The sequence below is a fragment of the Siniperca chuatsi genome, linkage group LG20 (assembly GCF_020085105.1).
Source record: "Siniperca chuatsi isolate FFG_IHB_CAS linkage group LG20, ASM2008510v1, whole genome shotgun sequence".
In the NCBI taxonomy this organism is placed as follows: Eukaryota; Metazoa; Chordata; class Actinopteri; order Centrarchiformes; family Sinipercidae; genus Siniperca; species Siniperca chuatsi.
The window spans coordinates 13,594,959-13,836,242 of NC_058061.1; the positions used below are offsets into that span (position 1 = coordinate 13,594,959).

At 39.9% G+C, this 241,284-nt stretch overlaps 20 protein-coding genes and 1 long non-coding RNA gene across 35 annotated transcripts; 10 read left to right on the top strand and 11 right to left on the bottom strand.

The window, feature by feature from the left end:
• Positions 1-1,817: 1,817 nt before the first annotated feature.
• mazb (MYC-associated zinc finger protein b (purine-binding transcription factor)) lies at positions 1,818-10,418 on the bottom strand. Its single transcript, XM_044177494.1, has 7 exons — positions 9,250-10,418; positions 8,885-9,035; positions 7,201-7,619; positions 6,363-6,610; positions 5,788-5,851; positions 5,058-5,229; positions 1,818-4,147 (listed from the first exon to the last, which is right to left on the bottom strand). The coding sequence occupies exons 1-7, from the start codon at positions 9,280-9,282 to the stop codon at positions 3,804-3,806; spliced, it is 1,431 nt and encodes a 476-aa protein (XP_044033429.1). The 5' UTR covers positions 9,283-10,418; the 3' UTR covers positions 1,818-3,803.
• Positions 10,419-11,622: 1,204 nt separating this feature from the next.
• Positions 11,623-40,446, bottom strand: taok2b (TAO kinase 2b). 4 transcript variants are annotated; one of them, XM_044178288.1, is made up of 20 exons: positions 39,851-40,446; positions 37,002-37,142; positions 35,336-35,407; positions 35,134-35,235; positions 34,196-34,241; positions 33,992-34,088; positions 33,589-33,702; positions 32,026-32,117; positions 31,742-31,835; positions 30,940-31,021; positions 30,214-30,381; positions 28,424-28,630; positions 27,508-27,713; positions 27,116-27,317; positions 26,678-26,806; positions 26,177-26,380; positions 24,083-24,322; positions 18,441-18,653; positions 15,667-15,849; positions 11,623-15,140 (listed from the first exon to the last, which is right to left on the bottom strand). In XM_044178288.1, exons 2-20 carry the CDS (start codon positions 37,131-37,133, stop codon positions 14,205-14,207), a joined length of 3,519 nt encoding a protein of 1,172 aa, XP_044034223.1. In that variant the 5' UTR covers positions 37,134-37,142; positions 39,851-40,446; the 3' UTR covers positions 11,623-14,204. The 4 variants fall into 4 exon arrangements, with proteins under 4 accessions (XP_044034223.1, XP_044034224.1, XP_044034221.1 ...); XM_044178289.1 differs by having other exon boundaries at positions 27,140-27,317; positions 39,851-40,445; XM_044178286.1 differs by lacking the exons at positions 11,623-15,140; positions 15,667-15,849; positions 18,441-18,653 and having other exon boundaries at positions 20,008-24,322; positions 39,851-40,441.
• A 3,029-nt stretch (positions 40,447-43,475) lies between these two features.
• On the top strand, positions 43,476-46,305 carry cabp5a (calcium binding protein 5a). Its single transcript, XM_044178290.1, has 7 exons — positions 43,476-43,725; positions 44,182-44,231; positions 44,563-44,593; positions 44,804-44,947; positions 45,097-45,206; positions 45,392-45,539; positions 45,722-46,305. Exons 1-7 carry the CDS (start codon positions 43,686-43,688, stop codon positions 45,748-45,750), a joined length of 552 nt encoding a protein of 183 aa, XP_044034225.1. The 5' UTR covers positions 43,476-43,685; the 3' UTR covers positions 45,751-46,305.
• A 3,559-nt stretch (positions 46,306-49,864) lies between these two features.
• nif3l1 (NIF3 NGG1 interacting factor 3-like 1 (S. cerevisiae)) lies at positions 49,865-54,611 on the top strand. Of its 2 annotated transcripts, none has more exons than XM_044179248.1 (7): positions 49,865-50,251; positions 51,008-51,612; positions 51,776-51,932; positions 52,692-52,815; positions 53,131-53,269; positions 53,884-53,967; positions 54,096-54,611. In XM_044179248.1, exons 1-7 carry the CDS (start codon positions 50,070-50,072, stop codon positions 54,278-54,280), a joined length of 1,476 nt encoding a protein of 491 aa, XP_044035183.1. In that variant the 5' UTR covers positions 49,865-50,069; the 3' UTR covers positions 54,281-54,611. The 2 variants fall into 2 exon arrangements, with proteins under 2 accessions (XP_044035183.1, XP_044035185.1); XM_044179250.1 differs by having other exon boundaries at positions 50,109-50,261.
• Positions 54,612-58,158: 3,547 nt separating this feature from the next.
• Positions 58,159-63,377, top strand: tbx6 (T-box transcription factor 6). Its single transcript, XM_044179863.1, has 8 exons — positions 58,159-58,438; positions 59,432-59,645; positions 59,961-60,228; positions 60,338-60,481; positions 60,709-60,779; positions 60,893-60,951; positions 61,055-61,340; positions 61,891-63,377. Exons 1-8 carry the CDS (start codon positions 58,369-58,371, stop codon positions 63,134-63,136), a joined length of 2,358 nt encoding a protein of 785 aa, XP_044035798.1. The 5' UTR covers positions 58,159-58,368; the 3' UTR covers positions 63,137-63,377.
• A 1,575-nt stretch (positions 63,378-64,952) lies between these two features.
• On the top strand, positions 64,953-73,797 carry prodh2 (proline dehydrogenase 2). Its single transcript, XM_044179864.1, has 10 exons — positions 64,953-65,496; positions 65,840-66,030; positions 67,078-67,204; positions 67,717-67,788; positions 67,922-68,002; positions 69,433-69,576; positions 69,724-69,890; positions 70,177-70,287; positions 72,184-72,272; positions 72,929-73,797. Exons 1-10 carry the CDS (start codon positions 65,266-65,268, stop codon positions 73,102-73,104), a joined length of 1,389 nt encoding a protein of 462 aa, XP_044035799.1. The 5' UTR covers positions 64,953-65,265; the 3' UTR covers positions 73,105-73,797.
• Positions 73,798-74,707: 910 nt separating this feature from the next.
• eif3c (eukaryotic translation initiation factor 3, subunit C) lies at positions 74,708-87,367 on the bottom strand. The gene is made up of 23 exons (XM_044179862.1): positions 86,262-87,367; positions 85,165-85,279; positions 85,013-85,078; positions 84,722-84,911; positions 84,404-84,529; positions 84,076-84,127; positions 83,399-83,523; positions 83,142-83,266; positions 82,606-82,759; positions 82,193-82,296; positions 81,710-81,851; positions 79,891-80,016; positions 79,480-79,573; positions 79,132-79,319; positions 78,589-78,813; positions 78,315-78,506; positions 77,450-77,621; positions 77,195-77,354; positions 76,481-76,546; positions 76,130-76,217; positions 75,790-75,955; positions 75,578-75,619; positions 74,708-75,221 (listed from the first exon to the last, which is right to left on the bottom strand). The coding sequence occupies exons 2-23, from the start codon at positions 85,260-85,262 to the stop codon at positions 75,046-75,048; spliced, it is 2,877 nt and encodes a 958-aa protein (XP_044035797.1). The 5' UTR covers positions 85,263-85,279; positions 86,262-87,367; the 3' UTR covers positions 74,708-75,045.
• A 1,073-nt stretch (positions 87,368-88,440) lies between these two features.
• Positions 88,441-95,708, bottom strand: LOC122868156 (mucin-22-like). Of its 2 annotated transcripts, XM_044179865.1 has the most exons (10): positions 95,552-95,708; positions 92,058-94,953; positions 91,771-91,816; positions 91,293-91,445; positions 90,844-90,933; positions 90,527-90,652; positions 90,228-90,350; positions 89,323-89,394; positions 88,748-88,863; positions 88,441-88,655 (listed from the first exon to the last, which is right to left on the bottom strand). In XM_044179865.1, exons 2-9 carry the CDS (start codon positions 94,818-94,820, stop codon positions 88,790-88,792), a joined length of 3,447 nt encoding a protein of 1,148 aa, XP_044035800.1. In that variant the 5' UTR covers positions 94,821-94,953; positions 95,552-95,708; the 3' UTR covers positions 88,441-88,655; positions 88,748-88,789. The 2 variants fall into 2 exon arrangements, 1 of the variants encoding a protein (XP_044035800.1); XR_006376048.1 differs by having other exon boundaries at positions 88,748-90,350.
• A 1,096-nt stretch (positions 95,709-96,804) lies between these two features.
• Positions 96,805-104,400, bottom strand: si:ch211-136m16.8 (putative protein tag-278). Its single transcript, XM_044179866.1, has 6 exons — positions 103,730-104,400; positions 97,774-101,604; positions 97,461-97,656; positions 97,283-97,353; positions 97,117-97,208; positions 96,805-97,023 (listed from the first exon to the last, which is right to left on the bottom strand). Exons 1-6 carry the CDS (start codon positions 103,781-103,783, stop codon positions 96,963-96,965), a joined length of 4,305 nt encoding a protein of 1,434 aa, XP_044035801.1. The 5' UTR covers positions 103,784-104,400; the 3' UTR covers positions 96,805-96,962.
• A 2,648-nt stretch (positions 104,401-107,048) lies between these two features.
• si:ch211-180a12.2 lies at positions 107,049-116,383 on the bottom strand. Of its 3 annotated transcripts, none has more exons than XM_044179867.1 (13): positions 116,143-116,383; positions 113,721-114,047; positions 113,290-113,583; positions 112,293-112,598; positions 111,801-111,911; positions 110,862-111,023; positions 109,860-110,174; positions 109,714-109,764; positions 109,365-109,619; positions 108,929-109,279; positions 108,490-108,762; positions 107,569-107,844; positions 107,049-107,331 (listed from the first exon to the last, which is right to left on the bottom strand). In XM_044179867.1, the coding sequence occupies exons 1-13, from the start codon at positions 116,189-116,191 to the stop codon at positions 107,300-107,302; spliced, it is 2,802 nt and encodes a 933-aa protein (XP_044035802.1). In that variant the 5' UTR covers positions 116,192-116,383; the 3' UTR covers positions 107,049-107,299. The 3 variants fall into 3 exon arrangements, with proteins under 3 accessions (XP_044035802.1, XP_044035805.1, XP_044035804.1); XM_044179870.1 differs by having other exon boundaries at positions 113,721-113,896; positions 116,143-116,382; XM_044179869.1 differs by having other exon boundaries at positions 109,860-110,090; positions 116,143-116,382.
• Positions 116,384-118,885: 2,502 nt separating this feature from the next.
• Positions 118,886-130,748, top strand: zgc:123217 (uncharacterized protein LOC641414 homolog). Its single transcript, XM_044179871.1, has 6 exons — positions 118,886-119,016; positions 120,894-120,908; positions 121,087-121,255; positions 128,488-128,756; positions 129,550-129,698; positions 129,995-130,748. The coding sequence occupies exons 1-6, from the start codon at positions 118,962-118,964 to the stop codon at positions 130,271-130,273; spliced, it is 936 nt and encodes a 311-aa protein (XP_044035806.1). The 5' UTR covers positions 118,886-118,961; the 3' UTR covers positions 130,274-130,748.
• Positions 130,749-132,103: 1,355 nt separating this feature from the next.
• aldoab (aldolase a, fructose-bisphosphate, b) lies at positions 132,104-136,887 on the bottom strand. Its single transcript, XM_044179872.1, has 7 exons — positions 136,737-136,887; positions 135,338-135,456; positions 134,767-135,033; positions 134,507-134,667; positions 133,091-133,349; positions 132,711-132,910; positions 132,104-132,544 (listed from the first exon to the last, which is right to left on the bottom strand). The coding sequence occupies exons 2-7, from the start codon at positions 135,447-135,449 to the stop codon at positions 132,452-132,454; spliced, it is 1,092 nt and encodes a 363-aa protein (XP_044035807.1). The 5' UTR covers positions 135,450-135,456; positions 136,737-136,887; the 3' UTR covers positions 132,104-132,451.
• Positions 136,888-138,637: 1,750 nt separating this feature from the next.
• Positions 138,638-154,800, top strand: LOC122867172 (integrin alpha-M-like). The gene is made up of 30 exons (XM_044177601.1): positions 138,638-138,832; positions 140,708-140,810; positions 141,028-141,125; positions 141,813-141,883; positions 142,068-142,182; positions 143,438-143,562; positions 143,754-143,902; positions 145,430-145,580; positions 145,674-145,821; positions 146,081-146,154; positions 146,393-146,510; positions 146,654-146,790; positions 146,908-147,054; positions 147,144-147,356; positions 147,490-147,623; positions 147,735-147,877; positions 147,964-148,118; positions 150,479-150,604; positions 150,915-150,988; positions 151,542-151,683; positions 151,801-151,899; positions 151,982-152,061; positions 152,157-152,243; positions 152,354-152,423; positions 152,560-152,658; positions 152,813-152,893; positions 153,410-153,520; positions 153,701-153,814; positions 153,894-154,004; positions 154,159-154,800. Exons 1-30 carry the CDS (start codon positions 138,796-138,798, stop codon positions 154,255-154,257), a joined length of 3,411 nt encoding a protein of 1,136 aa, XP_044033536.1. The 5' UTR covers positions 138,638-138,795; the 3' UTR covers positions 154,258-154,800.
• Positions 154,801-154,821: 21 nt separating this feature from the next.
• On the bottom strand, positions 154,822-178,921 carry LOC122867987. Its single transcript, XM_044179484.1, is given in 19 exon segments — positions 154,822-155,515; positions 155,643-155,752; positions 155,911-156,176; positions 156,262-156,433; positions 156,565-156,862; positions 157,303-157,448; positions 157,664-157,932; positions 158,164-158,326; positions 158,552-158,572; positions 160,259-160,447; positions 164,761-164,870; positions 165,332-165,414; positions 170,200-170,268; positions 175,499-175,828; positions 176,015-176,175; positions 177,201-177,472; positions 178,014-178,093; positions 178,264-178,376; positions 178,579-178,921. Coding segments are annotated over 19 exon segments (3,159 nt in total). The 5' UTR covers positions 178,625-178,921; the 3' UTR covers positions 154,822-155,254.
• Positions 163,366-165,648, bottom strand: vkorc1 (vitamin K epoxide reductase complex, subunit 1). Its single transcript, XM_044177610.1, has 3 exons — positions 165,332-165,648; positions 164,761-164,870; positions 163,366-164,519 (listed from the first exon to the last, which is right to left on the bottom strand). Exons 1-3 carry the CDS (start codon positions 165,499-165,501, stop codon positions 164,308-164,310), a joined length of 492 nt encoding a protein of 163 aa, XP_044033545.1. The 5' UTR covers positions 165,502-165,648; the 3' UTR covers positions 163,366-164,307.
• On the top strand, positions 167,689-174,931 carry mapk7 (mitogen-activated protein kinase 7). Of its 3 annotated transcripts, none has more exons than XM_044177602.1 (7): positions 167,689-167,828; positions 169,109-169,389; positions 169,549-169,714; positions 170,106-171,658; positions 171,747-172,864; positions 173,117-173,247; positions 174,585-174,931. In XM_044177602.1, the coding sequence occupies exons 2-7, from the start codon at positions 169,113-169,115 to the stop codon at positions 174,730-174,732; spliced, it is 3,393 nt and encodes a 1,130-aa protein (XP_044033537.1). In that variant the 5' UTR covers positions 167,689-167,828; positions 169,109-169,112; the 3' UTR covers positions 174,733-174,931. The 3 variants fall into 3 exon arrangements, with proteins under 3 accessions (XP_044033537.1, XP_044033538.1, XP_044033539.1); XM_044177603.1 differs by having other exon boundaries at positions 167,726-167,971; XM_044177604.1 differs by having other exon boundaries at positions 167,726-167,932.
• Positions 178,922-179,103: 182 nt separating the features above from the next.
• On the top strand, positions 179,104-191,893 carry pax10 (paired box 10). 4 transcript variants are annotated; one of them, XM_044177605.1, is made up of 11 exons: positions 179,104-179,215; positions 179,990-180,026; positions 180,399-180,601; positions 184,132-184,242; positions 185,063-185,281; positions 185,465-185,659; positions 187,364-187,446; positions 187,557-187,713; positions 188,066-188,139; positions 189,589-189,721; positions 189,879-191,893. In XM_044177605.1, the coding sequence occupies exons 5-11, from the start codon at positions 185,176-185,178 to the stop codon at positions 189,977-189,979; spliced, it is 849 nt and encodes a 282-aa protein (XP_044033540.1). In that variant the 5' UTR covers positions 179,104-179,215; positions 179,990-180,026; positions 180,399-180,601; positions 184,132-184,242; positions 185,063-185,175; the 3' UTR covers positions 189,980-191,893. The 4 variants fall into 4 exon arrangements, with proteins under 4 accessions (XP_044033540.1, XP_044033541.1, XP_044033543.1 ...); XM_044177606.1 differs by lacking the exon at positions 180,399-180,601 and having other exon boundaries at positions 179,106-179,215; XM_044177608.1 differs by lacking the exons at positions 179,990-180,026; positions 180,399-180,601 and having other exon boundaries at positions 179,192-179,215.
• Positions 191,894-195,226: 3,333 nt separating this feature from the next.
• mmp25b (matrix metallopeptidase 25b) lies at positions 195,227-205,904 on the top strand. Its single transcript, XM_044178763.1, has 11 exons — positions 195,227-195,357; positions 195,487-195,578; positions 199,145-199,277; positions 199,412-199,562; positions 200,558-200,862; positions 201,071-201,250; positions 202,018-202,102; positions 202,385-202,467; positions 202,682-202,834; positions 204,058-204,351; positions 204,642-205,904. Exons 2-11 carry the CDS (start codon positions 195,495-195,497, stop codon positions 204,896-204,898), a joined length of 1,725 nt encoding a protein of 574 aa, XP_044034698.1. The 5' UTR covers positions 195,227-195,357; positions 195,487-195,494; the 3' UTR covers positions 204,899-205,904.
• Positions 205,905-206,477: 573 nt separating this feature from the next.
• ca15b (carbonic anhydrase XVb) lies at positions 206,478-209,952 on the bottom strand. 3 transcript variants are annotated; one of them, XM_044178764.1, is made up of 9 exons: positions 209,895-209,952; positions 209,424-209,496; positions 209,285-209,311; positions 209,015-209,185; positions 208,496-208,644; positions 208,307-208,402; positions 208,017-208,095; positions 207,766-207,929; positions 206,478-207,662 (listed from the first exon to the last, which is right to left on the bottom strand). In XM_044178764.1, the coding sequence occupies exons 2-9, from the start codon at positions 209,494-209,496 to the stop codon at positions 207,471-207,473; spliced, it is 951 nt and encodes a 316-aa protein (XP_044034699.1). In that variant the 5' UTR covers positions 209,895-209,952; the 3' UTR covers positions 206,478-207,470. The 3 variants fall into 3 exon arrangements, with proteins under 3 accessions (XP_044034699.1, XP_044034700.1, XP_044034701.1); XM_044178765.1 differs by having other exon boundaries at positions 209,839-209,899; XM_044178766.1 differs by lacking the exon at positions 209,895-209,952 and adding an exon at positions 209,768-209,824.
• Positions 209,953-210,090: 138 nt separating this feature from the next.
• LOC122867673 lies at positions 210,091-211,001 on the top strand. The gene is made up of 2 exons (XR_006375972.1): positions 210,091-210,551; positions 210,780-211,001. It is a non-coding gene; the product is annotated as an uncharacterized LOC122867673 (long non-coding RNA).
• Positions 211,002-231,903: 20,902 nt separating this feature from the next.
• Positions 231,904-237,295, bottom strand: LOC122867997 (sarcoplasmic reticulum histidine-rich calcium-binding protein). Its single transcript, XM_044179496.1, has 6 exons — positions 236,103-237,295; positions 234,194-234,297; positions 233,853-233,924; positions 233,694-233,748; positions 233,552-233,588; positions 231,904-233,409 (listed from the first exon to the last, which is right to left on the bottom strand). Exons 1-6 carry the CDS (start codon positions 236,968-236,970, stop codon positions 233,388-233,390), a joined length of 1,158 nt encoding a protein of 385 aa, XP_044035431.1. The 5' UTR covers positions 236,971-237,295; the 3' UTR covers positions 231,904-233,387.
• Between the last annotated feature and the right edge of the window lie 3,989 nt (positions 237,296-241,284).

Sequence of the window (241,284 nt, forward strand, 5' to 3'; positions counted from 1 at the left end):
AAACTAACTGTGGCTTGCACTGTTTCTACATCTGGAAAAATCTGGAAAAGAGTACAAGAAGTAGTTTAGGGAGAAAAGTTACAAATTTGTTCAAATTTTTTTTTTTTTGTGTTCAGTGTTTCATTGTTTTGTAACTTAAAATGGAACATGGGTCAGTAGAATATCTCCTTTTGGTGTGCTATACTTCATGGTCATACCAACTGTGTATAATTTGCAACACATACAGTGTCCATATCTAAGAGTTTACTCAGAGCTTGTGCAGGGGAGTAGTACGAGTACAGTACATGCAGACACAAGCACATACTGTATATGCAACACATGTATTCATGGCATGCATACAGTACATGCCAATTGTAGGTGAAAAAATACAAATAAATACATAAAAAAAAACATTTAAAAGCAAAAATCATCAATTAAGTACATAAACTTGAGTGAGTTTTGTATAGTGGGAGATATAAACTTTCAAGTAAATAATATAATAGCGAGATTGAAGAGAGATAGCATATGTGGTACTCTAAAAAAGTAACTTAAAGAAGCAAAGGTTACAAAACACTGCACCTCAACCTCCACTACCATTGGTCCGTTTATGACTGGCCACCAATGTTGATAAAGACTTTAGAGATCCTACGAAATGTGTAACTTATAATGATGTAATTTAAAATTCAGTAAAGCGCAGTATAGAAGTCAAACCAGAATTCAGTAGGACAAATTAAGTACAATGTTACAGTTCTAGTCACCAGACATACAGCTCTGAAGTTGGAATAGTAGCAGTCTTGTTTTGAGTGTAAAATTGAATTAAACACGTACATTTGGTACATTTGCCATAAGTTACAAGACCATGAATAGTTCTACTACAACTGAAAAGATTTGTCTCTAAAATGCTGAGAGCAGATGTTAAAGGATAATCCACCCAGTTTTATAACATCATCGTTTAATGTTAAGTGCATCCCATGAGTTATTTTCCCTCAATTACTTTCAACACTATAATGTGTCTGAATTTGTGTTCATCTTTCCTATTCAGTGAAGCTGCCAGTGATAACATAGTAAGAGCAAGATAACAAGTCTGTCGTGTCAAGAAACAGTAAGAGAGGTGTGTTGTGTGTTTCTCTGATTTGGCTGCTGTCAATGGAAAGAATAAGTTCCTCTTTGTGCATGTTTGTGAAACACTATTAAAGTGATACATCTAGAAACACATAATACATACAGGTGCGTAGGAGACTAATGAGTCAAAGTAACAAAAATCCTCCAGACTGTCGACACAAAATTGATTGAATAGCTAGGTTTCGGTCAACACTTCTTTGTCAGGCATTTCTTGACTGAAACTATTGAGTACCCTGAGTATTTACCTTAAGTGTTGACAGTGTGCAGGAGCTGATCTTTGTATCAAGAAAGAAGCCTCTTTGATAATGATTGATGACAAAACCTTATGGCTACCATTGATTCTTTAAGATTGGGAAACTTTCTGGTAACTTCTGTTGCAGCTGTTTTCGAATTATGTCAATGTTGAGTCACGTAGTCCACATCTGGCCAGTTATCCATGGGAAATGTTTCCACTAACAGTGTTAATATGTTTAAGAATGTATTTGTTTTTCACCTATTGTCTATTGTACATGTTTGCGCCTGACTACCAGTTTGATGAAAACAGCTTCATATTGGTATGAGAATAGGTACTGGCTGTGTAACAGAATCACCACATACATCTTGCTGGACGTTCAGAATGAACGGCTGTCTGTAAGTCGTGGATGTGGCAATGAAGTAGCTGTGGTGTAAAAGTAATTATCTGCCAAAGTAGGAGAACAGATCAGCACACAAAACAATACCTGTTTACTCTTTTTACTTTAAATTGTCCAAATTACAAAATAATAACATGATCTCTACTTCATCTACAAAATAACATAAGAATTATGACTGTAGTAAGCATCATTGAATTTTTTTTTGCTCTAATAACCTTTTAGACATGCATACTGTTGAGAAATATAAAAATATAAATATAAATACATCCCATTAATATTCTTAATGAATCCATGACTAAGATTTGAAATATTTCATCATAAAAGAATTAAAATGCAGTTGAGTACAATAAGGCATTAAGATGTATCACAAGAGCTGTACAGAATCCTAGAGTAGAGGTATTATTTTTTTCTTAGTGTAATGGAGAAAACCTAAAATTAAGTTTTTAATAAATCACTACTTTTCTCAACAGGAGGAACACATTTCGAAAGAAAAGGAAGAAAGGAACAACTCTACAAATTTCAAGGTAACATATTAACACAAAACTGAAAAAGCACTCCAGTACAAAACCAGGATTTGTTTACAGCATACCACGTGGTGTTGTCAAACTCCCATTGTACTTATTTTGCCTGACTTATGACTTTATAAGCCCTTTCTCGACACCACATCACTCACAATATAACTCAAAGCAACCGAAAATATCCGACAGACAAGTGACCATTCTTCACATGATTAATGTAGAACGATAATGACTCGCATTCAAAACATTATGTGCTATACAGATGTTAAATGACAAAATCTAATGCATGAGTTTCACTCATTGGACTGGTACATAGAGAAAACAAAAGGACTATGGCAATGACAGTTACAATCAAATGAATGGCCAACGATATTAAAATTGTCTGAATTAAATCAACACTTTTATAAATATTATTGTTTACAGCCAACTAACTTTGTGGAACTGCTAAAAAGTCTCTTTTGTCATGACAGCTCCCTAACAATAAGCATGACTGAGCTAGCTTATTTGCTTATTTTCATGCAAAAGGTAGTTTCCAGGTGCAAGAATTGCCATGTCAGAAGCTGAAGTGTTGATTAGCAGTTTTTTTGTTTTGTTTTTTTAATGGCCGGACCCAGAGAGGAAGACTCAGAGCAAGAAAATCCAAGAAATCTCAAACCCATTTTTGATCCTCACTGAATCAAACAATAACACTTTAAGGTGCTTGACACTCCTGAACACAACTCTATTCTTATCTCTGTACCTTTAGGAAACAAATGAACAAGTACATCCCACAATTCCACACTGACCACAACATGTATGGCCTTCTGTCCTGATCTATAATTAGCTCTCTAGAGACTTAATAAACTGGCATCACGGCTTTGCAAAAATCAAATGTTGATTTTAGTTTTGTGAACAAACAAGCTAACATGCTAGAGGAGCCCCGACTTACGCACACCCAAACACACAACTTCCCTTCTAATGTGTTTCTTCGTTATGCTTTCAGAGAGCTATTCTCTCCCTACTACTTCTTAACGCAAGCCATTTGGATTCTTAGTAAGTGAGCTGCAAAATGGAGGTAAGATCAGAGCTGGTGTGAGATATAGATACAGTACTTGGTGCACTTGCAGAGAGCAGCCAATGTCAGGGTTGAGGGGAGGGACAGAGAGAGAGGGCAGAGAGGGGAGAGTAATACAGTAGATGCTCACAATACCACAGGTTCATTGGAGTCTTAAATGCGCGCGAGCATTCAGGAATATTTGGACAACACATCCATGTTTGTCGTTAGTGTTGATGAACCTGCTGCAGCCACAAAGGTCCCTCTTTCCATGACTTCATTGCTCTATTGATACAGCTCTTCCTTTTTCTCCTTTTTTCTGATGCTCCAGCTCTGCAGCTCTGAGGTAATGCTGCCCTTGAACGCTGACTGGTGTTAATCTCCCCCACCCTTAATCCCAACCTATAAGTGGGGACATTACAAAACTGAAACTGGATCAGCATCTATGCGTAACTTTAACCTTCTCTAACCCTGCCCTCTGTTAAGGGACTGAGGTTATTATTGCTGTGCTCTCTACTGCTAACTGTGGGACTGTGGTGCTGCAATGCTAGAGCAGTCTGTGACAAGCAGGTCCACCACCGTGTTACCAGTGACATACACAGTAGGTGCTGTCACCATGTTGCTAAGGGAGACAGAGCTGCTGGCAGCCACATTAGAGGTGATGGGGCTCGGGGCACCCTGGCTGTTGCCATGGGTGCCCATGTGGCCCTGGAGCTGGGTGGGTGTCTTGCAGTGGACGCCGCACAAGTGGCAGACAAGCACGCCACCAGAGGCCGATCCGCCAAAGCCCCCCGGACTGTCCTTCCACTCCTGGCCATGATGCTTCTGGGCATGGACACGAAGGTATGTCAGTGTGGTGAAGCCTGATGGAGGAGAGGAGAGCCGGGAGGATAGAGTGAAAATTACACACAAATTTCATAGCAAAAGTTCTAGTTATAGCAAAAGTTAATTCAGCACTAAGTCAAAGAAAGATCCAAGCAAACACTGGTCATCAATTTAAAGCAACAAGTGATAAACTGACGTCTGATCTTGCCTATGCAAAGTAGATGGCCACAAGTGAAAGACGGTCCAAATGTGATGTTAAAGGTAAGCAGAAAGTTAAAGACAGAGGATTAAGACACAAAAACTGACCTCTATAGGAAAATAATAAACTCTAAAATGTGGCTGTAGTGAAATAGCATCTCATAGATAGAACACTCCTGGACGAATGAGGGACTACACCGTCTCATATGAATAACGTTGCTCTTTTACACAAAGCTACAACACAAGGTTGAAATTACAAGGTGAACACGGTATGTGTGCCTGCATTACTTAATTTAAATATACTTAATTTACATGCACTTAAATCTGTTAATATGGCAAACCTTTTAGCAAACAGTGCCTATTTACACTTCCAGCAGATACGGAGCAACAACAGCATTAATTTGGATTTGTTGATCAGAAGTCCAATCAGTCTCACTATTCACTCTCCTTTTAGCTCTGTTTTGGTCTCCACCAACTCCTGAGGGAAATATCTGGCTGTTTAGCTGCTAAATGCTCCATTATGTTCACCAGCTAGTCGCTAACTGTGTCTGTCTTTGTTTGGTGCTGAGCAGGAAGTGAGCTGGAAGATGTTTTAAAGCTGCTTAGAGCTGAGGAGAACTGCAGAGTTGAGGATAATTCTCTGTGGGTTTATCACTATGAGAGGCCCCATTCACATTACATGTAGTCATGTTAACAATTGTTGATATAAAAACTGAATATAAATAAGTAAATCAAAGCATGTGTGCTTACTGCGGTTACAGAGATGGCAGGCGTGGTGCTGTGACTGGTTGTGCACCCTCATGTGATCTGTGATGTAAGCAGCAGACAGGAGCTTGCCACAGATGTGGCAGGGGACCTTCTCCTCATGGCGAATCATATGCGCACGCAGACGATCCTTCGTGGCAAAGCTGGACTCGCAGGTCTGAAAAAAAGACGAAATCGATGAGTGATTATAGAGAAATATAGAAAAGTAGTGCTTTGCACACGTATGTGCTCTTAACAGTTAACTTTTACCGTTTGAAAAACTTGAAAATGTGTGCACAAAAAGCAATTCCAATAATTATGTTCAAGACCCAATTTAAGATAACCAACGTTCTACAGCTCTTTGTGGAAAATAACCTCATATATGTATGTAATATACACAGATACACACACACATACACAAACACACACACACACACACCTATAATGTACAGTACGTGATGAAGTATGTCTGTCATTCTCATGTAAATATCAGGCTTTGAGCTGCTGCATGTAAACACAACAATTACAGTGCAGTTATAACAAGATACCTGCTGCATATTCTATGTTTTAAAAAGGCATACACTTTATCCAGATCAGTTTCCATGGTAATATTCTCAATGTTCATTTACTCATGTCAATGGATATCTGTATGCATGTAAACATGGTCATTGTTAACATGAATGGACTAAAAACAAATGCTGTGTACAGCTGCTCAGTGAGGGTAAACATGACGTACTGGGCATTTGAAGGGTCGCTCCGAGGAGTGCACCTGTCTGACGTGACTGTTTAGATGGTCGGGCCTTGAGAAAGAAAAACATATTAGGACAGGTACAGCTTCATATGTTCACACTCAAATTGATTTCCCCTGTGTGATTGTTGGGAACATTTGCGTGAAATGTTCCACATTTTGGGAAATATGTTAATTTGCTTTCTTGACGAGAGCTAGATGGGAAGATCGATACCACTCTCATGTCTGTCCGCTAAATATGATGCTACAGCCAGCAGCTGGCTATCTTAGTTTAGTAGTTTAGTTACTAGTCCCAACCTAGAAATAGTCAGGCATATATAATAAATGTGTGAATTGGCAAATTGTTATTTTTATTTCTCATTTTTGTATGGATTAAATGAACAAGATAGAACATAATAATTAGTGAGCTTTAGAGGGGCTGGTAGGTGGATTTTCTTCAGACAGAGGTTAGCTGTTTCCCCCCGTTTCCAGTCTTTATGCTAAGATAAGCTAAAAGGTGTCTAACTAAACTAACTCAATCCCGACAGTAATGCTGTTAGACTTAAACTGTTCCACGGTGTCACCTGGAGAAAGCCTTGCCACAGTGGGGGCAGACGTAGGGTTTTTCCACACCACCCTGGTGGGAGCGCACATGGTGGCTCATGCGGTCCTTCCTCTTGAAGCGCTGCTGGCAGATGGGACAGGAGAACGGCTTCTCGTCCGAGTGGGACAGGCGGTGGCGGTTGAGATGGTAAACGTCGCGGAAAGCCTTCCCACATGTCTCGCAGGCGTGGTTCTTCCTCACTGGGTTTGGGTTGGGATTTGCGGGCCGCTGAGGCAAAACAGACAAGCAGACAAACACACTACAGAGTTTAGATGGTACGTGTTTTCTGCACAGAATTACAGTTATATACACAAAAAATACATTCAGTGTCAACTATTTTATATCTTTTGTTGAAACCATGCAAATGCGAACAGATATTTTTGCCTGATTTGTACCAAAGTTGCATGTCATCACTTGTGCAAAACATTTCTGACAGTTGATTGGCATTTTGGATTAACTACTTCCCACTGGATTTTAAGTCTTTATCTGCTTTCACACTGTTTTGTGTTACAGAGAACATGCAGGGGAGCGTGGGGGGCTTCTAGCACGGTGTTTCTCAAACTGGGGACCAGTGCCAAACACTGGGATGGTATTAACTGGTCTCTGAAGCGATTACTGTACATGGAAATTCTGTCAAAATTTAAAACACACAGGAGAGTTTCAGTCAAATATGAAGCAGGTGACACACAGTAACTGCTTGCAAGTCCCAAACAGTAAAACAAGGTGGCTTAACTGTCCCTGTGGCCAGGCAGCTTAAGAAACAACATGCTTGAAGGTTTGGGGTTGACGACAGCCATCTCCACAAGGCCCTGACCCACCTGTACTGTCGCCCCTGTGGCCATGACGACAGCAGCAGGAGGCGGAACATGGGGGTTAACACTAGCCATTACGTTTGGCATGGCAACCCCTTCACCATCCTGACTACCCAGGTGAGGCTGCTGGGCCCCCGCCAGCACGCCGGGAGGGGCGAGAGGGGGAGGTGCGGAGAGGTGTAGCAGAGAGAGGGGAACAGTGGGCCTCTCCGCCCTCCCTCCGGCCCCCACCGCCATCGCCGACGGGGCCGCCACCGCCACCTGGCCGGCCTCCTTTGCCCCCTCCGCCTGCTCTCTGGCCCTGTCCTTCATGCGTACCCCAGTGTGGACCGACTGGTGCCGCCGCAGGTTGTAGTTGTTCTTGAACTGCTTGTTGCAGATGGCACAGATGTGGGGCATGCGGGCCGGCCGAGACACCGGCTTCACTGGACCCCAGGGAGGCGGGAGAAAAGACAAGAGAGACAGTTGTTCATTTCAAAAGGAGCTGATTTTGTTGAATTAATTAATTAACTAGGCAAATAGTAATATGACATCTAGAAGGAAAATAGGTTTAGAGAGTAAATGACTGATGTGACTATGTGTAAACGACTGAACTACGCAACAATTAGGAAAGTGATCTACATCTCCTTGTCAATCAACCCTGTTTTGGTAATTTGCAGGTGAAAACACATCTAAGCAAGAAAATTGACAACAATTTTGGTTATCGATGAATAATTTATCAAGCAAAAATACAAAACATTCACTGGATTCAGCATCTCAAAAATAAACATATGAAGGGCTGCAACTAACAATTATTTTCTTTATTAATCAATCTGGAGATCAATCCAGATCATCAATCAATCAATCAATCGTTTTGTCTATAAAATCTCAGGAAATAGTGGAAAACGTCCATCACAATTTCTAAGAGCCCTCTGAGACGTCTTCATGTTGCTTGTTTTATCCGACCAACGGTCCAAAGATAATCAGTTTATTATCATAGAAGACAAAGCAAACCAACAAATACAGTATTCACATTTGAGACACTGAACGCAGTGAATTTTAGCACAAAAAATTACTTACATGATTAATCAATTATGGATGTCAATATACGGTGAGGTTACATGTGTTTTAATCATTTCAAAAGTTGCATTTCTAAATGTGCGGCAAAGTAAAAGTGATTACCACATCTTTATAAGGGCTTAAAGGTAATCACGCAACATTCATTAAACAAATAAATAGAGAAACAAGCTGTTTATTGCTTATCAGTGATGTTCATATCTCAAATGTTAGTGTCTGAACCATCAAATTTGAGCAACCGGATATTTTTGAGTTGACTTGAATTTTTAGATCCAAATTGATGTTATAGAATTTAAGCTAAAATGTAGATTTTGAATATTGGGCACTTGAAACTGACTACTGAAAATGTCAAAGAGGGAAATTTAGACAGTTTCAAAGTGAAATATTTCAGTGCTATTTACATTTCTACATTAAGTTTGCAGTAGTGATTTGACTTCACAATTATGTATGCAGCTGCTTATAATAAATCAAATCTTTCTGGTCATGATTTGCTTCCATGTGTCTCCTCTTTTCACCCACAAACCACCAAAAGAAATGGCACAGGGTTTTAATCACCTGACTGACTTTAGTTAACGGTTATTTAATTTACTCTCAACAGCTCCACAGGTGTAGAGTGCAGTGCGGTGTCCCTCACCAGGCAGGGGTTCCTCACTAAGAGCAGCAGTGTCCACAGTTGAAGGAGGCTGTGCTATGTGCTCTGTGGGTGGGGTTTGGGGAGAACTCGTATGCACGGGCATGAGCTCTGATTGGAGGCTCCCCTCCACTTGGTTTTGGGTGGGAGTATTCTGGAGAAGCAAGTACAAAGGCCATCACCAAATGTAAACACAAGTCAGAGCATTATCTTGAGAGTGCTGCGTTGTAATACAAGATGAGAGGGCTGTAGGACTGCTGGACAGACACACACACACACACACAAACACACACACTGAGTGGCCCGTGTGAGACAATGCGCGCAGTAAAATGAGAAAGAGGCCAGTAATGCGTGCTCAGCAAGCCTACCTGGAAGAGAAAATTGCTCCAAGCAGCATCCATTTTGCGCCACAGCGAGGGAGATTATAAAGTCAGCTCCTGATTGAGATCGAGGCGAGCAGCCTATGCATGGCTTTGATCGGCCCACCAGTGATCGAGGCGCAAACAGTCGCCTGTCCTGCAGCAGAAACGACGGGCTTCTGGATTTGCTTGAAAAACGTGAATAAAGTCTTCTGCAAAAATGTTTTTTTTCTTTGAGTCAGCCTAATGCTGTCAATTAAAATGCACGCAGCTGTTGTCTAACGCAGGCTGCAGCACACAGGCAGTGGTGGAGCAGGCCAGCTCCAATAATGGCCTGTTTCTCTTTCACTTTGGTTTCTAACTTTAATTCATTAAACACTGACCTCACCAAAACGCAATATCACACAACAAAACTGCTTTCAAAAATCCCCCCCCCAAAAAAATCGCATTTTACACTATTACATTTTAGCAATAAACATAAGCCACTCTACGTGAAATAAATGCATTTTTACGCAAGAGAACAAATATGGGTTATAAAACACGTATCTGGTAGCACAGGTCATGCTTTGTTTTTAATTTATGAATCTATTTTTCCGATTTCCCCCAATAGGCCAATCGGGTGTTTGTCGAAGCCTCGTTGTTGGATTCAAGCCCTGACCCCGGCGAGCGGCGCTCTCGCCGGGCCGCAGCCTATCGCTCCACCTCGGCCGTTCAGCTGTGAGGATGTCATCTTTCTTTTTTTATCGCCCGCTCTCCCTCCTCCCTCCCTGTCTCTTTCTTCCTTTTCTTTTTTAATTCCTCTTTCTTCTCCCCCTCCTCTCCTTTTCTCGCACCGCTGTGTCCCACTTGCTCTTAAAGGGATAGGCTTTCCTCGTTGGACACCCCCCTCTCATTTCCGTCTCCCTCGGCGGAGCCTGTCCTCGCCCCTTCCTTCCTGGGCTTTTCGGCCGACACAAAATGGTACTACAGTGTTTTTTTCCTTCCTCGGGCCAGCTGGAACAGATCTCCTGCACCGCAGACAACAGCCCGAATGACTTTCCATTAACGGCCAGATGGCAGACGCGTCTTAAAGGGAAGTGCGCACATATCTTCCCGGTCGGCCTATAATAATGATGTCAGAGTCAGATATAGTACACAGGACGAATAGCAGCTCAGGATACACACACACACACACACACACACAATAGAGGCGAATAATTGTCAGCATTGCATAAATACAGATAAATCTCTTTAGGAAAAAATATATACACACTGTATACAATATGGTGTTCTTAACCTATTTATACCTCCAAGTACTGAGAATCTATAATGATAGTAAACTAGAGCTGAAACGATTCTTGGATTAATCGATTAGTCAACACAAAGAAAAGGATACAATTTAAAATTAAAATCCTGCAAATGTACTGATTTCAGCATTTCAAATGTGATTAGTTGATTTTCTATGATCGTAAACTGATTATCTTCAGGTTTTTGACTGTTAGTCGGACTGAACAAGACATTTTAATGTGTCAACATTTTATGGACCAAATGTTTAAACGATTAAAGGTGGGGTATGCGATTCTAGAGAAATCCAATACCATGACAGATACCATGATAGTGAGCGAACAACGACACAGCAAGTAATGTAACTAACATTAGCTAGGCTGTGGGTTAGCAAACTGTCCCTACAGTTGCTGCTGTGAAGCTAACAGTCAGAGAGGACGAGGCGTTTCCAAGAGCCAGCACAGCAGCTCCAGACAGCGATACTCACAACTCTCCTGCTACTATAACTAACATCACAACAACTGCATATCTTGGCAAACTAGAAAGCAAGCTGAATGTCCGTGTAATGTTACCTGACACACAAGTCATGGCTGGAATAGTGTTGTGTGGCTCGGTCCGAGACACTTTGTTTGTTTCCCATTGTTTGTTTCCCTGAACGGACAGCTAGCGGACTGTGAGGAGATATTCGCTGAATTTGACAAAAAGACGTGTATTGGATTAGAATCGCATACCCCACCTTTAACCAAGAAAATAATTGGGCATAATGGCCAATAATTAAAATAATCTAGGGCTGCAGCTAATGGTTATTTTTGTTATCAATAAATCTGTCAATTTAATCGCTTGGTCCACGTGACGATATTCAGTTTAGTACACGACAAAGAAAACCAGCACATATTCACATTTAAGAAACTGGAACAGAGATTTTTTTTGGCATTTTTTACTCATAAAAAACATCTTAAATGATTAATCGATTGTCAGATTAGTTTCTGTTTATTTTTCTGACGATCAACTAATCGATTAACTAATTGTTTCAGCTCTAAAATAACAGCTAGTTGCAGCCCTGTGATAAACATCTCAATAATCATGTCATCTGAGTAAAGTACATCAAATCAAGACGAGTTAATGTGTTAATATCAATTTATTATCTTTTTTTAAATTACTTTTTAAAGCACCCCATTTCTTTTCCAATACATGTGTTAAGACCCTTCTTCCTTCTCCTCCTCAAGCTTGGAATTTGCTTGATTTGAATATTTAATAAGGATTTCAGCCCCTACACTCCTCCACCACCCCTGAAAACTCTGCAAAACACAGATGAGCCTGCGTTGCTTCTTCGTCTTCATCGTTCATCCAGGCACAACACAGGGACTTCCCTGCTCGCGCCACAACCTCTGACACTGACAACAACCCGTCTAGAAACACTACCACACTGATTTCCCCGACACGAAGGCCGTCCCGAACCCGCCAGTCTTAGTTTATATAAGGAGTTTATGCATGCACTGAGATTCCAACCAAGCATAAAGTAGTAGGTTATACAGGGAATTGTCTTGAGCTGGTGTTTCTGAGTCATACAAACAGCAGGGTGATTATCTTTTTTCATTTGCTTTCAATTTAAAATAAAAAAACAACAATACAAGTCCAGTTATTTTTGATCTCCTTCAAGTAAATGACGGGAAAAAGAACCTCCAGAAGCATCATGTGCACCGTGCTTTATCTGTGAGGACGGGCTGCTGCGGTCACTGCTGCTGTGACGGCACAAGAGGGGGCACGTTCACAGCAGCTCAGTCGACGCCCGTCCTTTCACTCCTTCCTCTTCTTCACACACTTCCAGCTTGTCTTCATCACCTTCAGCAGTACGATTATCAACTAGGATTGTGCACGTCTCTCTTCATCTCTTTTTTCCCCTATGTTTCCTTTGAGAGGCTCTCTGTGGAAACGTATTCCTAAACTGAAAACAAAATAAATAAAAAAGGCATTTACATTCCTGTGACCAATTGTAAAATATTTTTTTTCTTCTATGACAGTCCAGAGGAGAAGGTCAGAGGTCACGTGAACAGTGGGGGTGTTGCTGTTGTAGGAGTGTCTTTTAAAATTCAATTGTTTTTGTCTAAAAAAAATGTGGCAATATAACCAGACTTTACCGCTTGACACACATACATAAATCATTAACAATTATTAATAATCCCTTATTAATAATCATTAATACCTTGAACACACACCATACCTGACAATGCAAGTTTTTTTATCATCTTTTTTTTTACAGTCAAAAGTGGGCCCTTTTCTTCTCGCAAGAAAAATGTGAACATGATTACAACAACAATTACATCAGGATTAGTTATGGTAATATTGACACCTATAGAAAATGCAGTTGGATTTGTCGCTCTAAATCTTGAATTCAATACTCATTTGAATATATCAAAATTACTATCATTATCTTTGTTACTCTATAAAACCAATGACTTGTTTTTGTTTTTTTAATATTCCCATAAATATGTACAGTAAAGATCAAAAATGTGGGACACGTGATCTTAAATGCCAGTGAAACTTGGACAGGTACGGTACATTTCAAATGTGTTTGGTCATGTTTTACAAATGTTTTTTTGTACATCTATCTCATGCATTTGGGTGACTCCCGTAGACACCTATGTTGTTTAGATACTCAATATGTCATGGATGCTGGAAAGCTTTTTTTTTTACCCCTTTTTTTCTTTTGTATTTGTACACGTCCACACAAATGTTTCTCCTCATCCCAGCTGCATTTTTAGAAGAAAGTCTCTTGCCTTTACAAACATTCTGTGTATTTGTATTCGGTTTTTAAATCATCTTGCAGTCATCAAATTAAAATTTTGATGGCACGACATCCCTTTAAGAACCCCTTAAAGGCATTGGTGACTTTCCAAGCAACTTGTTTTTGTGGGTTTTTTTATACACTTAATACAAAAAAATTCAATAAAACATCAACAGTAAATCAATAAAAAGTGTTGGCCAATCCCCAGCAGGCTGGAGACTAAAGTAACCCATCTTTTGTGATTCTCCCCTTTTTTCCTTTCTGGAGCAGAAGTTACGAGTGCTTGCTAGATATACCTGGACACTACAGACTACATACAAGTACGTACACAATGCAGAAAAAACATCATTTTCCTTTTTCCCTCCCCCTGTCCGCTCTCTTTCTCCATTCCAGCATAGAACATCATAGAAGAAGACATGGCTGCCATCTCTTCTCTGCAGCTCTGGGAGGAAAAAAAAGGCGAAATATCCCTCCTTTCACTCGTCCTGTCTCACTTTTATACAGGCGGTAACAAAGATAAAAACACTACACACAAACTTTTTTTTAATCTAATATCACCTCAATCCAGTGGTATTACAGGTGGTTACATTCCTCCCTCCCTCCCTCTTTTATACCTGTGAGAATGGGAGAAAACCTCTCTACCCACCCTGAGTCTAGAGAAGCAGGGAGCAGCTCAATAATGTCAGTTTGTCCTCTCTTTGCCTCTGATGTTGACTGACCTCTTTCTGTGCATTAAGAGGAAAGGGTGATATCCCTTAATCCTCTGCATTTCAGCTGAGGGTTGAGATCAGTCCGAGAAAGGACACAAGGCAAGGTGGCAAGCTGAGAGTATTGAGATGCAACCTGTGATAGCTACCTTCCTAAATCACTCCCACCCTTTGTGCTACCACCCTGTCCGCTCTCTTCCTCCTGCCGTCTAAGAGTAGGAGAGGTGGGAGCCGTTAGAGATGTGTGAAGTGACTGAGGTGCTTCGGCTCAGGACGCCGTCGCTGCCGCCGGCTCCTCCAGGCCCCCCGCCGGACGCCGTCCTCCTCAAAGGCTGGGGGCTGTTCCTCAGGGCCATCAGGCTGGGGGCACCGCGCACACCAAGCCCACCGCCGCTGTAGATCCCCCCCTGCGAGGAGGAGGAGGAAGAGGAAGAGGAGGACGGGCCGGAGATGGAGGGAGGGGCAGGCGGCGGGGGAGGTAGCATGGCCAGGGACTGAGAGGAGGAGCGTGAGGGCAGGTGATGGGAGAAGGGCAGGGGGTGTGGGTGGGCCAGGTCGCCTCCGGAGCCCCGCACTCCGGCCCACTCCCGCTCCCTCTCCTTCTCCCGCTCCCTATCTCGATCCCGCTCCCGCTCGCGGTAGAGCTGCGGCGTGCTCTGGTGGTGGTAGTGCTGGGGCAGGTGGTGGCGCTGATGGTGGGAGGAAGAAGAGGAGGATGAGGAGGAAGAGGAGGCGGAGGAGCGGGACGAGTGGTGCACCTCCCTCCCGTCTCGCCCCAGCCCCAGGGCCATTCCCAGGACGTGGGAGGAAGAGGAGGACTCGCTCCTGCGGTCTCCTGCTCCACTGCCGCTACCGATGCCGCTGCTGCTGCTGTTGTGGCTGCGGCGGGAGTGTTGCTGCGGGGGCACGTTCTGCGGGTGCAGGCCGTGGCTCCAGTGGCCAGCAGAGCGGGAGCCGGAGGGCGGGGCGTTGGAGTAGCCCTGCATGGGGTAGGCCTCGCTGGGGATGCCTGTCAGTGCCATGTTGCTGAAGCCCAGACGCAAGCTCTCTGAGTCAAAGGACTCGATCTCGCTGGCCTGCCGCTCCAGGAGGGTGCGGATGCGTTCTGAGCGCTCGTTCTGCAGGGACAGCATCTCTTCCTCGATCTAGGAAAAGAGCAGGAGAATACACATATTTAGCTTGTAGCATTATTATTATTATTATTATTCCTAATCCAAGATTCAAAATTTTGCATTTGCAAACATGAAACTCTTTGGGAACTCACTTTAATTATTGTAAATTATGAGATTGAAAGTTCACTCTTGACTTTGGAAACAGCAGTTGACAAAAAACAATCGCATCACAAGTTAGTAGCTGTTTTGGAGCTCTTGAGCAAATCACACAATCTTTGTTAGCAGCAGGAGTTGCCCAGTTGTCGTGGAAATGTAGATGTTCAAATTTCCTTTTTTTTTTTCTGAGGAAGATATGTGATATGACTGAAAGCTCAATATGAAAGAAAAAATATGTTGTAGAACCTAACAGCAGTCCACTGTTACCTTACTTTGAAAATAAATTATATCCAGTTTGCAAACTTCTCTGCAAGCCTAACTGGATTCCTGAAACTCAACAGAGGCTATTACTACATTTTAAGGAGCTTTGCTGTCATAGAACTGATTGCGAAAAGGCTCTAACCCTCTGCTCCAGCAGGGCGCGGCGGATGGACACCCTCTGTTCCAGGTCCTTGACCTCTCTCTCATGTTGCGTGTCGGTGTGAATCTTGATCTTGCTCTGGTAGGCGTTAAGCAGCTCCAGCTCCTGCTGCAGCTGCATCCGCAGCACCTTGTACTCCGCTTCCTGGGTCTCATCCAATCGCAGCTGAGAGACAGAAAAAAAGATGGAGTGTGATGAAAATGGAATTGGCAAGATTATATGGGCAAGAAATTGTGCTTTAGTGTTGACAAGGGTAGAAGAGGAAAAGTTTAGAGAACGTAGAGAAAAGAGAGGGAGATACAGAGGAGAGGATCAGGAGTGTTAGCTGCAGATCGGTCAGTTTTGTTTAATCAATGTGGGGCCTGCATATGTTGTATTCAATAGGACGAATTTAAGAGAAACAAAATTCAGTGTAAATGTAAGAAATTGTCAAACTAAAATCACAACTAATCTTAATCACAAACTTCATTGCATATGTGCACAGGCAGAAAGACTGTAGGTGAGTTTGTGAACAGGATATGAAGCGTTATTGATTATTGTTCAGATATCATTTCTAGTGAAATGCAAAAATTGTTATCTAAATAAATCTATATAACATTACAAAATGTTGCACAACAAAATGTTGCACAACAGTTGAACTACTTTGGCCTGTGTGTGTGATGCCTGTCTTAAAGCCTGGCTCCAGAAAACAGATTGAATCTTGTTTCAAAAGACATTCTTCATTTAAAACATTTTTTTCTGACCTCGGGATTAAGTTTAATCAGCGAGTGGGAAACCTTCCCAAAGAGACTTTAACCAGAGCATGAGTAGATGTGCGGACAAACAAGGGCAGCAGGGATTTGGCTTACTGGGCTTACGTGGCATGCTGCCATTTGAGGTAATTAAAGTAGCACAGTGTGTTATGTCACTGAAGGGAACGAGACGTTTTGTCAAGTCCCATCCTCTTCCTACTGTTTCATTCAAAATTCACATTTAAAAGCCTGTGTGTGTGTGTGTGTGTGTGTGTGAGTCCCATGCTTAGAGGGCAGGGGATCAGTTAAGTTTAGCCATAAGGGACTGTACAAAAATTATTTTTCTATTTATTTTAGTTTCTTTTGTCCAACTGTTGCTTGGGCTCTGAGTAATTGTGATTTCTCACTGTTTTTTGAAATTTTACAAACCAAACAATTGATCGATTAATCGAAAAAATAATCAGCAACTACAACAGTAAAATGTTGCTTACATATTAATGCACCAATAATAATAATCTAACAGTCACAGGGGATATTTTTCTGCAGTGAGGACTTTTACTTTTGATACTTTAAGCTCATTTTCCGGATTATACTCACTACATACTTTACTTAAATAAGTTAAATGTAGAACTTTTACTTGATGAATTTTTACTGTGTGATATTAGTACTTTTACTTAAGTAACGTATCTGAATACTTTGTCTGCCACTGCTCCGCAGGGTTATCAATATTTGCTTTGAACCCTCCCTTTCACTTAGAAACATTTCCATCATCCTAATATCTCAACTCAGCCCTGATTTCAAGCTTAATATGTAAATGGAACAAAAATTTTGACATAGCCAAAATCGCACATTGGGAGTGAAATTAGCAATTGTAATTGTGAAGTGGAAAATGAAGCCCTGCTACAGAGACATGATTGTTGTCCTGTGCATGTGGCAAAATGCACCTATATGGTCCACGTTCACCGTGGACCATATAGGCCAAAAGGCTTTTTTTTTGGACGTAACTATTTTGATCTGTCCAGTGCTTTTAAATTAATCTCCAAAGAAAAATATGAAATAATTTCCGTACAGTCCCTAAGAGGAAAAGAATGAGGCTTAACTGAAGTTGCCGCCATCTTCTCATCAAAGTAGTGTGACACTATATATATATATCATAGATCATGTAACATGACATGAATGATTGGAAAGATAATCTAGGTGCTATTTAAAGAACTTTGATGCAGGAGCTCCACATCAAAGTCTGTTTACAGGTGTTGGGGAGTACTACTGCAACATCAAGTGACATCACTTGAGTCAGTGTCCGTTGAAGACCACAAGATTGAAAATGAAAACAATCTGGAGGTGTGGAGTTAGAAAGAAGAGAGCTTAGCGACCTAACTATTAAGTGGTTGAGTTGCATTGTGGGTAATGTAGGCGCCAGGTTTTGACAAGGAAGAAGAATGTGAGGAATAAAAAAAAAAGATATCTCTAGTATTGCTGTGTTGATTTTGATCCTTTTATTCTTTTAAACTGTCCATCTTGAGTAATAATATAATATTATTATATTATAATAATATTATAGGAGTGCAATACCAGATTGGTGGAGTAGTCTTCTAAAGATAAAACTGACTGTATGTAGTCTTATTATGTGGCTGAATATCGGTGTTCTTCATCCTGAAGTTATGGCTGAACCTCAATCACATTTTCTTTCTTTACAGTATTCTAACATTTCTCCTCTGAACCAAGATATCCCATTTCATCAAAGCTGTCATCACTGCTTAGTTGTCCTCTCTCGAGGAAGGAGAGATAATTCAGAAATTCAGGGAAAAGGATATTTTGGAAGATGACCTGCAAAGAACTGTTAAACTGTAGGGGAAACAGGATGGTGTACATCATTTGGTGTAAAACTGGGAAATGTGGGTTTAGATGGAGATTAACCCTGAGGGACCAGGAGGAGGCTTGTTGGTGGGGCGGCCCCCAGGCCAGGCACAGCAGTGGTGGTGTTGTGTGAGTGTGAAGTGAACGACGTCTCCTTGCTTTACTCACAGCCTGTGTGGACAGCATATCATTGATGGAGTGGTCATACTGCTCAGCCAAGATGGCCAGCTTACGAGTCTGCTCATCCTTCAGCCGCTTCAGCACGGCCTTGTGGTCCGACTTGGGTGTGTTCTCCAGCAGGTGGTTGCGCAGGGCCTTGTACTGGCGGGTCTGGATCTTACAGGTGTCCTGGAACTGACGCTTAATCTGTAGCTCTTTGGACTAGAGGAGAGAGAAGACAGATGGAGGCAGCTGGGCTAAAGTGCTCCTATGGTTGTATAAATCAACGTGGTGATGGATGTGTTGAATACAGAAAATCAGGAAAAACATTTTTTTGACTTTTTTCAATAAAATTTCTAACGACTTGCTATCAGTTTTGTTAGCAAAATGCTGACATGACTGATGATAAAAATGTACACCATTAATAATCACAACTTTAAGTATAAATACCTTTCAAATGTTGACTCTTTGCCAGTGACGGCATCACAGCCAAACTGACGAGGGTTTGTACACTCATGCTGTCTCTGATATTAATTTCTTATTCGTGTATTTCTTTCAACTTGTCAGTGGTGGACATTATGCCTGAGTCTGTTTCAGGTTATGGGGTGCAGTGAATCAGCGTGTGTGATTACTGTGGATTTATGCAACAAACCATGTTTTAAACTTTGAATATAGCATGAGTATAAATGCAATGATTTTATTGCAATGCAGCCAATGCCACAAATACAATTCCTAATTATGTAGCAGCTATGTAACAGTTCAGTTCAGAGACGAGGGTCAATGAACTGAAGTGAACACTTAATGATGAACAAGTGTTTATTTTTTGACTCCTAAAGGTAACATTTGATTAAAGAGGTTGACCTGTAGATGAAAAATAAGCAGCTTGTGCATTTGCCAGGTGAAAATTACTGAATAGGGCTGTTTATTTTTAGAAACATTTCTAATGTAAACAAATCTTCTACAGTTTAAGAAAACATTAATAACTTAAGAACTGAAAATAACTTTTTCAGTCGTTTTTCAGTCTGAATATTAACAGACCCGAGTACATTTGTATTGCAAATTGTGCCTTGAACAGAAATGTGATTAATCTGTATTGACTTCTAAAATGAAAAAAAACAAAAAACCCCACCAGTTATTTTCCGAAAAACGTTTACATTATTTAACCTTTTATGCAAGTTATAATTATTAAGAATTAAGTTTTTAAAACATATTCACTGTTCTATATAAAACGACTCAGGATTGAATGTTTTGACTCTGAAAGCTTGAAACAAACAAAATATCTATTCTATAAATTTCTATTCTTTACATGCACTGAAATTTAAACTTGTGATTTGGCATATAGGACATGGATTCAAATAACACAGCCTACTTGTGTACACTTGTGTACTGGCATTATTTTTGGTGGATTTTAGACAACGGGAAGGGCACAACAGATATCAAAAGAGATAAAATGTGTGATGATACAGGAGGAATGATGATGAACAAAATGGTAAAGGGATCTTTACTTAGGGGAAAAGGTAAACAAATGAAGACATGGTAATAATGGAAACGAAAATCATAAAAACAAACAAGACAATGATTTTCACACAAAAGAATTTATTTTCTGTGTAAAGAAAAATCTGGAAGTATGACAAAATATTTTTCTATGCTTACGAGCACACGGCCATACAGTATGCCAACACTCATGCAGCTAAAATGAGAATAAAAGGGCAACAAAATGGCTGCCAAACAAAATGCAGTACTAGTCTTATAAATACTGCATAAATTAAATATAAAAAACTCAAGGTGATATAACTCTCAGACGGTGTCACAACAAAACATAATACAAACATGTAAACATACACAGAGGAACAGGAAATAACTGATACTGGAACACAAATGTAAATCAATTGCAAATAAGTTACATTCAAATAAAACAATGTTTGTTGTGAATTGTCTTTTTTTAAAGCTAGACTTCCCAAATGCACGTCACCTAAAAGAAGTGCCCAACTTTTTTGTTCCCCCTGTGTCAAATACAGTTAAGATTGAGTTTTCCTACTCAGTAATATTCCTCCATGTAAATAGCTCAAATGTCGTCCTTCTGTGACATACAGGGCACATTTTCCTACATAATTAGCATTTATAAGCACAAACGTATTTTACTCATCATTACCAGACTTCCCTTGCAAATATGCACATTTTTAAATTCTTAATACTCTCAAACACTATGCATGTCACAACTGCAAATTTTAAACGAAATTTGGTTAATTTGAATTCATTCAATTAGAACAGAGCATTTTGATGTTTAAGTCCTCAAATTTGCAAGAGCATGAGATAAAAACGGCACTTTTAACCGTCAAGTTTCCTTTTGGTCCGACTGAAGTAGAGCTGAAACGATTCATCGATTGGTTGATCGACAGAAAAATTATACGCAACTATTTTGATAATCGATTAATCGTTTCAGTCATTTTTCAAGCAAAAATAGTGAAAAAATGCCATACATTCTAACCATGCCATACAAGAGGATTTGGTGCTTTACTCTGTCATATATGAATTCAAACTGAATATCTTTGGTTTTGGACTTTTGATTGACCAAAACCAAACATTGGAGACATCACCTTAGGCTCTGGGAATTTGTGATGAGCATTTTTTCACTATTTTTGGATGTTTAATCAAAAAAATTATCGGCAGATTAATCATTAATGGAAATAATCGTTAGTTGCAGCCCTAAACTGAAGTGATCTGTTCTCCCACATTTGTTTTTTTTTTTGTTTTTAAAAAAATGGTCTTTAGGACAGTGCAAAATTAAACAGATGTCTGCTATTACTGGATATCTTCTCTTCATATGATCATGAACTGCTCAATCTTAACTTTCACATTCAGTAGTTGCATCAATCTTTGGACTTATTTTATGATTGCGTGTCTCAAAAGATTGTCTATATGGCTTCATATAAATTAAGATACAGTGAAATATTAAATAGGTTTTTATTATATTATACTTTTACTACTCCAAAGTATATCCTGCGTTCTTATGTTTCCACTATAAATGTAGGATATGTCACTTCACAACAGACTTAACATTTGTGCAAACAGTTATAACTAGGCACTCAACTGGTGAAATTTATATGATTATTAAGGGGAAAAATATCTAAATGTTTACATGGTAAAACACAAGATTATTGCATAAAGCGCAATAAAAACAGCATATCTAACTAGAATCTGAAAGCATGATTTCACCAGCTGTAAATAATATCCAATGATGTCTTAGCATGAAACAATGAATTGGATAGGCTTAATGTTCCAGCTAAATGGCCCCAAACTTCCACTAACCATTTTCCACTTTGACTTCTAAACATAGAAGCTACGCTTCAAAATGTTATCAAATGTCCTACAGTGGTCCCAGATATTTCTGCTTAGCTGATTATTGCACTTTTACACTGACTGAGAGCTACCTGTAGTGTTCAGGGTGATGTTAGTGAAATTATTAAGTCTTTTTTTCTTTTTCACAGTATTCAGCTTTGGGGAGTGAAATTATAGCCAGGAAGCTATGCAACACTGTAATATTTGTTCTAAGCACTGAGATAACAGTGCACCCAATTAAATAAGACCACTATAAAAGAAAAACAAAAGATTGCACAAAAACGGTCTTAAAAATAACCATGAAAATATTTGTCTTAGAAATTAAGAGCAAAATAACAAAATTAAAGAAACTTTAAGGAACTTTTACAAAAAGCACAATAATAAAATGGTAAAACTTCACTGGGTTTGGTACAGTAACCGTGGGTTTGGCTGCATGTTTACGTTCACAGAGCCCACTGATTCAACAGTATGGCTCGTGTGCATACATGTTTGGATAAGCTTCAACTGCCAAAATCAGATGTACATGTGTGCAGGGTAAAATATTTCTAATCTTTAAGAAATGGGACCAAAAACCAGTTTGGGAATTATCTAACGAGAGAGACGTGGGCCCAAATCAAAACGACACACAAACAATGGATGAACAATGGAACATGGAGCGTGATCATGATCACGCTCACACACATACCACCAGCACACGTCTCCCACTCTTTCCTTCAATTTGTCTTACACTCTCACTATCTCCACGGCCGAATTTTCCCCCTGACAAACCTTCCAGATGAAGTTCGTCTCAACCCACACTCCCACCTCGCCTCCTCACGAAACATCCTCTCCCTCTCTTCCCTCCTCTGTCTCTCCCTCTCTCTCCCCCTCTGTCTCCTCTCTCTGACCTCCCTGGGTAATAGTTTGGGCAGTCTGCTTGGGATCTCCCTCTTCAAGAGGCCCAGAGTTCGGAGTTTGATACTGACACTGAGTGGCAGCTTTTTAAGGAGCTGTCTGGCTAGTTTTAGCACTATGGAGTTAGCCAGGTCTGCCAGGACCCCGAGGGGGCGTCTACTGAAACGCCTCACCCAGAGAAGGCCTTTGGCTAAGGGAGAGGTGTTACAGCAGCGAGCCTGATACTCTAAGGGCAAGCTCTTCAGGGGGACTGGGATTTTGGACTGGCGCACACCCCAGTTGCGCCCTGCTTTGGGAAACATCTCATAGAGGTTACGCTCAGCCATACCGCCCAGGACTGACTGGCACATGGCAAACAGGGGTCGAGGCAGGCGGAAAAGGACGCGCATGCAGAGGCGGTTGACTTTGCGGGGTGCATACTGGAGGAAGTCGCGGGCCGGCCTGACAATCAGCACCACCACCAAGTAGAGAGAGAGGAAGAGGGAGGGAGAGCTGAGGAAGGAGGCGGAGATCAAAATCATGGGGATGTAATAAATCCCCAAACTGAGGGAGAGTCCTAAACTGAAGAGGCCGCTGGCCCAGAGGCTGAGCGACAGGTAGGTGGAGAGAGACAGAGAGCAGCAGGAACGAAGGAAGAGGTACGAGAAGAAGAGTGCCAAGAAGGCAAGCTCAGCGGAGAGGAGGATAGAGGCCACCGAGGGCAGAGGCGGTGAGCGACGGAGGGAGAGGAGGAAGATGGAGAGTAGCAGCAAAGTGAGGTTGGAAGGCTGGGCAGCAACGGAGAGGGAGAGGAGGAGGCAGATGGTGTGAGAGAAGAATGAAGGCAAAGAATTCTGGGCGGGGGGAGGGGGTGAGGTGGGTATGGGCTCAAGCTCCTCTGGAGCAACAGGGAAGTAAAACTCAGATAGCTCATCGATGTCTCGCTCACGGAGTCGTCTCTTTTCTGGGGACAGGGATGAGATGAACTCTGACGGACAACCATCTGCCACGCCCCTGCCCTCTTCTTCCTCTTCATCAGTGTCTGCATGTGCAGTTTTACTGTGATCATCCTCCCACTGCACTCCTTCTACTTCCCTCACTTCTGTCCTTTCTTCACCGATTTTCCACTCGTCCTCCTCCTCATCATCATCATTTCCCTTTGGTTTGTTGTCGTCATCTACCTCATTTTTCCGTTCAACCACAGGGACACCCTCTAACTCCTTATCTCTAAATTCTAATACTGCTCCATCAAGCTCATCCTGATTATCATACATCTCTTTAACTAACACCTCCCTCTCCTTTTTTAACTCGCCATCCCTCTCGCCCTCCACCTCTATTTGTACCACTCCCGCCTCACTGTCCCAGCTGCCACTCTGCCCCTCTGTTGTCTGGCTCTCTCCCTCCTCAGTTGACCCCTGGCTCTGGGTCCTCTCACTCACTTTGAGGCTCTTGGGCTGTTGGCGGACCTCCACGGCGTGTTTCTGACGCAGCTCCTGCTCACGCCTCTTGTTATACTCCATCTGGTTGGTGAGCTCCGTCTGGTGCTGCGTGCGGATCAGCTCGGCCCGCGTATGCTGCACCAAACCCAGCTGTCGGAACTCCAGCTCCTGGGTGGACTCGTGGTGACGCAGGAGCATGGCACACTCCAAGTCCTTCAGAGTCTGCTTCTTGTTCAGTTCCTAGAGAAGAAAAGAAGATGATAAAGAAGCAGGAGAGGAAACTTATCACATTTTTCTACAGTTCTATGTGAGTTTTCCCCATAAACAGACTATGCTTGGGAAGCCTGCCAAAGTATATTTAAAGCTAGCGTAGGTAATCGTAGAAAAGGTTTCAGTCGTAGTCATCTGGACACTGTTTTCAGAATCAAGATGTTTCGGCTCCCATCCGGAAGTCATTCTCAATTGTGAAAAAATGGGACGGGAACTAGAAATTTAAGCTACTCTGTGTTACATAAGCCCTGCCCTCAGGAAGGAATCTACCTGAGTATCTGTTAATAGCTAGTTTCACCTGAAACTGACCTAATTGTTTCCAAGATGGCCCAGTAATCAGTAATCAGGCCTATTGTTTTCTGGCTGCATCTACCTCATCACTGTTAAGTACCTGATTAGCATGTGATTGGCGTGACCAAGGTGTTAATACACTGTGATAGACTTTGGGCAGATTGAATCTCAGACCACCATTTCTGTTCAAAGAGGAATTCTCTTTTTTCACAAAAACTTACTCTACTTAGAATCTTCACCTTGCTGTCTTCAAATGTGTGGTTTGTAGCTTTTAGATGCAAATGCACGGCGCTCTGTAATCCTGAGTTAACGTGTCGTCTGTGCTGATAAAGTCTTTTGTGAAGTGGCTGTTTGGTCTCACCTATGTACCGTTCTTTGCAGTTTTCCTCACTGCACTGAATGGAGTAGACAACATTGCTCTGTTTCTGTGTGGGCAACTTGTCCTTAGGGTGAACGAGTTTCTGTCTTAAAGTGTTGCCTGGTTTAAAGAAGACAGGAACATCGTGCTGTCTAAAGATCCTTTGTAGTTTTTCAGACAGTCCAGATACATAAGGAATGGAGACACCGTTCCTTCTTGGTTCTGTTACACTTTTGTCCTGTTTTTTGGCTCTTTTAACTTTGTTGATAGCCCAAGTAGGATAACCACAGACAGATTGCATTCTGGACATGCCTTTCCTCTTTCTTCTTACCCTCTGAGCCGGTGGGCACTTCTTGGGCTCTGTGTTGTAAGGTCCGGATTACACCCAGCTTGTGCTGTAATGGATGGTGTGAGTCAAAGAGCAAGTATTGATCCGTATGTGTTGGTTTCCTGTACACTTCTATCTGGAGCTTTCCGTCCTCTCCTCTAAGTGTAGAACAATTAAGAAAGGCCAAGCGGTTCTCTTTGGCATTCTCTCGCGTCTTTCTACGATAGAACACTCCTGGATGAATGAGGGACTACACCGTCTTAGGGTAGGTAATGTATTTCAGAAGAATTTTTTGTTATATTTGTGGAAATTCTCTTTACATCCCAACTGCAATTAATAAATCAAAGAAAAGAAAATGAATATGCACATGAATATGTGTTTTGGGGGAGTGGCTTTGGAGGGAGGCCTGAAGGGAGGAGGAGGAGGATTTAACTCTATGGCCATTTTAAGGCAGTAGTTAGCAGTAGTGTTGTATTGGACTACATTATATTCAAAGATCTTTTTAATGTTTTTAATGCATTCCAGAAATATGTATTAAAGTATACAAAGTATATTTTTGATCTGTGGGAAACACTGAAAACACACCCCACCTGTCCTTTAAACTGTATTCAAAAGTCAAATAAGAACAAGCAGCATTTATGACAACTTGATACCCAATAACTACCTGAAGATGATTTTGCTACCTGATAATGTAATTTACTGTTTCTCTCTAAGACCACTACCGAGTTTGTCTTTGCCAGGGTCAGTTATGAGTTATACTGATGGAAAGTGAATCCTACTGGACTGTTTTGTGAGAACTGAATTGTTGATCCAACCTTGACACGCCTATCAAATTTAAAAATGGTACCTCTCGGAGCAGATCCTGCTCCAGGTTGTGGCGTGCCAGCAGCATCTTCCTTTTATACTGGCGACACTGTAGCTCATAATACTGCCTCTGCCGTCGCAGCAGGCCTGCCTCTTCCTCTGCCTGCAGCTGCTGCAGACACTCCTTCTGGTGCACCAACCACTCTTGTTTCTCCCGCTTTGGTGTTGACTGGTTCTCATTTAGTTCCTTGAGTAGAAATAAGTTAAAAGCAATGAAGAGAGAGTACAGTAATATTAGCTGAATAGGCATGATATCAAGCTTAAAGATCAATGCTGTTTGTATAGTGTTTGTACGACGCAGGGTAAATTTGAAGTCGCAGGGGGGTGGTGAAAAGTGATAGTGGCAACAATAGTATCAGTAGTATGGTGGAGCTGATTAACAACGGATTATGCAAAACAGGAAATGTGCTTCCATAACTCTCACACAGATACTTTAGTGGTAGACAGCTGACTCGTGATATAATGTGACAAAACCTAGAAGCACCTCTTTGAGCTGCTCCTTGCGTTGGCGATACTGCCGTTTCTGGGACTCCAGCAGACTAGTCAACTCCTTCTTCTGCTGGGCCAGTATGTGCTGCTGGAACTTCTTCTCCTCAGTCAGGACTGCCTTTGTCTGAAAAAACCCCAAAACAACACACAATCTCATTAACATTATCATTGTGACAAGCACAAGATAAAAAAGGCAAATTAAAAAAAAAAAACAACAACACTGGAATATTTACTGTAAATCAATATTTACAGTAAATCAGGAATGTGTCACATATCACCAATCTTCCCCCTTTAGTTTCTATGGCAGTTACGTTTTTACCCATCTCCATGATTCTCTTCCCATTCATCCCACACATATGTTCAAGCCATGTGCTTCTTGACTTGTCTAGTTTGCCCCATCTCTTATTCATCTATCCCTCCGTTCTCCTCTCACCTCATTCGTCCTCCACCAGCTCACCTCCTTCTCCAGGATGACCTGGTGCTTCTTGGAGAGTTTTTCCCCCTCCATGGAGAAGCTGTTCCTCTGATTCTCCAGCTCTTTGTCCAGTCTCAGCTGGTGCTCGTCCATCTCTGCCTTCAGCTTGTTCTCCAGGCCCATCAGCTGCTTCTGGTGCTGCCGTCGCATTCGCTTGTACCTGTGCGGAGACACAGGCCATGAAGTTAGCTAGAGGGAGGAAGGTAAGCTCTCGAGAGACGTTGACACTACTTGGCTGACTTTTATTTCTAACAAGGTTTTCACTGAAGGTTTTCTTTTGGTTGCTTTCTCTTCCTTTTCTAGCAATATATGGCATGTATGCCAGCCCTGATTCACAATCGCCACCTTACCCAGACATCTGCTCTCTCAGGGCCGAGCCCTGCTCATGTTCCTGGATCTGACGAGTGACGAGCGAGGCTGTCCTGATGGTGGCAAAATGGTCTCTGCCACGACGACGCCTCCCCCCCCCTCCTCCGCCACCACCACCAGCAGACGAAGCTTCTCGTTGTGAGTCAACCTCTGGCTGATAGGGATCATCATAGATGTTGTCATGGCTCTGTATAGTGGAGACCAAGCAGGGGAGAAAAGAGAGAAGAAAGAAAAAGGAAAGGACTCACTTAAAAAAAAATGTTTTAAATTGTAGTGGTTTAAGGATAGAAAGGATAGAAGGAGAGAAATTTTAAATGGAATGTCATTCTAGTATTTAAAATTAAATACTCTGGTCATTTAACTAAATTTGGGGCTTTAGTGAGCTTGCTACCAAGCTGGGTGGTGATTTTGTGTTTCTGCTCTGTAGGTGACAACACTGACATATCAACTGAGCATCTGCAGGTCTGCACTGGTGCTGCTATTACATTCCATTTCCTGTAGGTGGTGCAAGTTTACATGTGTAAAACTGATGTGACAGACAGAACAGCTTCCCCTGTGGACTATCTGCAGCCAATATATAGTATAATAGTTTGTCCCAGTTGTGTATTTAGTAAGATAAATCACAGGACAAAAACATAATAGAAAAGGTATGCTTCCAATGTCTTAACATAATTTACTCACTGATTTGATGCATCTTAAAATAAATGTCATTTCTATTGTGATATTGTTATATATCTTCATAAAAGAAAGACTGCTGGTTTTCTTATTTAAGATACATACTAGGCTCTAAGTGAAACTGATGGACATAGTGCTGGATGTGTCAAAGAGGGGTCTGGGAGGGACAGGAATCTCCTCCTCAACATACCCACCCACAGACAGTAAAACACTTGGACTGACCAGGGGTTTGTGCAGGACAGAGCTGTTGGAGGTGACGGTGTGCTCTCCCTCCTGCATCATGGCCATCTCCCCGCTGTCGTCAGAGCCGTCTGCCAGGCTATTGACCGAGCTGCTCTGGGAGCTGGCACTGATTGACATGGATGGCAGAGAGTGGGAGCTCTCCATGCTGTTGACTGTGCCGGTGCGCAGCATATACTGCTCCACATCCTGGTTGAAAGGGAAAAAGAGGAAGTTTAGTCAAAATGGTTAAAAAGGTTCTAGGGAAAGACAACACTTTTAGGACAGCAAATGGGGTTCCCTTACTTCATAGGGTGAAAGTAGCAGTGGCAGCAGTGTATTGACCAGTTTATAGCATACATAAAATATGTGTGCTTATCCTATGAAAACCTTTCTGAGCAGACATTGGAGTAAAATATGAAACATACTAACAGTGAGACAAATGCAGTCCCACATTCTCTGAATTCCGTTATTTCCTTTTACGGGGAAACAACTAACTGGAATTAAATATTGATGGAAACAAAGGGCTTTGTAGGGAGAGGAAGGGGTCCCAATTTACAATATATATTGGAGAAGTACAATACAAAGGCAGGATTAATGCAGAAACCAGCTGTTTTCCTTTACAGGCCCTGATACATGCTTCTTCCTCATCAAAAATAAAAGGTTTTTGAGGGTTCTTCTTCAAGGCACGTAGCACTTCTGTATTTTGTTTTGACTAGAGTCCTACTAACTTTAGAGTTACTGCAGGGACTCAGTCATGTAGTGTCTCCTGAGCTTCTGAAGGTTTGAAGTGGCATTTCCATTTTCACATTTACGAGAAAATGTGAAGTAATGAACAAAAGACCACTATACTGAACACAGTCTTTTCACTGAGTTTTTTCAAGTGTCCTCGTTTCATGCTTGTGGTTAGCAGGAAATGCAATACATGCTAACACAATGCACAACTTTGAGGCAATGCAAACTGTTTTCACTTCACAAAAATCATTCCATTGAAAGCAATCCACTTTAATGTTTAAATTGGTGCCTATCTGGGTATATTTTAAAGGATCAGTATCGGTTAAAATAAAACTGAAAAAATTACTGTACTCTACTGTGTTTGGTCCACCTCAGCTTGCTAGTGTTGCAGCGCAGCTTTCCTTAATGACAGCTGGGCTCTATGGTGCGATGTATTTGGGGCACTGGTGGGAGTAACTCTTGAGTTCTGTGTCTGTGTTCAGCCAAAGATCATTTTTGAGGGAAGAAGCTCCACTCTCTAACACCGCTGTACAATTGTGAGTGTTTCTGCAGTTCCAACAACTCCCAACAGAGTGATACGTCTTCTCTCTAGCGGATTTTCTTTCTCCATTTCAGGAGCTGCAATCTCCTTTAAACTATTATTCATATCCGATAACTAATTTGATCAACCAAATAGTTTTGAACCAGGACCTTCAGTATATGGAAAATGTGTCAGAGTTAGTAGCTACAGCTGTTATTTCCATGGGTCATATACAGTATAATCAACAATCAGATAAATATAAGTATTGGATTGGACTCTGTCCCGGCAGATACCCAATGTTAAAGGACTCGGATCTGGATCAGGGCCAAAAAACAAACAAACAAACAAAACACATGATCAGGTCATCCCTAGTTGAGAGTGAACATAAATTAAGAGCTGAACGCCAAAATAAGCCAGTATTTATTCCATCAGGCACTGTGTCTCTAACCTTACGACCTCTGTGTCTTTTTTTTTTTTTTAACCACATGTCTTCCTACAGCTCTGTTGGCCTCTTCCTCGTCCTCTGTCCCATTCTTACCTCTTCCTCATCGCCTCCTTCTGGTGCGGGACCGTTGTGTGCCTCATGGAAGAGGATTTTCTTCATCTTCCGGTACTGAAGGTTGTCCAGCTCGCGGACAGCGTCCTTGGTGCGGGCAATCAAGTCCATCACAACTGTCATAGGACGCTCTCTGCATAGGAAATGGTGCTGGGTGGACAGAAAGGTTAAGAGAAAAGGAGGATAGAAATTGACAGAGAAGGTGAATAATTCAATCGTCACAGGATTCTGAGATCAAGGTCCCTGTATATTTGGATTAACCAATGTGGGGTGCCAGTTTTGGGGCTGGGCGATTATGGTTAAGATGCTGATGTTGATTATTTTCCTTTATACTGGGATTCTGCTTATCAACCAGAACAGTGAAGGACCATTTCTGTTAAACATCTATTATTAACGTAGAAGAAAGGAGAAGGGGCTCCTGCAACCTCTTCTTTCATGTAGTGATCATTCCTAGTTGACTGTGCCTGTCATGACTGAATTCAGCGCATGCATGTGCCAATAGGAACAACAAATGTAAACAGAGACTACTATAGTATTTATTTAACACCGAACAGCTCGTTGCAGCTGGTTGTAACTGTAGAGAAGGAGGAGCACTTTATTTTAGTACACTATATTTACACTACAGGTTTCCTCTTGCTTGATCATAATCACATGCCTCTGTCTCTGCCTTCATATACAACATCAAACAATTCTTTTGATGCCGTGTACCTTGAGCAGCACATCAGAGGTAGGTCTGTCCTGAGCGATCTTCTGCAAACAGGAGTCCACAAAATTGCGGAAATAATCAGACCTAAAAATCATGAAAATGTCATTATAAAAGCACCACTCATTATAAAAGCACCAATCACATTGTGATAAATGATGTTCTGATAAATGAAAGCATCTTGTTAGTGTTAATATTAATATTAACTTTTTTTGTAATTTATTACAGGATGTCACAAAGCATTTAGCTTAAGACCCTTTAAAATGATCCTATTCTGACAGCACACTGGGGCGAAAGTCACACAGGAAGTGTTGTGGGTTTTGTTTATATTGAACAGAAATGATAAATCCAATGTTGTTACCATTCGGCATGTGCTTCTTGATTCACAGTGATCTGCACGCACCAAGTCACAAACGCTTGTTTATTGTCTAATGTAAACTAACTGCAACAGACTGAAGCTGCAAACTCTGACCTCCTTTTGCCAGACTGTCATCACTGTGCCAAGTAAATCTAATTTCAACATTTTCAATTCCTTCTTCAGCACTTTGTCAGCCATGGCTTTATTATAAATCCATCAAATTCATCTCATACACCTTGTAGACTTCCTGTTAATGGTGTGTAAAATCATAAATTCAACAAATCCTTAGAAAAACATGATGTTGAAAGAGCCTAAATAACATTAGAAACTCTTTTATAAAAGCAACATTTATAACATAATCTCAAGCAACATAAATCAAACTCATGATGCAACAAAAGTCTTATTTTTCTAAAAGGACAGACTGGTTAGGACGTTTCACCAACTCTCACCAGTGATTAGACTGCAACACAGGGCTCTCATTCTGGGCGATGTGGTATAAGGCACTCATAGCATTCATGTTGAACAGAGGAGGCTTCCTTTCCGCTAGAGAGTGACAAAGCACGACATAGCGTGACAGAGACAGAGAGTGGCAGATAAAGAGCAAGAACACAAAAAAAGAAGAGGAGAAAGCAAAGAAAAGGGTTGGATGCTTTCAGCTTTGTGAACACACACACACACACACACACACACAAAAAAAAACACTCTTGTGGACCATTTTATGGCCAGCTCTTACCCAGCTCTATGCAGGTAATGCCAAGTGACCACACATCCACCTTCCCGTCGTACTGACCCTCGTCCATTGCCAGGATCACCTCAGGGGCCATCCTGCATAGAGGACAACAAAGCAACTCAGCCATTTCCAGCTCTTTTCCTTTGATCCTGGACCAACAGAGACCACCTCAGGGCTCACTGTCATTCCCAACGTCTACACCACATGAATAGACATGAACATTATTAGGGTTAGGCTGCCTCATGTACAACAACAACAGTAACCTGTAGCTGATGAATAGTGGGATCTGTTCTCCCTGAGAGAAATATGCAGGTAGTGCTGAAAGGATTAGCTGACTGACAGTAAAAGACGAAACACCTCAAATACATATATAAATATATATAAATAATATGTAACTAAGTATCAGCGTGTCAATGAAAAAAATCACTTTGGGTTCTTGTAACTTGACAGACCTGCAGATCAACGTTGTTCAAGTTTGAACTTCACTCTGCTGCAAGCAATGAATGAACTTGAATCTGACATTCAGGCCGCCACACCTTGTTGGAACCTTATCTCTTCAAAAGTATGACAAAAATGCAGCACAGCCAGACAGAGGCGAGTAGTCTGCTATTCCAAGTTTGTTGTATTGCAAATAAAACTGAAGCTACCTGACTAGATACCATTATGGGTAAAAGGAGTAGTATTTTCTCTGACGTAAAAATAATGACATTTTAATATCAAAACATAAGAAAAAAAAAATGTAGATACATAAAAAACTGTTTTCATTTTACTTTTACTTAAAGTAATCCTTTACATGATATCAAACCCCATTTTTGACAATATTTATGGTCGGAATTTTCTTCTGCAAAAGCCATTTAATGTATTTATATTCAGTAATTACATCTCTATGTTGTAGTTTTTACTGTTATTTGTGGAGTCCGCCATTCCCGCTATGTATTCTAATTGCCTTCACACACACATGGCATTCACAGGAAACAATGGATGCATGTAATCCTGCATCATTTTATCTAATTTATATCAGCCTCACTGTTTGCTCTCTTTACACTGTGTCAGAGCTGTATCAAGTAACTGTTAATGCAAACAAGTTCCTACTGCTGCTTCACCAACCAACTTCAACTGGCGAAACAGTACGGGTGGCATTTATCGTCAAAGCAAACACAACGTATTTGTCATTGCGGTTAGCGCTAACCGCAATCGTTTATCAAAAATGCGTCTACATGCTACAATGCTGTCATTTCAAAGTAGCTGCTCAAGGAGTGTTTGCTGCCCCCAGAATTCTGGGACCTGTAGTATTAAACTGCACTTGCTGTTACCGCGGTAACCAGGACTGTCTGCAAATGGTGATACATGGTGGAGCTTAAGAATAACATGACATGAAGCGGGGACCTTTTTTTTTTGTAAAAGCCTGTTTGGCAAAGCTGATGAATACTGACATGCGCAAGGTGCAAGCTTTGTTGGATCATAATTTGGTGTAAATTTTTAGGAATTCACCAGGAGTAACTGTTCTCAAACCATCATCTTATGACGAGGATGACACTGTTATGAGTACAAAGTTTGACGTCTTACCAGTAAGGTGTTCCCACGAAGGAATTGGCTGGGGCAACGATGGAGGCAGAGCCAAAGTCTCCCAGTTTGACCTGGCCTGGCTCTGTTAGCAAGATGTTTCCTGCCTTCACATCCCTGAGAGAGAGAAATGATCAGATAAGAGAAAATGACTGGTCAGGGAAATTGTGAGGAAGACAAAACAAATAGAGAGACATGAGAGAAAAAATTTATTGTTAGAGGCCGGGGAGTAGCAAGATGCACTACAATGTGTTGCTGCAGTGTGTGAGCACATACACCATTGCATAAGCTTATCTTAGGCAGCACAGTTTGTGCTTTCTCCCCTGTATTTGTTTTGTCTCTTGTTAGAAGTGTGGGCGAGGAGAGCAGAATAGATACAGATAGTGAGAAAAGGAATGGGGGTTACCTGTGAATCATGTTGTGAGAGTGAAGATACACTAATCCCTGCAACGCACCATGGGTTATGGCAGCTATTTCCACTTCCTGAAGGGGTTTCTTGTGGACTGGTAGAAGAGAGATATTAGGGGATATCAGGCATTGTTTTTGTGAACAACTGAAATATATAATTAACTGGTTAATTACTCATTTGTCTCTGTTCTTTCCTACTTACCTTCTAAGAGGTCAGAAGCTGAGCCCAAGCAGTACTCCATCACCAGCTAGAAGAGGGGCAGAGGGAGAGTTAAACTGCATGCTATTTTAGGGAGCCTAACCCAGGAGCACACTTGACGTTAAGGACTTTTTCCACACTTGACCCGAATGGAAAGGGTTTTTGGACCGGAGGCAGTTTTCCCTGAGAGTTCAGTACAGTTATTAAGTGCGAGAGCTGCTGTCGAGTTAAGGTACAACACAAGAAGGGGTTCTCATGTGCTCCTCAAAATGGAGGTCTGAGTACACAGTAGAAGTTGATTAACGTGACTAGCTAAATGTGCCACATTAGCGTTATCTGTCGTTAAGTACAGTAAGAATACAGTAGGGGCTCATTATAAAAAAACCCACTTAATGCAGCAGATAATTGCAATTTTACAGAAACTTTCCCAGGGGACCAAGAACCTTTTGAGGAGCTCTGGAACTAAGCCTGCGTTTCTGCCAGAGAAACCAGAGACTAAATTTGGTTCCTGTACAATAGTTCGAGGTTCTGTTGGTTCAGGGAGTTTGGGGGCTGAGTTTCCAGGGCTGACCGTGAGGCAACCGCAACTTGCGTACCATTTCATAGACAAAATAAGGGAGTACTGGGTGCCACTAGTATTGATATTAGGATGACGAGTCGACATTTCTTGTTGTTTATTAAAATAACCATCAAACACTCATCAGATCGTTTACTGTGGAGACAGGCGTTCTGGAGTTTTCAGTATCCTTTTTAAAAATTCATTACATCCAACTCAAACATCAGAGTCATGCAACAATAAATACAAAGAACAACATGATGACCACGTTGTAGTTTCCTTAAATGTGAAAACTGCGCTTCAAATGCCATGTCTAAAAAAACCCTAAGCGCACACATCTCTCTCACACACACACACACACACACACACACACACACACACTCACCCATGCTGTGTGCTCTCTCAGGTAGCAGCCATGGTACTCAACAGTGTTGGGGTGGCGCAGTTTCTGGAGGAACTTCACTTCCTTGACAATATCCTGCCATTTCTGGAACATAAGCAGAGATACTCATTGATGAGCAACCCTGACTGATAAACTGATCTCACATCTACAAGAGATTAAGGATTAGAGAGTTGCCAAGTCTTACCTCATTGGACTGCTTGCCACTGTAGGACATCTTCTTGATGGCCACCACCTCATTGGTGCGGATGTCATGGGCCTAATGTGGAAAGGTTAGGGACAACAGATGATAAATTACTTCTTTTAAGTCTTCTTTAAAACAGCAGAGCTGACCCTGCTTTGTATTTCCAAGAGCAGTATTTTATTTCAACCAGTTGATTTGAGTTTAGTTTAAGTATCATTTGATTTGGCAGATAGCACCAAAACAATGAGAATTCTACGATTAATTAGCCATTTTTACATCAGACCCAACAAAGACATCACTATTACATAAACAAGGATTTCTGATGAGCCTCGTTCTTCTCTTCTCCCCTCTCCCATCGATCCCTTCATCCATGACTAGCTCCTTTTCACCCTTCATTAAACAGGCCTTTTCATCCACCACTTGTGAGCTGTCCTTTGTCATTGACTCGCACCATGCTTTTACCTTTTTGTTCTCTCCTGCCACCTTCCATCTTCAGCTGATCTTGTTGACAGTACCATCATCACCACCTTCCCTCCTGTCTAACAGACACCATCTCTGACCCACAACATTACTCTTACCATCGTCTGTCAGCTATTCTCATTTGTTGTGCTTACCTTTTCATACCATCGACCACCTTGACCTGGGCTAGATTCACCACAGTGACTAAAATTCAATGATGGGACCTCAAATTAAATTATGTGAAAAAGCAGCCTTTTCATTTTATCTGTGCTGGGGGGTTTTCAAGCTCAGTGGAGGAGTTTTTGGGTTGTACTATCACTTGTAGCAACAATCTGACATAGCTTGAGTTGCTACAACTAACAATCACTATTAGGGCTGCGACCGGTAATTATTTTCATTGTTTGTTATATTATAATTCAATTAAATTTCTTGTCTATATGATGTCAAAATAGTGACAATGTTCCATCTTGACTTAGCAAAGCCCAAGCAAATCGACACATTTCATTATTACTTTAATTTGTATTACATTACTTACATTATGTTTTGATAAATTAAGTCAAATTAAAAAACTAAAAAGTTCAGTTTTGTTTTTAATGTCTTGATCTAAAGAACAGCTGAACAAGTTTAATAATCTAAAAAGAATTCTTACATTTCTAACAAAAGTGAAGATCTTTCCATTATCTCAAAGCAGACCACATGTGTGAGTGTATATGACTAAAAAAACAACCATTTTATGTCCTTACACCAGAATTCAAGGACAGATTTTGAGCTGGATTAATTATCAGTTGCCTAATAATTAGATGCCCATATTCATATTTTACACATGTACATCAAACTAAACCTAACGGATATGTTAAAAAGACTTGTTTGTAGTCATTTCTCAGTCACTAAACTCCCTTTCCTGATAAATATTTAAGCTAAATATAATTTTGCACCTGAAAAATCACACAGCTCAAATTTAATCTTTTAATTGTTTAGTGTATCCATATCATTAGGCCAGCTAGAGATGAATACAATTTAGACCTACAAGAATATACCAGTATCTTCATTCAAATTAAGTTAGATGTCATCATCACATATACAATATATGTGTATTGACAAAAACATTACACTTAAGGGCTCTAACACATATGCAAGCAAACTGTGGCCACTGCAGCACCAATATCCCATCACCTTTACAGACCAAAAGGGTAACCAAGGTGTAACTTACGAAGTAGACCGCTCCGAAGCTCCCATGGCCGATCTCCCTCAGGTCTGTGAAGAGCTTCTCAGGATCCTCCCTGAAGAACAGCTCAGCCACCTCCGGGTCCTTCAGGCTCCCGGCCCGCACACTCGACGGCATGGCCAGCGCCTGGTGAGCGTGGAAGAGACGCACTGAGTGAGCGTCTGTTATTTGGAAGGATTACCAACATTTGTGTTGGAAACCTGAGCGGCCGAGGAAATATAGACACTGACTTCTCTGTGCACTTTTATTGCATCTATGTTTACATTTATACATTTATGTATTATAAAACATATTAAATTCAACACAGAATTTGCTTTTCCACTACATGTGGTTGAGTCACTTTGGTTCATGTGTAAAAAGCCTATCCAGCTCTACATCAGCATTTAAACTGTCTAAGACAACAAAAATGCAAATCTGTGTTGGCTCATATGGATGGAAAATATCAAAGTGCCCATCAGCTTGGAATGACCATCCATCCACCCATCCATCCATCCATCATCATCCATCTGTCTCTCTACCAGAAATATAAGGTGGAACAATATTGTCAAAACTTAACATTGCTGTATTATTCATTTTTACATTGCATGCATTGCAATATTTAAAAGTAGTGAATAACCATAATTTCACCAGATATGGTATATGCAGCTTTTAGCTTCTGTAGATCCAATTGGAAATAGGAAAGACACGAATACCTGTTTTTGCACCGCATAATCAGCGGTTATGGTTTCTTTCATCTTCATCACTCATGAATCAAAAATCCATACAAAACGCTTCATATTTTCATTGTATGCTAAATAAAACAATCCTCTCTGACAAAGGTTTTGACTGGTCATTCACCGGTCCATCATCAGCCCGCATACATGACGGCATGGCCATCACAGTTAAACGAAATGGTCAACAAAACACAATAAAAATCAGGCTAAATAACCAGGTGAAACAGTGAACTTTGTTTGTTATAATTTTCTATCAAGCAGTAAAATGTTTAAATGGTGTACCATAATTGGTCTGATTTGTCTTATTACATTTCATGCTTTGCAATGTGACACACTACAATGTTGATGCTAAAACAATGTATTGTTCAGCCCAACAGAAATATATCGAATAAAGTTGAGATCATGGTCATGACGAGAATCCAGCACTAAATGGATATACAGTACAGAATATAGCCCAAACGATACTCGATTTGTGAGGCTGATACTGACATTGATATTTGGGAATTTTAAAAAACAGATGACGATATATCGGCCGACAGTAATTTCTTTCAAACATAAACAACAATCTTGATACGGATCCCTTAGACTCGTTTTTTTTTTTTAAGAACTTTGCCCAGAATACATAGTGAGCAGGACATTGTATAGCATCAGCCTGGCCAATTTATCAGTCTGCCTCTAGCACAGAAAGACATCTCTCTGACAAGCAGCAGGCCAAATTTCACAAGATACTGTAAAAGTAAACTGCCAGCCAGTTTAGCAGACCCATGATTTGCCTACTGTGTAATCACAAGTTTCACCTGTGTTTTTAAAGCACAAGAACCTGTAACCACTACAGAGTTTGGTATCTCTCTGAACAGGACATCAGAGGTTTCCTGACCAATTATGGAAATATAGCCAAAGGAGTGGTGTTCACGATAGGATAAAGCAGCTAGGGCCAAATTTCTGTAATAAATATGTGGCCACTGACATATCTCCTATTCATTTCAATTAGCTTGTTTTCAGTATTTTGTTTCTAAAGTTGTTGGTAATTTGCATTACAATTCCTAATTAATCACAGGATCAAAATTATTAGGGATTAGTAAATTGCTGCACTGTGATTACCGTACTAAATGTGTGCTACTACAGAGGGCCTACATAAAACGACATAATTTTACTTACAGTCACAGCCTTTTTAAACCCAACTTCATATATTATTTTGTACATTACAGATTTTTTTTTCAAACAGAAAATAAATACACTTGTTATACTGGTTCAGTGTTTGGGACACAGAGTCAGAATATAATTAATTAATTGTAGTGCAGACAGCAACTGATTGTTCAACTGATCACTTGTGTGATGCACTGTCTGGCAAGTTAACAGCCTAGCATGGGGTATATCATGGGATATTAGGATGTGGTTAAAGGTTAATGTGGAAATGTAACACATGCTCCATATTTTTTAAGTGGTCAGTAACTTAACAACTGGGCCTTCATGTCAGGATTTCCAAACACTTTGAACATGCATCAGATGAAACATATCTTTCATGGCCATTCTGCTATTGTCAAAGAGGAAGCATGTGGTTCCTTTTGAAAATGAGAAGTTCTTTAAACCTTGCAACCAAGCCTAAAGAAAGCTCTCAATCCATTTTCTAAGAACCCATCCAAGTCATATTCCAGACACACACAGGAAGAGGCAGCAAATGCTACAATTATGTTGTTTCTTTCTCAAACCTACAGACGAATTTACAACCTTGGAGCACCGTGGGCATATTTTGGAAAACAAAATGCATATTGTCCTTGGCTGGTGAGACACAGACTAGAAGTAATTATCTAGACAGTATAATGTATAGTGTGCATCTCAGCTGAGCAAGCTAGTTGGCTTTTGCACTTGGCTGGTCAATTAGGCTGTCTTTGCTCTTGCTCACCAAAGAAATGCATGACATGTATTCAACAGTAGACAACAACATCTCCAGGCTGGGTGTTCAGGCTGCAGGCCAACAACAAGCCTGCCTGTCAATGTCAACGTCTCCAGGATCTGAAAATTAGGTAGTTATTGGTGCTAGCTGCTCCTTTCACTGCAAACAGAGGTAGAGAGGCGCATTCGGCTGCTTTTGCATGATTAATGATTTATAACATGTCTTACCGTGGCTTTTGGGATCCACTGTAGCTAGCTCTGGAGCTAGCTAACCGGCCTGGCTGGAAAATACTGGTCTCACTCCCCTTTCCTCGGCACTGGTGTCTATTCAACACGAACAAACCACATTCTGTCTGTCGATGCTTTTACTCAAACCCCTCTCCATCCTGATGCTCCAAGTCAATTGGACAGCTAGCACGTCGGCACGACTTGACATGAGGAAAGTGCCAGTCAATTAAAGTGACAGCTAGCTGACTGACGCCTGCCAGCTAGACTAGCCAGCCAGCTAGTAGCAGAGCTGTCTTCCAAAGAAAATCAGAGGCTAGCTCCAGCTGCTGTTAGCAACACCGCTAACTAAATAACGTAACGCCAGGAGGTGCCTAGGACGGTTTCAATGGGAAACTGATTCATTAATGTCCACCGGTCCGCTACGTGCTCCACTTTGTACTGTCATTACGTTACTGTTGCCAGCGGATTTCATCTGCAGTTCGTGTTATCCCCATTTTGCTCGACTCTCATCCGTTTTTGTTCAGGACTTCATGATGGCGGAGCGGGGCGGGAGCCGAAAGGAAAACGGAAGTGTTCTTCTTCGACGCTCCAGAAGCCGCTGCAACGATGCCCCCGTGCGGCCGAGGAGGTTCGCCAAAACATTTACATGGTAAGTTAAAATCAACAATTAGGTTTAGGTCTACCAACAGCTACTGTAAACAAACAGCTAGGGACATATTATTAGTATGATACAATTTGACATAAATCTCTGGTATATTTTCATATTGTCCGGCCGCAATAACTAATACAGTCCATGTAATGTCTACAGAAATATAATTTTGTTGATGGGCACAGGATGGGGTAGCCTAATGATTACAGCAGCAGGTGTCCACCCTACTGAAGTGTAAAACTAAACTTTTTCAGCTTCAGGGCTGCTGCTCTGTGTTTTTCTGTGAAGGTGAACAGGAGAAGCATTTCATGAGTAAAAAACTAAATGAACCAATGAGAAAGTTAACACTTTTTAATAATGTCATCACAGGAAGTGATTTCTACAGCTGTTCACTAAACACAACAAAGCTTAACTAGTTTAACATAGTGACATCAGAGTCGTAGCTATGGAAAATAGCTCAACAAATACAAACTGGACTACACAATAATTTGTCATCCCAAATGTTTGGGATGACAGATTTTTGTGTAGTTCTTGCTGAGAAATACAGATGCTATATATTTCTGTTAGCGTCAGAAACTAAAGACAGACTTGGCTTGTGTTGTAAAATATATATTCATGATCTACCAGCACTTTCCAGCTATTTTCCAAATTGCAATTCTAATTTACTAACAGAGATTTGCCTATATGCTTTAAAGTTTCATATTGCAAATTGAAAACCAAGAGATAACTGAGGGCCTATGTCATTTGTTACTTGCAATTATTGATTTTTTGTTTCATGTGAATGGATTTTGAAGTTTTCCTTCTGTCAAGTTTGTTTGAATGCAAGACTATCTCTGCACACACACACACACACACACACACACACACACACACACACACACACACACACACACGTCATCTCATTCACACATATGGCTTGCTTGGCTCAACCTTTGCTCTCATAATCCACTCAGTGTGATCTCATTGTTGTGTACTTTTAGCTGACAAACCACATACACAAAACACACAATAAAACCAAAAATGTTCTCTCTGTACCTTTCTATATTATCATTCTCGGTTGCTGTTGAAGTTAAACTGTCACCAGGCATCAGGCTGTGATACGTCAGAAATGAGCAGCTGCTGGTGCAGTTTTCTTATCCACAGCTAATTACAAGTCATTCAAGAGGGCTGACTGTTGAGGGGTCAAACTTGTGACCTCCAGTTAGGAACAGGTTTTCTGACTACTAGTAGTTGTGCTTTCATGTGCCGCAATAGCATCTTAATCCTTTTACTAATCCAAATTGAACCCTCTAGCTATTGACCGTGTGTAATTTCTTTCATTCCCAAAAATAAAACCTGTGCATCCTTAACCTTCTACCACCCAGCCCTCCCTTCATTCTGACTTTCCTCACCCACATTCCTCCTGCCCTCCACTCCGCAGAAATCTATTCACAACCCCTGAGCCTGCACCGCTACAGATGGAGGGAAAAAAGATAATAAAATCCTTGCTAGCTCCTGCTGCATAGCCCAACGGATTATTCCTCTTATGCAAACAGATTTTTGATGAATTTACATAAAAGGTAAGCAGGCAGAGGGGAAAGGTCAGAGCAGAGGACACACTCACACACACACACACACTAACTATCAAGACCTGCGGTGCAGAAGTGTTTCAGCTCAGCCAGTTAATTCAGACTGCAACATTTACATCCTCGCTGTAGGAAGTGAAGGCTGACCCCGAGGCTTTAATCCCAGACATTGTCATCAGGGTATTTCATGGAAGAAATAATCCGTTTTTTTTTTGTCACGCAAATCTAACCAATATTTATGCAGATTATCACACACTGGGATATTAGCTGTGATTGGCCTGTGGCTCTTTAATACATCCAAAATCTGTCATGTCTTTGAAAACAATAGGAGCTAAAACAACAGACGGGGAGCCTTTTCATAGTGTCACTGTCGTATGTTTTTCAACAGAAAAAATAAAGCCTATGATTTGGAGTGATCAGTCCCGACAGTGTAAAGATTTAACATACAGTCATAATATATTAAAAATATTTCTTTATTTGTTTAAGTTCTCTCTTTGAAAAACAATATTTTTCCCATAAGGTGTGAATCGGTTGACCCTATAAGAATTGATGTGAGTGTCCTGATCCAGAAAAAGATTATGGTTGGTCATTTTAATAGATAGCTCTGGGGCATGTTTGCCTTCATTAGAGAAGTTGTCAGGTGACGCAGAAGGTGAGAGAAGATTGGGAGAGGCAGAGAAATTAGATTAGATTTGGTAGGTACACATGATCACTTCCACAAAATGAAACAAAAAATAACCACACAATGAGACGAAATGCAACTGAGAAACACAAAATTAACGTTTTAAAATTCCAATAAAAACCTGGAAAACAGATTCTTTTTAAATTGTATGATTACCGATTTTCATGTGACAGTTTTTTTCTCAGAAATGTTGTGATTTTCTTGTGTTAAAACAATCAATCGATTAGTCTACCAACAGAACATTTTTCTTCATTCATTAATTGTTCAATCGTCATTTATCAAGCAAAAATGTCAAACGTATGCTGGCTCCAGCTTCTCAAATCTAAAGATTTGCTGTTTTTCTTTGTTTTTATATCATTGTAACTTTAATATCTTTGAAATATCTGACTAAAAGATTAATCACAGAAAGAACTATAAAAAGTAACCAATAATAAAAATAACTAAGTTACAGCCTATAGTTCTTTTATAGTTAAATTAAAATACTTGACTTTTTAAGTGTTGAATCTGCTGTATAGAACTGCTGTGATTATTTCACAGTAAATAAAAGAACAGAAACTGTAAAGAAGCAACTCCACCCTTGTGAACTGATGGTATCCTATTTCTTCTGTCAGCCTCAGGTTCAGATGGCAGTATAATTTACAATATGATGTCAACACTCAGCTCATGCTGTATATGAGCCTGCTGTGTGTGTGTGTGTGTGTGTCCGTCACACCACTGACTCCTCCCCGCGAGCATACAACCCTGGATGCAGCCACACCTCCCCTCACACAACCTCTCAGCATCCCGTCAGGCTGGGCAGACAGAGCTGTTACACACTGAGAGCCAGGGCTGTCCTGTTTGAGGAGGGACAGGGCCGATACTGAGAAGAAGATTAAAAAAGACAGAGGGCTTCGTGCACTGCACAGGTTAGCTGCTGAGTCTTGGCTTCAGAGGTCGTGTATGATGCGTTTGGCTGATGAACAGAAATCTCCAGAGGAAGGTGAGCACAAACACCGACATGGTCACACTTAATTCAAATTTTATTATTTAGCTCATGACAAAATGGTCCAGATCAGTTTAATTGTTGCAGAAAAGAATCTTGTTTGAAAAGAAATGTTTTAGACTTGTTTTATTTAATTGGACTAGTTAGTATTTTTAATAGTATTTTTGTAGTAGTAGTGGTGTCAAAATGTCAGTTTTCTCCTGTTATCAGAATTCTTACTTCTACCATTTTGAGAAAAGTTTTCATAATGTCAGTAAATGAAGACACACACACTCAGAGTTCAGACATAGGACAAAGTGTTCAATTCCTCAGTGGGAACACAGACTACTCATTCTGTCTTAATCCCGACTTTCTGGCTCTGGCAAACACCAACTCTGCATCATGTGTCAGAAATTGTTTATGAAATCACAGCTTTTTATAATTTCACATCACACTCTGGTTTTCCTCTTGCAGAAATGAGTTTCGGGGCAGCGTGTATTTTCCTGCGAGGAGGGAAAAATATTGTAAGTACAGCAGTAAAAGCCTTTTTCCTATTTTGATGGATTTGTTCTGATGTTTACTATTGTTTAACACCTACCAATACGGGCATAATCTACACTTTAATCCACAGTTTAATCTTTTTGTTACAGCACCATTTCATTCTATATGAATATTCTCTATTGAACTGTAACAATAAAGAAAACATCCATTTTGTTAATTGTGTGGTGGCTAATATTCTCTCTAAATGTTTAACAGCTGCTGTATTTTACAGTAGCTTTGTGTTATAGGGCACAGTGTTTGTTATGAATGTCCATACTACACTGGACTAAACCAACTGTTTTTCTCTTTGTGCAGTCAAGAGAACTGGCTGATGATGAGATTGATGGTGGGTTAAATTCTTACTATCTACATCTTTGCATATTCTCACGTTTTCATCAGGAAATGCAGATTAAACTCATTGCTTTGACCTACACAACCCTTACAGATCTTTTATCTAACTCACTCCTTGTACATTGTACACAACATGTTTAATTTTGCCACACAACCTTTACTGACTATCTCACTGACTTGAGCTTTTTGCTGCACACGTCTGTAGAGCTGCGTGATGCATTCAATGAATTTGATAAAGACAAGGACGGGCTGATCAGCTGTAAGGACCTGGGGAATCTGATGAGGACAATGGGCTACATGCCTACAGAGATGGAGCTGATCGAGCTGAGCCAGAACATCAACATGAACCGTGAGTCCCTATTGAACAAACAATTTTTAAAAAAAGATGTAAAATTCTACACTTAGTGGCTCATTTGGTCCCAGAATTGAAACAGAATTGATGAAAGAGTGATGGATGTTTCTTAATTCCTGCATCTTTTCTTTTGATTTTCCTTCCAGTTGGTGGGAGAGTTGACTTTGAGGACTTCGTAGAGCTCATGGCCCCGAAGCTTCTGGCAGAAACAGCTGGGATGATTGGCATGAAAGAGCTCAAAGACGCCTTTAAAGAGGTGAGAGCTTTTCTTTAAACTCTCCAGGCACTCAGATCATTTGGAGAAAAAAAATGCAGCAGCTGTGCAGTAGCTTCAATGCCATTTCCCCCAAATACCCCCCAACTCACTCACTGTGGTGTCATAAAGATAAACAATACACTGACCTTACTTTTTTATTCTTCTTCTCTCGTGTCTCTGGTTAGTTCGACATGGACGGAGATGGAGAGATCACAACAGAGGAGCTGCGGTCAGCCATGACCAAGCTGATGGGAGAGCACATGAGCCAGAGAGAGATAGATGCCATAGTAAAAGAAGCAGATGATAACGGAGATGGCACAGTAGACTTTGAAGGTACGAGCTGCAGTGACATAAACATCAATAATAGCGTCACAGCCCAAAAGAAAACAATAAAAAAACAACACAAGTTTTACATTACAGCAAATGTGTTGCTATGGCCATCAGGATTAGAGCAAATGTAATCACAATGGTTCCTCACTACCCACTAAACTAATTAAACTCTCTCTCCTCTGCAGAGTTCGTCAGAATGATGTCCCATCAATGACAGTCGAGGAGGCCGTCAGTCAAGAAAGCACCTTTGCACCTCTACAGACGTGCATTAATATTGACACTGTCTTTCAATGAGGCTCTTTGACAGATTCACTTGTACATGCTAAGAAGAAACCCTTAATAATGTTAAAAATTCAAAGAAAGTGCTGCGAAGAAAAGTCAAGTAATATCAAGTCGCTCCCAGAGAGAATTTTACAGCTATGCAAAGACTGACAATCATGTACTGAGACATTTTTTTAAATGTAAGATTATGGATTGAATTTAATTTTTGAACTGTATGTATTGCTAATGAGACATATTTATTCTTTACTGAATCATTCTGACAGTGTTGCATCATTCTTATCACTGTGAAACAATGTAATGCAAGATTAGATAAAAGGTTATCAAGCATTTATTAACAGTTAAAATACTAATCTGTATAGATTATGTACTTATACAGTCCTTAGCCTAGGCTTGTTGTAATGTGTAACTTGTTGGACTACATAATTAATTTATGAAATCCAGCAAGTTCAATCTTGGTAACTGATGCAAAATAAAACATCTAAGTATATGAACTTTGCACAAGAGTTTTGGTTTGAATGAATGAAACATGATTCCTGTGTGACACCTGAAAGGAAGCCAAGGACACTGGGTGTGTATTATTCAGTAATTAGTCTGCATGACATAGACTTTTGGCTTTGTCACATATGTGATGAAAAACTAAGGCTGCTTTATAAGTTGACAAATTCCATAGAAAGTGGAGTAGAAAGAGACTTAACAATTTCGTGTGTCATGGTACATTGTAATGTAATCTAAAGGTCTGTTTGACTCAAATGTGGAACACATTCTCAGCATGACTTCCACAATAAATCAACTTGCATAATAATACACAACTAGCTGCTTGTATAATAAATCAATGCGATGGTCTATGGATTTCATGTACCAAAGAAGGGATCTGGAAACCAAAAACATCAGTGATGCTGCAGTACTGTGGGTACAAATGTTGAGGATTGAGGATAAAGAGATTGTGTGGCAAAAAATGGACAGGCCACTGATTTGATAAGAATGCCGTTCATAAAACATCATCTCAAAATTCGGACATCATGACTCATGCATAACAGATTTCTAGGCATTAAGTGCAAAGTGCTCATCCCAGAATTCAGCCTTTTAGAGAGCACGGTCTAAGCCATTCTTGAATTTGTTAATGTTCGTGGAAATTTCACTGACGAAAAATGTGGGGAAAAGTATTATATATATAAATCTGTATGAAAAAACATTGTATGTACCCAGAGAGAATCACAGCAAATCGCTGCTAGTTGGCAAGTTTATTTCCACTGATACACAGAGATCTGGAATAGCAGCAAATTTAAAAATACCAAAGTTGTCTCACATTTGCACCAGAATTTGCACAGATTTCACTTCATGCCCCGATACAAAGTCCTGTGAACGGAATTTGTCTTGCGGTTTATCTCTAGTAAGTTCTGTGTCAAACTGACCCAAAGCCAGCACAGCTGAGATTAAACACCTGGGTTGAGGGAATTTAGGGATGTGGACGGGGACACGCTGCACCCTCGCAGTCAGGGGACACATCAGCCAGACAGATGTTGTTGCATGACAAACAGACATGACAGAACTTCAAATGTGCGGACAGATGGGGCACGAGGGTTTATAGTACCAATTAACAAAAGTGAAGCTGTTCTCTCTCTGAAAACACAGACCTAATAACTGAACGCATATCTGTCAACGGCACTCCACAGATTGCATACAAGGGATAGCTGTGCCAATATGCTTAATGTGTTGAAGTGAAGTGTTCTTGTGTTGCTAATAGCTGCTCTTTTGTGTGGGCAGCCAGTCAGAGTGAGAATGAGAGAGAAAGAGTCATATAGGAAGGACCAGCATTGTTTCATTGCTTTTATAATGTAAATGTAATGTAAGTGTGGGTGTTTGAAGAGGGGCTCCCTTTGGAACTGAGGGGTGTAGCACACAGAGAGGTTGGTGAGAGGCCAAAGGAAGACTCAGATGATGTAATGCCCGCTGCCTTTGCCCTGATCCTTCCCTGATCCCTCTAACATCCAGCATCGACCTTTATTGCATTAATCCACAATAATCTCTCTCTGGGTCGCTCTCTGACTCAATTCCGAGGTAGCCACTCTGCCCAGCAGCTTGATGTTGTGCACTTAATGAGAACCGTGGTTTTAACCCTTTGCAATCATCCCCCAACATTGATAACCCTCCACTTTTTGTTGCTGTTGTCCGGATTTAATTTGTTCATTCCAAAAGTCCCAGTAATCTTTCCGTGAAGTGGCGGGTGCACCCTGGGTAACTACTGTTGGACCACCTGCCCTGTGAGAGTTAACGCAGCTTATCAAAGTCATATAGTCAGTTTGTTTTATAACATTACATATGAACAGCGTTACGTAATACCAACAGCTAAATAATGTTTGCTTCTGGTTTAACATGTTTTTCACTAAGTGAGCTGAATCCAAAGTGGCTCTGTGGGACGCTCAAGTGTTTTTTTAAAATTACGATTCTATTATCAAAATGTTTTTCAGTACTAACTTATTAGAAGTGTCTAAGAAAGAACTGACTGTGAGAGGACACATCTGTTGTGGGGATAAGGAAATGTGTGTTTGTGCGTCACTGATTACAATAAAAAGCTTTAGCTTCATCTGATTAAATTCACCCTCTTAAGTTCTATTTGCAAAATTTCAATGTTTACTACAAGTTGTAGTAATATACTGTTACATTTTTACACTGTCAGTTTGGGTTTCTCCAGTCTGAGAACTAAAGTATATAGAGAAATAAACTTTATTAATTTGTTCCTGCAAAACATAATCAAACTCCCACTTTCTGCATGATGAGGAGCCTGATCCTTCAGAGTCAGGGGTCTAAGGGTTATAGCCTACCTCTATGTTGTTTCAGTGATATCTCAGCTACATCAAAACAAGTTGGAAACTTTTTTTCCCCACTTATTTATTTGTTAAATTGTCCAGGAATCAGTCTGTCTTAAAGATCTGCCAGAACTTTTTCACTTTTAATGTTTTTTTATATGCAGTTCAATGAAGTTTTCCAATCCGAAAATAATTGAAATCATACTGAATATTTTTGGCTCTTCACTTGAAAATGGAAACAAATAACAGAAAAGATATTTGCACAACATATTGGAAATAAACATTGCTACAAAAATGTGGGTGTGGTGGACAAGGATACCGGTTGCCATGGTAACCATTAACTTTATGCGGTCCTTTTGTTTTGAAGCTTTTCAGTTCCATATTATGTAGCCTATATATATTCATGTGTGTATTAATTGTCTCTTAAATGTTTGGCAACATTTTAATTATAGACTATATCCAGATTATAAAGATTAATGGCACCATTTCTAAGTTAATATTTAGTTTAACGTAATTTATCCACCATAAGGTGAAACACTGCTGCTGTTTGACACGAACAGAGCTATTTAAGTAGTCTTGGGACATTTTAACAAACGCTCTGCAACTTAAGAAAACCCATGCAAATAGAAAAAACATAAGCAAATTAAGAAAACATCTTCATTATTTTGACAACACATGCGCAGCATTTAGACAACATGCTGCAAAGACACGAATGCGCTGCAAATACACAAAACAACAACGGAAGTGTTTCCAGAGGACACTAAAAAGGTTTGTGACTCACGAAGTCGGTCCGTATCATCCGTTCATTGTTTTTCTGTTATTTTGTTTCGTAGGCTACTGTTTCTCCACTATGTCGTATCTGCAGCGTGCACTTACCTCACGGGACCATGCAGATTCAAAGAAAAAGTTTGTAAAGCAGTTTTAAAACTGAAAATGAAGGTAAATTTGAAGGAATTTAAAAAAAAATGTTGGAAAACTACTGTTAATCAGAGATAATAACCAGGTTCATCAGTGATGACAGACAGACTTTAGCCTGTTATGAACGTTGGAGTGATCAAGTGCATAAATAGCGTTTCCTAGGTTAATATCTGTCATAAACACTAAATCTCCTCATAAATCATTAAAATTACTGATAGAATTACACTTTTTTTGCTCTGCAAGGTCTAGCGAGGTGCATGCAGCGGTCACTTTTCGGCGCATGCGCAGAGTAGAGCAGTAGCAGACATCGTGAATGTGACTGATACATGGACCGACTTCAGTAACTTCATGAGTCACAAACATGGACTGTATAAAAGAAACCGTGGCAACGACAAGCGTGTCCAAGCCGTGTTCAGCACTTTTTAGTGTCCTCTGGAAACACTTCCATTGTCGTTTTGTGTATTTGTAGCGCACGTGTTATCAAATTACTGAAGATCTTTTCTTAAGTTGTGTTTTGTCTATTTGCATGGTTTGCTTAAGTTGCAGTGCGGTTGCCCTTGTCGGTAGCCATACAAACCCGTTGCATTTAGAAACGGAAGCCGGAAGAGGACAATCTGCAAGTTGTCCAGTGGGTTCAGTGAACCCTTTCTGTCACTTCGGGACAAATGTGTTCAGCGACAGCGCGTTAGTAGTCGTCTTCAGTAAATGGCAAGCGAAAGTATGATAAGTTCACTCATGCACACATTGACATATTGATACTGTATTTTTGAATATATTTAGTGTGTATTAGTAGCTAATGTTAGCTAACGTTAGCTCTGTTGTTAGCTGCATGCTTCCCAGCAGTCAGTGCCAGTCACAACTCACTGTGTGTCATGTTGGATCCTTAAATAAGGTGTGAAAATAGCGAAAGGGTTTCAGGGTGTCAAGTTTGGAAAATTGAACCAACGAACCAGTCCATTTTCACAAGTTGGTGTCTGTTGTTGTTTGAGCAGTGATGAATAGCTTTTTGGATTGATTGGCAGACGATTGATGAATTAGTTTGCACCAATAGGGGCATCCTGTCAGGCGGCAGTCTGTCCTCCCGTAAGGAATATGTTCCCCTTTCATTATTTAATAATCTGTTACAGATTTTTTTTATGAATGTTTCCTCTGTAAAAAGTAAAGAAAACAGTGAAAAAGTTTCTTAAGACCTCAATATGATGTCTTAAAATTGCTTGTTTTGTCCGGCGAAAAGTCCTAAAACCAAAGGTATTCAATAATGATATAAAACAGAAAACCTCCCATGCAAATCCTCACATTTTAGAAACTGGAATCAGTGAATGTTTGGCATTTTGCTTGATAAATGACTCAAACTGCAAATTACCAGAACTGTCTGCAATTATATTTCTGTAGTAGTACGCTTGTCCTGCTCTTAGTTATTAAGGTAGGACTTCATTAGTGATTCTTTTTCTTGTGTCCACACAGGTCTCGACTGATGTTGACTGGATATAGAAACCTTTCTCTGACATTTTCACTCATCTATAGAAGAGTTTGTACCAGGAAGAGCTTGACCTCACGGGCTGCTCTCTACTCTGCCTCAACAGTTGTATCCATCCCTCTGTCTCTCCCGTCACCGACTCGCAGTCACAGCTTCTTGACAAGCCAACCGACCTCAGTCCCCCTACACTTATCTTCTACCCACTGCCTCTCTCATTCTGCTCACTGTTCAGCCCTGATGGAGCTAAAAGAAGTCCTGCAGGTGTTGGAGCAGCTTGCTCCTCTGTCTCTGGCTGAGTCGTGGGACAATGTTGGTCTGCTGGTCGAGCCCAGCAAATCTCGGCCTGTTAAAACCATCCTGCTAACCATCGACCTTACAGATGATGTCATGGAGGAGGCAGAGGCCATGAGCTGTGACCTCATTATCTCATATCACCCTCCATTGTTTCGGCCAATCAAGCGTCTGGTTCAGAAAGATTGGAAGCAGCGATTGGCCATCCGGGCTTTGGAGGCCAGGATAGCGATCTTCTCCCCTCACACTTCTTGGGATAGTGTGAAAGGAGGAGTAAACGACTGGCTGGTCGGGGGACTTGGTAAGAGGTCATTCTGAATGGAAAATGTGTCACACTTACCTACAGTACTTGCATATTTAATGAAGGTATAGGCTAAAATGTTGTGATACATGACACTGGCCCACAGGTCAACTATTCTGACCTCCATCTTTCCCCATCTCTGGTGTCTGTCTCTGACTCTCAGGTAGCGGTCAGGTATCTGTGCTGAGTCAGGTCCTCGGTGGTGCCTCCCACAGTCACAAACTGGAATTCACGGTCAAAAGCACAGAGGAACTCAACGCTGTTGTGGAGGAACTGAAGGCTTGTGACAGAGGAACAACACTACAACATTCAGTCAGCAGGTCCTGTACATGTTTGCATAGACCAATACATGTATTCAAAGATGTGTGTATGAATTAGCACTTAATATCTTGACTTTAATTAAAGGACCATTTTGGTGTTTTTGCACGTGTTAGCCTTTTAACTATAAATTCTGTAAACTTTGCAGAACTGCTGACAATTTCCACAACATAGAACAAGTTTTACATAGATTTCCTTTCATTCAAGCACCTTTTACTGTAATTTCCCTCATTTCACTATAAAATCAACTTATAGACCCCTGAAACTTTCACAGTGAATCCAACACAGTTATCTTTTAGTCTGCTTTTTCTCAAAGTTGTGAAAGCTGTTGTGAAAACTGTGTTTGTGCAAGATTTGAGTGTCAGTTTCAATGAAGAAACAGCCACTTAGCTTGTGAATGCAATGCATTTTGGGAGGTGACTTTTACACCTTTGATATCAAAGCTTCCAGCAAGCTCCTGACACACAGACCCTGCTCTCAACTTCATCACCCCAAGCTGGTAACATAACTTTGACAACAAAGTAAAGGCTAAACATCATGCACTCTGATTGATTACCTATTTTCAGCAAGTTTCAAGTCTGAATGCTGACTTTGACAAAATACTGAAAAGAACAGAAACTGATCATTTATGTTAATTGGGACATGGTCAGTAGTGATGTAAGGTGTACATAATTTGTAGGTAGTAGGTTTAAACATGCAAAACCTACTAGTCACCACTAAGGTCATTTGCACTGGTGAATAATAGTTTATTTGCATAACAGACCAGACAGTAGTGGGATCCATGTCAGCGTAACCTGCAGCGACTCAGCGCTGACCCCCAGTGTCCAGACCCTGTCCAGACACAATGCTCCTAGCCTGTCCCTCACCATCCTAAAGTTAGAAAAGGTACAGCTCAAACACATCACTGTTCTGAATCGAAGAACATCAAGAAATGCCATGTTGTTTAGATTAACATCCATATATTTAAGAAACAACACAGTTTTCATTCACTGGAAACCAATTATGATACTTCAGAAACACAATAAGGAACCGAAAAAACTTATTTCTTTAAGATGGAAACAAAGCTTATATTGATATTTTTAAAAGCTACCCTTTACATTCCACAAAACAGTTGTGGATAGTTGTGATATACTGATATCCTGTTTTATGCATAGTAGTAACTTTTTTTTTAACTAACTCTCCACCTTTCACTCCCTGCAGCCCCCTCTCCCGGGCTATGGCCAAGGGCGACTTAGTGTTTTGGACCAGCCAGTAACCATGGCAACAGCCATTCAGAAAATGAAGTCCCACTTGGGTTTGAGTCACCTGCGTTTGGCTCTGGGATTGGGGCAGACGCTAGGTAATGAACTCTTATACAAACAGCAGGCTATTGTACTGGTATTATAAGTTAAATAAATGTGTAAACAATGTGCAGGATATGAACACTTATCAATTAACCCAGTAGATGTCCTGAATGGTCTGCAATTTTTATACCAAGCAGACAACAAATCAACTGGTTTCACAAATGGCATGAATTAAATCAGAGAGGGAGAAAATCATTGGTATATTTCGCTGCTGTAGAGTTTGGTTGAAATGAAAACATGCAGACTTTTGGGTCAAAATGTAACATAGTTTAGATTTAGAGATAAAATTTAAGGAAAGTTACACTGTAGTTCAGCATACCTTCATTCAAACCAAACCACTATATTAACAATACATACCATGACAACATGTGTTCTACAAAAGGGTAAACACACAGCTTAATTATAACAAATTACACAAATACAGACCATATTTCAAGCAAACGTGACCCTAACAAATAGCTTTAAAAAAGATCTGGCCAAGCATGTCATGAAGGCCATGGCCAGAAACTTAAAACCTCTTAAAAGTCTTCAGCCTGAAGAATGATTGTTGTGAAATTCATATCATGCATTGATGTCAAACTTTCATGTTTGTTGAAATGGTATTTTTCAGAGTCCTCTGTGTCTACTGTGGCTGTGTGTGCTGGATCTGGCGCCTCAGTACTGAATGGAGTCAAGGCCGACCTCTACATCACAGGTAAGACATTTTGAGTAAAAATCCAATTTCAACAAATTCAAAATAATCGTATATACCTGATAGTATTTGTTTTATTGTTACTTGACATTGTTATGCCTGTAGATGTAATTATTATATCTGCTGTTCAGGTGAGATGTCCCACCATGAAGTGCTGGACGCCGCGGCAAAGGGAACTAGCGTCATCCTCAGTGACCATAGCAACAGTGAACGGGGTTTTCTGGCTGTGTTCAGGGAGAAGCTGGCTGTGCGTCTTCCTGACAGTGTAACAGTGGTGGTGTCGAAGGCTGACAGAGACCCTCTGGAGGTGGTCTGACCGACTTTGAGCTACAATTGCACTAGATAGTCTGTTGGATACATTTTCACTGTTTTGATTGGATAAAATTGACGACATTACAAAAGCACTGACTGCTTTTTCTAATGGAGCGATTGAAATGGATGTGCGTGACATGATTGCATAAAAAACCCTATTTTCCATGCAGGCCCTTTATGTAAAGCTATCTAGTGACCGTAAAACAGTAGCACAATATTTCAGTGTATCTGCGCCTCATGTAATGATGAAAAGTGCTTCCTTGGTTCGTGTTGTACTCTTTATCATGTATTTCTGGCAGGGGCTAAATAAAATGGGTTCTGGCTGATCAAAAAAAGTGGACTGTCGGCATGTTGGATAAGACAAAACATCCTCAGCCCACAAATGCACAGTGAGAGCCAAAGATAAAGCATGCAATCTAAATGCAGGTGTCTTTTGCATGCAGAGGATTTATTTACAGAAAACACAGAGTGTGTTGTAATCCTAATAATCAGTGACATCAAGTGTGGAAGATTGTTTGCATTGTGCACACAGGAACAACAAAAAAAACAAAACAAACAACCAGTAATCCTCATCAGATTAAAAGGCTTGTTGTTCCATCATAAATATGCTGGAGGAAATCAGACAAGCTTCTTTTACGTAGGAAGTGTTCAAACAGCAGGAACATGTGCACCAATCTGAGTCAACAATGAAAATGCAAAGACAAATACTTCTTATGATGTCTTATACATAAATGTTCCCATCAAAGAATAAATCAAGTGTTTTTTTTAAATAACCTGACCTTTAGACCTCAAGAGCAAACAAAGGTGGATATCAATCCACTTAGCACATACATGACAAAGAGCAGGCCTAAGGTATTACTTAATGCACTGTAAACAGCACACACTACCTGCCCCCACTCCTGTAATGGTAAAATAACAAAACAAGTAACAATCCTCATCATCGGCTGTTACAGATTCTGGTGGCTGCAGCGCCTTCAACACACCTGTCTGCTCGTAAAAACATTAAGAGACGTCCCACACACCTCGCTGCCCCCATCAAGGTAATGGCGTTTCTCTCAGTGTGGTGTTCACACCTCCACTTCCTCTCAGTCCCCACTTGCTTTTATCCCCCCCCAACACACACACGTATACATACACACACAAATGGAGAAGGAAAACAACAACTAGAACAACATTTATACTTCGCTCCTGTAAAGTGACTCCAGCTGTCACTCTTTATACTGACAGAAATGTCTATGAGCAGGTAGATTTTGGCCCTGTTTGTCATTAAAAAAGGTATTGATCCTCACATGATGATGCTCACATGAAATCTCTCACACCTGTTCGATCAGTTAAGTTGCACAGGCTCTACTCATGATGTAACAGTAATCCTCTGCTAAAGAGTTCCCCAAAAAACATCAGATTACCAGTTCTTGCATATTAAAGTCTCTTATGAGGATTTGTTGTGACCATTGTAAACTTCAAGGAATTCAAGTTTAAGTAACAAATGCTTTGCTTAACAAAAGCAAAATGGGGACAAAGGCCAGTAAATAACTGCCACAAAATTTAAAAAAAGGAAGACCAATGCTTTTGTCCTGCTCACGGTCTGTTGGATTTTTCTCAAACCCTGTTCCAACTGGTTTGCATACATGAGATTGTGTTTTCTCTTAAGCTGCTTCACATTTTGCTCTGATTAGACACTTGCGGTGGAATGTAACTAAGTGCATTTACTTAAGTATTGCACTGAAGTACAAGCTTAAGGTATTTCCATTTAAGCTATTTTATTCTTCTACTGCACTATATTTCAGTGGGAAATTATGCACTTTTTACCCTTTTACATACAAAACATATGAGCAGTTTATGAAATATAACATTGATATAGGTTCAATTTCCAAAAACGTATTAGAATTAGCTCCCTCTGGACCAGCTACAGCATTAAAATGCTGCTGAAATATTAATCAGTAAAAATTATCTACTAATAAATATTAATATAACACCAAAAGGAGAGACTCTGCTGCATAATGAGTATGTTTTCTCTTTCATTTAGCTAATAATACTTCAGTACTTTTGCTTAACATTTGATAGCTACTACTTGGAGTCGTGTATTCTCACATTGTGGTGCATTTACTTAAAAGGTCAGTTCACCCCAAAATCAAAAATACATATTTTTCCTCTTACCTGTTACCTGTTACCGCTATTTATCCATCTAGATTGTTTTGGTGCAAGTTGCAGAGTTTGGGAGATATCGGCCATAGAGATGTCTGCATTTTTTTAATATAATGGAACTATATGGCACTCGGCTTGTGCCAAAAAAATACATTTGAAAAACTCAACAGCAACGTCTTTTTCCAGAAATCATGACCCGGTTACTCAAGATAATCCACAGACCTTGTTGTGAGCAGTTTCATATAGGAACGATTGGTAGAAAGAAAATTATTCCTACATGAAACTGCTCACAACAACTCTCTGGATTATCTTGAGTTTCATTATAGTTTCATTATATTCAAAAAATGCAGGCGTCTCTATGGCTGATATCTCCAAAACTCTGCAACTCACTCCAAAACAATCCAGATGGATAAATAGCACTACAGGTAAGAGGAAAAATGTGTATTTTTGATTTTGGGGTGAACTGTCCCTTTAAGTGAAGGATCTGACTATGCACCACAACTCATACTAACTAACTTACTGTATGGTACCACCAACAGAGGTTAGTCTGTGTGGTCTACATTGTGTGTTTTATTGTGTATTAGAGAGCAGAATTAAGAGAGCAGAATTTGCGTTGAATCGATTCATTCAGCGTTTCTCCAATCCTAAATATTCCAGGAAATGCTCGCCCAGAATCAGCTGTAATACTGAGCTCACACCAGAATTCAAACTTGTCCTATAAACTTCTAGACACTCGTGTTTGTGTTGTGGCCAAATTGAAGCCGTTGGCCAAACTGTCTTCCTCTTCCACCTTCATTCAAGGCCTGACTCCCTGCTGAGAGGAAGAAACATGTCATCAAGTCGTCAAACAGCCACAGGGGACCTGCCAGTAAACTACTAGATTTATATATATGTGTAAGAGGCATTTGAAATCTGAGTAGCATTTCCCAGAATTATTAAATTAATCACAGAAAATCTGGAAAGTGAGATTACAAACGGCAGTTGTCTGTTTTGCATCCACACACACACACACACACACACACACACACACACACACACACACACACACACACACACACACACACACCTTATTATCAACCACAATGTAAAAATTCTCAGTTAAAAAGTCCTATAAAAGTACAGAAGTATTGCAACAAAATGTACTTAAAGTATTGAAAATAAAAGTACTATACATAGTATATTATTTAACTGTTGATGCATTCATGTGTAAGTAACATATTAATGTTGGTTGAGGTGGAGCAAATTTTAACTACTTTATATAGTTAAACTTAGAGTTAAACTTAGAGCAATACATCATATTCTATAAGCTGTCTATATTTTGTATGTTTAATGCTTATCTGTAAAGTATCTAGTAACTAGAGCTGTAAAATAATTGTAGTGAAGTAAATGAACACAATATTTGCCTCTGAAATGTAGTGAAAAAGAATGATTAAGCACCATAAAATGAAAAGTTAAATTCAAATAACTCAAATCAGTACTTGAGGAAAGGTACTTATTCTACCTCTACTGACATGAAATAACATGAACCACATTAGTGTCCTACCAGACACTAAAGTAAGCTCTAGATTTTTCGAATCACCTCTCGATATTAGTGTTGTTTGTGTTTGTAGAGTAGGGACAGAAGGGAAGATGAAGGCATAGTGTGGAGAGACTGGGAGAGAAATAAAGAGCTGTGTCAAAGAAGGGGCCATTTGGCCTTATGTGTGAAGCTCCACACACCTATTTAACAGAGCGAGTCACCACTGTGGGCACATGTAGCAAAGGACAGCGGAGAGATAGGAACAGAAATAGAGGCAAGAACAGAACATTTTAAGAAGAGGTCTCTTGTACAGAAGATCAATATCACGTAGTTAGCAAATCTGTACAGAGGAGACAGAGTTGAAGTGTGAAATGTTACCTTGCAGCACGTGAAGAGGACGAGCAAAGGAACAAACACAGACGAGGATAATGCTGAGCATGGAGATGTACCCCAATTTGACTCTGGGACCACAAAGGATCGGAGACTGCTTTTACAGAGGTGAGAGGGAGTGCGTGTGCATATGTGTGTGTGAGAAAGAAAGAGACATGAAAATATTTGATTAAATGCTTTTAAACTGTTTGCTTTTAAAATCTTGAATGTTTATTCAGTATTTTAATGGTGAACTTTAGAAATACTAAGCTAACTCAGGTGTGTGTCAGGTCCCTCCTATGGGTGTGGCTGTAACCATCTCCAATATGTATAGTACCATGCAAACCAGCACTGTGTACATAATGTATCACAAAAGTACAAATATACTGAGAATATTATCAGGAAATATAAAGATATGCATAAAATCACTGAAAAATAATGAAATTATATAGCAGCAGAAGGCACGTAAGTAAAGGCAATCTTGGAAAAATGGGATTCAAATCTGAATATAAAGATCAAAATGAAACTGGTCTGAGTGAGTTACATTTTTGAAAACCATGTGATTTAAATCACCCTCAAAAAACAAGGGAGGGAGGGTTAATAATCATAGCAAATCATCAAAATACTAATAAATATATATTAAACAATTAATTAATTGATAAAAAATTATCAAAAGAGGAAACAATCCACTGTTGCAGAAGAAAGAAATAGAGAAAATGCGACTATCAAAACCATCTTACTTATAAATAGAGAATTCGTCATTCAGTCCCAGGGGGACAAATCCAGTATAGTCCTCTTTGGAGGATATGTTTCTCAGTGTCACCTTTTCGATTCCTAGATATCTCAGAGTGGCCACAGAATGTTTTGCTCCCACAAAATGTCTAGCTACAGGGCTTGACAGATTAGGCATCATCAAAGGCATTAAAATGTGTTTTTCTAGCAAGAGAAATTGGATTCAGATGTTTACTTATTTTGTTTATTAGCAGCCAAAACGATTTTTTAAGTGAATGAGCACTGATTGGTCCTTTGGTTTGTACAACTGGTACGACTTACACAACCAAAATATGCACCTGTATTTGCTTTATTTCAACCATTTTATCTTGCATTTGTGTGTTCCCACAGACCGGCAGGCTCAAGCCCACATGCCGTTGTTCCCTCCGGCCTGTGACGGGGCGGCCAAAGCCCTGCCCCCGAGGCTGCTGGCCCCTCCCCCTGTCCCCAACGAGCCTGCCACTAAAACCCCAAAAGATGAGGTGAGGATGGAGCTGGAGAACGCGTCTTTATGGAAACAGTTCAGCTCGGTGGGCACAGAGATGATCATCACAAAGAAGGGCAGGTGAGAGAATATAGTGCACCAACCTTTGACCCCACTCTCTCTTCTCTTCAGTCTTCATCTGAACTTTTCATCCTCCTATACTTAACCATTCAGTTAATGTCTTCTTGAGTTTCTCTATCTCTATCCCTTATCTGCTACTGTGTAGTTTACAAGCCAGAGCATGGCACTAAATCTGCCCACTAAAAATTGTTAGTACTGGATAAAATGCAACCTTAAATAGCACACGAATGAATACATGGGATGAGTACGCTGCCAATGAGAGAACCTACTAAAAGGTGAGCTAACTTTTGTCCACTGTCCCTCCCCTTTTTTTAGACGGATGTTCCCAGGGCTGAGGTTAAAGCTCTCAGGCCTGAACCCATCTCTCCGTTACATCCTCCTCCTGGACATCATCCCGGCGGACAACTCCCGCTATCGTTTCCAGGGTGGTGGCTGGCAGGCTGTTGGCGGGGCAGAGGCGAGGCTACCAGACCGGGTTTTCATCCACCCAGACTCACCTGCCACGGGCGCTCACTGGCAGAGCCGCACCATCTCGTTTCACTATGCCAAGCTCACGAACAACACACTGGACACACAGGGACATGTAAGTACTGCAGACTGGCCGACCCAGCACAAATACAGCACAAAACCTTCACTAGTTGATTTTATCTTTATGGTGCATTTCGAGTCAATCTGTTTTCTTTTCTCTCCAGATAATCCTGCACTCGCTGCATCGCTACCAGCCCAGAGTTCATGTAATTGAAGCCAGAGACGTGCTGAGGTGGGGCGGAGGGCAACACTCCTTCGTTTTCCCTGAGACCCAGTTTATCACAGTCACTGCCTACCAGAACAACAGGGTACCATAATACTACATTTATACATTAATAAAGGGCTAATGATTCTGTCAAAAATGACTTGCAGTGAGTTTAAGATTAAGAAAACATTTCTAAATTTCTACGCACCAATATCTATCTGAACAATACTAGATTTTAAGAGATTCAATGCAAAGTTAAGAAAATGAGAGCCAAGAACAGAAGCAGAGAGCATGTAAACTGACTGTAAAAAATATTTTTTTTGTTGTCAGATCACTGAGCTGAAGATCAACTCCAACCCCTTTGCTAAAGGCTTCCGAGAGGACGGCATGAACAGCAAAAAGTAATTCAGAACAAATGCCCACACAGAAACACACACACATACAGGTGCATACACTTCACATTGTTGCATGCATATTGTGGAGGATTTAAACTCTTTTTTTTCCTTCTCTGCAGACAAAGAGATGCAAGACAGAAGCGCAAAATATCTGACTTGACAGAACCTTTGGATATCGGTAAGTGGGATAACCTGACTTGCGGCACTTTAAGTCATTACATTATTTTGATATAACTGTTGCTTCCTACATTGCCTTGATTGCCTTATCCTGTCTCTCTCAGTGAACTGTGATCCATGCGACTCTACTGAGCTTCTGCCGCAGCCCATGACCACCCCCACCAGCACAGACCTGCAGGCCCTCACTCTGGCCTCTCTGTCCCCACTGCCCAACCCCTCCTGTGGGTTCAGACCAGAGGAGGCCTCCTATCAGGACACGCTGGTCCCGCAGCAGGCGCTAGACCTCGGCCAGGCATTCATGGCATCCCGGATGTCTGATATCAGCATCTCCATGGCCAATGGGATGCAGGATACACTGGGAAGTGAGGTGGAAGATAGTATGACTGAAAGGTAAGTGTGCAGAAAGAGAGGAATTTACTCTTGTGTGCATGTTCTTAAATATATCTGCTTATTACTGTTGATATATGGATGTGTGGATAGAGAACAAGTTTAAATGCTCTAACTCACGCATGCATCCACTTGCACAGGTACGACATACTAATATTTTCATGACATTCAGTCTAATTTCTCCATTATTTTTGTATAAATTAAACACCTTATTGCACTTTGTATTGTAATATTTTTATCATATAATCGCTGCACATCTATTACAATTACTGTAAATGTTAAAAGAATAGTTTGACATTTTGGGAAATAAGTTACAATGTGTGGTGGATTATACTAAGTCTGTTACTAACAATTACTGTCCCTATGGATTAATCTGTTGATTCTTTTTCTGATTAATTATTTTTATTTTTTCTGATCATTTAATCAATTAATCTATAAAGACCAAGGGATCATCTTCAAATAGTCACATTTGAGAGGCAGAACCCAGTGAATGTTTGTCATTTTTGCTTAAAATGATTAATTGATATATCTCTGTTTTTTTTCTCCTCCACAGATCAGACACTATAGCTTACACCTCCACCTTCACTGCTGCTCAGGCCAACTCCTCCTCTTTCCCCTCAGTTCCTCTTCCTCAGTCATCCTCCTCCTTCTCCTCCCTCCCCGTCCCCGACTCTTCAGAAACATCCGAACCTCAGCCCTCCATCCCTCCTATCGACTATCCCTCCATTCTGTCCTCCTCCCCCACACTCTCCTCCTCCTCCACCACTCCCTCCCTGCAGCAGACCTCCTTCACCTTCCCCACTCCGCCTCCTTCTAACTCCTCCTCGCCACAGCCACTCCTGTCCTCCTCCTCCTCCTCTGTCAACACCTATCACACCATCCCAGAGACAATCAGCCCCCATACACCTACAGATGCTTCTTTTCCTGCCACATTTCAGTCAGGTCTGCAGGACCAAATATCAGCTCATTCTCTGCTCACCCAACCTAGTCAGCCGCTGCAGGGTGAAACTATTATCAGTGGAAATAATGCACCCAGCAATCAAAGCTCAGCAGCATTTGTCTATCCAAATATCCTTCCTGCAAATACTGATCCTGCTTCAGTTACCGCTCAGCCTCTCCCCAACCAAAACCACCCACCAGCTCCCAGTCTGCCATACTCCCTACCCACTCATGGTGCCCCCACATCTTTTGCCTTCCCCTCTGTCCCTCCACACATGCAAAATCTGTCATTTCCAAATGTGTCTCCTAGCTCTGCCCATCCTGCCCTGCACCTCCAAAATCTGAGCCACCAATCCCAAGCTCCTTCCTATGCTGCTGGCTTCCCTCCCTCCTCTTTCACTCATCCATCATCCTCCCTTTCTCACCCTCCTTTCCAACCCTCCTCTTGCTTGGCTGTCTCCTCTTCTTTCCAGCAGTCTATCAACTCTGTTCCATTGCCACAAACAGTCCATCCTCAAAACCTGCCCAATCCCTCTACTTCCTCCTCCACCTCCTCATACCCTCCAGTTGAAATAAGTGCCATCCCACAGTTCAATCATGCTGCCGCCTACCGACCAGAGATGGTACTGCACCACCCGTCTCTTCGCCCTCAGCTGGATCCATCACTTCCTTCCAGTCTTCCCTCCTCCACCCCTCCCCCAGCCCTCTACCCCGCCTTTCCGTCCTACTCTCTCCGGCTTTGTCAGGACCCTCACTCATCCCTCTCCATCCCATTCAGGCATCTGTACAGACAACACCAGCATGGCCACGCCCACCCCCAGGGGTCCTACCTGGATATGAGCACAAGAGCTGTGTTTTAAAATATTGGAACGTTATTGTTGACTAAATATTTTGGCTTGATAGCGCTTTTAGGGGTTTTATCAATGTGTAGCATTATTTCAAGTAGCCCAATGTACTGTGAGAGTGTGTGAGTGTGTGTGTCTTCCCAAGAATTCAGCTGATAAACAGATTAATGAAATTGAACCAAATTTGTAAATAGCTGTTGAAGATTTTCTTTTTAAATATCCATTCCAGTGTGAAAAATAAAAAATATGTCTCATGTTCCAGGCTTTTGTGTTTCAATTCTTTTCAACTGAAACATTGAATATCCTAAAAGTGACTGTATAGAATAAAAATGGGGTTCCCTGTCTTTGCTAGCATGTATATTGTTGGTTTACCTGTCAAACAAATCACTGGAAAAAGTCTTCTGTTAAAGGAACAGTTTGACATTTTAAGAAATATGCTAATTGGCTTTCCTGCCAAGAGTTAGCTGAGAAGATTGACACCGCTCTCATGTTTATATGCTAAATATAAAGCTAGTTCCAGGGGACCCTTAGCTTAGCTTAGCATAAAGACTGGAAACAGCTAGCCTGGCTCTGTCCAAAGGTAACAAACAGCCTATCAGCATCTAAATATCACTAATTAGCATGTTATATCTCGTTTGCTTAATTTAAAAACGACAAGCGGTTATTCAGGGGGTTATATGTACCGGACTATTTCTTGGCCGGTGTTGCACCAAATTCTGTGACCTATTAGATTCTGTGACTAGCTATATTGCCATTCCAAATGCTTTTGTCTTACTTTATTACATATTTTATTTTGATAAGCAACATCTACCAAACCTGGTGCCTCTAGTATTTAGATAGGGTCACAAATCTTGCAAGCTGTGACTTTGGTGTACTGAAATGTACGACGTGTCAGATTCTGTGATGCAGCGTCCTCTATAGAAGATTAACTACATGAACCAAAGGGTTGGCCAGATATTGATAAGGGAAGTGTTAGCGCTCTACAGACAGACCTTTACACAACAGTTTCTGCTACTGTATCACAGCTAGCAAATGTTTTGACGCTCTAAATACTAAAGAGGCTCCATATTGGTAACAGCTGCTATAAAAAGTGTAGTTGCGGTGGTCATATAGCTGAAATTTCCATCTGGTTCGCAGAATTAATCACTGGGCACAGTGACTTGCCAGGCGACTAGCGGAGCCAGACTAGCTTGTGTCCCTCCTTTTTAGTCTTTATGCTCATCTAAGCTAACTGGCTGCTAGCCCTAGCTTCAAATTGAAAGGACAGACATGAGAGTGGTATCGGGTCTCGGCAAGAAAGTGAATATTGGTATTTCCCAAAATGTCGAACTTTTTCTTTACTTTAGTCAGTTACCACTTTTACCTGCAAGAAGAGTGTGCGTTGGTTTACCAAACTGCTTCAGATGGACAGTAGTTTTTAACTTCAAATCATGACAAGCCAAATGAAATAAAGGCTTTTTAACAGATTGCTATGATTGATTGCCTTGGACTGCTTTTCATTTCTGCATGGTTACTTGAATATCTCAAGAGCCCCCAACCCTTTAGTGTTGAGAATGAAAGCATAACTATTAACATTTTCATGCCTGGTTGGTCAGCAGTGCCAGCATACTAAAGATTTGAGTGTGTGTGTGAAGTTCGAGGACTTTCAGTCTGTCAGGTCAGAGATACATGACAAAGATGGCAGCAGGCAGCAGGCAGCAGTTAATCATTTCCTCTCCTGGCTGCTTTGCTTGGTCTTTTGGGGAAAACCGAGGGAACACTTGTGGGTCGATGCTAAGGGTCATCTCGATGTTTACTCAAATTTCCAAGTAGTCACTTATTAACCAGTGAGTAAGCCAAAAGATGATGAATTTTGCTGTTCCACTCGCAAAAACCCTCAGATCACACATGCTTAGCTTTTCATTATTTAGGTCTTTAGTGTCACTTTTAGGAAGGAGGGTAAGGTGTTTCTACTGACTTCTTTCTTTTGCAATTTTATTGTCAATTTCAGTTGCGTTTGTTGCTTTTAGAGTAGCCTAACAGACACTCTGGATCATTGTATTTCGGTTTAACACACACGTCAGATACAGCTTCCTCAGCGAGCAGATGGTACACACTTTTCAAAATTATAACAAAGGAGGACTTATACAAACACTTTTCCAAGGATGATGATGTGCTCTCGTTTGAGTCCCTTGCTCCCTCACCTCTTGTCGTTGAGGCTGCTGGGTACTGCGGCCTCCAGGACGGTGCCGGTCAAGCAGCCCAACCTTCTCTCAGCGACTCTGGCCTTTGAGGATCCCAGTGCCTTCAGGGTGAAGAGTTTGGTTGAGCTAATCCGTGCTCTGGGCGTCTTCCGACTCTGCTCCTTCCCTCTGCTGGTTAACAACTGTGGGAAGGTAAGACTTGTGTTTTGCCACTCATGATCATTATTTGGAGGAAAATTAGATGAATAAGACTGAGGAGTGAATTGGAGAAAGACTAAGAGAAGCATGGACAAAGAGATCTTATTCTTTTCTTGGTCAATCTTTGACACTCGTTTGACAGAATGTTGTCAAGGCACTGACTGTGTTGTCTTGTTATGACTGATTATTCCTTATTTTTATAGTCTGAATATATGACAAACATTTACAAAACAAGGCAGGATTGTAGGTGAGAAGACCTTGTGACACACTGCTTCTGTGTCACCTCATGAATCTCTATCCTCTTTTGCTTCACCTTCTTCTTCTCGTCTTCTTTCAGCTGATGTCGGTAGCACGCACCCTCTTGGGGAGGAGGGGGTTTTCCTTGCTGCTGCGACCCACTGTGTATGCCCAGTTTGTGGCCGGAGAGAACGAGAGTGAGATCTCTCAGTCCATGGAGAAGTTGAGCTTGCTGGGACTGAGGCCCATGCTGGCAGTACCCATTGAGGAGGATCTGGGAGAAAGCACTGGGTTGGCCTATGACACATTTTTAATAACTCAGTGCGCTCAGACTTTATCAGGTGGATTAGTTTTAAATGAAGGGGAGGAATACATATTTGTTTAATTTCAGTTTGAATTACATCTGATCTTGACTTTTACTTGTAATTTATGCACCTGTTGACCAAAATAACAGGTGAATGCACAATGGCATTGCACAAAACAAATGAACATTTCAGAAAACAAATAAACAAACTAAAAATAAAAAATAAAATAAAAATAAAAAAATCATCAAAATATCACAAATTCAAGTGGACGTTGTGATTAGAAGCTGATGATTTTGCTCAAAGAGACCTAGAGGATGGAGGAAATACATGAGGTGCACAGGTTTTTCTCCAGTATGCTCCTCTTACGGACAGTCACACTGACTTAGCTCACATTAATGTGGTCACACACGCCCTCCCGGGATCTATTTTGCATGTACCACGCTGTGGTTTTGAAATAAAGACAGGCACAGAACTGGGTGTAAAATGATCACATACTGCCTAATAAATTTGGTGGATAACGTGAAAACCTGTTGATAGCCTGTTGTGAACGTGATTTCCACAATGCTGTTGTCTTCACTTTGTGGTGACAAAGTCTGGTCACGGCGCGGTGGTTGTCTGTTTGTCGCTGATATTAGAGGTTATCAAAGAAATCGATTATTATTGCAAATTAGGTGCTGATTTAGGAAGTCTCTCTCTTTAAAGGGCTTGAATTATGGATGTTACATCAATGCAGATTAATGATGCAAAGATAGATAATTTTAATAAGTAGTTATGTAGGTTTTTATTCTTTGCATAGATTGATTATTAGTTTCAGCTACCACAAAGCAGCCTATGTAAGACTTGATGTCTGGCTCTGTATCTGAAGTAAAGCACATAAGGCCAAAAGTTAAAGGACCTCTCTCCCAGTTTGAAATATTGTACCTCAGCTCCACTGGAAACACACATCTCTATGCTGCTCTTTTATAGTGAGATGCTCTTGCATGTTGAAAAGTGACATACTTTATAGCCTTATGTTGCTTTTTGTTATCTCCAGAGAGAAGAGATATGACGACAACATGGAGGCCATGTTGGAATGTGTACGAATGTCCTACAGCAACGCTTGGAGCAAAGACCCGATGATGCAGCTGAAGATCACAGCCCTGCTCAGCCCGGAGCTGTGTGTAAGGCAACGTTTTCCATCTCAGAGTCACCATTCATAATGTTTTTAGGAAATTACTCTCCAGACCATTTTCAATTGAACTGCTACTAACATATTTACTGTAAATTAGATGTCATTATGCAATACATTTTTAATTAACTTTCAAATGCTAATTCTTTTCAATTTTCAGAGCGGGGGGGCCTTTAACATTTGATTTTTTTGGAACATTTACCAGGATATTTTAATAATTTTCAGAGCATTTTGGTTTCAAGGAAAAACATATGTGAAATGTACAAGTTTTTGAGGTTTTTGAGAATCCTGACATGCTGTGTGGTGGATCTGGGCCAAGCAGTAGCTGAATGTAGTTCAAATATGTGGGGGAAAAAGATAAGAGTACACATTTTAGTGTTTGATGTGTCCACAGCTGTTCCAGGTTGTTCTTGAATGTCCAACCCAGTGTCTACTCTCTCTTTTGATTCAGCATAGACATTGTTTCTTTCTTCTCACTGATGAGTCTGTGCTGCTTGTATCAAGGTGAAACTCACAACCCTCATCGCACAACAACCATACGACCTGAATCTCCTTGTCAGAGCTATGGATGGAGAGGTACATCCACAGTAAATAACCTAGTTTGTCAGATGTGTTCCATTTCCCCAGTTCATACTTACATTTACAGTGTTGGTGAAGGTGATTCTGTTAAATGAAATGTTAAATAACCTCTGACCTTTGCCTCTTTCAGCCAATCAGCTTTCCTGGTCTAGATGAAAGTGAAGTTACCCATTTCCTCTGTGGCCTGCACAGACTCAACAAAATAGGAGAGGTACAGATGTGAAGGACGATGGGAAATATATATTACATAGATGAGAGCAGGCGTACCTCCCTTTCCTGTCTTCAGAACGACCACGCCTCCTTTTGGGTGCAAACAAGCGCTGTAAAAGTGTCAGCACCGAATTGAAAAAACTAGTGGCACCATGCCATTTTGCACTTCAAACAAAACACACAAAAAAAACCCAATTTACAATGTCTTTTTCCTCCAAAGAGCGAAGGACAGTAAAAGAAGAGATCTGTGGCTTCAGGCCATCCACAGAGAGGATGAAAATGGTAAACTGTGGGACCCCCATTCAATACGTGTACCTCTGTGGCAAACAAAGAATCACAGGTTAGTTAATAATGTTACTGAGTAAATAGCATGTGCGCCGATTGTGCCTGTAGATCGAAGCGAATCAGAAAAGAGTTTTAGTGATGGTGTGACTAAAGTTTTTACTGTAAAATAATATAGCCCTACCATAAAACACATGCTTTTAGAATGGAGTTTGGTTCAACAGTCTGTCCACTCAAAAGACCAGTGAGCAGAGGGTATTTTAACGTTAATAGTTAACATAAAATGAGCTGACCTATGTTAACCTAACCTTGAGGAAGTGGGGCTAAAACCAACCTGTTTTCTACTTCTCGGCTCGTAGTAAAATGTCGCGTAATAAAAACAAACGGCTATCAAAATAGAGACAGCGGTCGCTTCACCACAGCAATATAATTAGTTTACAGTAACTTCACATTGGATAGACTACCAAAATAGCAAAAAAAAAGTGTCTTAACGACATAAAAAGTGACAAATGTCAAAAAATACATTACCTGGAGATTCAATACGGTAGCTGTGTATGTCAGGTTAGTCCACTTGGTTTGTTCCACTGAAAGGACACTCATCAACCCCTATTTTCTTCTCTATAAATACACCAATCATTGATCAGCAACAACATAACATAATTGTTTGCCTGACTGGCCATATGATTTGGGCTCCTAATAGCTAAAAATCAATAGAGTATTATTATTTTATGCTATTTAATTGCTATTAAAGACCTCTGAATTTGCATTTACCGCCAGTCAAATTAGCGGTACTGCTTTCACCCAAAAGGGGGCGGGGGCTTGACGCAGGGACAAAGTACCCAGATGGAAGTCTGAATTACTACTTTGCATCTTAAACACTGGAATTCCAGCAGCTAACTGGAATTATTGTGACACTGTGTTTAACTTCAATGCAGTAAAGATCGCCTGCCTTATTTGAGCTGGATTTAGTCTCTTCCTTGTGTGTTTGGTATTTGCATTCCCTGTATGTTGTGTTTTATGTCTATTTAAACTGTAGCTGGTGTGCTGTGTTGGCCAGGTCTCTCTTGAAAAGAGATTTCAATCTCAAGGGACTACCCGGTTAAAGAAAGCAGGGGGGAAAAAAGCAAAGATTGATTTTGTTTTTTTTAGGCAAGTGTGAACAAAGTCCGAGTCCTGGTTGATGCAGAGTACACCTACATGAACCCTGCCCTCTCTCTTGTCACCATGGCAATGATGAAGAAGTTTAACAAAGATGGAGCCTGGATTTGGAATACATATCAGTGTTACCTGAAGGCAAATATCTTTAATCCTGTTTTCATTTTTACAAATATCAAAACATTTATTTTAATTGCACTGAATACCATAGTTAATAAGACTAAGTAGGTATTTTTTTTAAAGGAGACATTATCAAATACTCCCCTCTCCGTCTGTGTCTTTCAGGAGTCTAGGTCTCTCCTGTTAGAAGCTCTGCGTCTGTCCAAGGATGAGGGTTTCTGTCTGGGAGTCAAGCTGGTACGAGGAGCCTACATGGACAAAGAGAGGAAGCTGGCAGAGAAAGAGGGTCGTCTGGACCCCATCCACAAGAGCTGGGAGGACACCAATGACAGGTGGATAGGAGACAGCCATCATTAATCCCAACCAGGCAAATACAACAACAAAACATAAACTATATGAAACTGAATCTAGCGCTTGGGTCTGGGTCTGGTCAATTTTACCAGTGCACCTGGATTCATGCTAAAAACCTTTTAATCTGGATTAAAATCAACTCAAGTACATTAGTTTCATTACGGGATGAAGGCTGTTGCACGTAGTAACTTCGTGAAAACACACAGATAATTTCTGACAGTGAACTTGACTCCAAGACATTTAATCTGTTTATTTGTGTTTGTGCAGTTACAACGGCTCACTGGATGTGATGCTGGAAGTCATATCCCAGAGACCGGAGCGCTACAGGATCATAGTTGCCTCTCACAACGAGGAGTCAGTGAGACGAGCCGCCAAACGGTTAGAGCACGTATAGTGAAAATCAAATGGAACTTGGTGTCATTTACTCTTAACTATTATATCTGAGACTGTACATACAGCTCCAAACAACTTAATGCCAAAATAACACAAACCACCAGATGAATAAGCAGGCAAACCTTGTTTATGGCCAAATTGTTGTAAAACAAATATTTTTGTTTTTTGTTTTTTAAAATCTTATGGAGATTTTTAATCCAGGGCCACTATCATCAATCCTTAGTCTGATTTTACCGTCACTTGAATGTTACTTGATACTGTTTATCAGTGGTTCCCAACCTTTTTGGCTTGTGACCCCTTCAAACAACTGATGTTTTCCTTGTTTTTTTAGAATAATCTAGAGTCCCGAAACTGAAATTATTCAGTAATTTTAAAATAAGCGAAAGATTAGTCTAAAGAAACTTTTTGTAGCATAAATGTGTTTTTCTGCTTCCTTCTTCTGTTAAAGGGGAACTCTAAACCCCTGTTTACAGGTCTTGGTCTTACTACTGCTTATGTGAGAAGAGTTGTATAAGAGTTGCATAAAGCCTTTGTATCTCCAGAGGGAGCTGTGCAAAATCTGATGAACTGCCTCAAGTGATGTCACTCGAGTCAGCATCGGTTTGGGTTAAAAAGAAGTGAGCTTACCAGACCTCTGTAGCCTGCTCCTCATCTCTGCTTGAGGCTAGCGGCTCGAGGCTTCATTAGCTGCTACTAGTATAAAAGCCTGGACACACCAGGATATAAAACGGCCGCTCAGGGGAGGCGAAATTATGTTCTGCAGAGAGTTAAACTTTGATGAACTTTGACATGCGAATTTGTGCTATTGACCACTGCTATTAACTGACTTTTGAGTTTGCTAATTAACCGTTAGCAAGCTTGTTAGCTTGTAGAGCTATATTTTCCCTCTTCAATAACATTTTATTCAACGAAATGGTGTGCAATGAACAAAATGCCAGAGAAAGTAAACAGAACAGTAGAGAGAAAATAGACAGAAGCTCCGGGAGATATTGTGACTGAGCTGTTAGCCCACCAGCTACAGCAGTTCACCACTAACCCTGCAAGTAGTCACTATCACCAAGCTTATAGCCCCCAACTATTTTGTGTGAGTGAGCAAATGTCACTTTGTGGTGTGAGCGCTACATAACACACCCGAATCTCTGACTGAACTGTCGGCGGTCAAGTTGCATTGTGGGTAATGTAGGTGTCAGGCTTTGACAGGAAGAAGAATGTGTGGAATAAAAAGCCGTTATCACTGGTTCTGCTGCATCGATTTTTATTCTATTTTCTTAAACTGTCCATCGTGAGTGTAAGGTTCAAGATACCTAGAACATTTAAATCATATACAAGGAAAGAAAGACAAAGGCATTAACTTAAGTTTTACTCGAGGAGAGTAAGCATAGATGCATTCAGTTACATCTCCTACTCACTCTGAAGTGCATCCATGCAGCCTCCTCTTTTTTATTCAGTTTAGGAGATTCCCTGTTACATAGTTTTCTAAAGGGTGGGGGAAGTATATACTACTACAATAAGAAAAGAAACAAAGTGGTGTTGTCAGGTCTATCTCGTGAGAGCGGCCTTGGGGCCAGCCACAACTCTTGAGACCATCTGGTGCGGTGTCAGCCTGCCCTGTCGGTCATAGGATGGCAGGGTGCATTCCTGTTATTCTCACAGACACAAGTTTAATAACACACATACACACACAGCATTGCTGTGTACTTTAAAGGCTACTAAGAACAAAACATAAATGGGATAACTTATGTACATTTTTATTCTAACAGTGAGTCATCACAGGAGTGCAATGCTAAATCGGAGTACTCTCATGACCCCTAAAATTTATCTTACGATCAATGGTTGGGTACTACTGCCGTATGATGTAGCTACTGTGCATATCATTATCAGGATTGAAGAGTTGGGGATAGACAAAGATGGAGGCTCAGTGTGTTTCGGCCAGCTGCTGGGCATGTGTGATCACGTCTCCCTTACACTAGGTGAGCTTTCCCTCTACTGGCATTCTTTACATTTACATTTTCTGCAAGAGGTCCTGTGTCTTTTATTCAACGACAGCTTGACATGACTGTTGCATGGACTGAACCTGCAAACCTTTAGTTGTAGGACAGCAGCTCTGTCCACCCAAGCTCTCTTTATTAAAACTACTGGGGCAAGATTTAAATGCCAAAATACACCCACCTTCTCACCCAAAATCATAAAGTGGAGCTGTACTGAAGGAAAGCACTGCATTTACCTTAATTTTCCCAAAACTAATTCTGGTGTTATGGGTGTATGTGGGTGGGAAATATTCTCCACACGTGGGTAGTGACAAAAGTAGGCATTAAATTACTGTACATGCTGTCTCTTATTAAACAGTAGTGAGTGTGCACAAAGCTGGATTTAGCAACTTAAATCTTTGGTAACATTTGACTTAAATCTCACACTGACCTGGACTGGTTGATAAACATGAGTGTGTTACTGAACACTGCAACATTTCTGCATTAAATTCAACATTATTCATTACCTACAGTATATTTGCCTTTGGAGTTATTTATATGCAGTCTTGCATGATTAATATGTTCATATTTTGTCGTTTTTGTCTTTCATTTGCCCTCTAACATGTCATCTCTCCATGTCTTTCTCCTCTTCCCTCCAGCTAAGGAGGGTTATGCCATTTACAAGTCAGTGCCGTACGGCTCAGTGGAAGACACGCTCCCCTACCTGGTGCGTCGGGCTCAGGAAAATCGCACCGTGTTGCAGGGAATCCGCAAAGAGAGGGACCTACTAAGGCAAGAGCTCTACAGGAGACTGAGCCTGAGGAGATGCAGCTAGCAGTCCACCAGCACAGAGGGAAAACAGAGAAGAGGCATTGGTGTGGTTATATTAAGGTTCTCAATCAGGAAATGGTGTAGAATAAGGAAGCCACATGGGAACACGGTTGGCCAGTTGAACAAAAGAAAAGTTCATATCCATGTACACTTAAGCTACATACTGTATCTCTGGGGTTGTTAAGATTGTAATACCCAAAGAGCTCATTTGAAAACCATAACCTACTGTATACTGATGAAGAATTTAAGTGAATGTAAATTAACTTGCAATAGATAAAGTAGTTTTGATCTAAATTACTGTGTGTATCGTAAACTGAACAATGATCTGATGACAACTAAGAACAATAAGTGCAACTATGTTTTTTTAGTTTTATGGACAAGTTGTTAAAAATACGCATTTCAAATAGGCCTACATGTAATATTGCTGCTGCACATTAAAAACAGTCAATATCTTTTGTTTTATAGTATTAAACTACATAAATGTATGAAATACTTATTTTCACTTTTGCCTGCTGGTCTAGTGAAGCAACATTTGGATGCACAAACTGAAGTCAAAGTGAGGTACTTATCCAGTTATCCATGTGATAAGAAACACATTGCCAAACAACAAAACTGGTATTGACTGTTGAAAAGGTTCAGTGTGGATATTTATTCTAAAATGCAATTTTAATAAACAGATTTCCATCAGTTCTTGAAAGATTAAACTTCTCTATGACCTGGTCAAGGTGCTCTGAAGCAACTACTAATTAACAGGAGAATGTGACTGTGGTGGTCTGGTTTGTGGCTGTTTGATGAATATCAGTAAATACATCTCTAGAAAATAAAAACCAGTAAAAATAAGAGGAAAAAATCCCAGGCACTCTATAGTAGGTGTCTGTGTTTACATTTTACTTCAGCACCCTGACAAAGGCTTTCAGCCAAAATGCCTTGATGTCAGCCATGTGATATTATAGAGTATATACTCTTTAATATACTCAGGACGCAGTGTCTTGGATTTTTTCCTCATTTGCAATTGTCATGGCCCTTGAGTCCAACAAAAGCAAATACTTGCTCCAGTTTTTTTTTTCTTTCAAGTTGCCTCAAAACCAGTTCCTTTAGTCTTTATCTTCATTAGTTCTGAGAAAACATTACTCTTGATTCTGTACTGTCCCCTACATAGATAATGGAGATTTGATCCCCATGAGCAGTTCCTGAGTTTCTAATGTGTAGAAAACTAGAGGTTTTATGGTTATGTAAGACCTATCTCAGGATGATACCCTTCATGTGTTTCCTGCATCTTCAATAGTGTTTTAATTTTTTTATACTTTCAGTCGTATCTTTTCTTTTGGATTGAAAGAGCATGCATTTTTGCTTCTGCACTTCATCAATTCAGTCTGTTAAGTATGCATGCCTGAAAATGATGTCATTACTATGCTATAGAAGCTGTGAAAATACAAACCTCTTTAGACTACCCACAACCCCATTATCCAGAACAAGATCAAGCTCTATTGAGTTTAGTGTGGAGGGGTAGGGGGGTGTCACATATCTATTTGTTTTTGTTTCATTCTTTGGTTTTGTCTTTGTATAAAATGTATATTAAAACAAAGCTGTCAAAAAGAAAACTCAAACACAGTTTATTATATTTTATTTGATAAGTATAGGTCAACAATACTTGACGTGTCTGTTGCCCAACTGTACTGCCACAAGCCAACCACACTGCAATGCCTTTATTAGCAATAAAAACCTTCAAAACTTCACGTTTATCCAAAGAAGTTGGCCGTATTGAAATACCACACTATGCCGTTGCAGTGTGAAGGGCTTGGGTACTGCGATAATTGTCAGCTGTTTCATGATCAGCGAAAGAAACAACACAGCCAAGTGCTGAACACAGAAACCCAGGTTGTTGTTGTTATTATGGAATGAAGACTAGTTCGGGTGGCAAGACTGAAATCCACACGTTTGAAGCTCAGTAGTTGCTTTGGTTTTGATTTCTGTAGCCGCCTCGCTGGTAGCCCCCCTGGTAGCCTCCCTGGTAGCCTCCCTGGTAGCCTCCCTGGTAGCCTCCCTGGTAGCCCCCCTGGTAGCCTCCCTGGTAGCCTCCCTGGTAGCCTCCCTGTTTCTGCTGGTAACCACCTTTCTGATCTGTGAACATGCAAAGAGGAAAACAATTATCTACGGGTATCCACATGGCAACATTTAAACAGATGACAGAGCAAAACAATTAGAAATACTTTTGATTTCTGACGTGGTTGTACAACACAACGTACAAACTAGTTCTGTTCAAGCATACCCTTATTGACCCGTATCCTCCTTAATGCATTACAAGTTAGTTACTGATTAAATGCTAAACAAACTCAGTCAGCAACATAGTTAAAAGCACCAATGAATAAACAGCAAACAGCCTCTGCAGAAGATCAGAGGCATGTTGGCTTGGGAAGGTCACCATGTGGTCAAACATTTTTGTATCCAAACTGCAGCCTCAGTATGGCTTAACATACCTCTTTGGTACGACTGCTTCTGTTGGTAGCCACCTTTCTGATCTGTAAGGCAAAGAACAACCAGTTATTATTGTTTCTAAGAAAGCAATATTCAACCTTTAATAGCAAAGGGAGCATTAGAGAGATACAGTATTCATAGCCTTGGAGAAGTGCTTTAATGCAAACATATATGGTATATATGGCATACATTGAAGCGTGTTGTCTAAACTCACCTCTGTTGAAGTAGCCTCCATAGACGCCCTGTTTGAGGTCGAAGACGCGCTCGTTATTCTCCACCAAGCTGCCCAGTTTCTCAGCCAACTGCAGGGCCATGTTCTGCAGGGAGGTGGGCTCTGTGCGGTGCATCACCACAGTCTGTGTGGGCTGGTCAAGTGATGCCTGTTGGGAAGAGGACGGAAAACATTTATAAAACACTTTAAGTGGGGGGAAAAAAATAAAAAATAAAAATTCACAAGATTTGTATATGTAAAGATCCAGTGGAAATCCCATCAGGCATTGTGTTGCATCTACCCAAAATTCATTCCAACAGAACAGAGAAGCCATGAAACTTACCATCAGCTCCTCGTTGATGATCATCTTGCTGATGATGCTGTGAACTGTGGGTATCTCCAACTCAAACATCTCAGATAGTGTCTGCATGCTGGAGGACAGATGCAAACATTGTAACACTATATTTTTCCCCCAGTACAAATTCTCAGAGATAAAACTGTGGTTAAGTATTTGCTTGATCTTTGTGGTTTGCATTAACACTAGTAGGTAGAGCTACACGTGAGATCAGAGGTATTTCTGGTCTAAGTGGATCAAAAACGGAGTCTTCAGTTCAAAGCACACTGGTCTACACAAACCACTGCTTCAGTAGTGACTGATGCTAGCACTGTTAAAAATGTTGCATCTTGTGCTTACCTGATGGAGTCGTATACACTGCTGTATGTGAACAGATAAGTCCTCAGTGACTCCTCTTGGATCTTCCTATAAAAAAGAAGCAATCATTGAAAATTCATAAAAATTACATAGGTTAATAAGTAAATGTAAATTTTAGACTAAATCATCCTGGCATGATCTGAAATAAATTTATCGTAATGTTCACTGTCGTATAAATTGATATAAAGCAAACTAAGCTTTTTGATTACTTAATGATTCCTCAAATCATTAAAAGGTCCAGTATGTAGGATTTAGTGGAATCTAGTGGTAAAACTGCAGGTTGCAACCATTTGAATACCGCTCGCCTCACCCTCCCCTTCCAAGCATGTAGGAGAAACTATAGTGGCCGCAAAACTCTAGAAAACACACGAAAGGCCCTATCTAGAGCCAGTGATTGGTTTGTCCGTTCTGGGCTACTGTTGAAACATGGCGGTGCAACATGGCGACCTCCACAGAAGGGGACCCGCTCCCTCTGTAGATATAAACGGCTCCTTCTCAGGTAATGAAAACACGATTCTTATTTTCAGGTGATTGTACACTAATGAAAACATACTTATGAAACATTATATTGCATTTCTGGACCTTTAAGACATAATATATCACAAAATCTAAATCACAACAGCTATTTGATAAGATTGAATGATGAACATTTGGAAATAAATTAACTGATCGGTGATAATAATGGTGTATGCTAACCTGACAAGCATCTCGCGTACTCGCTGCGTCTCGGGGAACAGGTCCCAGACCTTACTGTTCATCTTCTCATTGATGATGAATGAGTGGCAGGTACGCCAGTCTCCCATCTTCATGGCCTTGCTGGCTGCCACCACGTGCTCCCTCATGCTCTCTGGGGGTCCTGGAGAACAAATGGAGAGATACAGTTATCCCCTCTGGTTTCTCTATGGATTAAACATCCTGGTGTAAAGAGCTATTAGAAGACATGTTGCATACCCAGCAGTGGCTGTCTCTCTCCCACCCTGAGCTGGTGATGGAACTGCTTGCTGATCATCCTGCGACGGGCATCAAACTCATGGGCGGCCATGTAGGGGATTTCCAGCAGCATGGCTGACACCAGGTACACACACTCCAGCAGCTCCAGGTTGATGTGCATGTGGAATGGCACCTGTGAGGGAAGTCAAAGCAATGTTATGATAGTGTCGTCAGGTTATGTACAACATCAAGTCTGTTCCTTTGAGTATTGCAATCTTGCAATTTGTGTTACCTTAAGTGGCCTTTTTAACTGCTGCATCACAAACATAACTGAACAAGTGTAAGAGTCTACAACCCTGCTAGCAGCTCTGTGAGGCTGTACTTGAGCACAGTTGAGGCTGATGGGAATGTCATTAGTTTTACAGGTATTTAGTCATAAACCAAAGTATTGGACACATTTAAATTTTCACCTGATGATGGCGCTAGATGAAGGAGGATTCATCCTTTGGGAATCATAAATGTCTGTACAAAATTTCATGGAAATCCATCCAGCAGTTGTTGAGATATTTCAGTCTGGACCAAAGTGGCAGACAGACAGGTCGACATTGCCAGCCCTTGAACCACGCTGCTAGTATGGCTAAAATTCAGTGATTCAGCCAAAAAAACAAAACAAAAAAACAAACAAACAACAACAACAAAAAAACTGCTCCTATGCTTCTGTGTATATCGTGATAGAGGAGCCCTACCAAAATGGTTCTTAGAGAGGTCCTCCGTCATATCAAATTTAAGTTTCTCATTTACTTGGCAAAGCTAGATTACACCCAGCAGGTTCAACAAGAAAAACTAAACATCTTGGACATAAGTTTACTGCTTAAGTAGGGCTTACTTGTCTTCTCTTTTCAATCTTCTCCTGCTCTGCATTCCTCTCCTGCATGTTCCTCATGAGCAAACCCTGACCTAGGAGCTCCTTAGCGCGGCCAGAGGACTGGATGTCCAACAGGGCATTGTGGGCATCTTTAATCATGCCCTGCCTGAATGCGCAAATACCAAGTTGGACCATGGTTCTGTTGTACAGGATCTAGACAAGAGAAAGAAAATACTTAGTAATCATTTAGTATTCATTGTTGTGCTCTTGTGTAGCTTTGTGTCTGTCTGCCTACCTGTACGGGTGGGTCAGCATGCTGGATGTTGTCTTGCAGGTGGCTCATCAGCATCAGGTCGCGGGCCTGGTACCAGCGTGAATGCAGAGCGTGGTGGTAGATGTGGCAGAGGATAGCGCAGGTACGGATGCGGTCGGTGCGATCCTTGGCGTAGATGAACTTGCAGAGACGGTCCATGATCACAGCGCTGTCCTCCCCCTCGCTCTCCTCCTGGTCCTGCTCAGACTAAACAGCAGAAAGAGAAACAACTCAGCACATCACACTCACTAATAAATTCACAGACTGCTGCTCAGCTCATGAAAAGTCACTGTATACATATAAATGCACATCCAGACACTCTTCCACTTTATACCCTACTACTGATTTTTCTTTATTTAGGTCATTTTAGTTCCATGTCATTTAAAAAATGTTGCCATTGTCATAATGGAGATCTGCTGATGTCGGTCAGGAAAAGAAACTCTGTTCTCTTTCTTGCTAATATAATGAATTCTCTCTCTCTCTCTCTCACACACACACAGGCTGTACCACTCCTGTGCTTCTCACCTTGGACTCTCCCTGGAGGCCCAGGCTGCGCCGGTGGGCCTTGTAGTCAAACTTGTAGTAGGTGTGCATGATTCTGCGAAGGTAGATGCGGCAAATCTCCTCTGTGCTGCCCTTGTTCTCCATGTAGGTGAGCAGCCGGTCAATGATGCCACAAACCCGTCCCTCGTCTTTCAGATTGTCAACATATTCTGGAGGAAGAGTGGAGAAGAAGAGCTAGGAAGAGCTTGAAATGATGCAGCAATATGCTTCAGGGATTCTTGCATTAACATCTTTTTCAAATAATCTATGATTTACTTTCACATCTAAAATTTTACTCAAAATTACAGTCTGTTTTCTGGTATAGCTCACCTTGCGAGTGGGGATCAGTGTTCTGCATGATCTTAGTAAACTCTTCATCCATCCTCTCTACCAGCGTTAAGATGCATCCACGCACCCTGAATGGCTGAAAACACACACAATATTTATTTTCTATTGGAATGCCATCCTCTATCTGGACTTCTAAGACACAACCACAACTGCAGTTGGTGCAGAAGGTAAACTATTTCCGTGTAATCTGAAGACATACAAATGATGATGCTTCCATAAATTAAAATAATGCACACAACCCCATAATATAAAAACACATGTGATGCAGATACAGACGCAAAGACAGGGTTGCAGGGATTCAGTTTTGGGATGGTTTTCCCCATCAACCAGGACAAGCTGCCACCAAAAAACACCAGAAATGTAAACAAAAACAGAAAAGAGAAGATGGGATACCTGGTCCAAGACGGCCAGATTCTCACTGTCCTCTGCAATGTTCTCCCCAATGAAGATGTTGTTGTGTTCAAAGAGGATGTCCAGCAGCTCGTCTATACATTCCAGGCACTTCTTCCACATATCGGGCTAAAGGGAAACAAAGTCAGAATGATTCAGATCGGAGTCCTGGTTTTTCCAATCCAAATTCTTTAACCGACAGTTAAACATATTTTTTAGCATTTAAGCATGGGTTTCTGCTGATTCAGAATCTGGAACAATTTCAATAGGTCTATTACAGTATATCAATTAGGGCTGGAACAGAATATTCGACTATTAGGATATTCGTTGCTGCTGTGTTGACTTTCTTTGTCAGCAGTATGTTTTATAAAGTCACCCAAAAAGACTAGGGATGCCCATATTGATCTGACGCCAATCTTTATTGGCCGATCAATAAAAATACGCGATCAGGATTAAGGCTTTCTAGTAGACGTTTGCGAAAACCAATCGAGGACGCACATTGTATGTGTTTATCAGCAGATCTTGACCTCTCCAACATGGCGACCGCGGAGACGCATAGCTACATACAGCAGGCTCCTTTCCAGTCAAGATGGTGGCAAAGCTAACAAAAATGGCAATTTATTAATCTCGTATCGTGTCTAACTGTAGTGGATCATAACATATTGGGTATGGAATTAATCTGCAGATGCTCTGGTTCAAGTTGAGACCAAACGTTTCTATGGATGTCCGTTTTTGAGCCATGACAAAAGCCAAAATGTGTGGAGGACCGGAAATGCCAAAATCAAAAATCAATAAATAAATTAATATGCCATTAAATGTACCAAAAATATTCAAATTAATGTAGGCATTAATTTATCAAATGTGACCAATTGATATTTCTGTTTAATTTGCTTCTGTATTTACATTTGTATTAATTCCCCTATTTACTTTCCCCATTTAATTTTTTTAATAATGTATTTATGTGTGTGTTATTTTCCCTTTCCATTTGTCCCCTATTTATTTCCCCAAACGTATTTATTTCTGTCTTTTTGTTTTACATTTCTTTATGCATTTCTGCTTCATTATGCAAATAAGGTGGCTGTGAATCATGGGGTCAACCTTTCACCTATTGGTTGATCGACATCAAAGTGTCTAGATCAACTATACATGCCTTGCTGCCACACTGGTGGCCTCTGGCCACTGAGGGACAGTCGGCTCGCAACTATCATACAGAGGAGATTTACGGCTGGCTCTGAACCAGGACTCTTCTATGGATTATATTTTATGGAAAAAATATTTTCCCTCTGATGTCCTCCGGCTGCTCTGCCCCAACTCTTGGTGATTTACGGAGTTAAGTGATGAACAGATAGCTTCACTTGTCGCTAAAGGAGCTAACAGCTAACTGCAACAGACTAGGTAAGCCTTGTTGTTTTTAGCCTAGCAGTTGTTAAACCCTCGTGGCCAGGTAGGAGGAGCGAGGAGTCAGCAATTGGTATAAAAGTCAAAAGCCAAACACTATAAAGATCAATTTCCAGCCTGGATTAAATCTACACTTCCCTAGCATATTTAATGTTCGGTAATGGGTAACAGCTGCTATAAAAGAAAAAGCGATCGTATCTGTGAAAAAAAAAATGTGATCGAGGCATCTCTAAAAAAAAAAAAAACCCCATAACTTTTGGAGTTTTTCACCCGCGATTCCATTTTCACAACAACAGGGGAGCCGCGTGTGAAGGAGGCTTGTTGTTAATGATGCATGCTCAGCGCACCCCCCAGGTACAATTCCAGGTACAAACCCTGAATTTAACAGAAATTTTAACATTTAAGTAAAAATTGTGGCCCCTACCTTCATGAAGGCCGCCAAGTTGGGGTTGTAGTCATACAGGGAGGCAATGATGTTGAACTTAATCTTTACCAGGATACCCTGGCCCAAATTATTTTCAGCAGCGATGGCTGCCAGAGCATGGAACAGTTCAATCTGGGCAGCTCTGTCAGAGGGGGAAAAAAGGAAGGTGTGGGGATTAGATCAGAGAAATTACTATAATTTCTATAAATTTTTTATTAAAATATTTTCTGCAATGATTAACATTATCATAAGTGTTACAAGTGCAAAGCCTTTTCAACATAATTTCTTGCAATTTACAACACTTACAAGGCAGAAATTAGACATCTGATGGTAAATAACAGGTTCCTACATTTCTCTATGCAACTTGTTTATTGGGTGTAATTTTACATGGAACATGCATTACTGATTTAAAGAGGAGTATTATTGTAAATAGTATGTCATATTTTCTATTAAGTGGAGCTTTAGTGTATGATGCAGGGTTACCTGTCTGTGCCCTTTTTGCCTCTTGCTTGCAGGATCTCATTCAGCTTCTTCACCACCACTGTTGTGTTGATCTCTGTGCCTTTGGCAAACATCTTGGGCTTTTCCTGATAGATTGAATACACCATATAACAACATACATATTTACATAATTTACTGATTCATATTATGTGGTTGTTTCTTTTGAGGCAAGCTGTTCTTTATAAGCTCACCTACACAAATGACTTTGGTTTATCATGATGCTCATTACCTTAATTGAACATATCTGTCCTTTGACAAAAAAACCCTATTTTCTGAGCTTGAAGTGATACTGTGATAAAAATACATTATATGGCATTGTGGCAAAGACAAATATGGATGAGTTCTATCTTGTTGCAGTAAATCTAAAAAGGCTTTAGTCACAATCTCTTCTTTACCTTGACCATAGGGGCGCCTCCCTTCACTTTCTCCCAGCCTCCCTCAACCTCCTCTCCTCCCTCCTCCTCAGCTTCCTCCTCTAGCCGCTCTTTCTTTTTGGGCTTCTTCTTCTTCCCGAGCTTCTTTTCACCAGACTTCTCACTCTCCTGGGTCCTGAGGACAGACAGAGTGTGTGGTGGTGAGTGTACATGATACTTTAAGAGGGAAAGCAACTGCTTGACCTTCTTTGACTTACTTGCTGCTAGGGCTGAAACTTACCCTTATTTTCATTATTAATTCATCTATCAATTGCCATTAAAATGTTTGGTCTACAAATCACCACTGTACACGTTTCTTCACATCAATTATAAAAATTGATACATTTTCTTTTTGAAAGCCAAACAACACTCAGCACTACATACTTTACAAAAGGAAATCATTGAAAAGTATCCATGACGTTTTGCTTTGTGCTGCTGTGTCATTTTTGTTCATATTTTTAAAATTAAAATATTTTCTGTTGTAAACCCAAGACAAAGATGTGGAGAGGGAGACTCACTTCTTGAGGAAGACCATGGCCAGGGAAGAGCTCTTTCCCTCCCCATCATCTGAGCTCTCACTGCCACTGTCTACAGTGTCTGAGCCCCAGTCTTCATCATCATCATCACTAGAAGAGGACTCATCCTGTCAGAGGGAGAAAAACTCCAGCACATTAGCTCAGGTATCCCCTCATGAGTACAAGAATTAGGTCTTTTGAACAAGGTTTCTTGTTGTTCTCTCTGTAGCACTTTCTTATATGGCACGCTGGCCTCTTACCCCGGATCCCTTGGCAGACTTGAGGAACTTGCTGGCCTCTGAGGAAGGCTCAGGCTTTTTCTTTAAGAAGGACTTGGCCGACACTCCCTCATCGCCTTCCTCTGCGTCGCTGTCAGAAGATGAGCCTTGTGGAACAAAAATTAGAATGAATTTTAGAGATGATGCTTGCACTTATATCCAATAGAACCATTATTATGTCTTAATATTGTCACCTGTGATCTTGATACAAGCATAAAGAAAATGAAAATGTTAGCCATTTAGCACAGATATACTATTAACATTTTTCATTGGGGTTAAATAAAGACCTTCTATCAGTGACTTTGAGGTGATAAAACTAAATGCTTTTACTGTCCTTATACATGTAAGTGTTTTCACAATGTGTAAATTAAATTTTACTCCCGTTTGTGATCGAATACGATCTTGATTCACAAAATTGTGCCCCTTTTACACAAAATGGCACTGAAAACAGGTAGGGTGATATACTTGTATGATTAATGTTTGTAGTTTATGCAATGACATATGTTTGACCACGAAAGGCATCAAATCTCTTCTATATGTAAACATATTTCATTCGTCTACTCTGATGTTAGAATGAACACTTTGCAGCTTGTTTATTTTCTTGTACATCTTATAAAGTTCTTGTGATTTAACATAAAAACAAGTGACAGCAAGCTTACCAGAATCCCCAGGCTCCTTCTCCTCCTCCTCATCTGCAGACTCCTGTGGGTTCTAGCAGAGCAACAGATTTTATTTTTTCCTTTGTCTATCCAGGCTGCTCTCTTGCAGAACTTTTACGATCTACATTCACAGTTACACACATGGAAGCTGCCCAGTACAACCACAGTCTGATCTGGTGACCACTGCCACTTATGTAGTGGTAATGCAAAATACATTAAAACAGCCTTCCACCACTGATTTCAATCTAGAAGTGTAGTTAATATCTCTAAACCAGCAACTTTTCAGTTTTGAAGCACAGGACCACTGAGAGAAAGTTTCCTAATTTACCTCCTTGTACGCAGCTATTTCCGTTTCGTAATCTCTGTTGTACTTGCGGATCTTCTGACGTAGTGTACTGAGGGCTTTTGCGTTATTTTTGTTCATCTTCTTCTTGCCCTCTTTGTCCTCCCAAAGCTGGAAAGAAATAAAAAAAAAATATTTCTACTGAAGTGGAAAAGTGGGGACAGGGACATTAAGCATGTCAGACCGCATTGACAAAAGTTAATATACTTTGTTTGCTGCAGGCAAAGAAAAAAACATATCGGTAAATTACATAGTTGATATATTTAGAGTTGAGGTATAACTCTAATGCTACGGGCTCCTGACCTGGTTTAGGTAGTCTTCCAGGTCGGCCAGAAGACGGATATAAAAAGGGGGAACACCCTCTTTGTCCACTATATTCTTGCTTTTGAGGAAGGCTCGACATAACTGCTCAAACTCCTCCAGACATTTGGCCATGTCACGAATCTTCATAGCATTGCGGATAGTCTTGATGAGGTTGGTCAACTCCTCAAACCTAAGATTGAAGAATGAATACATTCAAAATAAAAACTGATAAGACAATCTGTACAGTTTTTAAAAAAATATGCTACTTAAAAAAAAGAAGGTGACATCAACCTTTTGTCTTTGGCACTGCGCACCACTCTCTTAGTGTCCTCCTCATCATCACTAAGAAGCAAAGACCTGTGAAAACAATATGGATGTGTGAGACTACTACAAAAAGTGGAATTTGAGTCCTGATGATGGGATTTATTGTATGTTGCACTGACTGCTTGAAATTTGTCCCAGGTGCTTTAGGGGTGATCTCATCAGCGGATGTGGACTCCTCTGACTCGCTGTCAGACCCGGTGGCAAAGAAACGAGACATTGCTGAAGGATGCTTGTCTGTAAAGACAAAATAACATATGTGAAATGACAAAAAGACAGAAATATATACTAATATATATATATATATATATATATATATATATATATATATATATATCACCTATTATTAATATAATGCAAACAAAAACTAAATTTTCTAAAAATGTAATCAATTCGTTATGCTCACGATGGTATGGCTCAGTTAAAAGGAGCTTCCAGTTGTGCAGGTGGAATATCACTTTTCCATTAAAGTTGTCAACACCCAATTGGAAAAATAACGTTCCCCAGACGGTTAATGGAATAAGAATGTAGTATATGTAAATAATCACAATACAATTTGTTGGTAATACGATACTTATACCGGGGAAGATTACGGTGTTTTGTCAAGCTAACGTTATTTAGCTAGCTAACGTTAGCAATGCTGTCACTGTGCAACAACTAGCCAATAAGAAACTGATGCTTGCTTAGGTTGCCTCAATATTCGACGGTAGTTCACACTTTAAAGACTTTGAGAGGTAACGCACGCATTGTTTAAATGTTAATTTAGCATAGCATATGTCATGTTTTCGGTGACAGTTTTCCAGACAAACGTCAATGGGGCTGCGTACAGACGCCGGTAAAGTTAGCAACCTGCGTCTGTAACTTACGTGCTATGCAACGACAGCCTTCACTTAGCCAGCGATGTCTAGCTTTGACCACTTACTGTATGGATTACATGTACCGTTAGCCACTGAAACAGAACACCAACCTGCAGTTTAACACAGAATATTTTTACAAAATCAACATAATGTAAACACATACCGTAGTCTTTCAGTGAGAAAGCTAACGCTGATGTATATCTGATAATACAACGCGAACACTAACGTGGCGCGGGGTCGTTGCTAAGCTAACGCTAGCACCAACCGAGAGACAGCATCGGGCCTCCCCGCATGTGTAACCACTAAATACACTTCGCTAATGAATAATCACATAGTTTGGTAAAATATTGAGACAGACTCACCTACGTCCGTGTAAAAGTTATCCTGTGGTTTGTCTGTCTACTTTGAATGGTTATAAAATCCAGTTTTGCTGTACAGCGGCCACAAATAAAGGCGTGCGAAAAGGCTTGCCGGGCACTTGCGTCAGGAAAGGAAGTGAAGAGTAGATCGACAAAACACAAGGATGGTCTACAGCAGCTCCACATACGCACAGTGGCGAGAGGCTCCCGGGTTATGCTATGTTGCCACCTAGCGGATGGAAATGTAAGTTCATCTGTTATGAGGGCAGACAGATTTGTAACACAGAAGATGATAATTAAAGCTTCAGATAATTCACAGCATGTTTATTTCAAATATCTCAGATGCATGAATAATAATAACAACAACAATACATTTTATTTATAAAGCGCTTTTCAAGGTACTCCAAGACACTTTACATACAAGTTAAAAGATCATATAGACAACACACTAGAAATATATAACACAACATTAACCACACATTTAAAAAGTTCTGAAAAGGTGAGTTTTGATAAGTGACTTGAACAGGGACAGATCGCTGCAGTCTCTGATATGTTTGGTTACAGAGGGAGGGGGCAGCTATGGAGGAGGCTCTGTCGGGTCCGGTGCTTGTCCTTCAGTGGTGGAGACAGGAGGTTGGCATCAGAGGAGCGGAGGCTACGGGAAGGAGTGTGGTGGTGAAGCACGTCGGTGAGATAGGGGGCCTGGTTATGGAGGGCTTTGTAAGTGAGGAGGACTTTGAATTGGATTCGTTGTGGGACAGGGAGCCAGTGGAGGTTCTGGAGGACGGGGGTGATGTGGTCAGGGGAGCGGGTGAGCAGGCGAGCAGCGGATTTCTGGATACTGCAGTTTTTTTTTTAGGACATTGCGAAAATCAGGCTAACCTTGGTGCTACACTGAGTGACTAGCTAACGTTGCTGAACGGTTATCTAAGACACTGAGGTGATTATCAAAATGATCAAAAACACTATATACAAAAACGAACGTTAAATACTATTAACAATATGTACAAAGCTAACGGTGAAACGTGAAGTAACTAACTTCAGGATAAAAAAGCACTGTAATATCAGGTTGGAGGCAAAGATAACGTTACTGTAGACTTGACAGGAAGTAAACAGACGTGTAGTGCAAAACGGATATACGTCATACTACATTGTGCAATTAGAAAATTCCAACCAATCACAGCTGAAAGCTTCTTCTTCATGTGTTTAGATGACTGATGTCCATACATGGGGCAATACTGCCATCTACTATCTAGCTAAAACTAGATTTAAAAATAAAATCCATTCCTATCATTTCTGTCCTCTGCAAGGTTTAAAATACTCACAATTATAATAATTCCACTTCCTTTATCAATTTAGTAATTTTAGCTTGATGCTAATATTAATAACATTTATCAATTTTGTCTTTTACCAAGTGGAAAAAAAGTGTTAGAGATAAGCCTGTTCTTGTTGTGTAGCAAAGCACATTTGCAAATATTTCAGAAAACTTCAACTCAGTATTGATTTATCATAATATTATGGGTAGCAAATTCAAGGAAAGACTTGTGTAATTGAGTTAAAAAGCATAAGTGGGTATATATATTATACCAAGTGGGTATAAGTATAAAATTAAAATAAAATGTACTTTACACTTATTTTAATTTTATACTTATACCCACTTGGTACTTAATTTATCTTACCTGTATTATAGTGTATTATATTTTTTGCTTAGTACTTCTATTCCTGTGTGCACTGACTTGATACTGAGCAGCTGTAACAAGAGTTTCCCCTCGGGGATCAATAAAGTATTTCTGATTGTGATAACAAATCAAAACACTTTATGTTGGTGTTTTCTTTAATTTGTCATCCATTTGTAGGACAAATGTTAAACTGAGACTTTAAAGAAAATCTTACTTGTCATAAGTCCAATTTTCATCACCTGTAGGCCCAAGATTGTAGAAATCCCTTCACACTCAGATTTAGCAGCATCTGTCACCATCTTTCTTCACTAATATTTCAATTTTCAGTATTTCAATATGTCAGTTTCTTTTTGTGTTTGGTGCTCCCTAAGCAGATGTGTTTCTCTTTTGTGTTAGTCTCTTGTTTATTGTTTTGCTAATGGAGAGTTAAGGCTATGATTGTTTGTGCTAAGGACCCAGCAAAGCCAGTTATAAACACTTTTTGTATAACAAAATACCATTCCTTTTTCGGTTAAGCTTTATTATAAAAGTTAAAACATAGGGCAGGTAATTGACACAATGGACATCACTGTATTTAGTTTGATAAATACACCAAAAGTAAACCATTTGTATATTATATTAAAATATTCACACAAAGCATTTTCATTGATCTTCTTTTCACTCTTTTGTGGTTTTCTTCAGTTTGGTCTTCAGCTCAGACATAAGTGGATTTCCAAATCTAAAGGAGACATGAGAGAACTAAGAATCAGAAAATTATTCACAAGAACACAAGATTCTGAATATAATAATATAAATACTCCCGGACTTTACCCTGGGTGTCTTGGTGGCATCCATTTAGGTTTGTGTTGTGCCTCATCTTTCTTCGCTATTTTCATCTCTCACCACCTGTTGTGTCTTTTTTAAAACAGGAAAACCTGCACCAAGCCCTAAAAAACAAAAATGTGTGACATTATTTACAGATTGTGAAAAATCTACTGGACATTTTTTGTCTTCGGTGGTCATAGGGTTGGTGTGATTTACCAAAAAGTTCTAATTTTGTTTCATCTGTCCAAAGCACATTCTTTCAGAAGGAACATGCATTTTGGCTAAGTCCAGTCTGGCTTTTTTGTGTCTCCCTCTTAGAAGTGGGGCCTTCCTGGGCCTTCTACCATGGAAAGATCTTTACATTTCAACACTGTTCAGGGTGAATGGTGAATTATTTTAATAAAATGCAAGGGTACCAATATTTTCGGCCACATCTGTTCAGTAACTATTTGATGGGTGGTATGGATAATGAAAACTCACCCATTAAAGCACAGACATTTCTTTCATTCCAAAACATTGCAGCATGTTTTCTAAATTGTTTGCAATAAATTTATTAAGATCAAACTACAGTGACGACATACCTGCTTTCAGTCTCCTTATTTCTTCAGACTGAATTTTGAGTTGCTGTTCAAGCACGACACATTTGGCACACCCTGCAAAACAATTTGAATCCTTACATTACAAGGTCTCTGTTAAATAATTCTTTATCTTCCTCTTTTTATTTTCTGTATATCAGACTTGGATTAGTGAGAACTTCCCTATATTACTTCTGCTTCCTCCAGCCAACGCTATGTGGTCATGGTGGTGCTAGTGCAGGAGTTATTAGCCAGAGACACCAGTTTGAGCTTAAATTCTCAAACTGGCTTCTTTCTATTTTAGTTACTTTTCATCGGTGTTTTCATTAATGCAAGACCTAATGCAAGAAGTGGAACACAGTTTGACTCGATAGATGTGCTCATCTTATCATGACTGAACATATAAGCTTGTGTCACTTCAATATGGACAAGCATTACTGACATAAACAAAACTTTTGCAGCATCAGAAAACATTAGACCTTCATTAGTTGTTGTCTAATGTTAGCAGTTGCATCAAAAGTGATAACGGGCCCATCTTTTGTTTAGGTTTGGATCAAGGATTGTATACCAGGACTATTATGATTGCTGGTAAGAGCTACATAAAACATGATTGAGTAATTTGCCTTCAAACAACATAAAGATGGACACATAACTACAAGATCTTATTATGCAGATGGTCAGCTTGTACATGGAGCCAACCAAAAAGTCCTATTAGTTCCACTTTGTTGTCTTTGTTCATAGCTGTTATGTCTATTTCTATGTAAGTACATTGAGAGCAATGACATAAATTCCAATTCCTTGTATGTGTACACATACTTGGCCAATGAAGCCAATTCTGATTCTGATTAAGCTAGTCCCATAAGACCTCCAGTGGCCTAAGCTGTCTATGCATCTCAGCACTCCCAACTTACCATGGCCTTGGGGTTTAGGTAGCAGAGCTCTGTGGTTGCTCACAGGCTGTTTCAGGGCTCTGGCTCTGCTAACAGCATTGCAAGATGTTGATGTTTCAACAGTACTGGCTGGCACTGCAGCATCTGAAAGCATATGATAAAGAGCAGGTACCAGAGCATGTAAGTAATTCACAGAATTGAGTGAGAAAGAGTCCAGGTTACTGCGCCCACTAGTCCATAAAACTCTCCAGCAACACAAATTACACAGTCTGGCTCAATTGTTCTACATACCAGAACAGTATGATACAATCCCAACCTACCATCTCTTTGGGTTTTAGCGGGCAACGATCTCTGACTGGTTGTGGGCTGTTTTAGGTTTTTGACTCTGTTTGCAGCATCACAGGACGATGTTGAGGCTTCAGCACTACCTGATGGCAAGGGAACATCTAAAAGGATGAGATACAAGTGTGAGGCAAGTAAGTTATTTATTGAGTTTTGAAAACTCCAGATTTTGAACACCATTACAATGACTGTTGTACTGTTTTAGTTATATGTGTTGTCTTAAAAATGCTATAAAAAACAACAACAACTGTATGATTAGAGCATTCCTTTGCAGCAACTCAGTATTGGTATTTACCCATTTTCTTCTTCTTTGCTGTTGGCAAAGCTTCACCTCTGTTTAAGAGGTGCTTCTTTGCTTGTGAAATCTTCATCACAGGGTTAGTAGCTGTTTGTGTATAAAGAGAGAGAAAAAAAACATAATTACATTAAAATGAATGACATGAAAGATAAATTGCTGATTTATTTCCCAGTGCAGATAATACTTCACACAGGCACTCCTTATTAATTGCAATATTAAAAAAACAAAACAAAAAATAAACATATGTTGGCTCACCACAACATCACATTTGTTAACATTAACAAAAATCAAACCTTACTCTCATTGAGGCTTATCTTTCTGTTCCTTTTTGTTTAATTTAAATTTAAACTCTGTACTGTCAAATTTATGTACATATATTTTTCATATTTGTAACTGTAAAGCAGAATAAACAGTCAAAGCATACAGTCTGACCACTGTATGAGTACCTGTAGGTCCACAGAGTTGTTCAGTGTTTGAAGAAGATGGTGCATTGCATCTTGCTGATGGTGGCCTTAGACCTGGTGCAGCTCTCTGGATGCCTGATGACGGTATTCCACTCAACTTCGGTTTCCACAAGCCAGAATTGGGCTGCTTGGATCCTAATGTCGGCACAGAGGGAAGACAGTGTAGATAGTGGACACTGCACACGCACGCACGCACACCCCTCCCATTCAGAGGGCATTATACTGTACATAGCTAAAAGTAAGACTGAAGTTAAGAATGGAAAAAAAAAACTATGTAAAATGAAACAAAACAAAAAACCTTTGAAATTCTTACATGAAACAAATTTTAACGTTAGTTCATAGAGTGCACTAATGCTTACAATTCTTATCCCTTATTATTAATGATTTACCCTAATAATTTATGGAGAATAACATTGCAATCTACCAAGCCCATTCTACAAACAGAATACACACTGCCTACCTGTTGTTGAAGCCCGCAAGTTGTAGGAGTTTGATATTCCTGTGGTCTAAAATACACAAGAACAGAGGATGTCATCAACAAACTGTCATCAATATATGTAGTGAATGCTTGTGTCCAGTTGTCTGGTCTCACTCATTAAAAAAAGAAAAGAAAAAAAAGAAAGAAAAAAAAAGTAGATTTAACAGATGAAACTGAGTTCATTTGATCTATTTCATTAAACAGAAGGTGCTGTCAACATTTTGTACACTTAGTGGATTACAAAAAGATTTTCAACATTAAAATCGTACCATCTGGGGTGCATCAGAAGCAGCAGTATTTCTCAAAGCTTCAGCTTGGGTTCTTTGTCTTGTCATGGGCAGGCCTGATGTCAACGCCTCAAACCGTCCTGGAAGTGTGGAGGCTGGCTTGTATTTCAACAGCTGGGATGCAGCTTTCAAAGGAGGCAAAAGGGATTTAACAGCGGGTTGCGTCAGGAATGTTTTTCGATCGCAGACGATGTTTGATGGAACGTCTGATGGCTGCTGACCATCTTGCTTACTGGGACCATCCCCATACAGTTTTTTCTGTGCCCCTATGGTTTTGCCATCGTCTCGTTCAGTGTTGAAGTTGAACATTTTACAGCTAGTCATTGGTGTTGAAGTAATCAAAGAGTCCGCCCTTAAATCTAGGGTATCATCCAAATTGAATGTGTCGGCTTTGTTGTTCTCTGTATCCATGCTTTGATGGCCCAAATTGTCGGAAAGACCATCCGTCATAGGCAGACCTGACAGTGAATGATCCTTAGTCTCATGTCGACCAGCTCCAGAAGCTACCACTACATCTGGATTAGCTTCAAACGTGCTCTCAGGGGTGTCAGCCATCTTGGCATCAGGGTCTGTACTAGCTGTTGTCCCATTATGTTTCGACAGGTCAGTAGGGTGGACTTCAGAATTGCTGTCTTTAGGGCTACTCGTTGCTTTACAGACCTTAGGAGGAGAAGGCTGGTCCAAAGTGTTCTGGTGACTGTCACTTGAGCTTGTTTCTGACAAAGTTATTGTGCCATTCTGTTTAGAAGGAGGTTTAGTATCGAAAGTGTTGTTCTCGAGGCAAAAGGTTGTAGCACCAGCGTCCATTAATATACTATTGTTGCTGGATTTTTGAAGAGAATGCCTATCAAAAGTGGCGTTCTTCACATCACATGATCCACTTGCCTTTACAGCTGAGCAATTTTGAACTGTAACGGAGGAAGTTTCGGTGGTGTTATCAGAGACTGAAGTAGCCTGATCTGTAGCGTCACTCTCCACTGTGGGAGTATTTACATTAGATGAGGGAAGATCCAGTGTCTTATTCTGAGGACAGGATATTTGAGCGTTAGTGTTTAAATTGGTAGAGGCACTCAGATTGGAGAGTTGGGCAATGGTAAATGTGCTGTTCACAGACTCAGCTGTTTTTGGGATTGGTTGTGGCACCTTGCTGGGCAACTCAGCATCATGGCTGGTGAGTAGCTCCTCATTGTTTGCTTCCACGGTATTAGAGGTCACCACAGGTTCACCATGAAGCTCAGAGGTGACATTCTTTGAACCAGTGTTACACTGCATATCAGAAGTAGAGAATTGTGGCGCAGCACACTGAACAGTCATGTCACTAGAGGAGTTTATGTCGTGAGTAACGTTAACAGGATGGGTTCCAAGTGAGTCCTCAGCTGATGTTTGAATCTTCACCATGTTTTGTCCACTGGACTCCAATGAAGACCTACTGTTTTCCAAAACACTGCCCATAGAAATATCCCGAGTTACTTCCAAGGGAGCTTTCATTATGTTTTCCCCCACAAGCATATCAGATTGTTCACTAAGGGAGCTTATGGTGTGGGTGACATTGCCATCAACAGTACTTGACAATTCTTCACTCTGAATTATGTCCAATTTGCCAGGCTCTGCCACAATTTGTCCACTGAGCTCTGAGGAAGGCATGTTGTTTTGCAAACTATCCACTGGTGAAATATCCTGCGTGACCTCCATGGAGGTTAATTTCCCTACTGGTGATAGGTCTGAATCATGTGTAACATCAAGGAGAGTAATTTCTGGGAAGTATTTGTCATCCAGCCAGCACACAGGAGCATCCTTGCTCTCACGTGGGTCAACCATCTTGGCATTAGGGTCTGTACTAGCTGTTGACCCATTATGTTTTGACAGTTCAGGAGGGTGGGCTTCACATGAACCACCTGCCTTACCAGCTGAACTAGTCTGATTCCTAACAAGGGAAGTTTCCGTGGAGTTCAAAGAGACTATACTAGCCTGATCTGTAGCTTCACTTTCCGCTTTGGGGCTGCTAACATTAGATTGGACAAGATCCAGTGTCTTATTCTGAGAGCAGGACATTTGAACAGCAGTGTTAAAATCGGTGGAGGAACTCAACCTGGAGGGCTGGAGAGTGGTAAATGTGCCATTCACAGATCCAGCTGTTACAGGTGTAGCAGGCACTCTGTCAGGAAGAGGTGAATCATTTCTTGTCAGTTGCATTGTGGAATCACATGTATCATCAAGGAGAGTAATTTCAGGCAAGTACTCGTCATTCAGCCAGGGCACAGGAGCATTCGTGTCACCTAATGATCGGAAAGAATGGCTACTGGAGAAATCAGAGTTGGGATGTGGGCTAGAACCTCCAGTTGATTTTTTACCATTTGCTGTGGTACAACTAAAGGGAAAAAAGGGAACAGTCAGATGAGGATTGTTTCCATGTTTTAAAGGCTCTGGAGATGGACATGCCTTGCCAATATTTAAGTATTTTAAGATTGGTGTTAGAGCAGACTGGAGACCAGAGATCCGTGACTTTGCCTTGACTCCACCATTGCTGCATGTTGGAGCTGGGGTTGAAAAGGTGCAGGTGTCAGAGAGAGGCTTATTTTCTCCACTTGGCTGTGTAGAGGAATATCCAACCACATCTCCTACTTGGACCTTGAGCTTTGAAGTCCCAGCTGCAGTAGTGACTCCGGGTGGAATATTTTCACGGCATTCATCAGCCTCGTGATTTTCCTGAATACACAAGGTTTGCACGGTTTTCTCATTGGCCATGCTAGATGGTTTCTCCCTTGTTTCCACAGGAAGAAAATAGGGTTTTTATTGATTTTTTTTGAGACAGGGCACACTACTCAGACTCCTTGACACTTATTTTTTCAGGTGTCTTCTCAGATTCTCCGTCTGCAGCCTGTGTATTAAACAATTAAATTGTATTAAACGATTAAATTAATGCAAAACATTTTTACTTTTACATTACTAGATTATGTAAACTTAGATTGTGCCAGTATGCCACATTTATTGCCAGCTCTGACATCGAAATGGCTTTACAACTGGATTATGTTTGCGGCATTTGAAGCACAAACTAACGGTAGTAAAAATAGCAAGTGGGTACAAAAAAACAAGTGAAAAGACAAAAAACTGTTTATCAAAGCCAAATGATGACCACTGGGCAGTGTCATCCACTTCCGTCATGTAACGTTAATTCAGGACTGACAGGACATGATGATCATATGACGTTGCGTACTGTGGCTGTTTGACTAAGGATAACTTTAATGGACATCAATTTACTTTCAGTTTAGCTCGGCCGAAAACAAATTAGCTAGACGTTAGCTAGATACAATAACATTGCAATTTCAGCCAGCAGAGCAGGATCACAGATGGCGCATATAAAAAAACGTTAGGTTGCACAACATGGCAGTTTCAGAAATAAACACTGACCGATGTTGTTTTAAGATAATGTTAGCTTGATAACGTTAGTTGGTAGAAAGGAAACAGCTTTGGCTTACCTATCTCAACGGGCACTTCTTGATGGGGGTATATGTCTGTGAAAATACTTAAAATTGTTGATGAAACTCTTATCCACTAACGTCAACTGAGAGTCACGTAACATCGAAATGTTCATAAGATCACAACAGGCTCACAACCACTGGAGCGCCACTTTGGTTCAAATATCAGTTTTCCATTGGATAATTCCAACCAATCACAGCTGAAAGCTTCTTCTTCATGTATTTTAGAGTGAGTGACGTCCATACATTTGACAATACTGCCATCTACTGTCTAGACATAACTAGATTTAAAAAAGAAACGCATTCCTGTCATTTCTGTCCTCTGCAAGGTTTAAAATACTCACAATTATAATAATTCCACTTCCTTTATCAATTTCCCGGATCAATTTAGAAATTTTAGCTTTGCTTTTTGTTCAGTGTAATCACACTGATGCTAATATTAATAACATTTATCAAAATATTAAGACCAATACCAACTTAAAAATGTTTATCAATTTGATCTTTTACCAAGTGAAAAAAGTGCTAGAGTTAAGCGTGTTTATGTTGTGTAGCAAAGCACTTTGCAAATACTTCAGAAAACTTCAACTCCGTATTGATTTATTGATTCAAGGAAAGACGTGTGCAATTGAGTTAAAAAGCTTAACAAATTCACTTGCTTCCATACAGACAACAAGGGCTCACTGAATAAGTGTGAAAATTATGTCAGTCATATGTTACTGCTTTCACAGTCACCAGATCTCAGCCCAAATGTTAAACGGCGCTCTCCACCAGCATCATCAAAACACAAGCTGAGGGATATCTTGTTGAAGAACAGTGTTCATCCCTCCTGTAGAGTCCCAGAGACGTTCAAGAGCATTGAAGCTGTTCTGGAGGCTCAATGTGGCCCAACACTTTATGTTGGTGTTTTCTTTAATTTGTCATCCATTTGTAGGACAAATGTTAAACTGAGACTTTAAAGAAAATCTTACTTGTCATAAGTCCAATTTTCATCACCTGTAGGCCCAAGATTGTAGAAATCCCTTCACACTCAGATTTAGCAGCATCTGTCACCATCTTTCTTCACTAATATTTCAATTTTCAGTATTTCAATATGTCAGTTTCTTTTTGTGTTTGGTGCTCCCTAAGCAGATGTGTTTCTCTTTTGTGTTAGTCTCTTGTTTATTGTTTTGCTAATGGAGAGTTAAGGCTATGATTGTGTGTGCTAAGGACCCAGCAAAGCCAGTTATAAACACTTTTTGTATAACAAAATACCATTCCTTTTTCGGTTAAGCTTTATTATAAAAGTTAAACATAGGGCAGGTAATTGACACAATGGACATCACTGTATTTAGTTTGATAAATACACCAAAAATAAAACCATTTGTATATTATATAAAAATATCCACACAAAGCATTTTCATTGATCTTCTTTTCACTCTTTTGTGGTTTTCTTCAGTTTGGTCTTCAGCTCAGACATAAGTGGATTTCCAAATCTAAAGGAGACATGAGAGAACTAAGAATCAGAAAATTATTCACAAGAACACAAGATTCTGAATATAATAAATATAAATACTCTAAGACTTTACCCTGGGTGTCTTGGTGGCATCCATTTAGGTTTGTGTTGTGCCTCATCTTGCTTGGGAGTGTCACTCTTCTCCTCTGGCTTTGTCTCAGGTTCCTGTTGATATTGTGACATTATAATAATGTATATATCTCAACATAAGAGAAAAGAGCAAAGAGCATTAATAGTACCTGAGAGGGGCTATTTTCATCTCTCACCACCCGTTGTGTCTTTTTTAAAACAGGAAAACCTGCACCAAGCCCTAAAAAACAAATGTTTGGCATTATTTACAGATTATGAAAAATATGAAAAATAACTGGACATAAAAGACACAAAGTAGTGACTTTCCATGTGTAGTAGGTGACCTACCAGGCAATTTTATTCCAATGCCCAAGCCTCCCAAAGGCACACCTGCAGGGAGTTTGACTGGCAGATGTGAAGCAGGTGTGGGATCCATTGAGGGCATATGTAGAAGGGAACGAGGATCTTTGGGTGGCCTTACACGAGGGTTTTTAATAGCAATTCTTGATCTTTGTGCAGTAAAGTCCAGCATGGAGGCATCCACCTGCAATGACCAAAAGAGCTGAATTCACACCATCTCTGTAGATTATGACTACTGTTTGAATTTATTTATGATTTAATACATTTTTATGGTTACATATGTATATTTTAGAAACAATACCTCCATCTGATCTTCAGACTCTGTCGTCGGCACCTCAGCCCTGTTCAGCCCAGGTAATGAATCAGCAACATCTTCTGACCATGCGGGCTGTGGTTTGTCCAGTGAGGGTAACTTCAATAACTTCTTCTCAGACTCAGTGCAGGTGTCGCTTTGTGAACCAGATTCTGTCGACACCTTTCCCTCCTCTGACAAAGCCTCAAAGCCACTTCTAGATCGTCCTGATTCTGTGTGTTTGGCTCCATCTGGAGAGTCACACAGTGTTATCTCGAGAAGCTTATCTTCAACTTTTGTTTCCTCGACTCTGAAAAGAGCGCTCATTCCTGTCAGTGACTTAACATCTGCTTCTTCAGTGTCTTTCCAGGCAGTTTTCAATTCTAGGTCTGTTACCTCAGCATCAATCTCTTTCTGTGATCCTGTTTCAGTCTCCACTGATTCAACTCTTTCTTCCGTTTTTTCTTGTGATTTATCCAATTCCTCTGATGATGTAACTCCTGAATCAGGGTGAAATCCTGTCTCAGTGATCGATTCCTCCTCTTTCAGATACGATTGCCCTGTCTCAGCGGTTTCCTCCATCAATGTATCATGAGATCCAGAGTTAAGTTGTTGTGTAGATAATTCAGAGACGTCTGCTGATTCTGACATATTAGCCAACATGTCATATATGCCTTGAAATGATCCAGTGCTAGTTGATTTCAGTAGCTGAGTTTCATTGTTTTGTGTGCCCCATTCACAGAGAGACTGGTCCAAAAATCCAGACTCTACTGTTAAAGAAGACATTTCTGTGTCACTCACTAATTCAGATTCCCCCGAATTTGACTCCACAAGTTGCTCTTTATCCTTCTCTGTCTGCACTGATGAGATTTCATGTTGTTCCTCATTTGACGGCTCTATTTCTGTGTCCATTTGTTGTCCAGGCTCAGGCTCTTGTCGCCGTTTTATGCCATCAGTGTCCTCTGACAATGCCGTCTGTATCCACAAATCAAGGATCTCTTCATCAATCACATCTTGACGTCCACTGATTGAGCGAACTGTTCCTTCAGCATAACTCCCCTCTGACTCCGTCACATTTGCCATTTCGTCTGTTGATATTTTAGTTAAATTTTTTGGTTTGGACTCGGTTGTCATCGATTCATCAGCTACTTCAGTATCTGTTAACATCTCTTCGTTGCTTATCTCAAGTGCTTCGTCTGATAGTTGATTTTTTGTCTCCACTGACTCCACTGCTCTAAACAACTCAGATTCTGCAATCAAAGCATCTTCTTTTTCGTTCCTTTCTGTGGTTAGCTCAGCTGTCATTCCCGCTACCTGCAGATTTAACATTTCCATCTCATTTTTGTTCTGTATTTCATCTGCCGCTGCCTCCTCCTCAACTCCATAACCTGTTTCTTGCATGTCTATCCCTGCATCTTGCATTTCTGTAGCCCTATCTTCAAGTAATTTAGGCTCAGTCTCATTTGACAGTTTCAGGAATCCAGATTCAGTAATGTCGTCTAGTAAACTAAGTGTCCTGTTGCTGTTTTGCTCTAAATTAATGGCATCTACCGACTCCTGAAAGAAGTTCGTCTCTGTCATCTTCTGTACCTTAGCTTCAAGGAATGTTAAAGTTTCATCAGCGAATCCGACCACAACTGCTGCAGCTCCTGTCTTCTCACGGCCGTCTCCAGCAGCATCAGCTTCTTTGGAATTACATAACCATTCATCTATCTCAAATTCAACCAAAAACTCTTCAGTCCCATCTTGTAGCTCTTTTGTTGTCTTATCAGTCTCATCTGTTGAACCAACTTCTGTCCCAAAATCCTTCTCTGATTGTTCGAACCCTGTCTTAATGGAGTCAACCGATAATTTTCCTTCCTCATATAAAAGTCCAGACTCTTGAATTACTGGTTCAACAAGTGGTTTCTCTGTTTCTTGTGGCAGTCCAGCAACAGTAAGCCGCAGCATTCCCGCATGCTCCTCCACAACCAAATGAAAGCCATTCTTCTTAATATCTTTCGTGCCTTCTTGGTCCTCCTCCATATGCTCCCTCACCAGTAAATAGTCAGCTCCAGCGCTACAGCCACTGTTTTGAAGGCTCTCCGGCTCTTTGCTCTCCACCTCTTCTGGTAATTGGGTGGTCTGGGTTTCCTCGTAATCTCCTACTTTCAGGAACCTGTGTGTTGTATTATTTTCATCTGGCCCAGACTCATTGTTGTATTCAGGAACTCGCTCTTGTGTTTCCTCACATGTTGGAGAATTTAGCTCCTGCGACACAACAAGCCGGCCTTCACATATCCCCAGGGGAATGTTTTTAAAATCTCCACTTATTTCCTGTCCAGTCTCGCCTTCAGGTTTTACTGTAACTGAAGTGGCTGTACATGCTATTTCCATGTAACTTTCTCTGTTTCCTACTTCACCTTCCTGCCTTTCCCCTTCTACTTGATCTTTATCAAAAAATCTCTCATCTGCTGAAATGTCTGTTGTCGAGCTTTCATCGATCACTGCGCCACGGCTTTCTGTTTTAACATCATCTGTCTCTCTTGTTATGGTTTGGACTTCAGTGTCCTTGGCCAAATCCTCATCATCTCCAAAATGAGCTGTGTGCAGCTCTGTTTCAGCATTCTGCACGATATCTTCGCTGCATGTAACATCTCTAATTAAAATGTCTTCTTCTTGACTGTCTTCTGTAACTGTTCTGATGTTGTCTTCCCGCTCCGGCACGTCATCTGTTGTCTGGTTGTTTTCAGCCTCATTCACATTTTCTTCCTCAATGACAGCGCCCTGCTCCCACTCATCTTCCTCCTCAACTTTATCACTTGCACTTCTATGAGCCATCACATGCTCTTGTCCAACAACAATTAGCTCATCCTCAGGCACAATGCCACTTTTGTCGTAGGCTATTTGTAACTCAGCATGCAGTGAATTAAAGCCCGGGTCTCCCTTGAAATCTCTGTCATCTGACAACTCTTCACAGACTGATAGCTGATTTTCAACTTGTCTTGCTCCCTCAGACTTGTTTTCATTTTCAGAGGCCAGCTGTAACACACCATCACTGTTTTCTACTTCCTCATGCGTCACCGCTGTATCTGCCTCGTCCCTCTGCACCCTTGCCTCTTCTATGTCATCCACCTCTTCTAGACTCACATCTATGATCGTGCACAGTTTTACTTCAATGTCTTCTGCCTCCAAATCTTGTTCATCTTCATGGCGCATTTTATCATCTTCTTCCTTTACTTGGATATTTCTCATGTTTTCATTCATTTTTTGATGATCATCAGGTGTCATTGCCCTCTCAGTCTCCTCCTCAGCATCAGCTTTGCTTCCACTTTCCTCCAAGTCTTCACTCATTGCATCATCTGTAAGTCTTAGTACTCTGGTGTTCACATGTTCTTCATACTCATCATTCTCCGGCATCTCATCTCGCTCACGCGTGTACAATCTCCAATCTCCGTTTTCTTCTTGTTCGTCTTCTTTTGCATCTTTAGCGACGAGCAGCCCTGCATCATCACTTCCAGTTTGGCATAACTGTTCCTCTCTTGTGCCCTCACCTTCCTCAGATGCTTTGCTCTCACTGCCTCTGCTCAGCTGGGTTTTGTACTGCACGCTGTCTTCATCAGGCCCTAAGTCGATGTCTGTGGTGCAAAATTCCCAGGCAACAAATGGCCGAGATGGGTTAAGCAGAGAGGCTGTCGCAAGAGGCCGTTCCTCATCGACTTCCCTTCCGCTAGCATCACCCTCTGCGTGATTAGCAGGCTCACTATCTACTGTAGATTCCTGAAAGGAGTTCGGGTCATTGCTAACGATGTTAGTGGGCTCTGGCCTGAGGAATCTGTTCACAGCTTCGGTTATGTAGCACTGAGAACGAGATGGAGAGAAAGAAAGGGAGACGTTTTGACTTATGTTATTGATTAATCAACATTTGTTCCATATATGTTGTCATTTCTTATATAATTTGTCTTGTGCATCTTTTTCCTTATTATGCATACCATGTGCATTTGTTGTGTTTGTTTTAAGAATATTCTAAATTATTATACTTTAACTATATGGCCAAAAGTATTTTGAAACCCCTGTTCATATACCTTCCTATACTTTGGTCTGAGGCTGTTTTTTATGGTTTGGGATAGGTCCCTTAGTCCCGGTTAAGGAAAATCCTAATGTTACAGCATGCAAGGGTATTTACGCAATAGTGTCTTTCCAGCTTTGCTGCAACAATTTGGGGAAGGCCCTTTCCTGTTTCAACACGACAGTGCCCCCATACACAAAGCGAGGTCCATAAATAGTTTTCTGAGTTTGGTGTGGAGTATCTTGACTGGCGTGCACAAAGGCCTGACCTCATCCCCATCCAACAGACCTGAATAGACCTTTTTCACAGCAGGTGTAACTAATAACATTAATTATGGTTCCATTTAAATCTGCAAATTTTTTTTTTTGTCATCTGGGGACAGTGAAATAAGCTGTAAACAGAACACTGACATTAGCATTTATTTTTCATGTTTCAGGCAACCTGATGAATGTAAGTTCAATATTTACTTACCTTTTAGCTCTGTTTTGCTCCTCTATATCTGCCTCTTTAGTTGCTAAATGCTGCACTATGTTCACCAGCTAGTTGCTAACTTTGTCTGCCATTTGGTGCTCCGCAGGTAGAGTACAGTTAGCCTGGTTTCAAACCTCTGAAACTACTTAGCAATTCATATCAATGAATTAAGTGAAATAAAATGACAATTCAGTCTGATTATCAAGCTTGCAAACAATGCTTTTATCAGACCATTTTTGCTGAAAACAGCTGCGGTTGGAAACAAGGTTGATGACAGCAGTGAAAGTAAAGCTCAACAGTAAAGTTGCGGCTGTAAAACCAAAACAGTTAGCTGAAAGACACTAAAAACGCCCCGTAGAGCTGATGAGAACTGCAGTGGGTAGAAGTGGGTAATAATTATTTATATGTTCATCACTACAAGCAACACCTTTCACATTAAACATAATCATTTGATCCATTGCTAATATAAAACATTGATTAGAGCAGCTTTAAGAATCCCAGTAAGCCTTCCAAGTGAGCTAGCCATCATTAATGTTCTTAGTTACACCTGTGCTTTTCCTATTAAGACAAGTTAAAGTTTCTACCGAAACACTGTCTGTGAGCCAAGCCTTATTGCCAAAAGTCACTAATGCTCTTGTGGCTGAATGAGGAAAAAAATAATTTGTAATGTTTACAGGTCCATAAATTCCTAATCCTTTCCTAGGAAGGTTCCTAGACAGAACTGTGTAATTTGGCACCATAGGCAAAATACAGATAGTGTTCAATTGGTAAACCACCAAATAATAAATTCCAAATAAATGCTATAAGCTAGACTCATTAAAATCAGTGTACAGTAGATCAGGTAAACATGCAAAAATGTGCAATTTGTTTAGGCAAGTTTGCAAACATGTGAAAAATAAAGTTTCCAATAATAAGTGAAGGATGAATAAATGTTTTCATGGGTTAAAAGGAAATAAACTAAAAGTAGTCTGAACTTTGTCTCTAAAATTAGTACCAAATTACATAATTCTTTCTAGGAAAGTTTTGTGAAAATTATGGAGGAAATAACAGACCTGTAAAATATAGCATAAACAACATATCCCTTACAAATTCAAAAACCTTGTGGAAACCCAGTCACATAGTGATGTAATGTTTAGGTGTTCACATACTTTTGGCACTATAGTGTACATTTTAAAACCTTGAACAAACTGCTGTTCTTCATTATTTAAATTTGAGAGACATCAATATACAGACAGTAGTGTGTGTATGTATGAGCAAGGTACAGGAACACGAGAGAGAGAGAGAGAGAGAGAGAGAGAGAGAGAGAGAGAGAGAGAGAGAGAGAGAGAGAGAGAGAGAGCAGACACAGGAAGAGAGAGACTTTATCCAAATTTCACTGCCTCTAACATTAAAATTAAAGCAATTATCTCTTTAAACGTTTGTTTTTTAGATGATGCAGCGGCTCACCCAAACTGTCCACAGAGTCCTCTCCACCCTGGATACGGGACTTTCGGGGTCCATCTTCAAAACTTCCTCGTCCTTGACTCTCTGACATCTGACTTAATTTCCTCTGGATGTGACTGTTTCGCCAAATCAAACCAGCCTGCCTGTTTAATTTTCCTACTCAAGGTTGATCAGAAAGTCGACATCAAGCTCCAGCCAAACGCGACCAAGTTTGGACACCTCCGCTGATAGTCACGGTTCAGTTCCTTATACTGACATATGTCCGGTGTATCATTATGAGGAAGAGGGTGATTTAACACAGCTGAGTCGCCGGTGCATCGAGCCTAAGTGTTGCAGAGTTTGCGGATGTGTCAGGCCACAACAGTGTGTGTGATGGTTTCTGAGTCGATATTTGACACTAGCGTTTCAAAACAGGTGTGCTTACACACAGCATATTCCACACGTTAGTAACAATCATCGTGTCTGACTATCTGACATGTCTTCATGACTGATTTTGCAATGTGGACTGTCTTTAGGGCCATGAGCAGTATATAGGGCTTGCATTTGGTTTACTGATGATCAAATTAGAGATATTCCACCCACACAGCACTTTAATCTTAAGGATGTACTTTAAACCAGCGTTTCCTAACCTCTCCTGGAGTACCCCTTGTCATGCATGTTTTAGATCTCTCCCTGCTCCAACACAGCTGATTTAAATGATCAGCTTGTTATCAAGCAGCTTCAGGAGTTCATACTGAGTTGATCAGCTGGGAGAGATCTAAAACATGCAGGAGGGGGTACTCTGGGGGTGGTTTGGGAAACACTGGCTTAATAAATAATAAATAACTAAAACTTTATTTATAGAGCACTTATCAAAACAAAGTACAAAGTGCTTCACAACAAGAGAAATAAAATAACACAGTGAATGATGAAATATTAAGAAATAAAATACACAAAAGCAATAAAGTAAACAGTAAAATAAACAGCCAGTTCAGGTAAAATCAGGATATGCTTTCAGATAAAAATGTGTTTTGAGACGAGACTTAAACGAAGATACTGACTCAGACAACCTAACTTCTTCGGGCAAGTTGTTCCAGAGCCTCGGGGCCCTGATAGCAAAAGCTCTGTCCCCCTTAGTTTTCATCCTGGACTCAGGAACAGTCAGGAGACCCCTGCCCGAAGATCTCAAACTACGTGAAGGTTCATAAGGGATTACAAGGTCTAAAATATAATCTAGAGCCAGGTCATGAAGAGCCTTAAAAGTAATCAAGACTAATTAAAGCAAGACTATGACATTTCTGAATGTATAAATAATACATTCTTCATTTTACAAATGAGAAGTTGAATGCATAAGAAATAAAACACAACCTGTTTCAGTTCAATAGGGGTTTTGCTGCTACAGCCTGACTTGGTCTGCTATGACCAGTAGGCTAGCTCATGGTGGCTAATGTTAGCTTACATTAGCAAACTTAAGATAGATATTGCTGTGCATCTGACAATACTGAGTCAGTTTGTTTACTTTATGACTATCTTCTACTTGTGTTACTGTTGTCCACTCCACCGACTTTACACATCCAAGTCTGTTAACAGGTGTTGGGGAGTACTACTGCCAGTAGGTGATTTGAGGGGGGATGACATCCCCCTTGTTAACCTGCCACCCCCCCTCTCCATCCCCTAGAAGAGAGAGTGCAGGGGCTGAGGGGTTGTTTAGTTGAAAATATTAGTCTAGTCTGCCTGACTCATTGCTCCTTAATCTGACTGATGTTTGTGCAAGTTAGAATCCATGGCCCCGACCACGGCTCTGAAATATCAGTAGCCGAACTTTGGGGGATGTGGAGTTAGAAAGAAGGGAGCTTACCAGACCCCTGTAGCTCGCTCCTCATCTCTGCTTGAGGTTAGGGGCTCGAGGCAACATTAGCTGCAACTAGCATAACATACCCAAATCTATACAGTTGAGTGAATCAACGAGAGTTGCATTCTGGGTAATGTAGGCACCAGGTTTTGACAGGAAGAAGAATGGTTGGTTGGAATAAAAAAAAATGTTATTTTTTAAACTGTCCATCGTAAGTCTGACAGTATGAAACCCCCTAAAGGTCATGGTGAGAATTTTTTTGAGGACTACTTTTGCATTCCCTCGCAATATGTTTTCCGTTACCTCACAATACATTTTGCGTTCTCTCGCAATACTTTTCTTTTTCTTCCTTTTGATCTAAGAATTTGTTTAATTTTACTTTTACTAATTACATAACCATGCACGCCTACTGAGCAGTTGTACTATATCAGCACACTTAATGCTCAGTTCTAAGTAAAGTTCAATGAGCTGATATACTGTTGTGTTGCACTCGGAGCATCTGAGCTGAAATAGACATATGGCTCTGAAGGAATGGAAGAAGAAAAGTATTGCGAGGTAACGCAAAAGTATTGGGAGAGAACACAAAATTTATTGTGAGAGAACCCAAAACATTTTGCGAGGGAATGCAAAAGTAGTCCTCAAAAAAATTCTCGCCATGACCTTTAGGGGGATCTGTACTACAATGTTATGGGAGTGCAATGCTAAATCGGGATACTCGTTTCACAAGTAGTTTTAGCATTTACCATTATTGTACACAAAGGCTCACTTTAAGGTTTACAATTAAGAGATTTTGTCTCATTGAATATTTAGATATGTTTTTATTTTAATTCATTATTTATTAAATATTTTTATTCACCCCTCCCATTCACATCAAATATAGAATCCTAATTATTGAGTTTTTATTTGGCCTATAATTTTGTTTCAAATGATATGGGTTACTTATTGTGTACAGTGTTATACAGTATATACAAACTGTATGCTCATGATAGCGGAGTAGCTGTATATGTTTTTTATTGTCATGTAGCCTACAATATAAAATTTACAAAACATATAGAGCAAGTGTGTGAAGGTAAAAAGTGTGCTGTATGCAATATTTATGAAAGTAGCTAGAATTTTTTAGAACACAAAATACACAAACCTAATTTTATATACAAGGACTAAAAACTGTATTTTACAACATGTATGTTTGCAGTTGTCGACATTGCACAGCCATGGTAGACGAGCTTGCTGTGTTATTGGAGAGGAGGAAGTTCTAAACTAAACATCTTAATTACTCAGTTCAACCATGCAGCACCTCCTCTGCTCAGCACAGTTAAGTCACATTCCTGTGGTCAGCGTGCAAAAAACCCCGCAAAAAAACGGAAGTTTATTTTGAAATGAGAACTTATTTCAGCGGTTGACCAACAACAGATGTCAGAACACTAAACAGAAGAGAACCACATTAACTTTGCCTGTTGACTCACTTTCATGGACACAAACAAAATCCAAAGAAACATCTCAACAAAAAATTTATTTAGATTTGTAAAAATCATGGAGTTGGAAAAAAAAGTATTAGATGACAGATTAAGAATATAAAGTAATAAATAAAGACCAAAAATGTTGGAAGCAAAACCACACTTGTTGACAGTTGGATATCCTAAAAAACACGACTACTACTCTTTATTTACTATAAAGATATATACATTAGATATATTATATGGGATGTATGAAATAGAGAGGCACACTTGAACATATCAAGGCTTTCATGCAGAAGACGAAATTTCCTCATTGGGCTCTGAAAGAGTGGACACAAGATCAAGTTGAAAAACAAACCATGAACAAACTTCCTGTTGAGTGTCAGATTCACTTTTTTTCCTGTGCAACGAAATGAAAGTTCCCCAGTTGGTAATTTTTTACTCAACCAATAAGATTTCATGGCGTGGTTTTCATCATGTAGACGGTGTAATGTGCATGTATGTTTAAAAATGACATTCAAGTAACAGATTGGATGTTATGCATACTGTATGCTTACCGGTCCAGGTTCGATAAACAGGAAGCTTGAGTGCAGGGTGTGTGATCTCCACGCAGACTCTCAAACGTGCTCTCTCATTTTCTCTGGGACCCGTCCTCAGGTTGACTCTGTTGATGTGCAGTGCGCCTGGGTCTTCCTCTCCTTCTTTGTCACTGTCATCATCCACTTCTGACTTTGTTTCCTCATCACTGTCAATGTTGTTATTCTCTCCATCCACTTTTTCATCGATGTATTCTATTCCTTCTGCGTCGGGGTCTGTGACAGCAGCTTTTGTTTCTGTAAAGTAACAACAGTAAAAAATTAAGCACCAACACACATACAGTGTTGTATACAGAAACAAAATCTAAAAACTTTATTTACGTTCTATGTCAGAGAAAACAGGAAAACTGTATTGGCCAGTTTGCACAAGGTAATTTGATTTGTCTTTCTGCATAACATACCCCTCCTCCAAGGTGCAGCAGAGTGGCCACAGTGTGGAGTATGCAACACCAACTAATTTGCAAAAAGGTACTTCAGAAGTAAGGGCAAAGACTTAAGAGGATGTGAGTTGAGTTTCCACTTATAATGCAAATTATATTTTAGATCTCATTGTAAATTTGGTCTGCACACATGACAAGTATAAGTACTGAATAAAACAAATCCCCTACCTTTTTGAAAAATTTTAAAGGAGTATTCCAGCGATTTAGTATTGCACGTTAATAAAATTAGGAATCTTGCAAGAGACAGATCGACAAAATAATGGTAAAATTCAATACAGCAGAGGTCAGGATATTCTGACTTTTAGTCCCTAATATGGTTCTCTATGAGAAAATACATTGTCATTCTTAGGCTAGTGGAACAGAGGGTACCTAAGTAAATGTCTTCTGAGCTCTCTGCCATTCTTTAAAACAAGACGTATGTATATATATTAATGATAAGTACTTATTGCATGTCCATTCTTCTGTCTCTCCAGCTGTTTGCTTGTCTGACTTGGCAGGCTTGTGGACCTCTCCAGGGCGCACACACTTTTCAGCTCCCGCTGTCCGTCGTCTCCTATCTCCTCTGTCTCATTGGACACCAATGGTGAAAGAGTGGATCCTCCCACTGCCCAGAGTAATTTGACCTTAGGGTGACCTCCCTTCAACAGGAGAGAGAACACGCCAACCCCTTCACTGCTCCAACAGACAGAGATCGATGGAGGAATGGAGGGAGCAACTAAGAGAATACAAACAGAAAGTGAAAGTGAATGAAAACGCATAAAACAGATGACTTTGTATGTTTTTTCTGTTGGTTCATGTATTGTAGGAATATCCTTCATATCTATGTATAACATCCATAAGAGCAAGTTGTTGACTGTAAAAGTGCCTATAATGATTCATACCAATGTCAACATTTCTCCAGTGTCTCTCAATAGGCTCGAGTAGGCAACAGTGCTCCACTCTACAAATAATCCCTCCTCCTCTCTCCTTTTTCTCCTGATTTGTTGCCCTTCTTTTCAGAATGGCTGTGGCCCTGTAGAGTCTGGGATCTGGGGCCTGTATGGGGCCCCACAGCTCGCCTCCCTCTATCACCTCCTCCTCTCTGTCATCTTGCTCTCCCGCTCTGAGCTTCAGCCAGGTGACTGATATGTTCGGAGGGTGGAAATCTGTGATTTCACATCCCAGGGTCAAAGTCTGATCTGGGAAAGAAGTTGAGCTGACGATTTCTGACACACACGGCCTCTTGATGAAGCCTGTTTGGGATAAAGTGGAGATTTAAGCTTTCATTTTTTAACATGTATCGTTCAATTTTATGCCTTTTCTTCCCCTCTTTCTTACCTCTGGTCTCACGGGTGACCGGCTGCTTCAGAGCGATGTGGTGGACACTGACCCACACTTTAGTGCCTCCCTTTTCCAGTTCACTCCGGGGCAGTTTACACTGGCTGAAGGCTGAAAAGAAGCCTTCAGAATTGGGTCGAGGGGAGGACGAGGCCTGGGAGGCCACAGGGCTCAGCTCACTCCCCTGGCAGAACCAGCGGAAGGTAATGACATCCGGATGGAAATGTGATGCCCGTACTGTCAGGCTGATGACATCTGAAAGACATAGCTTGCAGGGATGTAGCCTCTCACAACCTGGAATGTTTTACATGTATTGAACTACAACAGAAGGATAAGCTGTTTGCCTTACCAGAGTCATTTGGTGTCTCTTCCAGCTGGATTTCCGATACTTCTGGAGCAGCTAAATGACAAAATTTACAAACCTTTTCCATTATATAAATTCTGAAAATCAAAGAAAAGTAGAGGCAAAGCGTATATGAGAAAATATTTTCTTACACAGAATTGTAAACCTCTCCGACACCCTCTCCACAACAATCTTATCTTTGCCCACGTAGGACACCTGACACTTAAAGACCGCGCCCTTGTGGACTGATATCTGGGGGATGAAGGTGAGCGAGGAGATCAGCTGTTGAGTGCCACTTCCAGATGAGTGCAAAGGCCCCTGGGTGTGCAGCTTGTAGTATCCCATCTCGCCTCTGGAGGGCAGCAGAGGACCTTTCTCTGACACTGGGGAGGTGAGCGTTAGACCGTAGGGCAGATGGATGGTGGTTAGGGGGTTATAGAGGCAGTTAAAGTTAGCTTTGGAGGTTCCTATGTGTGTAAGGTTGGAAATTGTTAGCAGAATTAAGTGTAAAAGAGAAAACATGGTATATTTTAGGAGCAGGTTACAATACAAATAAAAGATATTTCATGTGCCATTCACTAATGTATTATTATGACATCAGTCCACATTTCATTTCCTATTTTTTTTTCTATTTATTAACCCTTTAACATCCAGTTATTTCCCCTTAAGTAGCTTTAAAGGAATAGTTGGACATTTTGGGAAATATGCTTATTCGCTTTCTTCCTGGAGAGATAGATTAGAAGATCAATACCACTCTCATGTCTTTCTGTTCAATATCAAGGTACTGTCAGGAACCAGTTAGCGTAGCTTAGCTTAGCACAAAGACCGGAAACAAGGGGAAATAGCTAGCCAGGATCTCTCCAAAGGTAACAAACTCACCTACAAGCACCTCTAGAGGTCACTAATTAACAGGTTATATGTGGTTTGTTTAAACTGTATAATAATTGTATACATGTTCCCCCAAAATTCAGCCTGACACATCTGGTAACTTTGTAAATGTTGTGATCTCTGCTAGAATTCAAAATTATGTTCTGTGAGTTTGTACGATGTTTGGCAGCACAGCTTGAGTTTTTGATTACTGACCCAGGTCAGTGGGGTCAAAGAATTATTCACCAGTAACCGCTGGTTATGTGGATGTGTATAAGCTCTCCTACCTGTGGGTGAAGTGTCAGAGATAGGGGTGTCATTGAGGAACCATGCAGTCTGGACTTGGTCCACCCTCCTGCCCTCAATACTCACGGTCACCCTGCCCTTATGACCAACAATCACGCGTGGAGGGAGGATGATCCCTGACACACTCAGAGACTTCTGTTTCTCTGAGTAAGGGGAGAAAGAATGGAGATAAAGGAGTCAGTGAGAGAAAAAGGGACCTGGGCTGGCAGCTGTTGTGTAGTAATTACAGGGTTGGCTGTCAACATTGTTTTGAGTTCAGTTGAAAAAAGTACATTTCAATCCAAAGCATGTATTCCTCACAACTTGCTGGACAAAGTGTTCCTGAATCACACTGTTTATAACTCTGTGTGCTTACAGTTTAGAAACATGATATTTTATAGAAATGTAGGAGTAGAGTTACTACTTAGGACAGAGGCATTGTTGCAGTTTCCAGCTTTCGGTTTTACTTTGATGATGATGGTTTTAAAGTAAAACTGGAAGCTTGAAACTGCAACAATGTGTCTGTCCTTTTTGGAGTAACTTTACTCTCATGTGTGGTTCTCAGCATGGGGTTCAAGAGCCCACATGGGATCCAAATATTAGTCTGAAGGATCACAAGACGATTAAAAGGATCAAAAAGAACATTAATTAATTTATTTATTTATTTGGAGAAAAGTGTCAGGTGTGTTGTGTGATAAAAGAGTATCAGCAAGAATGAAAGGAAAGGTGTTCAAGACGGTGGTGAGACCAGATGCAGAGGACAGGGTTAGATGGAGGCACATGATTCACTATATATATATATATATATATATATATATATATATATATATATAAAGCCAAATAAAACAATCTTAAAAGGAAAAAGTTTAACTCACAAACTAGTGTGTACTCTAAGGTCATTCTCTGTGATGAGGGTAACTGCAAGGGAGATTCTGACTCACCATCCCTTCTCCTCCAAGAGAAGCCAAAGCAGAGCAGGAAGACCAGCACCAGAGAAATACACATCAAAGCAACAGATGCTTTGGCTGATTTAGTCAACACCGGAGGCTCATCTGAGACAGGGTGACACGCAAACATATTTACCATAAAAGATAGCAATGACAAAGCATCAAGAACAAGATGAACACGTTGCAAACAATTGTGTAACTGCCTCCAAAAACAAAAACAAAAACAACAAAAACAAGCCTGGCTGCTTAATAAGCATAGATTGTTTTATGCTTATTAAGCAGCCAGGCTTGTTTTTGTTGTTTTTGTTTTTGTAGTTCTCAGACTTTGCTCCAAAATAGCATCTGATTTCAGGGGCTTTTCTGTCAAATCGTCATTCAAAGTGAAAAAAAAAACCCAATTCATTGCATTTCTTAAATGGGTGTGATCTTGTTAATTCTCTCTTATGTTGTCATGTGTCATGTCAACTATTCAAATTCAAATCTTACCTTGGGGATCCACTTTCTCTAGGTACGCTGAGCCACTGACCAGGTGCACTACCCCAGGTTGATTTACTGCACACTCCACCTTCCCACCTTGCTCCCTCTGCTCGGGGCTCAAAGTATAATAGCGTCTGGTTGTGTAGGTCCCATCTGGGTTCTGCTCAGTGGTGGGGGGCTCAGGGACGACTGTGCCATTTTGAAGCCAGGACACAGACACTTCCTCTGGGTAGAAACTCTCCACATCACAGTAAAGAGTGAGAGGAATGTCATTGGAGCTCGAGGGCATGACAGAAAGTCTAACAGAAGGCAGATCTGAGGAGAGACAAAGAAAATAGTATTGAAATCGTTTGGCTGCATTGTCGGGGTTCCTCATGGTTCGGTGTTTGGCCCGATTCTGTTCACCATTTACATGCTGCCTTTCCATTTTTATACAGTCGATATCCAGGTTTACCTCATCTATGACCCTGATAACTTCAATGACATTTAAACTGTCTTGAGGACATTCATAAATGGATCGCTCAAAATTTCCATCAACTCAACTAAAAAATGACTGAGATACTTCTGCTCTGCACTCTACAATTAATCCAAAATGCAGCCGCCAGGATTTTTACAGGTACCAGAAAACGAGAGCACAATACACCTGTCCTTTCTTCTTTGCACTAGCTGCATGTTAGTTTTAGAGTTAATGTTAAAATTTTACTTCACTTTTAAAGCCCGGAATGGTTTGGCCCCAAGCTATATTTCTGACTTTTTAACTCCCCATTGGTGCTATATAAATAAAACTGAATTGAATTGAATTTGTTTTTATTATGTTTCATTACTGTGTTTATGTTTTATTGCTTTATTTTATTTTTTGTTTTGTTGATAGTGCTATTGTTCTTATTGTTTTTATGATTAACACTTTCATGATTCCTGTTGTTTGTTGTTTTAAAGCACCTTGTAAACCTTATTTTGGAAAGGTGCTATACAAATAAAGTTTGTTGTTATTATTTGTGTCACTCACAGGTGATGTTGAGTTGGAAATCCAGCTCTTGATAGTTGCCATTGTGTGACACTTTGCAGCCAAAGGTCACATTCTTGTCCTCACGGGAAGCGTAGAAGGTCAGGTTGCCCACAGCCATGTAGGAGCCATCTGGAGTCTGTTCACCTTCAACGTGGTAGGGAGGTTGAATCACTTGCCCATCTCTGGTCCAGGAGAAAGAGACAGGAGGAGGGTAGAAACCATCGGCATGGCATTTAAGCTGGCTCTCTGTTTCTAACACCACCCACTGCTGAGGGATTGAGAGAGTGGGGGAAGCTAGAAAGGGGAGAAGTAGAAGAAATTAGAGAAAAAGAGGGGATAAAAAAAGCCAGAGTTCAGCTTTGCACCTGCTTTTAGGTTTAAATATGCACTTAAAGCCCAAATCAAATCTCAACAACTGAACAACGACATACCCAGGATACTAAATGTAACATTACTGGAGTGCAGCATTGTGGAGTTGTAGCTGACTGTGCATTCGTACACCCCCTGGAGGTCGAGATCGGCTCTGAGGATGGTCAGTGAAAAGTCCCCATTGTTGAAATCTCTGGTGTCCCAACCGAAGCCGTCCTTTATTTGCATCGCTGCATTGCTGAATGAGGCAAAGTCAGAGCCGTTACTTATCCAGCTGACTTTGATGAGAGACTTGTCTATTTTGACCCCCTTCACAAACAGAGGGGAAGTCACATTGCAGGGGAGGGTTGCATTTGTGTTTGGGCTGGCCTGTATTTCAGTTGGAGACACTGTAAGCAGAGAAAGAAAGTTTAGATGGAGAGAAAATGAAGAGCCTTTACTGAACAGCACTCATTGATGCTCCTTACTGCAACACAGGAGTCTGTAGGATTATTGATGAGATTGTGTGAACTTCTGGTGAAATGTGCCTTTAATATTTGGTTAATGAGTCTGATCTTCAACTGTAGTTTTAATTGAAAATACATTCCTATCAAATCAAAGGACGGCTAAATGTTTTTGTTTGAGTTCAGTACACTTTGTAATAAACAGTTTTTTTCAAGCTAAGTCAAGCTAACACTACTAATCTACAGCTTTCATTGTGTTACGTTGTGTTATTCCATCTTTCAAAAGAATAAATAACACAGTCTTCCTCTTACAAATGAAAGTTTGAATCCATAAGCAATAAAACCCACCTTTGTTCAGTTAAATACCCTCAGGAGTTTTGCTTCCACGGTCTTACTTGGTCTGGTGTGACCAGTAGGCTAGCTAATGGTGGCTAATGTTAGCTAATGTTAGCAAATTTGGATTTTGCTGTATAACTGACTTTACTGAGTCAGGTAGATGAGTTTATGACTCTGCTTTTGCTATTGAACATTATGTTTAAATTGATCACAAAAGTAAAACAAAGATGTTAACACATGGTGCCAATTTGTAATATAATTGCCACATGTAGTCACAAGGCTAGCTCCCTTTAATACTTTGTATTACTTTTTAAATACTAAATTGTACTTGTTCAGTTTGTTTTTTTAAAATTGGCACATGTCAAAAACCTGAATGAACAGTGATAAGGAATTTTGCACCAGTGATTTGAGTGTCATGAAATTTTCCACCTCACATTCTTTCTTTTCACGCTTAATCGTGAATCAATAATGTCAGTATACCTTCTTGAATCAGTGAAATATAAAGCCTTTCATTCAGGTCTGGTCACCAAAGAGCTTAATTAGTAACAAGTACAATAAAAAGGCCTACTTCTCGGCAGATATAGAGCCAAGCAGTGGTAAACTATCTTTAGTGTGAAGTGTTTATGTTGCACTTCTTGTTAAGTGTGACAGATGGACCAATCATAGCTGGTAGACAGAAAGGAAAAGAACAAGAGTATAAAAAGACATGACTGATGCTCTACTTTCATGGGTGTCTATTTTTTCTACAAAAGTACAAAAAGTCTAAACCAGTTAACCTCAAACATCATCCACAAATGAAGCAACACTTGGTCATGCTGTGGTCCAAATAGATCAACATTTTATTTAATAAAAGTTCTGAACATCAAACATTCAGGTCAAAGCATTTGATTCTAGATTATTTCATTATTTATTTCATCCCTTAGACATGATAACAGGTAATGTATACAGAGAAGTGTGCCACCTTGTACATGTACAGTGATTTGACTTCTAAATAGTTACTGGAAGTGCAACTCTGAACAACAGTTAATGTTATTATTCTCTTAGTTCATGTGAATTTTATTAGACTGTTAGGGCTGGACGAAGTGGACAAAATCTATCACTGCATATGAGATTTCACACTGCAAAATCATGTGTCATTTGTCATCACATTTATCATAATATTTTACATGTTATACAAATTCAATCAAGAGACGTTTTGTATTATAACCAGACTGAAATTTTGGCTGAATCAAATCCCTGAGAAATCACAGCACTTCATTACATTAGTGCTGAAATCTTGTAAATCCAATATTGTTATAAAGCAGGCCTATTCATTGATTTAAACATTGCTCACAATGTGGCCTAATACAACTATGCAGTGGTCCTGACATGCATTCTTAAGTTTACCATAAATCAACACAAAATAAAGATCAGGTGCATGTTGACACTGACATGTCGGAATGTGACCAACATGCACCATCTTCACTTTTACACTTATTCTAACTCCCACCCTGTAAACCACTGTAACATCTACACAAGCATTGAGACTATGTACTGTAAAACATCCCTGTTACAAGCCTTGAAATTCAGGATCCATTTGAGATAGCTCAGAATCAATATTTCCGATCTCACCTGGTAAGCTCAAACTTGTGCGAACCTGGTCATTAGGTTAAAAAATAATGCAGCCTTTGTAACCAGCTTGTGAGTGCAATGACACAATACTCACCATGTTTATGAGTCAGGAGGATGACATAGATGAGGACTTTACACCGCATGGCCAGGCTTGTCTTGAGACCAAGTTCTTATCATCAGGCCCTTTTGCTGTCTTATATAGAGCTATGAGGTGACAGTGGGTGGGTTTGTCCAGCCAGATGGGAAATAAGAAATATTGTCCCTGGGCCTCAGAGGAGTGAAAGGAGGCCCTTGATATGTGTATGTCCTCCTAAATAAGCGAGCCCTAGAGGACAGATAGAGTGAGAAGGAGGGAGATCTGCAGGGATACACAAGTGGGCAAACAGGTCACTTAAAATTCAGACGGGCCTCTCGCCAAGATTTTGGGGCTAATTTACATTGGTGCAGTGTTGCCATGAACAAATGGAGAGGGTGATCCTGCTGAGCTTATGTGGACAAACGCTCAGGCGAAACTACGGCTCTTTTCTGTCTGGGGAAAAGTTAGTGTGGTGTTGAATTTGGAGAAAAAGAGGATAAAAGCAGTCGAATGGTTATTTTTCTCCCTCTGCACAGGCCATCTATCTTTCTAGTTAGCTCCTATTATGATCGCTCCCTCTGATTGAAGTTAATCATTAGCCAGAACAAGTGCTTGATGTTTGAAGTAAAAAGCGTTGTCTGTTTCACCCACCTCTGAATATTCATTAACTTGATTAGCTGTTTAACCTGTTTGACTTTGCACTTTAATTGGTCTGAACACTCCTCCGTCAGTGAACATGTGTTAATGTCTTATTTGGAGATCTGTGTCACTAAGTTGAAGTGTTGTCTCTGACAGTTTTCCTTTCTCTCTGTCCCTCTCTGCTTTACTTTAGGTTGAGACAAAAGTGAGACTTAAAGTGATTAAAAGAGGTGATTAATGTGTTCCCTTTTGCTGTTTGTGTTTGGTACTTTGTGCTCAAACGTGACTCTTTCTTGCATTTAAGCTCTGGTTAAACAGACAGATATTGTTCCCTGATTACTTCCTTACTGGGAAATTCCCCTCCACTTGCATCTTTCTGTCATAAAAGACTAAAAACAAAGACTTACAGGGTGGCACCACAAGTGATGAATTTATTGTGCCACTACTTAAAAAACAAAGCTTATATACAGGTATTTTATACACTTAAATCTTAAAGAAAGAGTTTGGCATTGTGGGAAATACGATTTTTCGCTACTGTCAAGCGTTAGATGAGAAGGACAATACCACTCTCATAAGTGTTTGGTGAATATGATACCTACCGCTTGCAGCCAGTTAGCTTAGTACGATGAACTTAGTATGATTGGAAAAAAGGGGAAACAGCTAGCCTGGCTCTGTCCAACGTAAACAAAATCCTTCCTGAAGTCTCTGCTGGTTGCTGCTCCTGGCCAAGAAATAGTCCAGCACAAACAATAAGCCTCTGTTAGACCACAACGTGTCATTTTTACACCTTGGTTTTTTTTTGTACAGATTCAACAAACAACATAACATGTTAATTAGTCAACTTTAGAGGTGGATTTTATTACTTGTAATTTCATTTTATGATACTTTATACTTCTACTCCACTACATTACAGTGGAGTAGAATATTGTAGGCCTACTTTTTACTTTATTTATTTAATTTATTTGACAGCTTAAGTTACTTTGCAGATTTAGATAATTAATGCAAAATATAATCAACAAATACACTAGGATGTAGTTTTATGCTACCCAACAGTATATAAAGTAGTTCAAATTACCCCCACCAGCTGCACCATCAAAATGATGCTTACACAATGATGAACTATAATCCATTAATGCAACACCAGCGTGAAAACCAAATACCTTCAGTGGCTTTCAAGAAACCACATACACTTGTGTCATACTGTAGCTCAAATACCACCACTGCACACAGTCAGGACTTGTATGGCAGCATACTAAGAAGAATAAAGGCTGGTTATGTTATGATTCACGATCTAAAAGACCCAAAAGTAGGACACAGCGAGGAGGAGAACTGGATCGATAGTTCAAATTGTCTTTTTTGTAAATGTGCCAAAAGATCACTGGTGGCGAGGCAGGTGTAGTCCGTTGGAGCCAGTGGGGAAACTTCCCAACGTGGCCTGTGGAGGACCGGCAAGGCTCAGAGGGCAGAGGCGGTGAGAGAATGTTCTGGAGTTGGCTCGGGTACTGTGGCAGGCAGAGCAGGAAGGCAGCTGGACAGGAGACTGCAGAGATCAGGAAAACCACGATGGCTGGGATCACCGGCAGGAAGTAAATCTGTAGCAGCGACAGACAAGGTCACACAGGAGCCAAAAACAAGCAACAAGAAGTCAAGTTTTAGGCTGTAGCAAAGGTATAGATATACTGTGAGGCTTGATTGGGTGATGAACATCAGGTGTGCCGGTGATCAGCAGCAGTAGGGAAAACCAGAGCCCCCCACCCAGGCCAGTATACACACACACACACACACACACACACACACACACACACACACACACCAAGAGACAAACAGTGGACTGACAAGGATCACAGGGAGGGGAGAGCAACGCTAGAGTACACAAGGATAGGAGGAGAGATGTGGCTAACTATGACAGGTTATTAGTTATGTAAGACAGAGAAGAATTGCCCTGTTTTAAAAAAAATAATAATCAAATATCCGTATGTTGTGGAGTCATACAATAATAAATTCAACACATAGAAATCTGTACATTGGTATCCAGAAAGAATGGAGTTGATTAATGTGTAACTTAGGTATTAAGAAAAAACGGTTTGAGTAGGGAGTGGCCACTGTACTAAACAGTGCATGTGATGAATGCCAAAGCAAGAAACTCAATAAAAAAGACTCTATGCTTACTAAAGGCAAAAAGTTAGTGACAGTACAGTATGGCAGCCTGGATTGTATGGATACTCTTGATGTGCACAGTCCTCACTGGGCAAGGTGAGCTTTTACACTGAGATACCAGTTTATTATTATTATTATTTCAAACCAATAAATCCTCTTTTTGTTAACAGTGTTAGAGAGCTTTTGATCCAACTTTATGGTAATTTTTGAGGATGTTGTACTGGATTGTAATATGTTAAAATGTGTGTCTAAAGTTTTTATTTTCTTTTACACACAGCAGAGAATATTAAAAACACCTATAAATGTGATGTGAATATAAGCTTCATAAAGACAGGGTTTATTGCAGGGCTATTGCATTGTAGAGAGCTATCAATTAATGATTTTGTAATTGTGGTAATTATCAATAATGAAACCATTGGGAGAACGTGGCATTTATAACACAAGTCAGTCTTTTTAAGTGATAACTTGATAATGACGTAGTTAAAACTTTAAAATCTACTAGAATGAGATCTGGAAAGAGGTCACAGACTCTTTATTGCAGGAACATATTTATACAGTTTGAAGTTACACTGTTTAAAAACAAAATGAGCAATATCTATCCATCATTATCACCATTACTGTATGTAACAGGGGTTAAACCAGCCAGAAGATCATCATTTATTTTGGTTATCTCCTGTTCTATGTGCCTATTGGCTATAAGTACTTACACAGTTTTCTAAGGTATTCAAGGAAGAGATTCTGACAAGACAAGAAGTTTTCCGTATAACTACCAACAAACATCAATATTGGGCGCAGTCACAGCCAAAAAAAAAAACCCCATAATCATCAGATTCTCAATGATTATTTTTTTAAATTGGTAAATGGACATTTTGGGGACCTTTCATTCACTAGCTAGGAATATTGAGATATATATATACTAATTCACATCCATCTCCCATTTATTAATCTGCAAAATTTCTTTAGAAAAATGGGGACAGCCCTTATGAATGAGGCGTCCTGAAGAGGTGCAGATGCAACATATCCACCTGTGCCGGTACAATATACTGTAACTGTACTACAGATGCAAATCGGCACCTGTGAGAAATAAGGACAGTGACTGGGCCTTTTCTAGACTATTTAAAACATTCGGTTACAGTTGGCAGGTAATTGATCTCAATTTCCCTGTGTTGAAGCCATTTCTAAGGAAGTAATAATATTTTGAGTTTATTTTGTAAATTTGAGAAAAACTTGTGTTACAAATTAAACGTAGAAATTGAAATGTAAACAGTTAGCCAGTGATTTAGTATAATGCAATTTGATTGGCTGTTAGATTTATGATACACAGTTAATTTGTAAGAAAAGTAAAGATCCTAAGTTTTAAGTTTTTTATGTTTCGAGATTCATAATTAAACAGTCAAACGAAGAACTTGGATTTGAGACTTTTATTCACTGACGTTTTGTGTTGAGTACAAAATAACTTTGAAGTCCTAAGCTAGTAAGTTAGCTTGTTGCACTCACACCCTGTACTCTGGAACACTTGGAATTTGTTAATATAATCAGCTGCTGGTGCAGAATAATCAAACTGTGCAGTGATGTGTAACAGTAAAACATACCATACATATTAAAGCACATCTCGTTCTGTTGTTTGCATGACAGAGATCAAACAAAGCTTCACATCAAACAAGTCAAACTTGTTACATTTGCGTTGTAATCTGTTCATTAATGGGCCACTCTGAAAATGTCTAAAGCCATTTTACTGACCAAGTAAATGTAACAAACTTAAATTTTTATTTTGCACTGTACTGTGTGTACAGCCCATCCCAAACCTCAGAAAGAGTTAGAGGAAGCACCTGGGACTAGTGCCACCTTCTGTCTGTAGTTACTCACTCTACTACACCATTAATACTGCTATCCATGGAAAGATTTGCTAGGTCTAACAATTAAACACACATTGAGGCATACAGATATGAGTAACGTTTTTTTCTTTCCTACAGGGTTGAAGGCTCAGGGTAAGTGCAGTCACATTTCATATCTTCCATACAGCTATATAGTTGCTTTTGTTGATGTAAATGCTTAGGAGTCGCACTGTAATAATGAACATGAACAACTATGAATAAACACAGCTACAAATGAACACATGAATCAGCCTAACTTTACATGTACTGACAGTTGTCTATGCTCTGTCAGACTGTGGAGTGGCACCTCTGAACAAAAGGATAGTGGGTGGAGAGAATGCCACAGCTGGGTCATGGCCCTGGCAGGTCAGCGTGCACCTCAATATTGTGGGGATTCACATCTGTGGAGGGACCCTCATCAGTGACCAGTGGGTACTCACAGCAGCCCACTGCATCGTAATGTAAGAGAAACTCTTCAGCTCGTTTTGTTTACTGCACTAACATTTCTCTTGCAAACAGTGGTCCATTTTGCACAGACCTCTGACCTATTGCTATGGTGGCCCTGAGGGTCAAAACACGACATTTCACAAGACAACATTTCACAAAACACTACCAACAGTTCAGATTACAGAAAGGGTGGGACAACACTTCTTGTTTGGTTTTATTGAATTAGTAGATATACATAATAGATTTTGCCTGTGGCACCAAAACACTGCCAAATCACACTGCTCATAACTGAACACACACAATAGAGATGACAAATTATCAAATCTCTTTGAGGGTTGGCAAGTAGCTACATCTACAAACAGTAACGTTTGAAAAGTATATGGAGAAAAACACATTGTTCAAAGACAGTGCATCCCGCAGGATAATTTTGAGAACAAACTAGACAAACTTTTATTAGACGACTAGAAAGCCAGCCTAGAAATAGAAGTGAGGGAAGGAGTACTTAGCTGAACTACTTTGTATGGATTTGTCAATTTTCTCCTTGATTATGTGAGAGTTGCTTTCACACATACTTACCGATAAGACTACAAAGGCAGTTCATCTTCTGACACATTTGCAGCTAAATTAAGCTCTTAACCAATGACTGTCATAAATAAATACCAACTATAGCATGTTTGTGCTACTGTGAGTTCTCCTGGCTCCAAGACACACGCTGAGACACCGCTTACAGGTAATGTTTTTTTATTCAAAGCTTTTGTTACACACAAATTTGCACTCTGTAGTTGCCGTTCCTCGCTCCAATGCTGGTTCCACGGCTTCTTTGTCTGTACAATGGCAGCCTAGCCTCCCTGGAGCTGGTGTGTGTCTCCAGGTCCAGCATGCTACGATGTATTTAAGGAGAGCATAATTAGTCATCACTTTCAGCTGTGACAATTTCCTCTCCCTGATGCTGCTCACCTGAGCCACCCCACCACCTCTCCCTCTGCAGCTGACCGCTACCCATGCCCACCTCCAAACCAGTGCATGATTTGTTTTCAAGTTTGTAGTAGGCCTACTCACCTCCAGGGACATTGGGGAGCCTAATTAATCTAACCTAACCTGTCTTAATCTTAAGCATTAAATGTTGTATTTTTTAACGAACATTTCAATTTGTCATAGATTTAAACTTGAAGAGCAAAGTGAGGCAAACCTCTACATACATGAAAGGCGTTTTTTGATGTTGGAGTAGTATGTGTGTGCACCTCTGTCAACTAAAGCCAAACAAACTGCTTTGGGCTCTGAAAAAAAAAAAAAGCCTCATGACTGATGACTTTGCCCTGTGGGCAGAGAGTGCTTGTACAGCATTTATAATTAGATTTTCTCTTGAGGAAGCGGCTTTGAAGCTTCCTCTTATTTGGTGTGAGATTTGTTCACACGGCACGAGAGCATGTTGGCAACCCTGTTTAATGTTAACCAAAAAAAACAGTTTCAGAGCGACAGAGACAGAGTGTCCCCATAACCATAGTAACTCACCGTCCTGCCTGTGTGCGCACGGTGTGAGTGGAGACGCTGTGCTGCTGCCTGAAGAGCCACTGACTAAGATTACAGGCAAGACAGGTGCCCCCACAGACTCTCTGCCCAGCCTCATTGTCAGGCCACGATATATGACATGGTCCACCAAAATGGCCCTAATGTCGTTGGAAATTTGCCTCCTTCTATTGCCTGGTCCCCGTCTTTGTCCATGTTTGCAAAGTTCTCACAAAAGAGGTGAGCTGACCTGAGGTCTATTTGTAGTGCTAAGGCTCAGACTAATTGATGTTCAATTCGTGTATAAGCGTTTTCATGTGTGTGTGGGGATGTTGCCAATTTCAGGTATGTTTTGCATTTTTGAATAGAAGTCATTTCATTCTTGAACATAGTGTCATGTAAGAAACAGTGTATAATGTTTTGCAAGAAGTGTGTTGCAGAATTGTAAGCAAAGTGAAAAGCAGAACATTTGTTTGTACTTTTGGTGCCTTTTTTTAAGGCATGGTTACAAAAGTTCAGGTTTTGATGCTTTTGTCAAAGCATTCACTTTCGGTGTGTAAGCAATCGGCAAAAACTGTAATGTCATGATATGCTGACAGCATATTGAAAATTACATCATATAAATGTCCTTTGTTAAAATATTCCCTTATGATTTCAATCTCTTCTTCCATCCTTTCAAACTCAGTTTGAAACAGGAAATGACATTGAACTATCACCAGGGTTCTGTCCAATCACAAACAAGAAGTGTTGTCCCACCTTTTCCACAATCTCAAATGTTGTTGTGTTTTCTGAATGGATGTGGAATATAAAAAGTGCACCTGAGAATTGGTTTAGGTCAGCTCAGGTCCTCTGGGTTTCATATTTTAATTCTAGTTGTTCTTTCCTTTCTTGGCAAACAGGGGTCTATTCCAGAAAGCAGGTTTAACAAACTTTGAGCCTAACCCTAAGCTCTGGGTTGAAAAGATGGGGTATGTATGTATGTTCACTCTTAAGCTCGTGTTTGGTGAATGAAAAAAGCCATCATCAATGGAGCTCCAATACTATGATTCACAATGGCAACAGGTAAATAAAAGGTAGAGCCTCCAATTTAATCCAGTGGACGTAGAGATATTAATGCATGTATATGTGGACTGTGCATATTTATCTTTTTTTTTTAAAGAGCGGGGAAAAGTGTCAATACGTTAAGATAAAGTTTTATTCAGTGTTGTCCATTAATCCATCATTTACCAGACTTACATTTCCTTAATGGATGATGAAGAATGGCAAATTTTCACATGCCATTGTTGTGGCTGTTTACATCCCCCCTCTGCTAATCCGGCATCGGCGTGCAAAGCCATTCACACCGCCATAGCACAGCTCCAGACTCAACACCCGAGTGCACTCAGGTGACTTCAACCATGTCAGTGTTTCAACAACACTGACTAATTTCACCCACTATGTGAGTTGTCCTACTAGAGAGGAGAGGACACTGGACCTGCTGTATGCTAACGTTAAGGACGCATACAGCTCTTCCCCCCTCCCCCGTCTGGGTAGGTCGGACCACAACCTGGTTTACCTTAAACCCTGCAATGTGCCTCAGGTTAAAAGGCAGCCCGCGACCACAAGGACAGTGAGGAGATGGTCTGGGGAGGCCTACGAGACACTGCAGGAATGTTTTGAGGTGACAAACTGGGATGCACTCTGTGAGCCTCATGGAGAGGACATTGATGGGCTCACTGAGTGCATTACCGGCTACATTTACTTTTGTGTGGACTGCAATGTCCCAACTAAGATGGTTCATTGTTATCCAAATAGCTGGGGTAACAAAGGACATCAAGGACATCCTGAATGCCAAGAGGAGGGCCTTTACTGATGGTAATAGGGAGGAGGTGAGGGCAATCCAGGCTGACCTGAAGGTGAAAATCAGGGAGGCCAAGGAGAAGTACAGGAGGAAGCTGGAGAGGAAACTCCAGCAGAACAACATGAGAGAGGTCTGGAGCGGCATGAAGACCATCACTGGCTTCAGACCGACTGGCAGCAGAGGAGTTGAAGGCAGCTTGGACAGGGCCAACGAACTTAATCTGTTCTTTAACAGATTCGACACACCGACTCCTGCTCATCCCCCCTCTAACTCAGCTGCTGTCGGAACTCAAGCTCCTCAAGCTCCTCTGAGTACTCTGCTCCCCCTACCCATCAGGCTAACAGCCCTCTTCACACTAATGACTCCCCACCTCCCCCACCTGTAACTTCTGCTGTGTGCCTGACTGCTGACCATGTGAGAGGACAGCTGATGAAACTCCACTCAAACAAGGCTGCAGGCCCCAATGGCGTTAGCCCCGGGGTGCTAAAAGCCTGTGCCCCCCAGCTATGTGGAGTCCTTCAACATGTCTTCAACCTGAGCCTGAGTCTTCAAAGGGTCCCTGTTCTGTGGAAGACATCTTGCCTCGTTCTTGTGCCAAAGACGCCGCGTCCCAGTGGCTCCAAGGACTACAGACCGGTGGCACTGACCTCCCACATAATGAAGACCCTGGAGAAACTAGTGCTGGAACAGCTGCGGCCGATGGTCAGACCCCTCCTGGACCCCCTTCAGTTCACCTACCAGCCCCAACTGGGAGTTGAGGACGCCATCATCTTCCTGCTTAACCGCATCCACACCCACCTGGACAAGCCGGCAAGCACGGTGAGGATCATGTTTTTTGACTTCTACAGTGCTTTCAACACCATCCGGCCTGCCCTGCTGGGTGAGAAGCTGGCAGCGATGCAGGTGGATGCCCCCCTTGTGTCCTGGATTGTGGACTACCTGACTGGCAGACCACATCACGTGCGCCTGCAGCACTGTGTGTCGGACAGCGTGGTCAGCAACACTGGGGCCCCTCAGGGGACTGTCCTTTCTCCCTTCCTCTTCACCATCTACACCACGGACTTCAGCTACAACACAGAGTCCTGCCACCTTCAGAAGTTTTCTGATGACTCAGCTGTGGTGGGATGTATCAGCGGTGGTGATGAGACTGAGTACAGGGCTGTGGTGGGTAACTTTGTCTCATGGTGTGAGCAAAACCATCTGCAGCTCAATGCGACAAAGTCTAAGGAGCTGATTGTGGATCTACGGAGGGCCAAGGCACCAGTGACCCCGGTTTCCATTCCGGGGGTCAGTGTGGACATTGTGGAGGATTACAAGTACCTGGGAGTACACTTGGATAATAAACTGGACTGGACCAAGAACACGCAAGCTGTTTACAGGAAGGGCCAGAGCCACCTCTACTTTCTGAGGAGGCTGCCGGACAATGCTGAAGATGTTTTATGAGTCTGTGGTGGCCATGACATGCTGGTCAAGCAAAGAAGCACTTTCAGCAGAAGACTCATCCCACCAAAAAGCACCACAGAGCACCACAGGAAGTCATTCCTGCCTGTGGCCTCTTTAACTCCTCCCTCTAAGTGTCAGTCTGTATGACCCTAGGTCACTAAACTGGACATTGATCATTACATCTCTGCCATACTTGAATAATTGTGCAATATTCTGTGTATTACTTCCATGCAATATTTAGTTTTCCTATGTTAGTTTTTACTAATTATGGATTTGGATTTAATTATGGATGGAGATTATTATATTATATACCTCCATTACTGCTGTGCAATACCTTAATAATCTCAATAAGCTACACTTAACTCGACAGTACTTGCACCACTACTTATTACTTATATTATTACATAGCATACATAGTAACTGATTCTGATTCTGATTCTGAAGTGGAGGAATCTGACTGTGTATTCGGCTGTAGCCTACATTAAATTTTAAATGCATATGTTCAGCTTTAATCTGACAGGGACAAAACACAGAGGCCAGCAACTGAAGATAAATGATATTTAAGGACATGATTGTAAGCTCATAATCTGGTCCAGTAATAATGTGTTTGGTGATTTGCACTTGAAAAGGCGCCCAGGTTAAAATGCAGTAGATTTTAAATTGTAGACATCTATTTGGATCAACAGCATTCAGGTTTATTTCAGCTACTTCAACAAATGTAAACTAAATTTAAACACAGCCACTGAAATGCTATTAAAACACGTTCAGACTATACGCAGCCTATTTAAAGAACTCACTTTCGAACTACATTCTGCAGCTCGATTTACTGATACACCAGCACTGATAGTACACTGACCAGTAATTCTGATAAAACTTGCAACCTTGCAGCATATTTCCTGAAAGTATAGCTCATTTTCTCAAAACTCTAAACACAAAACTAAAAAGAGTTAACCATTTTGTCAAAACTCCACAAATATCTTGCAAAATGAAACACTGCACTCAAAACTGTGTTCTCTCTTCTGAAAACCGATTCTTTCCACCAAAACGATACACACAGCTGCACACATGGTCACATTTCTCCCATGCAGGACAGGGACATTAATGATGACACGGTTGCCAGTGATGTTCCTCCCCCGCCGCCTGGTCCTGGTCAGGTTGAACCCTGCCTCGTCAATGAATATGTTTTCAGGTGGAGCAGCACTAGCATCAAGTTCAAGCACTCTCTGAAAAAGAGAAAAAAACCATATCAGACAATAGGCCTACATACAGGAACACTGAGGTGTTCAGTGACATGTCTATACAGAGTACTGAAAGGATGTGGTCAGTTACAGTAACCTTCTGTACTCACTTGCATATATTGGTAATGTGCCCAAGCTTCGATCATTGTTAGGCCATGATTGAGTACATGGTCAACCAAAGTCGCGTGAATTTCATTAGAAATATTGGTTCTCCTTCTCCTTCCTCCTACTCTTACTCCTCCTCTTCCTGCTTTCACTCTTCGTACCCCCCAACACAGTAGAGGTCACCTGAGATCTCTTTTATGCTCTGACTGTCACTGTGACCTTGAAATGACCTTGACAAACACATTCTTGGCCATAACTTAACTTGACAAAAATAAGGTCAGTTTCAGGTGAAACTAGGCAGGGTAAACAGAACTCAGGAAGACTCCTTCCTGAGGGCAGGGCTTAAGCAACACAGAGTATCATAAATTTCTGAGTTCTCAGACCATTTTCACAATTGAAAATGACTTCCGGATGGGAGCTGAAACGTCTTGATTCTGAAAACAGTGTCCAGATGACTACGACTGAAACCTTTTCTACGATGGAACACTCCTGGACGAATGAGGGACTACACCATCTTACATGTGTATCTGTTTAGCAAATACATCTACGATAATCCTTCATTAATCAGTTCAACAATGTATATATTCACTGGAATCATACATATGTATCATCAATATAGTGATAACTTCCATTTAACCAAAATATACACTTTATACCTTTTATTCAATTCCTTCCAAGTATTCACTACATGTATTATGTGAGTCTGGACAGACATGGATGTAAACTGCAACTTGACTGGTTGGCGGAGACATACAGCCGCGGGGCAGTAATTCTTGTTTATATGTATGCAACAGAGAAAAACTAATACATAGCACACTGTCTCAAAAAAACGTCCCCTCTTTCTTAAGCCCAGCCACACTGCACTGCAACCACCCTCACATATATAACCAGTACCGCACTTACAATTGTGCTGTACACGCAATCACACTGTGCTCATGTGTGTTGTTTTCAGGTATCTACCAAGAGAGCTATTGGATAAATACAGAAAAGATCTTCCTGAAATTATTTAACAGGCAAAAGATGAGGAAAGCTGGGGTTATCCTGCAACACAAGACTGTAATCTGCATTCGCTGACTGATTTAATTAGTCTTTATTTATTTATTCTTTGATTCAGAACCTCACCTCATGAATGGACTCTCTACTTAGGAAGAGAGACTCAGACTGGAACTAATGTTCATGAGGTGAAATGCAATGTGTCCCAGGTCATCGTCCATCCCAACTACAACGACACCTTTTTGAACAACGACATTGCCCTAATGAAGCTCAGCAGCCCTGTAACTTTCACTGACTACATCAGACCTGTCTGCTTGGCAAGTAACTCCAGCCAGTTCCACAACTCCACCCCCTGCTGGGCTACTGGATGGGGCAGACTTGGAAAGGATGGTGAGTATCCTGTCAGGCTGCATTCAGCCTTCATTTCAGCCAGGGTATTCTTTGTCACTTATACTTTTGTTTCTGTTAAATCCTAGTTTGATTTATTATAAAATGTCTCCTTACAAGTTTCTGTCAAGCTTTTTTAAAGTCACTTTTTAACTAAACGAGTGATGTGGCCCGAGGTGCAGCAATGTTGGTCTGTCGGCCCACCACTTTGCTCCAGAATCCAATATCTCAACATCTATTGGATGGATTGCCAAATTTGTTCCAACATGCACAGTCCTCAGAAGATAAATCCCACTGACATTGATGATCCTTTTCCTCTAACGTCACCATGAGATTGACATTTGTAGTTTTGAGTGAGGTGTCTGTAATAACTTTGGTGATCCCTAAACTTTTCATCTAGCACCATTACCAGGTCAAAACTTTGTCCAAAACCTCAGCTTATGACCAAATACCTGCAATACTAATTAAATTAACATCAGCCTCAGGTGTACTTTATGTTTAGTGCTAGTCAGCAAATGTTAGCATTGTACCTGCTAAACATCAACATGTTAGCATTGTCATTGTGAGTATGTTAGCATAATGACATTAGCATTTACCGCTGCTGTGCACAGTGTGGCTGTAGACTTTTACTCTTGCCAAATCTTTGGCAAGTCAGGTACAGGGTGTACTGTCACATAAACAAAGTAATGTTCATGTTGTAGGGTTAGTCAAGCTGATGAATCAGGAAAGCAGGAGTTGGACCCAAACGAGAAAATATAATAGTGTGTCTTCTGATTTCATACTCTTTCTCCCACAGAGCCTTTGTCAGCCTTTGACTCACTGCAGGAGGTTCAGATTCCTGTCATTGGAAAAAAGCAGTGCAGTTGCAGCTACTCTCCAAGCCTAGTTGGAAACATCACTGACAAAATGATTTGTGCGGGGCAAGAGAACAAAGGAGCTTGTCAGGTTAAAATAATAACCCATTGTTGTAATATTTAAAGTAGCAGGACTGACTATTTTCTTTTTCTTCCTTGACACTCCCAAAATATGAGAAGAAACTCCTGTATACTCACACATGCATTTAAAATACTTTGTCATCTTATATCTTTCTTTACCAATTTCAGCACTACAATATAAACCTTTATATTTTTAATACTGAAATGTTATTGTCAGTGAGAATGTGCAGGGCTAGCTACTCCAGTCTCTGTGCATGTTACCAGCAGTATCAATTAACTGTTTGTGTTTTGTCTCTCCTTTTTCAGGGGGACTCCGGTGGACCTTTGCAATGCAAACAAGGCTCAGTGTGGGTCCAGGCTGGCATTACCAGTTTTGGAGTACCTTGTGCCCTGGCTGGTTTCCCTGAGGTCTATGCCCGAGTGTCTGAGTTCCAGATTTGGATCGATGATCAAGTTGCAGGGACAAATGTTAGCTTTGTGACATTCACCTCCAATGGCACTGACCAAGACAGCAGCTTTGTATGTCGCGGCACAGCCACGACATACAACCACGGTAGCTTCCACAGCATCAGCCATTGCAACTGAGCTTGCATTCCTTGTCATCATAATAACAGTGTTCCTGCTGCACATATGAGCTCTATAACACAGTTTTGCACTAAGAACTTCTCAACTTTTTGTTGTGTTGTCTTATGTTTGCCTTTAAAATCATGTAAACTCTGATTAAAACTTAAGAAAATTAATGGTTTTAGTCTGAATTGGTAATGCTGGTATAGATATGGGCTACTGATACGTAATTAATGACTTGGCTTTATGTACAATGGTGAAAGAAATATTAATAAATATAAGTCCTGCGTAATCTTTACTTAAATGTAAAGAGCATTTAAATAGCAGCACAACATGCTACTTATGCACTCACTGTGGAGCGTGGTCCAATTCTGAGTGTTAAATTATTGATAAGTCAATGTGTAATCAGCTTTTTCATGTTGAAGCTGGTCCATATGGTTTGAAGTGTCTTTTTAAGACATTGTGTAGTTCAGTCTGAAATAAAGCATCATGTTTTATGATCTTGCCATTATATCTCATGTAAAATATGTATCTATACAGTAACTACACAATACATGTGGTGGAGTAAAAGTATAACATTCCTTGTGTATCACATGTAAATTAAAATGCAACTTGAGTAAAGAAATTGACTAAACATACTAGGTTACTTTCCACCTCTGCATATCATGAGTATATGAGAGTTCATGCTAAAAACAAGGAAGCAAATATTAAGAACAAGCAACCACAATGTAAATTTAAATGTTGATTTCAGGCTTATTATAAAACCAGGGTTTACTTAATAATCCTTAAGTAACTAAAACATTAGTTAACTTTTGGTATCATGATGGATGCACTAAAAAATGGATGAGGAATCCACATGAAGGCCCATGTTCATGCGCCAGACAAAGTTTCTCCTAATGTGTACTTTGTCATAGATCTCTGTGATGGTGTCATCTAGTGAGGGAAAGAGGGGCACCTGGGCCTTCATGTGCAGTGTATAACAGACAAGGAGTATAAAGTACCTAACAAGAAAGAAAGTCCACCCTCTTCTGCAAACACTGTTCTTAAATGATTTTCCAGATTTAAATGAGCCCCTACATCCTGATAAGTCATGAGATGCTCAGATGATCCAGAAAGACTTGCAGAACATAACTTCAGTTCAAGTCAATTTAGATAGTGAGTGATTAGCTGATCATATTGGTGCTACAGGGAATTGTGTGCTGGATGAAGAATTTCTGTGCTTAGAGGCAATGTCTTAGACTCTATAATTAAAAACAAGGAAATATGTAACAACAGTTGATTGGGACGTAATACATGATTATTATGGGTATTGTCCATTGAGTATTGAGTATTGAGTCACTGTAAGCGCAAGATCACATTAAAATAGATATGATAGGTCTTAAGCTAATAATAAACAAGAATACAGCAAAGGAGACTGAGCTCTCTTAATACATGCATGGCTGTAACTGCACATTAATTCATACTTTGGCAAATAGAGACTAGAGGCTTAGAGACTTGGGTTAAACTGCGGGAGTGACTTGAAAAGTGTCTATAATAAGTTTTGATGTTTTTTCCACCATGAAAATCTTGTTGTCATGGAAACTTTTCGCCACCTCACAAGCCAACAGTAGGTGAGTGTTTCATAATAATTTATCTAAAGTATAACTTTGACAAGTCGACATTTAGCTTTAGCATGTTATCATGGCATCGTTAGCATGTTAGCATGCTCACAGTTAGCATAGCATTTATATTTTTCTTTAGCTAGTTTTCGCTGTCGCAGAAATATTATCAGCCTACAGTGGTTCGAGCTTCTGACTGTTGTTTGCATGTGACCTTTTGTGCAAAGACTAAAAAAGGAAGTAAAGGAGCATATTAGGGTAAATATTTTATTCCATGGTACCAGTATAAATCATATACTGCAGTTGGTGGACTGAAACCAAGGGAAAAAATAGTACAAGTTGTGTAAAAACAGTTTGGGAATCTTCACCTGAAAAAAAAGGTGTTTAAAAATAAAAGGGAAGGGAATGGAAGCAGAACATTTTTTCAGAATCTCCTAGCTGCAGCAACAACCCAAAGGAAAATTTTCTTTTGCATTCTACCAAGATGCTGTAAAAGTGCTGTTCAGTAGCACAGAGACAGTTTCATAGGTGGTGCCTAAGAGGATGGCCTTTTCTATGGTGACGAAATAATGGTGGGAAGGGAAATGGTGAGTGTCCATGCTTAATAAGCGTGGTTAGCCACAAACAGTGACTCTCCACTGGCGCTGCTGCTTACAGAGGAAACATATTTGCCCTGGCAGGCCTGGCTGTTAGCCTGTAAGAGGTGAAAAAAGACAGTATTATTGAAAGCACAATACAGTACTCAAGTTTGATGCCAACAGAAGGTACAGTTCTCTGAACAAAACTCTACCGCAGCATCACTATCTATTGATGTCCTTTCCCCTTTTTATATGAACATTTTTATTTATATTCACACATACCAGAGCTCTCTTGATGAACTCCTCCTGGCATGCCTTGCCATTCTCCTTCTTGCCAGCCCAGGCTTTGAGGGCAGAGGCCTGCAGGGCACGGCCGTATGAGAAGGTCAGGGCCCAGGGCCTGTGCAGAGGGCACTGGTTCATGGCGTTCAGGTTGACAGAGGCCTCCTCCTCACTCTGGCCACCAGACAGGAAGGTAATGCCTGTACAGGAAGAGCATGAAAGTTTAGCAATGCACTTCTCTTTGAGTGGATGTCATGCAGACTATTTAAGTAAGAATTAAATGTTAATGGAAATAGGCACGATATTTCTTTTTTTTTGCGTCTGCAAATTTTGAAAATGTGTGCATGTCTACAAGAGATTATTGTGTGCATCCAGCTCACCAGGGACTGCAGGGGGCACAGTGCGGCGCAGGGCAGTAACAGTTGCCATGGCAATCTCCTGGTTGCTGTACTTGTGTGAGCAGGAGTGTCCAGCGGTAACCATGTTGGGCTTGAGCAGGGTGCCCTCCAGGTAGACGTGGTGGTCGGACAGGGCCTTGTAGACGGCAGCCAGGACCTTCTCAGTAATGTACTGGCAGCGCTTCAGGTCGTGGTCACCATCAGGGAGAATCTCAGGCTCGACGATGGGGACGATGCCATGCTGAGGAAGGCAGAAACAAAAGGAGTCAAAATGACTGTTAGCATAACATGGGGCTGTCAAAGGCAAGTTGAGAATAAGGAGGCAAGAAATAAGAACGGCAGTGGGGACATACTGCATATGCTCTGTATTAGTTTCTTATTGTTTCAGTGGTTCCAAACTGGGTCCAGTTTTGAAGAGGTTGTATTCAATTGTTTTGCCATTTTTTTGAAGTTACAACAGAGACTTTAATCAGAGGTTAGAACAGCTACTTCTCTCAATCATCATCTTATATTATTACATTGTATTATTATACCGTACATACTTATCATCAACCAGTAAATCCACATTGTACTTTACACTTATTTTAATTTTATACTTATACCCACTTGGTACTTAATTACCTGTATTATAGATTATTATATTTTGATTTGCTTAGAACTTGTATCCCTGTGTGCACTGACGTGATAGTGAGCAGCTGACACAAAAGAGTTTCCCCTCGGAGATCAATAAAGTATTTCTGATTCTGATTCTGATTCTGGATTGGAGACTTCTTGGGAAAACGAAGTTGCTTCTGGAAGTGGTGGTGGTGGACCAGTAGGGGGCAGTCTTCCCTCTGGTCCTAATAAAAATTCCCAATGCCCCAGTGACAGGGACGCTGTGCTGTAGGAGATGCTGTCCTTTGGGTGAGATGTTAAACAGAGGTCCTGAGTCACTGTGGTCATTAAAGATCCCATGGCACTTATCGCAAAGAGTAAGGGGTTCCCCGGTGTCCTGGCAAAATTCCCAACCTGGCTCTCTCCATCAGGCCACCTAATGATTCCCCAGTGTAATTGGCTCTTTGGTTCCCTCCCTCTCCACCTCAAGTTGATGTGTGGTGAGCGTTCTGGCGCAAAATGGCTGCTGTGCATCACCCAGGTGGATGCTACACATTGGTGGTGGTTGAGATGAGTTTCCCCCCCTTCACTGTCACTGCTTTGTTATTATTATTATTGTTGTTGTTGTTTTTATTATTATTATGTGATTTAGTAAATATAAACTAAAGCAAACATAATAGCCACGCAGACTGTTAACTGATAACTTCAATACATAGATCTGTCCTTGCCACGAAGCTTCTAAAATGATGTGGAAAACCTGTCAAGACGCCACACTGATTTCAGCATCTATCTGTTGTGTCTTACCATCTGGCAGATGCTGGCATAGCGGGCCAGGACATTGGCGTTCTCCATGATGGCCAGTTTTGAGGGAGTGGTGGGGGTGATCTTCAGCACAGAGCGCCACTTAGCAAAGTCAGCACCATCCTTCTTGTACTGGGCACAGCGCTCATACAGTCCATCAAGACCTGTGAAAGAGGGAGAAGACACACCGGATGAGTTAGACAAAGGTAATAAAAGATGATTACGCATTGCTCTCTTTGTGTCTAAATCTGTTCTTCACTTACCCTGGGTGGTTGTCTCGCCGTTGGTTCCGGCCAGGGGGACAACACCTTTGTCGACCTTGATGCCCACCACCATGCCTCTTTCCTTGAGGTACTGGGGGAAGGACTTTCCATCGTCAGTCTTCTGGTACATGGTCTCATGGAAGAGGATAACGCCGCCAATGCAAGGGTTGATGCGGTCATCAGCGGTGAAGAGGAGCTGGCGGTACAGCCTCCTGTTCTCCTCAGTGTTCTCAGCATTGATGCTCTGGAAGCGCTTGGCCACGCTGCCTAGAGGTTGTGGAGACATAGGATAGATGAAAACCAGATCCATTTGTGCACTGCACTGGTGTGTTTGTGTGAGAGTTCAGTTCTGAGAAATGTACATTTAAGTCAGTCATAATCACAACCTGTGTTCATGATTATTTCACACAGTTTTTGAATAACTTCCACATCACATTTACACTTGCCAGCTCTGTAGTGCAGACATTTTAATGAGTGAATCTTCTTCCTTTTCAGATGAATGTTGGTCATCCTAAATGACAGATTTTTTTAACTGTAAAAAGTATTTATTAATTTTCTTGAAATTCTTTACCGGTGGACTCGTCTGCGGCAAGGATTCCTTTGCCGGGAGCGACGATCCTCTGAGCAATATCGCTGAGCTCCTTCTTTTGCTCAGGAGTGAGGAAGGGGTATGCGTGAGGCATCCTGACTCTATTTAGGAGGAGGAGAAAGACAAAGGATGAGATAATAAGGAAATATTTGGGTGGCTAGACACAGCATTACAATTATGCACAGGTGCAAGGTCAAAAGTTGCAAAGCTTGACATTGAGGTTGTGGTTCTTTTTCTGAATGCATGGAAAACCTGTCGATGAAAGGGCAGAACATTTGGTTAACTGTGAAGGAAGTGGTTAAACAAGAGGCTGACTGTATTTTCCTGTCACCTGTCATTTTAAACATCAGCTTGTGTCCCGACTGTGTGACTGTGACTGCAGTTGTTCCAGTTATAACTGCTCCAGTACCATAAGGCACTTTATGTGCTGGGGTTGCACACTGTTCCCCAGGCACAATATGCAGCGGCACAGGGGATCCGGTGTCAAAGAGCCCTCCACCCTCCTCTCCCCCACCCTTCACGTCGTATCTGACCACCCTTGAGAAATTATGACAGGCATGTGGGTGACCTATTCCATTTTCTAGCCTCTTATCCTTGACCTTTTCTTTCCCCTTCACTGACCCCTTCCCTTCCCATTCCTCCTCCCTACTTCTATCCTACACCTCCCTCTCTCCCCCTGTCTGTGCCTCCACTATCAATAGGCTGGACTAAATATAAACAGTGTACTAATGCAAGGCAATGACAGCACTATGGCTCAGCAACAAGGCACTGCATAAAAGATAAGTGTGTAGCTTCACATCCCACTGTTCAGAAGTCATGTATCTACAGGAAGATTAATAAACTGACAGCCTGGTCAAATTTAGACAGTTTTAAATAAAAGTCGCTAGTCAAACCACTGAGTCATGACTGATTGCTCAGAAACAATGCGGTGGAAACTTTTCATCTGAGGGCGTAGCAACAACTCAGACGCACTCAGACGAGGACAGATGAGCTAAACAGTTCAGTAATGGCAACTACTGTGTTGTGTAACAATACTTCTCATGCATAGTGTGAACTAGAGTGCAAGTGAAGCAATTCATTTGTGAATACTGAATGTATTATTGAAAACACTGAGATATTTCAGTCTGTTTTAATCAGACGTAAGTAAGTAAGAGGACATATGTCTGTAGGTCAAATGTGACACTCACATAGCTCTAGCTATCACAGTAACCACAAATTTGCTTGACCTATAAGAATAAGTGAAACATTACATCTCTCTTATGTGGGAAAGGTCATGCGTCTCATGCTTTATAAGAACAAAATATTCAACAGGTAGCACAAAAAGCCATTTAAAGTAATGCATTCATCTCATAGTTGTCAATCAAATTTTCTGTTCTTTTACCTTTGAGGTTAAGAGGAGAGCTGAGAGAAGAGAGAGGGAGGGAGACAATCCTGCCTTCGTCTGCGACACCCCCCCAGCCCGCTGGCCCTTGTATTTATCCTCCCATTGTGACCCCTCACATTTCAGCTGCCCAGCTATAAAAAGAACAGGACGCAACCAGAGATGGCTCGTGACATTCAGAGAGACTGGGGCTGGAGTAACATGGTGGTGAGCAGCCAGTGAAAGGGCAGTGAAAGAGTTTTTCAGTGAATGGCAGAGAAAGTGACAGAATGAGGGATAGTTAGGGTGGGAGGTAAAGGGGAAAGACAAGTAGAAATGTGGTATGAAGGTACAAATAGGAGGATGATAGGTAGAAAATATTACCCACAAGTATTTGATCAAGAATGACACGGGCGAACTAGCCTCACTTTGATGTCAGTGTTCCCTACATCCTCCTTAAACAAAATTGTGCATCTTCCAAGCACATCCCTGCACCCTGTATGTCCTATTTTAAGTATTTTTTCTGACTGTATGTTGTTATGAATAAAATCGTAAATTTCATACACTATTCAAGTGCAGTTAGTTAAAAATTTGCTGTCTCAACTGAGAAGAGCATTTCAGCACCCAGAGATAATTTAAAGGGGATGTGGAGGAAGATAACTTTGGGGTATCTGCAGTATGTAGTAATAGGACACACACACACACACGCATGCACACACTCACACAGAGCCTTGGAGAGCATGTGACGACATTGCTAACCTGCCCATAGAAATCTAATCCACACACAGCAACACAGTGCGCTGATCCTTGACCTTTTCATGACCTTTCTTGACCATCTTTGCTCGGCAGAAAAGGGTCAACTGGCGAACTTAGCAAAGGTTGCACATGCACATAGTCAAGTTGCGCAATACTTTATATCCGTTTTATTTTCTTACTCAAACAGGACACCAGAAAGCATTAGGCTTTAGTTTGCACTGACTATAAGTACACATTATCACTGGTGAGCAGTAGCAGCAAAGAGGTTCACTTCCTGAACAGTGGCTACTGTGGGCTCAACATGCAGAGTTGTGATAAGGACACAAAATAAGCAGGGCCACTTGGTTTATCTATCAGGCAGGGTTCAGAAATGATTTGTTTTTGTTTTTTTAGATGTAGTGTGTTTTTTCTCTTACACAGCGAGAGAGCAGTGACATTTTGATAAAGCAGGCTGCTCTTACTGTCCAATCCAATACTATTCTGCAAACTCATATTGCCTGCCTCTTATAAAACTGTCACACTATCAAATTTTTTGACAGATGCGATGTGACAATGTAGAGGAAGTAAAGCAAAAAGAAGAAATGGACCTTTTTATTTTTATTTTTTTCCCCTGCTTGACTGAGCAGTACTTTGGTCAGTGATTATCTATCTTTGGTGAAATTGGGATAATCAGTTCAGATGTGTTTATGATATGAAATGTGACTTTGTCTCTCTACCCGAGAGAGACATCAACTGCACTGCTAGGAAAAAGGAACCATGTTAGTATCTCAAGAAAAGCAGGCAATTTGTACTTAAGATATATTACAGCTGGATGCCCAGTAGGTCTTCTTGCTGCTGTATATATTGTCCCAAAGTTAAAGTGATTAAATCTTTTTTACAGTCTGATGAAAACCACCATCAGTATCTAATGTCCACTTCATTTTTTTTTTCTCAGCAAAGCATTTAGCACCACATCTACCAGTGAGAGTTGGGGTAATGTTTTATTTTGTTGTTGTTTGAAAAATTTGTGCATAAGTGATTTGATCAAAATTAAACAATACTTAATGCTTTGTGCAATAAGGTGACAACACAGTGTGCTCATATAAAACAGAAGGTGTTTGTTAATATTGTAACCCCTCCTACATGTAGTTCCTCTAACTGGTAGCCTTAGCTTTGAGCTGTCACCTTATGATCTCTGCATTTCACTTTCGACATCCTCCTCTTTGATAGTTTCAGTCACAGAAAATAGTTACTAGGTAGCCAGAAAGCACAATAGTTTCCAAATTCATTTGTATGAGCTCAGAGAATACATCACACTTTTAATATTTTCCATTGGAGTATCACAATGGACTGGATAATTACTACTACAGTGTTCTTGTCAGGTAAGACACGTTTACACCTCCTGATTTTGTCTTCCATTGACTACATTGACTGTGCCAGCAGTGAAAATCTTATCCTGTCATTTAATTTAATGACATATTTATTACAAGTTATGTTCCTCTAGCTTGCTGAAAGCAGAGTAACTTATTATCATGAATTATTATTTTTGTTATTTTAAAAACCATCAGGGCTAAAAGATAATAACAATATGTAGAAAAACAGTTAAGCTGATCATGTCCACATCTGTATTTCCTCTCTGTGAATCTACCTGCATCAGTATGTAACCAGCATAGTGAACTCCTAACCCTAAACATAACTTTACCAACGCAGTTCCTCTAAAGTCTTTATTTTAATAGTAGAAAACGTTTTGATTGAAAAATACTTTAATATTAGGGTTTTGTACAATTCCAATTTAAGTGCAAGTATTGTAAAAAAAAAAAATAAATAAATAAAACTTCAATTGAGTCAGATTTATGACCACTGAGTTATTCAGTTTTTGTTTAATTTAATTTAATTTATATAGCGCCAAATCACAAAAGAAGTTATCTCAGGACACTTTTCAAATAGAGCAGGTCTATTCTTTATACTCTTTAAAATATTATTTACAAAGATCCAACAATAATTACAGGAACACATTATGATTTAGCAAATACAAATATATTACTTTTTGTCAGGGTCATCCAAATATGTCATGTACCAAATTTGGTGAAGACTGGGGGAGGAGGACTGCAAAAAAAAGTAAAAAGGTGCTTTATAAGTAGTTACATGGTGGCACTAACAACACCTAAAACTAAATACTAGTTGCTTGGCCCATAACCACCTGTGTAATTGAATGTGAGAAACTAACTTATTATCAATCTATCCATTTGTTATGTATATACACTTAGTCTTGCATGTTTGAATTAAAACTGAATTAAATAAATCTATAATATATATAGTAGAGCATTTATGTTACTGTCTTTCTGAAGTCATAAAGGCTACACTGGCCGAACAAAGGCTGTACTGGTGACAAGAAAAAGCAGAACCTGATGGTCTCATGGTGATTAATCAGTAATTTTCATGGGTTTATTTATCTGGAAAAACTATGACAGCCAAACTATAACATGATGTCATTTTGGAACAATTTGAAATGTATGGCTATCAAAATTCATTAATATCCACCACAGGTGTCAAAGCAGTGTTAGTCTGAGGTTCAACGCATCTATTGGAAGAAGCTAATGTTTCTTAATAACACATTGTCATCTAATCACACAATCTCTTGTAACCTTTAAGTTTTTTTCCATGAGGAAATATTTTGTTAGTCAGTCAAAGAGTTTGCATCATATTTTTTTTTTAGAAAAAATGTCCTTGTTGTGGCCAAACAAGGAAAAAAAGGAAGGCTATATTTGCGCAACAAAAATGACTCAATGTTAGGAAATACAGAAGGAAGACATTCTACATGTTGCCATGTAAAGTGTATCTTAACATTTAAGTTAGCCTCAGTATTTCTTATGTAAAACAGTCTTGTTTCTGCTATTAAAGAATAGAGGAAATATTACAGAGAATCAGAATTAGAAGTAAACACAAAGGCAGATAATTTAATCTTGAATATGTTTTTAAAATGAATAATTGTTTAGGGCCAGTATGTTTAGAATTAAAAAATGTCTGACTTTGATGCTCCCTAGTGGTATTATCAAAAAAGACACTGTGGCAGGCATCAATTCACACCACTACACCCTATATGCACTGGAAGCAGCACATAGATGATACATTTTCCAACAAACTAAGACATATGCGATCTGAATAATATTAAAGTTGTTATAATCACATTAATATTCTACACAAAGTGGCTTTAAATCAGAAAAAAATGGTGTGGTTCTTTCTTCTTCATTCCTCAGTGTTAAAAGCTGCACTTTGTTTTAATATCGAACCTGTGGCTTGGAAGGTCCTGGAAAATAATGCTGCAGGTTTTGGATACCAGGTGGTGCAGAGACAATCAGAGTAAGTCAAAGCATGGTTGTTGTTGTGGAATATGGGTCCACAATAGTCAAATGTCTACTCAGGTCTGTTGTAATCTGTATGTTTTTTTTTCACAACTAGCATTTCTGTCGTGTGTGTCTCACAGCAATGAGGAATAAAGCATGTAAATGTGGGATTCATTTAGCTACACTGTGCTCACCAGACAGGCTCTTTTACATGTCTGGTTTTGTTTCCTCAGCTTGCTGGTCAGTGCGCCTCTTGCACAATATTCCTCAAGCGAAAGGGGGCAACTATATAAGTGCTCCACCGAGTCCTGCAGCAATCTATCAGTTCAACGTAAGCGACTACTCATTTCCAAATACTTCATATAAACTATTAAACTAAACTTAAACAATACAGGCTATTTTAAAAGCAAGGATTCCTATTACCTGTTATTCCTAAAAATACGAGCATTAGGGGTTGGTTATTGATGCTTAAGAGGAGATTCTTAAGAGATTTTCAACAGATCATCAGGACCTTATGTGGATCACCTGATAGATATGGTTTCAGGACATTTCTAGGAAAGATACTGAGATAGCTATTTTAAAAAGATATTTGATTCAGCCTTCAAGACTTAACTTGCCAACAGATTAAGAAAAAAAAAGGAAAATATTCTACTTGCTATTATTGTGATATAACAATTAATATATTTGCACTTTAGGACTCAATAGTAGAAAGAATGTAAATATTTTGTATTTAATGCTGTTGAAAATTGCAACAATAATTACAAAAATGCCACATGCAAAGTTACTGTATGTGTTAAGTGGTCATGAGAGTTTTGGGACCATGGTCACAGGAGACAAAAGGCAGTGCTGTATAGCTCGGGAACAGTGAGTATGAACCACATCATATCAGATAACATAGGGAAGTATTTTACTATTGGAAGCTGTGGTTTGTAGTGGTCACTGAGACTGTTTTCGTGTTGCTATCACAAAGTGTCTTGAATGGCTGTTTTAACATAACTGATTAATGTTTTCAAAACAGTGCCATCTTTTGCCATCAACATGTCCCTTGGTTTGACAATGACAAGTGATCCCACCACACAAAACACTATGGTGAGCCGGTAAACTGTAAAGATTCACAGTATGTTGTTAATATCAATGCTGAGGTCAGAAAAAACCTTCCTAAATTTTTCTTTGTCTTTCTACCAGTTCCTCACTGCTTTCAATTTTTATCAATGCACAGATTAGATAGCAACATATTATTTATTTATCAGAACATAACTTTGTCTCTTTTCAGGTATGTGGTCCAACCATCCCAAAGGACTGCAGAAGTATCACCATGTACAGTGGTGTATGCTTTCAGATAGACCGTTTAAATAAAGTTGGAACTCCTGTGCCTTCTTCTGATAAAGGTAAATATATTGAGTTTTTCACAATCTCAAAGGCATAACAACACACACACACACACATACACTTTACACAATCAACACGACATGCATAGGATTAGTTGCATTGTAGCACCTTGCCAAGAGGCTTTTCCTGTGTCATCAGCCCTTAATTCATCCCTTTGCCTGCCTGAGCACTGAAACAAGCAGACATAGAGCACCCATACAGCATGTTGTATAACAGTTATGTAAAAACATGGAAATCAACGATAGATATATTACTTGTATTCATGGATTACCATGATTAATAACTTAGGAACACATTTTTATAAATCAGTCAGTCCAACGTAGTAAGGTCTTTTTCCCTTTCTATGTTTTATTATTGTCTGCAGAAAGAAGAAAGAAAAGAAACAATAACAAGTGCATGTGAAATAAGTGTATTCATCATCTATACACTACAATAATAGTGAATAAAAATTAATCATGTTGAATGAATTTGAAACAAATAGACAACTAAATAATGAATTAATTAGAAATTTAGGCAACAGCAACTGTAGCATAATTTGGATAAGTGTAGCAGTATAATGAAAAATGTACAAAATATACACTAATCTTTCCTTACCAAAACAGCATTAAAACAAACTTTGGCATTGTAGAAATCAATTTGGTGTTTTTTTCAATTGTTTCTTTACTGCTGTCCTGAGCTGAAGTGTCTCGCTGCTGAATGCTGCAGGACTAGCTGAGGTCAGGACTCAATTTGGAAAAGCATGGTTGGTTCTATTAAGATGGGGCGAGTTTAAAAAGAAGAAAATAATAAGAAGATGTGTCTTAAGTCATTAAAAGAGGCAAATGCAAACTCTGAGACAAAGAACAATCAATTTGTATTCTATATGTAGAGTTTATTTGAAACCAGATCTTTGACATGCATTGTAGGAACACCACTAAAATAATGTCTGGTAAAAAAAAAAAAAAAGAAAATAATGAATGCCACAATCTGTTTTCCTGTGGGATTATTAATTATAAAATCATCTCATAAAATCATTATTAACACAACTAATAATACTAAGTAACATTAGAACTGTATAGTCACCTAAATAATGCAGGTACACTGAAAGGGCACAAGGAGACATTAAAAGGGAATTGTATTCATCTCTCTATGTATTATTCATTGTCCATTTATTGAAATGTTCAAAATCTGCATTCTGTTTTCTGCATTAATGTAATGTGTATTGTGTGAAAAAAATAATTTAACTAACTTTTAAATAAAAAATCTCTTTGACAGAGTGCCGATCATCAGATATTGCATTTCTGTTGGATGGTTCAGGCAGCGTAACAACAACAGATTTTCGAACAATGAAGACTTTTGTGAAAAATCTGGTCCGCTCGCTCCTGCCACTAGATGCACAGGTAATATTGTGTTTACACGGCCAGCTTAACCATAACGCAGACTCCAAGTACTCATTTCCGGTGCAGTGTTGAATAAATAATTATTTCTACAACAATTTGACTGTTACATTTTTATATTTAAGAATTGACTGTTAAATTAACAGATTGTTAAATCTGACTGTCCTTCATGTTCCTTTTTCCTATTTTTTCAGTTTGCTATTGCCCAGTTCTCCAGGGAGCCCAAAGTCCATTATTACTTTAATGATTTTTTCTTGGGACGTATACCATGGGAGTCTAAAGTTGATGACATTAGGCAACAAATGGGATCTACTTTCACAGCAAAAGCCATCAAATATGTGGTGTAAGTATCGTCAAGATGCTATGTATGAGATCATCATCATGTTGACTTCACACAGGAAGTTCTGAGGAATTCTACATTCAAGTTAAATGCCAGAATTGACTGAATGTGTCATAGCAGGGCTAGGTGATGATAGTTTGAATTTTGAGACAGATGTATACCCTTTTTTCTACATTTAGTCCTATGGAGGAATGCACTATAATTTTTGTGCAAATTTTAAAGCAACTATGTATAGAAAATGTTTGACTTTGGCAAATTCTAGTGACAGTGTGGCAGACAACACAGCATGCTAGTCTTTTGAGGGCCTAGCTTGTGTTGTTGTGTATTCGAGTAAGGATGGGGCTGCCCCTGACCTAACTTTCTGCGGTACCTTTAAGATAAATGATGTTACAAGGTACAAAGTAAATTATTTATCATTTTACAACACAAGGTTGTACAGTGAAATGTGAAATGTGTCACTTAATGTAATGACATAACCATACATCCCCAAGGGAAAATAACAGTCCAGAGTTTGGCTACAATACTTACTTTAACCTAAGGTGTTAAAAGTTGAATGTGTTTATTTTATATTAATTATTTATATATATTATCTACACTTAAGTTGAAACCTTCACCTTTAGTTGGTTAGCTAATGATGAACCAATCAGATAGATTCACTGTAAATCTAACTGCACTTATACATAACCACTGCAAAACAGCAAATGCATGCTTGGATATGTATTCCATGAGACAAAGCAGAAGTAGCTGAACATGTTGATATATTATATGTATGTATGTTGTGTTAAAGGATGGATTCAGTATGTCTTAATACATTACTCGCAGGCCCATTGTTACAGTGGCAAGTTGCCTCACAAGTTGAACTGAATCTACAACACTCCTCCTGCTGGTAGGCTGCAGTAGTGTTAAAGTGTCAGCAGCTTTTAGTTTGCTTGCCTGTACATGGTGACATCGATCAAGTTTGCATGTGTAACCCTGTCCTCACAATTATCTAATAGCAATCCCGGCTAATCTGTATCCTACCAAATGTGAATGACTTTACCTTATGGTAAATTGTATATCAGCTCAAAACCAAAAAGTATAAAATGTAAAAGTACCTTAGAGCTGTATTGACACCTCTTCTGACAAAGTGTTCACAAAAACTGAATATTGTAAACTTCACAAAAATAGGATTTTTTACAATGTTGAGATGGAAATGTTATTGTATCCACTCAGTACATTTAACAAATTACATTTATATTACATGTGTTTAAATAGTAATACAAATATTGAAAGAAGACAAAAATATAATTTTATGTGCATTCTTTGACATTTGGCAGAGCTAAATCTGGAAAATTCAACCAGTATTCTTGCATTATAGTAAATTAGGCACCCCATCAAAACTGAAAACTTGTATCAATTAAAGTTGATACTATGTACTGTGAAAAGTAAGACATACTGATGTATTAGTTTTCTTAACTTACACAGCCATATAATTAACCATATTATACTACAAAATGCATGTGTACTGAAATTAGAATTTTTTTTTGACAGCCAAAATATTTTCACACCAACAAGAGGTTCCAGATCAAATGTGAAGAAGGTCTTGATAGTCATTACCGATGGAGAATCTAACGACTGGTATGACTTGCAATCTGCAGCAGCCTCAGCTGAGAGCCAAAACATTATTCGATTTGCTATTGGTGTAAGTTCTTCAGTTCCACTCAGTGAATTTAAGCAGCTAATCAACTCTGATGCACAGCACAACACCTCAAACACTTTTTTTCAACATCCCTAGGTGGGGGGCGCATTTAATAAGCCTAAAGCAAAAAATGAACTGGATACCATTGCATCCAATCCCCAAGAAAACGTGTTTAAAGTGGAGAACTTCAACGCACTTGAAAAAATAAGGCAGAGTTTGCAGGCCAAAATCTTCTCTATTGAAGGTATGGTTGTAAATGTGGCACAATAGCTGCAGATGTTGTAGTTACAAAAATAAAACAATGAATACTTTCAAAAAACTATTATTGGCAAATACTTATCCATCAAATTTCAAACTGCATGTCTTGCATGAACTTTTATTTATATTGCGTCTGCTCTTTGTAATTCCACTGTATAAAAGTCTTTATTGGGATGTGGAATTCAACGAATATGCCATTGTATCATGATGCTGCTGTTGTGTGCTCATTTATGTTGCTGTTACAGGATCTCAAACAAGTGGAGAGTCACTGAAAATGGAAATGGCTCAAGAGGGATTCAGTGCTGCTTATGTACTTGGGGTAATAAAAAACCCACCTGAAATTCACTGGACAATACAGACACACACATGTCTTTGTGTTACCCTTTGTTGATGGAAAGCAGATAGACAATTTTGTAGAATTTTTAATGTATGTATATGTTTATGTACTCTCATTGCTTTAAAAAAAAACTTTCATAAATCAGTTTAGGATTTAGTGGAAATGTGTAGCAAACTTAATTTGGAACGCCTATTCAATTAAACATCTGTTTAAACTGAAGGGAATTCAGATGGCTATTGTTGGTGCTAACGAGTGGATGGGAGGCTACCTGCGATACACAAGCTCAGGCCAGAAGACGAGCACCTATGAGCCTGATATAGAAGCTGACAGTTATTTGGGTAAGAATATAAATACAAATGAAAAAGGTACACAGAGATGTGGTTGTTTACTCACATTGCTCCACTGCAATTTTGTCTCCTCTCTCTGAATGTGCCAGTTGGCCAGCCATTTGGATACTTTAACTGATGGGCATTAATTTCAGGTTACTCCATGGCAGTTGCAACAACGAGGCAAGGCCAACTTACAGTTGTTGGTGCTCCAAGATATCAACACAGAGGAGTTGTGATGGCAGTTTACAGAGACAGGATTAATCAAAAGATTGATCCCTTTCCATGGCAGGTGCGTGTTTACGATTAAGAAAGACTGACAGTCTTAAACACAATGTGAAGCGTATTTTAAAAAAATGTTGTTTTCTTTCTTTATGTCATTCTTACTGATAATTTGTTGCTTACACAGTTTCAGAGTGGTGAATATTTTGGGGCAGAGGTTTGTGCCATGGACGTGGATCGTGACTCCTACACTGACCTAATCCTCATATCTGCCCCTATGTACACTGACACTGATAGAGAGGGAAGAGTTTACGTTTGCAGCTTAACTGGTTTGGTAAATGACAGTTTAATCCAGTGCCATTAAATTCATCTATTGTTTAATGACCATGCAAACACTGACTCTCATCCTTATATTTTCACCAGAATGTCGAGTGTCACTTAGATTCTCCATCAGTACTGAGAGGGGATGCATCTCACAAAGGAAGGTTTGGGTCTTCTCTTGCTGTACTGCCTGATCTTAACACAGATGGTCTCAATGATTTGGCCATTGGAGCACCTTTAGAGAATGACCATGTAGGCAGCATCTACATATTCCACGGCGAAGGAGGACGCAGAATTAGTTCTGCTTACTCACAGGTGAGCCAGATCAAAGAAGTGACAAAGAAGATTTAACAGATCCAGCATGTATGGCTTCATATTTGCTGCTGTATTTTATATCAAATCTATACAATTTTCAATTTGATTAATTAAAATATTGCCATTTACATAGAGAATTGCTGGCTCTGAAGTCCGGTCTGGACTGAAGTTCTTCGCCATGTCGATCAGTCAGTCGTCTTTTGACCTTAGTGGGGACAATCTGCCTGACTTAGCTGTGGGTTCAAAGGGAGTAGTTGTCTTACTCAGGTAAGTCCAAGATGCTCCCGTCATCTAGTCACAGAATGTCAGTTTGGTTTTCTGTTGGATTATTGATCACAAGCCAAAGGTTATGTGTTTTCCTGCTCTGTCCATTTCCAGATCAAAGCCTATAGTAATGGTAGAAGCTGCGGTGTCATTCACCCCAAACCAAATCCCTACTCAAAACTCTGACTGCACAACACCATTGCAGAACACAGCTCAAATCTGCTTTACCATGACCAGACACTCTCCAATTGCCAAAGGTTCCTGATTCTCCACTGTCTATCCATTTAAATACTTGTATTTGTGTACATGAGTAACCTTTAAATGAAACTCTAATCTATTCCAGCTCAAGCAAGGATTAAATATACTTTCACGCTGGATGTCACCCGCAAGGCCCCAAACAACCGAGCTTACATCACTGAGAAACAACGAGAGCAGACTGGATCAATTGATCTTGACTTAACACAGAAAACGTGTGTCAGGGTGAAATTCTTTGTTGAGGTGAGTTGTTGGACATGCAGTGTTAAAATCTGGAAGATTCTGTAGTGTTTGGCCTTTTCAATAATAATAACATAATAAAACTATTTATAGGGCACTTATCAAAACAAAGTACAAGGTGCTTCACAACAAGAGAAATAAAATAGCACATTGAGTGATGAAATAAAAAGAAATAAAATACACAAAAGCAATAAAATAAACAGCCAGTTCAGGTAAAATCAGGATATGCTTTCCAATAAAAATGTGTTTTGAGAAGAGACTTAAAAGAAGACACTGACTCAGACAACCGAATTTCTTCGGGTTAGTTGTTCCAGAGCCTCGGGGCCCTGATGGCAAAAGCTCTGTCCCCCTTAGTTTTCATCCTGGACTCAGGAACAGACAGGAGACCCCCGCCCGAAGATCTCAAACTACATAAAGGTTCATAAGGGATTATGGGTTGGGGGTAATACCAGATCTTATTAACTCCACCTTACCCACAAAGTGCAAAAGAAACTTTTCACAATCAGCATCACAATCAGCAGAGGCACAAGGAGAGGCTGGGTTAACTAACTGATCCACAGTCTTAAATAGGAATCTGGGGTTGTGCTGATGGGCAGAAATAAGTGCAGAGAAATGACATGTTCTTGCATCCTTCACCACTCTATTATAAAGGAGTAATAACTCTTTCATAGCCACAAAGTGGACCTGGAGACCAGATTCCTTCCATCTGCGTTCTGCTCTTCTGCATTTTCTTTTATACTTTCGAAAACTGTCATATAACCGTGGCTGTTTTCTAGTCTTTGGGTTTGGTCTATTTTTCAGAGGAGCTATGAGATCTAAGGTTGAAGAACACAGATAGTTAAAAGAATCAACCAAATCCTTGGTGTTGGAGGAATCGGGAAACACACTGCCAGGAGAACTGAACAGTGTACAGAATATTGGGCCCTATGCTCGTTAAGGACGCGTGTGTACTTAGAGCGGGATAATTCAGTACTAGCAGCCTGTAATTAAAGTTAAAAACAATGCATAGGTGATCAGATACAAACATGTCCCTGATTTCCACAGATGGAGGTTTCAGGCCCAAAGTAAAGATGTGATCACCAGGACGTAACCAGGATTCAGTTAAAAACATAAAGTCTAAATCAGTAGAAGAGATAAAATCATTTAAAATAAACGTTTTGTTAGAGAGGGATAAGACGGTGTAGTCCCTCATTCGTCCAGGAGTGTTCTATCGTAGAAAAGGTTTCAGTCGTAGTCATCTGGACACTGTTTTCAGAATCAAGACGTTTCGGCTCCCATCCGGAAGTCATTCTCAATTGTGAAAAAATTGGACGGGAACTGGAAATTTACAGATACTCAGGTAGATTCCTTCCTGAGGGCAGGGCTTATGTAACTCAGAGTAGTTTAAATTTCCAGTTCCCGTCCAATTTTTTCACAATTGAGAATGACTTCCGGATGGGAGCCGAAACGTCTTGATTCTGAAAACAGTGTCCAGATGACTACGACTGAAACCTTTTCTACGTTAGAGAGGGATCTTACATTGAAAAGAGCCATCTTAAAAAGTCTGTGCTGCTTCAGATTTGAGGTTGAGACTGGAGGTAGGGTTCTGGCCCGGATCTTTATTAATTTATTATTATTGCTGTGTCGGCTGTGTCTGTTTCGCAATAAGGACCTATCCGAAATTACCACAGGAATGTTAAAAGTGGAACTAAAGGGATCCGGGTTCCAGATAGCAGCACTATGATCAGTCCACAAGGGGGAGGTAGTGACAGCAGAGGGTGCGTGGCTGTTTTTGGTGAGCAGAGAAGAGGAAGAAGACGAGCAAGGGGAAACAGGTGATGTAAATAGTCAACTACGTGAGGAGGACAGCACAGCGTGCTGCAGGTTAGCCGCCAGCATGCGACTACCTGACTTGTTTGGCTGAAGACCATCTCGTGCAAACAAGGAAGAACGATCCCAGAATAAGTTAAAGTTGTGAATAAAACCAACGTTATGGGTGCTGCAGACAGACTGGACCAGGTATGAAGGCAGTCCTCCCCAATGTGAAAGCATGATTTCATGCTGTTGAGGGGAGGCGGATTATCTGCTGTCTCTGGACGAATTAGCCGTCGGAAGTGCAGCCTCCGGGAGCTTTTCGAGCTTCTCGTAGCTCCTGATCACGGCCTCTTTCTTTAGTAACTTAGTTGGGGGGATGAGAGGAGGCAGAGGGTGAGGAGGAGGAGGAGCCGATAGGTGGCCGGGGAGGACCTGACCGCTGGAAAAAGCTTCTCCTGGGCCTCTTTCAGTAACTTGCGCGCGAGACCGCTGGAAAAAGGGAGCGTTAAAGAGTACAACCCTCACAACCTTGAAAAATAGTATTTCACAATAGTGCCCTCTTCTTGCAGGCTTGTGCAGACGATGCTCTCAATGCACTTTCTAATGAACTCAGATTCACCTTTGAAGGTGTGCCTTCTGACCAAACTCTCAGCCCAAGTCTCGCCCTGCAGGCTCAGACAACAGCCATTTATCCAGTAAGTAATCTTCAAAGACACTATCTTGCACTTTCTAATACTTTTTACATGTGCTCTTCATTGTTTGTCAGAATATTTACTGAACAGCAAAGCCTAGTCTTTGTGAAGCTAAGACAAACAGCTGCCACTACTTTTTGTGAATTAATTTAATAGTTTCCACATAATTGACTTTTTCACGTTAGCTACTTATTGGAGAGCTCTGCAGTGCTATGAAAGTAGACAGTCAGACTTTTAACTGTCACGTCTTTGTCAGCTGTTTGCAGTTACTCTTTCTGAACAAATATGGTTTACCTCATACTTTCTTCCACAGTTAGGGTTCGAGATCAACTGCGGCAGTGACAGCAAATGCGTAGATAGCCTGAAAGTGGATTTCAACTTTACCAGGTGAGTTACAAAAGTGAAGCCTGACTTGGGTGTGTGTTCACATGGTCACTTTTCTCTTTTCTGCAAGTAAAAAGGGTTTGCACACTCAAATTGATCAACATGCTTGTTTATTTCTATTCTTTCAGGTTTTGTGTTCAGTACGGGAGACTAAAAGGCACAGATATTTCAGCTACGCCTCTTTCAGTGTGAAATATCATAGTATATGGTGTATGAAGTCTTTATGTACTTGCTGGAACACCAACTCACTTGTTTTTAGCCATGCTAGTGACTAGAATATCTCAACAACTATTAGATAGATTGCCATGAATTCTGGTACAGACATTCATGGTGCCCAGAGGTTGTGTCTTAATGACTTTGGTGATGTTCGGACTTTTCATCTACCACCATCACTAGGTCAAAGTTTTGTTTTGAAATATCTCAACATCTACTAAAAGGATTGGCACAAAATTTTGCACAGACATTCATGGTTTCTGGAGGACTGTCTCTTCAGCACCATCTTTAGGAGGACTCTTCTTCTCTCAGGTCTCTCTCTTCTTTTCTCAAAATCTGTCAGATCCTTAGAGTTTAAAGTGGGCATTGATGAACTGCTGGAAATCACCGTCTCCGTGGAGAACAGTGAGGAAAACTCCTACAACAGCCGTGTCATTCTCACATACCCAGTCGGACTCTCCTATAGGAAGTTTACAAGTCTGCAGGTAAGGCATCAGGATTAAGTCTGTTTAAATTCATCTCTGGTCAGCTGCTCTCTCGGATCACACAGCCGTTAGTGTTAATGTGAGCTTTCTTTTTTTTTAATTTGCTTGTTAACACAGGGCAGAATTGAGTGCAACTCCTTGGACAGTGAAGATGGCTTATCGCGAGGAAAGACAGACTGCATTGTTGACAAGCCTATTTTCAAGAGCAAATCTAAGGTGTGTTCTTCGTACTGCTGTAGAGACAGTCTGGCAAAAAAAAGAGGAGGCAGTCTGAGCTCTCTCATTCATTTCATTTTAGGCTTTCTTCATCGTCTCCTATGGGATCCAAACAAATACTCAACTTGACAGGTGGATTTTTGTCACCGCAAATGCTACCAGGTACTGCTTGGCTATAAGCACAATAATATTCATATAAGTGTGCATGTGTGCAACAGTCATATTACCATGTGTACAAATAATTTCACCTCTTTTAGTGGGAATCAGGAGCACTCCAGCTCAAGCGAACTCTACAAAATGAAAGGGATTGATGTGAAATACAGCATTTTTGTTACAATTGAAAGGTTTGTGTTGTTTTATGTGAAACAAAATAAATTATTTAAAAAGTAATAATACTTTTAAGTTGACAATTGTATTACCTAATATTTATCAAATGTTTAATATGTCTGTTTAGTTCCCTCAGCTACAACAATTTCACTTTCGGAAAGAATGATTTGGAGAAACCAGTCCAACAATCAATTGTGGTAAAATATCTTATATTATCACTAATTAAACTATCACTATTATTTTAAAGTTAATTTACTTGATTCAGACTTCTATTTAATGCTCAGTTAGTCTATCTAATACCTGCCACCCTTTTCTTTTCCTCCTCCCTCTTAGGTTACAAATAATATCAGAGCACTGAATTTCACTGTGGTGATCAAGGTGCCAATAAAGCTCGGTGATAAAGACATCTGGGTGGATTCGAGCAGTTTGCAGGTAACACGTGGGATCTCATAGTTACTGAACCCAAAAATACTATTTGAGACAACTGTAGCTGTTTTTATGCAACTACAGCCTTATGGATGGATGTGGTTAAACGAGGACCACATCTTGTTCTCTGTTAAACTGACATGAACCGGTTCTATTTCAGTTTCCAGACTGCCAAAGAGACAAAGATGAAGAACCTGCTGTGAGAGATTTTGTTGCTCAGATACAGAAAAATATGTTAGTGGTAAGTATGCCTCTACCATCTGTGAGTTAGAATCTAGCCTAATTATAGATTTAGAAATGTACGTTTGTTATTTGCACATTAAAAGAAATGATTACATTACACATAGCTGCAAATTTGCTGTTTTGAATGAAAACTATGGCACCCTCGTGATTCACGTAGACCTGAAGAGTTTTTTTATTCAGAGGGGATGTCCATGCTCTGCCGGGCAGACACATTGCACTTAAGGCAGGATCCTGCTTGACCTGCCTCTTACTACAGGCCCAGCTGGCCATTGTTCTATTCCCGTTGCGGAGTTCAAAAGGGAGATGAATAGCTGGTGCTTTATGGTGTGTGGTTGCTGTCTCCTGATTGGCGGTGGGTTCAAAGATCAGTCTCAGGGTGCCAAGGCGGAGGGCCTACACACATACTCATAGAACTGGAGTTATATCCAGGTAACTACTATTTTCTCATCCCACTGGAGTTTGCAGGCCTGATTACAGCTTTCTCTGCTTTCTGTCTTCTTTTAATCAACAACAGGACTGCTCTGTAGCCAGGTGCAGAGTGTTCAAGTGCACTAGGTTCATGGGGAGACTGGAGAGGGAAAAGTACCAAATCTCTGCCAACCTTAGTTCTAGATGGATAGAGCAGGTAAATGATGTGCATGTATAATATTTAACAAATTGATTTATGAGTTTACATTTGATGTATATTTTAAGTGCTGCATTTGGAATCATGATAGAAATCTTCAAAAATAATTATTTCCTAATGAAATTTAACAGCTCTAAAGATGAACTCAATAGGCTCATCCCACTCATTTTTCTCAAACAGATTGGACTTCAATCTGCCAAATTCCTCTTGACCAGCACAGCCAGTCTGGAGTACGACAGTAGCCAGTACATCTTCTTTTCACCAGGGTCTAATAACAACCCTCCTGTTCGCAAGGTGATTACACATTGTTTTCACTTATTTGTGTTTTAAAAGAGCTTGAATTTGATCCACATTCTGTCATTTAATCTCTCAGATTGAGGCAGAGGTAGAAGTGTATCCTAAACCAGACTTCACCAAAGAGATTGTCGGAGGATCCCTGGGAGGGTTGGCTCTACTGGCTTTACTCACTGCTGGCCTGTATAAGGTGAGACACTATACATACACTGTTTCAGTTCATTACACAGCTCTATGGAGGCAATGAAGCCATTCTGAGGTGTGGTATTGAGTATCTGGTTTAGTACTTTTTATTTATTTATTATGCATGCGTTTTATATAACTTTTTGTTTTGTACTCTCTAGGCTGGATTTTTCAAGAGTAAATACAAGGAGATGATTAATGATAACGCAGGAGAAGCAGGAGGTCCAGGGGTTGATGGAGGCGCACCTACACAAGAATAACAAACATAAAATCAGTTGATGTCCCACAAACACATCCAATACATTCATAGTATCAGCCTGCTGATTGCAGCTGACCACAAAATAACGAAACTGTCCCAACATCTACAGTCTCTTATTAGTTCATGTGTTACTCAAAGTTAATCTGAAATTTGAAAATATATAACATCTTGCCATCTTTAGGAATGTACATGATTTGTATGGATGAAATATCCCCACTACCACTTTCGATTCATTAAACTAAAAAACATTTCTCTAATCTAAATTTAGAACTGAATAGCCCATTGTCAGTCTACAAGGAAACATTTCTCTGTGTATATTTCTGCAAACTTTGTATGTTAATTTGTAAAATTTCTTGCATGGTAAAAAAAAAATCAATTCAGCATGATGAGCTGGATTCTGATTTTCATCACATGTTGTACTGTGAAACTGCTGAAATACAATGTGGTATGCTTAAGAGCTGCTCACTTGCTAAATAACTGTTTTATATACCTTTTATTGAAAATGTGAATTGCTTTGTTTAGGAATAAAATATAAAATATGCAATATTGATGTAAGTATTCTGAATTTATGTAAAAAGACCTTTATTTTATGCTTCATCAATATGTGATTAAGCTTACATTTGTCTTAACAATTTAAGAAGATTTAACTTCATACATGACTCATCATCACATTTATATGTAGGAAGACAACAGGTATAATAGAATACACAATAACACAAAAGTCCTTCATTTAACTGGATTTAGTGAAACACATTTTGAAAAAGACATTTCCCTGTACAGTTCATTTATAGAAAAAAAATCTTTTTCCTTTGTTGTTATAAAAATATAAAATTGCCTCACTTCTCGCAACATTTGTATCAGTTTGACCTGAGTATCGTAAGTGCATTTACAGAATATAAATAGGGGTTTGGGAAGAGTCTTTAAAGCTATCAGTCAACTTTACTTTTAAGTGCAATAATGAACTCCTTCAACCACCACCGGTGTCAATAGACCTAACATCATGACAACAGGAACATTGAGGTAATGAGGACAGCGAAAGACAGGAAGAAGGAAATTGAGAAACTTGGTGTATTTCCTGTTGCAGCTGCTGCAGGAGACGGCATGTTGGCAACTGTCTCCTTTAGGAGGGACCCAAATCTTGAAGTTTTGGCAAAGACCTGAACATCAGCACGGGCTGATTTACTTCCACTCATTGTTACAACGGCCACCTGGAACCAAGATGAGTCTGACTTGCACAGCAGAGGGCTGCCCTGATCCCCCTGCAAATACAAAAACACTGGATTCATCATCAGTGAGGTCCTGACACTCCCGATCTGAAAACGTCTGCCCTGATGAGAAGGCAAACAGATTTTAGTAACAGTGGTGGATGGGAAAACTGTATTTTACCTGTTGAAGGTCCATGGTAGAAGTGCAAATGTTCTCCAAATGAGGAACATCCCCACAATTTGCCACTTGAGTTTCAAGGTCTCGAAGACCTGAGCTGGTTTTATCAATGGCTAGAAAAATCATATTTGCTCACATGAATACAAACAGTCTTTGTGACTCATCAGTCTATGCCTTGTATATGATAAAGCAACTATTAAGGATCCACAAGATCTACTGAAATTATAATGATCATATTAGCAATAAACAGAAAAGCTTGATAAACCCTTACCTCTGCTCTTGCTCCCCTTCTCCCAGCCTGCCACCCAGCACCGACTTCCAATGGGGAAGGATCTGGCATTGTTAATGTCCATACACACAGGCTGGATATAATCTATGTAGCTGACTGGTCTAGCCAGCTGCAGCAGTGCAATATTGGAATCTGTCATTTGGCTCACTGTAATGTTCACAACGCCCAGAGACATCTCAAACTCTTCAGAGCCGTTCACACGTTGCTGGCCCAGAAACACACTCCACTCACTGACATCTGGATTGGGGCTGTCAGGAGGATACACCATATTCCATTATTCCATTCCATGCATGTCTTTAATGAATGGTGAATACCAAATGCTTTTATACTTACAATGAGAAGCATTTGGCAGCAGTGAGGACAAAGTTGTCAGCGATGAGGGTTCCTCCACAAGTATAGACCCCATTTTTATGGAGACTAACCATCCAGGGCCACGTTCCACCAGGTACAATACCGCTGTCACCTACAACACGACTGTTCATGGGAGCTTTGCCACACACTGACCCTAAATGAGAAAATTTCATAAATTAAGAGAAGCAGAAATAGATTACAGACAGAGGAAAACAATCCAAATTCTGAACTGTCTAAAAACAGTGGAAAAATTTGACTTAAAGATTTCTTTTCCAGGACACTCACTTGCAGGATTGATTACAGTTTGGGTAGTAATGCTTGGTCTTGTCGTTAGGGAAGTTGTTCGATGAGCAAGTAGACCAGGACAGGTGTAGTTGCTGTCAGCATCCAGCCCACTAGAGTTGAACTGGACGAAGCCTGGCTTATCAGAGCTGATGTGGGAGTTGATCCAGGATTGGTAACGGGACACTCTGGTGTAGACTCCCGGCAGATTGGGCCGAGCACAACCAAAACCAAAACTAACTATTCCAGACTGGACCCAGATGGAGCGCTGCTGGCTCACCATTGGACCTCCTGAGTCACCCTGAGGAGATGGAGAGGAGACGCCTGAGAATCATAATCAACTTTACCTGGCCAGGTATGTTGACACATACACAGTGCCAAGAACAAATGTACGGTATGATACAAATATGGATAATAACATATACAACCAAAGACAACAAAGCTGCACAATAGGAAGCAGACAAACTGATGGCTATCATTAACAAGCAAAATGTGTGAAATTAAACATTTACATAAACAACAACTAGACGAGAAACATGCAGTGTCTGTATACAGATGAAATAGTTCATGAAAAATGTATTAACGGGGTTGTGGTCTGGTTGGTAATGTGATGTACAACTAGTGCAAGAGCGTTCAGTGTAGAAAAACATTGGCACAGATGTTGTATGTAATAATCTAATCTAAAAACAGCAGTGACTTATTTAACAGATTTACCAACAAGTGACAAATGAAGCATCTTACCTGACATGAGTCTTTGCCCCCTGCCAGTACACCAGCACAGATCATGTTGTCTGTGACTGTACCGTCTCCATTGAGACAGTTACACTGTCTGTTTCCTAGAACTGGAACCTCCACTTCTTGTAGAGTTTGAGGGGAGGGTAACGGCTCTGAAAAATAGCAAAGAACAGTGCTTTTCAAGTGATTAAGTAATACAACCAGAAAGACCCATGCGTAAGCTATGTTTTAGTTCTTTTGGTTTGAAAGGAAATGTTTTGCGAATTCTATAGAAACTTTAGTAGTAAAGATTTTTCTCTATCATCAGTTCATATATCGTGATGTGCAGAGCAATAGCCCTCAAAACTTGTCATAAATTGTTCCTCACCTCCCTCCTTGACTGCACCCCAGCCAGTGACCCAGCTATCAGTACCGTTGTTGAACACACTGTCACTGGCTGCCAGACACACAGGTCTGATGTAGTCTGTGAATTTGACGAGTGAGGAGAGTCTGAGCAGAGCAATGTCGTTGTCGTTGGTGTTACTGTCATAAGCTGGGTGTAACACTACCTCCGCAACACTTCTGCACACTTCGTTTGGGTTACTGCCCTGCTGGTTCTGTCGACCTAACATGATGGTCCATCCTGCTGGGTTTGAGCTGAAGGTAAAATAAAATATGAAATATAAAAAGTAGAATACCAATACAGGCATGAACCAGTGTAGAAATAATTGTATAAAATATATGTGTAATGGTTCCGGGAATTTCAAGAATTTTAGTATTAGACATCTCCACCCTGATACTAGCTTTCTTAGACAAATACTGGTCAAACCCCAGTCCTGACTGGATCATTTAATTAATAAAGACTACGTGGAGGCTTGTGTCACCCACCCAGAGAAGCAGTGAGCAGCAGACATCACCCACTCTTTGTTGATGAGGGAACCACCACAAACATGGCCGCCAAATCTCTGCAGACTAACCTGCCAGGGCCAACTTCCAGGTGGAGCATCTTCACCTCCAACTATCCTGGTATTGAGTGGAGCAGTACCACATACTGGAAAAGAGATCAGTAGGGCTAGACTTCAGAAGCAAAGTCAGTCAAGACACTTTAAATGAATTATTTAACAAGTTTGGGCTTCCCAGGTTATCACTGGGATAAATTGTTGTGTTTTTTAAAGTTAATAAATCCCATTACAACTGAACTTAGAAAACTTAAAGGAAATGTAAATGCAGTATGTAATCTAGAGATTTAAACAGTTATCAAATGTTTTCAACTCACCATCAAGCTGAGCATGTGATTCTGGGAAAGAGACAACACAAATGGATTAATCACATCAGTCTGAGTAGTGTGAGCTTTTTCACACCAAAAGAATAGAAACAGATTATGTTCTCCTTTTGCACAAAAACAACAAAGAGAGTTGGCTTCTGTGTTTTTATGAAATCTATGTCCCAGCTTAATAATTATACATTGTTTGGATACCACTTTCTAATAAGTGTCCCTTATAAAGGCTTTATAAGTTGTAAGTAATGGCTTTATTAGTGGTTAAAAAATCCTGTACTAATGCTTTTATAGATCAACTCATTAATAAGAATACCTTTTGGGTTGCCAGGTTATGAAGAATCCCTTTAGCTGTTGTTATGAAAAAGTTTGTAAACAAATAATAACTACTCCTAGTTTGTCACTTTCTAATAAGCCATCAGCAAAAGTTATTCAGTCATCTGCAATTCTAGATGTTAATAAGTCTTTAATAAAAGGTTCTTGCACCAGTAAAAGTTGTTCATTTTAATAAGTTGTTATAAATGCATTTTGGTCCTGATGTTCTGCCTTTCCCAGAAGGTTAGTGGTTCTGTATTGGAGGGATTTTCCTGATGAACTTAAGAGCTAAAAAGACAAAGCAAATGTCCTGCTGAAGGAGGATAAACACCAGCCACAACCTGGCAACACAAAAGTTGTTCTTATTAATGGCTTATAATGGATCTATAATGGATAATGGATTAGAAATTGGTACCCTTTTTGTGTTAAATTATAATCACTAATTGATGCATTTATAAAAACATTTTATACAGTGATTTATATTTGAATTTGCCCTTAACTGACTTGTAAAAACTAATATTTAAAAAGCTATAAAATGATAATTTAATGTGCCAATTAATTATTTATAATTGTGGTATGTCTCTTAAATATGAAGTCCTGCAGCCAATGTGCCAACAGCCTCAGTTTCCACATTAATGCAGAGAGTACAGCATGGTTCGTTTTGAACCATCACTTTGCCCCTGTCATTTTATCTGGTTTGTCTTACACCCATTTATGCACGCTTCAATCAATGACAAAGAACATACCATCTATCAGATAGATAGATAGATAGATAGATAGATAGATAGATAGATAGATAGATAGATAGATAGATAGATAGATAGATAGATAGATAGATAGATAGATAGAAAGAAAACTGGCTTTTGAACGCTGACATGTTCATCTATGAGAGGAAACCCAATAAAAAGAATCTAATAGTAAAATGACATTTAGCCTGCTACTATATTATTTCATCATTATATTCATCCAGTGATTTATAATGAGTTCAAATACATATTTTATACAAGTACCAAAATAAATATATACATATCTACCACAAAAATATAGATTCTTCTGGGGAAGTTTTTATTGTAGGTAAAACAATATATACAATTTTTGTTTCCCATTGAACTCATACTAACTCTTCATAAAAGCCTTATCCAGATTACTGCATCAATTGCTTGGATTATTATTAACAGACGTACATAATTACACTACATCTAACATTCAGCCACAGTCGAAAATACACAGCAGAGGTGCGCTATATTTACAAGACAATGACAACATGCTCAGTCAAGCCAAAATCAGAAAGCCTCTAAAGTTACATTAATAGCCAGGTAGATACATTTGGAGTTTTTGTACATTTCTAGTATGCCTACCCTAGCATATTAAACTCACTGCCTTGTGACTTACCTGCAGATAAATGGCTTGCCAGAGTCAATATGCAGATCCACTTCTTCACAGCCATTGTTTGACTGCACAGTTCTTGTTTGTCACTCTTTATATGCCTGGTTTGACCTGTCACCTGCCATGAGGTGTGCCCCTCCCATGAGGCACCCCACATAACATCCAGTAAGTTGAACAGTTTCCTTGTTCCGTTTGCTTAATTTTTGGGAAAGAAGACTACAGCAATCCAGTAATGTCATGTACACAGCTTAGAGGCCATGAGACTCATTTTTGACTCATTATTTCAAAATACATATATTACTACTGTTGTTAATCAGATTAAATAGCATGTATATATATACACCATGATGTCTGTTCATTGAATTAGTAATGTATGTTTTCATTTTGGTTGCTGAGTAATCCAAAGATGTCTATTCTCAACTCATTACATGAACCACTGGCATCATTCATCATAATTAAAAATAACAATTATCAGACAGTTATGGGGTTTATTGAGCAGGAAGCGTGGAGGAGCTGCAGTGTTGTCATCTCGGAACACACACATAACCAAACATGTCGAATAAGTATGTCATTCACAGATATACTTTATTATTATTTCCACCAGCACCTTTACACTCATTACTGATAACTACTGTACTGGTCTTTCAGTGCAATTGTATAAAAAAATCTCAACAAAGTTTAGGAATTCAACCAGAGCGATGAATAGCTCAACTAATAACTACACAGGTACATATACATTTGTGTTATGGCTGCAATCTTTACACCTCATCCATTATTTTCTGTGTATCCTTAAAGTCCAAGTATGCATCTTGACAGTAAGGAGAAAGACATTTTCAAATGCACAACATTTAACATTTCAGAACACAGCCTGCTGTTTGCTGGGTTAATAATTTTCTACTCTTGTTCTCAGTGAAACTTAGATTAACTTTATGCCCATTAAGTGTCGCATTGGGACATAATAATGACTTTCTTTATCATTTAGTACAAAAAAAGAAAGAAAATGCACAATACATGTTATTTTAATATATGAATACTGTCTATCACAAATACTAATGTCACAAAAATATCTGGAACCTCTTGCAATGGATGACTTAATTAAACTTAAAAGAGATTTGCACTTTCACACATCAAATTAAGTTCAGGATATGCCTTTATTACTTTATTTCCAGTGCTGGAAAATGCAACCTTAATGTTCACAGTTTTACACCGGACCACTGTCTGGGGCAGCAGCGAAGCATGTTAAAGTCAAAACTAGCTTTCTTTAGTCATCCATTGTCTCTGGTCATCATTTGTAAATAGGAGAAACAGCCTTGTCATGGTGACCTGAGGGATTAAACAAGACCAGTGGTGGAAGAAGTACTCCACTACAGTGTAGAATTCCTCTATTTAACAGAACTAGACATGCACCTTTATAAGAGCTGTGCCATCTACTTTCTTTAAAAAAAAACACTATTTATCCATATCTACAGTATATCATCATTCTAAATGCAATTGTGTATTTACATATTTTTTTCAGCTAGTTGGTGCTTTATCCATCAACTTTCGAACTTGCAGTGTTTATCTGCAATGGGATAATAATATTGTAGCAGAATATTTTGCAAGTACAGAGTCACATTTTCCAGGTCAGAAATTGCAGAGAAGTGACAATCTTTTTGTTAAGTGTTGGTTCTCTTGACCGAGGCTATTTTTATAATTGTTATATTTATTTAACAAGGTGGTGTATCGGCCAAATATTTGGGCACTGTTGGACTCTACTCTGTCGTCGGTCAATTATCAGTAAATTCAGATAAAAAAGCAGTGTGGACAATGGACAAGAGAACAATGTGGTTACTTATCAGTTGCTTTGATGACTGTCACAGTGGAATGTGTTAGCAGAGGGGAAGTCATACAGTTTGGTTAACATCCCAAACTACTGATGTAATGATTAACTGAAACTTGGCGATGACATGGCAGCACAATTTAAAGTAGTGCAAATGATTCACGTTTCACAAGATTGAACAAACTGTCATGGAACAAAATAAAGCAAGAATAAATATAAACCACTAATAAGTCAAACAATTGTAGTACTAGAATTTCACTTTTTTTTTGATGTGTGATGAGTTCAATGTACACCTTTGATTTTGATTTCAACCATAAAAGTGTGTTCCTCCTGATATTTAACACTATCTTCTCAGGATGTAGACCTTCTATAGGTCCTTCTCTTTATACTTGCAGCTCCAGCTTTCCATGTAGTGTTTAGAACAATTAATTCATAACATTACTTCTGACATTTGAAGCTAAGCACTCTGTGCCACAGCTAATATGATGCTATAAGGGTCTAGCATGGCAAATTTAATTGGTAGAAATTTAAATCTACCATCCTGTATGAGTGTTGAGTATATAAAGACTCAGTGCCCATAGCACCCAAAACCAGGCCCAGCCAGTATCAAGCTGAGCTGCAGTGCCAGCAGTTTCAGACCTGTAATTCTGGACCACCTGTCCTTGTCCAATCTATACCACCTATGGGGCGGCTGTGACTCAGCTGGTAGAGTGGGGTTGTCCACTAATCACAGGGTTGGCGAGTGGATCACTGGCCCTTCCTGTACACACATAGAAGTGTCCTTGACCAACTGAAATGGGCAAATTGTAAAGCACTATAAATGCAGCCCTTTACCTATAGGCAACTGTGATTTAGATGTGCAGATGTGGACATGCCAATGTGTACCACCTGCAAGTTCTACTGCTCCAGTAAATGTAAATTTGCCACTCGCCTAATTGCTGCATTTTTTTTGTTTCTCTTTGAAATTCTATATTTTAAACCTGCAAAACATTTGTTAATTAGGATTGTACTAGTACTGGTTAGAGGACTGGCTTCATATTGCTTGGAGTATCATTGTGTGTCCTCTGTGCTTCAGGACTGTGCTTACTGTGGAGTGAAGCTGCATTCAGTGGGCAGCATTGCTAAAGGATTTAAGACACACCGCCTGCAGCAGCGTGCAGGTGGGACAGGTTGGCATGTGTCTAACTGATCTAACGATGAATGAACAGCTCGCTAAAACTGAATGAATGAGCTTGTAATTTTGTGACTGGAGTTACAAGCTACAGATGAAATGAAAGGAAAAACCAACATGAAGTGTCTTAGTATGGAGGTCAGGCTACCATGAACCTCCAGAACAGCTTCAGTGCTGCTTTATTTAAATCAGGTCATCTCACTGATTATATCATTTGGCGTTATGGAGATGGTGGTGGAGAGCATTGTCTTACACAATGGTGTGAAACTGGGTTGAGATCTGGTGACTGTACAGGCTGTAGCATTTTATTCACATCATTTTCATACTCAAAAAAACATTTAGTGAGTCCCGGTGCACAGAAGCATCTGCTTTTGATATGTTTCTCCACTCTTTTATTCAGGAATTTCCTTTAATTTGCCCCCCGTCTGTAGTTCTATGAGGCGCCTTTCATCTTAAAGCAGGGCTATATCAAAAGGCCTAACTATTCCTTTAGGTTTATGTATGGCTTAAAAGACATGTCATTGTAAAGTTGAGAAAATAAAATACTTTTTGTTTTATCCTTTCTTGTTTCAGTCATACGTGTAGTGTGAATACTGTAGTTTCTGTGTGTTCTGGAAATATAACACTAATCTTGACCCATGTCCACATTCACCATGTAATACATAATAACCCTGAGCATTTAACTCCATCTACTGGTTAGACTGAGTAAGTGCATGGCACTGTATTGATTTACCACCTAGTGATTTACTGTAGACTAGTGTATTTCCACTGTTGGGATTTTTGTTGACTTCACAAGCCGGGCCTAGATCACATGAGACAAGAGATAGAATTCAAAACTGTGTAACATCATAAATGCACACTGATACACAAAAACGACTGCTGCTTTACCAAGTTTCTGCACTAAAAATCATCTTCTGAGATGCATCTCCAGTCCTGCTTCTCTAAAAAGTCTTAACGGGTGTAAACAATGCAGAAATACTGTGGGAGAGAATTTACTTTTCAGATCCTGTGCGGCTTCAGCTCAGCAGAAAAGAAAAAGGTGTTGAATTTCGCAAGTGACATTTTCTATCCAGCCTTTTCCTTCATGGCTTCAATTGCTCTCCTTCGTTTCAGGTTGGTGAAGAGCAACACAAAGTTGATAATATATGTTGACACGCAGACCATGCAGAAATCCCCCAGAACAAAGGCGAGAATAGCTGCAAGATAGAGTGAGCCGGCCACAGACACCCAGGAGGAGAAGACCAAAAACATGGCTGCTTTTTTGGACAGAGACAGTCCTGCAATAAACAAACACAGAGGAGTTCAGTCCATCAATAAAAGACATTACATAAGTAATATATGTGAAATTTAATGTCAAATCTCATTATTATTTCAGCTAAAAGTGTATGCAATATTGAATTTAGCTGAAATGCAGGCCAAGCCATGGTTCACTAACATGCTGGATTGCAAATAGTGTCTATCTTGTCTAAAAACACTCAGCACTGCACTGTAATTTGCAGAAGACAATGACAGACTAACCAAGGCCCATCTGCAGCGTGTAAAATATGATGCCAAGCACACTGTTGGGCTGGTTCAGAGGGCTGTCTTTGGCAACAAAGAACTGGACCAAGCCAAAACCACGTCCCCATCTGCCAAAAAAATAAAGAAAAGGGAAACAGTCAGAACAACACATTATTGATTGAAAAAAAAAAAAAAAAAAAAAAAAAAATATATATATATATATATATATATATATATATATATATATATATATATATATATACACACACACACATATATATATATAAAACACACACATAAAATAATCAGGAATGCAGATTATTTAATGAAAAGCTATTTGACAGGAAATATCAAAAGAGGAATATCCACTACTTGGTGTTTCCATAATGTCAAATTTTAGCTGGTGTAAAGCACTTCCAGAGAATTGTAACACGTGGCAATGTAGGAAGGGGGTCGGCCCGGAGATGCAAGATTCGGTTTAAAATTCCACGCAAAAATTAGAGTGCGAACTGATACAATGGTCAGTCGAGGTCTTGTAACAACAGAGCAGGTATGCATTGATAAAACAAAACGAGGAATAAATACATACCTGGAGGTAAAAACTTTGGAGCAGCTCACAGACTCCCCGAGGTCGCACATCGCCCTGTAATCTGGGTTTCTCTCTCGGGACAGCTCGACGTGAAGCGCATAAACAGACAAAAACAAACCGAAAACGCATAGAAATATGCGCGCTTTTCTCTCCCATTTCGGCAGTGCCATGTTTATTTCAGGACACGTTTCGCTGACACTTCGAGATTAACTGAAATGACTCCAGGAGGCTAAAAGATGAGGACAATTGCCTGAATCCGCTTCGGTTTCCTTTCAAACTCCACTAAATAAAAATGTGTCCTAGTCAAGGCGACGTGTTCGAAGTCAGATTCTGACTTTTGATTGGTCAGGTGGATTTTTGCCACTGCCTTTCATTGGACAGTCGGGTACAGATGTTGGCCCGGCCAGAGGGGTGTTTACTGCGTAATTACTGTGGACTTTAGCCTGTTTGGCCTTTAGGGCGAAATGTTAAGAACTGCTCTCACTGCTCATGCCATACCACTGCAGCTGTTTTCGGTATAGTGTGCTCTGCACATAATCATTGTTCAAGCTGCTGTCTGAACACATTATGCCTAATGTATAATCAGTGGTGGAAGAAGTACTCAGACTTACTGAGGTAAAAGTAGTAATACCACAGTGTAAAAATACTCCAGTAGCCTACAAATAAAAGACCTGCATTCAACATTTTAGTAATGTAACAGCTAAATGTACATAAGGTAACAAGAGTAAAAGTACTCATTGTACATTATAATATTGGATTATTTTTAACACGATTTAATGTTGTAGTTGGTCAAGATAGAGCTTTTTTTAACTTCCTTATACTTATTTTTGGGCAAGGCTGGACTACCAACAGGGGCAAAGAGGACAACTACCCCAGGGCCCCAGACACCCTCCAGGTTTACTGTTTGTCAATTAGAGTATAATATCAACTAAGGTGGGTCCTGCTTTTCTACCCCAAATTTGTGGCTTGTCTCGTCGAGGGGCCCTGTGGCAAAGTCTTAATTTTAGTTTATACTCTGCTCACATGGTGCATATTCCTGAATAAAATTGTGTTTACGTCAAACTGCCATCCATCCATCCATGATATTGGGTATGTAACCAATAGTAATACATCATATGATAGATAAGATAATCACATATTTTGGACTTAAAATTGTGAGCTGCAACGTAACCAATAACTAAAGCTATCAAATAAATGTGTTGGAGTAAGAAGTATAATGTTTCCTTCTGAATAATAGTGGAGTAAAAATTATCATCAAATTTAAATAGTCAAGTAAAGCACAAGTATCTCAAAATTCTAAGTAGGCCTACAGTACTTAAGTAAATGTACTTAGTTACTTTCCATCACTGTGTATAATTCATTTACACATGCTTCCATCTATCTATGCTATAGTGTTGTTGATAACACAATCAGAGTATTGTAGAAAAGGTTTCAGTCGTAGTCATCTGGACAATGTTTTCAAATTCAAGACGTTTCGGCTCCCATCCGGAAGTCATTCTCAATTGTGAAAAATGGTTCGAGAACTCAGAATTTCACATTTTCACAATTGAGAATGACTTCCGGATGGGAACCGAAACATCTTGAATTTGAAAACATTGTCCAGATGACTACGACTGAAACCTTTTCTACAATCGAACACTCCTGGACGAATGAGGGACTACACCGTCTTGACAATCAGAGTAGTTATTGGACTATTATTATTATTATTATTATTATTATTATTAGTAGTAGTAGTAGTAGTAATATAATAGTAATAATCTTTATATATAAAGCACCTTTCAAAACACAGTTACAAAGTGCTTTACAATAAAAACAGAGTACATTTAAGACAAAAAGAAAAAAATAAAACAAGCTAAAAGCCATAAAACTAAACACGTTATACAACACAAAGAGAGTGAAATGAAATAAAATGTCTTAAAACATAATTGAAAACAATGAAAAGCCAAACTGAAAAAGTGATTTAAAAGACGAAACAGAGTTTGCAGCTCTGATCTTCTCAAGCAGGTTACTCCACAAACAGTGCAAAGGCTCTAACACCTTTGAGTATCAATCCGGACCTTGGAACAACCAGGAATGACGCATCTGAGGATCTCAGGGTGCGGGAAGGGACATAAGGCACTAGTAGCCTAGTAGCAGTAGCAGTAATTGTTAGACACAATTATAATTCTAATTTACTAGGTCCATCATACGTACAAATAGCTTTAAATGCAGGTAATTTTGTCCAATTGTGGCCGCTCCTGAAATAATTAAATTATGAAAAAAGACGTCACCACCCCCAAAAGACAGAGTTCCTACTGTCTGCCATAATGTCCCGCCTCCTAGCTCGTTCTCTGCTCCTATTGGACAGTTTGTCGGACGTCACCTCGCCTCATTGGTCCGTCACATGGCATTGAAACCCAACACGGAACTGAACGAGGAAGCGGCAGACAAAACAAGAGATAGCAGTGCTACTACGGGATTAAAAACACAGTTACGGATGTTGTGGTTGGCTCATAAGGTGAACGTCTGTTCCGTTACTTATAAACACGTCTTTGTGCTGTCCCGTTTGGTTATATAACTGAGAAAGATATGGTTTACGTTCCTAGAAAGTCGGAGCTTCAGGTAACTAGCTTAACGTTACGCCCCTGCGACAAAAAGTGGGTAAGGCTGCGTCTTTATCATGTAGTTAGTTTATTTTAATCACTCTATAGTTTAAAAAAAAAAAAAAAAAAAAAAATAGCGGTCCCTTAAAGACAGCTCCTCGTGGATGTGTTCTCTATCTATCTGTAAACAGACTCCAGCTGTAATCTCGAGATGTTTTGACTGAGAGCTACAGGTTTGGCCACTTGACTGACAGGCCTAAGTTAGTGGGTGTGAAGTTGCTGGGCAGCGTGTTGGTCACGTTCCGTTTCCGTAAATGTTAATGTTTACAATCAATTTATCAGCATTTAAACATAAAATACCAATATCGATATATTGCATATCACATATTTCTCCACTGTTATCAGATAATACTGATACGGAATATTGTAAGCATTTTAGTACAAATAAACACTTTTATTTAGTGCTGCTTCCAACGATTGTTTTCGTTATTAATCCTTTATTTCCTTAAACAACTGATTATTCGTTTTGTCTATTAGGTGTCAGAAAATAACAGCAAAACAGAGCCAAAAGAAACAAATTTAAATCGCCTGTTTTGTCTGACCATCAGTTCAAAACCTGAAGATATTCAGTTTACTATCATATAGGACAAAGAAAATCAGCAAATACTCACGTTTGAGAAGCTGCAGTTATTCAGTTATCAAATAGTTGGCGATTAATCTTCTGTTGATGAACTAAATGATTAAAAATTAATTAGTAATTGAAGTTCTTGTTTTACACATACAAAAAGGTTTGTCTGATGTGATGCATTAATGGTGTCATTGCCTTGAACTTCTGTTTGATTATTCTTTTGCAATTTTTGCATACATTTGCGATATTATGATCAATATTGGAAAATGTCCTATTAATATTATGATAATGATTTCCTAGTTGTAATAAACTACAAAAAAGGATTGCAAAATTGCCAAACCCACAATTGGGCCAAATATGAGCAGTAAAAACAACATTGGACAAGTACAGCATTGCTTTTTATAAAAGGTATCAACAAATAGTGACAGTGTTCTGATATTGAACATGCTGATGTAACTCCACTTGTATAAAACAAGCAGCACTTTATATCCCTAACATTGAAGTTAAGAACCTTTTAAGATGATACCAACGAATTCCTCTCGCTTTGCTATTTTTGATTCTTTACAGAAAAATGTCAACTAAAGAGGGTGGAGAAGGTAAAAATGGTCGACCTGTGGCCATGTCGCCTGAAAGAATGGCCACTGACAAAAGCAGAGAAAACCAGAACCAGCGTGAAGACGAGGCAACAGGAGGCACCACAGACTCCAGCACAACAGCAAAAAACTTGGCTTTGCTTAAAGCGCACTCTCTGGATGTGAAGTTCGACGTCGGAGAGGAGTATGATGTTATAGAAACCATCGGCACAGGGGCCTATGGCGTCGTTTCATCTGCCAGGAGAAGGGACAATGGTAGGGCCTGATGTGATGAAGAAATAACTCATTCTGTGTGTGCTACAATGCTCAATGTCAAATGTGGAAATTCATTAACAGTTAACATTGTCGTTCAAACTAAGTTGTACACCCTGACCTCCTGTGTTTTTTCCATTGGGGCTTATTTGCATTTCACAGGCCAGCAGGTGGCGATAAAGAAGATCTCCAATGCTTTTGAAGTGGTGACAAATGCCAAACGCACTTTGCGAGAGCTGAAAATTCTCAAGCACTTCAAACATGACAACATTATCGCCATCAAAGACATTCTGCAACCTAACCTTCCTCACTCTGCCTTCAAGTCTGTGTATGTCCTTTTTTATTTTCATTATAACTTTGGTGGCAAATACCTCATGTACAAGGTTCCTCCTCAGGCTAGAAAAGTCTGTAGAACTCTATACATTTATTGATAAAGTAAATCTCTGGAAACTTTGGAGAGTTTCACAAAAACTGGATAAACTGTTCTGAGGCCAGTTATTAGGGTTAAGGAGAGTTTTGGAATGCATACAGTGTCATTTTCTGTTTGAAGTCTTTGAGGACAATCCACCACAACACATTACTACTAGAATATTTTTTCACATGGCCACAGTTCACTACCTGTAGTCAGTAAATCATTATGACTTAGTTCTGATTGAGAAGTGAGCAGATTGTCAAACTGTCATGAGCTCATCTCACTTTTCCACTTCCCACATGTGCAGGTACGTGGTGCTGGACCTCATGGAGAGTGATTTGCACCAGATCATACACTCTGCCCAGACGCTCACCTCAGAGCACACACGCTACTTTCTGTACCAGCTCCTCCGTGGCCTTAAGTATGTGCACTCTGCCAACGTCATCCACCGTGACCTCAAACCCTCCAACCTGTTGGTGAACGAGAACTGTGAGCTAAAAATTGGTGACTTCGGCATGGCGAGGGGTCTAAGCTCACACCCTGAGGAGTCTCATTCCTTTATGACTGAATATGTGGCGACACGATGGTACCGTGCTCCTGAACTCCTTCTCTCTTTGAATCACTATAGTTTGGCCATTGACTTGTGGTCTGTGGGCTGCATCTTTGCGGAAATGTTGGGGCGTAAGCAGCTTTTTCCTGGGAAGCACTACGTCCACCAGCTTCAGCTCATTTTGTCTGTGTTAGGCACTCCTCCTGAGGGGCTGATTAGTGCTATTAGGGCCGACAGAGTACGCTCCTATGTTCAGAGTCTTCCATCACGGTCCGCTGTGCCTTTGGCCAAACTGTACCCACAAGCTGAACCAGAGGCTTTGGATCTGCTGGCGGCCATGTTGCGCTTCGACCCTCGTGAGAGAATCAGTGTGACACAAGCGCTGGAGCATCCTTACCTGTCCAAATACCACGACCCAGATGATGAGCCAATTTGTGTGCCAGCTTTTGACTTTGAATTTGACAAGCCTCCAATGAACAAGGAACAAATTAAAGAGGCGATTCTGATAGAGATCCAGGACTTTCATCAAAACAAACAGGGCTGTCGTCAGAGACTGCAGTTCAGGCCCTTGGCGAGGGCGAACGGCAGAGCTGCAGCACAAAGCAGTAACCAGTGTAATGCTCAGCCCTCGACTGTTAACCTCAGCAAATCAACACTGGTTCCAATGGCACAACATCCGCAAGCAGCACAGATCCAGCAACAGCAAATGAGAGAAGGGAAATCTCAACAGCAACAAGACCACACACCAGCAGAAGTGAACCATACATTTACAAATCAGATACAAACCTTTAATAAGCCCGCGTCCCTTATAGAAGTTGCCCCGCCTCATGTGACCCATAATTTGCCTCTCCTCTCTAAAAGTGAAAGTGACCCAGTTGATGTGGACATGCCCAGTGCCAACTCAGACAGTGGCCAGCCAGAGACTATAGATTTAACAACACCAGTGTCTAGTCAGGACACTCCATCAGAAACAATGAGAGACAGTGAGGTACAGGAGCAGCTAACCAGCAGTCAGGCGCCTCTGACTCAGCCCACCCAGAGCCAGTCCATGACCCAGGCTCCCACCTCCATTCCTGGAACGCCAGCACAGACCATGACACCCCTACCCACCACTGTACCTTCCCTGTCTCTCTCTGTGGCACAGGCCCAGTCACTGTCACAGTCACTTTCACAGTCACTCTCCAAGAATGCCAGGCCTCCTCCAAGTGCAGGAGAGGGAGCCAGAAAAGAAGGAGCTATTTCAGAGGATACTAAAGCTGCACTTAAAGCTGCTTTATTGAAATCAGCTCTCAGAAATAAAGCCAGGGGTGGTAAGTTAATTGTTTTCTACATCTACCTATATAATTGACATGTCATTCTTTAGACCACCTTCATCTGAATTTGATATCTTCATTGCAGATGGAGGAGGTACCTCTGCTTTGGGCATTGACGCTGGTGCAGGAGGAGGTGTATCGTCCGCCCTGTCTTCTGTTCCAGAGTCACGTCGGCCTGTCACAGCCCAGGAGCGTCAACGAGAAAGAGAGGAGAAAAGAAGGAAGAGGCAGGAACGTGCAAGAGAGAGGGAGAGGAAAATGAAGGAAAAGGAGAGAAGAGAGGGAAGGCAGGGGGACTCGCTGGGTGGGGTTCTGCTGAGTGACAACGACAAAAGCCTTTTGCAGCGTTGGACAAAGATGATGGACAGACGCAATGAGAAATCTCAGACTCCAAATAACGATGGAGCAAAGAATAAGGATTGTAATGTGAACTCGCACCTGGGCATAGCGATCGGTGATAACACTCAAGGAGCACTAAACAATAAAACAGACAAGGAGGCAAGGAAGATTCATTCTCATGAACAATTAATTTCTCAAGTTAAACCCAGCCAGCCGGCCATGTTTCAGCCTCCCAGCACTCAGCAACCATCATTACTTTTCTCCATGAGCCAGAGGAAGCCTCCAGCAGATGTAGTTGTTGCTGTAAGCGGAGGGATGGATATAATGACTGTCACTAGTGGCTTTGTTAAGAACAACACGCTCAAACCTCACAGTGAGAGCAATGGACAAAGTGGTTTCAACTGTTTGGGGAATTGGAATGGGCAGCAATTAGAGACAAGGCCACCACAACAACCACAACCCAACAGGAAACCGCAGCCTCCACAGTCAAGATTTCTCCAGCCCCAGCTCCAACCTCAGTCTCAAACCCAGCCTGACCCTCAATCGCAGCTGCTTCCTTTGGAGAGTTTTTTGACAAAAGCTCCAACACTAACCACCAGAGAGACAAATGGGAATGTGGATATTGGAGGCCAAAATAACCTCAACTCCCACCCTAATCCCTCGACTACAAGTGCCAGTCCGATGGAGAAGCTGTGTCCCTCTGTAGGAGAAAAATCCGGGCCACAGACCACAAACCCTCTCTGTGGGGCTTTAGGGGTCCCCTCACAGCCTCATCCCAGCTTAGGATTCACAGATACTGGACAGCAAGGGCCCTCCATTGCCCCTGACATCCATACAGTAACGCTGCAGCTCTCAAAGTCCCAGGTGTGCCTTCCTTCTGAAATATTCAATTGCTTTTTGCAGGTAGCATTTTACCTGAGAAGCTGTATGTATTGACAGAGCACTGATGTTGCTTTCATTATAGATGCTATAAAATAAAAAAATTAAAATAAAAAAAACAGTATTTTCTTGTACATATATACCAGGCTTAAATGTCACAGTCTTCTGCTTGCCTTGAACTGCTCTTAAGGATACAAAGTTCATTTGACCCAATGTTTCCCCCTTTTATCCTGTCAGGTAGAGGATGTTTTACCCCCTGTGTTCTCAGTCACCCCTAAAGGCAGTGGGGCTGGGTACGGCGTGGGCTTTGACCTGGATGACCTTCTCAACCAGTCTCTCACAGACCTGCAACACTGTGACCGGGACAGGTAAGGTCTAATACAGTGTGAGCTTGGTTTCGAATACTGCTTTCACAAACAAAACCCAATGTCTGATACTGGGGGGGAAAAATGCTTTCTGCCATTTTACTCATTCACTTCATCTGCAGCTGTGTGTATCTAGTAGTCAGAGTTTAGGCCAATGTGGCTCTGAGAGTTTTATTAGATCTTGTACAGCTGTGTGTGCTTTACATTACGATGATGTTTTCACACCAGATTCATCATGATGGAAGCAGCAGAAGTTAACTCAAAAGAATAGGTTCACATTTTTTCCAAGAGCATAATTGATCGCTGTAATTGTTCCTCCTGTCCATACTGGCGGCCCCTTCTTAAAGCAATTTCATTGTAAGAGATGGGGGACAAAATCCACAGTCCTCGTTCAGTACGAAGATGAACTTTAAAGTCCAGCTTAAGCTAATATGATGCTGCAGAAGTTTGAGTTAGACAAGTGAAGTGAATATATTGCAAAGTTACAATCTTTTTAGTACCAAATTCTTGCTTTGTGTTGCTATTGCAAGGCACAGAAAGGTTTTTTTTTTTTTTTTTTTTTTTTTTTACATCAAGACACCTGCAAGTGCTTTGTTATACTCAAACCATGGCTCCTTACATTATGCATTTTTTGACTTTGTTTTTGCTCAAATACCAAGAGTATTTAGTTTTATGGCTGCAACTAATGATTATTTTCATTATCAGTTAATCTGCCAATTATTTTCTTGATTAATCAATTAATAATTTTGTCTATAAAATGTCAGGAAAAAAGTGAAAAATGGAGGGGAGTTAAAATATTCAAAAGTAGTATTATGTCCGACCTAAACTAAAAAAAACAAAAATTTTCAGTTTATTATCATATATGAAATTCAAAAATATCAAATAGTCATATTTGAGAAGCTGGAATCAGTGACATTTTTGCTGGACGAATAGTTGCAGATTAATTTTCTGTTGATCAATTAATTGAAAAATTGTTTCAGCTCTATTTGGTTTAACAGTCTCAACAATGACAGTTTAACATAGAACAGAAATATGTTTGAGGTGTCCAAATCAGGAACTAGTATTTTCCATGGAAAGAGCATATAAAGTTTAGAATCATGCTCTAAAATCATGTCAAAATATCTTTGCAGTTGATGAGACCCAAACTATTTATCAGAAGGCTAATCATTAATATCATCAAGGGTCACATTAGTCCTATAGTTATTATACAAATCAAAGTGTAGGGGGACTTTAAATACTGCAAAGTGGGCTGCAGACAGACATACATGTGTTGGCAGTATTTTTTTTAATGATCAAAAAAAGGGCCACTCTTAATGCCTTCTATATTTCTCCTCCATCAGTTTCGACTCGGCCCCTCTCTCGGCCTCCCTGTTATCTGATTGGAGCGAGGTTCACCGCATGACTCCAGCTGATCTGGAATCACTGCAGCAGGAGTTGCAGCTCGGCTCTCCCATGATCCTCTCTGATAACATTCCCCCTGATGCCTGACTTTCCCTTTCCTGGAATTTCAAAAAGAACACTTGGATTTGTTTTTTTTATAAATGTGATTTTTTTTTTTTTAAGCATGAAAACCTCTAGTGAAGATTTATCAAATTAATTTAAGATTTTTTAAATAAGCACTACCAAGTATTCTTTTTTACCTTTATGACTTGTTGCGCTCTTTATAATAAAGAAAACTGTCATCACCTGTCTCTGCTTATGGATATTTAATTAACTACAGTAAAATTAGCATGTTCAATTTAAGTTGAGATTAAGTTAGTAATTTCAAAATAACCTTAATGGATTTAAAAGAAAAGAAACACTTGAAATAAAGGATGAAATAATTTGCATTTCTGAAATGTTGTGTGCTGATAAATAGGTAACATTTGTTCTAAGAAATGGGTTTGTTATTTCAAAGACAACCGCTTTAGTATTTACACTTGTAAGTGGATGTATTAGAGGTGGATATAAAAGATTTAAGAAGCTTTGATACTTGGTAACACATTTCCAAACTCAGCTATCAGAAGTTGAACAGAGCACTGACCTGATTTTAAGAATCAAATTAAAATTTATTTCAAATACAGAACACATAATTTATTTAGCTCATAATTCTGATTTAAAATACAAGCCTATCAAAACTACTTTCAATCAAAAGGTCATAATGTAGCCTTATAGTTCTAAAAATGATTATATTACATCTCATCATGTGCTTCATGCGCATGTCAGGTACAGTTTTCCAGTTCTATTCAGGACAGCTTTGGACTTAAAAGCAGACATAAATAACATCCTCCTTCATTTGGCCTGGTTTGCGTTCTGCCTCCCAGAAATCCAAAATTTTCAAAAAAGTGTCTTATCTCTGAAGCAGGATCAGTAGAGTGGACAGACAGCTGACCAACACAGCTGCCCTCCCACACCAGTTCTGATTAGCTCGGCCATACAGCTGGATCTCCGGTATTGTGTTGCTGATGAAGCTTGTGTAACTGGTCAGTCTGGCGTACACACCTGGCTGGTTTGGGTGAGCACAGCCCAGTCCAAAACTCACCACCCCAGCCTGCACCCAGGTCCCATTTACCATCTGGCAGACAAGGGGCCCTCCTGAATCACCCTGAAAAGATGACACAAACACACACAGGACTCATTCAGCTTTCACCACTGGGAGGTATCAAAGTGCTCAAAAGGAAGGCCTTACAAACTAGACAGTGGATAAATGCAGGTTGTTGTTTTGATCGTGTATGCAAGCGTGTATTTGTGAACGTAAACACAGCAGCACAAACAGCTGATCCAATAGTACCTGGCAGGAGTCCTTGCCGCCATCCTGGTATCCAGCGCAGATCATGTCATACAGGATGTTCACCTGCTCCGTCGGGTTCGTCTGGTACATCTCCTGACATGAACTCGGGGAGATGATTGGCACCTGCACTTGCTGCAGAGTCCCGACTCCGGACAGAGGGACTGAGGGGAGTAAGAGGACAGACGTAGAATGAAGAACAAAAGGACTGTGAGACTATTTATTTTCTGCAACTAAACAGGTGCCCTGTAAGGTTTTTTTTTTTTTGCTACTATCCAGTATGGGTCAGAAAACAATATTTTTAGTATTTTTGTCCAGTGCATAGCTTATAAACAGACAGACATCTTGACTGTGTTTCAAGCTATTTATTGTCCTTTTCCATTGTTTTATTGCTTTTTATAGTTTGTCTTTGTGTCGACATAAACAGTTCTGTTCACTCTGTTCTTTGTATTGTGATTGTGTATATTTGTGCAAATATGTAAATATTGTTCAATATGATAAGTTAAAACCAAACCAGCATCTGCTCACCATGCAAATAATTTTATGATCACAAAAAAATAATTATCACGATACTGTATCTAAATGGAGTCTTGTTATTTTTAGCTTAGTTTTGCAATTAGCCGTTTTTCCTTTATTCTTCTATTCTTTGTGTGCATATCTGTTGATCTGGGAGACGAGCTGCTGCGAACAGTTGCCCTTACAGAGCTAGATAAATTTGTACTGAACTGAATTTAATTCTTTTAGGTGCAAATCGGTTGTAAATAAGTCAGGTGCTGGACATGATAACCCGGGCATAATGATTTCTAGATATTACTCCCTTCTCTAACCCATCTGTTCCACACTCTGCTGAAGAAAAACTGTAAATGATACAGGTAGGAAAGAGAGAGTATATCATTCAAAAAGTATTACTACCTACTGTTCTCTTTCTGACACCTGGACCTACACTTGGCACCTGTAATCGTCGCTTATGTTCAAAAAAGCAATAAAGATCATGAAGTTGATACGTTTTTTTTCTTCTATTTCTTTCAATCTTTTTTCTTTTGCATAAATGGAAATGGAAAATTCACATATTTACCAGAGACCAAGAAAAATTAAAGGGCTTTTTGGAGACTTGTAAAACATTTAACTGCTGAATAAAAGTTATCTGCACACGCGATAACATGGATGTGAAGAATTTAGCAAGCCTTACCATTATCCCGGATGTTCCCCCAGCCGGTGACATAGCACAGCATGCCACCTGGGAACAGGGTGCCAGAAGCGGGCAAGCAGACGGGTTGGACGTAATCTGACCAGGTTACTGGGCTGGACAGCTGCACCAACGCCACATCCTTCCCATTGTGAGGATCGTCGTAACCGGATGGAATCACGACCTGGCTCACACGATGCGTTGACTCCTGCGAGTTGACGCCATTCAGCTGGTACCGGCCAACGTAGACGATGTAAGAACTCACGTCGGATGGACTGAAAGACGGAGGGACACCGAATGAAACCTGCTAGACTGGAAATGTGAAACCTTTGCATAGTATAGTGGCAAAAAGGTATTGAATGGCTTTATGCCAAGCAGATGCTCCTTGAAATGGGCTTGATGTTTACCATTATTCTGGGGAAAGTTATTTTGAAAGAAATAGTCCTGCACACTTGCACACACTTTATTAACATTTTGGTCCTTAGACAGTCATCTAGTAAAACTTAGTGCATCAAATGAATGACCAAAAGTATGCAGGAATTATTTTTTTTTTTACATTCAAGAGTCTTCTCTTCTTGTCTTTAAGAGTTTGGTGGCAAGAAATTGTTAAAGTTCTTGTAAGCAGAATCAATTAGATGTTGAATATGATGGAGGTAAGTTTCCTGAATAGGCAAAGAAATATATTAAACACACTCTGCTTGGGGGAAAAAAATCCTGAAGGGCTTTAACAAAACTGCAGTGGCCATTTCCAAGAATTCTAATAGCACAACAGAAGCAGAGCACCTGTGGATGTTTGTCTGGGGAGAGTTTTCTTACTTGGGGAAACAATGAGCAGCTGATAGGATCCAGTTCTCTGTGATGATGGAGCCTCCACAGATATGAGCATTATCGACTGTCTGGAAGCCGAGAGGAGAAAAAGTGTGAGTCACCTCAGAGGCAAACCCCTCTCTCAGCAGATCAACTGTGATAAACAAGACCTAGACACATAACTACCAACAGGCTGAACTTATAGCCTACCAAAGATTAGATGCCATGCCTAAAAGTGTACCTGCTTGAGACGACCTACCTGTACATCCACCTGCCACGGCCAAGCCCCTTCTGGGGCGTCCATCCCTCCCACAATCCTGTTCACCGCTAATGGTGGTTGGCCACATTTTTGGGCGTAAGCAGCCAAAATACCTAAATGTAAACATAGGTTACATTTCTGATTCACTCTGACTGAGGCAGCTGGACTTTTTACAGTGCGACACACAAAAAAAAGTAAAAAAAAAAAAAAATCAGTATTTTGTGAAGAGTACGCATAGTTTTACAGGTACACAAAGAAACAGGCATGGCGATAGCAACAAGGTAATGGGGGTTTGACGGTTAATAACCTACTCACCTGATACGCAACAAAAAAAGGCAGGAAACTGTAATTTCGGCGACATTTTGCGATGTTTCGCGGCACAAATTAGGCCTATGTCTGAATTCCTTCTGAAGCAGACAATCTCTGAAACCTAAACCACGAAAGAATTGAGTTTTCTTCTATAACGTTACATCTACTTTCTCTTTTATGTTATTTTGTGACTGAAACTGGAGCAGTAGGCTACAGGAAATAATTAAAAAAAGGTTTAAATCACCTCTCCGTGCGTTTTATCGTCGACTAAATCCCTTCACTGAGCCTGGCTCTCCCCAAATAAGGTTTCAGGTATTGTAAATTCCAAGTAAAAGCTTCGATCACAAGCAGCTGACTACCTATACTCAACTACACCCAATCAAAACTCTTGTCCCGCCTTCCTAATCCACCTGAGTCAATGAAATTAAAGGAATGTAACCGCGGACAAATCAGAAACTCCGCCTGATTTGTCACAGGTAAACTACGTTTTCCGCTTTTTTTGCTGAATAAAATGGCCCTTTTCACTGTTCCGTCAAAGTGTCATTATGCAAAGAATTTGCGAAACGCCTTCTCAAATCTTTTTGCACTTTCCTGTTTTATACAAAAGTTTATAGGCCTACACAGGTCTCAATCCTAGACGCTGGTAAGTAATAACATGCAGTAGTCCATGTGTTTTTGATATAATTATACTTCTGTATAACTGTTTTACGTTGCATTGTGTTGATGTGTATAGCAAGGATTACTCCCATGTTATATGCTATATAGGATGTTTTATTTGACTTACATAGCCTGTGTTTCTTGTGAGTTATTTATGTTTTACACTGATTTATAAAATGTTTTTTGACATTTTATCATATCAATGGCTCGATCAGACAGAAATACCAATATAATAATGTGTTGTTACGTCTATTATTATCATCTATCTTTACCTAAATGTCTTCTTCTGCGTGAAATTGCGGAATGCAATATTTTACAGTGGCATATTTTATATTTTTTTCCTGCAAACTTGCAGATACATGTGGACGACATGTCAAAGCTTTGTCAACGTCTGAAAGATCGACTCTATGTTTTAGGTTTTAAATGAGGATCAAAAATTAGCCTCTTCAAATGTGAACATTCAGTTTAATCTAATAATGTCATTTATCTGGGTTCTGTTTTTTTAACACACTTGACTGCCAATTGCACTCAATATTTATGAGCAATTTATGGCTAAAAAGCCACCTCCAATGTAACCAAAGTTAAATCATAAAACCAGGCTGTTAGGTTATGTGTTTTACATTCTTCTTAAAAGTTATTATTGCTGATTTTACATCAGTTTTTGACATTATACCTACTATAATAGGCATTATATTAATTCCACTGCATTCTTTAGAACTTGTTTAAACCATTAACTCAGTGGAGTACTCCTTGTCCCTAGATCCTGGAGGGAAGTATGACAGCTACCAGTTTAACAGGTATATGTTGTAGGAGAAGCAACTGGGTTAAAGCACACACAAGATAAACAGCATCTTAATACACTGATTGAAAGACAAGTAGGATAAAACACCCAGGTCAAAGGTCAAACACTGTCCTAAATTGGGTAGATGTGTGTCTGTAATTGATTAAATGTTTCACTTCCCAGCGTTTTATGTTTTTGGCTGGATTGTGAATATTAGCATAACTCATTTGATTGGTTTTTAGAGTGTGCCACACATCTGGGCTGTGGTTATCCTATTTTTCTTACATGACACCAAATGTTTATTCTTTCTGTCTGTCTATAAAGCTGTCTCTCTTTTTCCTTCTCTTGTTTCCTCTCTTCCCTCCTTCCCTCCCTCCCTGCCTCCCAGCCCCAGGCAGTGTGTCTAGTTTCACAGAGCAATTGAAGGTGACAGGGACAGAGAGAGAGGGAGAGGGAGGGAGGGACAGAGGGAGGACACATCACAGTATCGCCTGGGGCTACACAACAGTAGAGGAAGAGCGAGAGATGGAGGGACAAAGAGAAAAGAGAGGAGAGACTCACGAAAGTACTCATAGGGAATTCCAGAAAAAGGTAATGGAGAAATAAAGTTATATACAAAGAGTTGAAATGTGTGTGAGTGAGTGTGTCACATATGCCTGCAGGTCAGCAGATATTCACTTTTCTTTAATCACTAACGGTGTCTTTTTGTGTGCGAGCCCTTTCCACTCTGCTCCCCTCACTCATAATATATGAACGCATTATTGGATCCAGTCAGTAAGAGCAATTATAATGCACTCCCTTTTGTTTTTATTTTAACGACTTGATGAATATTTGTCGTGGCATTGTAACCATGGTGACTGCCTCCACCGCCGCCGCCTCCCCCTTCCCTCCCCTCCCAGCCCTGTCCACCACCCCTTCCCCATCCCCCCTTCAGGGCTGAAAAAGCAAGGGATGGCGAGAGAGAGGGGGGGGAGAGGTGACAGGAATGAACTAACAAGATGCACTAAAAAAATGCATGTCCTGGAGCTACATGAATCTTTGCAGTGAAGCACGCGTTCTCTCTCTCTCTCTCTCTCTCTCTCTCTCTCTCTCTCTCTCTCTCTCTCTCTCTCTCTCTCTCTCTCTCTCACACACACACACATTATTGCACTCAGCACATAGAGATCACATAGGTTAAGCCACATTCCAACAGCTGGAACACAATAAGATGCAACCATGATTTCTAAAAGAAAAACAAAAGGGTAACCAGCTAGAAAACATGGGATGGGATGAGAAGGGTATGTGGTGGGTTAATACCATGTTTTTAGGTTTAGTTTTAAATTAACCAAGCAGTTTTGTTACTCAACTTTCACTCACTTACTTTCTTTGCCCCCCCATTTGCTCACGTACTGTACTGTACAAAAGTAACATTTTAGGGTACTTCCAATTTTTGCTACTTTATACTTACTCCACATTTATTTGACAGATATAGTTACTGGTTACTTTGCAGATTAGGATTTATGATGATCTTGTAAAATAGGAATTGTAATAGATGAAACTACCCAATCTTAGATAAAGTAGCTTAAATGAGCTCCCCCTCAGCCAGCTATACACGTTAAAATGTTGCTTGTATGTTTATGCACAAGTAATAATAATATATGTAATGGTACATAGTCATTCTGCATAATGAGCACTAATTTTGAAACTTAAAGTATATTTTGCTGTACTTTTACTTAAGTAAAATGTTGAACGCAGGACTTTTACTTAGTATTTGCATAGTGTGATATTGGTACTTTAATGAATGCTTCTTCCACCACTGTTTTTACTCCTTTTTACCTTTGAACTTGTCAAGTCCTTCCCTTTCTCCAAGGCACGTCTCGGGGGAAAGTAACAGAGAAGGGGGGGGGGCAGAGCAATGGGGGCAGCAGAGAAAGAATAGCATAGTATGAAAGAGAGAGGGAGCGACAGAGAGAAAGGGAGCGCAAAGTCTTGTCAACCGGAAATAAAACAAGCTGGCACCCTCCCCATCCCCAAGCCCCTACACCCACCCCAAAGTCACATACTTCCTCTTCACTCTCTCTATCTCTCTCCTCTGCCTCCCTGCTTCCATCTTCCATCTCTTCTTCTCTCCCTTCCGCTGCAAAGAGATATATTTAAACCCTGGTTCTACTCTGCTCTCGCTCTTTGACTCTGCCATACATACCGTCATACCTGCGTCATTACTTACGCCTCACATCAGACCTTGTGTGTCTATCGCCAAGGCGTTCTGTATGGTGCTCCTTTAACCCGCTCTGGGGCCAGACAATGCCTTTGTTTATTGTCTCATAGCTTTAAGCTCCGTGTGTTATAGCAGGAGAACAATACCTCTGTAGTCAGGGAACAATACACAGGTGTTCTGGGAAAAGCTGTTACTCAGTCTCTGTGCATTTTGTAGCTCTTATGTTAAAAATTAAACTGTCGTAACTTCACCTGCCCACCTACAGCGTCTTTACAGCACTGTAGGCCTAAAACACTGGTGCTAGGATTAAATAACTAAATAAGAAAAGAAGCAGAACTTAACATAGAGCTGAAACGATTAATCAAATAATTGACTGGATGATCGGCAGAACATTAATGGCAACTATTTTGCTAGCAGATTCATCGTTTCGATCGTTTTTCAAACAAAAATACCAAACAAATCTGAGAATGTGCTGCTTTTTCTGACATTATTGTAAATTGCATAGGCTATCTTTGGGTTTTGGACTGATCGCCAAAAAAGGCAACAAGAAATTTCAATATTTTCTGGCGTTTTGTGAAACAAACAATTAAGCAACAAAAAATTAAATAAATCAATAATGAAAACAGTTAGTTGCAGCCCAAACTCAAAGACAAATGAATGCTTTTGTAAAACAGCATCTTTAACTGACACAAGGATAACAAGGATTTTCCTTATTTTATGTGTATATTATCATGTTTAATTTTTGAAAATATTTTGGTTTTTGATGTTGCTAAATGAATTATGTTACTTATCTTTATCCAGCAAATATCTGGGGATTCAATAGGGTTTAATGTGATTTATTTAGACATCAACATTTTAATCACACTAGTATATCAAATTAGATAATATAATTCAATGAAACAAGTTATTGATAAACTGAATATTGCTCATCTTTACCTAACAAATATCTGGTTATAAAGACGTTTTACTCTGTTTTAATGATTAATGATACAGACTGTAACATGATCTTTTGTAACATGATTTTTCATCTTTATCATATTAGTGTCTCAACTAGATTGAAAAATCTATAATGTATTGTTAAGCCTAATACTATGACTTATCATTATGTAGAAATATATCCTCATTACATAAATGTTTTTTATGAAGCATAACATGTTTTTTTTAATGTTTGACATCATACTCATCATCACCGAGAAATATCTCTTATTACATACCGTACATTTGTTTTGCTATGATGTAGTAAAACTACTTCAGTGGCTTAAACAGATAAGAAAAATCAATATAACAATGTGTTGTTAAGCTTAATATTAATTTCCTCATTATCATGATAATTCCCAATAATCTTTTATTCTTGCCTAAAAATATCTATTAGCTGAATGCAGTATTTTACAATAGCAATACAATACAATGCACTAGCAGATATGTGGACATTTCAAAGCTTTATCAAAGTTTTAAAACAGCTCAGTGTTGCTAGTGTGAACACTGAGTTTAATCTAATTATGTCAGTTGTCTGGTTGCACATATGTTTGTATAAAATACTAACACACTTGACTGCTAATTATACTCAGTGTTTATGTGCAATTTATGGTTAAAATTGAATTCCATCATCTATTTATCATCTACTATCTCTCCATTATCTGTGCTTAATGCTCTACTCTCTCGGCCTCCCCCTCCTCTCGCTGGCATTAAGTTCAAACTTGACACTGATGTTGACTCACTTTGTCACCCCTCGGTGGCTCCCTCTCTCTCCCTCTCTCTCCCTCACCCTCCCACCCCCACCACCCCCTCTCTCCATCGCTTGGAGGACAAGAGTGCCCGCAGACGCATTTCTCTCCAGAGCCCCCCCTCTCCCTCTTTCACTCTCTCTCACCCTGTCTAACTCTCTCCATCTCTCTCCTACTCTCTCCTTTACACACACACACAGTATTGTCAACAAAGCTGGAGAACAAGGGACGTGGGGGGATCAGGGGAATAAAGGTCCACAGTGGAGGAAAGTAACACACAGGACCCCCGCATCATTTCACCTGGACACTTGGTAAGTTCGCAAAAATCAAGTCTTTTCAGTGCTTTTACGTGTATCGTTCTGTGCTGAGATCACCTCTTTAACGTGGACTTTGGTTGAGGCTTCGGGATCGACGACAAGTTACTTCACCGCCAACATTGTTCATAAATTTATTTCTGGAATTTAATTGAAAATCGGACAAGTAAATTGTTGTTCCGGGGCTGCTTCATCCAAATGAATGAAGTTTGACCTTTGACATCGTGCTGCTGCAGTAGTTTGTGAGATTTGGCTCAGCATTGACCTTTGCATTCCTTTCTCCATTTCCAAAAAAGGGGAAATCTCAGACTTAAACATATATTAATTTAGGCAGATAATGATGTTTATGGATTTTTTGTCATACTGAAAGTTAAACATGGTCTTGGTTAGAATGTCTTATGGTAGATCGTGTTCATGAAGCCACTGTGTGTGTGTGTGTGTGTGTGTGTGTGTGTGTGTGTGTGTGTGTGTGTGTGTGTGTGTGTGTGTGTGCCAGTTTGTGGCTACATATAAATGCAGTGTCTTTTAATGCATACGCGTGTGTGCATGCATGCTCATGCTTACCAGCAAAGATAGAGCTAAAAGCAAGTAGCATAATAAATGTCATGGCTTTCAGAGTGGGTTTTAATGTACCTTCGCTCCCCATGGTATACTAGCATACCAATGCATAACACACACACGTTACGACAGCGGCCATGTAACTAACTCCATTTCTGTCTGTCATCATGAGGCTAATTCAACACAATGCCGACCATGTGTGAACTCATGCGATATGAATCCCTCCTTCTTTTTCTCCTCTTCACCCCCACCCCTCCAGGAGGAAGGACTGGAGGATCGAAGGAGGGAGCCAAAGGTGACAGCAAACAGGGGTGGACACGCACAGGACAGGACTCCTTTATTTATCTTCATGGTGGTTTGGACACTCGTAGCATGTATGAGAAGTTAACCATGCTGAACCTGCAGAGCGGCTCAAACTGGAGTGGGCCTAACAACTGGTACCATGACCCCACTGGCGTTCAGACACAACACAGCACAGGTGAGGGGACATTTCCAACACATGTCAATGCTCAGATAAATGCAGTAGCTTGGCACTTGTGGCACCAGCTTCCTGTTAGTTCAAAGCATGACTCTTACATTTTGTCATTCTAAACTGGGACGCTCTGTGGTAGGAATTTTCTTGACGCTCCCACATCTCTTTTGTCACCTTCCTCTCTGCCAGTGTCTGAGGGCTGTCTGCTGGACACGGAGGGCAGCATGGGGGGAGAGGCAGGGGGAGGGGGAACAGGCAGAAGGGGAGGAGTCCCTGTGGAGAGGGAAGAAGGCGAGGAGTCTCAGCTGAGGCTTCAGCTCAAGAGGAAGCTGCAGAGGAACAGGACCAGCTTCACACAGGAGCAGATCGAGGCTCTGGAGAAAGGTCAGGCCATGCAAGCACGAACAGTGCTCTCTTTGCTTTTCAGCCAATCGCCGCCCTCCATGGGCACGAGTCAGACCAGAGTGTGTCATGACGCAGCTTGTTCTGCTGCTTTTTTCCCCTGCCAACACCTTTGTTATTGGATTATAGTCTTTACACCTTTTTTTACAGCCTTTTGGTAAATAGCAGGGGACATAAATATGAGAAATTACAAACATTATCAGTATTGGGCCTGATTACTGACTCAAGGTACATGAAACACTAGAAATATTTTGGTAGGACTGGATTTGTATCAATCCCTGCAAGGGAGAGCAAGTCTCATCACCCACGATCACTTCCAGATGCAAACTATCCAGAATCTTAACTCCACAAATATTCCTGATCTGCCCCAAAAAGCCTCTGGCGGCATGTACAGCAGGGTTTTGATAATGCATCATTTCTGTGGTTGTATTATGCAGCAAGATCTGGCTCTCATAGCCTGATATCCGCTGAGAGGGATCAGAAAGCCACCCTTGACTGGATATGGCTGCAGCAGGCCCTTGAGCTAAATAAGGACGCAATGTCCACTGTGCAGCCAAGTGGAAATGTATCACTGTGGTCACTTTGTGCAAATGACATTAATGAGGTACACTGACCTCAGTGCACGGCCAAGGCACAATAACAATCATGTGTTGACACAGACGCCAATTATAACCAAGCCAATTATAACAATTTGTGAGACAGGCTTAATTTACAGAGCCATCGTTGTTATCATTGTGCAATATGGATTTATTAACCATGTGTTACCAGTGTGAACTTTAGTTTTCAGTTATTTACAGTGCTGGTAATCTGTTAATATCATATGCTCAGCAATATATATTTAAAAAATCACCCATCCTGCTGCCTTTTCAGACATACTAAACCTGAAACTCCAGAGTTCAGTATGGTGACTCAGACTGTCAGTTAGAGGGTGAGGCATATTCTCGTTTCGACTTGTCAACAACAAAAATGTCAGCAGTTTGTCAACTATAAATTAACTGCCACAATGAGAAATGATACTCTGATACAGAAAGTCTCATTGATACGAACTGATTGTTGTTTAAACAACTGCTGAGTCAGGAATTGACTTACGTCAAGCCTCTGTGTCTGTTAAATGCCGTAATATACCAGATAGTAATACTGATCATTTTAATAAAATGCTTATGCTGATAAGTGAGAATTGAGAGATTAAATGATGACAAAATAAAAACCTATAAGGATTTTTCTTCAGTTTAGTTTTAGTCAGCCTAAGTGCTAAGCCTAAGGCAGGGTCTCAACTTGAAGCTTTTCATTTGAACTTTCTGCGTGTTCCATAATGATAAATAATTTATGCAAAGTGCAACAGATAAATATTTCAAATACGGTTGTAAGGATACATCTCAGCTTCCTGGATTTGTATATTCCATGGCAAAGTAATTAGTGATGCTGATCTTAAGCAGTAATTTACCTGATATGCAGGTTAATATCTGTCAAAATAATCAGATAATCAATAGGTGATTACAACATTTTCATCTGAATCTACGTAATGCCTGAATTTCCCGTTCACATAAAAAGACAGATGCACAGATGAATGCAAAATATGTTAACACCGCGCAGCAAGGGTTATCAGGCGAGCTGCTCTCCAGTAGTCCTGTCGTCCTTGATTAAGACCCACACTGTGTGTTTGACATTAGTTAATATCTTCCACAGAGTTTGAAAGGACACATTACCCAGATGTCTTTGCGAGGGAGAGATTGGCAAACAAGATTGATTTACCAGAGGCCCGGATACAGGTGAGGGAACTCTCTAAATTTTTATTTTTATGCTCAACTTGTATCAACATGCAGTAGTCTTTTTTTATATATATGCCCCTACATGATGTAGAGAACTCTTTGATTGACAGGTGTGGTTCTCAAACCGAAGAGCCAAATGGAGGAGGGAGGAGAAGCTGCGCAATCAAAGGAGGTCAGGGGGTGTGACTTCCTGTTCACAGAGCCAAGCCCCTCTGACCACTTCCTTCAACACATCTGTCTATCATCAGCAGCACGGCAGCAGTTCAGGTAAACACCAGGTTGCTACACTGCAAGACGACTTTTTACTTCGACTCATAATTACTCTCTAAATAAAATATATGTGTTCATTGGCTCATTCATATAGCACTTCAGTGATATCTAAAGCAAGAGTTTACATTTACTCTCTATGATTTATATATTTAACTTAATTTATTATATAACCAGTTTAAAATTACAAACTTCAGAGCTCCCCTACATTTGCAAGCAGGCAAACCATTAGAGTTTCTCCATTAGAGTGCATCTATATTATAACATTTCCACTGCGAGACGTTCCCATCACGTGTGTAAACATGTGTGTGTGTGTGTGTGTGTGTGTGTGTGTGTATGTGTCTCTCTCCAGGGTCCATGTTGAGTCAGGCTGAGTCGTCTCTGCCCAGCTACAGCTCTCTGTCAGTTTTCTCATCTGGAGTCCAGGTTGGACATTCATCATTCATCATTCATCAGCACCTTCCAAACTTTTTCAAAGCAGGTCATCGTCTCACAGCAGAACCTGTTTATTAACTCCTTTACGTAAAGGGTATACAACATACGAGAATAGAAATAAATATGGAAATAAATAAATACTACTGAGGATATTACTACTACTGCTATGACTACTGCTTCTAATATTAATAATAATAGCACAATGTATTATTCTTCTTATCAAAACTCTTAATATTGCTGTTGCCCAAGTCAAATTACTAACAATTATAATATTCACGATAACAAATTCCATGTCATTATTATTTAACAATAATAATAATAATAATAATAATGCAAGGTAACCTAAATGTAACACACAAAGCTGATAAGAGGCAGAAGGAAGCAAATCTGGAAATATGTGAATTATACAGTGATTTTAGGTATGAATTGAATTGTGAGATTCGTACAGCAAAATAGCCTCACCCATAACATCATAAGATTGCCAGTTGGAATTGGAAGATGTTGGTGATGGAAATGGAAATGTGACTGTGTTTGCATGGCTTTAGGCAGAGCACCCAGTACAAGAAACTGGAGATGCACAAAGACTCGGTGGGGTCAAAAGATCTTTGAAGGCCTAGCCATTGTTTGGGGATAATGATGGGGTAATGAAATCAATTTTAAAACTAGATAGTCTCCCAGTGCTCTGCACAACCTGAAGACATTTTTGACAGAAGCAGTAGTTACAAAGCTGCCTGATCAAGATACATTTATAAAACACACACCACTTATCATCCACACTGCTTTAATTGTTCCAAATTATCATAACAGCCTCAACAGCAGCATGAAAATACACACATTGTTTCTTGTTTTACATGAATGTTAAGATAAGTGCTCGACTCTCTTCTTCAATGAAACGTCATGCACAAACTTCAAAACCGATACATTAGACAAACTGAAAAGTCTGCACACCGTGACAGAAAATATTATTTAACATCTGTGCATTAAATAATATTTATTAATATGTTGCTTGTTTTAGTAATCCTTTATGCTTTATTTGAATACCCATTAGCTTCCAGGGGTCCACACTCAATAGTAATAATAAAAAACGACAATTTAAAATTATACAGTATCAATGGAAGAAGAAAAGGTAGAACAAGACAAACATAAAGATTAGAAAATAGAAAGTCAAACGATAAATAAAGCATATGTAGCTGCTGCTGCTCCTGCTCCTGCTGTGCTTTACTCCTTCCATACTCCCAACACTACTCCAGCACCTCCATGTGGTTGAACTGAAACCATGCTACCTTTACAGTACATGGTGTAGTTCATAGCATTGGCTATATGCAACTTTAAAAATAAGTTTTCTTAGATAAAATAAAGTCATTTTTTGTTGTTTCAATATAAATCTAACCCAAATCCTTCTTCTCCCTCACTCCTCCACCCTTATGTCTTATGTCTCAGTCTATTCCTCCCCAGTCGGCCTCCTCCTACTCCTGCATGTTACCTCCATCCCCTTCTGCCCCGCGCAGCTTTGACTCATCGGCGTACTCCTCCCCTCATCTGCAGACTCCGCCCTCGGCCAACTCCAACACCGGTGAGTGTTTCTGAGGTAGATATGAGTTCAGTTTAACAGGGGCGGAGACACTTAATTTATGTCTGTCTGTTGTCGCTGACTGCTTGCTGAGATGCACGTTAAATTAAACTCCACAGTCTTACTAACTGTCTGTTTCTTCTCCATCTCTTCCATTCAGGGCTCATATCGCCCGGCGTTTCAGTGCCGGTCCAGGTTCCAGGAACCGAGCAGCAGGGCATGAGTCATAACCTGGGTCAGTACTGGGCCAGATTACAGTGAACAACAGACAATCGCCACCAAACCGGCAACACAAAAGAAGAAGGGGTAAAAAAGGGCATGTAACAAAAAAGTGTCAAGAAAACTATATGGGGACACACAGGTTTTAAGGAAGCACAGGACTGAGCTATAGAGGGGCCTCAATGAGTTGCAGACCCCGAAATGCATTAAATGTTTACAAATTCAGCCAAGAGCAGCTTTGGTTGCACTTGACAGTACTCTGGTTATACTGGTATTTGCTTAGTACTATCAGGTTGCACTAGGGCTGAGGTCTGAGGGTTACTGTCTGTGGAGATGCAACAAGTTTTTATCACCTGATAGCTGAGAATTAGCGTTCGACCCTTCAAAAGTTAGGGTTAGAGTTAGGGTTATTTTATTGTGTGGAACATTTTGGCTTTTACTTGAAAGTTTCATGATCTCCCCCCCCCAAAAAAAAAAACAGGGAAAAAGAAAATGAAAATGTACTCTTTATTACACAGAGCTGTAATACATAAGCGGACTTTTGAGCTTAAATTATTTTAAGCAGAAGATTGCTTTGAGGTTTGAATTATAAACTGTTAAGGAGTTGACCTGACGTTACTGCAAGCTCTCAGCCCATAAACTTAAATGTCTCCCAAGTTAAAAAAATAAAAATAAAACAGCTTTATGAACTGCAGCCTGCAGCTTGAAGTTTTCAAATATCAAAAGTAGAAACAACTTTTGCTCATACATGCTGAGCAAATGTCAGGGTTATAATTATAATTCTACCATACAGAAATGCTTCGATAAGTGATTCAGTGGTACTAAGTAAATGCCAGCAGATGTCTGAATTGTGAAGTGTAACCTCAGTTTTTGTTACTTGAGCAGCTCAATGATATTGTGATATAGCGAGCTTGTTCCCTAAGCATAAGCTGTGTGAGGCTACTGTGAAGATTTTAGACTTGCTTATGGCAATCACTTTTACTAAAACAAAAAAACGTACCATAAAAAAGTAAATCCTACCTACCCTGCCAGCAACATTACACTAAGACTGATACTGCATATTTTTGTACAGACATCTGTGTATGATGAAGATTACTGTGGAATATTGTCAAATATTATTGGAGGGAAGAATGTAACACGTTGTGGACTCAACTCATCTTCAAAGCACAAACGTAATTTGTTAAAATACATTATTAGGGATGCAGCATATCAATATTGATATTGTCTGATACTAAGCTAAAATATTACATATTTACAGGTATCACAGATTTTTGCCAAAAACTATAATATAGCAGTTTTCTTTTTGTTTTATATATATATAATTTCTGTATCAGATCCATCAAAAAACAAAAGCAATTCCATAACAGTATTAGCAGTGATACACACTTGGATTGGCAGGGAATCTTTTGTCACAATCACAAATGAAGTATATCCATCAGCCAGTGACAATCAAGCATCATTACACAGCAAACAAAAAAGAGGCTGTCTTCAAACCAAATGCAAATCAAATGCAAACACTTGCTTGCGAGACAATCAAAGCTGGAGGTAGAGGAGATTTTTTTAAAAATGGAGAAACTGTGAAATTATTGCAACACTGTCCATACAAGAAATGACATTATCAACTGTGCATGACCAAAATAAGCCGCTATAGACAATCAGCTACTTGCAGAAAATAATCGAATATTGTACAAAAGCGTTACTGTATCTTGCAGGGTTTTAACCTCTGCTCACTTTCCTCTGACTATTGGTTTTGTTGATGCATCTCAGTTTAAATTCATATGAAATGTCTTTCAACTCTTATTTATTTGTCTTTTCACTCGTTCACATAAGTCCTCTGTGTTGTTTCTGTTGTTGTTGTTTGTTGTGTGTTGTGTTAGTACTGTATAGCTACCAAGAGTCAACCCTTTTGTGAAGGCCTTGGATCCCTTTAATGAAAATAAAACTGTGTGAAATGAATATAAATTTGAAGGTCTTTATTTCGGATTTTATATTACATTTTCCTTACCACTCGTGTGGTTCAAGATAAAAAAAAAATAGGTTGATAATTTAACATGACAGTATGACTTGATGTTTAAAATTATTTAAATAAGATCTTTAGGCAAATTCATTATGATGTGAAAAATCTTGTTTGGTATCAATTACATTCTTTTTAAACTAAAGATAATCATCATCATCATTATCATGGTGACTGTGGCAGTAGTAACATTAATCAACACAATCATTCTGATGATATCAACAATGGATCACATGTCTACTTGTATATAAAAGGGGTCGCTCATAGTGATGAACCCACAAAGGATTATCACCCAACTTTACTGTTCACTGTTTACTCTTTCTCGCTGCTCTCATCAGCATAGTTTACAGCCGCAGGGAGCTGTTTTTAGTGAGTAAGCTCTAAAAACCCACTGTACAATACCTGCCCAGCACTAAACGATAGACTGACAAAGTTAGCGACTACTGCAGCGGGTGAACATAGTGAAGCATTTAGCAGTTAATGAGTCAGATATTTCCTTCAGGAGTTGATGAAGACCAAAACACAGTTAAAGGAGAATGAATATTGGATTTGCTTTAATCAAGTGGGCAGAAACATGACTCCAAATGAATGCTAATGTTGATCTCTATCTACTGGATGTGTAAATGGGCAAGAGTTTGCTAACAAGTTCACCATATCAACTTAAATGGTGAGGATATGTCAATGTTGTGTTTACAGCTTGTTTCTGCTGCCCCCAAGTGGCCAAAACAGTTATTGCAGGTGTAAGATATTTTATTTGTTTAAGATAAAGATGAAGAAAAAATGTCGGTCAATATGATGTAGGCCTACTATGGTACTCTTTTGGACTTGGAAATGCTTGGCACATTGTTAAAACCAACCAAACGAACTGCAAACCCGATAAGTATGCAAAATATAATGTGTGTGTAGTGTAAACTCTCAGTTTACCAGAGTTAAGGGTTACAATCAAAGTTTGTTAAACCTGCTTTCTGGAGCAGGCCCCAGCTGCATCTGAGGGTCAGTGTGGAGGAGTGAGACTAACACTTAAAACAATATCCACATGCCTTCAAAGAGACAACAGCATGAATGGGTGCCTGTCATAATCACCACTACTAAAAGCTGAGCAGCTAAAAGACTTTCATGTTTTCCACTGGTGCAGCAACATGAAGAGGACATGACGGAAACTGGCCAACCATTAGCAGGGCAGCATTATGTGCTAATGGAATGACTGACTTGGGCCCATGGAGGATGGACAGAAATTAAAGACGAGGGAAAGATAATATCAGTGATGCTTTGCAGAGAGAATGAACACGCAGACCCACTGACTCTAAGATGAGATGTGAGATTCCGGTGCACTCCAGTTTAACGCAGTGTCACCAGTTTCTCTCAAGTGCATTATAAGTACTTTATGTTGAATAATACTGGCAAAACAGTTCTTGTTGAAAATAACTACCTTTAACTCTTCATTTTTAAAATCAATTTGACTGATATTGTTGTAGATTCACCCCCCCATGATTATATGGAAGTCCAGGAAGGCCAATTAAAATCAATTTATCTAATCAAATTTAAATTTGTGTGTAATTAATATTGTTCATTAATATTGAACATAAATAATCATTATAGCATAACAGTGCTAACAATGATTATGTAATGAACATGAACATGAAATGGACTTCCAATTTGCAAACAATATGCAACCTTAACTTGAAAATTTAATTGCAAACTGGACTTGTGTCTGGATTTAAGGTCATTTCTAATGAATATGACATTAAGAAAATGTCATTTTTCATGTTATTTTGAAATCAAACCCTCTGGGCTGCATATAACATTCAATTGACTGAAACACACCAATGGGAGAACATATGTTACTGCTCTGGTTTTTCACCAGGGTTGCCATGTCTGTTTGGTATAAGCAAATTTGAATATAATTTCATTTTAATATTGTCACACCTGAGCTTCTGTAGATAACACAATGAAAACATGTACATTGTACTTAAGAGCAATACATTACGACAAACTTCAATATTAAAAAAACACAGATGACGTTGACAATAACATAAAATATCTATACTATGTCATTTAGGAGGGCACAAAAAACCAAATGCAATGCAAACATTTTCTCAGACAGAGTAATTATGAGCCAAAGAAAATCAAAATCAGTGATGATAAACATGATTTTGTAGAAGAATAACCATTTCTTATTCCAGGAAACCTCATTTCAATTTCTTTAGAGCCCTTTTTAAAGGGCTTTACATTCAAAATGTCTGCAAGATTACAGTACTGAGTGTTGCTGAGTGCTTTTAATGTTGACAACCCAACAACTTGTTGAACCAGAGGTGAGCAAGCCATCAATCTGAAGGAGGCCTTCAGACGGCTGACATTTTTGATGAATTGTGACCGAAATATGTACTAAGCAGGACAAAAAATAAACTCAAACATTTCCAACATTCCTTGGTACTTATTGGCTGACATATACGTTGATATCAATATATCTGCAATAAATTAATACCAGCTGATATGAAAACATGGCTGCAAGGCTGGATCACCAACTGGGCGAGGGGTCCAAAAGCCCCAGGTTCACTGTGTGTCAGTTACTCTTTGGTAATTTGATATCTTGCAAATTTGTTTGTGAATTTGCAACACTAAAAGACATCAACTGGGTCCTGCATTATTAGTAATCTTGTGGCCCTGTCTTGCAGAGGGGCCCTGTGTCATAATCTGGTTCTAAATGAATCCAGCCATGCTCTGAAGATTTATCGGTCTAGCTCAACCCAGCATGGCACTTGCCTCGTCTTTTAGCTCTTTAATTCATCAGAAAGATCCATCCAATACACAGTTTGACAACTTACCCTCTGGAACAGGGCTGACCAAATCTACATCTGGACCAAAATCCATTTATTTATCATTCATTTATTAACAACTGATTCATATACAAATGCAGACTTCATGGATCATTGTAAGAAGCATTTATTAATGACTTTATAATAGCAGCTAGCTGATTAGAAATGTGTTCCCGTTAAGGGCTTGTAACTTATATAACTATATAATGTATTAACAATTAATGAAGCCATTAGTTACAGCCTTTAAACACTTTATAGAGGGTGGCATATTAGAAAGTGGAACCAAATTAAGTTTTAATTTAATTTAGAGATTGAAGAATATCGCAATGAGCAGATGGAGAAGAAACTGATTGTTGCTGTGATAAGTGTTTAATACTGTCTTTTAGCGTCATTTCACCTTCTCACCTGAAGCAACGCGCAGCTCTGAAGATCAGAAATCTGTGATGCGCGCATTACGGACGCATAGAGAAAGAACACAACCAACGATTCGCTGCACTGTCAGCGAGGAAGTGCTGAGACAAAGAGAGTCGACTGATCGACAAGCCCAGCCTAGTCCCCAGAGAGACTGAGGCTTTGGAGGAGAAACAACGGTGAGCTTTGTTTCACTTCTCTTGGCTTTAAGATGGTTTGGAGGAAGCTGCTGCAGTTAGGAACGAGAAATGTCTCTGTTTCCTCCAACTAATACGTATTCTGATAATATTGGGGCTTTTTTTTTGCAGTGGCCGGAATGGAGTTGGGTCTCCTGCTATGGATGGTTTTGACCTTAATGGGAAGCACATCAGCAGTGCCAGACCAGTACAGTAGAGCTGTGGTGAGTAATACAGAGAAAACATTTCATTTTATTAAAACTCTTAAATGTGTGTGTGTGTGGCTGCCCTGTAGCTGTCCTTCGATTATTGATTAATTATGTTATGTGTGATTGAGTGTTGTATTTACTTGGCATCATAATTGTCTAATTTTCTATGGGAAAAAATACAATTTAGTTAAAGAAATCATAGGCTTGTGTTTGCTCAGTCTAATTCTTAGGTGCGATGATAGGCTAGTGGAGGATATGTATCACTTTGTTGATTATATTTTGACTTATGTGCCAATGAAGCATTTTAAGTCCCAGTCATTTCAATTTAAAAACAAATAGTTATACAGTGATGGCGACTTCTCCAAACCATCAGCAGGTTTTGAGAAAAATTACTACATATGTTCTTATACTGTAGTTGTTTTTTTAACTACTGGGTACCTATTCCATTATAACAGGGTATGTATGACCTACTGAGCAATAATCTGGACGTTTGGGAGGAATTTAGAGAGAATTTATACTGTAGTTATTATTTAACTACTGGATACTCCTTATCTTTAAGCAGCTTCACATGTATGAGCTCATTGTGTTGTGTATGAGAAAAAAAAGTCTCACTTCTGTTACTATAAGAATCATCATGTTTAGTCTGCATCCTGTATGAAGCTGCTGGTGTCTGGGGCTCCACATGCATGAAAATCTGACCGAGGTCAACAGTCTTCTAGGTGAAATAATACAGCTTGTTTGTACCTAAAAAATAAGGTGAGCTGACTATTTCAAAATCTGTCAGAAATAATTTTTTTAAATTAAATAAAACAACAGAATTTGCTGAAAAAATAGCAAGAATTATCTGTTTTTGTTTGAAATAAAATATAAGGAGCGAGTAGAAAATTAAACAACTTGAGGTAGACATTTTTTGCAGTGTGAAACCCACCAACTAGTGAGCCAACACCTTTTCCTTTCAACTGCAACTGCAGCAGAAGGGTGGAGGCAATGCAGGAAGAAGGGCAGGTTTCAAAATCACTTTTAAGAAACAGATTTTGTTTGTTTTGACTTTTGCTTTACAGGAAAAATACCACACAGATGTATCAGCTTATTTCACCTGCAGTCCATTCTCTGTCCAGTTATTCTGAATAGAGCTTGCCTGTATGCAATTGTCAGTTGTACACTGCTTTTACATCAAGCAATTCACTCAGACAGGATCATATAATACTAATGAGGGGAAAAAAGGCTGACACACTGTATTGTGAGGAACATGCTGGGCCTTAACAGTGGTGTGAAAAAGTGTTTGCCCCCTTCTTGATTTCTTATTTTTTTTGCATGTTTGTCACACTTAAATGTTTCAGATCATCAAACAAATTTAAATATTAGTCAAAGATAACACAAGTAAACACAAAATGCAGTTTTTAAATGAAGGTTGTTATTATTAAGGGAAATCAAAATTCAAACCTACATGGCCGTGTGTAAAATAGTGATTGCCCCACCTGTTAAAACATAACTTAACTGTGGTTTATCACACCTGAGTTCAATTTCTCTAGCCACACCCAGGCCTTGATTACTGCCACACCTGTTCTCAATCAAGAAATCACTTAAATAGGACCTGCCTGACAAAGTGAAGTAGACCAAAAGATCTTCAAAAGCTAGACATCATGCCGAGATCCAAAGAAATTCAGGACAGTAAATGAGATCTATCAGACTGGAAAAGGTTATAAAGCCATTTCTAAAGCTTTGGCACTCCAGCGAACCACAGTGAGAGCAATTATCCACAAATGGCGAAAACATGGAACAGTGGTGAACTAGTGATGTGTCATGCGCAAAAGATGCGGCTCTGAGAGCCGATGCTTTGTAGTGAATCAGAAGAGCCGGCTCGCATTGAGTGAGAGCCGGCTCCCAGTTTTTTTCCTTTCGCTGCTTACCTCAGTGCTCAGCCTGAGCTCTGCTCAAGGCAGAACTTTGTTTTGATTGGTCAGTAATGGCATCGAGGCCAATCAGATGTGAGGATATGGGATCATACCATTATGTAAAAACAGAGAGGGGGGTGCTGAGAAATGGAGTGGCGCTCCACTCAGTGTCGTTAACTTGCAGTGGAGTCCACTGCAAGTTAGGGTTAGGGTTACAGAATAAATGCACAAAATTAGGCAATTATAAGGATTCTCATAAAAACACTGCACATGAAAGGGTTTTCAACACACAAACCATTAATTTTTGCAAAGTTATGGTAAAATAAAGGCCTACAAAAAATCCTAAATTAAGAGTCGTTCAGGAGTCGAAAGAGCCGGCTCTTCTTTGGGAGCTGAGCCAAAAGAGCCGGCTCTCTGAAAAGAGCCGAACTTCCCATCACTATGGTGAACCTTCCCAGTAGTGGCTGGCCAACCAAAATTACCCCAAGAGCGCAGCGGCGACTCATCCAAGAGGTCACAAAAGACCCCACAACAACATCCAAAGAACTGCAGGCCTCACTTGCCTCAGTTAAAGTCAGTGTTCATGACTCCACCATAAGAAAGAGACTGGGCAATAATGGCCTGCATGGCAGAGTTCCAAGACGAAAACCACTGCTGAGCAAAAAAAACATTAAGGCTCGTCTCATTTTTGCCGAAAACATCTTGATGATCCCCAAGACTTTTGGGAAAATACTCTGTAGACTGACGAGACAAAAGTTGAACTTTTTGGAAGGTGTGTGTCCCATTACATCTGGTGTAAAAGTAACACCGCATTTCATAAAAAGAACATCATACCAACAGTAAAATATGGTGGTGGTAGTGTGATGGTCTGGGGCTGTTTTGCTGCTTCAGGACCTGAAAGACTTGCTGTGATAAATGGAACCACCACCTCTGAATGGCTGAAGAAGAACAAAATGAAGACTTTGGAGTGGCCTAGTCAAAGTCCTGAGCTGAATCCTATTGAGATGCTGTGGCATGATTTTAAAAAGGCAGTTCATGCTCAAAAAACCTCCAATGTGGCTGAATTACAACAATTCTGCAAAGATGAGTGGGCCAAAATTCCTCCACAGCGCTGTAAAAGACTCAATGCAAGTTATCGCAAACGCTTGATTGCAGTTGCTGCTGCTAAGGGTGGCACAACCAGTTATTAGGTTTAGGGGGCAATCACTTTTTCACACAGGGCCATGTAGGTTTGGATTTTGTTTTCCCTTAATAATAACATTCTTCATTTAAAAACTGCATTTTGTGTTTACTTGTGTTATCTTTGACTAATATTTAAATTTGTTTGATGATCTGAAACATTTAAGTGTGACAAACATGCAAAAAAAAAAGAAATCAGGAAGGGGGCAAACACTTTTGCACACCACTGTATAGTAACAAATGGAGCAGTGCATTAAATAGCCTCCATGACATCAGCATTTGCCGTAATCTTTACATTGATTTATATCACAAGAGATGGATTTCAGAGATATTGTTGGTTCTCTGGGGTTAGGAGCTTGATAATGGTGCATTAACTAAGAAGTAATTTACCATCAAAGGAAACAAATGTGGTTTTTTTATTCTTGCCCATCATCCTGTGCTGTCATAATCATTTTTGGGAAGTCGCAGATTACGAAATTTCCTCTGGTTTCATTGTTTTCTGTCCAGGATTGGTTGAGCAGATATGGCTACCTCCCTCCTCCTGACCCGCGCACAAGTAAACTGCAGACCAAAGAGGGGATTGAGAAAGCCATTCGTGTCATGCAGAGATTTGGCGGGGTCCAGGAAACCGGATTGCTCGGTAACATCTTCTCAACTTCATCTATCAGGACAATATATAATGTGTTTATTAGATTTCACATGCCCAGGGTCTCAAACTTCCTGTAATCTGCTCTTTAGTTTCATCATACAACATGTGATCAACTTCTCTTCCAGACAGTGAAACACTCAAACTCATGTCCACACCACGATGCTCCCTCCCTGATATTGATGGGAGTGAGGACATGCTGAGAAAGAGGAGGAGGAGGAGGAAGAAAAGATATGCCCTGTCAGGCCTTAAGTGGCATAAGACAGACCTCACATGGAGGTGTGTTTCCTGTCATGTTACAGTGTCTCTTTCCAGTATGAATCATACAGCTTTATATATCATAAGTTAGGTTTTGGGGAAGTGTACTGATTTTTGTTTTTATCCAGAGTCACACAAGCTTATCGATAGCATTTTGCCTTTTTTGTGTCCCTGCGTACACTTTGAAGATTGGATCAAAAACTGGAAATCTTTGTGTTAGTCCAACAATCTTTCTAAACAAATATTTACACAAGCAGATACAAACTGTTTGGAGCTATTGCTTCCAGCGCTGTGGCTGTGAGCATGTTCTAGCTGTATGTCGACTGTACATTTTATATCTCATTTTAAATTTCTTTGTTAATAGTTAAATTAGCACCTTGCAATATATCAGGATCCATCTTTGGAGAAATTAATAAGATGAATGTTTGATCTCATGCACTGTATGGACACATTTAAATGGGATTTAAAAGAGTAAAATCAACTAAGGCTGGCATTATTCTTTATTTTGCTTGTGTTTAAAAAGTGCCATTAGAGGACCAAATGTGTCAGTCCATCTCTCATTACTCTCCTACTTCCCTAACTTGTCTGTGGCACTAAGCCCCAAGCCACTTAGTTCCTACTGAAGATGTAAAACTTCACAAAAATATACTTTAATTTTTAGGAAAGGCTCAGTGCATTTTTGGGGACAATTTTCAGCTGTAGATTAATACACATTTGGTCCTCTAGTGAGATAGTTTCATTGTAATGAAAGGAACATGTTAAGCAGGAAAAATAGCAACATTCTCGAAAACCAACAAATCCCTTTAAGTTGTAGAAATTTTAATTCATTAACAGACTCATCTTGATGAACTTTGAAACATGTGGTATGTATTAAAATGACAATAAACAAAACACAAAACGGGTAACAAAGGGTAAAACAAAACAAAAATCTTACAGACAATGCATAGTGAACAGGATTGTTAAAACAACAACAGTGTACAACTTTGATGTAATACAAAATCTATTCTTATCTGCAGTGTCCACAGTTACCCATCGCCCTCCCTCTCCCCCGGTCTGCCTGACAATTTGGTGAACAGCATCCTGACTCACGCCTTCAAAGCCTGGAGCGACGTGGCCCCCTTGAGTTTCCATCAGCTTCCGAGTGACAGCAGGGGGGCGGCAGCTGAAGGGGACATCAGAGTGTCTTTTTCACGCTTGTATCACGACGACGGGTACCCTTTTGACGGGCAGGGTGGCACCCTGGCCCACGCCTTCTACCCTGGAATGCAGGAAGTGGCGGGTGACACACACTTTGATGATCATGAGATCTGGAGCTATGGAGGTATTTACTGACTGAAATCACTATGGATGAATATATGTCTGTACTCAAGATGTGTCTGTCTACTGGCACACAAAATATAATGACAAGTGATCTATTGTACTCAAAAAAGTAAACAGAGTCCTTCGACCGTCTGCTTATTCAGTGACATCAAACCCAATTTATGTTCTTTTATGTGATCCAGTAACATTTTTGCTTCACACTTCCTCAGGTGGCAGCATCAATACAGACTTGTTCACGGTTGCTGTGCACGAGTTTGGCCACGCGCTGGGCCTGTCCCATTCCTCCTCTGATCCGTCCATCATGAGGCCGTACTACCAGGGTCCTGTGGGAGACATTCCCAACTTCCGGCTGGCCCTGGACGACAGGCTGGCCATCCAGCAGCTTTATGGTCAGTAACCAGTTGGACTAACTACATTCTAGATCAGAGTAAATCTCAAACTGATGTCTGTGATATTCATTGCATCCCACTCACAGTATGTGTTGAAATGTGGTGTGGTTAATTTCCGTTTATGTGTTTGTCTGATCTTCATCTTAGTTAAAAGATGAAACTTGAGGAAACAGTTGGGGTAAACTCCTGCGTTGGGCTTAGAATGGCTTACTGTATATATTCGCAGTTGTTCAGAACGTTGTATTCCTCCAACTGCTTTATTTTATTGTTTTATTTGAAATAATGGAAGTTCTGACTTTACCATAAGAACAGCCATTCTCCCTTAATAACACTTAATAAATATGGTCTATTCTTAGGTACCTAAACACAAAACCACAAGTGTTAAAATAACTCTAAATTAAGACCACATGTTGAAGTGTCCTTGGGCAAGATACTGAACCCTAAATTGCTTCTGAAGGCTGTGCCATTGGTGTCTGAGTGTGTGTGAATGATTAGTTTCTGTCTGATCAGCAGTTAGCACCTTGCATGGTAGCCTCTGCCATCAGTGTATGAATGTGACAATGTTTGAGTTGTTGGAAGACAAGACAAGTATAGAATATACTATTTAATGTGTGTAAAAGTGCACTCAGGGGACACAGACAGGATGTCAAGAGTTTCCTTCCGTGTCAAACTCCCCTGGCTACTGAGAACAATGTGGGTTGCTTACACAATTTTTCTAATGCTGTCATCATCTTTCAACATTGTCTGCTGTCACCATTCTGTTGTAGGTGTGAAGGATGGCAGGCCACCAGGTGGTGATGATCCTGACCTCCCACGCCTGCCCAGTCCACCTCCTGCAAGACCAACACAGCTGTGAGTAGAGCAAGAGGAAACAATGAAAACTACTGTACATCCATCCAGACAATAAGCACTTTGCATTTACAAGCTATGAATATCCTATCCATGCACTCTGTTTACTCACGGGCAAATGAAGGATGATGAGTAATTTAAGACCAGTGGATGAAGATAAAAGCCTTCTCATCGATCCTCACTGTGACGACAGTGTTTGGTCCTGTTGCACCCTCTAGTGAATTTTCATCAAACTACATCCTCTAAAATATCATTTGAGTTTTGACTAAACTTTTTCTGTCCCAGTTCTGACCCCTCATTTGATGACCGCTGTCAGGGAGGCTTTGACGCAGTGGCAAATATCAGGGGAGAGGTCTTCTTTTTTAAAGGTAAGACAAAGCCATCAGAGATGCACAAAAAATAAATTTCACAAAATAAAAATGTACTTCAAAATCTCCAAAATCATGTTAGTTGTCTGCATTGTTCATATAACAAAAATATATTCAGAATTGGCTTTTACTTAAGTTGTATACATAGACTTGGTGATGCCCTTTATCACATGTTGGTCATGTCGATGTCTGTTTACTGTTTTTTCTTGAAAAGGTGCATACTTCTGGAGAATTAAGCAAGACGGGTCTTTGGTGTCCCTCAATCCGGCTCAGATAAAAAACTTCTGGATCGGCCTCCCACCAGGAACGAACAAGATCGACGCTGTGTATGAGAGGAAAAGCGACAACAAAATCATCTTTTTTATTGGTGAGAAACTAAATCCTGTGGTTATGTATGGTTTTGGTCAATCTAATTTTGGTAATAGGAAATTTGAGTCACAGTAGAAGGTGTGAATATGGTTGATTTTTCTCACGTCTTGATGTGAGTCTATTTCTGCTTGAGGTTTCTGCCTCTTAAAAGGAAGTTTTTCTTGCCAGTGACGCTAAAGTGCTTGCTCTTGGTAGGAAGTGTTGGGTCTCTGTAAATAATATTATAAAGACTATAAAGAATAAACCTGCTCTATAGGAAAAGTGCAATGAGATAACTTCTGTTATGAATTGGTGCTGTATAAATAAAATTTAATGGAATATTTTGAAAGTGGTGAAATGTTAACATGGTCCCTGTAGAACAATTATTAAACTAATAATCTCAACAGCAGTTGTTAGAAATAAAAATGTTTAACTAAAATACAGTAACTACTAGAGACAGGTTATATTTAACAAATAGTGATTGTAGCCTAAAAAACATACTTATGGCTTTTATGGTTTATATCCTGTACAGTGTCTTTATGGAATAGGACTATTTCATCTCTCTGCCTTTAAGGACACTAGCACAGACACCAAAGTTGCCACTATGCTGTCATAACTTATATTGGTTTAAGTCATCTGACTTGATTCTGTCATACAGCAACACACACATATATATACACAAATAAACACAGAATTAACCAAGAAAAGACGATAAACCAAAAAACACAGATTCAAGTGGCCATTCTGGATTCCCTAACAGCTGTCTGATAAAGAGTGAGGTGTTTTCCGGTGTTTCCAGTTTTATTTACTGTATTTACGTTTCTGTGGCACACTTGGAGTGAGCAATGTGGTTGACATGCCAAAAATGCTAATCATTGGCTCTGGCTGCAGTGCAATACCAACCACCCTTGACAGAAGGGTGATTCCTCCCAGTAGTCAGCTTAGGACAGGAAATAAAGCTATGTATGTAGCCAGAGGCTTTATGTGTGTTATTTTGCTTGTTCTCATACTGCCAAATCATCAATAATTACCTTTTTTTCAAATTAAGCTGCCTCATTAACAAAACTAATAAACAAAACAAAAATATTTATCCACAAGAAACCAGTATTCCACAATCACATTGAACCAGTGAACCATCAACTGTTCATGATTATTTGTAAGCATTACAAACTTCTTTTTGACTCTAATTTGCACAAACAAATTGTAAAGTGTTCTTTCTCACACCTTCTGGCGTTTCTCCAGGATCTCAGTACTGGGTCTTCAAGGACACGGTGGCCATGAGCGGTTACCCTCGGCCCCTCTCTGAATGGGGAATGCGGACAAAGAGTGGGGTGCTGGTGGACAAGGTGGAGGCAGCCTTCGTCTGGGCCCACAACGGCAAGACCTACCTGTTCAGCGGTGGGGAGTTTTGGAGGTTTGACGAGAGCCGTGAGGGCGAACAGGTGACCAGGCAGCGAGAAGAGGGCTACCCACGAAATACCAACCTCTGGGCAGGAGTGCCCTCACACATAGATGACATCATCAGCTGGGTAGAAGGTAACATTGTGTTCAGAGGCATAAATATGTGATGAGTTTCTGATAGCAGTGCTAGATAAAAAAAACAAAACCATAGAGAAGGTTATTTTAAGGTGGTGACATTTTTTTTTTAGTACAATATTTTGCACTGAAATGTTGTGGAGCTGAAAATGGAAATATTCAAGTAAGTTACTGACTACCACTGCTTTTGTGTAACATCTCTATTCTAGTTGCTATTTAATAGGCTGATGTTTTATTCATTGTGATTAAAAAAACAAAGACCTGAGAGATACACTGCTGCTGCTCTTTAGGAGATGCCTACTTCTTCAAGGACAACCTTTACTGGGTGCTGAAGAATGGAGGACTGCACCAAGATGTCGTCACTCCTAAATCCATCGCTGTAGACTGGCTCAGATGTCCAGCTCTGCCTGCAAGCCCCACTGCAGCCAATCCTCGAAACCCAAAGGAGTGCAAGTGTGACTTAAGCGGATCATCTTCATTTCTAAGAAGCAGCTGGCTCATCCTGATCTCTGTTATATTGGTAATTAATGAGTTTATTAGAAAATAGACACCTGAGTTTGGAAAGTTTTTTTTAATGCGTGTTCAAAACGAAGTGGCTGCAGGCTGTTTTTGTACTTCCCTTAATCCACTTGAGGATAATAAAGGCTCTTCACATCATCACGCACAGTACATTACAACCCACAAACTGGAATCAGATTACATACTAGTTATATAATAAGCATATGTTAAATATCCGCCTTATACTTTAACATAAGGCCTACATGTATCATGTTACTGTAAATACTTTGCCTTATCAGAACATATTGCTGACCTGTGAAAATTGTAGATTTTGTAGGATTTCCATCCCTCCTTTTTCTAGAGTGAGTCTTGGATTACATGGAGCCTGTAGAGGAGAATGCATGGAAATTCAGTAAATCCAGCTACTCTCTTATAATGAGGTCTTACACAACCAACTTATGCTTGGACAGTAAACAGGCAACACAAACATACTTAAGTGCAATAGTCAATTTCTTTATCAGAGCTCTTTTGTGGGTGTGCATACATACTTTCCTCTACACGCTTGGAAGCAGAGGGTGATGCTGTACTCAAATGGTTACCCATTAAATGGTTAGCCACTAAATCCTACACACTGAACCTTTAAAGAAACAAGAAAAAGAGCAAAACTGTGCTAAATGACTAAACAGAAGTAGCCGGTGTGACATTTATACACATTCAAGCTTCATTTTTTCACATTTTAGTTCTTTTACAATGATGTTAATTACTATCATGCAACAAAAAACAATTGTATCTTTTTATCTGATTATTCAACTTTGCTGACGTCTGTCACTGTGGTGCTTTTGAGGTGGAGCTAAGCTCTGCAGATGTAATGCAGTAAATCATTTTATGATTAAAGTTATTAGGTTGTAATGTGTTTCTCAGGTTAGGCCGCACTTACAGTAATTAAGGTATGGTATGTATGTTATACTGTAGCTGCAGGTCTGTATGCAAGAAATCAACAAATGGGACAATTTCTAAGTGACTGTTATATCATCATTAAAATGTTCTTAATATCAGTTTCCTTTTTGTGTTGTATCTTTGTCTCTGGCTACAACTGAGAAACCTCTTAAAACTTATCTCATGGTCCACATTCATGATACACATGACATGATACATATTTACAATAGAGTACATGCTAGTCATTCTCCAGTGACAGTCTCTTATGAGTCATCCACTGATTGGTATCTTTATTAGAAATACCATGACACACAATACCTCTAGTTAACCATTGAATCGTCTGTTCAAAGCACATTCAAGTTATTCAAGGAAGTTTTAAGTTTGCTCAGGAGTATTTTTTCTGATCCTTGAGTAGGAAATGTTTAGGTAAGCTGTAAGTGGAACTGATTCAGTTTGATAATGAGGAACAATTGCATCCTCACAGACATCAGTTACAAGTGAGCAAAGTAACTTGGAACTAAAGGGTGATCTTTGAAATAAAGTACACCCACTTTGATAAGAATAGCTGGCTTTTATGTCATCTAATGCTTTGTGAACTATAATGGTAAGCTCTCAAATGCCACGTCTCAGGTGTCTGGCTCAAGTTCGGTCCAACTGCAACAATAGAGATAAAATTTGATGCCATTACACAGTGCAGTTTAAAAAAAAATTTTAATTACAAATTTTCCATTCATTCATACAAAATGTTTTATGTTTGTTCCACATTATTAAAGTAAAACTAAGATGACTTAAGAAAAGAGATAGACACCAAAATTTAATTTAGAAACACTAAACAAGATCAAGAGGTCACAGTTCTGTTACATGTGCAAATATGCAACACAGGGCAGAAGGAAAAATGTAATGCATATTATTGTGATAAATAAAGGTGTTCATTCGATTGAGTCAATCCTTCATCACACCAACTGAAAGAGGCAGTACAGGTTTCATTTGGAGTGCTCAGCTTGGCAATGTGGCTACATTTTCAACTGCTAATAGTTATCTGAAAACACAATATTAAAAAAAAACTAAAAATAAAAAAAACTAACTCTCTAGACTAATAAATGCCAACATTAAATACTGTCACACTCAGATTACATTGCTGGATTTCCAAACTACCATTACAACACCTACCCAGTAAACTTATTATCCTTTTTTCAGGCACCTGAATGTAGCTTTGGCAGCTCAAAAAACAGACATGAGCTGTGCCTGAATTATTCATACGACAAAACAAAATATTAAATTCTTGTGCGTATCATGCTTAACAAATACAGTATGCAAGAGGCCCAAGCAGATTAAATGTGATTATGGATAAATAATTCTTTGCAGCTTGTCATAACCCTGGAAGCAATTTGATGGACAACCACATAAGACCGAGGCAGTCATCATCAGATTTGATATGTTTTTGAACTATTAATATATAGCGCTACATTGGAAAGCAACAAAGTTCTTGCGACGTTAAAGCTCAATCTTATGTGCATCCTGAATTGACAGCACTAATAAACAGTGCATATGTATTAACAATTTGGACAAGGCTAAAGGGAATCAAAGGGAAAAATGATGAAGAGTGCGTAACCTTAATTGCTAACAAGTTTACCAGCAACACCTTAATTCCTGAGACACCACAGCTGTGGTTTTTCATTAGTCGTTCATTGGCTCCAACTCCTCCCCAGGACAAGGCTCAGGGCCATCAGCGCCAGAGAGTAGCAGGTTGTGGAGGTGGAGCTGCTGCTGGCACGCTGTGTTGTAACTGGTAGCGCTGGCTGGATGTTTCTGAAGACATTTATCATTAAAGGTGATGTGCTGTTGGAGACGTGTAATGTTGTGCTGAAGAGATCAATCTGGAGACAAGATATTGAGCCAGTTAGCTGCATGAAGCACAGATAGAGCATTTGCGCTGACCGTCCTGGCCATTACACTTAAAGAAGCACCAGAAAAACTCACCAAATCTTTGCTGACTTTGATTGAGTCCTTGAACACAGTCCAAACCACAGCCTCATTGCAAGCAGGGGTGGTCAAGGAGCCAAGGTAGCGGTAATACCTGGTGCGATCCACCCCGACCAGGAGATCATCCAGTGAAATTCCAGGTGCCATTGGAACAGACTGGCCTGAGGGCAAAAACAGAACCTATGAAGGCATTGTAACTGACACATTAGATACATTTTCCACAAGAAACGAGTAAAATATCTCCTTACCACTGTTTGTGATGTTGGCCAGGTAGGAGGTCAAGGTGCGCCAGCTTGCAGGCTGGCCAGTAGCATTACCTGACATTTCCTGAAAAGTCCACACATTGTTTAATTAGGCTCAAATGTTTTTTTCCCACCTCAGTGGAGGAAGAAGCGCATCATGGGTCTTTGATATAAATAAATCATGGAGTGACAAATTAAACTAAAAGACAGCATCCTAAATGATCTAGTGAGAGTCCAACAGTTGCATGGAACCTAACAGAAACAGGATGCATAAACTTAAGTGAATCTTTTCTCACCTCAATGAAGAAACCAAGAGCAGCAAGTCCTGTAGAGTCTGCAATAGCTTGAGTTGTGTTCCCTTTATAGGAGGACTTGATGTTTACAATGTGTAACTGGGTGAATGAAGTACAGAAAACATATTTTAATATGAATTATTGACACAACTCTAATTTCTAGCTCAACGTGAAACAAAGACTGCACACTACCTCCATGGGATAGCGCTTGCCATCCACGGTGTGCTCGGAGCCGGGGGAAGAGGAGCCATTACCCCAGTGCAAGTGGAACTGCAGGCTGTCGTAGGCCTCGGACAGATCTCCTCCTGAAATGCCAACACCGCTTCCAAAGGTGACTTTGACTGGAAGAGGGTGAAAAAGAGGATGGACCATTAAATCAAAACTGATGAGAAACAGGAGAAAAGGGTTTATTTGTCAGATGTTGTGACCAGTGAATTTACTTTTAGGAAAAAAGATGATAAAAATAAAAAAATAATAATCCAGCAGGATCATTTTTGCATTTCTGTGTACAATCCTGGCTACACCACTGCTTGTCACACCCAGAGAAGGAAATCTTACTTCCAAGGCTGCATTGTTAAAAGCCTCAAGAAAAATATAACTTGCAACTTAAAAAGAAGCACAATATTGAAAAGATTTCATCTTACATAACCAAATATTAGCATAGCATCTGGCACCATTATGTGGGTTTCTGTCCACAGACACACTCCTCACCTGTGTTTTCAGAGTTTTGGATCTTTTTCAGGGCGGTGCTGCTGTTGTAGTTATTAAAGGTGAATGCAGTCAGGTTGGAGTTGGGTTTGGCAGACGCTGAGACGATGTTAATGGGTGACTGTCGGGTGCCATTGCAAAATTTAGTAGCAATAGTTGGCCAGGTAGCATCATCTAGAGATAGGAACAAGACTTTTAGTAGCTGGAGTGGAGCAGCTGTCAAGATGTTAAAATGATATTGTTGCCATTTAGAGATAAAGGGAGGTTACTCACTGCAGCTTGGCAGATGATAACACCAGGCTGGAGGAGGAAAAAAAGAGCATTTAGTCACTCACTTATTCATGACAAACAGTCTACTGTTTATCCAAAGAGTCAATATAAATGAGATGAAACAAATACTTTAAATACCCACCTATGGCGTTTGAGGCACAGTGGGCGGTGGGTGCGAGGACGCACACAGTAAGCGCAGCTACAAGCCAGTTCATCTAGAATAACAGACAAAAACTAACTCACCAGTTTTTTCACCAAAACAAATGACGACCCACATTAAATCCCCGGCAAGAAAATGCACCTATGGCCATGCAAAATATCTGAATAAGACAATAAAATCAACTTGAATTAGCATAATTTAACAGATTTTAGTGGGTTTCAAATTGGCAAAAGCCAAACGCTACCAATGCACACATTTTAAATGTATTACTTTGTAAAATTATTGAAATAATCATAAACTAATGTGAAATTTGAAAATGCTACCACCTATTGTGAATAAGACAACAGAGCCGCTAAGCTGTGCTAAAAAAAAAAAAAAACAGGAGTCCGTTTCATACAAGTAGAGCAGGTGTTTTGGCTGCAGCTGAATCCGTTGACCTGAAGTGTGTCTTACCTTTGATGTACCTGTACCTCCTCTCTGTCTGTTAGTGGCTTTAGAGCCTCATCCTCCCTCTTTATATTCGCTCAGCCAATCCAGCAGCTGGTCTGACACCGCCTCTCTGTGTTAGCTTTTACCTCCCTGCAAGATTTTTCGGGGGCTGATTTGCAGAGGAGGTTTTTGAAATAAATTATTCCAGGGAAACTGGTTTAATGACTAACAACAGGGCGTATAAATCTGCCAGTATTGCTGTTACATGTACAATATAAATACACTATATGCTGTAAAATAAAATTGCAGCCACTTTGAAAAAGCTGATTATAGATTGATATAGACTGAGCCCTTTTTCAGGAGTAGCCTATATATTTTTTTCCGTCATCCCAGTTAGTTTTTAAAATGAGAAAAAAAACGTATTTCTTCTGCATCAAAACAATGTAGACTATTGTTGCTTTATGCACCAGGAGTTAATGACCATATATAAGGCTTTGCAGATGTCCAGCAAACGCAGGTGAGTTTTGAATGTCTAGCCTGTTTCCTCCACATGAACCTTTCCAGGAACAAGTATTTATTTAACCCTACTGCGCATGTCTTGCATCCTTCAAGAGAGTCACAGAATATTCTTAACTCGAGCAGCACAAACAGCACGCGACAAAGGCTTCTTTACACATTTCGGTAAGTTATTTATTAATGTAGAACATTATACGATTTTTAAGCGTTCATTTGCAAATTTCAGAGTTATTAAAAGTGGCATTTGGTTTGCGTGATGTGCCCACTGGCACATTAAAAGTGCATGCTTTTCTAACTAACGTTAGGACATTATGGCCAAGCTAATGCTATGCGCTCACTAACTAGCGCTCTCCGTGTGGAGGGAGATCTGAACTGCTTGTTTTGCCTCCACAGATGCTGTGAAAAGCTGGAGAGCTGACAGCACAGCCCACGACATCCTCCAGGAGGGCGGAGGGAGAATGAGGAAGTGGTAACGTTGGCGCCAGGCAGTCCAGATTAGTTTATATTAGTTCAGTGGATTATTCAATATGCATCACACTTAAAGAACCTGTACAATAATATTGTAAAGTTAGTATCTATGGATTTGTTTGCACAAATAAAATTAACTAAACTGTTTGTACTTGTGCCATGTGTGTCAACCGTACCATTTTTTTTTTTTTACCAAAACCAGTTCCTCTCAATGCATTGCATTTGTGTGAAAATGCATTCATTGAGCAGTAATAATGCAATATTCAAGATTTCCAGCACACCAGGAGTGCAGACTGTTGGACTTCTAAGAGATGGTCTTTAATTAATTAATATATAGTCACCTATTTATAATAATATATCTATTAATATATATTAATAGATAATAATAATTTGTATATATTAATTGATTATTTTACATTAAAAAGTTAATCTGACAGATGTTGTGTGCAGGAATTCTTGAATATTAAGTGGTTGTACTTAGCCCTGATGTTAACATAAGCATTGGTGAAATTCTTGCAAGACAGTTATTCACAAAACATGTCAGGATATAGAAATTGAATAATTTTTAAAAGTTAAAGACTACACGTTGAGACCTGACATTGTGGAGTAGTGAAAGACTGCAGGTGAGATGACGTCGACATTGCAACCTGAGTCGGTTCAACTTTCATTTTGGCTATCTATTTAAACCCCTTGACAACAACTAGGTTTAGATGTTGTTTAAACTTTTTTTGAACCTCAAAATATTTGCTGGGTAAATGACTATATATGTTGTTGGTCCATGCTCTCCAGACAGACACACAATAAGCATTTTTTTAAATTTATTTATTTTACACTATCGACAGGACGACATTGCCATTTCAAAAATAAAGTTCTTCTCTTATCATACGCTGGTATCGTTAAACCTGCAATAACTGATTTTTTGGCCTCTTGGGGACAGTACAAACTTATTACTTCAATACTTCAAAGTATTGAAGACAACATTGACATACCATCACCTTTTAAGTTGATATGGCAAACTTGTTTGCATACAGTTGCTTATTTACACGTCCATCAATTAGGGAGCAACATTATCATTCATTTGGAGTTTTGTTTCTGGCCACATGATGAATGTAAGTCCAATATTCACTCTTTTAGCTCTGTTTTTGGTCTCTACCAACTCCAGAGGAAAGTATCTGGTTCTTTAGCAGCTAAATGCTCCACCATGTTCATGTGTCTGTCTGCTATTTGGTGCTCAGCAGGTAGTGTACAGTGTGTTTTTAGAGCTTTTTCGCTGCAGACAGCCTGCTGTGTCCATAAACAATTCTGTAACAGCGTTGAGAGTGAACCAAAACAGTAAAGCAATCAGACAGCTAAACAATGAGCTGAAACTTGCTATAATGCTGTGAACTATTTAATTCAATGTCAACTATTTCTCTATACTATGATACAGTAGAACAAAAACAGTAATGGTATCTGAAAATAATGGAAACTAAAAAAGGGAATTAGTGTCTGAGCTTGCAGTATGTTCTGTTGCAGATCTCACAGATGCTTTATGCTGTGGAAAACTATGTTTGCTTGAGATGAACATTTCTAAAACTACAAAGACCAAACAATACAATTTCCACATCTGTCATTGTTCAAACCCTTAAAATGCTTAAATCGATAAGCAACCACTTGAGGATGTACGAATAATGAGGTAGCAAAGGTTAAAGCAGTGTGACATAACGTTATACAGTTTCCTAGGAATTTCCTGATTGGGGTGGATGACTGGGTGTACGAAGCATGTGATAGTTATTTAAAATGATTACATAAATGTACATACAGACAGAAAGATGGATGGATAGGTTGATAGCCCAGCAGGCAGAGACAGATAGATCTGAGCCAGATAGGAAATTCCTGATGTCATTTAGATGGCACGCTACTTCAGTTTTTACTTGAAGGTGCTATTGATAGCATTGATAAGCTACTAAATGACGCACTCCCCCTCCCCCCTCCCATTCCATTCCAGTGGTTGCCTGTTCGTTGCACAGCCTGCATATATCATGTTCGCATTTAGTGAGACTCAGACAGACTCAGTCATGTCAAGTGATGAATCTTTCGTGATAGAGTAAATTATTTTGCAACATATACAGTGGTGTGAAAAAGTGTTTGCCCCCTTCCTAATTTCTTTTTTTTTTTTTTGCATGTTTGTCACACTTAAATGTTTCAGATCATCAAACAAATTTAAATATTAGTCTAAGATAGCACAAGTAAACACAAAATGCAGTTTTTAAATGATGGTTGTTATTATTAAGGGAAAATAAAATCCAAACCTACATGGCCCTGTGTGAAAAAGTGATTGCCCCCTAAACCTAATAACTGGTTGTGCCACCCTTAGCAGCAGCAACTGCAATCAAGTGTTTGCGATAACTTGCACTGAGTCTTTTACAGCGCTGTGGAGGACTTTTGGCCCACTCATCTTTGCAGAATTGTTGTAATTCAGCCAGATTGGAGGGTTTTCGAGCATGAACTGCCTCTTTAAAGTCATGCCACAGCATCTCAATAGGATTCAGCTCAGGACTTTGACTAGGCCACTCCAAAGTCTTCATTTTGTTCTTCTTCAGCCATTCAGAGGTGGACTTGCTGGTGTGTTTTGGATCATTGTCCTGCTGCAGAACCCAAGTTCGCTTTAGCTTGAGGTCACGAACAGATGGCCGAACATCCTCCTTCAGGAGTTTTTGGCAGCAGAATTCATGGTTCCATTTATCACAGCAAGTCTTCCAGGTCCTGAAGCAGCAAAACAGCCCCAGACCATCACACTACCACCACCATATTTTACTGTTGGTATGATGTTCTGTTTCTGAAATGCAGTGTTACTTTTACGCCAGATGTAATGGGACACACACCTTCCAAAAAGTTAAAGTTTTGTCTCGTCAGTCCACAGAGTATTTTCCCAAAAGTCTTGGGGATCATCAAGATGTTTTCAGCAAAAATGAGACGAACCTTAATGTTCTTTTTGCTCAGCAGTGGTTTTCGTCTTGGAACTCTGCCATGCAGGCCATTTTTGCCCAGTCTCTTTCTTATGGTGGAGTCATGAACACTGACTTTAACTGAGGCAAGTGAGGCCTGCAGTTCTTTGGATGTTGTTGTGGGGTGACATCTTTTGTGACATCTTGGATGAGTCGTATTTTCCCTTAATAATAACAACCTTCATTTAAAAACTGCATTTTGTGTTTACTTGTGTTATCTTTAACTAATTATTAAATTTGTTTGATGATCTAAAACATTTAAGTGTGACAAACAAAAATAAGAAATCAGGAAGGGGGCAAACACTTTTTCACACCACTGTAGCTATACATTAGCTATAGATTTAGGTTACTTGGTGGTGTTTCATGTAACATTTTTCCCCATTGGCCCACTTGGCCAGTAGATCAGAGTTTTACTGGCCCCTTGTATATTCACTGGCCCAGCAGCCAAAAAATGAAAATAACCCCTTTTTCCCCCCATCATTTAGTAATTATAGGGGCCCTATATTGCAACACTTACCGTAAAAGGACATTTCAATCATCCTTACATTATAAGACATTAGATAAATATTTACATTTTAATCCAATTAAAGAGTACAGTAGAGTACGTTACTATAAAAAAAACATGGATGTATTACAAGAACTGGATACTGGACCCCAAAATGGCACCTATTCATTCACCTGGCGCATATGCCAAAAAAGTTTTCTAGCTTCTGGGTTTACTTCTGGGGTACACAGCTCACTGAATATGCACAGTAGTGTTTCTCCTGCTGGCCCCGCCCATGAGTTCCTGCTCGTCCCATAGACTTTACATTGTGATGACATCACATATTTCTAAATCGCTTTTCTTGGCTTGTGGAAAGTTTCACAAATATAAAACCTCCATGGATCAAACATTCATAATAGAAAGAGTCATAAGTGACCTTGTTTGCAGTTTGAGGTATCCTGTTTTACAGACGTCTCTTTTATGATGGTGGCCTATGTGGAAAATGTTTTTTGGGCCGCAGAGGGATTTTTTTGTTGCAATACCGCAAGTGGCCACTGGAAAGAATTGGCTGCAAGGCTGAGCGGCGGATCCAGGTCTTATTATACATCCATGATAAAAACATAAGAAATACATTCTGCAAACTACTGGTAGCCTAAGCCTACAGATGGAGCTCTTCTCTTTTTGTGCCTTCTCGCTCCTCCGTCATTCCTGCCTGTGATCCGGAAGTCGATCTCAGAGCGCCATGTTGACGGACATCTCAATTCCTAAAATGTATCTCGAGGAGTGAGGAGAGAGGAAGCTTGCCGGAGGAGCAAGGATACACCGGTGTATCCTTTGCGGAAGACTTTGGCACGTGTTGTACACAAGAGGTGTGACACACAGCTGGAATATACAAACTATGGTGGGAGCAGGACTCTACAAGTGTAACAATCTTTTTTAAAAATATTCGTCTACATATAAATGTTATCAATAACACCTTCAAAAAAAGAAAAACTGTTTTACTGGCTGCATGATTACATGTCAATATGTCATTCCTTGTTTCCTACACCGTCCAAGGCTATGTACCAGCACGTAGAGCCAACGCAGGTGTGACATATTGGTGACCAGAACTAATAATGAAGACGAAAGATTATACAACTTACAAAAACCTAGTATCAAAGTTATAGCAAAAGATGCTATAATTCGCCAAACAGACAATCTACTTTTTAAATGTCTGTTTATAGTCTTTTTGGTTTCCATTCCCAATTTTATTTGTTTTTTTCCATTCTTGTATAAGTAACAACAAAAATGTTAAAACCTGGGAGACCGGTGTATTAAGGACAGGTTAAAGGTCAGGGAGTGTTGCTTGTGTGGGTGTCTCTTTGAAGTTTGTGGCAACTCCCACAGACGCCTCCAGACAGTTCTGCATAGCACAAAGCAATGTGTGAGTGCGAGAGCCTCGTTTTACCTACAGTATGAGCAGGGAGAGCAAAGCTTTGTCGAGACTCTGCATTCCTTCACTTAAAAACCTGATCTGATCATGCCTTAGGCTCAGTCACACTTGCACTAGCATCTGTAAATTTTGTTCCTCCTGTTTTTTATTTCAGCTACAGTGAAACTGTCATCGCCAAAACATGCTGCTCACATTCCTTCACATCCACAGGTGTCTTTGTAAAGGCTCATTGTGATTCTGCTTTCAAGAAGCCCAGTCACCTGACAGTTCTTCTTTGAGGAGCAAAAATTAGTGCAGTCAGGTTTTGTGAGTCTGGAACCATAAACACAATGAATCCTAAAAAGTTTAGAAGTGTTCTGAAGACAAAAGACACATTTCTTTTTCTTCAGATCATCAGCTGAGCTGGTAGTTTGTCTAAGTTTGAAAAACGTTTTGTCATTTCTAAGAAATAACCAAAAATCATCATATTTTACTGGAAGTCAGGCTGCTAGTAGTACTTATAAACACAGATGACCTTCAGTTCAAAACACAGCTATGCCTCAGATAATCTGAGTAGAAATAAAGATGAAAGTGTCATGATGCAGCAACAGGGCTAGAAAATACAACATTAGTGGTATATCTTTAATTATCATTTCATTCATAGGGGCAGTATAGATAAATAAGGGCCATATGCCAATAAGCTGCAGTTTGTGAATTTCTTATTATTTTTGACATGTAAGTACCTCAACATGGATTCTTTTTCATGTTGAATGACGTGATGATCATCAGAGTCAGTGGCTCGTACTGCTGCAAACATCATTAAAGTCCTCTGTGATTCATTGTACAGTAAATAATCAGAATCAGAAATACTTTATTGATCCCCGAGGGGAAACTCTTTTGTTACAGCAGCTCACTATCACGTCAGTGCACACAGGAATAGAAGTACTAAGCAAAAAATATAATACACTATAATACAGGTCAGAAAATAAATTAAGTACCAAGTGGGTATAAGTATAAAATTAAAATAAGTGTGAAGTACAAAGTGGGTTTACCGGTTGATGATAATAATACGGTATAAAGTAATAGTGCATAGTAATAGTGAAATATCACTTATTGTCGCTGTTATTGTGATACACTAAGCTCCAGCAGTTTTATTGTTGTGCCCTGATACCAGAAATAAAAGGCTCAGACTATCTGCAATTACCTATGATTACTTAATTATTAAAGCTATTGAGTTAGTAACTGGAAGGCCTCTACAACCATTGTAGCGAGACAGTCTCTGGAGGATTACTTGTTTCCAGTATGGGCTGTTTCTGTGCGTCATTCTGTTAGTGATATAGTGACATTTTTTGGGTGACTGTTGTCCAGAGGGCAATGGCACATGCATTGTTGACTACATAGTCCCAGTATGATTACTCATCACTCCTCTGTAAAACAGCAAGCCACACAGGTGCCCTTTTAATTCAAACTCTCCTGTTGCCTGTTTCATTTAGAAAGATTACTCGTGCCTTGATTTATGTCTCTGCTTCTTTATTGCAGGTCATATGAACCCAATCAAACTACAATAAATCCATTTCAGTGAGTCAATAATTTCATGTTATGAAAATGTCTTTCTCCACATTTATGTATAATGTGGTACTCACATAGTTACAGAAAAACTGATTTTCACTCAGTCATATGAAGCTCAGAGTATTTCAGTGTCCAATTTCCATTCCATACTATATACTAACTGTATAATGTACTAGTTAGTTTACAAGAAATTAGCGTTACTCTAAAAAATCAAAACTTTTATAATTTTGTAATAATGGGAAATGATAGAAGAGATACACCAACCAATCAAACTACGACCTTGAAATGCAACTGACGATTAAACGTCACAAACAGCCAACGAGATGTTTTTCTAAAGATTGAATAGTTTTCTTGTTTGTTTATTTTGTTTTTATGTGTCCGTGGTTCATGGTCCATGTTTTACCTCCATCCATAATTGCTTAAAATTTTTTCCAGCTGTGAGCAGCTACTCCATTTAATTTGTGTATTGCATTGTGGGACGCATAGCGTACATCAGCAGTACATTTGAATAGAGCCAACATTGTATGAATGTTGAATGAATATGATTCATGTAGGGCCAATAAACAAATACAGTAAGAGTGTATCTATCTTTTGTTTTCAGTAAAATTCAACTTGGCTTGTTTTAGTCGTGGTTCTCAAAATATTATTAATGATTAATAAAAATCATATCAGTTGATGGGGCTCTGAAAGGGGGCATGATGTAAAATGTTTGAGAACCACTGCTGTAGTCAATAGTTCACTAAGCAGTTATGAGGATGGCAAAGATAGAAAGGTAGACATCAACTTACAAAAGTAAGTATCAAAGTTATAGCAAAAGATGCTATAATTTGCCAAACAGACCTCTACTTTTTAAATGTCTGTTTAAAGTCTTTTTGGTTTCCACTCTCAATTTTATTTGTTTTTTTCCATTCTTGTATAAGTAACAACAAAAATATTAAACCAGGGAGACAGTTATATTAAGGACAGGTCAAAGGTCAGTGAGTGTTGCTCGTGTGGGTGTCTCTTTGAAGTTTGTGGCATCTCCCACAGACGCCTCCAGACAGTTCTGCACAGCGCAAAGCAATATGTGAGTGCGAGAGCCTTGTTTTACCTACAGTATGAGCAGGGAGAGCAAAGCTTTGTCGAGACTCTGCATTCCTTCACTTCTGTGATAATTCAAGAATGTGTCTCTGAACAAGCGTGCTCCTATTAAACGTTTAAGAACCTGATCTGGTCATGCCTTAGGCTCAGTCACACTTGCACTAGCATCTGCAAACGACGGGAACTAGTCTTTCCTGAGGGCAGGGCTTATGTAACACAGAGTAGCTTAAATTTCTAGTTCCCGTCCCATTTTTTCACAATTGAGAATGACTTCCGGATGGGAGCCGAAACGTCTTGATTCTAAAAACAGTGTCCAGATGACTACGACTGAAACCTTTTCTACGATGTACTACAGGAGTTTAACTCACTAGTCCAAAATACTTACATGTTGCACAGTGGATAGAGGGCCTGATAACACCTTGGAGTTTAAAAAAACAGATTAAGAAAAGCTTTTAAAAACTTTCCTCGTCAGCCTATAGTCACCAATATCTTGATTATGAGATTATACGATTGCATACTAACAGTGCAAGACAGTGCACTAATTAGTGCAATATACTTTTCTCTTCACAGCAGCTCTAGTTAGCTAACCTTCTCACAAATGCAAATTATTTGAAAAGGCACTGATGTGGTGTAGATTGTCCTGTCATAAAGAGACTGCGCAGACAGAAACATGTTGTGATATCCTGCCTGGAACATCATCATCTGGTGGGGTTAAAGAAAATGTTAGCTTTCATTTAGGTCAGACTGAAGTTAGATCCATTCTTTTGACTTGATATACATCTGTTAAAAAAGGCCACTACTTTAAATGTCCCTGCACTAGTTAACCTGGACAAGCAGAATAACCTGTTATGATGGTGAAGCCTGTCATGCGCACACATTGTGTCTTGACAGGATTAACCAAGAAAAGAAAACACTACATCATTTGGTGAAATAATCACATCATGTTTTGTCATAAATATTTCTTGGTGCCATAGTGTGTGTTTCTTTAAATCGCCCCTACTTGAAAATAAGGTAAACGCCATCAGCCTGATTTAGCCAAAGTCATCAAGGCTGTGAGCCACTCAATACATTTTTTTTTATAAACAGGGTGCTGCTATTGTGGAAGGATTACCTGCTATCATTAATACTGTCAATTACTCTCATCTGAATTATCGTTGAGAACCAGTGGGTGGACACCAGTGGCAATATTTAGTTATATATCATGTGCTTCAATGCTACACATTACCAGAATTCATTCCAAAATACATGAAAATATGAAGGCACTTGTGATTGTGAACTGCATTGTTTAAAAGGCACTCAGTCACATGTTTATCTCTTCCTGATCTTCACTGATAAGTGTCATACCGAGAACAGACAGCAGCTGATTTCACTGCTGCAACTTCAATAAATAAATCAGGGGAAACAAACCACCTGATGTCGCGGAAGGAACAAGGATAAGTTTTATTGTTTTAACAGTGTCAGACTCATAGCCCTTGTGACAACAACAAATCAATGAAAAGACCAAAATGAACAATGAATTGATCCTGCACACAAGTTTTGCCTGTGTAGTCAAAGTTTAATGTCAATTATTCCTCCATTGTTGTTCACAAACTACTACTTGTTCACAAACCTACTGCCCTAATTAACACCAAATGTGTATTAATCTGCCATCGAAAGTAGTTCCCAACAAATGCACCATTTTCTCCTGTTTCAGTGATGTTTGGTAAAAAGCTGTTTAGGAAATTATTTAGCCTTTTTTAAAATCAAAACATATATCTGTGACCTGTTTTTAAAGATGTATTTCTTCTGTAAGAACCAGTGGATTTAAAATAATCCCAAACTAGATCAACATCAGCCATTTGTGAGACAATATCCAGGTCACTGTTAATTGTGCAAAAGGGTTGTCCATTAAAATGTTTAAATTGTCTTTTATAGATAAAACGTGGATTACTCTTAGGAATCTTAAAGTTCCTCACACAGACAACTCCACAGTGATGACTAACATCATTACAAAAGGTTCCAACCACAGAGAATCTGTGGGGTGTGTTTGTTAAAATAAGATCAAGTAGTGTGGATTCAACCAGATCTTTTTGGTTTAACCGGGTTGGCGGGTTTATTAGCTGTACCAGACAAAGAGTCACAAATGTCCTTGAATGGGTCGGAGGATGCTAATAACCAGTCCCAGTTTAGGTCTTCAAATAAAACCAACTCTGATTTAGTCCCAATTGTGAAAAAGGTCGGTAAGTGAAGTGGCCACTTCACTTGAAGCTGAAGGTGGGCGGTAACATCCGACCACAATAATATCTGAACTATTTGGAAGGGATAATTTAATTGAGTTCAAAGCAGTTTGGTTTGCTGATGGACTGAATGCAAGTCCATAAAAACACTTACATACTTACATATTAAACTCAGGATGATGAAGATGATGAGTGGCACATACCAGGTTGCAGTACACCTTGATAGACTCTTTAAAGACGGTCCAAACCACTGCTTTATTACATGGAGGGGTGGTTATGGAGCCATTGTAGCGATAGTATTCAGCTCTGTTCACATCACCAAGCAAGTCATCAATGGAGATCTCTTCTGTGACTTCACCTTCTGAGCCTGCATGGAAGCAAAAATGCACAAGACGTAGCAGCACATTTGTGTGTCCACATTCAGTGTTTTAATGTTATATGCAATGAAACAAGTGTGCGCTCACTGATGTTTTGAATAGCTGAAAGGTAATTGGTAAATTTCTTTCCAGGCATCCATATCAGACGTGGGATTTGTCTACAGAGACAAACATGGTGAATGATTAAGGAACATTTGACTGTAAAGTTGCATAATCTGCCAGTCTAAGTAAGCTACACCACTGCCATGATTGCCTCATCCAGAGTCAAATCCTTTCTCTTGTTCACTATGTGCATCTGGATAAAGACACAATTAATCACATGTGGTACACACTGGCAAAAGCAAAATCTATTAGAAAACAGTGCCTTCGCTGCAACAACACAGTAGTTCAATGGTTATAACTACCTCCATTGGGTATCTCTTTGAATCCGCTGTGTGCTCTGAGCCTTCAGAGTCATGTGATGTGGAGCCCACACAAAAGAGACAAAAACAGTCTTGAAATCACAAAAAATTAGTATAACATTGGCATAAGAAAAGGCATTTGAGCCTGTTTGGCATTTAAACCAGATGGTATCTACTCTTCACTCTTTAGCTGGATACCTGCCATCACCAGTGGTGGAAAGTAAACTGTCATTTTGTACATATTCTTTATCATTTTCTTCTAATATATATTCTTTAATATCTTATTGTCAATTTTATATTTATGATACTTGACCTGCAGTACTTGCTTTATTATGTTTATTGTTTTGCACCTAAATACCAAAGCAAATTCCTTGTATGTGTAAACCTACTTGGCAATAAAGCTGATCCTGATTCAGAGAGAAATATTGGACTTTTTAGTACATTTATTTGGTGTCTTTAGTTACTAGTGTTAAGGACAGAACAGGCCAGAGACACAGTGATGATACAGGTATGGTTTATTGACACTGTGTTGCACACAGGAGAGCCAAGTAACCCGGGACCGGGAACAGGAGCGACCCACACAGGAGACTGGCAATACACGAGACCTGGAGCTGGAGTGACACACTCTGGAGGCTGGAGAACACAGGAGCAGGGAACAAGGTTCGGGAGGTGAGACGTTAGTTCGTCGAGGAGTCCGTTACGTAGAGAATGCCGGAGACCAAGATCTGTCCTTGCTTCGAACGAGACCGGACACTGACTGTGGTGAGGAGTAGTGCTTTATAGGGGAGTGGAGTGCTGATAAGGTGCAGGTGTGTAATGAGTGACAGATGATAGGCATTAGTAATCGGGTGAGGGAGTGCGGTGTGTGTAGTGTAGTGGCTGGAGAGAACATGACAGACTGTGACAACTAGTTACTTTGCAGATTCAGATTAATAACACAAAATATAATCAACAAATAAATTATGTATTATTAGAATAAGATAAGTATTTATTGATCCCTGGGGTGAAAATCACAAGCTACCCAGCAGTATAAAAAGTAAAGTAAGCGCCACATTTACCAGCTGCAACATTAAAGTAATGTACATATTGTACAATTTTCCTCCTTGATTATCATGTTACACTGTGTAAATCTACATGTTTCAATTAAAACAGGACATTAACACCTTTAAATTATAATGTAATGTCAAAAAGGTGTTGTTGCAACTCCATGGCAATTTCTAAGCCCTTACTTTTGGAGCATTTAAATGTGTTGCTTTACTAAAATACAATTCTCAAACTGTTTTAAGTGTTTCACAGACTGGTATGCTTGAAGTTGATTTTAAAGAGTCATGCACCTACTGAGTCACCGCACGCAGCCAAGAACAGGCCACACGCATGTGAGACACGTGCGCCTTACTATCTGCCAAGTGCTGATGGCTGTCAAGTAGATAAGATGGAGAGAAAGATTACATGTATCATTCTGCAACACATGACTCAAAACTATCTTTTTGTTTTCTAGTCACATGCAACATTTTCTATTGTTGTTACAGTCAGAAAATAAAACAAGCCTGATTATCAAACATGATAATTGAACCAGACATCAGCATGTAGGCTACCATTATGTCCCTGCACTCGTCTATGTGCTCTGGTGACGCTCAGTCGTTGCTTGTGTAGCTGTTTGTGATTCCACTTGCCATAGATCAAAGCAATTTTTACTGGTTCAGCTGTACAGTATGACCAAGCAATGAATAAATTATTTTCTTATCCTTCTTGTGTAAATGGAAATAACGGAAATAAGAAGCTTCCCGTCCATTTCCTCACCACTCAGATTGGAGAACTTGGTTAAACTTGTGATGATGGCAGGGAGAAAATACAGCGAAACACTGGGACGAAACACAGCAAACGACACCTTCCATATCCATATTGACAGATTGATGATGCAGTCAATATAATGACTGTTAACTGCTCATTTTAACTGCTGTTTAGGTTTATTAGTGAAGTAGATCAGTGTAGGAGCTGCAACTTAATGTCGGATGTAAAATAGGCTGCAATGAACAGTAAAGCTTTAAATTACAGCCCGCAACGTACAGCATGACTACACAGCATGACCAGTACATTACTAGTGATACATAAATGTAGGTACAATGGAAGATGTGAAGTTAGGGAGTAAGGGAGTAACAATCTGGGAACTTCAAGAATTTAACTAACAGGCACCTATTCTATTATTAGAACAAAGATGGAAGTTTGAGGGAAGATTGGATGATGAGTTCTGTAGCATTTTATAAATCGGCTGTGTAATTTATTTCAAAATTACCATACTACTTACCAACACTGGAAGATTACAGACGACAACAAAAAGAGGATAGGCTAACTACATAGTTCCTTTTTTTTTGGTTTGGGGTACATACTACATAAATAAGGGGTACACAGACTATATTTTAGACCTTGTAATCCCTTATGAACCTTCACGTAGTTTGAGATCTTCGGGCAGGGGTCTCCTGACTGTTCCTGAGTCCAGGATGAAAACTAAGGGGGACAGAGCTTTTGCTATCAGGGCCCCGAGGCTCTGGAACAACTTGCCCGAAGAAATTAGGTTGTCTGAGTCAGTGTCTTCGTTTAAGTCTCGTCTCAAAACACATTTTTATCTGAAAGCATATCCTGATTTTACCTGAACTGGCTGTTTATTTTACTGTTTACTTTATTGCTTTTGTGTATTTTATGTGTTTTATTTCTTTATATTTCGTCATTCACTGTGGTATTTTATTTTTCTTGTTGTGAAGCACTTTGTACTTTGTTTTGATAAGTGCTCTATAAATAAAGTTTTATTATTATTATTATTATTTACGTTTTTACTTTGGAACAAACAACTGTACCCTGTAATAACAGAATATGTACACTTTAGTTGAAAAATATCACATCTTGTTCCCTTGTACTTACAGATTGGTGACAAATGAAAGGAAAAACCAACATGAAGTGTCTTAGTATGGAGTCAGGCTACCACGAGCCTCCAGAACAGCTTCAGTGCTTCTTGCCAAGTCTGTGGAACTCTATTGGAGGGATGAACACCATTCCTCCACAAGATATTTATATCTCATTTATATATACACAACCTTTATTTAATCAGGTCATCTCACTGAGATCAATATCTCTTTTGCAAGAGAGACCTGAGTACAACAGACAGAAAGAAAAACAAGCATTGACAGACATAACAAAAGGACACATAGCATCAGAGAGAGTCACAGACATCACTAAATAGATTTGAAGATAAAAGTTTATGTTACTCATATGCTTTCTTGTAATCAATCCAGGCAGTGCACAGGTTAGTGTGTCGGGCTCTGCAGTCTTGGGTGACTGTTCTATCAACCAGGAGTTGGTGTTTGGCTCCTCTGGTTCCTCTGCCAATGCCCTTCTGCGCTTTGCTCATGTATTGATCCATGTGTCCACTTATCTTAGCCGCGATGATGCCTGACATGAGCTTCCATGTTGTGGAGAGACAGGTTATTGGCCGATAGTTGGATGGGACTGTACCCTTTGCAGGATCCTTCAGGATCAGGATTGTGCGCCCTTCGGTAAGCCATTCAGGGTGCGTCCCATCTCTTAGCAGCTGGTTCATTTGTGCTGCTAGGCGCTCATGGAGTGCAGTGAGCTTCTTTAGCCAGTAGGTGTGGATCCTGTCAGGTCCCGGTGCTGTCCAGTTCTTCATACCTGAGACTCTTTCTTGGATGTCTGCCGCTGTGATGGTGACTGGATTCTGTTCAGGGAGGTTGCTGTGGTCCTTTCTCAGAGCGTACACTTTCGCAGGTTGAGTTGCGAACAGCCGGTTTATTCTTCTGGCTTCATTATCTCTCGTGTATCTCTTTAGGCGGCTGCCCAAGGCATGGAGCCTTTGTTTCGCAGTTTCGAGTGCTTCAGGTATGGGCATCTGGTTGTACTTCTTGGGTACTTGTCTTCTCATTGCACCTCTCTCAGCCTCTGTCAGTTGGCTCACTTCTCTCCGGGCCTCCTTGATTTTTGCCTCCAACCTTCGTTTCCATGGTGGGTACTGTCTCTCATGGCTCCCATGGTTGCTCTTGTAGCCAAGCATCTCTAGGATCACTGCTGCTGAGGCGTATATCAGCTCATTGGTTTCAGTGATGGTTGTGGTAGGGATCGCTCTCAATGCTGCATTCACATCTTCTAGGAGACTTTCTGATGGTACTTCACTTAGCTGTTGTAGTTGGCGTTGGGGTTGCCTTGTATTCATCCTCGCCATAATCTTATCTTTCAGGTCAGTCGCTGCCTCGTTCAGCATGATTTCTCTTGGGGCTTCGTACCCAATCTCTGGTTGGGGAGCTGCTGGTTGCTCCCCTCTGACCTGTTGTCCTGGCTCTCCCTTGCCGTAACATTTGTGTTGTATCTGGTCAATCTCAATTTGTGATAGCAGTTGCCGCTTGTGGATGTTGGAACACTGAGCTACTAGTTGCTTCGCTGTAAGCCTTGATTATGGGTTTCGAAGTAACCATTCATCCCACATCATGTGCATGTAAGCCCTCTGACTAGGGTTACTGGAGTAGTAGCATTCCAACAGAGCCTTATTATCGCATCTCGCCCATCTCCACCTTGTTCCAGTAGCCCATTTGTCGTCTCGATGCCCTGGTTCCCCAACACCTGACGCAGACCTTGTTTTTTGGCCGGACCACGTCTGAGCCGGCATGTCATATATTCCATTGTCACTCATCATCATGAGGTAGGCAGCAGCGTGAAGGTTCTTGCCTAAGGACCCACACTGGATGATGGGTCATTGCTCATATATATATATATATATATATATATATATATATATATATATATATATATATATATATATATATATATATATATATATATATATATATATATATATATATATATATATATATAGAGAGAGAGAGAGAGAGAGAGAGAGAGAGAGAGAGAGAGAGTTAAATCTGCAATAATGTATTTATCTGGCTACTTGTAGGAAGCGGAAACAAGTTGTCTTGTCTTATTAGCATACAGCTGTCTATTTTCATATCTAGCTGTTACGAAGCAACATTATCATTCATTTGGAGTCGTGTTTCTGGCCACCTGGCGAATCTAAGTTCAATTTTCACTCTTTGTGTTTTCTGTTTTTGGTCTTTACCAACTATATCTATAGGGAAATAACTGGATCTTTAGCTGCTAATTGCCCCACTATGTACACCAGCTAGTCGTTAACTGCATCTCTGCCATTTGGTGCTGAGTAAGTAGTTTTTAGGGCTTTTTGGCTAATAACAGCTGCCTGCTGTGGCCTATATTGTCTCTATGAGAGCAATGAGAGTTAACCAAAGCAGTTGTGGGCCAGACAGCTAAACAATGAGCTGAAACTCACTCTAAAGCTCTGTAAAGCCAAGAGGAGCTGCAGATTCAGGTGATGATTCTCTGTAGGTGCATCACTACGAACCACCCCTTTCACATTGTCATGTGATACGTTGTTGTTACTGTAAAACTATCGATTATTGCATCTTTTAAAATGAGTTCTATTTTAGGCACGATTCACAGCTTTTATTTTATTCTATGTTCTTTTGTTTTACTTGGCTTTTTATCGTATTTTGTTCTTACTTTTCTCTGTTTTTGTGTTTTATGTGATTTGCTGCTTTACATTCCTCTTTCTGCTGAGGGGCATGTGTTGGGTAAACATGGCCTTTCCTTCTCTTATCCTGCAAAAGGAAGGTTTCCAGGCTGCCCTACTGACCAGACTTTGCTGCAGTTGGGGGTGGTCAGGGAGCCCATGTACCGATAGAACTTTGTGAGGTCTACATTTACAATAAGGTCATTGATAGAGATGGCATGGTTTATATTAACCTCAGTTTCTGTGAAAAGTTGTAAGAAATAAAAATTTGTGATTAAATGAAAGTCACGTGGATTGAAATGCACCAAAATAACAGCATCCTTAGTTGATGCCAACATGATCATAAAAAGGAGCGACATAACATCACCATGAGTGGTCACAAAGTCTATTTTTTTTTTACCTCAACCCAACCTCAACTTCAAAATGCACACACAGACTGTAAGAAGAACACTGCCAAGAACCTATCTGAGCACAGGAGTGACATAAATTACAAAGCCTCTACTCTTATGACAGGATACATCACAAGGTCACAGCATAATATTTTCTGACTCAATTATGTTTGCATTGAACATGTCTCAGGTGCGTTCACAAGGCACTCAACACTTCAGATGTCACCTTAGTGTCAACACTAGGGTGACATCTGATGTTTGCCCCTGGGCAAAATATTTCAAGCTTTGAGTAAGGTGTCACCCTAACATCACCTGTTGGTCCCAGGGCATGTATGTACATGCAGTACATTCCTTGGCACCAGTTTTAAGCATAGCCAGTGCAATGCATCCTGCTCTAGATCTCTACCTGTCATAGTTAGCCGCCTCTCTCCTGACCCTTGTGTGCTCTAGTGTGCTCTCCTTTCCCTGTGTGTACTGGTACACACCTGACGTCCATCATCCAATCAGTCTCCACAGTATATCTACCAGGCTCTACCACTATACCAGCACCAGATCGTCTCCGTACACTTGTACGATACCTTCGTCACAGCTCCTACCTCAACCAAAGTTAAGTTGTAGTTATTCGCCTGTCTGTCTGTCTCTGCCACAGAGCTATTCCCTGCTAGTGATCACAGCCACAGTATCCTCCCCGATCTCTGCAAGGCTGCCCGCCTGCTTTGCCTGCCACGCTACCCAAGCCAGCTGCCTTTCCTGCCCTATTGGCCTCCCCACAAGAGCCAGCTGTCTTTCCTGTCCGGCCTGCCTCACCACACGAATAAGCTGCCTTGCCGGTTCTGTCCATCACGCTACACAAGCCAAGCCAGAACCAACACTCACCGTGTCCGTCCTCGGAGCCTTGCTGTTTCTCCTAGGACCGGGCCTAATACGTCCTCTCTGGCTACAGTGGACTACACCGGATTCGCTGCTCTGGAAGAGTGTATATCCACCTGTGATTGCTTGCAGTGTTATAATAAAAACTGTTGCTACCACAATCCAAGTACCACTTCCTAGTGTTCTGCAATTGGGTTCTTAGATTGTGCACTACGATCTGGCCAACATGGACCCAGTGGACACCAACCCGGAAGTAGCCTTTGTTCTCCACAGAAAGAAACGGAGATGTCCCCCCAGTAGGTCAGGGTGTACTCTATGAAAGTTAGAGGAGCGCTTAATACCACAAACTAATGTATCATTCCTTACTTACCACAGCCAGTATAGCACCATTCTCTTACAGCAGCTGGAACCGAAATATAACCAGCAAACAGTGAATGTTGCAGGAGCCAAAAGATACAAAAAGCATCAAATGTGGCTTTATTAGCATTATGTAATGAAATACAGCCCTGCCTGAGGAATACAGTTACTGGGACCTATTAACAGTGGTGGAAAATAAATGAGTACATAATACGAGTACTGTACTTAATTTCCATTTTAGGCTACTTTATACTTCTACTCCACAACATTTCAGGAAATTTATTTTTTTACTCCATTACAGTTATATGAGAATTAATAGATTAAGATTTTACATTCCCTTGTCATGTTTCTTTGAGTTGTTAGTTCCACTAAAGAGAGATTTGCCCCTCCAAACTCTAAATATAGTTTTATATCAGTTTGAGGTAAATTTAGCCAATATTTCACAAATGAGAAATTGATGTATTTTACTCACCACATTTGACCAAAGCTGTCAAACTCAGGCACAGCTGAAGGGAGGAGCGTTACATCTTTAGGAGGAAAAGGAAACCTGTTATCTGTTATAAGTATAAGTAATTTTATAGCCATTTCACAATGTCCTTTTCCTGTCTCAAGTAACCAAGTTTTGAGAAAGAGAAAACAGCTCTGTACCAGCTTCAGTGATGTCTAGTTGATGTACTTAATGATGAAGCCCTGTATGCTACCTTTTAATAAGTCAAAGAATACCAATAGCAATTATGTGCTTTTGCTGCAGCAGCCTCAGGTACGGACACTGAGTCATCCACCTATTTCATACAAGCTGTATACATACAGGTTAGAGTCACTGACCAAAAATCCCTTTTAAGTGCACTAAGATACAACATAAACTATGGTGACATCAGATGACTTGATCAAAGTACTGTACTCAATATGTCAAAGAATAAATACTTTGTGTAGCAAGGAGAAAAGAATGCTATTTGACAATTCATGTGTTAAAGTTTGACAAATCATCCTACCTTACTGTCAAGGCCTTAAGTCCCTAAGGCTTAAGAAAAAAATAGTATGTTGGAATGAGGTGTTACATTAAAAACATGTGTCCGTCACTGAGGAGAAGGTGACAAAGGGTTCTTGTATGTTTCACGTCAGTGATATAAGTTGGAATGGAAGGGGGTCCACTGTGTATACACCACTAAATCAGTATGGGAGAGATGCACGTAACATGACTACAGGTCTCTTTTTTCTGGAAACTGTAATCAAAATACAGGTGTTTAGAGCAAGTCAGTGATCTGGCAACATCTAGAGGGCTTGCACAGCAAAGTTAAGCCAGCTAAATCAATCCCTGTTTTGTGACACAGCATCCAGGTTCCCACAATGTTATAAAATAGTTGCCCCAAATTTAATTGTAACCCTTATAAACTAAATTCAAAGCATGATTTTGATATGTTGGTAACACCTTACTGTAACCCCCAATTTAGCATGTATAAGCAGTATATGAACATTTAATAAATGGTTTAAAAAACACTAATGTTGTTGTGAGGAGAATGTAAAACATTCAATGAAATAAGGAGCATTTAATTTAACAAGTTTAACTCAAGTTTAATTTCAAATTTCAAAGAGCTAAATGACCTCTAAAAATACTCCTAGGAGAAGGAGTACAGTGTGTGACTAGACACACACAGACACACACATTGCTGCAGGTTTTATATAGTTCTCACTTATTTGTAATTTTTAACTGCAAGTCTACATTTTTTTTTTTTTACTTCTGTATACCACAATTCTTCTGTTTATGTACATGTTTTTATTTCACACTTGCTTTGGCAATGTTAACGTCTGTTTCCCATGCCAATAAAGCCCCACTAAATTGAATAGAATATAAGGCTCCTTCAACTAAATTAATAGACAAGTGCTGTTATTTATTCCCCTTCGGCAACTATCTTGTTACTTTGTTTGTATTTTACAGTTAAGACAAATGGCCATTGGAATTTGTTACTCTTCCATTTTTGCTCAACTGACACCAAACTAACAAATTGTTTCTTGCTTAGCAAGATCATGACTTGCCCTTGGTGTTTAAAGTTGTGAGTCTGAGTCCTGGGTGATGCAGAATAAACATGCTAATGTCTACTCAGCCATTGCGCTGTGTGGATTAGAGACGCGTGACTTTAAGGTTTAATAACTTTGGTCCGGGATGTTCTGCTGATGGACTGCATTTGTCTTGTTTTTTTCACCTTCCTCCTCTTCTTCCTTCTTCTTCTTCCTCCCCCTCAAAATGCCCGTCCCCAACTCGCAGCTGCACAGCAGCTATAATTCCTCTGCTTCTTCCTAAGAAATCTGCCCATGCATGAAAATAAACAAAATTTTGCCACACGTCCTCAATAGGCATTGTGGGCCAATAGTCCTGATGGTGGCTCTACAGCTACAGCAGTTTAAAACTGAACATTCATAACAAATCAGACGTACTTGCTACCACTTTGCAACTTTCACCAAAATGTAGGCCCAAGTGAGCAGAATAGTCCACATGCTTAGAGCTGCCAGGACTTATGAAGTCCATCACTCTGTTTTTCTCCTCCCACATATTTTACTCAATCGACACCAAACTTGCCACACTGCATTTTCAGACTGTCCTCCACAAACGATCCAGCCATATTTTTGAAATATCAAAAACTGAGCCCACAGTGGATCAAAATGTTTTACTGTAAACAGTACGGTAAACAGCTACTGCAAATTCTCAATAAAATAAATCTCCATGTTTATGAAAGAAAATTACCAAATTTTGTAGTTATGGTAGATGTAGTGTGGTATATTTCAGAACTGTATCTCAAAAAAACATTGCAGTAAATGGAAATCATGATTTTCCCTTAGTGTCTAAGGTTGTGAGTTCGATCCCTGGATGATGCAGAATAAACATTTTTACTCATGGATTAGAAACGCGTGACTTCAAGGTTTAATAACTTTGGTCTTGGATGTTCAGCTGATGAACTGTATTTGTCTGTATTTGGAGAGCTCAGAGAGTTCACTTGAATATCTGTAGAGAAATGCTTTGCTTCACCTGAGCAGCAGCTGGACCTCATTAAGTAATCAGTGTGTGATTGGCTGGACAATTGACTTCATTATTTTTCATCAAATTGTGGTGGTCACAAATCTTCTAAGTGGCACTTCAGAAATGCAAGCATCAGTTTTTCAATTTGTGCATGGATATTTCTTGTGAAACATCTCTACTAATAAATAATTAATTAGGACACTGTACACAAATAAGCTTAGGGCTACCAGGAAATAAAAAACCTATATTGAGTAGGACCACAGCACAGCCTATCAGATTATAACAGATATAATTAAAAAATAAATAGGTGAAAGGGTGAACAGAGGTGATTTATTTAAGAAACAGCAATACATAGCTTACTGCAATTGTTCCACTGTTTACTTTCCACTTTTACACATTAAGTTCAGTTTACTTGTCACAGTGAGTACTGCTCAGTAGACCTACTGCCTGTATAATGTCTTCTGTGGCACTGGAGGAGCTTTGTAATGTACAAACAGATGTCACCAGGCGGGTTTTCATCTTGGGCTTGGAGACAACACATTTAGAACAGAAAGTCTGCGTCTGGATTTTGGGCATTTATCCGGTAAGGAGAATCTAACAAAAAGATGATATCAAGTAGCATTATGGGAAGTTTAGGATCCAGTGTTTTTGAAAATGGATTCATGCTAGGGACTAAAAGTCTAGATATCTCTGCCTCTTCTGCTTTGATTTTTTCTATTTTAAAATTTATCTCACACAAGCAATACAAAGTTGCTGGAGTACCGCTTTAAGAGAGCAAAGGATTGTCATGGCAACCGAATTCTTCAACTAGGTTAGGCTCTCTGTGTTTTTTGCTTAAAAATTTACACCCAACAACTTCCCTGTCTAAACCCAATTTATTATTATGAATCATTCAAAATTTAAAACATCTATAATCCCATAAGCTAAAGGGAAATACCTAACTTTATACACAGTTGTGGGTTAAAACTTTTAAGAAGTTATGATGGAGTATTTTATAGGACTATTTACCCTTTTTTTTTTTACATCAACTGCAGTTTTAATGAGTAGGGTAAGCCATAGCTGTGTTTACATGCACAGAAATAAATCTAGAAATACTTTAGAAATCAGTAAACAATGTGAAATAGAACATTAAGATCAACTAAAAGTGCACATAGCAAAAACAGCTAATTGGAAGCAAATTTGTGACAGATATAACCTGTGCTTGTGATGCACATATTGGCTACATTAAAGAAAGATACAGATAAGAAGAAATGTATTATCAGATGAGAATCAGTAACATTGTATAAGTTGATTTTGTATTAACATGTGTGAAATATTTTACTGTAGAAAATCAATCATACATTTACATGAGGTGCAATAGATGTAATTTTTATCTTTCTAGTACATTCGTACATATTCCAGCCACTAAGACAGACCTGTAAACAGTTTTGCTCAACTAAAACTGTTTCATAATAATGCTCATACAAATGTTTTTAATTATATTATAGCTGTAGCAATGTATTATCATCAATTTTGCACTGAAATGTACAATAGGACATTCATTAGATAAAGGAAAAGAAAATAGACTCTAAAAACATTTTTTTTTCCAGCTGTCATTACAAGTCTACTAAAAATGTTATCTAAAAATTAGTTAAAACATGAACATGTTTTTGTTTTTCTGTCAGCTGTCACATTCATGACAAGCTCTTGTGGGAGTCCTCATGTTGCTGGAGCGGTATGAACAGCTGGACAGCTCCAATCCTGAGCACAGTACCTCATGGTCCTGCGCCACATGGTGGCATCATATGGTTGCTCAAAGTAGAGAGGCAACAGTCCTGCAAAACAAAAGCCACAACATGAGTAAACTCAACACTATGCTACATAGCATTTCCCAGTATGTGCCTACCTGCTGTTGCATCATTAAATAATGATACATTAGCAGCAAACAGTTAAATATCAATGTGAGAGAATTCTTACTGAAAGAGAGACCCAGTTAGCTCATCAACAAGGCCACCTGAAAAACAAGCAAGACATAGGAAAGTTAAGAAAGGCCAAAGTTGACCAAATATATAAATAAACAATGGTACATGCAGTATGAGTAATTACTACCAATATTTACCTGGTGTGCAAATTGTGTCACACAGTATGGGGCAAAGATAGCAGGATGAGCATCCCTGGAAGACAAAAAACACGGTTAAAATGAGGAGGCTCTTGTCCCACTGAAATGTTGCCTTTAAAGTGTATTATTTACAGTATTTTGGAGAGTGAAAATGCTGACCTGGCAGTGCTGGCAGTGATCTGATTCATCTCCCTCTTCACAGGGGCACTTGTCACAGTTATTAGAGCAGTGCTAAAAGAGGGAGGGGACACACAATGTACAATAATGATTAGTCATTCATTTATTATAAGGGTGATTGTAAAAAAGCCAGACTTCCTATTAATCAGTTCAGCTTAAGATGAAAAGTTGTCAAAGTTATTTCTCTTAAAAGGCAGCAAAAAATTAATAATTAAGTGAAATAGCATGAAAACGTCACTTTTCATTTGTGGCAGAGTTCGTTTGAAATAAGCACAGACTATTCATTACTGGATATATACACCATCAAAGACTCATAATTTTACCTCACAGATGGAGCAAAGACAACACAAAGAGCCAGGGCGGAATTGCAGCATGTCAGTGGCTGGCTCCTCTTCACTTGTGTCATCCTCGTCATCTTCAGGCTCATCTATATAAAGTCAACAGAGTCAACAACAAATTAGGCTTCTAGAGCTAGACCGATATATCAGCCTGGCCGATATTAGCTTATTGCAGATATATCGGTATCGGTGTGTATGTCAGTCCATAAGTAACAAGAAATTCACAGAAATGCCTAACTAGGTTTGAGGTCATTTAGAAACAGTGTCACTATTATATATTTTGTCCACTAGAGAGCACTGACAAGTCGATTTTGGCAATGTCGTTCGGTCAGTCGGTCGGTCCTCCACAAAATATCTCAACAACTATGAGGTAATTGTACAGACATTCATGGTCCCCAGAAGATGAATCCTACTGACTTTAGTGATCCCCTGACTTTTCCTCTAGTGCCACCATGAGGCTGATATCTCGACTAACTATTGGATGCATTGGTGTTAAATTTGGTACATTCATGGTCCCCAGAGGATGAATTGTAACTTTGATCTCCTGACTTTTCATCTAACATCATCATCAGGTCAAATTTAAATGTGTCCAATACTTTGGTTGGTAACACTTTATTTTGACAGTCCACCTACAGATAGTTTATAGAGTATTTGTAACATTTCAACCCTTTGGTTTATGACCAAATACCTGCAAATGACATTGTCTCATCAGCCTCAGCTGTACTTTGCATTTAGTGCTAATTAGCAAATGTTAGCATGCTAACACTCTAAAACAACACAGTGAACATTACAAACATTACACCTGCTAAACATCAGCATGCAAGTATTATCCTTGTAAGCATGTTAGCATGCTTATGTGAGCATTTAGCTCAAGTACAGCCTCACAGAGCTGCTAGCATGGCTGTAGACTCTTAGTCATGTTACACTGTAAAATGTCCTGCTTGGTTTGTAGCTTGGTCACAATAAAAAAAAAACATATCTAAGGGATCCGCATTAAGATTGCTGGTTATGTTATATGTTTTTGTTATAAATTGTTTACTTTTGGCCGATATATTATTATAGTTTTTATAAACTCAGTCTCTGCCTCAAAAATCTACTACTGGTCGGGCTATAGCTTCTCCTTCATGTAAACCTTCCCTTCACCAGAGATTATTAGATCATATTAATAGTGTCAGGCTGTGGACAGCAATTGCCAGCTTATGTTAAATGCTGATATGCTTAAACAATAATATTTTATATGAATCGGCTGTAAAAGCTAAGCACTGAGGATGAGATACTTGTCTGGTCTGAGAGACAAATGTGCAGATAAGTACCAAAACAACTTGAGACAAATAAGCTGTTCTCATTGTAAAGCAAGCCGGTGATCAACAAACTGTCTATTTGTCTGACTTTGATGTGCCTGCTGTAATCAGATTTTTATTAGATTCATAAAGCCTGGGAATTATAGGTAACTTAATTGTCAGTAAAGTGGGTATTCTGTCTTATTAGATTATTTTAAGCCTTTTTCCTTTTGCACCAACATATGTGTTTGGAATATTGCTTCTATCTGAATGTTTGTCTGAACTTCAACACTTACGTACAACTGTACCTGTTTTGGGATCTCAAAATAGCCACATTGGTTCAACAAAAGGAACGAATGGTTTAGATACTGGTGGGTGCCAGTTACCACACAGATAAGCCAGTCTATTTTAGGACTGATATGCGTGACAGTGTTTCTACAGTAGCTGCAGCTAGCCCAACAATGTCAGAGGGCTACTGTAGAGTTAGGAAACACTCAAAGGGCCCGGGAAAAATAATAATTTGTTACACTTTATACTAAATGACTGCATAGTTTAATATTTTGGTAACCAATAAATACACTGAAAAACACAATATATTAAAAAAATGGGTATACCATCATCTTCCTCTGCTTCAGTTGCATCCTCGTCCTCAGAGTAATCCTCTTCTTCCTCCTCCTCAGCATCGTCAGCCTCCTCTTCCTCAGCTAACTCCTCTCCTTCAGTTTCTTCATCATCCTCCTCACTTGCCTCCTCTTCATCCTCATTTTCAGCTGCGGCCTCATCCTCCTCGTCTTCCTCTGCTGCTGCCTCCTCAGCCTCCTCTTTTTCAGCATCATCCTCCTCTTCCTCCTCCTCAGCAGCCTCTCCATCTTCCTCTGCTGCCTCCTCTTCCTCTGCTTCCTCTTTCTCATCAGTTGTCTCCTCTTCTTCATCTTCCTCCTCATCAGCAGTCTCCTCTTCTTCGTCTTCCTCCTCACCAGCAGTCTCCTCCTCCTCGTCTTCCTCCTCACCAGCAGTCTCCTCCTCGTCTTGCTCCTCACCAGCAGTCTCCTCTTCCTCGTCTTCCTCCTCACCAGCAGTCTCCTCCTCGTCTTGCTCCTCACCAGCAGTCTCCTCTTCCTCGTCTTCCTCCTCACCAGCAGTCTCCTCTTCTTCCTCCTCCTGCTCAGCATCCTCTTCCTCTTCAGCAGTCTCTTCTTCCTCCTCAACCTCCCCTTCTTCCTCTTCTTCCTCCTGTTCATCACTCTCTGAATCATCATCTGATTCTTCCTCATCTTCCTCCTCTGCTACCTGTTCCTCTTCCCCAGCAGCGCCATCATCACCCTCAGCTTCGCCCTCTTCAGCCACAACATCCTCAACATTTCTGGCATGGAGGTCTTCCTCAGCCACGTCCTGGGCACTCACCACACCAGAGAGCGGGACCTGCGATGGGCACAGGAGAACCAGCAGGAGCCCCACTACCCAGCCTTTCACAGGTGCCATTTTGAAAGACTCACAAAGTTGAGGACCTCTTCTGAGGTACAAATCCACACTGTATGTTTCTTTCACCAAAAGCAAAAACAATTGATGGGTTTTTAACACTTAAAAACCATTAAATCCACAGAAAATGTAGTCAAGCTGCAGGTGATTAAGGGATATTGTTCAGGTTTTGTTCCAAGCTAGAGAGACGGGGAGCGGAGGGCCGTGTTCACAAGACTCAGAGAAGTGTGCCAGCCTTGTGCTGGGAACACAGAGGACACACAACTGGGTGTGTGGTGTAGTTGTGTGGCTGCATGTGCATGAGTGACAGAGGCACATGTCCGGGAAGAATGCTTCTGATGCCCTTAACCCAGTGTATTAGGGAGGTGGGTGTGTGCATATGGGAGACAGGGGGGGGTTTGCACTGCAGAAGGGTGGGGAAAAGAGAGGTCAAAGAATATGTGGAAATGAGAGGTAGGGAGAAGTTCAGTTACTGACATTAAATAATTCCAACTAAAGTTGATGAAGTTTTATTTAAATATACTGTTAACTTTGTTGTCATAGTGCCAAACTCTTTCAGGAAATACTTATATATACATATATGGGTAGATATATACAAGTATATGTTCACACTTGTATGTGTATGACTGTTCATGTCTGTTATATATTACTTTTATTATTATTTTGTTTCATTTATTAATTTATGCGTTTTTTTCAAATTGAATTCTCTAATGCAGTTGCGACACATGAACTCTTCCCATGTTTGTAAACCCCCAAAATAGAACTTATCCAATAAAAAATTAATAAATAAAATAAAATAAAAATCAAATTGATGTTTCTACAGTTAAGAAATTCAAAATGAGACACAAAGATAAACAGATGGTATTCACACACTCCAACAACTTTGACTTTCGCTTTATTTTCAGCCCTATAAAGTTATTGGAGGTGTAATAAAGCACCAATAAACTCCTGAATCTACCTGGCTGAATCTCACAACTGCATGTCTCACTGGAGGTAAATATAATAAAAAATATTGTGAACAGCTTGCAATACAGGGCAAATTAAATAAAATTACCACAGGGTTTAACCAGCACCTCTCAGACACAGTCTCAACAGCAAAGGTAAGATTTGCTTGCCAATCAAAAGCAGAGAACATGTCAGGATGATGTATGGAATGGATGTAAATAGAAGGAAATGGAGATGATGCCAGTCTGCACACGTGCAGTGTGTTCGTGGGCAACTGACATTCCAAATAAATGGTTTACATTTGAAGTACATAATGTTTTCATTACGGGGTTTTGATTATGAAGCCTGGTGAGAGACAGAAGGGAGATTTAGATTCAGCAGCATTGCCAGTTGGGTGAAATGAGGAATGAAAATTACTCAGCAACTGAGACATGAGGAGCGAGACACAGATGCTCACTTACATGGGTACATACTTGCACATGCAGCCATCATGCAGTGAGAAGGCAGAAAGTGATGACACTGCCTCTCTCAGTGTGAGCCACTGGTGCGATTGACAGGTGGCCCAGCCGGCTATTTACAGTAAAGGCTCCTTCAATAGCCTTGCTCCACTATGTGACCTTCAATAGAGCTCTGGCATACTGAAACTCAGCACCATGGTGCACCTTTCACACTATCCATATCCCCTCCTCTCTACAGCAGGCCTATTCAATTGACAGCCTGCAGGCCACATCCGGCCCAGAAGCAACCTCTGAGTGGCCCAGCATACATAAATCTGATATATGACAAAATAAGTAAACTACATATAAAGTGTATGGAAGTAGCTAACGAGTGAGCCATCTCGTTTCCTTCTCATCTCTGGTGAGACACATTTCTCCTAAAGAGGATTGGGAGAAACAGATCAGAATTCAGTGATCTGCAAATAAGAGGATGATTTATTTCCTATGTGTACTGTTGAATTGAAACAGGGATGAAGCAAATTGAAGAAAAAAATAGGGGAGTAGTGACAGAAAATATGCATAGAAGATCGAGTGCATTTTTGGAGAAAAATACATATACAAGTGGCTATCATGGGAGAGAAATACATAATTCAATAGAGGAAATATATGAAAGAGGAGTAAAACTGTGTTTGTAAATTTGGACGAAGCCTTTCGAGGCAAATTTCCAAGTCCACTTTCAACAAAATTAATCAGAGCGATAAGAAAATTTGGAAAAATACAAATTTGCAGTTGGAATTGGAAGATTTGCTGGCACTTGGCAAAGACTACAAAGATTGTCTCGGCCGGTATGGTTGGTGTGCAGTTACAGTGGAAACTGAATTTTACGCACCAGAGCACGTGCCAATAATAATAAAGTTATTGCAGAAAGAACTCTGTTGGTCAACATTCCATGCACTGCGACAGCTAAAGTCTCTTTACACAAACGCACACCTGCATACACTCAGACATTAATGCATGACTGCATAATACATATATGGGAATACGTGATTGACATAAACAGCAGTTATCCACAGACGTAATTTAATTGCTGTAAAGGGTGCGGTCGCTGTTTTTGCTTGATCTGGTGTGAGAAAAAAGGCACACACATATGCACGCACATGCGCCCATACACACACACACTAGTAAATGCTAGTAAATGAGCAGACAGTTTGAGAAAAGTTGGGGTTCTGGAAGGGAAAGAAAGTGATTTCATGATTAGTGATTGGTTGTATTGGAATGTCAAACATAATACCCACTCCAATAGCAGAGATAACACCAGCGTTTAACAGCATTTTGAGGTCAGGGGTAATATTTCTCAGCTTTCGCACATATATTTTTAGGGACCTCTAACATCATTACTGTCCAGTGTCCTGAACTCCACAGAGTCCCCGGTCTGGATCTTGACCCAGCCCTGCTGAGACACTGTCCACTGCCACCAGACCCAGCACCTCAGCCAAACCGCAGAGGCACAGCAGGCCGAGGCACGAGAGCAATAGCAGCAGCCACCGTATACATCACCATCACCGTACTCCTTTCAGTCCGAGACCAAGAGAGCAGTCCATGCTGAATGATGAGAGAGACTGAGCATAAACAATTGGCAAATAATAAAAAGAGCAACCATTCACACTCTGTGTGACAGACACACTCAACCAACATCAAGGTGACCAAGGAGCTTCCACAGTGGCTGCAGGACAAAACACTGGGGAACGAACACTGGAGACATTATGAAGGGAAGATTTCCACATATTTATATAAGGACATCTGGCCCAGCTGAAGGTTTTTTCTCCCAATATTATAGGTGATTTCAATATTCATGTGAATGTTGAAAATGAGCCTTAGTACTGCATTTATCTCATTATTAGATTCGATTGGCTTTTGTCAGCGTGTACATGAAGCCACTCACTGTTTTAACCACATCCTCGACCTTGTTCTGGTAAATGGCATTGAAATTGAACATTTAATAGTCTTTCCACAGAATCCTTTTTTATTGGACCATTATTTAATAACTTTTGAACTGCTATTACTGGACTACACGCCATTAGGCAAAAACTCCTACTCTAGATGTCTATCTGATATGGCTGTGGCTAGATTCAAGGAAGCGATCCCACCTGCATTTAATTCAATGTTATGTCTCAATATAACAGAGGACTCCTATGCAAATCGCATACTGGATATAATCAATCTGTCTTTATTAACAGGCTATGTACCACAATCCTTTAAAGTAGCTGTAATTAAACCGCTTCTTAAAAAGCCCACTCTTGATCCTGGGGTTTTAGCCAACTATAGACCTACAGTATATCTAACCTTCCCTTTCTTCCTTGAGAGAGCAGTCGCTAATCAGTTGTGTGACTTTCTAAGAGGATTTTCAGTCAGGGTTTAGAGTGCATCATAGCACAGAGATGGTGAAAATTACAAATGACCTTTTAATTGCATCAGACAATGGACTTGTCTCTGTACTTGTCTTGTTAGATCTTAGTGCTGCGTTCGACACCATTGATCATCACACCCTACTACAGAGACTGGAACATATAATTGGCATTAAAGGAGCCGCACTAAGCTGTTTAAATCCTATCTATCAGATCGATCTCAGTTTGTACATGTTAACGGTGAGTTGCCACCATTGAGTCTGGTTCTGTCGAAGGTTTCTGCCTATTGCCACTGTCACCAAATGCTTGCTCATGGTGGGATTTGTTGTCTGTAAATAATATTATAAAGAGTACGGTCTAGACCTGCTCTATAGGAATAGTGCAATGAGATAACTTCTGTTATGAAATGATGATATGAAAATCCGCCTACCAGCAGCACCTGTGACTAACTAACCAGTAACTGATACTAATTAACATGTTATACTGTATCTCTATCTGCCCCCTGTATCTCTCTCTCTCGCTCTCTCCCT

Bases quoted from the DNA above. Each gene is read 5' to 3' on its own strand.
- mazb (XM_044177494.1), bottom strand. From the start codon at position 9,282: ATGGATGCTGCTTGGAGCAATTTTCTCTTCCAG. The intron at 7,620-8,884 runs GTGAGGGACACC...CCTGGGGTCCAG, and splicing joins TAGTGAGGAACCCCTGCCTG to TGAAGCCGGTGTCTCGGCCG. The intron at 5,852-6,362 runs GTGACACCGTGG...TTCTTTCTCAAG, and splicing joins TGTGGCAAGGCTTTCTCCAG to GCCCGACCATCTAAACAGTC.
- taok2b (XM_044178286.1), bottom strand. From the start codon at position 37,133: ATGCCGTCGAGTGTGCGGGCCGGGAGCCTGAAGGACCCGGAGGTGGCT. The intron at 35,236-35,335 runs GTAAGACTTGGC...CTTATGTTCCAG, and splicing joins GTGGCAAGCAGTCCAATGAG to AAATGGCAGGATATTGTCAA. The intron at 26,807-27,115 runs GTGAGAGGAGAA...GGGTTTTTTCAG, and splicing joins GCTGGTGGAGGACGAATGAG to ACAAAGGCAGTCCTGACTGA.
- cabp5a (XM_044178290.1), top strand. From the start codon at position 43,686: ATGATGCGTTTGGCTGATGAACAGAAATCTCCAGAGGAAG. The intron at 43,726-44,181 runs GTGAGCACAAAC...TTCCTCTTGCAG, and splicing joins ACAGAAATCTCCAGAGGAAG to AAATGAGTTTCGGGGCAGCG. The intron at 44,232-44,562 runs GTAAGTACAGCA...CTCTTTGTGCAG, and splicing joins TGCGAGGAGGGAAAAATATT to TCAAGAGAACTGGCTGATGA.
- nif3l1 (XM_044179248.1), top strand. From the start codon at position 50,070: ATGGTTTGCTTAAGTTGCAGTGCGGTTGCCCTTGTCGGTAGCCATACA. The intron at 51,613-51,775 runs GTAAGAGGTCAT...TCTGACTCTCAG, and splicing joins CTGGCTGGTCGGGGGACTTG to GTAGCGGTCAGGTATCTGTG. The intron at 53,270-53,883 runs GTAATGAACTCT...GGTATTTTTCAG, and splicing joins GGGATTGGGGCAGACGCTAG to AGTCCTCTGTGTCTACTGTG.
- tbx6 (XM_044179863.1), top strand. From the start codon at position 58,369: ATGCTGAGCATGGAGATGTACCCCAATTTGACTCTGGGACCACAAAGG. The intron at 60,482-60,708 runs GTACCATAATAC...TTTTGTTGTCAG, and splicing joins CTGCCTACCAGAACAACAGG to ATCACTGAGCTGAAGATCAA. The intron at 60,952-61,054 runs GTAAGTGGGATA...TGTCTCTCTCAG, and splicing joins GACAGAACCTTTGGATATCG to TGAACTGTGATCCATGCGAC.
- prodh2 (XM_044179864.1), top strand. From the start codon at position 65,266: ATGATGATGTGCTCTCGTTTGAGTCCCTTGCTCCCTCACCTCTTGTCG. The intron at 69,577-69,723 runs GCAAATATCTTT...TGTGTCTTTCAG, and splicing joins CATATCAGTGTTACCTGAAG to GAGTCTAGGTCTCTCCTGTT. The intron at 69,891-70,176 runs GTGGATAGGAGA...GTGTTTGTGCAG, and splicing joins TGGGAGGACACCAATGACAG to TTACAACGGCTCACTGGATG.
- eif3c (XM_044179862.1), bottom strand. From the start codon at position 85,262: ATGTCTCGTTTCTTTGCCACCGGGTCTGACAGCGAGTCAGAGGAGTCC. The intron at 83,267-83,398 runs GTAAGAGGCCAG...TCCCTCTGACAG, and splicing joins AGTCTGCCAAGGGATCCGGG to GATGAGTCCTCTTCTAGTGA. The intron at 79,320-79,479 runs GTGAGCTATACC...CTCTTCCTCCAG, and splicing joins CACTGATCCCCACTCGCAAG to AATATGTTGACAATCTGAAA.
- LOC122868156 (XM_044179865.1), bottom strand. From the start codon at position 94,820: ATGGCCAATGAGAAAACCGTGCAAACCTTGTGTATTCAGGAAAATCAC. The intron at 90,653-90,843 runs GTAAATACCAAT...TCATCCTTTTAG, and splicing joins AGCAAAGAAGAAGAAAATGG to ATGTTCCCTTGCCATCAGGT. The intron at 88,864-89,322 runs GTATGTCGTCAC...TTTGTTTTTTAG, and splicing joins AATAAGGAGACTGAAAGCAG to GGCTTGGTGCAGGTTTTCCT.
- si:ch211-136m16.8 (XM_044179866.1), bottom strand. From the start codon at position 103,783: ATGGACCCCGAAAGTCCCGTATCCAGGGTGGAGAGGACTCTGTGGACA. The intron at 97,209-97,282 runs GTACTATTAATG...CAATATCAACAG, and splicing joins ATGAAAATAGCCCCTCTCAG to GAACCTGAGACAAAGCCAGA. The intron at 97,024-97,116 runs GTAAAGTCTTAG...TGTCTCCTTTAG, and splicing joins ATGCCACCAAGACACCCAGG to ATTTGGAAATCCACTTATGT.
- si:ch211-180a12.2 (XM_044179867.1), bottom strand. From the start codon at position 116,191: ATGCGGTGTAAAGTCCTCATCTATGTCATCCTCCTGACTCATAAACAT. The intron at 109,765-109,859 runs GTAAGAAAATAT...TTTGTCATTTAG, and splicing joins GGAGAGGTTTACAATTCTGT to CTGCTCCAGAAGTATCGGAA. The intron at 109,280-109,364 runs GTAAGAAAGAGG...TATCCCAAACAG, and splicing joins GGTCACCCGTGAGACCAGAG to GCTTCATCAAGAGGCCGTGT.
- zgc:123217 (XM_044179871.1), top strand. From the start codon at position 118,962: ATGGCAGCCTGGATTGTATGGATACTCTTGATGTGCACAGTCCTCACT. The intron at 128,757-129,549 runs GTGAGTATCCTG...TTTCTCCCACAG, and splicing joins GGGCAGACTTGGAAAGGATG to AGCCTTTGTCAGCCTTTGAC. The intron at 129,699-129,994 runs GTTAAAATAATA...CTCCTTTTTCAG, and splicing joins AGAACAAAGGAGCTTGTCAG to GGGGACTCCGGTGGACCTTT.
- aldoab (XM_044179872.1), bottom strand. From the start codon at position 135,449: ATGCCTCACGCATACCCCTTCCTCACTCCTGAGCAAAAGAAGGAGCTC. The intron at 134,668-134,766 runs GTAAGTGAAGAA...CCTCTTTCACAG, and splicing joins CGGCGAGACAACCACCCAGG to GTCTTGATGGACTGTATGAG. The intron at 133,350-134,506 runs GTAAGACACAAC...TGCCTTCCTCAG, and splicing joins ATGCCAGCATCTGCCAGATG to CATGGCATCGTCCCCATCGT.
- LOC122867172 (XM_044177601.1), top strand. From the start codon at position 138,796: ATGGACTGGATAATTACTACTACAGTGTTCTTGTCAG. The intron at 138,833-140,707 runs GTAAGACACGTT...TTCATTCCTCAG, and splicing joins TACTACAGTGTTCTTGTCAG to TGTTAAAAGCTGCACTTTGT. The intron at 141,884-142,067 runs GTGAGCCGGTAA...GTCTCTTTTCAG, and splicing joins CCACCACACAAAACACTATG to GTATGTGGTCCAACCATCCC.
- vkorc1 (XM_044177610.1), bottom strand. From the start codon at position 165,501: ATGGCACTGCCGAAATGGGAGAGAAAAGCGCGCATATTTCTATGCGTT. The intron at 164,871-165,331 runs GTATGTATTTAT...TTTTTTTGGCAG, and splicing joins TCCAAAGTTTTTACCTCCAG to ATGGGGACGTGGTTTTGGCT. The intron at 164,520-164,760 runs GTTAGTCTGTCA...TGTTTATTGCAG, and splicing joins CACGCTGCAGATGGGCCTTG to GACTGTCTCTGTCCAAAAAA.
- mapk7 (XM_044177602.1), top strand. From the start codon at position 169,113: ATGTCAACTAAAGAGGGTGGAGAAGGTAAAAATGGTCGACCTGTGGCC. The intron at 172,865-173,116 runs GTGTGCCTTCCT...TTATCCTGTCAG, and splicing joins TGCAGCTCTCAAAGTCCCAG to GTAGAGGATGTTTTACCCCC. The intron at 173,248-174,584 runs GTAAGGTCTAAT...CTCCTCCATCAG, and splicing joins CAACACTGTGACCGGGACAG to TTTCGACTCGGCCCCTCTCT.
- pax10 (XM_044177605.1), top strand. From the start codon at position 185,176: ATGTATGAGAAGTTAACCATGCTGAACCTGCAGAGCGGCTCAAACTGG. The intron at 187,447-187,556 runs GTGAGGGAACTC...TTTGATTGACAG, and splicing joins TACCAGAGGCCCGGATACAG to GTGTGGTTCTCAAACCGAAG. The intron at 189,722-189,878 runs GTGAGTGTTTCT...TCTTCCATTCAG, and splicing joins CTCGGCCAACTCCAACACCG to GGCTCATATCGCCCGGCGTT.
- mmp25b (XM_044178763.1), top strand. From the start codon at position 195,495: ATGGAGTTGGGTCTCCTGCTATGGATGGTTTTGACCTTAATGGGAAGC. The intron at 199,278-199,411 runs GTAACATCTTCT...CTTCTCTTCCAG, and splicing joins CCAGGAAACCGGATTGCTCG to ACAGTGAAACACTCAAACTC. The intron at 202,468-202,681 runs GTAAGACAAAGC...TTTCTTGAAAAG, and splicing joins AGAGGTCTTCTTTTTTAAAG to GTGCATACTTCTGGAGAATT.
- ca15b (XM_044178764.1), bottom strand. From the start codon at position 209,496: ATGAACTGGCTTGTAGCTGCGCTTACTGTGTGCGTCCTCGCACCCACC. The intron at 209,186-209,284 runs GTGAGTAACCTC...TCCTATCTCTAG, and splicing joins TTATCATCTGCCAAGCTGCA to ATGATGCTACCTGGCCAACT. The intron at 208,403-208,495 runs GTAGTGTGCAGT...TCATTCACCCAG, and splicing joins GCAAGCGCTATCCCATGGAG to TTACACATTGTAAACATCAA.
- LOC122867997 (XM_044179496.1), bottom strand. From the start codon at position 236,970: ATGGCACCTGTGAAAGGCTGGGTAGTGGGGCTCCTGCTGGTTCTCCTG. The intron at 233,925-234,193 runs GTAAAATTATGA...TCCCTCTTTTAG, and splicing joins GTCTTTGCTCCATCTGTGAG to CACTGCTCTAATAACTGTGA. The intron at 233,589-233,693 runs GTAAATATTGGT...CTTGTTTTTCAG, and splicing joins TGACACAATTTGCACACCAG to GTGGCCTTGTTGATGAGCTA.